The sequence below is a fragment of the Spermophilus citellus genome, assembly GCF_964194105.1.
Source record: "Spermophilus citellus genome assembly, chromosome: 18".
Lineage (NCBI taxonomy): Eukaryota > Metazoa > Chordata > Mammalia > Rodentia > Sciuridae > Spermophilus > Spermophilus citellus.
This window is the reverse complement of record NC_138200.1, coordinates 45633121-45921478: the sequence shown is the minus strand read 5'-3', so window position 1 is coordinate 45921478 and position 288358 is coordinate 45633121. Positions and strand designations below refer to the sequence as shown.

The 288358-nt window shown below is 36.3% G+C and overlaps 1 pseudogene across 1 annotated transcript; it reads right to left on the bottom strand.

The window, feature by feature from the left end:
* Positions 1–263554: 263554 nt before the first annotated feature.
* Positions 263555–265108, bottom strand: LOC308638240 (enolase-phosphatase E1-like; annotated as a pseudogene). The gene has a single exon. The product of its transcript is annotated as an enolase-phosphatase E1-like (transcript).
* Between the last annotated feature and the right edge of the window lie 23250 nt (positions 265109–288358).

Genomic DNA, 288358 nt, shown 5'->3' with positions numbered 1-288358 from the left:
GTGCTTTGTCTTTTCACTGACCTGGCAGTATCTTTGGCAGAACAGAAATTATTAATTTTAATGAAGTCCAGGTTATTCTTTCTTTTATGCATTATAACAGCATCATTCCTGCAAGATACTAGAAGCAATCTTCTTAATGCTCATCAATGAAAGAATTAATGAGAGAATAAACTGTAATGGAGTAACACAACTGATAAAATACAGCAGTTAAAATGAATGAATTGTCACAACATGAATGCTAACAAAACTATTATTACATGTATTTTTTTTGAGAGAGAGAGAGAGAGAGAGAGAGAGAGAGAATATCTTTTTTTTTTGTAGATGGACACAACACAATGCCTTTATTTTTATGTGGTGCTGAGAATCCAACCTGGGTCATGCCCATTCTAGGTGAGCGGTCTACCGCTGAGCCACAATCCCAGCCCAATTACATGTATTTTGTAAAATTAAACAACTAAGAGGATATCCCACAAATTTATGACTATAAATTATGTTTAGTTATGTGTAACTAATAATATAACCAAATAATGTAACCAAATGCTAGGAATAAAATTACATGGGCAGAAAAGTAAGGATAAAAGATATAATGATTATGAGATTAAGATTGATAATCATCTCTGGGAAGAAGCTAGAAGATGAGGTAGAGGAATCGTTGGGTTATATTGGAATTAGAGTCAAAGTCAGAAATTTTGTTTTGATGGCGAGTCTATATTTTACCTATTAAACAATTTCAAATAACTAATTAATTACAAAATAAAAAAATGAGAGGATGCCTAAATTGATGGTGCTATAATAATTTAGTGTGTTATTGCCAAAGTTTGGTCAAATCCCCATATGAAACGTGCAGATACAGAAAGCCACCTGTATATAATTAATAAGTCCATGAAGTGAAGGCCATTTGTGTGTGTGTGTGTGTGTGTGTGTTTACCAATCTAGATAGTTAGGGTCAATGTAGATTCAAAAAGGATTTCTTCAGAATGTATAAATGCATCAGTGTTTTTATACATTTATGTAGTTATCAAACATGTACAAATTATTTGACGAACAGCTTCAAAAGATGAAGACTAACTGCCCACACTGTGAGCGTCCACAGGACTTTGCATCTTATTTCTAATGAAGGAAATGCTATAGCAGTGAAGGCATGTGATTTCAAAAAATGTCCTGAAAGGCATAAATTTGATAGGGTCAGAAGGATCAGCTTCCTTCTATTTTGTCCTTTTGGATTACTTGGGGTGCAAGAAGCTAGCTTCCGTGCCAGGAAACAGAGCTGCCACATTTATCAAATGAAAATGCAGGAACAGATTAAAGAAACAGAAATAGATACTGAAAATTATAAATGTGTGCTGTTTTGCTCTGCTAAATTTCGAGGCAATTTATTCCCCAGTAACAAGTAAATAATAGAGCAATTATCTCATCAATCATAATTTTAAAATTCTGAATCCAAAGACAAGAGAAATGATGTATTTCCCAACATATAATATTTTATTTAATTGTTTTGTTTGTTTCATGCCAACTCCACTATAGCTTAAATAATGCTTAATTCACTGAATTGTGACTTGTAGATAGCTTTCAGGGTTCACTAAAAGTGTTTAAACTGTCTGCCTCAATATTTTGGAATCCTTTTTTCCTTCAATGAGCCACAGTTTATTTTCCTAATTCTCACGTGAGATCTCAAGTGAATGGAAGAAAGAATGTACATTTTGATGGAAAATAAAAGTTGTCATTTCATAAAAAATGCTTCCGGTTCTGAAAAAAAGACAAAAGAAAGAAAGACAAAGACATCTGTCTTTCCCAGCCTCCTGTAAGGAATATATGTGTCAATTTGCTTTTCCTCCTTTGTTGCAGGCAAATTATGTGACCATCTTTTGTTTTTCTTTATTAATCACTTAGCAGTTATTTTCTATCAGACTATTCCATATTCCACAATTCATCTTTGAATCTCACATTACTACTTATCCCTAGAGATTCACCTTTAATTCATTTCCAAGTTTAACATCTGTGTAAATATCTGCTTTGCTGAAAATTCAACACAGTTATTTTCTGCTGAATACTGTTTATTTCTCCCCTCCCCCCGCCCCCAGATACTCCGAAAAGAAATGCATTATGATTGTGGCTCAAGTGGGAGTCTGGGAGCAAGATGATATGTGTCCTAATGTTTAGGAGTCCCTGATTACAGCTTGAAAACATCCTTTCCTTCCTTTTAAGCAGTTTGCCAGTTTAAACTGCCTCAAAAGATTTCTTCAGCATAATAATTCTTCATTAATAAGATGGCAGCCTAATGGGAAACTACAAAATGCAGGGCTACTTAGAGGAAAATAGAATGGGATATGTGATTCCCCATATTCACCATGCAGGATTCAAAGTGTAAAATATGGGCTGAGAAACACTGGCATCCGCTTTCCTCCTGAAAAGTGAAGCACTCTTAATTAACTGTAGGGCATTTCTTCATGTAGTGTTTCACTCTTCGTTCATGAATGTCCTGGTGTAATAGGTATAATGTCCTGCCCTAGCAAGCAGAGGAACTGACACCATCCCTGGGTTCCACCTCATTTATCCTCGTTTGCTGAGAATCAATTCAAATATTATCTCAACTCTCACTTAACTTGACCTTTGTGTTTAACTTTTTCTCTCTTTTTTTATGACCTAAGGCTTATTTTTATTTTCTATGGTATTGACTCTCAATTTCAAGGTCAATATTTCATCATTTAATGAACAAGTCATATTCTCTTGGGATCAAAGATTGAAAATATTTAATAAATGGAGGTGGCTGCTGTCCTTATGGTTTGATGGAGGTTTTAACATGTAGTAGCAGGTAGACAATTCACATGAATGTTAGTACAAAATTTTTAACTTCCTCTACGACTCTACAAAGTAGACATCTTTTAGTCATTTCTTACAGATGAGAAAACAGATCAAATAACTAACTAAATAAATAAGACTTTCCCAGGTTGACAGCTATAGTATTAGCTCATTCAAATCCATTTCTATCTCCTTGCAGAGTTCATGGTCTTTTACTTGATAATGAAAATAACAAATTGTCTAAATTTCTCTCTGATCCATGGTGTCTTGTGAGTGGTGGATTTGAAGCTCTCCCATTCTGCTCCTAATTCTCTAATTGTACAGGCAATTTACATTCCACTGATTCATGAAGTTCTGCTCATGCAATATTGGTTATTAGCATTGACAAAAAAATTAATGACATTGTGTTTTTTTTTTTTTCATTTTCTTTTTGCCAGGTAATGTGAATGGATGAACTCTACTCAGAATGAGCAGTGGTTAGCAAGTCAATTTCCTTTCGTCTCTGGGCACAGTGACTCATAGACCTTTCCTATGCCCTGCTGCTTTTATACCCTCAGTCTAGCATTTTGTCTATTTTCTCATCTTCACTCCATTACTGTTGGCTCATTAGATTCAAGCCAATAGCTTCAGAATGCTGACTGGCCCTCTATCTTTAGCTGCTTCCACATACCTACCAGCAAGGTTCTTCTGACACAGTATGCCTTGTCTTGGTCATTTCAATTCCTTCGGGTCAAAATAATTTTGTAAATCCTTGCTGCTCTCAGAGGGAAAGAACAGAACAACCATTGAAACATCCTCTTCATCATCTGGTTCAGCCTCATCACCTAAGGCTGCCCCTTTTTGGATTCATTGCTTTTGCTTTTGTGCTGTTGTTCAGCACCAGGCATTCTCTTACTTCCTATCTTCATCAGCCTCTAGCAGTCTTTAAGATGCAAATCAAGGATCATTTTTTCCCTTGCAGGCTCCCTAATTCTCCTCGTAACTCCTAGCCCCCAGTGTTTCACATCATATCACTTCAATGAAAATTATAGTCATTAGTGATCCTTGGTCTCCCCACTGTTGTAGTTTGAATCTGGACTATCCCCAAAAGACTCATGTGTTGAAGGCTTGGTCCTTAGTTGCTGGTACTATTGAGAGGTGGTGAAAATTTTAATAGGTAGGACCTTGTTGGAAGAAGTGGGTCCCTAGGGACATGCCTTTAAAGAGTTTATTTTCTCCTTGGATCTTTTCACTTTCTCATTCTCCTTCCTCATTACCATCACATGAGCAGCTTTCTCCCCCACACCTTCAGCCATGATGTTCTACCTTGCTACAGACCCAGAAACAAATGAAGCCAGCTACCCATGGACTGAAATCTCTGAAACTGTGAGCCAAAATAAATATTTTCATTTTTTAAAGTGTTTTTATTAGTTATTTTTTTTCACAAACATATCCCCTAAAGGCTGAAGTACATAAAGGTAAATGCGACAATTTTATTAATGTTTTAACTTTACACCGAGATTATATGGTAGGCAGTGTTTTTAAGCTTTTTACAAATATTAATATACTTACTCATCATTAGAGTCTTAGAAGAGAGGTACTGTTATCATTTACAGTATAAAAGCAAGAAGAATTAAGCCAAAAGATATGAAGCAACTTTCCCACACTCCCTCTGTTAGCAAGAGGCAGTCATGGACAGTTGGCTTCTGACTCTTTTAACACGACTCTGTGCTACACATCTGTGTCCTCAATGCCTACTTGTATTTTGTAAAAATCTAGGTGTTTATTAAGGATTTAGTAACAAAATATGCTCTACTTCTGTTTAGCAAAAAATGCTACATTAAAACCAAAGTGTATAATCAAAATGTATCAAACAATAAAACTCACCCTACAATGGTGCATAATTTTACTTGGAATGTACTTCAAAATCTGGAAAATAATACTATTTTGTTCAAAATGAAAAAAAACAAGTAAATTAAAAAAATAAGTTCTAAGTTTTCAGTTCTGCTACTATTTCCACAAATTTGATGAAGGTGTATTAAAACAGATTGGAAATAATAATTTAGAGCTTATCATATAACCTATTTTTATTAATAATACTAATGAATATTACCACTAATAACTCACCTATTACTTTTCCCAAAAGAATAAAACTCTAAAAATATATTTATTTCAAAGTTACTCTAAATGGTATATTTGTTGTTCAATTTAAGTTTCTATAGGTGCCGTAAATGGGATAACAGAGCATAATGGGTTAAACATAAAAATAGCTCAACTGTGGAGTTGCACACCAGTGAGTAAAACATCAAATGTCACCAAATCCATTTTGAGCTCTTTAGGGTGTTAAGATAGTAGATAGATTCTCCCCTTATTTTATCTTCCCATTTTATAAAAAACACTTTCTGACCGTGGTAGTTGCAATAATATCTCTGCTTTTTCTTGTTCAGGGCACCATATCTATGGGACGGTGTCTTAGGTGAAGGAATACAACTGATGTCATCAATCAAAGTGATCAGCTGGATACTATTTCTTTCTCAATCAGCCTGAATGCTCAGGTAAGAAAAAAATGAGATGCTTCCAAACATTGGGTCATCAAACTCCATACCTACATAGCCTTCCTCATGGCCTGCAATATAAAGTGTTTGAGATTTAACCCAGCAACTACTCTAGAATAAATCAGACAAACTAGAAGCAAAAATGGAATGCTACAAAACACTGAATATTTAAAGAAAAAAAAAGGTATCATTTTGGGGCATTTGGGCCACTTAAGAATGTCTACCCTTCAAAAAAAATCACAATGACACATTTAATATTTGGGGGTTACCTGGTTGGAAATTTTCAACAATGTTTCATAAGTGGTATAATAAATCATGCTATACTATTATTTAAACAGACTACTCTAGAGTATAAATCATCTTATACTCTGTATAAGAATCATTATTCCTGTTCCTATATGATGGGTAAAGAAATGGAGCCTTCCTGAAACTAAATATCCTTGTGGAATAAGGATATAAATGCAGTTTTCTATAATGATGCAGTTTTTTTTTTAAGAGAGAGTGATAGAGGGAGAGAGAGAGAGAGAATTTTTTTAATATTTATTTTTTAGTTCTCGTCGGACACAACATCTTTGTTTGTATGTGGTGCTGAGGATCGAACCCGGGCCGCACGCATGCCAGACCGCTTGAGCCACATCCCCAGCCCCATGATGCAGTTTTTATAATTTGACACATATGAAATAATCTTGTATGTTTCTTAAAGATGGGTGTGTTTACGTGTGTGTGTGTGTATATATTGGTGAAAATGGGTATGTAGAGAAGCCCCATTGTGTTGATTCAAAGAATCACCCCTTCTAGGAAGGAATAAAAGTAAAAATCTTTTAGGAGTTTCTTTGGAGTCAAGAGGGTCCTTGGTTTCTTATGCAAATGATTGTCCTCTGATCAGAAAAAGAGGGAAGATGTAAATATAGATGCTCTGTCACTGCCACAGACAACAGGAGATTACCATTTAATTTAAGTCAGGCAGAAATGGAGGTGCTAATAGTGGTGCAGTAGGAATAATAGTGAAAATGGCAGCATTGATATTTCTTAATACTGTTAATGTTCTTGACCATCGCAAGCACTTTTCTTTTGGTACCAAGGATTGAAGCCAAGGGCTCTTAACCACTAAGTCACATCCCCTGCCCTTTTTTAGATTTTATTTCGAGACCTTGTCTCAATAAGTTTCTGAGGCTATTTTTGAACTTGCAGTCCTCCTGCCTCAGACTCTAAAGATGCTGAGATTATCGGTATGTGACACTGCACTTGACTGCAAGCACTTTATATTGATTATCACATGCATCCAAACAGAACACTAGTATCATTCCTCATTTATAGAGGAAGAATCTATGACTTGAAGTCTTGGTAACATTATGATAGGTAGAATTCTCAGATGGCCTCCAAGATTTCTGCCACTGCCCTCAAGTGAAGGTGAGTACTTTGATTATGATTATTCTCACTCATTTCAGTAAGAATATTGGGGTGGGCATGACCTCATAAGTAATGAGGTAATGAACCCTTAACAAGAAGTAAGCTTTTCCTGAAGAAAGTGTTCAAAGAGAGAAAAGGGCTTGATGTGAGGGAGATCCTCTGTAGCTGACCTAGAAGATGGAAGAAGCCACATAGAAAGGATCTGAACAGGGTCTAAGGCCTACAAGAAGACCCTGGCAGGAGCCAAGTGGCCTTAGAGCCATAGTATCTAAGAACAATTCTGTCACCCAGTGTAACATGAGTGGGGCAGATTACCTTACCTCAAAGATGAGAGCTTGGATGAAACATTTTCAGTTTTGTGAAATCCCAAACTGAAACTCCAAACATAGTGCACCTAGACTTCTAATAGAGATGTGAGCTCATCCATGGATGTCCTCGTAAGCCACTATGTTTGTGTTTAATATTTTATAGTAATATTTTAAAATATATATTAAATGTCCCAGAGCAATAAAGGTACAACGTTGGAATATAAATTACAACATGACTCTGCAATCTACTTCCTCTGTCAACATATGCCTTAAAAGAGTTTAAGAGAACTCATTTAGTGATACCTCTATAATAAATTTTAAACATTCAGAAACATTTCAAAGGCAATGAGCTTTGGTGTAATGGACCCCTGTAAAATTTCCAAGTAAAAAGTGATAGCATGAAAGGGGGGCTCTTGGTGAGAACTGCCCCACACATCATCTTGTGCATGGTAGATTATGGCCATACTTGTCATAGATGACGTAGAAAATCTCATTCATCCTTTGGCAAGATTACCGCCACAGGCACAGGGGATAGCAACAGTGGCCAGAGGCAGACAATGTCCTCAGGTGATGAAGGTGCTTCAGCATCCTCCGAGCTTTGGATAATGACCCCTTAAGCAGCCCACTGAATTTTCACGGTGGTGACAGTTGTACACTGTAATGTGTGACCGTTTCTGTACTCTGCCAGATGACTCCCTGATGAAAGCCTACAATATGCCTCTTATTCTAGAAATGTTCTGCCCCTGTCTCTTTCTCAAGAAGATTTTTTTAATCACTTTACTGAATTTTGTTTCTCTAGTTTTCCTTAAGCACCCCCATTTTTCTCCTTTGTAGGAGTTATTACAAATTAATAGTTTTCATTTGTTTACTTTTACATGTTGTCTCCCTGACTACCAATATGGCTATTAATAAAAATGATAACTAACATGTCTCATGAATTCATTAGAGAGTAATAAAGATCTCATGCTAAAACTCTTGAAGCATACAGAGTTGTGGTTAATGCTGTCCATTTCTAGAGACGCTGAAGCAAGGAGGATTATGGTTAAAGACCATCCTGTGTTTCACGACAGCTAAGAGTGGTTCATCTGAGATGGGACCCAAGGCAGTCTTTATGCCTGCTGCTTTGCATTGCTGCCTTCAGGCCAAACAGTAAAGGAAGCACCCCTGAGAGGCAGCTCAGTGCCTGAAATATAAAGATACTCAAGGGTGATCTGTAGAAAGGATGAATGAATGAATGCATAGCAATGGGGTGGGGTTGAGGTGGCATCAGCTCTTTATATTACATAGAATGTAATAATTGATAATAATAAGAGATATCAGAAAGTAAACAAGAGGAGGAGATGAAGGAAAGGAATTAGCTGATCTTGGTGGCCACATAGCCCTGATAACTGTCCCCAGTCTGATTGTATATTAGCAGTGACTCAATTCTGAGTCTGGAGTAAAGACTCAGAATTACCACCTGGTGGAGTGGAACCTAGTGGGACACATGGACAGGGCATTTTACCAAGTCATCCTGTAAGGAACAGTTGGCCATCTTTAGTGATTGTGTTTGAGTTAATTCTGGTGACACCTGGCACTGAGAGAAAAATTCCAAACCTTTCTCAGTTGAAGACAATACTAAACTACAAAAGAATAAACAGAATAATTCTGTTTCTCATTGAAATGATCATTCTTTTTTTCCAATCCATGTATCATCAGACCAAACAATAATATAGATTCCCCTCAACATATGATCGGTTGTTTCCTGATAACTCCATTATAAATTGGAAATAGCAAAAGTTGGAAATTCACTTAATACACTTAATCTACCAAACCCTGTAACTTAGCAACACAGTATTCCACAGCATAATGGTCATTTCTGCCTTGTCATACATAGCATGGCTGAATGGGAGCTGTGGCTGGCTACCACTGCCCCAAAATCATAAGACAGTTTCACACTACACATACTGACAGCCCAGGTAAAGTTCAAACTTCAAAATTTGAAGTACAGTTTCTACTGAATGTGTATTATTTTTGAACAACTGTGAAGTCAAAAAATCATTAAGTCAAACTATGATAAATTCACATATATGTCATATATTATTTAGTCTACTTACATTTTAAATATATTTGTATTTATACTTTTAATATTTCAAAATATTACATATTTTCTCTCTCATATATTCTACAGAGGAAATTATACTAATTCAGTTTGGTTTTGTTAGTCAATAAGAGACGACCTCTAAGTACTTCCCACTGTGTCAAGAGGACATCTCTCCATAAACACACTTACTGTCTCAGATATATTACCAACATTTTACACATGGAGAAACTGAGTCACTGAGAGAGACTGTGCACTTTGCCCATGGCCAGACAACTTGTCCATGACACAGAAGATTAAATTTCAGATGGTTGATTCAAGAGCTAAGTCGGGCTCTTGCCCACCTAGTGGAAACCTGTTCCTCCTTTAAAATTTATATTACAGTTCTTGAGGGGTGAGAAAAATATGCTAGGCAGATGAAATGTATGCACACATGCACACAAATTAAGGAGACATATTTAAGGAATGATAACGGGTTCAATATGTTTAGACTAAATAGTGTGAAGTTGTAAATGAATGGTGAGAAGTGAGAATGGAGAATCAGAAAACAGACAGCTTAGGAATGCTCAGTCACAGACTAGGCAACTTGTATTCATGATGGAGAGCTAACAGTGTACTTAGCATCCAGTTTGGTGCCAACATCACAGCACTGAGGCTAACTTTATCTTTTGATACTCATCATTCTCATAATGGCCTAGAATAAGTAATTTAGAAATTTAAAGCAAGAAAATTATTGAATTATCATATATAGTAACAATTCTCTGGTATGTAGATGAACTCTTTGGTTTTCTCTATTTTTCTGAATGATTAAAATAATCACAAGTTTGAACTTTTGACACACTCAAATGTATATATATATATATATATATATATATATACACACACACACAATGTAATATATATATTACATTTATTTGAATATATATATATATATATATATATATATATATATATATAAACAAATGTAATTCCATTACAGAAGAAAGGGTATGAACCTAGAGATCTTTCTTGCTGAAAATTTAGCTTGGATTCATGATGGGGGTGGTGCTTATCCAATGTACTTCAATACTCCTACCAGTGCCAAGATAAACACACTGTATTAAGCCTTTTTTCAAAGAATACTCTACTTGAGAAATCTACTAATGGCATAGTTTTAACAAAAGAAATATTTACTCTACATTGTTTCTGCACGGCTCTCAACTTAAATTCAACTTTTACATAAGAATGTTTTAAATATCCCTCCCTGAAACCTACAAAAATGATGAAATTATAAGAGCTCATGAAAATGTGTAATGTATGTGAAATTTTACATAAGCATTTACGTTACTAAATCTGAAATCAAAACATCCATTAGAATGATTGCTACCAGGCAAACCTTAGTGATTGTTCTAACACACTGTTTACCAGAAAGAAAAAAAGCAAAATGCATTATAAGTAAATACATCATTAATGTTAAACATTAAATTATACAGCAAAAAGCCAAGTGAATTAAGTAGAACAGTATTTAGACATGAAACACTTTGATATTTTTTGCAAAACTGTGTGCTTTTTTTCAACTGCAACATATTCTTGAGTATCATTTAATTAAGAGATTATAATAAAATACTCAAGGGAAGAACAGAGAAAGATAGGAGTATTCCTCCGGGAAAAATTTCTACAGAGAGTATTATTGAGAGAACAAAACAAAAAAGACTAGAATTGACCAAAAACCATATGTTTAATAAAGAAAAATTGGGGGTTTCCATTGTCAGTTCCATTATTTGTTGAAGTTTATTTACTTGCCTTCTAATTATACCTCCTGTCAAATATCAGGAGTGGCATCTGGTGGAGTGCCTTCATTTCTTAGCAAGATGAAGACAGTCCCTCCTAAGGCTCTACCCTCCTAACACTTCCTGAAAACCCAGTGTTTTATATGCTGAGTTCTCGAGACAGAGGCTAAAAAGAGGAATTTGTGTTTCTAGAATACGTTTTATAACAGAAGCTCACATGTAAAGAAATATACCCTGCGCAAGTATACTGTGTAGTTATAAATGAGTCTAAACAAGAGGGAGAAGAGATGATAAGTGACTGAAATTTGAGTAGCGGTACCAAAGGAAATGGCGCTCAATGAAAAGGATGAAGCAGAAATTTAGAACATGTTCAATACCCCATAAATGAGTAATAGGAAAAAATATGCAGAAAGATCTGAAAAAAAATATATTTATTTGTTCCCTTAAAGCAAAGAAAAGAGGTAGTTTTTCAGTTATATTGAACAACTGGAACCCAGCACTCAAACAGAGTCAAATTTTCCCTTTGGTTCTTGTTTGTTTTGATTGTTTGCTTTATTTTTCCTAGTTTTTCTTGCTGTCTTTGTTTTTCTATTGCCTTTCTACATGTAATGGACAAAATAGGTCTCAGCTTCCAGACTTCTGTGGCCAAGGAAGAAAGAGCTCCTTGTGGTTCCAATTTGACAGACCCATGGGAAAAACTCTCATTAGTCTGGGCTTGGTAAAGTGCGGACCGTGGGCTATGATGAGAGTCTGAACTTGGGTGATTTCTTCACTCCCCAATAATGGGAAAAGGCAGCAGCCTACATTCTGATCATATAATGATACATGAAAAAGAATGAGTCTCAAAATGACAGGGGTGTTGTTTCCAGGAAACATAGGGTAGAATGATGGCCCAAGAAATTTTATATGCAGTTACATCTTTTAAAAAGCATTTTACAGGATGCAGTTAAGTTTTATCTATATTGAGAGCCCCAAACTGAAATTCCATTAAAGAACTTTTTTTAAGCATATCATTTTCATTGGACCATGTATGTTTATTTTAAAGCAAGAGAGGATAATTTTTCTCATAAAAAGCAGTGATATGGGTTATATATCTAAGACAGCTGGAATATACTGCTTCCACACGCCTTCATCCTCATATCCAGTATCTAATAATAAATTTTAAATATCTGTATGATGCCCATACTTGCTCATTTTTGGTTCTGCTCATGAGGAAGAATTTCAGAGTAAGTATCTTGCCACTCAACTCCCCTTGGGGAAGATACATTGAAAGATTTCTCAAAATGGAAAATTTCTCAGAATTTATGTGAACTCTGGTAATCTCTAAGCATTCTGTAGCTGGTGGAATTCTCATGGAAAATGAGGTCAAAAGACAGATTTGAGCTCAAGTACAAAAGTAGAATTGTCCCGCTATAATAATGACTTATATCCTCCCTCAAATTGGCTGCTCCATACTTTCCTGCATCCCACTACCACTCTTCATGTGAAAGAGTTTTTTTCCTGTTACAATCTTTCCAATTATATATATTTGTTGAAAATACATTATGTCCCTAGCACATTTCTATTAATAAGATGTGAAGCTTAGTTATTATTGGAGGGGGATGACATATCTGTGACATTAGAAAAGAAATAACAGTTCTAAAGAATGATAATGCAGAGTAATGGAGCAGGAAAAACAGGCTAAGGGAATAAGACTCACAGAGTGGGATGTAGACAACAAATAGATAGAACCGAGGGATTCTATTCTTCAGAAGTAACTTTACAGTAGGAACAGAAAGTAAAGAATGGAACTCGACCTGGGGCAGGAAACCACATGATAGGATGACTAAATGGGTACAACAAACTTAATGAGCTCAATCAATATGTTTAAGATAGTAAGTGGACCAGTGTGGCTAGAACACAAAGAGAAAAAGTAGTGGGTGTTCAAGAGGGAAAAAATATGGCATACTCAGTTGATTCATTTAACATAAGATCACTGGGGCATCTGTTGATTTCTGGGTTGGCATCCTGAAGACAAAACAATGCAAGATACCCTTCCTTGATTTTGAGAAACTAGTGATATATTTGGGGAGTTGGAACTTACACCTATAGGAAACAAAAGTATACTTCAGAGCCAGTGCTGATATGCAGTGCAAACTCTTAAGTACTTCTCAGAAGAATTAATCAATGAGAGCTCAGGGACCAGAGAACTTCACTGTCAAAGTGGAACCTGAGATGCATAGAATAAGAGAAAACAGAAAGAGTTTGTATTAAAAGACACTCTAGTTTAATAATGCTCAAAATACTCTTCTTCTTGGAGAAACAGGACTCATACACAAGAGAAAGCAGTTAAGGCAAGACCTGTCACATTTTAATTCAAGTAAGTATAGGGTGACACTAAGTTCCCATTATCCAGGATTCATCTGTTCCAGTGTAATCATTAATAACACAGTCCTTTCACCCTCAAAAAAGTACTCTGGTTTGGATGATAAATTTTATAGTCACCCAAACAAAAGATGACATCTTGAAAATACAGACTGGAACCCATGAATACAAATATGGGACCATTTACTCAAGTTGCTCTCAGGTTACTCTCACGCAAGCTGTGAATAAATACGACATAAACTGTAATCACAATCTATTCAAGTTTTCATGACCAAAACCTGAAAATTTCTATAAATGAGTCCCTCCACCATGATAAATATCCAAAGAATATTTCTAAAAGATTCTCCACCTCCTTAATCAGTATTTTGTGTTATGATAAGAGTGGCTAAGAATTTTTATATTAAAATATAGGCTTATTAAGTGGCTATAATTTCTCTACTATTTAAAGTTATGATAATATATTAAGTACTTTTGTATTTAGGACATTGCATTCAACAAATAACATATTTTTAAATGTTTATTTTCTCTTAAATTGTATTGGAAAATACAGTGATGAATGATCTGTGTGGGTTTGCATGTAGAAATAGATAATTCTTTTGCTTTGACTATTTTGAAAAAAACTAGAAAACAGGGACCTTATGAATAAATGAATGTGTCTGACAATAGAGTTAATAAGCTCTCAGATCTTTTTTTGATCAATGAATCATGTAGGAAGCTCTGTTTAGACCTTGGCTAATCAATAAACTACTTTGTAAAACAAGATGCATAGATGTGTGCTCATTGGATTAATTTTTAACTTTAACAAATAGGGTAAAGGGGCTGGGGTTATGGCTCAGTGGGAGAGCACTTGCCTAGCATGTGTGAGGCACTGGGTTCAATTTCTCAGCACCACATATAAATAAATAAAGATCCATTGGCAACTAAAAAATATTTGAAAAAAAAAGATGGGGTAAACAAAAATCTGCAAAGATTTTAGGACTTTTAGTTGAAGCTATTTAGAAGAGTATTTTGATTACAAAAGGAATACTACTTTAGCAAACTTCATCATGTTATATTTCCATTCATTCATATTTGATACTTGACCTCTATCTCATTGACTTTAAAAATCTTTCTTGCTTTTACTTATCAAAAAAAATGGGTGTGCCAAACAAAAACTTAGGTACCAATAAGTAAGTTCAGACCAAGACTGTTTTTATCTGTTACAAAATGACACAAAACTTTTGGAGTTCTCCAGTATTTGTTCATTCTTAATACATTTTTTATTAAAACATAAAACTCTAGTAAAAACACAGCAACATATCATATATGATTATATCCTTAAAAGGAATTCATATTATTCAACTTCTAGTGAACCAGAAGAACCCATGTGCATGTAAGTTCATGTATATAATCATTAATATTTCTACCTTTTAGACAAACAGGAAATAATTCTTCAACAAATGGAGCCCTTATTATGTATGAGATAAATATTCTTTATAGTATTGTAAAATTTCAGCACTAAATATAATTCTAAATATTGGCATTGACAAGATTAAATATCAGACATCCATAAATATTGGATAAAATGTTCAACTCTGAAAAGCAATTCATTCTACTTATTCATTAATTTATTCATGTATATGTCACACCATCTATCCATTCACCTGCCCATATCAAAACCATTATTTGCAAGATATTGTGCTACATACATTATATGGTATATAGAAACATGAAAAAGAAGTTGGACTGAACATGATCTACAATGCACTAGAACCCTTTTCATAACTGTTGAAGAAGATATGGGAATAAATAAAAGTTCATTGTAAGTGAGTTCTTCTGTACATCAGGTTATATAGGAGTTTTTGCATAGCTTATTTTACACAGTATTCTTTGTGATTAAAATGAAGAAAAACATCAGGTATTGGAACAAAGGGGCTTTCAACTATATGGTATATTTTTGATTTCACAAAGAGTAATTTAAACACCTTGTGACATAAGAACCCACAGACAGATTCTGGCTGCATTCCTAAGGCTTAATGTTCTAAAAGGTGAGAGAGATAAATGTAAACTGGGTCAGAAGAGTCCTTATCATCTGAAATGATAGCTCCTACAGAACCAGGGAGGAAAAAAGAAGGGATTAACCTGATCCAAAAGTCATTTCACCAAGTTACATTGATGGAAGTTCAACTGATGGTGCAATCCATCCTCTATCATGAGGATTTACAGAAGTTTCTCTGGCTTTTCAAAGCCAAGTTGTTCTTTTAGATTATGCAATGATGTCTCAAGGTTTCTAAGTCACTCCAAACTTTCCTTGGAAATTGAGTTTCCCCTAGCTTATGTTCAAACCCTTTACCTAAAAGTTTTCTTGTCACAGCACATTTTGTAGAAGAAGGGTAAAATAAATGGATATTTAGAACACCCAACTTGGACATCTGCTAATACTAAACTTCCATGAGACTCGCACCCTTTTGAATAAACTAAAAGTGCTGAATTAAGCCAGAAATTGAAAAAGTCAGCCCCTGGTTGAATTCTGACCCTTAGTGGTTTTGTTGGTTAGATTTGTGTTTTATTATTATAGAATTTAATGCAAAGATCTTTAGTGTGGGTGTGCACTCTCTAGTTTAGCACAGGTTTTATTTTTAGCTAGTGACTAGTATGTCTGACTTTCAGGTTACCACATCACCTAATTTATGTTACCTGATCTCACCAACTACTCCTCCCCTTCTATCCCTCTGCACCTGGCAGTCTACACATTCTTGCGCTGGTCCTCCCTTACTGCTTCATGACCTTTCAAGCATGCTGTTGTCTGAGAGTGCATGCATGGATTGCTACTTCTGCCTGCAAGGTTCTGACTTTGTGCACCTGAATAACCTCACCTCTAGCACTTGTCTGCTCAGTTGTCATCTTCTCAAAAAGAACTATGTAGTTTGTCTATTGTGTTGTACATCCTAATGTTGTACATTGAAACTTACCTCCAGGTCCTTCTTACTGTGCACTATTTTTACTAATTTTCCTTCCTCTATGACCTGCTTTACCAAAACATTCTACTCCTGACAAAAATGCCCTTCTGAACCTTTATCTTCTACTTAAATATCAGACATTTCTCCTCAGAGTCTTAAGTTTTGCAGTCAGCTCAGCCTAAGAACAGGGATACTGTTTCATAATGGTGTTAATATCAGAAAAAAAAATCAATTCAAATTCTATCTCCTGGGGCTGAGGTTGGGGCTCTGCAGTAGTGCACTTGCCTGGTATGTGTGATGCACTGGGTTCCATTCTCAGTGCCACATATAAATAAATAAAATAAAGGTCTATGAACAACTAAAAAATTTAAAGAATTCTAGCTCCACATTTTACAGATTTGATTAAATGCCAAATCTTAGCTTCCATTTTTACATTCAGAAAACAGAAAGTGATTATCATACGATGTCAAATGTAGATAATTTCATAATTTCAGTATCTACATTACTCAGATATGGTACACCCCAAAATAATAATGATTTATTCTAAACATTTTCTTGTTAGTCACATAAAAGTCGGGAGAGGTATACTTATGCATGTTGACAGAATTCTCATGGTATTTTTTAAAGCTCCTGACCTATTCTGAGTTTATCTTACTTAAGTTATTCACTGTTCCTCTAAATCTATAAATAGATTATTACCTCAGAACAACCAGGTATTCTATTGGACCTCTAGAAATGGAAAGCAAGGACATCAGAAATTTTCTTTTAAGTTCAAATTAGGCATTTGAAACTGGTCATAGAGCAAGGCAACAGAAGATGGGAAACAAACCTTTATGCTAAAGCGATTTTACTTTATAATGGTCTGCACCGCCACGATTGTTTGCAGGCAGAAACTGAAAGTCAGGTGGAGGACAAATCCATTGAAAAGACCACCAGGGACGCTTCTGAGTTTGGAAAGTTAATAATCATAAGCTTAAAACTGCATCTGAATGAACTCTCACATTGCCTTCAAAGCAGGCACAGAAACACCAGTTTCTGTTAAAAGGAGAAATAAAGATTGATTTAAGGCTTGCATATTTATTTTCTTATTGCCAATGTTATTGCCGTGTTAGGAGTAGTATTGTTGTTGTTATTGTCATCATTTTTCTGTTAAAAGTAACTGGGGGGAAAGACCAGAAAGAAAAAGATGATGTATGAGAAACTTATCAGTGAATAATTCTAACAAATGGATCCCTCTCTTCGACACAGAAGCCTCCAGAATATTTGAAAGAAAGTCTGTTTTCTTTTCCTAAGGCATGCTAGCTGACAATGTCTGTGGAAATTTTTCTGGAAATGTTTTAAGTAACATGATGTCCATTTTCAGCTGCACTGAGTCTCTCCTTCCCAGACAGCCTTTAGATAATCATTCAGTCCCTAGTTTGAGTATCTGTGTCAAGGGGTAGTTCTCGAAAAAGTCTCTATAATATTTTTTGTAGTTTTCAACTATTAGGAAATGTGTCTTCATGTTGAAGACAGATTAGTTTTCATATAAATTAATTTATCATTTCATTTATGCCATACACATTGAGCACTGGGCTAGATGCTAGAACAAAAATAAGATGAAGCACATTTCCACCTCCAAGGCACACATAATTTCCTGGGGACATCAGAATAATTATGCATTAATAAGATAATGTGGTTAAAAAGCTAATGAGAGGGATTTTCCAGCTAAATGAATGGTGAAAAGTTAGGTCGCAAGAATTGTCATCTGGAATATGAAGGTATAATTATGTATTTTAAAATTAAGGTTTAAATAAACATTTTGAAAATGAAAGAATGTTCTCTCTTAATATCTAATACAATTTTAAGTGATGATAATTAATACTTTGAAGAAAGTTTAACAACAAAAAATAAAAAGGGAGAAAGGCATAATCTCACATAATAATTCCAACCACTGATATCTGGAAAAAGAAATAAAGAATCTGGAAGAAGTGGAAAAATTGATAATATCCTGGGAATTCTCACTAACTAGCAGGTTGTCTTGATATTCTTGATAACCCAGAAGTTATAGAAACCCTAAGGCAAAAAGAATAAAAATTAGAAGTGAACATACTAAAGAGGCAAGTGACCAAAATTGGTGGGTATGGTGAGAGTTTTAACTTCAGGTGCAGAGCGGAGATAGGGAATAAAAGACACCTTTGCACCCTAAGCACTCTTACCAGACAACAAGACTCATCTGTTTTAACAAAGTCTATACTTTGCCCCCATCTGTGCTCTCCCAAAACAACCTGTCTACAATCACCTGACCTAGTTAGCTTAAGTATAGAAAACTTTATTTAACAAAAAATATAAAGGCCCCATGTGATTAAAAAAAATTGCAAAAATAGAGTCACATGATTGTCTTTCTGTTCTAGCAAAGAGAAAAATGAAATCTCTATAAAGAGCCATTCCAAAATAATTAAAGTAAAAGAAAATATGTAGAAAATCTGCAGCACAGAAAAAAAAATAAGAATGGAAATATATGAAGATAAGAGTCAAAGAACACAATGTAGACTACAGCCTAATTCAGTTATTTAGAATGTCTTCATCACCAAAGAGCTGAATAGTACATTTTTGAATAGAAGGTATTATAACAATCAAATAAGACAGAAAAGAGAAATTAGAGATGGAAGGAAACACTACTGGGACCAAATATTTACGTTATGTTACTAATAAACTGAAAAATAAGAATTAACACACCCATAATATTCTAAACCTATATTATTGACACTGCAAAAATCATAGTGAATACAGATGAAAACTGCAGAGAAAACTAGTGAGAAATCAACAATTGTAAGATATGATGACTCAGCATAAGGTAATTGGTGACCCTGAAATAAAATATCCTACATTAAGAAGAGAAGATCAACCCAAATTGCATACACAAATCAAGGAACACAGTATTTTAGGATATAAAAATCATAAGATTAATGTGTATGTTTCATTAAATTTTTACACTTTGAGATAACCATATAATTCTTTAAGCATTTAGGCGGAGGAAACACACCCCCATATGGAGGAGAAATCAGGCTATTCTCAACCTTCTGCTCAGAGAGACTCATTTTGCAACAGGATGAGCTGCACATAAACAGCAAATATCTAGAGTTCTGAGGTAAGGATAGTACTATTCAAGAATACTGAGCCTAGCCAAAATGCTATGTTGCAACTAAAAAGGAAATAGAGAACATTCAATCACTGAAGAATTAAATGAGCATGGAAATTTAAATCATTTTTGTAGATTTCCTTGAGTTATCCAACCAATTAAAAACAAAATGGAGGCTGGATCCAACATGGCCGCCAGCGAGGAAGCAGCGATTCCAATGTCTCCACATTAACGGAATCAGAAAGACCCATTGGAACAGCAGCAGTCTACCTACTGAGGAACTTCTAGCAAAATTCCGTTAAGAGGGGACCTGCCGGGAATTGGTAGGTTTATTAGAAGTGTCAGTTTGTCCCAGACAAGTGGATCTTGGCCGGCCATGCGGGCGCGGAGATCCAGTCCCGCAGCCACCAGCCGCTTCTGCAAGCGGCCAGCGGCCCAGAGCGGCGCGGCCCGCCAGAACCCGCAGAGGCACCCGCTATCCCGCCGTCCCGGGAGGCCCCGCTCTCGCTCAGCGAACGGCCACCCCGCCCGCCCGGATCTTAGCCACGCGGCCGCAGCTGCCCGGCTCTACAGGCAGCCCCCGGGGGCCCGGCGCACTGAGAAGTGTCCCCGCCTGGCCCAGCAGACAGCCCATGCCCTCCAGGCTCTACTAACAGCCCCGCCCACTCGGCGAACGGCTCCCCGCCGAGACAGCGTGAACGGAATCTAACCAACCGTTTACGAAATAGCGAACTGGGAACTAAAACCAGAGATTGTGTCAGACCAGAGACAAGCCAGTTCCACCCCTCCCTTCAGACACTCCGGCAAGGAGCCAGGGGCCTGCCATAGCAGAGAGGGGAAGTCACCAAAGTTCGGCCAAAGAGATTCCTTCCCAGCGGAATCTACTTTAGCAGGTGTGTGACTCCCACCCACACCAGATACAAACAACTGGGAAATTTCAAAATCTCTCTGTGGGTGTGACCGCAAGGGCCAAAGGACTCTGGACCCCCAACTCCCCCTACTGCCAGTGACGAGGGCGTGACTGTAGGGGCAGAGGGAAGCAGAGAAGACTCCCCACCGCCAAATCCCCCAACCGCGAACTGAGAGGGTGTGACGGTAGGGGCGGAGGGAAACAGAGGACACTCCAGACCCCCAACTCCTCCTACCGCCAGCAGTGTGGTTGTGACTGTAGGGGCTGAGGGAAGTAGAGGGGATCCTCGACCCCCAACTCCTATTACCACCAGCAGCGACACCAATGGTCTTAGCTGCCAGATTCCGAAGGTGTGCCCACCAAAGGGGTCCGGAAAAATTAAACAATTGACTCCCAGACCACAGCTCCACAGCACTGGGGCTTAGATGAATGACAGCGAGAGTGCTCAGTAGTTAGGGAAATAGAGCACTTGGTGGGGATGAAAGTGTAACCAAATCCTTGGGGAACTGCCTCTGGTGAGCAGGACCTGGCTGGCTGGCAAGAGGAAGGGGAGGAGGGGCCGTAGAAGTGAAACGGCTCTGGAACAACAGGATTGAGAGACTCCCAGGAACCGCCTTACAGGGATTGCTGTTGACACATTGAGGGCAAAACTCAGCCCGGAGGGCACAGCTTTGCCTATGAGAAGTGAAGAAAAGGGATCTCTAAGACCTAATTTTATTTCCTATTTCATTTTAATTTTTTCTCTCCCTTTTCCCTCTCTCTCTCCCCTTCCAAGTTTTACGGCTCTTTCCATTCTCCTCTATGCTATCTATCTCCCTCTCCTTCTTTCTTTTCAAGAGCACCTACCTTCCCCTTCCCCCCAACTTTCATCCCCAAGCATTACGTCCTCCATTTCGCGTAACTGTCTAAATACAAATAGGTGTGTGCCCTCCCCGCGCGCCTGCAAGGTAGCCGGACCTGCAACCCACCAGCAGGTCAGGCCCAGCAACCTGGGAGTGGCAGAGCCGCCCCACGCACCTGCAAGGTAGGCCACCTGCTACCAACCAGCAGAACAGGCCCAGCGGCCTGCCGATGTGTTACGCAGAGTGCCCCAATTGGAGGAGGAGCAGAGCCCCTGCTCGAGCCTGTGCGGGAGACTTTGCAACTATACAAGAGTAATACAAATATATAGGGGGAAAATTCAACAACACAACAGTCTCAGTAAGCAGAAAGAAACGCGAACAGTATGAAGACACAAGGAAAGAAAGGACCACAAGCAATGCAGGTCAACTCAACGTTAGAAGAGGTAATATCTGCAGCAGATGGAATGTCAGATAAAGAATTCAGGAGATACATGCTTCAGATGATCTGGAGTCTCAAGGAAGACATTAGACAGCAAAATCAGACAATGAAAGATCTCTTCAACAATGAAATACATAAACAAATCCAGGAAGCAAAAGATCAACTATACAGGGAGATAGAAGTTATAAAAAACAAACAAACAGAAATCATAGAAAGGCAGGAAGCAATAAACCAACTTAAAAACTCAATTGAGAATACTACCAGCAGAGTAGAACACTTAGAAGATAGAACATCAGACAATGAAGACAAAGTATTTCAACTTGAAAAGAACATAGACAGCTCAGCAAGACTGTTGAGAAACCATGAGCAGAACATCCAAGAAATATAGGATAACATTAAAAGACCAAACTTAAGAGTCATTGGGATACAGGAAGGCACAGAGCTCCAAACCAAAGGAATGAGCAATCTATTCAATGAAATAATTCGAGAAAACTTCCCAGACTTGAAGAACGAGACAGAATCCCAAATCGTAGAAGCCTACAGGACACCAAATGTGCATAATCATAAGAGATCCACACCTAGACACATTATAATGAAGATGCCCAACATACAGAAGAAGGAGAGAATTTTAAAAGCTACAAGAGAAAGGAAGCAGATTACATTTAGGGGTAAACCAATCAGGATAACAGCTGATCTCTCAACACAGACTTTGAAAGCTAGAAGATCCTGGAATAACATATTTCAAACACTGAAAGAAAATGGGTTCCAACCAAGAATTGTGTATCCAGCAAAATTAAGCTTCAAGATGGAAGATGAAATTAAAATCTTCCACGATAAACAAAAGTTAAAAGAATTTGCAGCTAGAAAACCATCTCTCCAAAAAATCCTCAGCAAAACATTACAGGAAGAGGAAATGGAAAATAACAATGAAAACCAACAGTGGGAGGAAGGACAGTAAAGGGGGGAAAATAATCAAAGAGGAAAACAAACCATATTCAGTAACATAAATAAACAAATATGGCTGGAAGGATAACTCATGTCTCAATAATAACCCTAAATGTTAATGGCTTAAACTCACCAATAAAGAGACACAGGCTAGTAGAATGGATCACAAAACATGACCCAACAATATGCTGCCTACAGGAGACGCATTTGATAGGAAAAGACATACATAGACTGAAGGTGAAAGGTTGGGAAAAATCATATCACTCATATGGACTTCGGAAACAAGCAGGAGTGTCCATACTCACTCATATCAAATAAAATAGATTTCAAGCCAAAGTTAATCAAAAGGGATAAAGAGGGACACTACATACTGCTCAAGGGAACCATACACCAACAAGACATAACAATCATAAATATATATGCCCCAAACAATGGTGCAGCTATGTTCATCAAACCAACTCTTCTCAAGTTCAAGAGTCTAATAGACCACCATACAATAATCATGGGAGACTTCAACACACCTCTCTCACCACTGGACAGATCTTCCAAACAAAAGTTGAATAAGGAAACTATAGAACTCAATAACACAATTAACAACCTAGACTTAATTGACATATATAGAATATAACGCCCAACATCAAGCAGTTACACTTTTTTCTCAGCAGCACATGGATCCTTCTCAAAAATAGATCATATATTATGTCACAGGGCAACTCTTAGACAATATAAAGGAGTAGAGATAATACCATGCATCTTATCTGACCATAATGGAATGAAACTGAAAATCAACGATAAAAGAAGGAAGGAAAAATCATGCATCACTTGGAGAATGAACAATAGGTTACTGAATGATCAATGGGTTATAGAAGACATTAAGGAGGAAATTAAAAAATTCTTAGAGATAAATGAAAACACAGACACAACATATCGGAATTTATGGGACACTTTGAAAGCAGTTCTAAGAGGAAAATTCATTGCATAGAGTTAATTCCTTAAAAAAAGAAAAAAACAACAAATAAATGATCTCATACTTCATCTCAAAATCCTAGAAAAAGAAGAGCAAAATAACAGCAAAAGAAGTAGAAGGCAAGAAATAATTAAAATCAGAGCTGAAATTAATGAAATCGAAACAAAAGAAACAATTGAAAAAATTGATAAAACTAAAAGTTGGTTCTTTGAAAAAATAAATAAGATTGACAGACCCTTAGCCATGCTAACGAAGAGAAGAAGAGAGAGAACTCAAATTACTAGCATACAGGATGAAAAAGGCAATATCACAACAGACACTTCAGAAATACAGAAGATAATCAGAAATTATTTTGAATCCTTATACTCCAATAAAATAGAAGATAGTGAAGGCATCGATAAATTTCTTAAGTCATATGACCTGCCCAGATTGAGACAGGAGGATATAGACAACCTAAACAGACCAATATCAATTGAGGAAATAGAAGAAACCATCAAAAGATTACCAACTAAGAAAAGCCCAGGACCGGATGGGTATACAGCAGAGTTTTACAAAACCTTTAAAGAGGAACTAATACCAATACTTTTCAAGCTATTTCAGGAAATAGAAAAAGAGGGAGAACTTCCAAATTCATTCTACGAGGCCAACATCACCCTGATTCCTAAACCAGACAAAGACACTTCAAAGAAAGAAAACTACAGACCTATATCTCTAATGAACCTAGACGCAAAAATCCTCAATAAAATTCTGGCGAATCGGATACAAAATCATATCAAAAAAATTGTACACCATGATCAAGTAGGATTCATCCCTGGGATACAAGGCTGGTTCAATATACGGAAATCAATAAATGTTATCCACCACATCAATAGACTTAAAAATAAGAACCATATGATCATCTCGATAGATGCGGAAAAAGCATTCGACAAAGTACAGCATCCCTTTTTGTTCAAAACTCTCGAAAAAATAGGGATAACAGGAACATACCTCAACATTGTAAAAGCAATCTACACTAAGCCCCAGGCTAGCATCATTCTGAATGGAGAAAAGTTGAAGGCATTCCCTCTAAAATCTGGAACAAGACAGGGATGCCCTCTCTCACCACTTCTGTTCAACATAGTTCTCGAAACACTGGCCAGAGCAATTAGACAGACAAAAGAAATTAAAGGCAAAAAAAAAGGAAAAGAAGAACTTAAATTATCACTAATTGCAGATGACATGATTCTATACCTAGCAGACCCAAAAGGGTCTACAAAGAAACTATTAAAGCTAATAAATGAATTCAGCAAAGTGGCAGGATATAAAATCAACACGCATAAATCAAAGGCATTCCTGTATATCAGCAAAAAACCCTCTGAAATGGAAATGAGGACAACCACTCCATTCACAATATCCTCAAAAATAATAAAATACTTGGGAATCAACCTAACAAAAGAGGTAAAAGACTTATACAATGGAAACTACAAAAAAAAAAGAAAGAAAGAAAACTACAGAACCCTAAAGAGAGAAATTGAAGAAGATCTTAGAAGATGGAAAAATATACCCTGTTCATGGATAGGCAGAACTAACATCATCAAAATGGCGATATTACCAAAAGTTCTCTATAGGTTTAATGCAATGCCAATCAAAATCCCAATGGCATTTCTTGTAGAAATAGAGAAAGCAATCATGAATTTCATATGGAAAAATAAAAGACCCAGAATAGCAAAAACAGTGCTAAGCAGGAAGTGTGAATCAGGTGGTATAGTGATACCAGACTTCAAACTATACTACAGAGCAATAGTAACAAAAACAGCATGGTATTGGTACCAAAACAGGCGGGTGGACCAATGGTACAGAATAGAGGACACAGAAACCAACCCACAAAACTACAACTTTCTTATATTTGATAAAGGGGCTAAAAGCATGCAATGGAGGAAGGATAGCATCTTCAACAAATGGTGCTGGGAAAACTGGAAATCCATATGCAACAAAATGAAACTGAATCCCTTTCTCTCGCCATGCACAAAAGTTAACTCAAAATGGATCAAGGAGCTTGATATCAACCCAGAGACACAGTGTCTGATAGAAGAAAAAGTTGGCTACGACCTACCTACTGTGGGGTCGGGCTCCAAATTCCTCAATAGGACACCCATAGCAGAATAATTAATAACAAGAATCAACAAATGGGACTTGCTCAAACTAAAAAGTTTTTTCTCAGCAAAAGAAACAATAAGAGAGGTAAATAGGGAGCCTACATCATGGGAACAAATCTTTACTCCTCACACTTCAGATAGAGCCCTAATATCCAGAGTATACAAAGAACTCAAAAAAATTAGACAATAAGATAACAAATAACCCAATCAACAAATGGGCCAAGTACCTAAACAGACACTTCTCAGAGGAGGACATACAATCAATCAACAAGTACATGAAAAAATGCTCACCATCTCTAGCAGTCAGAGAAATGCAAATCAAAACCACCCTAAGATATCATCTCACTCCAGTAAGACTGGCAGCCACTATGAAGTCAAACAACAACAAGTGCTGGCGAGGATGTGGGGAAAAGGGTACACTTGTACATCGTTGGTGGGACTGCAAATTGGTGCAACCAATTTGGAAAGCAGTATGGAGATTTCTTGGAAAGCTGGGAATGGAACCACCATTTGATCCAGCTATTCCCCTTCTGGGTCTATTCCCTAAAGACCTAAAAACAGCATGCTACAGGGACACTGCTACATCGATGTTCATAGCAGTACAATTCACAATAGCAAGACTGTGGAAGCAACCTAGATGCCCTCCAATAGACGAATGGATAAAAAAAATGTGGCATTTATACACTATGGAGTATTACTCTGCATTAAAAAATGACAAAATTATAGAATTTGGAGGGAAATGGATGGCATTAGAGCAGATTATGCTAAGTGAAGCTAGCCAATCCCTAAAAAACAAATGCCAAATGTCTTCTTTGATATAAGGAGAATAACTAAGAACAGAGTAGGGAAGAAGAGCATGAGAAGATGACTAACATTAAACAGGGATGAGAGGTGGGAGGGACAGGGAGAGAGAAGGGAAATTGCTTGGAAATGGAAGGAGACCCTTAGGGTTATACAAAATTACATACAAGAGGAAGTGAGGGGAAAGGGAAAAATAATACAAGGGGGAGAAATGAATTATAGTAGAGGGGGTAGAGAGAGAAGAGGGGAGGGGAGGGGAGGGGAGGGGGGATAGTAGAGGATAGGAAAGGCAGCAGAATACAACAGACATGAGTATGTCAATATGTAAATCAGTGGAAGTGTAACTGATGTGACTCTGCAATCTGTATACGGGGTAAAAATGGGAGTTCATAACCCACTTGAATCAAAGTGTGAAATATGATATATCAAGGACTATGTAATGTTTTGAACAACCAATAAAAAAAATAAATAAAAACCAAATGGAACAAAAAATTATGACCAGTGATGGAAATAAAAGAAATAAAAGTCTAAATTTTGAAGAAGTAAAACTATGTAAATTATGACAATAGAGAAAAATGAAGCGAAGTATGCTTTTTTATTTTTATGTTTATAAACACGCAAACATTTCTGCACACACATTCTCAGGCAAATTGGAGAGTAGGAAGGAGAGAGAGAGGCCTTGTAACAATCTTTAAAAATAGTTATTGTGTGGGTTAAAATTAAAATACGCCATTAAAAATAAATAGAATATTCAATGTTTCTTCCATAGATACTTTTTAAAATTTAATTTACAAGAAAATTCTTGTAAATAATGTCACCACTGGTGAAGAAATAATTTGTTATTATCATACTTGTTTCAGTTGTTTTAATTATATACTAGTCAAGTAATACCTAATTTAATAATTTTAATAGCATTTCATTTTTGCAAAGTTATTGCTATCCAAATCTTTCTCATTTTTCCTTTTCCCTATTATATTCCTTTCCTTCCTTTCTTTTACTTTTCCTGCCTCCCTCCCACTTTGATAATAGGCAAAGAAAGAAGTTTAGAGTTATAGGCACCTAATATTTAACAGTAGGAATCGGTGATGTTTAAATTTTCCTTTTGGCAGTTTACTTCATTCTTGAATTTTTTCTGATATACACTTTCCATTTTATAAAAATAGAATTTTCCCCCTTAAAATCTACATTTGAAACTACAACAACAAAAGAAACAGAAAGTGCAGATGCAAATGTTAGCAGTTGCTAATTCTAGATGATGGGAATGTAAGTGCTGATATTTGTTTTGTAAAAGGCTTTTCCATTTAATTAGAGAAGATCTGGTATAAAGCAGCTTATGCAATCTAAGTTTACAAGGAGCTCTTCACCCAAATAAATTAGTCAGCATCTTTAGAACCAACCAGGTGGAGGTAGATTAAGATTCAAACTCTACTTTTAGTGCTTCCTGTTATGTGTGACCTTGAACAAATTCCTTAAACTCATACAAGTTCATTTTCTTGATGTATACAACACACAGATTATCATATAAACCTGAGGGTTCTCTTGTGAGAACAAATAACATATAAAATGAATCATCTAGTCCATGGCATGTGATTGTGTATCCCTCAGTAAATGATGTTTCCCTTCACCTATCTTTCATTTGACTTTTGTAGTAAGTCTACCCAAACTATGTAATTGTGGGTGTTTAAATTTTGCACGTACACAATCATTATGTAGCAATTAAAAAATGCACACACACTGTAGTAACTGACTCATCAAGCTTAAAACCTTAAAATATTTGACGATCTTATTTTTCTCCAAAATCACTGTTTATAGCAGGAAAATGGTTGTGTAATTTTATTACACGATTAGGCATACAGGTAAGCGTAGAACAAAATCAAACCTTTGTCACTTTCAGAATTAAGAATCAGCCCAATCTCATTTTCTCACTCATTCATTTTTCACAGGCAAATACTTTAAAAAGAATTAACAAGCTCAACCTAAAACTAGACATGCAAAAATAATCCAGACTCTTTCCATAGAACATGAGGGAAGACTATATGTATGATCTATCCCACCTGTTCAATTTTTATATACTCAGACAGTGGGATCACAAAAATTTTGTGAGAGAAAAGATTTGTCATGGACAGGGTTTAAGATTGGCCAATAAATAAATAAAAGAAAAAAATCACACCAACAACAGAGAAATACCACGACCACAGCAGCATACTCAGGTACCATGGAATTTCAGATAAACAAGAGATAAAACTTTTACTATGTCCCAAATATTGTATATATTTGATTTTGCCACACTACTCTTAAAAGATATGACTAATATTTGAACAGGTATGTTTGAAATGATTAGGAATTTCTACTTGCTTTTTGAAACAGAGAAAGGAGATAGAAGCTACACTAAACTAGAATGACCAATGTCAGAGACTTTATGAGCATCATGTTCCCGGATTCTCTGGCACTTGAAAACTTGAAAAAGTTGTGTAAGAAAAGGTGGGAAAATATGAGCATGAAAAGTTTGGGGACCTAGAACTCAGTCATTTGAGGGAGTTTGGAACTCATTTGATAAGAAATGTGGTGTTGAGCTACATTAGATTCTGAGAGGCCCAAGGATATGGTTAGTGCTGCTCTTCAGAAAATAATTGGCTTTCAGCAGTTCCCACAGCTCTGATAGCAGTGTTCAAGGATTACAAAATATCCGTGAAAGCCAAAGTGAACTTGATATTTTACCATTTGTTCAGCATTGAAAAGTTATTTCTTGACTTTATGTATTGCAAAATCTTTGGGATCATCTATGATACTTCTCTATTTTTTACGTCCAATAACATTGGTTAGAGAATTAAACAAAAAGTCTTTATGTTTAACTTAATGAAATAAATAGCTTGAAAGAAGTACGTAAAGTTTTTAGTTCTAAGAACTCAAAGAGGACATGAAACTTATTTGGGCAAGGTGCAATTTTAATCTATCAGAATAGAGAACAGGGGAGTTAAGAATGTAAAATCTTATAACACAGACCAGAATTCAAATTCTTACCCATTTATCAGTTGTATAACTTTGGCAAATTTATTTAGAAATCATAAATTTTTGTTTCCTGATGGGATTGAAACTTTACCACCCATCAAGAGTTATTTTGAAAAATTAATGACATAGAATATGTAAAGTGGTTAGGAACCTTGCTTGCACATTGCAAAAACACTTTTTTAGCTTTGGTACTGTGGACAGACTTTTGATTTTTAGTTCTCGGCAGACACAACATCTTTGTTGGTATGTGGTGCTGAGGATCGAACCCGGGCCGCACGCATGCCAGGCGAGCAGCGCTACCGCTTGAGCCACATCCCCAGCCCCGGGACTTTTGATTTTTAAACCAAATGATTTACATTCACATTATAGTTCTTCAAGCAGGCTGGTTGTTACAAATTTATTTCAACTTTGAGTTTCTGCTCTCATTTCTTGACAGATTATTGCCAGATATGACTAGCTTCTTCTGAAGATTAAGTTAACAACTCCATTCTTGTGCACTAAACAAAATTACACAGATACAGTGCTTGCTAGGATTTTGTAGACCTAACAGGTACTTCAAAATAATATATTTACTTGATTCATTATTTCAACAAATTTTATTTAGTGCCCACTAAGATAAAGTGAAAAAAAGCATATATACTCTACTTGATGGGTCAACAGGGATTCAAACTTTCATTAGTGTTAATTACTTGATTTACATTATTTACAAACAGAGGTAATTACTATAAAAGGAAGAAGTCTGATTTAGAAAGAAGACTTCCCTGAGGAATTTGTATCCACTTTCTCTCTTTGAACCAGTTTTCTCATATGGAAATCAAGAGACTGTAATATAAAAGACGTTTAAAATGTCACTTGCAGATTTGGGTATAGAACTCAAGTTTCTTGATTCCTGGACTTCAGCTCTTTCATGATAGAGCTCAGTAGTTCTCTGGCTTCTCTTCCTATCTGAAAAAAGAGGAAGGCCGGGGAAAGAAAATGATCTCTATGGCAACCTAGAGTCTATGAATCTTCGAACTTATCACTGTTACAAAGCGAAGTTTGTAAGGAAACCCCATGAGAGGAATTTACTTATTTTATCCCAAAGCATCTTTGGTCTGCACACACATATGCCACCATATGGGATACATTTAGAACTTCATTAGAAGAAGAATAATTAGTCTCCCATCGTACAGGAAAAAGAAGAGACCCAGAGGATAAATACTTTAGGAACTGAAATAAAAGACTTTTAAAATAAATCTGCCAAAGACAAACTGAAGAGAAATAAATTGGAGCTCATTTGAAGAAAATCAAATGAAATGAACAATTAATTCACCTGTAAAAAAGCTGTATACAGGCTCTTATGTTTTGGGGAAAGAGATTGCATTTAATCTCATATGGGTAGGAGCGGAGGATAAGATAACACATATTAGCAACAGCACCCAAGGACTATTTCTTGTTTATTGCAACAAGGGAAATAACCGCAGTGTTAAAGAACTAAGGGCCCTGGAAATAATGATCCATTGAAAAAGATTCTCAACTCTGCAGATTTTAACTTTGTCACTAAGTACCAGATAGATGTGCATAAAGTTTTTCAAGGACCAGCACAATGGACTATATTTCTAGAGAAGAGCAGAATTAAGAGAAAAGTGAGAATAAATTCCTATTTAGGAATGCAGAGGAAAAGGCATAGGAAGAAGAAAAGTGAGAGATGTCAAACGGATTCACTAATTCAGAAAATTCTATGCATTCTAACTATATAAATAGATCCAGACCCTCCCTGAAAACTTTTCCGTGTTCATTTCACAAAACCCCTTGTATAAGTCCCCACTGTCTCTGGTCTGACCCATCAGTCATAGATTCTAGTTTATTTTATTCTTTTCCTTTGTCTCAACCAAAACAGAACATTTTCCACACAAAAACCTGTGAACATATAAATAAATAAGGCTGTTTCATCACATCTCATCAGTGGTTTCTGATCATAGTTAGATGATCTTTTCCATGTTATAAAACTGTCAATATCTGAAGTTCAATCACCTGGTTTTTCTTCCTCTCTCATATTCACTCTCTGGCCCCCCTGGTCCACTTTTCCTTAGTTTCTAAATTTGCTTTTACTATAGGAGTTCTTCACTTGCACTTTTCTTTCCCCAGAATATGCCTTTGTTCAGACCCCTAGTTAAGTATCATCTGCTATGTCAGTCCTATCAAAATACCCACCCATTCTCCTTTCATTTTTCTCTTCCAGTAATCTGATTTGCTTTTTTCCATTGCATCTTGTCACTACCTGAAATTATTTCTGTATTTTTTTCTCTGCCTACTTAGAACATAAACTCCATAGAGACTAGGGTTTAGTTTTCCTGGCTTATAGCATATTCCTAATATCTGAAACATTGCATAAGGCAGATTAGGAATTGGATAAGTATTTTGAATGACTACTAAACTATTTCTATTATCAATTTGACGAATATTATAGAAAACTTGGTATGTGCTATACACTATAGTAGGTTTCAGGATGCACTGAATGAGATAAGAGATGGACCCTAATGAGCTTTTTCATTTAATTTGTGTGAAAGACTGTAATCAAACTTGATCTAATTACAACTGTGATGAGAACAGGAAAGGAAAATGCTAAGATCGAGGCTGGAAGTCCAAGACATCTCAAGGAAGCAGTGTTTGAGAAAAATGTTAAAGGAGAAATGAAAATCGCCTGGTAAAGTTAATGAGAAGTGTTACAGAGCATCCTAGGCAGGAAATCCATATATGAAAACAAGGAAGATTAGGGAAATCATGAGGTTTTAAAAGAAGGCTCCAGTGGATAGAATGGTGTACAAGAGAGGAATATGGTGCCTAATGAATGTTCAAGTTGTCTATTGCTATGTAACAAATCACCACGAAGCTAGATGAGAACAATTTGTCCTTGTAGCAAATTATTGTTGTATTGTTAAATATAAAGATAACATTAATTTTTCTGATGCCCCTGAAATTGGGGCTGGGTTCCTCAGGGACAGATTGTCATTGTTCCATGTGGCTTAAATAGAGATGTTACTCAACAGCTGGAGCTAGATGCGTCACATACATATCCAGCAGACATCCCTGTCTGTGGGATGAGTACTTGGCTAGAATTGACAAGTGGAACACATTCACATGGCTTCTCTACATGACTGATAAGCTTCTCCCCAGAATGATGGCTAGGTTTCCAGATTCAGCACTCAAGAGAATAAATGGATGCGCTTGACATTTTTGTGACCTAGCACTGTTTTAACATTTTTGTATTGATCTGGTTGATCACAAAGGTGGCCCTGTTTCAAGGTAAAGGTACATACATTGCATGACACAGGAACATCCTGTGGGATAAGATATACTGTGGGAATCGTCTCTAGAAAAATATGATTGGCCATAATTAGGTAGCATACAGAAGTAAACTAGACGAGACAGGACCAGTAAGTCTATTTAAATTTTACCTTTTTCTGTAGAAGAGTTGGATATCACATACATATTTTTTTTAAAGAGAGAGTGAGAGAGGAGAGAGAGAGAGAGAGAGAGAGAGAGAGAGAATTTTTAATATTTATTTTTTTAGTTCTCGGCGGACACAACATCTTTGTTGGTATGTGGTGCTGAGGATCGAACCCGGGCCGCACGCATGCCAGGCGAGCGCGCTACCGCTTGAGCCACATCCCCAGCCCACATACATATTTTAAATCACTACTTTGGGTGCTGGGCAGAAATGGAAAAAAGAGTAGATGATTTCATGAGCTATTTATTTGGATAATAAAATCATTCATGCTAGGTTACACAGTAGTTATGTGAATGGAGGAGAACCAGAATGAAACTAAATTACTTGTCTAGCTCCTAGAGACAAAAATCTAGGCATGATTAGCTTATGTATTACAGAATCCTTGGGTTTCTCAAGAATTTTAGTGCAAAAGGTCAATAACCTCCACACATTACTTTATTTGCTCATTTGTTTGTTTATTTATTTATTTATTTTAAGGATGTCAAGTTTAGTTGTGTATGTGGTGCATGCCCATAATTCCTGTGACTCAGGAGGCTGATGCAGGAAGACAACTTCAACAACTTAGCAAGACTTAGTCTCAAAATAAAAAAACAGAAAGGACTAAGGTATGGCTCAGTGGTTAAGCACCTCTGGGTTCAATTCCTGTTACCAAGCATCTCTGGTTCAATTCCTGTTAACCAAACAAAAGAGGAGGAGGAAGAAAAAAAAAGAATGTCAAGTTTGGGAAATTTATGTACTAGGAACTAGAAATTGTACTTTGATATTAGATGACCTAAATCTTTTACAGCCATGGGGCTGGATATATTCTTCTGTGCTCCTTGGAGCAGTGAGGCTCTTACCAAAGCACCTGTATTAGCCATGATTGCCATATGAAAAAGCACCTGTTCTAGAAGCTGCAGCCAGGAAAGTATCTCAGATGTGATTATACTGGAGCTAAATTTTGAAGGATGAGAACAGATTAGATGAAGAACTCAGAGGCACAGGTGCAAGTGAATGTTTAAGCAGTGCTTAAAAATGCACAGAAACATTTGCAACACATTAGGAAATGGTGTTCCAAGTCTTTACCATGGAGAAATCCACACAAATCCTGATCACAAAGACCTTATGCACTCACAAAAAAGTTTGCAATTTCTGGGATTACTCTAACTTTAACTCAGTCATATGCTTTTGAATTTGTTCAGCCATGAAGTAACTAAGAGTTGAACTTAATCAAAGACACATTGGGAGGATGTGAAATGGCTAAAGATCGAGGAATTGAGAAGTCTTGTCCTACACAGTACATGGAGACTGATCATCCAAATAGTGTGGAGAAATAGTTTATGCTATTTTCTTTAAATACTGATTTTTTTTTTACTTCATCTTGTGAAATACTGACTCAATAAATGAATTACATATGGAGGTAGACCTCTGCTTTTAATTATCTTTTGGTTAGTAAAATATCAAATACATTAACAATAGTAAATTATTTAATAATATTTAATGCACTGTTTAAAAAAATCCAAACTAATGCAAAAATCCATGATGAATAGACTACTGGGATTTTAAGTGATGATAGGATCTGTCATGATTCTTCCCTTCCCATCACAGGAACAGGCTCAGCCCTCCCATTTAGACAGACTGACTTTGGGGTACTACATGTTATTCCATTGGAAAGATCCAGTGTATCTCGTTGAGGCCATGGAACTGGAAGAAGACAGTAGGCTAGAGCATCTAGAGTGAATGACAGAGACTCATACAAAGCCAAGAAGACTACTTGGAATTAAACTAGTTTCCCAGGTAGAGAGAACTATGAATTCAAGAACATCACAAGAACATCACAACAATGTGGGACCAGGATTGGTTTCAAGATTGGTTGTAAAGAATGGACAGCAAGGTATTGAAAGCAGATCTACTTTCATAGATCCTCTGATTGATTTTATAAGCCACCACTCTACAGACAAGCTCAGAAAACAAAGTATCTGTTTATTAGAATTAATAAGAACAATAATAGAGGTAACTATTAACTAGAAATAATGATGTATGTTATGTTCAAAGAGTATATTTGGGTTGTTGATTTTAAAATTACTAATGAAAATTATTCTTGGATATCTACATGGGGATTGGAATCAAATACATGTGATTTATAATTCATATTTGCCACTTAATAGGCTTGTTAGCTTCAGTAATTAACAACTCTCATGCTCTGTTTCTTCATCTGTCTACTGAGAAATCTCAGGATTACAGAATGATGTAATGGAAGTACCCACCTCAGGGCTCAATACTCTGAATATCATTCAGTCTTTCTCTTTCTCCATCAAATATAATGGGAACGAAAGCCTGGACAATTTACTTTCTTCCCGGAGTACGTGCACTTGGAAGACCAACCTTCATTCGGTTACTCTAGTATAAGGCCGGGGATTTTATCTTATAATCTTCTGCCTTAAGGAGTGTTCTGTTTGGATCATAGATATTGCTATTCTATCACCCACATGTGCATCAGATGCATCCCAATAAAATGTCATTCAGCAGAAAATTTCATTTAAATCAGAATCTTCAAAGAACCTTTTACCAAAAAAGAAAAAAAAGAAAGAAAAGAAAAAGATAGGTGAGTACAGAAATTGCATTTATGTGAAAATATAATTAAATATATTTACTGCTCCCATCTTGAAGACTATTGATTCACTAGTGAGAAATATAAAATATCTTCTCCCCCTCAAAAAAAAAAAAAAAAAAAGACTAGGAAAGAAAGTTCCTTCTTGCCGAAATATTGGAGAGTTAAACAGCCCTTAAAATATGTCTGGTAGTTTCCATATCACAACCTTAAAAATCATTCAGAGTATGACATTAAAGAATTCCTGGGTTCTACAAGGAATAAGAGGAAGTAGTTGGAATTATCAGATCTTAGTTCCTGGTGTTTTCATCAATCTTTTTCCCTTTGGTAATTGTGAATTATTTTTTTAAACTATCAGATCCTGTGAGCAATGGGGACTACAAGGGCAGATTTAAGTTCTGGTTACAGCACGACACATTATGTTGAAAAATTTTTAAACAATACAACAATTATTGGCCTCTAGTAACATATAAAAGAGAATACAGGCTACCGAAGTAAAGAATAAATCTGTAATTTTGTGTGTGGAGGGGGGGTGAGGGTGTGTGTTGCTGGGGAGTTAGCCCATGTATTGAATCTAGAAATTTGAAGAATTATCATTTACGTAACTAACTTTTTTTGGTGCTGAGAATACGCAGATTATATATGTAGCTAGTCATGTATATTACTATATTATAGTAAGACATCTACTTATATTTAAGTCATTTTATAGTTACATCTATCTGTATATACATATGCACATATAATTACTCTACATTGTACTTTTTGGAAATATAAAGAATAATTACAACAGAAAAATGTTTTGTTTTTTGAAAAAGAATAATCATGAACCAAGAAACTTACAATCTTATTATAAATATAAATTTAAAAATTTAGGAAATAAAAAAAAATTAAAAAACAATAAATCTAAATTAAGGCTATAAAAATTATTAGGTGCTATTCATCTCCTTGAGTAGAGGGTACCAAATTACAAGCCACAGACCAAATATAGTCTATATGTAGATGTTGCTACATCTGAGACTAGGAGTCATGTGTTAGGTGATGGGTCGGAGGAGGGGGGATCCTGAAACCTGCCACAGAATAGCCATTCAAACACCAGGCAGTCGATCCAGGTGTTCTCACCAGTGAGATGAATTGTTTAAAAGAATACAAGAGACATGAGAGTTGTAGTCAAGAAAGATATAGATTCTAATGTTAGCTTACACACTTTTGCTGGTAGAAATTATTTAATCTCTCCATCCCTTATATTCCTAATCTGCACAATAATAATAAAACCCAGAAGTTGATTCAATTAAGTTGATGCACATAAACAATGACTGCCGAATGATAAGTACTATGTAGTATTTATTTGTTGTCATTGGTGGTGTTATGTTAGTGACAGACAGAATTGAGAAAACTTTATGTTTTGAGAAAGGAGGAGAGAGAGAGGACTAGTAGAAATCCACCATAATATTTAAGAGATAATAGATAAAATGATAAAAATGTGAAAAGAAAGAGGATCTTGATTTCAAAAAGTATCTTGGAGACAGAATTGACTAGAGTTTGTAATAGAGTGAATGTATTGTCTAAGTGAGGCACTATTCAAAGATAATTTGTAAGAAGCAAAGATATTTACAGGATATTACTATCAGATGTGGGATCAACTTCAGTAATATATTAGAAAAAGGAAAACAAAAAAATTCAATCATAACTTTAAACAAAGTTGTTTAAAGAATAAGGCTGAACACATAAAAAAGAATGACTTTATGACATTTTCTGGTAAATGGATGGAACTGGAGACTATCATGCTAAATGAAAGAAGCCAATCCCCAAAAACCTAAAGGTCAAACTTCACATTGCATACAACCATAAGAATGGGATCCTAATTAGAAAAACTTATACTCCAAATATGTATAATAGTCAAAATACACTCTACTGTCATGTGTATCTAAAAAGAACAAATTATACCAAAAGAATAAGACTAAACAAGGTGATTTAGTTATAAAAAAAATTTCAACTAATGGAAAGAAAACTAATTAAATTGGGGATTTTCTGTGACTCAATGAAACATACACATATTGCTTTAACAAAATATCCCTCCAATACAGTTAACACAGTAATGGTTTAGTCCAAGGATTGGCAAACATTTTTCTGTAAATGTCCAGGGAATAAATCATTTCAGCTCACAGTCTTTATGGTCTCTGTCACAACTTTTGAACTCTGCCATTATAATACGAAAGTGCCAGAGAGAATATGTAAACAACTGGTAATGACTGTGTTCCAATAGCATCTTATTTATAAAAAAATAAACAGGTGGAGAGATGGATTAGGTCCATGGGCCAGAGTTCCCAATTCCTAGTCTAATCAGTCACTAAATCAGACAGTCTACACAGTTGTCTATTTTCTTCCCCGTAATTGTGGTCATATGTATTCATATTATGTGTCTAAGGAAAACTGGTAATTATATTACAAGCAAACTAACATCTGTAATATATAAAAATAGGATTGATGCAAATGGTACCTTCAAATTTATCAAAACGTGTCGGAATTTTGATAGCTATTAATATGTAAATATTTCTGAATCTCAAGCTATTAATATATAAAAATGGGGATAAGAATCATGACTGTTAACATTTGTAAGCATTAGAGCTCATCTAGATAAAACACTTAACAAAGTGCCATACTAGATTAAGACTGTTTTAATTGATAATATTTTTATTCTAATAATAGTAACAGGGAATTTAAATGCTTTGAACAGATATGACCATGAATGTGTACATGCAAGTATATGTATTTCCTTCTCCAGATAGACATATAGAAAAATGGATGAATATGGATATAAATACGAAGATTATAGCTGAAGAAGTTAGGATAAAAAATGGGGACATAGTATCTTAATAAGAGGCAACATATAAAATATTTTAAGGTCTTAATAGATCTACAGATTACAAGACATGAACTGATCCATTCCTTTTCCTTCTGATCTCTGTTTAATCACTCTCTTCAGCCCACACAAATCTTCCTTGAGTGGGGAGTAGCCAACTGGAAGGGCTAAATACTATTGCAGCTGAGCAGGTTAGGAAGTACAAATATATAAAAAGAAAAGTTCAGAAATAAAGAGCTAAAATCTGATTGCACAGAAAATGTTCAAAAGTTTTGAATCTCTTGCATCAAGAAATATGAGTATCTTTTTTAAAAAATAAAAAGACCTGTTCATTGGCACCATGGTCAAAAAGATAAAGCTTTTATGTGAGAATCTCTTTGCTGATATAGACAGGAAAAGGTGCTTCTTATAGCTGTAGTTAGAACTGCTAGAGAGCTTTATGATGCCTTTAAACATGCAGAAGAAGCTGTTATTTCACAATTGTATATCAAGGATGATGGCTACTTAGAATAGGGTGACTCACCTTTAGAATATACCAGATAATTACCTGGCTCTCCCTACTAGAGTAAGGTATTAATTATAGAAGCTAATTAGTGACCTGTTTTGAAGAAGTTCTGATCATATAGGTTTTCATTTATGAATGCTTGTGTTCTCTATATGCACAGTGGAGAAAACCTTCCAGCAACTGCGATTATTACCATTATTTCAATTCTATTGCTTTTCCCATTCAAAGGGAGACCAAGAAAAGTCAACAATGTAGTTAATTTGCTTTAGCAAACTGGAAAACGCAAGATAATATTATTTCTTTATGAGTTAGGAACTACCGAAGAATATAACTACAGGTTCTAAAAGTTTAGTGTGGCTTCTAAATAGCCACTCTGGTTTGCATATCTCAACCTTCCTATTTCCTGTGAAAATGCATAAGGTATTAAACTGATAATGCAATTAAAAGTTAAGACAGACAGTGTAAAATTCTCTCAAACCATTACCATTGTAATATTTGTCTAACATCTCTGTAGCCCAACTTGGAATTTGAGGTGATGGCCAACACTGTTTTCCCTGCTTGCCCCTGGAGAAAACCGCCTCAGTTTGAAAAGAAAAGAAAAAAAAATTCTCTCTCTCATCTCTTTATCCAAAACCAGAGAACTAGAGTTTATTCTGATCATAAATTTTTACTGTCCCTTTTTAACATGTTACTACCTTTGATGTGACTGTAGTATATTTCTTTTTCTCCTTGGACTGACCTAATCACTAATCTCTTTTTTTGACCCATAACAAACTGTGATATAGGGAAGACTGCCTGGTACCTTATAATATTGGGAAGTAGAGAATTAGCAAATAAAATGCATACATGGATAGTCATAGCAAGAAGAAAGAATGGGGATTTTTAGCTTTTGATATACTATTGGTTGAATATTTTAGAGGATCAAGAAATAAGTTAGAGATAATGTTATACGTTGATGAATAAAACTACCCTAGTTAGTTGTCTTTTAAACTGGAGGGAGAAAAGACAAAAAAAAGCTTTGTTGGTAATCTAGGAAATCAGACAACAGATTCAAACACTGAGGGAAGAGTCTCGTAAAAATCCAGACCTGAGCCAAATCCAGAAGAGCAAGAAGAAGCCCTCTCAGGACTGGCAACTGGAGTGTGAAACATTAGTCTTTCAGCTCTTATTTGCTATTTTTGAAATACAGTCTTTGAGAATATTAACGGCTTCTCACTTCTGAGTTTCTTGCTTGACATGGGCATGTGAGAAACACAGCAAAGCGAGCCAGCATCCACATAGAACTTTTCTGTTCACCCAGAGTGTGAGGTGAGGACGTGAAACGGAGCAAAAGCAGCATGTGATTAGAACTGGAATCTGTTTTTCAGCCCACTTGTAGACACAATTGAGTCAATTCAGAGCATTCCTCCATCAATGCAGAGGAAGTAGATAGGGAAATAAAAATGAGCCATCTGAGTTTGAGAGAAAGAATAACAACATATCATTCACAAAGATACAGATGACCCCATGATTCAACAAAAATTACAATTAAAGCTCAAAGAAAATCTAGGGAAATTTTGGGCATTTTCCAAAGAATTCAAAATGTTTCTGTCTCATGAAACAGTTTTTCTCTCTTCAGCATTTTTGTCTTCAGAATAACAATGTGCCATTATGAGGGAAAAGACAGCTGTTGGGTACTGGGGAAAAACTGTAAGGGGACTGGAAAGGCAGTTGCAGAATTCATGCATGCAAGCAGACAGTAAATACCAGAACTGATGTGGCATCAGCTTGGATTAATAGTAGAAGAGACAAATTAGAAAGCTCTCCCAAGAAATAAACAACACTGTGAGAGAGGTCATGGAAGGGAGGCAGGACAGTGCCCTGTAGGACACAGTGCCCACTGCTCTCTGCAACAGCAGCTATGGTCCTGGATGGCTGTATAGTCACAGGATGGAAAAATCTGGATTTCTGAGTCAACATTTGAAAAGTGAAACATATGAGAAAACTACCTGCACCAAAATGTACCACGACCACAACAGTAATAAATAAATAAATATCCTTTATTATGTTATATCACTCACATTCCTTATTTCTTTCCTTTTCCCCTTTCTCCCTTTTAACCTATCTAGAACTGCAGAATTGTCTACCCTATTCAGATCAATACAGAAATAGAAAACTCACTTTTTCCCGACCAATTCACAAAGGCCTTTTTTAGCATGATTTTCGAAAAGACTATGTTTGTCAGAGAAGATCATTTCCTAAAGACGAAGGAAAAAAAAATGTGATTACACATGTCTGTATCACAACGTTTTACCTCACATAAGAGATGCATATTAATTTTGACATGAATGGAAATGGTTTCTGAAAATGCCAATCATAATAAGGATTTTCAGATGATGTATTCTCCCAATCCAAATTCGTACTGTGTAAATAAATGCAGTTATAAAAATATTAAAGTGGTTAGTAAATAATTCCAAGATATTACTTATTTCAAAATGAATGAAAATCAAAGACAAACTATATTACATGGCTGGAAAAACATCATTTCATATTAATAAAAGACACCATTTGTAATGGAGTTAAGAATCATGAATCATTAAGTAATAAAATATTCAGTTCGACTAAATTAAGTAGAAGCTCTTATACAAATGGAATGTTTCAAGAGTCTTGATGTTGGACAGATCAAGTGAAGGTAGAGAGAATTTAAGTCATTTAAAGAACTGAAATATGAAAATAAGACGCATAAAAAATAACCAAATATTAATGAACAATAAAGTATATAAGTAACACCAAGAGCTGTTCCTTTAGAAAATAAAATTGCCACCCGCTGCCTCCTTGGTGTCTTCTTCACTTGCTGCTAACCAGTCTTTCAATGTGGGAATAAACATGGATAGGGTAAGAAGAATGATCTGGAGGGTTGGAGCTCATTTTTATTTAAACCTTTTAATAGTTTCATCTTGCCAATGGACATATTCCAAATCCATAATGCGAATCATAGAGTCCTTCAGGTGACTCGGTATTCTGAGAACTCCCTGGAGCACCTGGCCAGTACATGAGGAATTACATCAGTAACAATGATGTGTATTAGGCTGAGCTCGAAGGGATCTGAAAAATAAAGTTTAGCTGTATACCATTCAGAAAGAGTAAAAGAATGCTTCATCTTAAAACGCTAGAACTAAAAGTGAATGGCAGGGGACATATAAATTCAATTTTGTGCCTTTGGTTGCATTTATGCCTTAGCTACACCTGTACATTTTATATTATTTTCTGGTTGAATGCCCTTCTCCTCAGAAAGGCTGGTCCATCAACATCTGTATCTAAACAGGAAAAAAAAAAAACTTTTAGGAGGAATTCTCAGATATAACCACAGAGCAAAAGTGAATCAGGACCTAGCCAACTATTTTCAAGGGACTTGAAATTTCATGAAAATGCCCAGAAGAAATACAGACAAGTAGCTAACTTGTTTGTGAGGCCAGCATTGTGATCTGTGTTAAAGCGAAAGAACTGAAGTGTTAGGATCTCACGAATCTCAGATTCTGTATTGTGTGTGTCTCTGAGCTCAGTGGGATAACATGAGATGAACAGAGAAAATGGCCTGGGGTTAGAGTGCTCTCACAGAAATGGGGAAGAATCACAATGTGGAGTTGAGACACTGTAGGATGGGATGTAAGTCAAAAAGAGCAGTTAGTAATCACAAGCTTTGACAGTAGAGGTCAGTGTAATGCATCCATGGATAAACAGGGATCAAAAAGAAAGAGCTGGGATCACAGGACAAGAGAAAGCCAAGAAGATATCAGTGTGGACTGCATCTTGTTGAAATACGCCTAGTTTTAGGACTGCACATTGACATTAGTTTCATTAGCTCTCCTACCTTTTAAGACAGGAAATTATGAACCTACGACCCCAAAGCATAAGGTAATTCTTAAATTTTCTTAAGAAATTAACAGATATTACTGATACCAATGGAAGAACAATTATTTAGATAACTATGTGATAATATCTATAAGATGTTTCCCAAACAAATAGAAATGTACAGTGCTAGCCACATAGCCATCTCCAACAGTCTTGAATCATCATCCACAAACGCAAAGAAACTGGCTAAGATTCTAGAGTAGATTTGAAGGGATCCTAGAGATTATGGAATGCATAATTATACAGGTTTCACAAAAATCTCCATTTTCACCCTTGTCAGAGGCACTAACATATTCCTTCTTCTGTTTCTTCCATGATCCGCCTTCCCACAATAACCACAGTAGTATTTTAAAAATAGGTATCATACTACTCTCCCTCTTCTTTTTGTGATTTGATTGAAATCAGATGCTGTCCATGACCTCCAAAGCCCTGCAAGATCTTGCTTCCCATAGATGTGGTTCCCAAACTCACCAATGCCATACTGAGCACTGCAGGCTTGAAGGCTTCTCTTGGGTTTTGTGGGCTTAAATCCCCTTGCAAGGTCAGGGCATTTGTACCCATTGTTACCTCTCCTTGGAAAGCTTCTCTGCTGGCTCTTGAGATTGCTCACACCTTTTCAAGCTTTGTATGTCAATTTAAATATCACATCCTAAGATCCTTCTCCAATTTGGTATGCAGTATTTATCACATTATTCTATTTATAGAATGCAATAAATATTTTGTAAACCATAGGAAGGACTTTGTGTATATACTCATTTATAGATCTCTCTGTTTTGGTTTAGATGTGGTAGCCACCAAAAGCTCACATATGAGACAACCCAAGAAGGTTTCACAGGAGAAATGATTGATTTGTAAAAGTCTTAACCCAAACAGTGAACTAATCCCCTGACTGGGATTGGTGGTAACTGAAGTTGGTAGCATGTGGCTGGAGGAGGTGGAAATTGAGGCATGGCTTTGAGGTATATATTTGTACCTGGCAAGTAGATCGATCTCTCTCTCTCTCGATCTCTCTCTCTCTCTCTCTCTCTCTCTCTCTCTCTCCCTCCCTCCCTCCCTCCCTCCCTCCCCCATTTGTAATCATCATGTGAGCAGCTTTCCTCTACCACACTCTTCCACCATGATGTTCAACCAACCAACTGCACCAGAAGCCCTGAGGAATGGAGCTGGATATCTGTGATCTGAAATCATGAGCTGTTAAATAAACTTTTCCTCCTTAAATTGTTCTGGTCAGATGTTTTGGTCACAGCAGTGAAAAAAAAACTGGCTAAAACACCCCTCCCATTATAAAGTAAGCCACATAAGATAAGCAACTATGTCTCACCTGTTCACCACCCATCTCAATGCTCACAGTAGTTCCTGGTATAAAGTCAGCATTCCATATTTATTGAATGTGTGAACAAATGCACAAATAAATCAATGAATGAAGAGTGGATCATTGCCTGTGAAACTAATATCATCAGATTCTTTATTTTGTCTTATCTTTTGATAATATGAAACTTATAAGCTCCACAGCTTAACAGCTAAGGGGCAATATGTAGAGAGAAGAGTAGCTGGAGAGATGTTCCCTATCCTGTAGCTCCAAATATCTCTTTCCCTTCAAATAATTTCTCATCCTATTTTCTATTTCTTGTACAATCACTGTCTTCTTTTTTATTTTTTGCAATTTTTAAAGACATGCATCAAAGTAAGTGAAATCCCCACTAATTATCTACTCTTTAATGGCTTTGACAGCACTGCTAAGATAAAATGGAACTTTCAGAAGTCTATGAATAAAGTCAATGAAAAAAAAAATATGTATGGAGAGAACATGAAATAAAGCAATATCTAATTTAGAACTTAGGTCAATAGTTTATTGGCCTTGTTCTTCATGATATCTCCAAATGATTGAGAAAAAGGAGAAGGAGAATATTAGGAAGAAAAACAAAAGAGAAAGAAGAAGAAAAGGAAGAGGAAGAAGTGGAAGAGAACAGATATCATTACATCACCAAGAATTCTTCTCTTTTGGTCATTAGGATTTTCCTCTGTAGTGTAGGTATAGGGGGCATATCTACTCCCTAGTGATTGGTACCAACAAAAGACATGTATATATATATATATGTTTATTTACATTATATGAAAATAATCATATCAATTAATTTTTTAAAGAAATGTATGCCTATAGCAAATGGCACAGACATGGAATGGTCCCAAATAAAATACTTGTGTATCTCTAATTGTTAGTAACTGCTCATAGCTTATAGTTAACAGACTATGAGAATTCTATGGAAATGTGAATAAACTAAGCAAACAAGGTCTTCATGGAATTTCAAGCCTGGAAGAAAACTATGCATTTAACAAATAATAATCACAAATTTTAACAAATGAGTTCAGCTCAGTTCTACCCATATTAGTTGGCCAAATCTTTTTTTGTTTATGATCTTTGGTTCTGGGCCTACAAAATTGAAATGACTATGACACAGAACACATGGAGACAGAGTGCGAATCAGGAAAGTGTGCATGTAGTATAAAGTCCTTGAGTGTAAAGACCAATGTACATCAAAGTTTTGTAAACAGTAAAACGGCTCAGGTCACACATTTGCTCTGATGGTAAGGAAGGTATCAGAGGAGGGAACACCTCCAAGAGAGGTTCTGAATGCAGTAGGATCCCCAGGGTGGACAACAATGGGGAAGGGATGTGGAGGTACCAAGCAGTGTACAAATACTCAGGAAATATCATTTCCATTTCAGTTGCCCATGGTTCCACTTCCTCGGTCTCTTTAAATAACTGTTGTTTCCCTCAAAGACATCCTTGTAGTAACTACTGAAGCTCTTTGGAAACTGTTCATTATGTGGTGCTGCAGTACTGCTTCTACTTGATAAAATTAGCTTTCCAAAATATTTCAATAGTAATTTTTTTCTTATTTAATAATTGCAACCAGTTTCTATATTAGGGGTTTATTCACGAGATGTCTGGTTTTCCCAAACAGATGCACAAGACATCAAAGACAAATTATGCCTGTTAGATATCTTTGTACCCTCAATATTCATTATAGACATCATATTTCAGCATTAATGTTTGAAACTGGGGGGAGGGTGTTTCTAATGAAGTTTATATATTACTATTTTGAGAGTAAATATATGAAACCCAGCTCAGATAGCTCAAGTACAAACAAATGCATTGACTCATGAAGCTTTTAGTTCAGAGTCAGAGCTGGATCAGGTATGGTTAGAACCAGGAGCTGTGACAATTTTATTAAGGGCTTGTTTCTCTCTCTAACTACCACCTCGATGCTCCCCTCTCTGTCAGCTGCTAATTAGAGAGACACAGTCTCCAGAAGGTAGGAATGATGACCACTGTCAACACCAAGCCAAGCCTCAGGGTTAACAACATTTAATCCAGAACACAACATCTATTTATCATATATCAAGCGGTCTCTCCAGGGAGCTTCTTTGGTAATATGTCCTACTGAAACCAATCACTATGCTAGAAGTTTGAATTAGTCTCTTGCACAGCCTAAGTAACATCCCAGCCCTACAGACGGAGTACTGAATTGCTAACATGGCCAGAACCACATGATTGGGAAAGGCCAGTTCTCCAAAGAAGTCACACTGCATAGACAGATCACCTTTTCCTTCTCACCTGGTCCAGCTTGCTTCCCAATAAAGAATACCTGGCATTGATGGCCAAGTGCCTGTTTAAAAATATTCAGAATCACAGAAGATGCTCAAAGTTGCCTATTTATTTTTATTTTATTGTGGTTGTCCTTTGACTAAGTTTTCTCCAAGACCACTTTGCGACAGCATTTGTTACCAGACTGATAAACTTAAGACAGGTTTTGAAACTAGTTCACAATGTCTACTTGCGTTTTAAGATATAATGGAGTCATGGCCTTTGTCAACCAGCAATTTTCACACCTTAAGTCCTTAACCCTCCTAGCTGATAATTAATTTCACAGTTGCACCACAGCTCTATCAGCTTCCAGGGAAAGAACTTGGATAAATCTAACACAAGGTGGGCGTGAGGTAAGGCAGAAGTAATCATTATTTCACAGGTGTTTGTATTTTTCCCATTTTCTTGAGCCTTGTGAATTTATTTACATGACAATTTGAAAATGATGTTTGGGCCACAATAGCTCCTAGACTGCTAAATACAGGAGGGGCCTGGGGACTTGCAGAGCTGGTAATGGGAAACCCGACTGAGCTAACATTTTGACACTGGCTTCTTCTCAGGAGAGGCAAACAGAGAAGAGGAATTAAAAGGAAGCTGTCACTAGGAAACCAGAAAAGAAAAAAAAAATAGAAAAGAAAAGAAAGAAACCTGCAGAGTACACAAAAAAAGAAGACCAAAAAAATAAAGGAGTTAATTAACAAAAAAGGTGACATCCAAACACTTGCAAACACAAGTGTGAAGAACTATATCAAGGAACAGGAAAGATTAAATAAGCAGGCAAGCTTGGAAATCACATTCTAATATCACCAAAGATAAGACAATCTCGCAAATAGCAATGAGAACTGTCAAGGTAAGATTTGTTAGAAAACACTGTGCTGCAAACCTATTGCAGTTATAAACTATGCATTGGTCTCTACAGACTTTTTCTTTAATTTATACTCCCTTTTGGTAAGACCCAAATGTTTTCCCATAACTTGTCCCCTATATTAAATTTCCACTTCACACAATTATCTTCCTTGAAGAAATAGCAATGTAGAGACTTTGAGCCCCATTTACTTTAATGTACTCCTATTGTGCAGAAGTTTCTCTTCTGAGAGACATTATTGGTTGGTGTTCCAGGGGTGTCTTGCATTGATGCCTGCAAGGTTTTCAGATGAATAATCTAGAGAAAGAAGAGAACATTTTCCTGGGCTCCAGTCACCTGGAAGAGAGTCCTCACCAGAAGTAACTTGAACTTTGTCTGATAGCTTGCCAGTGAAGGGGTAGAGACTGAGGAAAGATTTTTTTTGTTTTGTTTTTGTTTTATGCTAACAATTAAAATTTATAGCAAAGCGATACTTTGTGAGTTCTCTTGCTGAAGATATTGGAAACATATTGGAGGGAATTCATGTGTTTATCAGAGATGATCTTTGAGGCACTTCCAAAGGGAAGTTTTTGGTTTTCTTAACAGCCAAAACTCAATTACTGCGTTTTTGCTTTCCATGACTGACTATTATTTATGTAATAAAACCACAAATGAACAAGCTATAGTTACCTCTCCTCCTAAGAAATCAAGGAGCAGTTTGACCTGACAACTAAAAATAACTAATCATGCCTCTTACTCTAGGCAGAACAGGGAAGAACTACCAAAACTAGTAATTATAATAGTATGGATATATGGAGCATATTTCTTATATGTTGGCATTTTGTTAATTCCCCAATTTGTGAAATTTATTGTCAATGCCTTCTTTTGTTCTTTGCTATGATCATAATAACAAACACCCTACTATGTGGCGGGCATCTTTTTGAGTGTGTTGGCTATATTAGATACTTATTCTTTACAATTTATTATGTTGAATCCATTATTTTATTTTGGCCTGAAAGAACAGAAGCACAGAGTGACTTAATATCTTTCAATGACCCATAGCTAACAATCCCCAGTGCCAATGCCTTAGTCTGTTCAGGCTGCTGTAACAAAATACTGGGCGATTTATCAGTTTATTTCTCACAGTTCTGGAGGCTGGAAGCCTAAGAGGAAGGTGCCACCCTGGTTCCGTTCTGGTGAAGACTGTCTTCCTGCTGGCTGCCTCTGCTTGTGTGTTCCATTAATGAGGGCTCTAGTCTCATGACCCGAACACCTCCCACATGCCCTCCTTGCCTCAAGTTATCATCACACTGAAGATCAGCTTCAGTTTATTAATTATTGGGGACACAAATATTCTGCCCATTACAACCAGATTTTTATGAGAAGAGACTGCATTTTTAACCATGACATCAGTGTACATACATCTTCAGCAGACATCAGAATCATTTGGAAAGCATTTTTTTTTTTCACTTCAGAGTTCTGGGCTCAATCCCAGAGTTCCCAAGTCAGTAATCCTGGGGTGGGAGTCAAGAATTTGCATTCCTTCTAAGTTTCCAAGTGGTGCTGCTACTACTGGTCCAAGGAACAGACTTGCAGATTCACTTCATTACAAGCTCCTGCCTCCTTTACTAATTTTTCTATATCTCCTTGAAGAGTGACAGAGAACCACTAGTTACAGAATGAGAGATAAGGAGGTCTGTTATGTTTTGTTAACATTGAGTGGTCTTTAAAAACATAAGAAAATTGTCCTGGAGCATTATACCCAGAAAAAATGTGATGGACTGACAGGTGGTCATTTAAAATCTCCCTGTATTTCATGGAACTAGAGTGAGATCATAGACTGAAGCTGTCCAAAACAAATATTTTTCACAAAGCCCTCTGTTTAGGAATAAACCGAATCCATAGACAGAGATCCAAGGGTTGAAAGGAGAAAGCCAGATTCAGCCACTAATTTCAAGGGCAACAGCCACAGTCTGAAATATGTGATAAATCCACATGTTCAGACACATGTCAACTTAAATCACAACAGAAAGAATGAGAGTTAAGCAAAGGGGAGATGTAATAGCTCAGAGAATAGTCAGAAAGGATGCAATTCATTGATCTTGCCTATCACACCATGGAGTCTAGGTGAGTTGGTGACCCAGTGGAAAGATCTAGGAGCTAGGTTCATAGTGTTTAATACAGCATCAAAATTCATGAGTCAGTGCATGGGTACTGTATACACTGGAGGGGAAAAAAACAAAAACGAAGCTCTAAGAAAATGTTATTTTAACTCAACTCAACCGGGAAACAATTAAAAATAGTAAATTTCCAACCCAGCTTCTGAAACACATCACAAAGCCAAGCTGAATATCCTCATTCCTATATTTATACAATTTAGCACATCCACCCTATCACTTGTAGATTTTCCTAGATTGCAAAATTCTCAAAGTACTGCAAGATTAGAGTGACAGGTGCCATAGGCTCAAACACAGAGGCAAATGGATTAGGAATGCCTATCTTTTCAACGAACTATAAATTTGACAAAATGTAAACACATTACAGCTTCATAAAAATATTAGATGATAAATTAGAAAAACTAAAGTGAACCAAACCAATCTTCTAATTTTTATATTTGACAGTTAAATGGAATATTTTTAAATATATAATTAATACACATACACTTACATGAATATGTACAGATGTATAAAAGACATCAGAGGTCATCAACTGATGCAACCAGTTGGACATGTATTTTGTTGACAGAATAATAGATCTAAGTAAAGTGAACTGTCATATATTCTAAGAAGAAAGGCTCCATTGGTAATGAAGCCTTGGTTATACTTCTCTAAAGATACTGGAAGAAAACTACAAGTTTTATTTAGAAAGATTGCATTATGAAGCATCTATTCAGTTCCTGACATTAATGTAAAGGCAACTCAAGGACCACATTCTTTCATAAGAGAGAAAGCAAGAAGTGCAAATCATCAGGTGACCCATTTTGTAAAAGATATCTTCATGGGATTCTTAGAAAGGACACCTAAGCCAGACAGTGATCAGGGAAGCTTGTCAGCAGATCTGATGCCCAGCATGAGATTATGCAAGGAAATGAGGAGTCAGGCCAAGAAGAAAAGGAAAGAAAGTCACTTCCAACAGAGCGGACTGAAGACGTGGAGTGTGGTAGAGCTTGGCTGATTTTCATATCGGGCAAGAAGCTGTGGACCATGGAACATTAATTGGTGCTCCATGAACTTAGAATTCCATGATCAAGTTAATATAGACAAAGTTGAGTGTCTTTTCAGTTCATTAAGCTTTTAATTGCAATTAATTTGCATACCTTTTATATGCAAATATGAGACAAATATACTCTTGAGGATGCCTAGCATGTGATGTATCTAAGTCTTACTTGATCATGACACAGTTTTGTTTTTTGTATTTTTGTTCTTGAGCATCTTTCAGTCCCAGTTAAGTACAGATGTCACCCTGGGGAGAAACAACATTAGATAATCCCTTAGAGAGAAGGGCTGTCTTCTTAACAAGATATATGAGGTCCTGGGGAGCACTGGGCTGGGTTCCTAGATTTTAGTCAGCAAATAAACTGCTAGAACCAAATGTGAGGCTTAACTTTCTTTCTCTAGCCAATGTTTCATCATTAAAAGTCAAGCAATTTCCAAAGTCACTTTTAATGATTATACCACGAGAAAAGTCCCTATTTTGCTGCAGAACCACTTCCAGGAGTTTAACAATCTTCACTGTCAGAAACTTCTTCTCACCAAAGAGTCGACAAGGTTTATATTAAGATCACATTTGCTATTGAATTTAAGGCGTGCTTTTATTGTGGTGTGATTTAAATAGGCCTTTTTGAAACGTGTCACTCCCATTTATGATTTTTTTATACATTAATCAATTTCAAATAAAATGCTTAACAAATTCGGTAGATTTTTAGCTTTTGAGCCAAATTATGAAGCCAGGTACAATATTATTATCTGCTATTCTCAAGGACAATTTTAAATGAAATGTCACATTGAAGTAATATTATACCTCTGAGAAGAGAAACCTATTTTAGTAACGAAACAGAATAAGAAGTCATTCACAGTGAGAAGAATGCAGTCTTATTCTAATATCTCAGACACTTTTTATTTTCAATGCTTTACTTACAGCACGCACTGGGGAAATAACCCAGCTCCAGCATTCCTAGCACATGAATCTATAAATCAGCATAATATATGACCAACCACATACACAATTTCAAACCAAACAAGAACCTCGATTGAGTGGCCAGTGTACCTTTTCATTTAAAGCAGGGTTTCTCACCTCAGTATGACAGAAATCTTGGGCTCCATAATGCTGTTTTTGTTGGAGCAGGGTTGAGGAGTGCTATTGCCTCTACCTCCCAGATGTCACACTAAAAAGTTTCCAGATATTGCCCAAGAACCTCTAGGAAAGAAAATATTCCCCAGCTGACAATCATTGATTAAATGTATATACATAACATCCAAGTCATGCATACTTCTCTCTCTCTCTCTCTCTCTCTCTCTCTCTCTCTCTCTCTCTCTCTCTCACACACACACACACACACACACACACACACACACACACACACTTCATATAACATTTATATAAATATTTTTTGCAAAATTCTATCATTTAAAATGTTCCATGTGAGGACACATTTCCACAGTGCAGTCATAAAGTGTTTCATGATGGAGATGATGGGAGACCTTCCTTTCCTCCACCCACCTGATTGCATCAAATGCAGAAGTTAAGATGCGGTTTCCTTTTCCAGGTGTCCTTCTAACCTCAAATTCAATACATTCAGTGATGGGGGAATTGCTCCCCAATGAGGTGGCAAGAGCTCCCCCTTCCCTTGAGTTGCAGCTTGTCCACGAATCATTTCAAACTGTGATCTCTGGAGGCCTCCTGTGACCTGCTACGATCACTTTTTAAGCCGATTCAAATTTGTGTCGTTTCCTACGATGTCAGAATAACCCAAACCTTTACTAAACAGCAAACCAAGCAAAAGCTGAAATGTTTCTTGACTGATTTCATTGATTCTATTCTTTTCACCTCTTAGTTTTCAATCTATACATGCCCAATTAATCTTTCCCCTAAGAACATAATTTTCATCCCTGCTAAAAACCTCATAAAGGTTTTACTCACTCTTCAGAGAGAAGCTCAAACTTTTACTAGAGGCAGGTTTTATCTGGGGCAGGTTAACCTGAAACCAGCAGGGTCCTAGGATTTCATTTGTCAAGTCTCTGGCTTATCTCATAAGGCGAGTCTCCTTTCTTCTCATTCCTCTCCTGCCTTAGCATTTGGTTACCTCCCTTTATCACTCTGAGCTCCATAAAGTGACACACCTATTCTGGTACTCAGTCTATCCCTACAAATGACACTAACCAGAAACCTCCACCCACATACTTCATACATAGCTTCATATCTATCCTACTTCTTCATTTCCTCCAAGCAGGATTCTTGCACCTCATATTCTTCCCTACCCCCATTTTATTTTCCTACACAGACCTGCTACACAATAGTGGCAGAGTCAACATTGCTTGATTTAAATCACCAAAGAATTTAATGCCTGACCCTGATCAAAGTCATAAGGAAGAACAGCATTTGCTTTTCCAGAAAACCAGAAGTGGAAAATTACAACCTGAAGACAGTTGTTATTTTTAAGGGCCCTTTGAGAAAGTGCTGCTGAATTCTAGCTGTTCATTCATGTGTACAAACCTATATAGATGTTGCTCTATCAACATAAGCATATGTTGAAACATGGGTCGTATTGTTTATTTGTATGCACATTTATTTGTTTGGGGGCTTTGGGAAAAATGACATTATATAGTTCAACCACTAGTTGGCTATATGACCTTGTGCAAGTCCTTCAAACTATCCGGACTTTAATTTTTTATATTAAAGAGAGAAAAGGGGTGATTATAAGATTTCTGGAACCATTTTAAACTGAACAGCAATATTTATATTTGTCTCATAGCAGAACTGTTTAGTAAGTAGTGGTTGCTTTCTGGACCTCCTTCTCCTTTGTCTGCGAAAAATAAACTTTCAGGTTTGTTTAATACCTACCCCTTACCTCTGTCTTTGGGGCCAGTCATAACCCAGTCCTGGTTTTGCAGTTCATACCTATTCTAAGCAATCATAGTATCCTGATTCTCTTAATGGCTCCACCACTGAGCATATGACTTTGGAGAGAGGTCTGCTGAAAGGTTTCCGGGTAAATTTACATTTCTCCTGAAATAAAATCTTATAAAATGAATATAGTGGTACAGCAGTGAAGTCATATGCACAAGGCCCATGATTCAATCCTCCCCAGTTTTGCAAATTTAAAAAAGACCTTTTTCCCCCTTGAATATAACACTTCAACTGAATGCTTGGCTCATTGGTGACTTTCTTGGGACAGTGAGAAGTGACATAGGGAACATTGATAGTAGGGAAAACCAAAGGAGTAAGGTTGAGATAATTGAGTCATTCAGGTCAATAGACCATGTAACCAACTTGTGGCTGGTGCTGCTCATTTCTCTACAACCAGTATTTACTATTTCCTCCTCCTCTTGTAATACATTTCACTTCAATTTTATTAGACCAACCATTTTAACTGCTGACAACAGTCCTTGGAAACAGAATATGACTAGAACTGTCATGGTTTTCCACCTTCAGATTATCTCTTTAAAAGATAAGTGCTTACTCTGGACTTCTTATTCTCTTTCCTTAAGGCATTGAGTACACATTTGTGAGCAGTGGACAAAACTGACCAGAAGAATGATAATTATGTAAGATATCTGGGATTAGCAAGACAGAAATAAATATTTGGGGAATGACCTCACTTAGCAGTCAACTTACATACCTTGAGTATTTCCCCTACATATGTGTGTTGAACACAGAGCTCATGTACATGTTGAGAAACAAATCTCCTAGTTTTTTCAACCACTTATTTTAGGATCTCATTTTTAAAATTGCTTTACCTATATCTGCCTGACACACCATGCTTCAACAGAGCTCCCTACTTTGTTAGGTAACATGCTTCTTTGCATTTAAGTCCATTTAAATAGCAAACTTCAGTTACAAGCTGCCAAAGTCTTTCTGGTTGGTACAATCAAATTTCAAATGGGTTGTCTGTAAGCCAATCAAAAAAATACAAAAATAAAATAATACAGATTCTATAAGACAACCAGTAAAAATTTAATATCTAGAGAGCATTTCAAATTGGGTTTAACCCAAATACATTTAGGAATTTTTAAAAGGCAATCATTGGGCTCAAATTTTGAGGTTTTCAACTGTCCGCATGCCTTCATGAATAATGGAAATAGGAGTGTCTGTAACTATAGTAGAAAATCTAGGAAGAATTTAGAAAAACTTGAAAAACCCTTCAAAGGAGCAAGTGCTGTGGGAAAGTTATTATGATTCAGAATTGAAGATCCAGGGAGATTATAGGAGTCTTTTGAATTACTGATGAGGCAGCCCAAAGAGACACATGAAATGAGAAAAGCACAATTGACAAGTTAAAGGTCAATTGGCTGTTCCCAGTAAGGGAGGTGACTCTGTATGTACCGCCACCTGACCTGATGTGATGGGGAAACAATCTCAGAGGCTCTTTTTCATCCCCTGAAAAATCAGATGGCTTCTAAGATGCTTTCTAACTGTGATCATCTAGTGCTCCGTACATGCGGAACAGGTCCCCTCTCCCACCTTGCGCTTCCACAAGTTGAAAAACTTCAGGGCTGATTATACCACAGAGCAAATACTTGCTGTTTGTGAGTAAAGAGTCTTTAGAAGCGATCAATCTGTTTATGTGGCATGTACTTTGACAGTTACAGATGCACCACATATGGAGAAAAATAATCTATTTAATTAAGAGCAGAGATATGAATGTGTGGTGATCCAGTTAATTAAATATCACCATAGATTTCGTGCACAATGCTAACAAAAAGAAAATAAAATTCCTGATTATCAGCTGAACTGATGGTGAGACAATGTGGAAAATAGAAAAAATAAATCACACTGTAGTCCCCTATACACAAGCAACATAATTCTGCTCTAAATTCTAGAGTTTAACTTTCTCATGAGTCATAAAATTCTAGAAAGGCAAGAACTTCAACTCATTTGTGTTGTTAGTTTTCTACTCAAACACTTGGAAAATGATAAGAATATAACTTTCTGAATTCAAAAATGTGCATTATCATACTCTAAATTGTTTGAAATTTTGAATGTTAGAAACAGCAAGCACCAGAGTTCCAAATATGTCCCAGAAACATGTCTAAATGTTTTACATGTTGTAATTTAATGCTCATATAAATATCTTTATTTAGTACTTGAAGCAAATGAATTTCAAGCAGATTGAGAAAACAAATCACAGTTACACAGGATATAAATGGTGATCTAGAAGACAACTCCATATGAAATATCTTCAAATTGTTTGATCTTAACTGGAGCCTATGGGGTAACACAATATTGTACATGCATTAAAAAATGTCAGCAATAAACCAGTTGAGATAGCATTATTGGATGAGCTCAGGCTAACTAAAGAGAAAGAAAAATATATCAGTTTAAGATTAACAGCTCTGTCATAAAATCTACTACACTAAAATGGGAAAAAAGACTCCTAAATATTAATAACAGTTGTGCTAAGACATTATGAAAACATTATGGATTAATTCTATTGCTCAAAATTCTTGCAACATGTATATTTGCTATATATAGCACCAGTTTGGGTATTCAAAAACAAATATAAATGTCACAAATTAATGTATTGTGTCCATTGGAAAATTGTGAAGCACACAAATATGCCCCAAACCACAAAAGAAAAACAATAGAGTGGAAAGAGATGATTTTTAAATTATAAGAATTAATGTCATCCAACTCTTAAGAGGAGAAAGGAAATCATGACAAAATTATGACAAAATAAAAAGTAAAGGGAAAAAACAGGTGATTCAATAAAGCTCATTATTTTGCTTTTGTTTTCTTTTTATAAAGAAATTATGAACTTCAAGTAAGAAGAAACTGCATAAGATTTGACAATAAACAAAAAAAAATAATCACAGAAATGGTTGTCAGAGAAGAGCAAGTCATCAGTGAAAGTTGTAGTATAATATGTGAGGTATCTAAATCATCTTATCTCTGTGAACAATGTGAATATTAGTATAAAATAATCATCTCGAAAGACTTGTAGGTCTGAAAAAATACTGAGTATGAAAATGCACTAAAGCAGAACGCTACTTCCTCTTTTTGGCATTTATCAATATACTCTCCAGCTTCAAGATGCCATCGTTGTGGAATTAGAAAATCAAACTCAAAACTAGCCTCACCATACATAAGAGATTTATAGAATACCTCTTTCATATTAAGTTGAAGTTTCAGAGATGGGCAAACATAAATATGCCCTTTCTTTGCCTCTGAAAAAGAAAAGGCAAACAATGTAAAAAATATTTAGTGTGAGAATGAGAATAGAGACAAAAAATTATGTCCCCAAGACACTTGGCTTTCTATTGGTTTGTAGATACTGCAGGTGGACCAAGGAATCACAAGTCTTAAACTTGACTTTCGGTACCACCAAAATGGCAGCTCCCTCAGGCACATAGCAAATCAAACAGCCACCTCCCTTTCAAAAGGCATATTGGTTCCAAGCTTCAGGAAATTGGCATTCCTTTATTTCAGGGGAAAAGTCAAATACATAAAGATAACCAAACATAAAAGGAAATAAGACAATATGGATGAGAGCCAGAAGGAAAAAAATGCCAGATAACATAAAATTACATGCACTGTATTTCAAATATTGAAATCAGACTATTATATTTTATAAAATAAACTATGTAGAAACAAATAATGGAAAGCTTGAACATGTATACAGGGAGAAGAAATACAAGGTGATATAGCAAATAGAAATTCTAGAAAAAATATCAAGTTTAATAACGATCAAAATTTCCAGTGGTAAATTAGATAGAGCTGAACAGATAATTAGTGAACTAAAGTATATGTGAATCAGAAATATCTAGAATGCAACACAGAACAACAGGCATAGAAAATTCAATGAGAAGCTAAGAGACACAATGAAGAGAATGAAAAAGATTGTAGTCCCAAAAAGAACAGAAAATATAAAAGGAGAAATGTTGAAAAGATTATTTCTAATAATTTTACAGAATGAAAAAGTTTCAATCTTTAGTTTTAATAACCTCAAAGATTTCCAAGAAGTATAAATCAAAGTCACAATAATGAACAGCATAAGAAACCAGCATAAAAAGTGCAAATTTTAAAGGGAAAAGGAGAAGGGAAAAAAAGAACAATATCTTGAAAAAAGAAAAAGGTTGACTGACATCTAGCCTTGAGGAGAAACAATTAAGTTTGAGAAAGTGGAAATATCTCCACTGTGAAGACACCGAAGGCAAAACACAGTGGCAATTTAGAATTCAAGTATCAGCAAAAACATTATTCAATCATACAGGTGAAATAGAGCCATTTCAGATATACACAGTTGTGCTCATTTGGACAGAATTTGATTCCAGAAGGAAAGTGTTTCAGAATAGAATGAAGAGCAGATCACTTAAGTTTATATAAACTTGATTATAGCCAGCAAAAGTAATGATATTTGGGGTGTTAATTAATTAGCATTACATGCACAAACACAATAATAAATTATCATTACATTAATTAGCATTAAATGCACAGACACAAAAATAAAAAGACCCCTACAAGTCTGATGGGATAAATGAATAAAGTATTGTGGTTTGGATTTTTGAATGTCCCAAAAAAGTATCTTGTACCAATTCCAAGGCCTGATTCCTATGATGGCTGTATTGGGAGGTGGTAGATCCTTTAGGAGATGTGCTCTGGTAGTAGGTCCTTAAGTCATTAGGAGTGGCCCTGGAAGGGGACTGTGGGACTCCAGCCCCTTCCTCTCATTTGCCTCTTGGCCATGAGCTGAGTAGTTTGCTCTGCCAATACTGCACTTTCTGTCATTACTATCCATATCATAAAACCAAAGCAATGGTTCCACTTGCTCTTGGAGTGAAATCTCTAAAACTGTGAGCTAAAATACATCTTTTCCTTATAAGTTAACTCGCATTATTTTGCAATAGTGATAGAAAGCTAACACAGATATATACATAAGCAGTACTATGTAATTCAGAAGGGGAATACATTTAAATTACATAAACTTTCTATGTTGCTCAAGAAGTAAAGAATGGCTTTGCTGGACCTTAGCATTTGATAAGGTAAGGTGCATGTGTAGTTCCCAGACTGGTTACAAAGGCCCAGAATTAGCATTATCACCACACTAGCAAAGAGGAAAACTGGTTTGAGACATTTTCAATTAATCAAAATCAGATGAAAGGGAAAGAGAGTAAGCGACCTAGAATAAGGTAGAATAAACAGAATGTACAAAGTATCCAAAATAGATCAATAATTATATTAACCATAAATGTAAAACTCCTCCAATTAACAGGTAAAAAATGATGACAGAAAAAAAAGGATATACCAGGGGGCTGGGGATGTGGCTCAGAGGCAAAGCACTTGCCTAGCATGTGTGAGGCACTGGGTTTGATTTTTTAAATAAAATAAAGGTCCATTGACAATTAAAACTTTTTTTTTTTTAAAAAAAAAGGACATATCAGCTAAATAAAGAGCATTCCCCACCATCAGAACATCATTTTTTTAAAAAAAGGAAGTCTCCAGACAAGAAGTCTGAGATAATAAGAAATGAAGAAGTATAAATGTTAGCAAATGAAAGCAAGTGCTAAATATAAAAATAGAATCAATACAGCAATTACTTGACTAATTAAAGAAACAAAAATAATAAACTGTATAAATGGTGTTTTAAATTTCTCCCTCCTGATATTGCTTAGGAAGAGTTGCTACTTCATCACCCATTTCTGGAATGTTCATGTGAGGGCTCTTTGCATATTCTGAGGTTTCATTCATGCTATTCTCTCAGCCTGATTATCTTTCCTCCCTTCTTTTCTGTAATTGTTAAAATAACCACTCAAGACTTTATTCAGATGACATATCTTCTAAATTGTCCAAATGTCTCTCTTCCCCAATCCCAAGATCTTAAGTTAAATTCCATTCTAACTCAGATTATTTCTTTTCTGTATTGTTTGCAGCAACTATTTTGGATTCATGTTAATATTTCTCAGAATGTTCAGTATATTTCATAAAAACAAATACATAGAAATAATTGGCTGTATATGTACAAATTAATCCTTGGTCCAAATTATTTCAATAATATAAACAGTCATTACTGATGACTGCTAGTGGTTTTCTTTTTCATCAGGTAAGTTTACAGAAGGAAAGAATCCACACTTAAATTTCTGTACTTAAATCTGTTTAGAACTTAACCAACAGCAAAAATTATAGCAAGAAATGATACAGTATTGATATTGCTTTCATTTGTGGTTCCAAGAATAGGTTTTATGGTATCAAAAAAATGAAAATCAGGAAATGCAGAAAAGTGAAGACTCACCATACTCCGACTAAACATTTTGTAACACCAAATAATAGGTTTTATCTCATATTTAAATCCAAAGTGTACATAGGCTACCTTTTGTGTAATTCATATCTTTGTTTATCCCTAATAGGATTCTAGAAAATGCTCTTTTTTTCTGTGGGATATCTTAGTCTTTTTTACTCTTGAGCAGGAGCTAAAGAGAATCAAAACAACACTAAACTCTCAAAACTATAAACAGAAGTTCTAACTATGAGCCAAGTGTAATTATTCAAACACAGAATCCTAATTGATGAGATCAGGAGGATAATACACCTGATTCTTTCAATCTAATCCTTATAGAAGATTTTAATGAGAAAAATACAATAAAAATTAACCAAAGTGCAGAGTAGCTTAAGCAGCTCCTGCAGACTTTATTCAAGACTGATTTTCTGAAAAAAAATCTGTAATCTTTGAAATGGAGAAGCTGACAAAAGAAGGAAGCCTATTAAAGGTAGAAATAATTATGGAAGTAATTGGCAAAAGAGGAACGTGATAAACACCAAATCAGTACAATATAAAGCACTTAAAGCTTAGAAAGGACAGGTCATTAAAGCATATTTCCTTTTGACTTCCTTGGAAATATTTCCTACAGGAACTTCACTTTGTGGATAGTCACCCGAGAAGAGTATTCAGGAGTTTTAAGTATTAATTGGGTTATTACTGAGCTTGAAATGTATATAACATTATACACTTAGCACTACAAGATAATGATTCAAGAGGATTCTCTTAAGAATAGTTTCCTTTCAAATTAAACCTCCTAATAAATACAATAAGTATTTCATTTGTAAATTGCTACTTCTTAGATGTGACCTATTAAAATACATCTTGAACCTCTTCCAAACTGCACAGCTTGGGCTGAATCATCGGGAAAAACCAACTTGTTGAGACAGAGGGGTTTTGAATAAATCAATGCTGAAACCAAATCTTTATTTTATTCTCTATTTCCATCCTATTTTCCATTAGTCACAAATGTCTATAATAGAGAGGATTACCTCCAAATCAGGAAAATGGCTGCTATCAAATACCACCCTGATCAGTACTCTTGATTTTCCAAACCACGTGCAAAATAATAAAATAATAAACATTAAGAATGATGATAATTATTATCTTTTAATAAATATTTTTACCATCATTGTTATGATTTTAAAATCAGACTCTTACTGGAATCTAATGATTTCTCCAATATCTTATCAACTCTTTCCCAATCAATTTTTTAAAATTTTTGCCATAAACACAGCAACAACTAGGGAATGCTGGTCCGTATAAGGGCTCAAAGACATTGGAATTTGAAATTTCTCCAATGATAAAAAATCTAAAATAATGTCAGTGATAACTGAATAATAGCTCTTTCTCTAGACCCAAATACCAAAATATCCCAATATATATTTGTAATAAATGATTATGAAATACTTAAAGGAAACCAACTTTGAAATTTTCAAAATCAAAGATTAATTTTTCAGAAATCCTAGGTCCTCTAAATCAATTTTCTTCCTAGGTGCTGCTCATATTATTTATCCATGGCATTGCTGATTGTTCCTTTGTTAACTGGGTAATAGCTAAGTTCTAAATATGACATTAATTGTTCCTAGGAATTTACTAGAAAGAATGATGCCATTGTCTTGAGCAACTAATAAAAAATAAAAAATTTAAAAAAAAAGAACGATGCCCAAGCCAAAAATTTAGATTTATTTTCCTGCCTCCTGAGGAATGAACCCATGCAGTGCTGAAAACTTAAGCCAAAAAAAAAACCTCTCTCTTAATTAAATACATGCAAATAATGTCACAAACTCTTCATAAATATTTTCCTATTTAATATGATGATCTTTCTTCTCATCTCTCTTTCTTTCTTTCTTTCTCATTCTCCTTCTTTCATTTTCCTTTTTTTTCCCTACCTTCTATTACCACAGGTCTACGACTGGAAATACAATAATAAATAATGACTATTTTCATTAAACTTGCAATCTTTGTAAAAAGTGGGACGTGACAGCAGAAAATAAGGGAATCAATAAATACAGAAACAAGGGAATTCCCTACAGTACAATTAGGTCAATTCAACTTCAAATTGTGAAATGTGCTAGCAGGCACCTTTTTGAGGGAGTGTGTATGAAGGCAAGGTCCTTCTTTATATAGGATTGCCAAGGGGTGTCTTTGTGAGTATATCATTGGAAGTTAGCTGATACATGACAAAAGATCGAGGTGTCTGGAGGAACAAACTTCTAGAAAGCAAGAATAGCAAATGGGAAACTTTGCGTGTTGAGGGGAAATCACGAAGAGGGTGATGAGATCAACCTGTGAGATCGATAGACAGGAGCCATACTAAAGAATTTTGAAGACAGTAGGACAAAGTTTACATTTTACTCATAAAATGAAGAAAATTAACCAATCTGTAAGTGACAGTTACTATGGTTTCTGCTGTATTCATTTTAATATTTATAATTGCAATGATATTTTTAGATTTATAAAGTTTGATCATAAATGGTCTTAGCTGGTTCTCACAACAGACCTGTGAATAATCTCTAATCTATATATAGACAAACTGGTTTTGAAGGACTAGTCCAGGGTAAAAGAAGCTACTCAAATTTTAACTAAGGACAAGAACTCAGAATTTTGGACTGCTTATATTCTTTTATTACATAAACTGGTGTTTTACTTTGAGTTTCAATTAAAAATACAAAGGATATGAAAATATGTTTTTGGAATTGAATGAAAGATAAGGGGACCAGAAGATAGCATTCTATCAGCTTTAAAAAATATGAATATTCTTATAACTTTGATAGGAAACCAGATGAGCAATATCTAGAAAATTCTGATCTCTGCAGATTACGAACCAATATAAATAATAGGTAAAAACAACCCCATTTGTATAAAATATTTTATGAGTCTTTCTTTTTGCACATATTGTAATTCAAAAAAGATGCCAGATTGCTTGGAACTTCAAGTATTGATGTTTTAATGAGTAGACTATTTTCTCTAGTGGAGCACATCCAATTAAATTTAGCATTCAGTCATTTGCTAAAGGGACAGTCTGCCGCTTCTAAATGATTTCACTTCTCCTTTGCTTTCCTCTCCAATCCCAGATGCCAGTTTGATGACTTGTTTGTTTTTCTAAGGAGCACTGAATATTTCACTGGGATCCTATTCATAGAAGAAAAGTCAAGGCTCTACCATATTTAGTATCACTCCTTGCATTTCTCAGCTCGGTCTAGCCTTCCTTTCCATTATCTTTCCTCCAGGTTTCAAAAATTTTATTTCCTCGGGACTTGCACTTAATGTTTTTCTTTTATTCCATCATTTTGTCATTACTTCATCAAATACTTATTGAATCCCTATCAGGCAGGTATGGTGCTAGGAGGTTATGAACAACAAGGAATGAGGCAAACATCTCTCTCTTCCTGGAAGCTTAAAATTTTATAGTGAAAAACAGGAATAAAAAATAAATAAATAAATTTAAAATAAAAACTAGGTCAAGATATAAGAAACAGGGAATAACATTGAATGGGGTAGGGTCCAGTAATTTTATAAAGGTTTAAATAGGCTAGTTATAAAGGTATTTATGAGAAAGTGACATTTACACAGAGACCCAAATGAAAGGAAAGTAAGACATTAAGTGTTGAAAACTCATATGCAAAGTACAGACAACAGAAAATATAAATTGCTATACACAGATGAGTTGGGCATTTTCCATCAATGACCAGAAGACCAGTATTTCTGGAGTAAACAAAAGAAAGAAGGACTTTGGATGCAATGGAGGTGGGGTTCAGAAAGGCAAGAAAATCATTAAGCTGAGTAGGACCAGGGGAAAAACCTGGGACTTACTCTCTTGACTAAAATGGCACACCACTGACCATGGCTACAACATTGAGGGATTGGTGTACTCTGATTTTCAATTTTAAAAGACCATCCTAACTTCCAGGTGAAGAAGATACCACCAACATACAAGAGCAGAAGTAGGAACACAAGCTAATGAGAAAATTCTTTCAGTAATCCCGGAGTCACATCAGTGCTGTTTGGGCTAGTGTGCTTCTTTTGTAGCTGGGACACTTTGTCAATTTGAGATGGATATTTAAATTAGTGCCTGAGAAGACCTTATCCTGATCTTGGATTGAATGAAATATTTGAGAGTGATGAAAGATAACTTGAGTGTTACTAGCCTAAAAAAAATGGTCATTTACTGAGATAAGATAAAACAGAGCTTTGAGGGGAAAAAAAAGAGAATTGTGGGATTGTGGAAGTAAGAACAGGCCTTTGTACAGAAAGAAAAAAAAATTCCCTTTGCAGAAACAAGATATTTTTTTATTTTAACTTATTTTGAGCTGGTGAAATTCCAGAGGCATATTTGATACCTACATGGAAACATGGAATGGGTAATTGTATGTACATATTTGGTACTTGGAAGACAGGGCTATATAATCTTCCATGCTGAATTCTACTCTGCCTTCCCTTCGTCAACCTCATTTCCTTTTGAATGAAACTGGCCAGAAGTATTAGGACATTCCAAGGCACTGGTCTTAGATTTTAAAATTATATGGGATAACAAAGCATTATGCCAATCTCCCAAACTAAGAACATAAGAACGAGGAAGAAATTCTTTCTGAGCTTTGGAGCCTCAAATTATAATCTGGAGGTCTATACAGGTGACCCATAAATAAAGTTTAGTGAAATGGCTCTTTGCTGAAAGATATTTGTTCAAAGTGTCCTTTGTCAGTTCCTGAGAAATCACAGACCACTTAGAAATAAATTAAGCAAAGTCTACAAAACAAAACTTTTATCCCTTGGTAATTCAAACATTTGCGGTACTGTTTCTATATCCTAGAGAATTTCTTAGTCAAAAATATCAGGGCTAAGACAAAAATCTCATGCAACAACACTAAATACACTTGTTTTTTATTCTCCTTATTACTCAATTTTGCTAGATTTTATGAAAATATATATATACCGGGGAGTGGAGGGTTTTATGATTATATTTATCTCACCACCTTAATGCCCTTTAAACTTAAAAAGGAGGAGAAGAACAATATGAGGTAGGAGGTGTGCATGAGCTAAGTGGATACAGACTCTCTGTAACTCCAGGTGGAATGAAAGAAGGCGGATTTTGTAGACCACGAGCACTTCCACAATATGATGTGTTTTGAAAGCTTCCCACAAAGCAGTTTAATACAATCCTTCAGTGGTATAATTACAGCAGAATCTACAGCACAATAAAATAAACCTATAAACCTTAATCCATTTCCATACAAATGTCCTCACTAATGAAATCAGGAATGATGAATAAGAACTATGCACAGTGGCAGGCTCTGCTTAAAAAAGCCTTCAGTTACACACAAGTTCTCTATAGGTCTCTAAAATATTATGCCATTTATGCAATTACAATCAGCTACTATTCTTAGGGGTTAAAGGGCTCTGCAAAATAAATGGAGATACCGCTTCAGTAAGGATGGCTCAATCAATCTGGAAATGTTTCGGCTTATTCACGAGGATGACATATTCTAATCTGTATAGCAGACAATGGAGCTTCATTAAAAATTGCGATTTCACAACTCATTATGTGATCGTCACATGTGTCCTGTCCCACTCTTGATGGGCTGAGCTTTGTATTTCTCCTGGAGAGCAGCTAGTGTGTTCCAAAAAGAAAAGGAAGCAGAACTAGCTTTTCATGGTAGTTTTTAGAGGAGTGATTAGAGGAATATTGTGAAGAATTCAAATCTTCTGATCAAAATGGCATTCCTTTTGAGAAATGATAGTATGTACAGGCAAGACCGATAGGAGTGAGTGGGTACACAGAATGAGGAGGAATAAAAATACAATACAAATAACAAGGACACAGAGCTGGATTTCATTGTCTATCATGAGAAATGTCACTTAAAATTCAGCTCAGCCTTCCTTGAAGGGGTGGAGACTCTAGTCCCTATCCTTAACAAGGGCACAAGTCAACTTATAGCATATTAAGAGTATAAATATTTCCCTGTATATGGAGGTCAATAGCCAACAAAAATGTCCACCATCTACATTCTCCAAGAAGTGGTCCCACATGGACGGTATTTTGCTCACTGGATAGTTTCATCTTTGGTAGCTCCCCAGTTCCTGCTTAACCAGGCTTGATTTGATGGAGTGAAGCAACCTGTGGCAGACTTGCTATGAGAATACCCAGAACCTATGAAAAGGTAACTGAGGTTGTACATAGCTGAGGAAAAGGTCATAGATAACTGTCAGAATATCAAGGCAAACAGTGTGCCTCCAGGAATGGACACAGACTGGCTGGAACATATTCATACCCAGGGCTCTATTTCCCTGCATGGTACCTCAGGTGAGACAGAGGGAGGTCCTGAAGGTGAACATGGAGAGCATGGCTACAACCAGAATATAGTTCAAAACACAGGACAAACCCCTCGTGAAGGCAGCTCTCACAGCATTCACTAGGTGACCAAAATGGAGCTCTGATTTATTCAGAAGACAAAAATTGCCTACTCAAATGAAGCCAAAGATGCTTCTCACACCATCTGGTATGCCCTTCACTTCCTGGGTAGATTTCTGACCTCTGTAGTTGTTGACAGTGTACCATTTCCCTTGGAGGGATCTTGGCAGCAAGGTTTCCCCACCAATAGAATATTTGGGGAATTAGAAGAAGACACTCATTTCTCTAAACTACTTATATCCACTTTCAGCACAACTTTCATATCAAACACACAAATCTACACTATGGACTATGTGATATGCATGCCCAGACATGTGGCACTCAGTGCTGGCAGCTGTGCTGTGCATTTTGAAAGGTCTTATGATCAAACTGAAGACACTCATAATCAGCATGGAAAATGTAAACTGGGCAAGATGGAAATGATGGTTTATAACCTGTACCTTCAGGGTAAGAGAGAAAGATGAAATGAGGTCAAGGATTGAGCTCTACCTCTGACACATGTAGATGAGTAAATTCATATTAATAACTGTTCTTTATCTTTAATAATAGGTTAGATATACCTGAAAGACTATTGTTCTTTTTAATATCCATGATGTCAAAAATCACATTCTTTCTGATCTTCCTTGTTTCCCTGAAATTCTACCTCCCCATCAAAAGATTCTGCAGGCAGAATCTCATTTCCCTTACCCTGTATTGTTTTGGTTGCTATTTTACAAAGTATATGTCTCAGATGGTTATATATGTAGCTGATCTCACCAAATGAGCTTCTTGTTAGTCTGGCTTTAACCTTCCTTATCTTTGTCTGCCAAACAATTTTAGATGGTCCTTGAAATTCAGAGAATTTCAGGAAATTCATGTTCAATGTATTTTGAGTCGGACTGCTAAATACACAAACCTGTCACTTTTAAAATCATTTTAATATCCTTCTGATATTCATAAGATTGCAAAGACCAAATTGTCTTTTTTGGATCAATAAATGAGGTTCTGTATTCAATGACTTTTTACCCAATAATCCTGACCATTCGCAGTTGGAAAGCATGCCACTCTTTGTTATTCTATCTGTTCTCTAACTCAAGCTCACTGGGTGATTCCCCTGTAAGCTTCACCTTAGTCCTTTCTCTATTCCCTTACCCTGTAAAGGTCTCAGCAAGAGAGAGTGTTAAGAATATCATGAAAAATAGAGCACCATGTTACATTCTCAAGGAATTTTTACTACCATTGAATAACACAGCCATTCTCTCCATTTCAGGAGAGGCTGTCTTCCCTTGTAGATAATTTCCCAAATGTCAAAACAGATACAAACTTTTCATTTTTAAAAACATACTATACTGGGCTGGGGATGTGGCTCAAGCGGTAGCGCACTCGCCTGGCATGCGTGCGGCCTGGGTTCGATCCTCAGCACCACATACCAACAAAGATGTTGTGTCTGCCGAGAACTAAAAAATAAATATTAAAAAAATTCTCTCTCTCTCTCTCTCTCTCTCTCTCCCTCTATCACTCTCTCTTAAAAAAAAAATACTATACTAAGTAAAGTCAATGAAGGTGCTATGTAAATATGACAACAATATTAATAATATCAATATTAGGAACAATTTAAGCTCATGGAACTATTGAATTTGAATGCAAAATAATAATATTAATAATAAAAACACTGCAGAGCCAGTAGTGAGAAACACAGAAGAACACAGAAATTCCTAATTTGTCTAGGGGCAGAGGCTGAAGAGTTCCCTAGGAACACATTTTGCTATCAAGTTACTCTGTTGTTTAAATTGTGCATCTATAGAGAAGTTACGTGGCTAGATTTCTACACACAGTTCTTCACTAAAATTGTAAAGTTGTGGGTTTTCTTGTGTCATTGTGGAACCTTTTATGCTAGAATTCAAGACACATTTACAACTATCTTTAAAATAAAAGTACACACTATGTTGTGTTTTTTAACACTAATACTTGAACAACAGCATTTTTCCTGTTTTAGAATGATGTATAACATTACAAATCATACCAACAACCTCAGAAGGCAAGTATATAAACTACTTATATCATGCCTAAATAGCAAGGTAATAATGAGAAGCTTAGAACAATTGGTGCCCTGGCAACTCTGCCAGCACACCTCTGCTAAGAAGTAGAGCCATCAGGAAGTGAGAATGTTACATTTCACAAAGGAGAACAATTATACTTTCTAGCTTTATCCCCCAAATTCTCTTTTGTTTAAGTGTGTAGATAATCAATTGAATAACTCATGTGTCACTATTGATTGTCTGCATAAAACTGGTATTCTAAGTATGACAGTTATTTAAGTTGACAAATATATAAAGCATTCCCCAAAGATATACTTATCACATTCTCAGGAAAAATGCACAATCACATATACTATCACTCACTCATGCCTTTCAAAGATATTATTAATCGAAAACTGATTATAGGTCTAGCATAGGAAATCTTTTCAGATACATCAGTGAGCATAATGCAACACTTTGCATCAAGGAGCTTACAAAAAAATCAGGCAAGCTTAACTGATACTGTTCAATAAGGATACATTGTGTGTGTGCTCATGAACGTGTGAGGGCACACCTTTCCTAAGTGGGCATTACTGCTGTGTAATGACACGGTAAAAGGTTTTCCAGTCATATGACCTGAATTTGATCAATAACTCCACCTTTAGAAAAATATCCTTTGCTTAAGCAATCAACATTTGTGGTCCAATATTAACAGTGGAATGCAGAAATGGCTAAACAGTACAATTTTGTGTGTGAACATCCTTTCTATGGTAATCTCCTCTTATCCATGGCATAAGGAGGATGTGTTCCAAGATGTCTAGTTGGATGCCTGAAACTGCAGATAGTACTGAACCCTATAAATGTATATACATGCTGTTTTGCTTTGGATGCAAGGTATCCCCCAAAAGCTCACGTGTGAGACAATGCAAGAAGGTTCAGAAGAGAAATGATTGGGTTGTAAAACTCTTAACCCAATCAGTGACTTAATCCCCTGATAGGGATTAACTGAGTGGTAATTGAAGTGGTAGGGTATGGCTGGAGAACATGGAAACTGGGGCGTGGCTTTGGGCATATATTTGAATCTGGTGAGTGGAGTCTCTCTCTGTCTGCTTCCTGATCACAGTGGTGTGAGCTGATTCCCTCTGCCACACCACCTCAAGGCCTGAGGAATGGAGCCAGCTGTCTATGGACTAAGACCTCTGAAACTGTGAGCCCTCAAATAAACTCTTCCTCCTCTATAAATTGTGCTGATAGGTCCTTTAGTCACAGCAGTGAAAAAGCTGACTAAAATGCATATATAGATATATATGTATACGCATATGGACATTGAAAAAACATAGCATATCATGTATCATGTTATAGTGTTTCTATAATAAAATTTAATTTATAAATTAGGTACAGTAAGAGATAAGCAACAACAGAATGATTGTAATTATATGCTGTAATAAAATTGTCAGCACCACTCTTCTTGTGCTTTGTGGACATTATTCAGTAAAATAAGGGTTACTTGAGCACAAGTCCTGTGTCATCATGACAGTGTGTCTGATAACTGAGATGGCTATGAAATGAGTTGGTGTGCAGCATCCACAGCATGGACACAAGGGACAAACGTGAATCATCTGATTCATGTTCTGGGTGGGACAGAATAGGATGGCATAAGGTTTCATCACCATACTTGGAATGGCTTGTGAATTAACACCTATGAATTGCTTGTTTCTAGAATTTTTCATTTAATTTTTTTTCCCAGCCACAGTAACTGAAACTGAAAGCAAAATGTCAGATAGAGGCGACTACTGTATTAACACTTGGAACTTCACTGTTTATACTTGTGTGATAAAATCATCTTCAATATCACTAATGTCAGTGCACTTTGTTTTTACCATCTTTTCTCCATGGAAAACTTCACACACAAAATCTTTAAAAAGCTCACATTTTGGCACGAATGCATTGTCTACTCACAACTTTAATTGTTTGCATTGGCAGAAATGTGATTCTTGTTATTGATCAGCTAGGGTCACTAAAAACAGTCCCTCATGCCATCAAAGTGCTGTTGATCCATCTAGGGAGCTTTGTAAAAATTTCCTAAAAATTCAAGAAAGTATAAAGGTTGGCAAGCTAGCATGCCAGCTGCCCATTTCTTACTCCGTAATAGGCATAAATGCAGGATATCCAGGAATGTAACTTGGACAACAAAAGATCTAAAACTTATAGTGGTCAGCAGTTCACAATCTTTTTTTAAAAAGAGACTGTCAATGCCTTTTTCAAAGAGTAGCCAACTTTTGGTGAGGGCAACCTATGATCTGTTTAAAATCGATAATACCTGTTACTTCACACAATGAATATGAAGTTTATAAATGTAGAACAATTGCTAGAAGTTATATCAATTACACATGAATATAGAGGAGATGATGCATTGAATCTACCCCCACCCTGCTTTCAAACCCTCCAACAACTCACTTGAGCGTGAAAGTCAATTTACATTTTTTTCCAAGTCTAGAAATGGAATTTTCATTTTGTGTCATATTCATAAAAAAACTCATATATAACTCAGCAGGGTACTCACATGTGCTTAGAAACAATATTAGGTATGGGAATTACCTTTTGTACCATAAAGACAAAATTACTCACTGAGAAATATGATTTTAAAGGATCTTCAGGAAGCAAACTAAGGAGAAAAAAAAGATACAGAATTTCATTCAAGACTGGAACTGTTGTATTGTTCATCTGCAGGCTCCTCACCCCTCCTGTATCAATTTTACATCTCTACTTAGATTCTCTTCTCTCCCAGGAGCATGAGAAGCTGTTAGATTTTAATGAAGACATGTTGCAGAGGGAGCCATGGGGCTAGAAATATGAGTTCAAATCCTACAAACTGTTTCTCAGGAACAAAGGCATGTCAGATTTGCTATAAAGGGATTATAGATACAGGTGCAGTTAAAGCATATTTAGTTAATATGGTATCATAAGTATCTATGTTATTATGAAATCTTTAAAATTATAATTCTAATGATTGCATACTATTTTATCAAGGAGATGCACCTTGGCTATTTAACTTAATTCCAAATTAGAGATATTCATATTTTCTCCCCTATTTATTACTATAGTAAAACATGCTGACAATAAACTTCTTGTACTTAAGAGCTTGCCCTTTCCCTGTACTATTTTGTATTCAGAATAATTGTATTGGTTTATAGTCACAGAAGTGTATTTATTAAGCCAAAATTTGTAAATATTTTTAAGCTCTTGCTTATATTGCCACATTGTTTAGAAAATGAATCATAAAATGTAGTTTGTAATAGAGTGCTTGTTTCACTATCTTTTCAAGCACTGGCTAAGTGAATTATACAATGTAGCTTTGTAATGGACTGCTTGTTTCATGCAATCTTTGCAAGCACTGATGATAATTTTATTTTTAAGCTTAAATTAAACTAAACTGTAAATAGCATTACTGGTGTTCATGAATGAAATTGGAAATGAAGAGTACTGCGGAAATGGACCAAATGTCTGGATTTTTCAATGGTTCACTCACCTCTATAGTAATACAGGTGAAACATAGAGTGTAAAAAAAAATCTTTCATGAGAAGCATGCAAACTTCCAATAATTGTTTTTGTTGTTTTGCCCCCCCTATTATCATGTAAGATTAGGGCACATAATAAGGCCAAATATTTAAGAGATCATTAGATCATTAGGGATTGCCTCTGCCTTTTAAATTATTTTCTAATTGAGGGAAGTGTTATAATGAATATTAGAAATTGAGTACAATATAAAAAGGACCTCTAAGTTTTTCAGAAACAGATTGAAAATATAATCAAAATTAAGCCTGAAAATCAATTTTCTCTAAAATATGTCATATGCTTATACAATGTTGTATTTCACATATTTGCTAAAGATTTTTTTCAGATATACCTACAGTGTTAGTGACAGAAAGTGGCAATTCAAGACTATAATACCTGTTTGAATATCAATATTATACATATACTTAATGTCAGTAAGGTTTGGGAGAAAAAAAAAACATAAGTTTTGGTGTTATATAAATCCAAATAAAAAATATGGTTCTGCCACATACTGGCTTTCTGATTATAACCAAATTCTTTAACTTTCCTAAAACTATAAGTGAATATTTTTAACACGCAGTGGTTATATAATAAATTGAGACAAGACATGAGGAGTGAAATAGATAATCCAAAATGCAATTAGCATGTCTAATAGTTGAATGACTATTGCACACCAGGTCAAAAAGGAGCTCCTCCATTTATGCAGGACAGTAGCAGTACAGGATTTAGACTCAACACACTGACAGTGATATATCTCTAAACATAACTGTCACAAACGTAGGCAGATGCAAATTTTAATAGCCCTGTAATTAATTCATAATTGGAGGATATTTAAAAATGAACAATATGATTAACAATTCTTACAAAAAGCATTCCATAGCAACCATTTTTAGGACTTCCTCCAACTATTAACAACAGAGTTATTGTACATTCTTTGAGGTAATTGGCAGGTAAGTCTGAAAAATAAAACCACAATTAGAAAGTAAGCTTTCGATTCTTAAGAAAAATAATTCTGAGAAATGCTAGGAGAAGAGAAATTCTTTCAGGAATAGAAGGCAATGGGAAAATAAATTCAAACAACAAAGATTCATTCATTCATATATTCTGTCATTCTTAAATTTTGGGGACCATCAGGAATTTATTTGACTCAGAAATATCTTTAAATGTAGTATATGGGACTGTTATCTCTCACACAAACCTCCTCCTCACTGGAAGAAAAGTCACAATCATGAACAGCAAAAAGTCATTTCTTGTAGATCACAGAGAAAAGAAAAAGAAAACGTTAGGTAGAAGAGGAAGCAGTCTTTATCTGCTAGCTCAAAAGCACCTAAACTTAAACCTGAAATGCATAATAAGAAAAAGTTGAAAACGAATCACTCACATGTATTCATCTGATGGTTTCAGCCCAACATAGGGGGTCTTCATTCATTCAATCTTTATTGTTGAACTATTCTGTGCCAGGTTTTGTAAGATGTTATCATTTCAGCTCAAGCAATATTAGCTTTTCACATATAGGTTGAACCGGAGACAATTTTTCCCAACACATTACTATTCAAATGACCACTCAGATGCCAGCTCATGGACATGTTTCTATTCATTGTCTTCCTCACAGTATTAGGGTTAAAAAAAATATCATAATGTCATATTAACTCAGGAAAAGAGCCAATAAAATAGAATTATCCTTATCTAAATCTTTTTGGAGCTATTTCTAATCTGACCGACCAGAACAAAGACATGTGAACACATGGGAACTTATAGCAATGTGCACTGTGGAAGTCAGTGTACTCAGGGCAAAGCAGAGAGATTAACCAGTAAGGTGAAGCCTCACCCTCACCAGCAAAGAAAGATCCAGGGTTCTTTTCTCTTGTCCGAATATAGAGTCAGGATAGCATCATCTGCATGGGCCTAGGAGTACCTGTGGACAGAAATACCTTAATGTTTTATTTAAATTAAGGGGGAAAAAAACCTGCAAAGGCCTCATGACCTGAGCAATATTTTCTAGGTTAGAGATTTGAGGCTAAGTTTTAGAAATAGTGCCAGTGAGGATGGCATCTGTGTGATACAAGCACAGGGAGAAGCAGAGCACTTGACAGGTGAGGAGAGGTTAGTGGGCTATCACCAAAGGGATGCATCCTATTGAGCCTGTGTGATTTAGTGAGGTTTTAAGAAGGGGAAAAACAGACAGGTTAAGTTTTATATTGTGAGTTTAATTCCTGTAATAGTAAGACAATGAGAATTTGCTTGCATGTGCTTTTAGAATGCATGAAATTAACTGCATTTAAAAAAATGTTTCCTAAAGCCAGTGGAGCCTTGAAACAAATACGCCTTTTCTCACTGATAGTCACAGTGTACAGAAGGGAAAACAAAACCATAGCATAGTCTGGGTCAACCTGTCTGGATTGTTGTCAGTGTAGCACCATTGCTCCCCTCTTCTCCTCCATCTCCATTGCATGTGGGGAACTCAAATTGTCCCATGGAATATCATGTTCAGTTCTAAACATAATCTTTGAACATCTTTGGAAAACGGAAATAAGAGAGAGACTAGAATCATGGTATTTTCCTACACAATGTCCAATGGAAATAAGTGGAAGGCATTCTCTTCTCTGAATACATGGTTTATACATAATGGTGCAATAAATTACAACAGTATTTAAGCGATTGGTTTCCTTTGTCTTCCCTTCATTCTGCAGCACTCTTGAATGGGAGGACTGTTACTATTTCCAGAAGAAGGACTCTACCTTCCAAACATATAATAGAAGTTCAGTAAATGTTTATAAAAGTCTTTCTTCTTTGTGCATAAATTGGATATTCTGGGAGAATTACCAGATTACTTATGGTGAGAGTTTGTAAAACCATCCCTCACTCACTTATTGAAATGCCATTCACTTTTACTTGTTGGACTTCCTCATCAGATAATGAGATTCCTTTAGGGTCATGTATTATAGCTGAATGGATAACATCTTACAAAACCTGGCACAGCATAGTTGTCCGATGCACAGAAGAGAGATATGTCTCTCACTCTATTTTTAAAAACTCAGAATCATTCCTCGATATCTATCACCTATACTCTGGGAATCATAGAACAACATTGGCTCATTAATGCCACATCCAGTGGAGAGAGATTAAGAAGTGACTTCACCAATTTCTCATGAGAATAAATTGGAAGAACTGGAAATGTTTACCCTGGAGTAGTCTCAGAGAAGACACAATGGATGTCCTCAAATATTGAAATGTCTGAGATTGGAAGAGGAAACAAAATTACCTGGAGTCCTTGTTGGAAGATTAGAGGAACTAATTCTGTCTCTAAATAACCAGGGCTTTCTCTCCGATAAAAATATGGACCTCAGGGTTATAGACTGAACAGAAGGATAACTGGGTCAAGTGGTGGTTCCATTCCCAGTTTTCCAAAGAATCTCCATGCTTCTTTCCATATTGGCTGCACCAATTTGCAGTCCCACCAGCAATGTATCAGTGTACCTTTTTCCCCACATCCTTGCCAACACTTATTATTGTTTTTATTCTTAATAGCTGCCATTCTGACAGGAGTGAGATGAAATCATACAGAAGTTTTAATTTGCATTTCTCTAATTGCTAGAGATGGTGAACTTTTTAAATATATTTGTTGATTGATTGTATATCCTCTTCTAAGAAGTATCTGTTCATGGCCTTGACCCATTTATTGATTGGGTTATTTGGTTTTCTTTTTTTTGGTATTTAGGTTTTTGAGTTCTTTATATTAGATATTAGTGCTCTATATGATATGTGAGCAGTAAAAATTTGATGTAGTCTCTCTACTCACCTCACAGATTGTTTCTTTTGCTGAGGAAGAACTTTTTAGTTTGAATCCATCCCATTTATTGATTCTTAATTTTAATTCTTGCACTATAGGAGTCTTATTAAGGAAATTGGGGCCTAATCCCACAAGATAAAGTTGGAGAAGATATTTCTAAGCGAAGTAAGCCAATCCCAAAAGAAAACAAATGCCAAATGTTTTCTCTGATATAAGGAGGCTGATTCATAGTGGGGTAGGGAGAGGGAGCATGGGAGGAATAGACAAACTCTAGATAGGGCAGAGAAGTGGTAGGGGAAGAGAGGGGAAAAGGGATTAGAAATATTGGTGGAATGTAATGGATATCATTATCCAAAGTACATGTATGAAGACACAAATTGGTAGAAATATATTTCATATACAACTAGAGATATGAACAATTGTGCTCTATATATGGAATATGAATTACAATGCATTCTGCTGTCATATAATATTTATATATACATATATATGAAATGTACACCTCAGAAGGATATGAGTTCCCATGATTGAAGATATGGAAATGGATGTGTGGTATTCCAAAGTTCTGATAGTTGCAGTAGTTACTAAATAATCTTATTGCGCTTGGCACTTGAATGTTATCATCCTATGTTTCTAAGCAATCTTATGTTGAGCTTTATACAAATACCTAATTTAGATCATTCTTCCAAGGCCCATTTCTATCTATCAACACTGCTGCTATCAAAAACTTCTGTTAGAGATACTCCAGAATTAGCACCTAAGAATATGAGTCACATGCAAATAATTTACTTGCCAAATTCAAGGAACATTGACAGGAGATGGAGAAGTGCCACAGAGGAAGGAACAACATTGGGCAGCTGGAGGTTAATCTTGGAAGATGTCTGAGAAACAGTGTAAAACTCAGGCCTCAGACATTCCATGTGAGTAAGGGAACAGGTGTGTTTGCACCACAACCTCTGGCAGTCACTGGTTGAATTCTTCTAGTCTTGTCATGCACTGGAGGCAAAGCAGCTCTCCATGGTACTGAAAGAAAGCTTGGGCAATTCAAAGGCAGGTTCTGGCAAATGTGAAATAAAGAGAGCACAGAATCCATGAAGTTTGAACAATAGGAACACTTATTGTTGTTTGTCTTCAAAATAGCTGTCATTCTGACTGTAGTGAAATAATATCTTAGAGTAGTTTTGATTTGCATTTCTCTAATTGCTAGAGATGATGAACATTTTTTCATATACTTGTTGATTTATTGTACATCCTCTATTGAGAAGCGTCTGTTCAGGCCCTTGGCTGATTTACTGATTGGGTTATTTTGTTTTGTTTTGTTTTGTTTTTGGTGCTTAGCTTTTTGAGTTCTTTGTATACCCTAGGGGTTAGTGCTCTATCTGATGTGTGAAGGGTAAAAAATTGCTCCCAAGTTATAGGCTCGCTATTCACCTCACAGATTATTTCTTTTGCTGAGAAGAAACGTTTAGTTTGAGGCCATCCCATTTATTGATTCTTGGTTTTAATTCTTGTGCTATAGGAGTCTTATTAAGAAAGTTATGGCCTAATCCCACATGATGAAAACTAGGGCCTACTTTTTCTTCTATTAGATGCAGAATCTCTGGTTTAATTCCTAGGTCCTTGATCTACTTTGAGTTTTGTGCATGGTGAGAGGTAGGGGTTTAATCTAATTTTGTTGCATATGGATTTCTAGTATTCCCAGAACCATTTGTTGAAGAGGCTATCTTTTCTCCAATGCATGTCTTTGGCACCTTTGTCTGATATAAGATAATTGTAATTTTGTGGGTTAGTCTCTGTGTCCTCTATTCTGTAGCATTGGTCTACAAGTCTGTTTTGGTGCCAATACCATGCTGCTTTCGATACTATTGCTCTGTAGTATAGTTTAAAGTCTGGTATAGTGATGCCACCTGCTTCACTCTTCCTGCTAAGGATTGCGTTAGCCATTCTGGGTCTCTTATTTTTTCCAGATGAATATCATGATTTTTGCTTTTTCTATTTCTATGAGGAATACCATTGGGATTTTGATCGGAATTGCATTAAAACTGTATAGTGCTATTGATGAGGATGTGGGGGAAAAGGCACACTCATACATTGCTGGTGAGACTGCAAATTGGTGCAGCCAATATGGAAAGCAGTATTAAGATTCCTTTGAAAACTTGGAATGGAACCACCATTTTACCTAGCTCTCTCTCTCTCTCCTTGGTCTATACCCAAAGGACTTAAAAACAGCATACTAGAGGGACATAGTCACATCAATGTTTATAGCAGCACAATTCACAATAGTTAAACTGTGAAACCAACCTACATGTCCCTCAGTAGATGAATGAATTAAAAAATGTGGCATATAGACACAATGGAATATTACTCATCAATAAAAGAGAATAAAATCATGGCATTTGCAGGTAAATAGATGGCGTTGGAGAAAATAATGCTAAGTGAAGTTAACCAATCCCCAAAAAACAAATGCTGAATGTTTTCTCTGATATAAGGATGCTGATTCATTGTGGGGAGGGAGAGGGAGCATGGGAGGAATAGACAAATTCTAGATAGGGCAGAGGGGTGGGATGAGAAGGGAGAGATCGGGAGGTTAGCAATGATGGTGGAATATGATAGACATCATTACAACTTCTGGCAGTCACTGGTTGAATTACGTATGTATGAAGACATAAATTGGTGTGAACATACTTTATATACAAACAGAGCTATGAAAAAATGTGTTCTATATATATATAATAAGAATTATAATGCATTCCACTGTCATGTATTTAAAAAAGAAAATCAATTAAATATTTTAAAATAGATAAATAAAATCTCAAATGAGAAAAAAAAAGTTTGAACAATAAAGCTAGGCACTGACAAGACTTCCATATCTGAGGATCTGTAATTCTCGAAGTTTCAGATTATACCTTCCAGAACGCACCAATACTCAAGTAGAAGTTTATATTAACCTTTCACAGGTATTTGGTTTTCTTGAATGTGGTAACTCTATGCAAGAGTTTATCAAGTCACATATAGAAGTTTTTTATAAAATAGGTACATCAAGGAGTAATGCTATATAAAATGATTCAAACCATTATAACCCTCAGAGAGCATCTTGTTATCAATACTGTGGTTCTTTTATCACCCAATGTCCCCTATTTTTATTTCAAATTAATGTATTAAAATAGAAACAAAAGAAATGATATCTTAAACTTTTGTAATCCTAAAGGTCAAAGAAAGAACTCATATTTTGGTGTTCACTTTCTCTCTCTCTCTCTCTCTCTCTCTCTCTCTCTCTCTCTCTCTCTCACACACACACACACACACACACACACACACACACCCCTACACACCACATTAATTGAATATACCTTAGAAAATAGTGATTTTAAATGCATTCAATTATGTCTATTTACATATATGGAACCAACATGTATTAAACCAAAGAAAGACAAACTATAAGCAGTAAAATTTTCTATTGAGGTCGAAATATGATCACAGAGCTTTATTCGAAACTGTGATTCAAAGAAAACAGATGGTTAATTTCCTATTTTAAAAATGAGTGCTTCTGAATGCCTGGTAAATATGTTAACACATAGTGTTGCCAAGATCATCCCTAGGAGAAAAATTCCAAGCAAAGAATAGCATGTACATTCGCCCATTTGTGTGAGAAAATATACACACAAACTTATATATTCATAACTACTTTCATATGGAGATGGTATTTCTAGAAAAACACTAGAATTTCTATCTTTTTATTTTGAAACTCAGGGAAAAGTTGCAAAACAATACAAGTGAGTTTCTCTTGAATCATGTAAGGGTAAATTGCCCCCAACTCTTGAATAATTAAGATTATTTTCTAGCAACAAGGATATTCTCATATACAACATGCTGGAACCTAAAAAATAATGGCATTAACTTTGCTGCTTTATTACTATTTAATCTTCAGACATTTCAAGTTTCAATGATGCCCATTCAAGTTCTGCCAATTGTTCCCCACTACGTGAACCCTGTGCTACTCTCCCTCCTGTATGCTTACACCCAAAGAGCCTCCCTGCCCTGCAAGGAGTTCTCTTTATTTTTATTTGAATTTGATAAATGCAATAGACCTTTGAAGACCCTCTTGATCCATTAATATGCCTGTCTTGCTTAGCCCCATCTAATGATTTAAGATAATAGAGGAGGAAAAAATAGAATGGAGATAGAAGAACAAGAGCTAAGGAATTCTTAATTACAGCTGTCTTTGGAGAAGCAAAATGAATATTCCAACAAGGGAAGGAGCTTTTATTTTTTCAATATATATACCCTTTCTTACTACTTGACATCTTTAACATGAATGATATTTTATATTACTTTTCTAATTGAAAGGTATATTTAGAGTTTGATGTGTGAGTAAATGTAAAAATGTAATCAAAACATGTTAGCTGATAAAGAGCAATAAGTTTAACTGAACATACAGTTATAGGATTATGTTCATGCATCCTTGTTTCAAGCAGCTATGGGAGGACATTCTTGCATATGGTGCCTCTAAGGACTTACTGGTGAAATATCACATCTTCTAGATAAGTCACACTTGAGATTGATACAAAGTCTACTAAAAAATCTTTAAAGGCCGGAGCAAATGCAAGGTATACTTTTCATTAAACATGAAACACTAAAATCATCTGACTTCTACCATCCACATAATAATGATGTAGAGTAGGCAGAACAGATGATGTAATTCTCTGGTGTTCGAGTCAATTGGACCCCAGAAACCAAAACACGGTGCCTTACCAATCGTCCTCTGAACAATTCTGTAGAGTCTAAATGGTCTAACCCTACAGTCTTTTAAACCTTAGCAGGCTACCCAGACCCTTCCTATATTATTCCTGGAGTGTAATATATTAAAACTTTCAATAAGTAAGAAACTTCCAAAGCCAAGAAAAAAAAGTGCCTAACAGATATCTGCATTGGAAGAAAAAAAATTATAAATATTCATATTTTATAGAGCAATCAAGATGTTGATGTTAATATTAGAGCAATAACTTTAATTGTATTTCAGCAAACGGATGCCAATTAGGAAACAAATTATCTCATAGAAGCATGTCTTGCACACAGTTTTGCCCTGAAGGTAAGCCGAGGGCTATGTCAGCCTCCTGAATTTTAATGCACAAGTGAACACCTCCAAAATTATTAAAATTAAAAATAAGCACTTAAAGGACTTTAAATTATGCCAAAAAAAAAATAAATGACAGCTGCCTGCTTGCTAGTAAAGGCCGAGTATTTTCTCTCATAAATGGAAAAGAGAAAATCACTTGCCACGAGATGACAGTTTCTAAGTAAAGAAAGTCCATTTAGGCTGTTCCTTTAGAGATGGATTTGTGATCCCACATCATGTCTGATAAAGTGCTCAGAATTGTAAATCGCTATGCAAACCTCATTTGAACTTTCTAGACTTATTTAAACTCCTCCATCTCAAAAATAACAAATTTAACTTTAGATTTCTCAGAGCCTACAGAGTAGAACAGTTCTGATATAAAGATTCAAAAGGATAAAAGGCATTAAAATTTGACTATCCGAAGAAGGGATGTTGGATAGGCAAAGAAAATGCTGATTTTTCATGATCCCCAGAAACCTTAATGTATCTTACTCTGGGATTATACCTCCCAGAATTTAAGGCTTGTACGACAGACAATTTCAGGGAGTCTTTGAGGATCCCAGGAACTAGTCCAAAGTTTGAGCTTTCATTTTATTGCCATGGCAAGTTACGCAAATATCAACAGCATGAACCATATTACATTATTCGTATTTGTTCATAGTGGTCTTCCTTACTACAATGGGGTATCTCCTAGGAATGCCTTATTTTAATAAACGTTTCCATGTTCTTAGTGGAATCAGAATTAGTCCTTGGCAGAGTGTAACTTAGATGTTAGCTAGAAATCTCCTGGCTCCTTAGTTTTTTAAAAATCAAAATTTTTTGTTGCATAGTAATCACACAGAACAGTGGGTTTCATTGTGGCATGTTTGTATGTGCACATGATATGATTTGATCAATTTAATTCCCCAGTAACTCCCTTGCCCTCCCCTTCTCCCTCACCATGTCCCCTTCCTCTACACTACCAGTCTCTCTTCTATTTTCATGAGATCCTTTTTTCCCTTGTTTTTCATCTTCCTCATACGGAGAACACATGAAAAATGACTTCTTGAGTCTGGCATGATGTTTTCCAATTCCATCCATTTTTCTGCAAATGACACAATTTCATTCTACTTATGGCTGACTAAAACTCCATTTATGTATATATATACCTTGTTTTCACTATCTGCTCTTCTATTGATAAACACCTAGGTTGGTTCCATGACTTAGTTGTTGTGAATTGTGATGCTGTAAACATGGGTAAGCATGCATCTGTGCTGATTTTAATTCTTTTGGATAAATACCTAGGAGTCATACAGTTGGATCATGTGGTGGTTTATTCTCCAACTTCTTGATTTTTAGAGAAGGTTAACTAGAATAGCTCTATCCACCAAATGAAGAAGTCCAAGGCCTCCCATGCATTGAGGTATGTTCCCAGGAACTTGTTTTTCCATGGACTCTTCTGAGTCATCACCTCTGAACTTATTGTAGAACTAAACCAAAAGCTCAGACTTTTCTCTAGTTTCAATACACAATTCACTGAAATATTTTTTCCTCAAATAAAGCAGGTGTTACTAAGATAACATTGGGCTTTTCATACCCAAACCTAATTAAAATCTCATCTTAGAGATTTCTCTTAAAATGACCTTTCCCAAATCCTTCCAATCAGTGGCTGCACTTACCTACTCTCTGATCTCTCTTTGTCTTCTCTCTTTCATATCGTCCCAGTCCCCAGGCCCTCTGCAACACCCCACTCCAAGCCAACAAACATCTTCCCTCTTCTGAATGTTTTTAAATCTTTGTAATATTATGTAAGTTTAAACTACAGTGCTGTTACCTTTCCACTGATTTAAAAAAACATATTTTATTTATCTCACTTCATCTATAAAGAAGATATACATAAAGACTGGTCTGTAATAAGCTGGAGGTAAGGGTTTAATGCACCTGCAGATATAATAGCTGAAATAACACATTGCATATAAGGTTTGTGCAGCTGAATGAATTCTAGGGTCTGTTACCAGTTCAGATTTACAGAACTGTGTGGTGGCAGTAGTGGAAACAGGAATCTGCATTTGGAATTGAAAGATACAGGCTTGCCCTTACCTTGAGATTAGTTCACTTCCAAGTTAAGATTTCCTTATCACATGATAATTGAGGCTACTGCTGAAGCCATTAGGTAACAACTAAGCTGCAAATGGTGGCAGAAGACTGGGGCTTTCTCAGACTAAAATTATGGGATGAAAACAAAGGCTAGAAATTTCTCAAAGACACTTTCTCTTTTTTTTTCTTCTGGTTATCTGCTCTATTTATTCTTTGTACTGTATAAGGAACTTTTGTTTTTGTTTTTTGTTTGTTTGTTTGTTTTTTTTACTAACCAAGAGGAAAAGACTTCTACTACCTTTTGTTTTGCTGTACCAACAACATTCTAGTGATTGCTGAGCAACCTCTACAAAACTCTGAATTTTAATTTCTCCTGGAGAAATTCCTCCCCAAAGTGGTGGATCAACCAGTATTATCTTTAGCACATCTTTCTAAGATATGAGCTAATTTGGAAGTTCAAGACCAAACTGTCTCAGATTTCTACACTTTTGGTGTTTCCAGCCTGATTTCCAGAGTAGGATTTAAATTGGCTCGAAGCCAGTTTTTGAGACACTTGCTTTATAGGAGCACCTGCATTTCAAATGCACCATTGCCACTAATTCCTCAAAGAGGCCTTTCAAATTGCTGAAGGTGGGCAGTCCGATCTGCTGTGGGATTAAAACACATGAAGGCCACAGTTGTGTTCCAGTCTGCCATGATTGCACACATACTGGTCAGGATAGTAATTTCATGAGCTGCTCAAGTATATTTTAAGGAGAAACCTGATGAGGTGTGACCCTGTGCCTTCACTGACAGGTCTCTTAAACTGTGGCCTATCTGTAACTCACCCAGATCCTATATCCTTGAAAGTGTACCTAAGATAGTCACCAGGTTTATAGACTGTGTCAACTAGAAACTATTTGGAAGCTTTAAAATTAGACCCGCAATTCCAAGTCTGAGAAGCTGTTTTCTTGAAGATAGCCCACTGCCAACTTCTCTCTCTCGAGGTTCCCTTTGAGGCATAAAATTGAATGTAGCATGATGCTTAGTACTTATATTTAGTTAATTGTGGGTGCAATCAGCCAATTGAGGATACAATTAGACAGTGCAATTAGCTGCTGTGGTCCGAATTACTGGAGAGAGGAGAAAACAGGAGCCCTACTCAAAGCCTTTTAAAGATGCGGGTCTGTGGGTGAAATCATTGGTGGAAGTCATCCAAATGAAATATAAAACATGAAGGAAAGATAAGTCAGAAAATAGCATAAGCTAAACTTATTTGTAGAACAGTAGGAGAATCCCAGTATGACTTCACATGCATATGTGTATACCTTTTTTATCGTTCCCAAATCTTCTGTCCAAGGCATTTTATCATAGGCTTATTTTATCTAAAAGATGTCCACTTAAACTGCAAAACAGAAACTGCGATATGCAATTTTGAAGCAAAGAGAGGGAAAAAAAATCACTCCCCCTAGCATATACTATCCAACAGAGGTCAAATGGACCCTTTTTTCTGCTATATTTCTACAATCTTATGAAAAAAAATGGAAATAAAAAGAAAAAGAAAAAGAGGTAATATTCATTGATCCTCTCCATGTCCCAGGGTTTAGTGGATAGTTGATAAGTTACATTCCATTGAATTCTACTAATATCCCCATGTGAGAGAGATATCTCCCTTTACAGATGAAGCCAGTGAGCTTCAGGAATGTTCACAGTTGGACAAAGCAATAAAACACTGCAATAGAGCAAGCTGAAGGGTCTCTCACCTCAAAAATCCTTCCTTCAGAATTATGATCTTCCAAATGTCTGGTTTGTCATCTGTAAGATCTGAATAACACCAAATCTGACGCTGGAGAATATCTGAATCTGGGGGTGAACTCTAGGGAACGTTTAATAAATATTCATCTCAAACACTTAGAAAATAGTCCCTTCACTTGGTGAGATATCACAGAGATTATTGATGATACTTTAATAGCTGTGATTCTCTTACTCAGGTTCTTATAACTTTATATATATTTCACTTTGCTATGGTTCCTTTAAATATTGGAGGGGTAAACTCCTCAAATGATTTGCCAGTGAGTTCTTCTATGGAATTTTAATTTTGAGTTATGTCTTTGTTTCAGCATTTAATTAAATTCTGTTTTAGAAATTGGCCAAAATGGTTAAAAGAAGAGGAAAGATGAATGGTCACATGGAACTCAATGCTTTTTAATTACAAGAATCCATTCACTTTGTAATATCAGTGTAACAATTCCTTAATGAAATTGAATTATTTCTTTTAAAATTGACTTAATTAATGATTCAATTTATATTAGATTGATTTTATAATCCCATTTTAGCTATAATAGTAAAGTTTAGGGTTTCTTTAAAAAGAGACTTTGAAGAACTATTAAAATCTGAACTTCTTTGAAATGGAAGTTTATGTGGAAAAAAAAAGATGGCTTTAGTTAAGACACTCAAAATTTTACTACTCTATTTTGTTTGAGGAAAAACGCAATAATTTTATATTATAATTAATTTTAGGGTTTTTAAAATCCAATTATTTCCTGAATATGCTATTAAACTTATTTCCTTATGTAAGGAGTGAACTGAACTGCTTTGAGAAGAATGGTTCCAGGAGAGCTAATGGGCTCTTGGTCTTTTAATGAATCTTCAACATCCACTGCTTCTCGGGCTCTCAAAAATGCCAACATTAAACCTGCCTTCCATTCTGCATGAGCCCAGGCCTAGGTCTTTTGTGAGCTTTTTTATAGTAATAGCTCACTAAGTGGTTGTGTAGAGGGTTCGCGGGGTTAGTTCTCTTTCCCAAATTCTCCCAGAATCTACCTAAGGAAGCCTACATTGGTATCTGCTGCCAGTCTTTCAGAAAACTCAAAGGTTAAAATACAATGGAAAAATCTTAAATGTGAATGGATTCAGATACATCTAAAGATCTCACAGGAAGGAGAAAAATACTGGCAAAAAGTCCATACATTTTTTTTTAAACACATTCACTATTAAGAAGGTCACACAGGTATGAAATGGAGGTACGTGTTTAGTTCATCACAAACGTGGAAATCAGAATAATTGCATAACATTGATTAATGTGCCATTTAGTCATTAATCATCCCTGTGTTAGTTTCCTATTGGTGATGTAACAAATTACCCCAAATTGAGTGGCTTAAAATAACACACATTTATTACCTTACAATTCCAGAATTCAGACATCTAAGGTGGCTGGTCAAGGCTTGTTCCTTACAGAGGCTTCAGGGAATAACAGATACCTGTCTTTTCTAGCCTCCAGGGATTGCCTACATCCCTTGGCCCCACACCCTTTGGCCCACACCACTCCAACCTCCCTGCCATCCTCCATCTCTTTCTGATTCTGACCTTCCTGCCCCCTACTTAGTAGGATACTTTTGATTTCAGTGAGATCACCCAGATAATCCACCATAATCTCCCCCTTCTCAAAAATCCTTAATGTATGCACAGTCCCAAAATCCATACTGAAAGATTTTAATGATTGCCATGTATACCTCTTTGAGAGAGCCATTATTGAATCTACCACCATCTCATACAGAATTCATTTCAGAGTATTTATCCTATTTTTATGTGAAAAGAAAATGAAGAATCAGTTTTAGACCTTTACTATCCCTTTTCTTACTATCCCCTTGTGTGGATGCGCCTGAACCAGCATATACTTTTGCTTGTGTACACACACACACACACACACACACTCTCTCTCTCTCTCTCTCTCTCTCTCTCTCTCTCTCTCTCTCTCTCTCTCTCTTACTTCCCAATTCCATCTTGGAAAAGTAGCGATCTATTTTAAAGATGAGCATTGTCTTGAAATATAAGGTAGCACATATATATTTGAGAATAAAAAATGACATTTGTAGCATTTTAATAATTCAAACACCACAACCTCTCTTTCAAACTATTTTAAAAATTCAGAAAAAGTAAAAATAAAAAGGAGAGAAAGGTAAATGTAAAATTCTACCCTCCCATACTTGGCTTTCTGTAGCTCTCCAGAACAACCTCAATTCTCTCTAGTTTATGGGATTAAAGTTCCACAGTGCCAATTTAGTTTATTTTGTGTTTTGTCTCCTCCTGTTTCCCACCCCTGCCCCTGACTAATTCTACAACTTTGAGGGAGAAGAGAAAGCTAAAAAGAGGAAGAGAGGGAGAAGTAACCATCAGCTTGTTTCTTCTATCTCTTGCCTTGCTAACCAGGAAAATATTGTCTCCTAGGGCCACTAAAAGGAGATAGTGCTCTCTGCCTCAGAAAACAGTTACGTTCAGTCGTCAAATCTAACTGCTTTACAGATGCTCCTCAGCCCAACATTTGCACTCTGGTTCAGAATCCCCTTGCTGAGGCCAATTGTTAGATAGATGGAAGTCAAAACCTAAACTTTGCTTCCAGAAAAGCAGACTAGAAAATGTGATCTTAAATCTGTGATCAAATGGGCATGGTACTATTTACCTTCTGAATTAAAAACATCAATACAGACCAGAGCAGACTGGAGACAGTCTGCCCTGAACAGGAGTGGAACAGCCGAGAAAATGACAGAGCTGAATGAGCTTGATTCTGGCCCCCCAAGACCAATCAGATAAGTTACTCTCTTTCCTGGGGGAACAGTGAGTGGTAAATTGTGAAAAGCAGGAAATACTTTCAGCTTCATGGGGAATTAAGTGGAAATAGCCCTTGTTTTGGAATTAACACAAGATGGGAATTAAGTGTTCCCATATAAGAAGAAGATCTTCTTTCCAAAGGGGACAACGTGAAGGCTAAACATGCACAACGAACTCTGCAAGCAATTTCTTTCAAAGCCAACTCACAATTTCAAATTGCATTGCCAGGTAGGAAAAAAAAAAAAAAAAACAGTGAAAGGAGAAAACAGGAAAGATGACAATGTAGAGCACGGAGATATTTGGAAAAATAACTTGTTTTGCAAAGGAACTAGCATGATGTAGGTGAGTTAATAGAACTAGAAAAATGAAAATTTAGATGAATTAATAGATCCTAGTTGTGCTATAAATTCCTTTAAAGAGACATATTCCACTTGTACCTCTGACTCTTAGCAAGACTGAGAGTTAGTTGTTAGTTATACCTATCAGTTGATTGTTCTTGGGTATTGCTTTTACTTTTTGAGGCCTCAGTTTCCACTTTTGATTACACACACACACACACAAACATACAAACATACATACATACCTATATCTCCAAAACATAATCACCTCTAAAAATTATAATTTTAAGTGAATCTTCCTTTTTTCTTCCTTAAGCAGATCCTGCAACAAGTTATTTAGCCTTCTTCTGGATATTTTTCTGACATATTCTTTTATTTTTATGGCTTTCACCTCGTTAACAAGCTCCCAATGAGCCCTTTAATATGCTACTTTAATGCCCAAATTCTCTGTGAGTTCAAGGACAAAAAAATCCTTTTGAAGGAAACCCCAGGCTGGGTTTCAGGTATGTTTAATCCTGTGTACATGAGAAGCAGTAGCTAGATAATTTCAAAAGCATACGCCTTTAGGATTCAAGCTGTTAATGTTTGCAAACCAGACAACCACCCTTAATATCACTGCTGGTTTATTGACACAAACTCTTCGCTTCCCACAGCTTGTAATTGAATCCCCCCACTGCTTAATTGGAAATAGAATGACTCCACAACCCGATTTGAAACATCTTCTGAAGCTGGTAGGAACATCAGCACTCCCTTTTAAAAATAAAAATTATATCATTAAGTGTGTTAAGTGAAGATTGGTGTTCTGGTGAATATCAGGAAATGAGAGCACCCCAGGACTGTCTGAACACAGGGCAATTAGGGATGTCTTCTGTTTTACAGTGTCTACACATGGGCTCCTTCCTCTCTGAAACAGGCTTTGTTTCTCCCTCGCAAAGTCCTAATGTTTGCCTTAGTCTCATCCCTTCAAAAAACCATTGCTTCTCAACTTGCTCATATCCTTGGATCTAAATTGCATTCAAACTCTCTTTTCAACAAATTATTATGAGTTGTTATTATAAATCATATGCTCCTCTAGGTATGGCAGACAGATATTGTAGGAGACAAAGAGAAAACATAAGCAGGTATTTTGTTCATTAGTTATGTGATATATAAAAATTTGATATATATTTTGTATATAGAATATGCATAGTATTTGCATAGAACATACCCTTCTGTATTCTTTAAATCATCTGTAGATTATTTATAATATCTACTACAATGTAAGTGTTGTACAAATAGTTATTAATCTGTATCACTCAGGAAATAATGATAGAAAAAAAAATGTCTGCACATGTTCAATACAAATATAATTTTTTCTTCCCCAAGTAGGCTGAATCCAAGGATGCAGAACCCATGGTTGCAGAGAGCTGTTTCTGATGATTTATATAATTTATATAATAATATACTAATGGTAAATGATTACAAAAGAGTATTAATAAAATAAATTATGATATCTATGGCAAAGCTTCATGCAAATAATAAAATACTGATTTCAAAGCATATTTAATGTCCTGGAAGTATGGAAGTATGTAGAGGCATGTGGTAAAGTTTATATATTTTGTACATGTACATAACATATTAACACAACAAAGAAAGATAATGACCCCTATACAACAAAATGTTCAAGAACTTCTCTCTTAAGTATTGTTATTTAATACAACTTTTCCTCTAATGATTTGTTTTAAACAGGGATTATTTTATAAAGTTAAGAATACATTCTTATGTTAAAATTATACTTTGAAATGTTTTTGCTCACAAAATGTGTGCTGCAGGTATCCACCAGCCTTCCCCATTATTTCTCCCTCCCACACCTTCTAATTCTCCCGCAAGGACAGTTGCATGGTACAACTGAGCTCTGGAATCAAATCACATGATGTTACATCCTGATTTTGACATTTGTTAATTGTTTGAATGTGGGGAACTTATTTGATATGTATAACCTAACTACTTTGTTAGAGAGAAGCATCTTATCCCCATTGCACATATAAGAAAATTAGTTATAGCACTCATTATTTTAAAGGTTTTCAGATTGCCTGTCTATTTAATAACTAGCACCGACAGAGTATTTTCTATTTCCTGGTCTCTCTCTCCCAAGTATGTGTCCTTTTCAACTTCTGAGTCCCCTGCCTCATCCATCTAGCATCCTTACTTGGAGGCTTGCATTGGGTTCCCACTTTTGTCCTGTAAACATGTCAACACTAAGTCCCAGTTGTTCTGTACTAAGATCTCACATACTCAGGTTGCAGCTGTCAGGGGTGGAAGTGGCTGTTTACTACTAACTCCTCAGAGTGGCATCGGAGATGTTGTGCATCCATCTGGCTTTCCAGAACCTCTCCTCTGCTCTTCTCTCTGCACCTGGATTCCAATGGCAGTGTACCTGCACCTCTTTCAGGCATTACATTCAGCATTACCTCTATGGAGATGCCTTCTCCAAACACTCACTACCAGGACACACAGGGGGATTTGCCTCATTTTCCTGTTTTGTGGTCTTTACAGCTCTAGTTGCTAACTTCAATGATAATATTTGGAGAGGAGCAGAGGCTCTAAAAGTCAAATCCATGTTTGTTAATCAATTAATTGGTGTTGATATCCAAACACTTAAGAAGAATTTGCCAAAAAATCCAGTAAAGATAATGCACTGTACTCTAGGAATTTGTTCCAACTCTATTCAGCCACACTGTGAAAGAACTCTGAAAATCTTTTTTTCTGTTTAAGCATTTAATAAGCAAAACGATCAGAACCCACAGAGGAAATTACTGCCCTTTCTGGATAGTGTATTTTATGTTATTTGACTCTGCCCTAAAATGGAGAGACTCTGTATGTTGCTGAGCACTTGAGAATGAGCAACTCTGCTCAATAAAGCAGCGTGCATGGCGTGATGCTCAGGATGCCTAGGATAGTTGAATGATTCTCTGCTGTGAGAAATGCATGTCAAATTGCAACTGTGATGAGAAAGCCATGAAGGGGTAGCATATACCCTGTAGGAGCATCAGACAAGATCAATCACCCTATTAAGGAGATCTGGCAAGTCTTTCTTGAAGAAGATACTACTGAGTTAAGAGCTAAAGGGTGCAAAAAAAGAAATAGAAATGTTAGAAAGAGGCTTCCAGAGAGAGAGAACAGCATGTACCTATGTCCTGGGGTAAAAAGGAGAGAGATGTGAAAATTTTGAGTTGAGAAACAAACTTTTTTTTTTTCCTTCTATACTCACACCACTCCCAATGCTTTACTTGTGACATTAGCTGTATAGGTGTCCACACAAAAATCATTGCTCAAGTTCTATGCAGATGTCCTACAAGTTAATTCAATTCTGACACCATCAGGAGACATTGTCAGATCTTACAGTTTAAGGACTCAGTCCCACAAGACTCTTTCCACTTCAGACACGAGTTGAACATCAGGTGTCACCTCTGCTTCTGGCCATAAATCAGAGGTTCCCAAAATCTCTACTTGGGTTTGAGCATTGCTAGAATGTCTTGCAGAACTCAAGGTAGTAGCTTACTTACTTAGATTATCAGTTTATTTTTTTTAAAAAAATACTGACAAGAATATCTAGATGGTAAGAAATCAAATGACAAGTTATAGAGAAAAAAAACATGATCTACCCTTGATTGTATCCCAACTCCTTTACAGTTGTTCCACCCTCCCAGTACTCCCGTGTGTTCAACATCTTGGAAGCTGTCTCAACCCCATCTTTCTTTCCTATGCAGGCTTCCTTCCATAGGTGAGATCATTTAGATCATTGGCCATTAGTGATCCATTCAACCTTCCTGGGACAAAAAGTCCTAGCTCTCCAATCATGTGGTTGGTTTCCCTGGCAACTAGTCCCCATCTTGAGGCTCCCTGGAGCTTCTAGCTGACAGTTATCCCAGGAGTGTATGTGGAGACACTGATCACCTTGTAGATTCCATGGTTTCAGGAGCTATGTGTAAGAAGATGGAAGCAAAGACCAAACACAGATTTCTTATTTCCCAGGTTAGGACCCTTAGACCTGAGTAAAAGGAACACTGTCTTGGGTCCTATGGTGGTGACAAACTTGCTTGTATTTGGCTAGGACTTACCTGGTTTTAGCACCAAAATTCCCACATGCAGGGCATCCCTTGGCCCTAAGATAAATAGGAAATTATATCATATCCAAGATTTAGAGGGCTCCCACTGTGGTCTTCCTCCAACTGTACATTTCTCAACACAAAGGTCTCTCTAGAGCTAATAGCACAGGACCAACTGAAGATCCACCTATTCTGGACCTAACTCCAGGTAATTGTTCCTCTATAATTCATTTTCCTAAATGTCCAAGCTTTCTTAGAGATCCATTGCATGCTTCTGCCATTCTGAGGATGAACTATATCATTACTATATGCACCCCTTACTGGAGAACAGCTGTTTTCAGGAGTTACAGACAGTACTTGGAAATGCAGGTAGAGGTTCCATACACAGCTATGTGAGTCCCATGTACAATTAGTTGAAGCAACACCACAGAGTTAGGATACGATAGAGGGTAGATCATAATCCGGGGCCCTGAGACTGGCTATACTCATATCACCATGCACAAATGCACATTTCTAAGTAGTCCGACACTTCTAAATTCCTTTTTAGCCTTTTGAGTTGTTATAAAGGTGCATCTTTCATAAGATTCAACACATCAACATATTTATTTTTCTAGTAGCTTGCTTTATATCCTTTATATATTTGGACTTATGTTACATGACTCTCCATTTATTCTATTGCCTGGGACTCTGGAAAAGTTAGTTCTTTCAAAAAAAATAATCATAAAGCAACTTTAATACATAATAATTATCAAATGCATTGTTAATACTCTATTGTGCCCTTAGACCTGCCTTCATGGCTGAACAGCTTACTATCATGGCTGCTGCAAGTGGTGCTCTAGGGGAGTTAGTTGCTCTCTGCTCCAGATATCTGTCTCTCCCACAGGACAGTCTATCTCCCCACTCAGGACAATGCAGAGGGCCCTCTGAGCTCCAGAGGTCTCTGGAGGAATGGACAGAGTGCCTGTTGTAGCCACTCACAGCCCATCTTTTCACTCTGTTCAAACCTGTTCCCTTGCCTTTACCCATTGAGATAAACAATCTTCTCAATAATGTCTGAGTCTTCTAAATCAGAGCAGCCACAATACTTATTATTCCTATTTGCCATTAGTCTCTGTCCAAGAATTTTCTATAAATTGTTTTAATGTTTACACCAATGTGATGAAATAGGAATTCTAATGCCCATTTTAGATATGATTAACCAAGTTGCTAAGATTGTAGGTATGGTTGAATCACCAAAGTTCACTCAGACAACAAGAGAGCAGAAACTTCCAGTATTACCTAGCTGTTAGACCTCTCTGTAACTATAGCAAGCGCACTTCAGAATTTGAAATTATATGTTGTTTAGTTATTCACTTTTTTCATTTTTCATTTTTATTCTAATCAATTGTGGGGGGGGGTATAAAATGTGGATCCATCTGAGATCATAGTATGAAAAGATCCTTGTAGTTGATCATTATCACAATATTCACAGCAGAAAAGAAAGAGTATTGATGATAGTCCAAACAAAAAAAGAAATCATGAGGCATGTTGTTCAGAAGGTAGGAAAACACTGATTTATTGGGCCATACGCTGTGCTAAATCCTATACTTTGAGATTCACTAACACCCAAAAGCTGGCAGTTGGCAGGAAGATAGCCATGAAAGTACCTTGACCTAATAAAATAAAGACTTGTGGGTTTTCCCAGACTACAGACCTGTTCTACTGACCTCCAGTCCTAAAATGATTATTTTGCACGCTAATGATCTACCTCAGTTCATTAATAATCTATTTAGCTCATAACTGTTCTTTTTTCTTCACATTTTTTATCTGAAGGAATGAGGAAATATTGGTAGGATATTAATTTGTGAAGGCTTCTAATGGGAGTTCATATTTGAGATGTGTTTCTAAGAATTAGTAGAGATTAGTGAATTTTTTTTTTTTAGCAGCTCTTGCACATCATGGCCCAAAGTTCTTAACTCTGGGCCATACCTGACTGAAGCATCTTTTAACTGTATCCTGATAAGCCCAATGCTTCCTAAGAAAGAGAATGTGAATGTTGTTCTTAAAGGCTATCATCCTTGGTACCTCTCTCCGTAGCCAGACTGCTGCTTCTATTCTACAGGCTATTAGAATTAAAGTGTAAAATGCTGTGTTTTCCCCACTTCACTATCAACTTGTCGGACTTTTCTGATCCTCAGTTTCCATATCTATAAAATAGAAATAAATACATTCATCTTGAAAAGTGTCGGTAATGATTTTAATTATATTCTGGAAATTCCTAGTCATCACTGACTTGTAAAATTTTAACTCTTTCACTTCTGTACACAATTCAAAATCTATGTTAATGGTAATTTGCAAGTATGACCCTAGAAAAAGGATTCATCCTAAGCAATCTAATCTCTTCTCCAGCATCACATGGGTGATGACCTCTAACTGACTCAGGGTTGCAAATGCCTCAGTTTCTCTGCAGACTAAAGAGCAGCTGGAGGGATACTGTCTGTTAACAACACCCTTTTGCTGGGAAGAAGTAAATAAAGGCATAGCCTAATGCTCTTTCAGATAAGGAAGGCTGAGTTCTTACCGCCATAAGGACTTGGCAGTAAGAGAGAGCGAGAGAGAGATTAAAACTGAAGAATACAGGTTCATCCAACTGGCTCCCTCTTATCCAAGAAGGAAGCCCGCACAGGCTGTTCCAAACACCTGGCTCCCTCATGGATTCTTAAAAATCCTCACAGGTTCAAGATGTGCCACTGTGTATTCATTAGAGTCTAACCCTCTGTTGTAAACTTGGTGTCCTTGCAGAGAGGAGGAACATTTCAGTTTGATGGAGTTGTGAGCGCACTGGAAAACAATAGCTTTAGACACCAGGGAAAATGATAGACTATTCAACAAAAGTCATCTGCTTTGTGACTGTAAATAAGGTGGGGAACAGTTTCCCAAATACTGTATATTACTGAGCAGATGTATAAGAATCAAAGGGAAAATGGTTGCCAGGGAGACAAGACACTCATGCCAACTGTGTCGCAGACTAATCATAAAACGTCTCCAGGGGGCATTGTATAGCCACAAGCACAGGCAGGAACACAGCCAAGCCAGGGATCCAGATGTTGCCCTTGGAACTGAGCACCCATTTCAGGGGCTGGCATCTGCCTTCTGCCAAGCAGAATGTGTGTGGCCACATCTGCTCACTGCAGAAAGTTAACACACACTAAACACAGAGGAAAGGTTGCCATAAAATAATGATTTGGCACCATGCATCAGAAAAATATTAAATATTAGATGAATCTTCTGTTAACCCCGGGTACATTTCCACATTGCTCTTTCCTAACTACAACTCACCCACATCCCATCTCTCACTAATATCCATTCTGTTCAGCTGAAAACAATCTTGTTTGCAAATAATATCTGAATTATTTACAATCTCCCAAAAGTATGTTTGACAGCAAAAGAGAAAGAAGGTTGGAATTGACTAGTTCCTCCAATTAATCCAATAAAATACAGCTTTTACTTTGCAGCTCTTAAAAAAAGACATGATATACATCTGTACCTGTGACTATGCTATGAAATTACTATCTCTGATAAAAAAAACAGTGGTATTTTCAAAGTGTTTATGTTCACTATCATCTATTCTCACTTGGAATGATGAGATTTTTGAGAAATAAGTTATAATTTCTTAACATCTTCAAGAACTTTCTTTATGACCAGAGAAAAGTTCCATGAGGTATAATTTAAATGTGTACTATACGTGATTTATATATATATATATATCATAGTATACAGGACTTTTTCATATATTCTGTGTGTGTGTGTGTGTGTGTGTGTGTGTGTGTTAAACAAAGTCTTACTAAGTTGTGAAAGGTTGAGCTGGTCTTGAACTTGTGATCAGTTGATTGCCTCAGCCTTCTGAAGTAACTGGGATTACAGGTATGTGCCTTGTGCCCAACTTTTTGTATTCTATTCTTAACCTATCTCTAGAAATTAGTTCAAAGAGGTACTATTAATCCTTTTTGGTTTTTTAAGTCAAGGACACTGGGGCCCAGAGAGACTTAAATATTTTTTTCAAAGTCAAAGAAGTAATAAGAGAAAGACTTAGAGGAAGTCATGAAATGACTATATGGTTAGTGTCAATTGGAAATTGACTGTTCTCTTCATTCAAAGTGATTCTGTCCTTAGATATACAAGAGTAATGATCAAAACTCCTTTCCTACCCAAACATGAATGGCAGAATTTTAGTTGGTTCTATTGAATAAGAACCGCCTTACTAGAATACTAGTATTCTGCTACAGAATAACAAAGCAGCACAAATCCACTAGCTTAAAACAATACCCAGTTATTATCTCACAGATCCTATGAGTCAGGGTTCTGGGTACAGGGTGGCTGAACTGGAATCCTACTTAAGAGTTATAAAACTAATGTGTCAACAAAAGTACCTTCTCTTTCATAGGTTGTGAGCATGGACTCTCTTCCAAACCCAGTCTAGTTTTGTGTGGAATCCAGTTCCCACATATGTAAGAGGGGGTCAGAGGAGGCCACTTCCTTAGTGGCCTGCAGGGGGCAGTATGCTCATCTCTTTGAAGCTGACACATTTCTCATTTGATCCTTCCTTGTTTAGAGCAACAACACTATACCTACTCCTATCATGTCTGGGATTTCTTTGACTCCTCTTCTACCTTCCTGTTCTGCTTTGTTTAACAGTCTTGACGGCAGATCTACCTGGACAATTTGTACCTTAAGTCCAACTGAAAATTATTTGGGTCTTTAAATACAAATGCAATATCCGTTCTAAACAGTACCTGAATTGGTGTTTGATCAAATGATCAGGATCATCTTAGACTTCTGCCTAACACATTACTCCAAATGTGGGCTTTGGACCAGACTATCAACATAATCTGGAAGCTTGTTGGAAATTCAGAATTTTTCAGGCCTCACCCCAGATCTACTGAAGCAGCATTTATTAAGAACATCAAAAGATCCATATGCAAATTAATAAGAACTTGCTTAGAATGTAGCTGGTTTTCTTGTTGTTGTTGTTCTGTTTTGATTTGATTTTGCTGCAGTCATTGGATTGGCAGAAACAGGAAGCCTACCATTTAGTTCTCTTATTCTATCTTGCTGGTGTTTCTTCTCTCCCTTTCTGACATAGAGAAAAGGGGTCAGATAAGGCCAAAGGCAACTTTCTGGATCATGGCCTGCAAGTGTAAGCAGAGCTGATCGAGCAGTGGAAGGAAAGGGATTTTTCAGAGCATTTGCAATGGAGCTTTTGATGGTTTATTACTTCTTAGCCCTTAGCATTCTTAGTGGCACTTCTTTGCTGCTAAGAGTGGACAATCTTGAGAATATTATGAAATCTTTTAGTGTTTGTTTATGGTGCATGGCTGAAAAGTTTAAAACTTTAAATGAAAATAGATCCCTTTGCAGGGCAGGGATAATTGTTAGAAGACAAAAATCAATTTTGTTTTAGATGGAGGGAATTATGCACCATCCGATTGTTACGATATGCTGCATTATTTAGGCTGTATCTCACAGGGGCCAGCTTACCACAAGCGCATATTGATTTCATGTCCACTTAGCTATAGACTGAGATGGGACCATAAGGAAATCCAGGTGCTGTTGGTCAAGGGTTTTAAACATATGCTCAGCTGCCCAGGGCTAATCAAACTTACCAAAAGAATGTTCAAACAACTGATTGCACCTCCACTTGGTGCCAGCATGTCCACAATATGGTGACTCTTTAATCTTGTGTTCAACTCAAGTTGATGTAGAGAGAATAAAAAAAAAAATGCTGAGATCAAAGTTCAACTGGAACTTTGTAGCTAATGATAAAATAAACCCCTGCTGAGGACAAATAGAAAAAATCAGGAAGTATATGGATTTAGAAAGTGACCACATGTATATGTATATGGGTGGCAAAAGGGTAGGGGGACAGAGAGTCACTCAATGCAGGGAGAAGCTACACTTCCCTTTTAAACAATTAAGAGCCAGAAATATCTAGTATCCATTTCAAAGATGCTATAAGACTTATGTAATGTATGTTATGAAATGTTATATATTACATTACATCAAAACACACCATCATTTCTGGTATTTAGGAGATATGCTAGAAATTTTTCCTATAACATAAAATGTTAAGTATGGTAGAATTTTTTCTTTGATTTCTGATTTCCTTTCTAATGATAACTGTTCAATATTGAAATAGGAGGTTCCCTCTGATATTAATAGTACTTGTATCAATGGGCTAATATTACTCAATTTAATAGGCATTATTGAGTAACATCACTTTGCCAGATGCCATGCCAGATGTTATGGATAAAAAATAAACAAACCTTTGTTTCTAGAAGCTTTCACTCCAGAGTAGCAGATAGGCATGCAGATAATTATATAATAATTTGACATGACTACTAGGAGATAATGGAAATTGGTACATAAAGAGGCAAAGCTTCAATATAGGAAACTAAGTGGCAGGAATGAGGAAGAACTCACACAGTCAATATTTCAATATGTCTTAACAAACGTATAATAGAAACTCTTCCAAAAGAGTAGAAAAATGACGACATGGCAAAGTAAAATGAGTATGTTTTGTTTAAAAATGTATCAAATATAAGTGTGAGTATTGGTACAGATGTGTTGTAGCATCCTCTAGAGATTAGTAGACAGATGGGAATATCTCAGTTTCAAAAAGAGGGAAGTCAGGAGAGGAAAAGCAGAAAAATAATAATAATTGAGAGTAAATTATGCTATAGCTTAAGACATTATATTGTAAATTCTAATATTATATAAAAGTTCTGCTCATTGTCCCCAGAGCAGTAGTAGACATGTTTTACAGATGCACAAGTGGCATCCCATTGAGGTGAAGCAACCTGCTTAGGCTTTTAAAGCAAATAAATGTTAGGAAGTTTAAAACTGCTGTTTCTACTCTAACTCATGATGGCCTACACCATAAAACATTTCAGTCCATCTTTCCTGAATATTGTTTTCTGATTAATCCAAAAAGTTTCAAATCTGGATGTGTGAATGAATACAGGTGTAGCACAGAGCATGGTGCTTGCTCCTAGAAATCAATTAATCAATTTAAGTTCTCTTCTCTTCTTCCTTCTAAGAATTTCCATTTTTCCTACTCACAAGTAAACTGCATGTTAAGCTGTAGAAATATCAACAATGCTTTTCTGTTGACCGTCTTCCTCCAGTCTAGATTGTAAATTAACCATCCTTAGAAAGGACGTCACATATCCTTTGTTCTAAAATCTATAATGTTTTATTGATCGTAACTAATAATTTTCAAGGCACAGTGTCTGGCAATCTCTGGACTCACTGGTTTGCATCCCATATTTAATCTCCAAAACAATATAAAGTAGACACTTTCTCATGACACTTTTTAGATGATGGAGTAACGGTGCAAAATGACAAGGTCAAATTTATTTGCACAATTACAGAGAGGCAGGGTCTCAGTGCGTAACAAGTCTGTTTGTAGTATATATGTTCTTAACCCTGCACTTAATTAAGCTGCATCCTTTACCAAGCAAGTGGCCAGAAATGGTAGAAATGAGAACTATTTACTGAGTACCCCGTGTCAGTATGACACAAGAGAGGAGATATAAACCTTTTTCACCTGATTTGTGATCTGGCCCAAGGAAAAGAGAAGTATAACCACTGGAAATTAACTATTTTGTATTTTATAAAAGGTGGAAGGTTTTTCCTGAATGAAACGGTTTTCTTTTCTTATTTTTTTATTTTTAATTTAGGAGCTCAGAATCGATTGCTTTGCTTTCCTTGGCTGGAGTCATTTTAGGCAACCAGCATCGTCATCACCATCAGCAGCAGAGAATATGATCATTAGGCTTTAAATTGCCCTTAAATTATTGGTCATTTCCTAGTGCAGTCGGATTTCAACTTGGTTATTACATTACAAAATGGAATGTGTTAAGTTTGCTCAAGTTCATCTCTGGAGTTTACATCAGAGTGCTGTGATTAGACAGTATTTGGACTGGAGCTAAAATTGACATTTTCTTAGACTATATAAAGATTAGAAAAACTACTTTCCAAAATAAACAAAGACTAATAAAATTCCAATCCTCTTAAAAGTCTGAAAATAGACCTATGACATCGCATCACAAGTTACTGTACATGCAGCTCCGATACCCAAGTCATGGAAGCAGCAAATGCTATCTGGTGGTAAACTTTGGTACCTAATTGGATAATCCTTGAAGTCCTTGGCCAATAGATACTACATTCTGAGAAACCTATAAGGTAGAAAATAATAGCTTTGTGGAATGACTTGGATTTGAATCTTAGGCTTTATAAATAAAGAACTCTAGGAATTTAAGACAACGTCTCTTAAATCCTGGCAGCCTCATTTTTTTTTTTTAATCTATAAAGTAGGAAGAAGAATATTTACCTGGGAGAATTGTTTGGAAGACAAAATGATAGAAAGTATATTGATCACCTTGTGTTGTGCCTATATGTTGCAAGTACTCAATACAAGTTTGTTTATTAACTGTGCTACATTAATAAAAGATAAGGATGACAAATATAGCTACATAGTGCCGATGTACATTGTGGCACATACATGTAATCCCGGTGTCACACATGCATGCACACACAGACACACACCCACCCACACACACACACACACACACACACACATTGCATTCCAGGAGCACAGGACATACTTCTTCCACTAATCTCTACTGATTATCTCCACCAAACACACATACACACATACATAAACACTTATAATGTATGTTTTGATTCCTAAAAAGCCATGAATTTCTCATTCATTAGGAAATAAGAAAATCTTTCAACCAATTCCAAGTTCCATGAACATTCATATAATATTAATTAAATTTAATATTCTCTGATAAGTGTTAATATGCTTATGAAACTTTGAGTCTTTCTTATAATTCTATATCTGCTTATGCATAATCTATTTCCATTCTCCCTACCCCCAATAACTCAGAGGTTGTGAATCTATAACCTAAGCTATACCTTAAGAAAAATAATTTTTAATGTATATTTTTGAAAAACAAAATTCCTCTGCTTTATGATGTTAAAGTCATAGTAAATTACCATGACTAATTAACTTAATTTTAACTGAATGTAACAGATACTAATAGCAGTTTGGAAGCCAAAATCAATGCTGGTGGTTTATATGTACCAGAGGGAATAAGCAAAACATGGTTCCTCTTCTCTTGGAACAATCATGACAAAAGGGGACATTGTATTAAGTATATTTTAACATACATAAACAATAACTATATTTTCTGTGGCAAATTAGTTCAGGATTTCTGGCATGTACAAATTAGGAAGGGCACATGTACTTGGGAGAGTCAGTAAGAAGTACTCCTTCATAAGGTAAGAAGATAAAGAAGAGTTAGGGACCCCTAATAGATTTGTTGTTTGGGAAGCACATTTCATAGTAACCACTGAAAATTTTTAATACCACCATAATGCAACAACAGAGAAAATTCCATATAACTATGTCTGATTTTGTTCTTATCTGCAGTGCAGGTTTATAATCTCATCTGTGTGGACAAGGTGGAAAAGAGAAAAAAAATGTTTATTTCTCTCATTTGGACATTGCAATATTATATATTTTCTTCCTGAAGAATCAAACATCAAAGAAATGAGGGTTTAAAAAAAATACTTTATACTTAATATGCAAATTCTATTTGGAGTGTTATCTTGAAATTTGCCTGTAGTGATAGTGGCCTAAACACACATCAGTAAGTTCAATTTAACTGCAATTATGTGATAATGTGACTAACATACCCTAATGGAAGAAAATCAGAGAAATTTTGAAAAAGAAAAGAGTCTAATATCATGTATGCTCCCTTCTTCCAATTTTCATCTAACCAAGAACCTTTGAATTTTTATGTTACTGCATATCAATGAAGAATTTCTGACATCTTGAGACTATAAAGTGTAATTTATTCCATTATCGTTTGCTGTTCAGCACTGAATTTCTCATTTTTTAGTTTGAGTATACATAAGTCTTAATTCTTCTCAAGTACCTACAGACTGCAAGAACTTCCTTATGAAAGAACACAATTTATATCGCAATGCAATTCAACCCCCAGCTGCCTAATGCTTTCCTCTGTATCTTTCTTTCTTTCTTTTTTAAACCAACACGTACATGTAAGCAAGCATGCATGGACATGTTACTCTGCTAACATCATTTGCAGTTTTTCAAATGTGCCATAACCTTTCACATTTCTGAAGCTTTGGACATGGGCTTTCCTGTACCTGGAATGCAGTGTCCATTCTTTATCAACTCAGAGAGTTCATGTTCACATCCAAAACCTAGTATACATCTTCCCTTATCTAGTAACTATGCTTTCATTCCATTGGATTTACAGGGTTAATCATAAACTCCTCCATCTTGATTCTGTACTTGTATTTCTATCTTTCCACTAAATGATGAATCTGTCTCTCCTATTTTGGGCTGGCTTTAAGGGGATATGGCTAATCACCCTTTGCCTCCTCCAGGGAGGCTTATTCTTTGAGAATAATGCTCTGCAGTTGCCATCTTTAATTATTTAATCATGTTATCTTGGAATTTGTGTTTTGTAATATGGGTCAATGGCTGGGGCTTGGAACCTTGGTTCTTCAGGGGTTCCACCAGTCTCCAAGAACCTATTCTCAGATGTCCACCCTCTCATCCACTGGTAACCCTGTCCAGTACAGTCTACCCCCTCCATCATTCAGCCACTGCTGTTATCCTCTACTTGCTGTGCATGCCAGAAGGGTCTCAAGCCCCACAGCCTCTGGGAGAAGGGAGTGGTGGCAGCCATACCACACTGTGGGTAGCACCCACAGCATTTGGAGGTGACTGGCCAAACAGAGAATGCTGCTGGATGGAAGTGAGTCTCTCCAACCCCTATCCAGATAACTAGCTGTTCCTGGCACACATATATAAAGATCCTTTGGAGGTTGCCCATCTACCATTGGTTGCCATGGTAAACTCATGAGATGAGGAGGTGCCTATTCAGCTTCCAGATCATGCCTAGCTAGGCAATGAATGGGTCTGGGCAGGAGGGCCAATCCCAGGATAATGAAGACAGTTTGCACTTATCAGGATTATCCCAATCTTCCCTCTGCCAACTCTTCTTTAGGCTGATGATCTCCCTCCTTCCATCCAGTTCTGATTCTGGCTTGCATGTGTCTCTTCAGGTTAGATCAATTCATCCCCCAAGAATGTGCCACGTAATGAAAGTGTGCAATTTTAGTAATTCTGCAAAAGTCCTCTGATATTTCCATGTAAAACTAGTTACATAAGCTAAAAATCAATGGTAAAATTAATGCCAATAATTTAATTATTTTGATTGCTCTTTACTTAGAACAGCATTTTCTAGTATATTAAAAATAACTGACAAGAAGAAAACACCATGACACATGAGGGAGACTGTGGAAAAAGGATAATATCTCTGTGTACCTTTAATAAGTTTTTATCCTGATTTTTGTACAAAGAATACAGAATTATTTTTCAAGACCTGAAATACATACAGCCAGCACTCTTTGTTAAACTGGGTTTCTTAAGGTTTGGGCATATGACTTTTCAATTTGCTATTTTGAATCTAGCATAAAAACTGGCATTTATCACACCTTCAGTAAATGCTTTTTGAGATATGCATCAATTTGATTTATGTTACATACATATGTGTGTTATATATACGTGTCTGTGTAACACCTAAATATTTACATATTTACATAGCATAAATGGCATATAGTATAAATGATTATGTAATGAAATGAAAGAGATATAAAATGTTTAGAAAACTAATTTCAAACAATTTTGTCTTCCAATTATCATTCTTAATAAGAGACTACTGCTTTAGTCCCTTTGAATTTAAAAGGTCATTAATCCAGATGCTAATTTAATCAATACTATATTAAATGAACTATAAAAAGTAAATTAATATCAAGTAAGTGGATTTGTTGCGCTATAAGCTTTTAGAACGTATCTGGTGTCAGCAAATTTCTATGAGAAATGATTCCTGTTTACACTAAACAGAATTCACTTATGAAAATCTTGGACTGACTTTTCTTTATTGTTTACACTTTGATTCACTGTGAAAGCTAAAATGAATATGAATTTTATTACAATTTTTAGTTTGTCTACTTTCCAAGTGCTTATCATTTTTTTAACACCTGTAGTTAAATGTAGACAAAACAGAATTTGGTATAAGCAGATGTCTTTTGATATGAATTTTTCCAGTACATTAGGTTCTAAGTAGTTTATTTTTTCTGTAAGCAACACTTTCATTTATTTAAAAAAAGTAGGAAATATGTTTAATAGTGCATGTGTAGAGACACACAAACTTACACAAGTAGACACTCATTCACATAGTCACCTACATAAAAACACACATGGAAATTGACATAGATACATAAAAGCACACATGAATATAGAGAAAAACAGATGTCTACACAGATACAATAACAGACCCAAACACATATACACAGGCATGCATACATGCACAATGATATAAATACACACAGAGATCTGTATACACAGACATAAACTCAGATACAGACATACTTGCACATAATTACATATTCATATACACACATAGCTCTTCTGCATACACATACTAATACATGCAGAAATATATAAGAACATATACATATTCACAGACACACTCATATATGCAGATACACAAACAAACACACACACACATATTTACACTTTCTATCATTTGCCTTTGGAGTTGAACAAAACTGAAGAAAAGGGTAAAACATCTGATGAGATGTTTCAGGAATAGCAAGTGATATAAAAGATAAAAAGAAAAGAAAATATATATATAAATCATTTCTATATCAAAAAGCTACTATCCCGTCTAATCACTTTCAAATAATTAAGTAACTTTAGTTAATAAATATTTCCTGAGCATCTAAAGTGGCAGGCCCTTTCCTAATGCTACAGTTCACGGGAAGCACACATTTCCTTGACATGGGTTAGAATACAAGCCTTCCTTTCCATTTTCATAATATATTATAGACTTATTGTAAAAGTGTCAGTGCACCATGATGTGCCTTAAGAGCTCAGAGAAGAGTGTAATAATTGAGAAGCATATGCCCCAGAAGACTTTCTTTCTCACCTTATCTTTATACATCATTCTTTACCCCAAATCAAAAGATAAACACATGTCTTAAAAAACAAAAAAAACTTCTCCCATCTGCCCTCCTCCTACATTTGTCATTTAAGTAGATTTGTAACCTCATTTTGAGTGGGTATCTGTATAATTTCTTTTAATTTTGTTGTTTTATTTCCCAGATGCAGCATTCAAGAGGAGAACAATAAATTTTAGTAGATATATGTCAAACTTACAATATAACAGCAATTGTAGATCCTTTTTTTTTTCATTTTTGTCCTCTTCAATCTACTTTTCTTTTTCTTTTTTTAATTTATATATGACAGTGGAAAGCATAACAATTCTTATTACACATATAGAGCACAATTTTTCATATCTCTGGTTGTATACAAAGTATATTCACACCAATTTGTGTCTTTATACATGTACTTTGGATAATACTGCCCATCACATTCCACCATCATTGATAAGCTCACGCCCCCTCCCTTTCCCTCCAACCCCTCTGCACTATTTAGAGTTTGTCTATTCCTCCCATGCTCCCGCTCCTTACCCCACTATGAATCAGCCTTGATTTTATTTTCTCTTATTGCTGAGTAATATTCCATTGTATATATATGTCACCTTTTTTATCCATTCATCTATTGAAGGGCAACTAGGTTGGCTCCACAATGTACGTATTGTGAATGGTGCTGCTATAAACATTGATGTGGCTATGTCCCTATAGTATACTGTTTTTAAGTCCTTTGGGTATAGACTGAGGAGAGAGATAGCTGGGTCAAATGGTAGTTCCATTCCCAATTTTCCAAGAAATCTTCATATTGCTTTCCATATTGGCTGCACCGATTTGCAGTCTCACCAACAGTGTTCTAATGAGGAGTATAGATTTAAAAAGTAAAACAAAGAGCTAATTGTACCTTCTGCATTCTTCCATCTTCCCTGGCTGTGCAGAACACAGAATCTGAGTTCAGGAAGATGGAATGGCATTGGGATTTATAAAGGCTCTGATTCATGTGTTATAGTTTCTACTACTCAGCACTGTTCAATTTTCTGACCACCAAACTACACACAGACACAGACACAGACACACACACACACACACACACACACACACACACACGATTCCTCACTTATAACCTTGGGAAGTAATAAACACCCTAATGAGTTGCTATAAGACTACATTGATCTGAAGGTATATATGGAATCCAATAGGATCCTTAATATAAAACATTACCAACTATGCCTGGTAATTGAAGCTCTAAGCAAAGTTTGGAATAATTGATTAAATAAATATTTTTGTTTCCTACTAAGCCTTAGTGGTGAAAAATCCTTCTACAATACTCTTTTGTTTATTCTCAGTTTTGTGTAGAAAATCTCGTAGTAAAGGTGATTCTTTTTCATCTTTTTTCCTTTCAGGAAATTTTGCAAGCATTTATTTACCCATATTACCCATTCCCTTTTGCTTTTCAGTATCAATTAGATTCCCATTTAAGCACTCTTAAGTGCTAACAATCTGCCAGATTCTTCCTTTACCTTCAGAGACTGCCCTGGCCATAAGAAATGATAAATACATTATCATGCTGATTTAACAGGTTGAAAAACTGAAGGGCAAAGAAGACACACCTGTGGTTTCTCCCTCCTGCTTACCCAGGTTAAACTTTTCTCCTCATCATTTATGTTCAATCTGGTCTTCCACCCTGACTCATACATAGCACTCATGTACCGCATCCACTGGTCATTTCTCATTTACTGAGTTGGAAAGTACCTGTGAGAAAATTGCAAATGACTCTTTTTTCTTCTGAAGGTTCTTGCCACCTGAAAATCCCCCACTGATGCTTCAAGACTTAGCTCAAATGCTTCATGAGCTTCCACATCTGTGAAGCTCTCTCAGACTCACTTGTGCAAATTTTGGTTCTTTTAACTTCCAAAGATATACCTCCTGATTATAATTTTCTGATCATGCAAACTTCTTTTCTTGCATGAGTGGCTCATAATCGCTTTCCTCCCCAGTGAAATGTAAGCTTGTTGAAATCAAGGTCATATCATGATATGAGCTTAGTGTGTATAATAGATAAACTAATGATATATTCCAGGTCACATACATATAACTCACAATGGCATCTTCTGTAGTGTGTTGATGTCATATTCTTAGGTTGGCTTCATCTTTTTGAAGGTTTTCTCCCCACTAAAAGGGTTCTTAAAAAGCAAGATAGAATCCCAGAGTTCATAATAATTCTGCACATGCCAGAGGAGTTTGTGAAGAGGTCTTGGATCACATGTAATGTGGTTGACCTTTACTGACTGTTGTGAACATCCACAGGAATCATCTATAGAATTAGAACAACTCAGAGTATATTCTGTTCACTTACTTCCAACTTGCACTTTGAAGAGATATTACTGGTAGTATTTGTCATTTTTTTCCTTCCCTTCCAAAATAATGATTGCTTACTCATGTTAGCACATGAATTAATAAAGTTATTAAAAAGGTAAAATGACATCTCTTTCTGATCCTTATTCGAGCACTCATAAATCTTGAACTACGACTTCATGACTAAACTATTGCTTTTATGTTATTGAGAGACAGAAATTGGGAGTCACTGATAAACTCAAAGTTATTCCTTTCCCAGTACTAATATCTTGATAACTGTATTTTAAGGTAAATCAGATCACCTCAACAGGGTTGTCCTTATGATCAAAGATAGGCAATAACTCTTTCCTTGTTCTTTCTTACTCTTCCCCAGTTTTTACTCCCAGTATCCTTCCAAAGCAAACAATCCCTCCAAAGCAAACAGAGAGAATTACTTTGCTCCACCACAGAGAGTCATTTTCTACCTAGAGAGGATGGGACCCTAGTGGCCTGGCTAGGGTACCATGCCAACTGGCTGAACCAGCCTCACCAGCTCCTTTCCTGCTTTAAAAACTCCTCTTTCCCTCTCTTCACCTATGTAGCATATCTTTAAAGCTTTAGATCCTGATTCAAGTGTCATTTTCTAACAGGTATTTTTCATATTAGGTTATAGCCCTTTCTATACATGTTTATAATATGTGAATTTTTGATTAAACATAACACATTACTTTTCATGACTGATTTTGTTTTTTACTACTGAATTCCTAGGGCCTAAATTCACGTATAAGATATTTTCAATATATATTACTTAGCTGGGTATGGCAGTACATGCCTGTAATTCTAACAATTTGGAAGGCTGAGGCAGGATCACTAGTTCAAAGCCATCCTCAACCACTTAGCAAGGCTCTAAGCACCTTAGGGAGCCCTTGTCTCAATAAAAAATTGAAAAGGGCTGGAGGTGTGGCTCAGTGGTAAAGTGCCCCTGGGTTCAATTCCCATTATCAAAAATACACACATGTGCACGTGTGCGCGCGCATGCCCATGCAAACACACTTCTTAAAAACTATATAAATGATATAAAAATGTGTACAAATAAATTAAATGAATCTCAGAGTGGTTAAGTTACTAACTTCAAATTATCTGCAAAGTAGCAGATCTGAGTTTACTAACTGTGTCATTGCCTTGATGTTTGAAAATAAGCGTATTTGAATTTTCCCCCTCTTCCCTTATAATTTGTTTGCCTGAGCTGACAAAGTTAGGGAAAAAAATACAACAAAATCAGACAAGAATCTCCAACCTTGAAAATTCATAAACATAGCACAAGGACTTGAGAGGCTGCCTTTGCAAAGAGCACCAACTCTTCACTTGACCTACAGATGTCCGATGGGTAACTATAAGCAAGATAAAGCTTGACGTCTCTGCTTCCATTTTGTGTGTCTTCTTCACTATTTTAAAACTTGGGGCAGGTCCCTACTCAGCTCAGCAAATAAGCATGTTCATCATTAACGAGTGTTCATCTAAAAACCTGGCAAATGCTAGATTTATTAGTACCAGATTTATCTAACCTATCTCATCTGCCTTCAAGACTCAAGAAACCAAGTTAAGAGTAATTAAGTCCTTTTCGATATTTGCAGACACATTCAACTCTCAGACCCCTGGCATGGTGGTTTGAAGTCTCCCGTCATGGCCTTACCCTGCAGTCATCTTACATTCCAGAAACAGTAGAGCCTCACAGATAGATCACACCATGCCGAAACACTACCCTAAATGGGAACAATTATTCCATAACAGGAACTGAGGCTGCCCCCCCCTAAGTAGGAGCATCATCTCATGGGAACTGGATCACCCCCTCAAGTGATAAGACCTTTTCCAGAGCCACCTTGAAGAATCAGTCCTAGGATAATGATCAACCAGACCATGGGCTGACCAAGATGACTTACTCTACCAGCTGAGCAAACCCCAGCCATAAAAGATCCAAACCCATGCCTTAGTTCCTCTTTCCCATAAAACTTTAAGGTTTCTCAAGTTTCTTGAAGATATATCTTTGGTCACTGTCCACCTATATCTGCTCTTTCTGGTGTGGCCACACTGGTTAAAGCTTCTTCCCTCCCTACCCTTCACCATTGTTCAATCCTTTGGCTGGCGTATTAGAACAAGTGGCAGACCCTGGTCTGTCGAGAGCACTGGGACCAGGGCCTTCATTCAAGGACTCCTACAATAAAAACTTTTTTGTAAAATATGTTCTTTTCTGTGAACAGAGACTCATAAATATCCTTCTATTGAGTGGGTGACTTGGAATACCATCAGCATATAAAGAATATATGTCAGATAATGACATTTTTTGTTTGAATGCCAAGTTCTTTGACTATTGGAAAAAATAAAATGTAAAGGAGCCAAGTGAGACTGCTTCAGCTGATCAGTCTCTGACCACCGGTCAATCATGAAATCCCCAACTAGTGGGAACCCCTGTAATGCTCAAACATTTGCTCTGACCACATCTGCCTGACATGGAATGAGTTCAAATTTACCACTCTAAACCTTGTGACATTTTTAATTGGGAATACCGTGTTGTCCTTATAATTAGATAATATAATTTTATCTGCAGGGCAATATAAGGAAGAGCTCACAGAAATATAAACTAACTTTGATTCTGGCAAACAAAATATATGTCAATACATAAATATTTTTTTTCTTTTCTGACCACATCTTATGAATTATCCTTAAGCATTTCTACCCTCACTATATAGACAACATCCTACATGATTTCTCCTTGTCCACTTTATTTATGGTCCTAACAATTTAGGACTATTATTGTCCTAAATTCGGAATTGCTACTTTGTATCAGAATAAGATTTCTGTGTCTGCGTTTCTTTTGAACTTGAATCATGGTGCTAACAATGCAGGCAGGGCTAAATTTCTGTCATTTTTGGATTCATTTATTCAAATATTTACTTTGTGCTTACAATATCCTACACACTGCTATACACTGGAAGATGAAAGCACAGTACTCTTGCTTATGTGCATATAATTAAATTACTCTTAATATACATTATTGTGTAATTACAATAGGGTGAGTGCTTCAATGGAGACCTGACTTGCCTCAGGATACTTTAAAAAAAAGGACTCAAAAGACCCATCCCCGACCTAGGACTCTCTTTAGCACAAGTCTGCCTCTGGGTTTGTATTTCCTCTGTCTCTAGGTCTTTGCTCTTTAACTTGGGGGCATCCCATCAAAGCCATTATGTCCTGGCCTTGTGCCTCTTGCTTATCTCTACTCTTAACTTTCCAGAAACAGAAAATCACAATGTTCTGCTCTCCTTGTAACTCCCCACAAAAGTATTCCATATCATGGTGGGGAAATTACTATTCTTAATTTATCTTTATAACCCTAAAATCTAACACTGTCTTCCCTTCAGTTAGTACTCAATAAATGTTGAACTCATTGGCTCATTTGATAAATGCAAAACAAGCTTAACGTGTCATTTTCTTATGTAACTCAAAATAGGATTAACTTTGTCATTGCTCAGAAATGAAGCCATTTCTAATATGCCTTCAGTGAAGGAGAAGAGGAAAAAGACTGCAAATTACAATAACTTGACAGCTGCTTGCTAAACAATACCACATTAATTTTCAATGTTCTGCACATGGCTGAGTGGAAGCTCCCTTAATCCCAGGTCCCATTTTACTTTTACCTCATTGTCTCCATCCCCTTATTGTATCCCTTGCAGGAATCCCTAGTGGCTGTGTACTCTCTTACACCTTATTATTGCCAGAGAAGTCATAGACTAGGTTAATGCAGATCTGCTTCCCAGAGGTGCGTTAAAATGGATTTAAGTTCTTTATTTGGAGTGATTGACTTTGAGAAAGCCCCTTCTTTATCAGTTTCTACCAGAGAAATAGAACCTTCCAGGAGTGACAGTAAATGCACCACATATTCTTCAGTTCTACAGGCATAATAATTTTTTAAAGGACTGAGATTACTTCATCCATATATGAGAAGGCATTATCAGAGATATACATTGGGGCCATTGAGACACCACTGAGGAGGTTTAAATTACTGACTCCCAAAGATATGCATTTGAGTAACTTTTCTGAGTGAATTCTGTAAGTTTTAGCCATGTCACTATGATTCTTGACTTACTATTGCCTACAAATGATTACCTTCAAAGGAAAGGGATGTGAGGGTCTTTCTGGAAGAGGCTCTTTGCTTTTCAAAAAAAAAAAAAAAAAAAACCAACCTGTGTTATCTTACTTTTGAAAGCCTAATAAAAGCTGTTTAGGGAAACTAAAGATATCTTTCAAATACAGAATGTGAGTGGCACAGAATACCGCCTAGATACAGAGGAGGAACGGTATGCAACTGAGCTAGCATTTTGTAAAGGAAAGCACTATTTGATATGGCCTTTGTCATCCAATAATAAATAAAGGGATCAAAACAATTTATATCTCTTTGCTATATAAAGCTATATTTATTTATTTAGTTTAGCTCTTTGGCAAAAATGATGCAAATATCCATAAGCATTTAAGAAATCACCTGCAAAGCACATCAGGAATCCTGTTTTCCTAGGTATGATCATGGGGGCTGAGACATTACATGCCAAAATGAACACTCTGATGTGCACATTCACGACAAAAGGCCAAACAGCACATCAGGTGCCCTGGAAGGCTTTCTGGTCGGGGTGACTTAAGCATCAGAACACAATCGACCTCAAGCAGCATGGGATGACATGGAGGTGAAAACAGAGGAGGCTAAGCCATGCTCCTTATCAGGCCATTCACTGGGGGTTCTGATTTTCAGAATCCTATTATGATGCCTCATCCATCGGGCTTAAAAATAATAAGGGTCCAGAAAATTCATTTTTTATTTATTCAAACTTTGAACGCTCTGCAAAAAAAAAATAAACAGAAAAGATTATGATCAATCAGGAAAAATCAAAATGTGAATATTCTTATAAAAGAAAACATCAAAAAAATTTAAAAGAAAAAAACAGTTATCAGTGCCTTCTTTAGCATGTATGTACTAAATGAAAAAATTCCAGTTTACAACTAGTATTGCACATTTTCCATATATGCATAAATGCATAATACATGTGTGTACATATATATGTGTGTGTAGAGTGTGTGTGTATATATATGAACATACGGAAATTATTTATATACAGTATACAAAATTATTTTTACTTAAATTTATATATGGATATGTGTTTGTGCTTATATAATTTGAAAAGACACCAAAATGACAGCATGCAAGGAGCCAGATGAGCCTTGAGCATCCCCCTCTGGGGGTCGGGGTCTGATACCAGCCCACTGCAGTTCTCCTAGTCTCAACCTTCACTTGACGACATGGAGCTTTGCATTTGAGCCTTCTGGTCACAGGGAATCACTAGTGAGAGCCATAAGGAAACATTTGGAGTCCTAAGTGCACATTTGTGTGTCTCTTGTATTTCCTTTCTCAAAAGCTGTGTCTGCTTATCCATCTGGAGAATTCTCACTTTCGCTCATCTTCCAAGGACAAAAGAAAATGCCATTTATGGTTGAAGAACTATCACTAGCTCCTTCAGCCTGGTAAGGGCCACATCCTAGTCATCTTCTCATAGCTCCTTCATGCTACCACACAAATGTTCATCACATTCCTGTATCTATATTATTTATTTTTCCAGAGTCCTCACCCCTACAGATTGGGAGATACTGGAAGGGAGGCAACACATGTGACTGAACTATTCACCCAATTAACTAGAATTACATTCTAGAATACCAGACCAGAAGGTAGTCATATTCCAAAAATATTTGCTATACAAATGGGTTATTAGATATATAATTTCCCCTTTAGGGTTTCTTTAGCTGCTACTCCATTATTAAGTTCCCTTTTTGGGCACATTTTAGTTTTTCATTTAGTACCTACTCACAGGCAGGTATTTTTGCCAAGAAATTTTGAATGATGTGGTAGTTGGTATGTACCAGCTCATGGATTCTTTGTCCATAGAATCCCCAAGTTACCTTCAAAGATGTACAGGATCATTTTGACAACATCGGATTGAATCCAGAAATAAAAAATAAAGAAAATTTTGTCTCCTCTAGTTAAGTGCCTGGGCTTGATTTTATTTGGAAATGCTCACAAAACTTTTCATTTTAAATATTCCAATCTATGTTAAATACATAAGAGTTGATCACCCACAATATTGAAGCAGAAAGAATACTTGCTGAACTCTTTTGGTAAAATTATAAGAAAATAAACTTGGAATTTATCAAGAAATGTCATTGTAGTGGAGTTACTGAAGATGTTTTCATTTATTTCTTCTGACTATGGGGAATAATATTCCTAGACCTGTAAATACATTAGTGAGAGTGAAAAATAATTGCTCTTTTAAGGGGAAAAGTGGTATTTTCATAATAGCTATTGCACAGACCATACTTTTGGATAATCCTATGGGTTAAAAGTAAACATAGGACACAATTAATGCACATATAAGTATATGTGTGGTTGTATGTGTGTGCATGTGTGTGTATCCCTTTCTTTCTTTATCCTGACTTTTCTAATATATCCCCAATTTTTACACCACATTTATTTGATATTTTCTTGAATTCAAAAAATTTGTAATACATGAAGGAGACCAATGATCTGATGTAGTAATGAGTTAACTCTCTGACATCCCTGGTGAGTCATTGTTCAATATGGCAGAGATGTTCTGGAGGAAGGAAATACATTCAACAATGCAGATGTTGAATTAATTGATGGGATCCTATTCTTGCCAGAAAGATTCCCTTGTATATAGTTGAAATGCTTTATTCTGGCTATGATCCTTCACTGCATATATTCTCTATTTCTTAACTGTTTCTTTTTCACTCAAATTCCTGTGTTCAATACCAAGGAAATATTTTTTTTTTCAGCCCACTGGTTTACTGGAGTCATTGGGGATCCAATGGTCTAGGATGCCACCATTTCAAGGTAGTAGCTTTGTAGCCATGTATTTTACCTCAGAAAAGTTCTTAAAAATTAAAATTATTAAGCTTATTCTAAAACCTGTTTACTTAAAATCTAATCATTTTGCTTATCCATCTTCAAAAATGTTTCATCTTCTGGATCTTGGACTAAGAGGATAGTTCTTTTGTCTTCACTTTTTTATTCTAAAGTTCTAAGAGACTAAGAGAAGAGCACCTTGGGCACATTTTAATCTCAATATCTTATCATGACTCAAAGAGAACAGTGGAAAAATACAAAACAAGATCTTGAATTCAGACAGAACTTAATGTTCAGTCCTATTGAATTGTGATAAAAGCTTGAGCTATGTTTGGTTTTGTTTATTTTTACTTTCCTAAGCTTTGTTTTTCTCTTCAAAAACATTAAATAACCCAAAAACGTATGAATGCCACAATGCATAAAAAAATAGAAACTTACATCATAGATTTCAAAAAAATATTGAGTCCCTTAGCTCTAGCCTTGTTACACTTGTTTACCCTTTTATTTGTCCTTTCATCAATTCACTCTTTTATCCATTCATCTAATCATCTCACAATTCCACCATCCTTTATCCTTCAAGCTACATATACCTCCAGCAACTTTTATGTTACAAATAACTTTGCTAACTACTGAGAATATAAAGATGAGAGACAATTCCTGACCTTAATAACATCCATCCCAGTGAAGATGACTTCCATGTGATCACAAATGGAATACCACTTTTGTCATGAAAGAAAAAGGAACAAAGTATTATTGAGCACAAAGGAGAGGCGCTGTCAGGTATGGGAAGCATTTGACAAATGTGAGCCTATCCTCTGTGAGTTCATGACCCATGCTAAGCACCTTTTTTCGAGTCCTTTCATTTAGTCCTCACAGTAATAATAATCACCCTCATAATATGGTGCTTATTTTAGAGATCAAGGGGATGAAGCAAAAGTAAGTTAAGTCACATGGCCAAAGTCAATCATAAGTCGCAGATTTTGCAACTTGACCCCAAAACTTGTAACTACTGTATTGTGTTGCCTTTGTGAAGAGGGGTCCTCAGGGTAGACATTAAGGGCACCATGGTATAAGTGAGGGAACAAAACTGTGTTCTCCAATTTCATATTTATACTGTTTAGAATGGAGAGGAAAAAATAACTTGGATAAATCATAACTAATGATAGCCTTTCCACATGAGAAAAATATCAAGCTTCAGAGAATGGTAGTTAGATAACTGAACAGCAGATAATCAGAAGCCAACTGAGGGACCTTATTATAATAAAGCCATGATGTGTCTGTGTATGGTGCTGATCCTTTGAGAAAAGTTGGTATACATTGACTGTACTTTGAAAATACCTTGATTACATTTATTTAGAAAAATGAATGTTCAGATGAGTAATGTTTTATTATTGTTGTTGTTTTGGGCAAGGACAATAATTTCTATAGAAAGAAATAAAAAATTATACGATTTAACATTATTTCAGTTAGCACCACCCTGAGCTCTATTCTCAAATGAAAGTAATGGATTTCAATGTACATTTTCTATGTCTTTTTTTTAAATTATGTTATCTTTTGGCTCTCTTTCCTTTCTTTCTTCCTCCATATAACCCTTCCTTCCTTTTTTCCTTTTTTATTATCCTTTTTCTGAAATGCTGTCCAAGGTTCATTAAATGGGAATGAGTAAGGGAGATATCTGCATAGGAGGGACAGAGTCTGAGAAAGGTGTGAAAGGCATCCACAGGGCTGAGGGTAAGTCCCAAGATGGGGATAGAGTATCAGTGGAGGAGAAAATCATGTAAAAGTGTCATGAGAGCCAACAGAAGCTCAGAAGAATGTTGGAGATCAAACACTACTTAAATAAAGTAATCAGTATATTTAAACTGGGACAAATTGAAATTGTCTTCATCTGCTACAGATAAAAGATAAGACCACAGTACCATTTCTGTCATATTTCTGCCCCAAATATTGTAATAACGTGAATCTAATCTGGAGAAAATTTAGATGAACTCAAATTGAGGGAGATACTATAACATAATTGACTTATAATCTTTAAAAGTGATAAAATCTTGAAAGTCAAGCAAGGAGAGGGGGAATTCTACACATGAAGGAGACTGAATAGACAACTAAACACAGTGTATAATCCTGAGCCAGATCATTTGACTATAAACATATTCATCTTGGTTTAGAATAAGACACTTTCTGATTTTGATGATGGCAATGTGAAGACATAGGAAAAAGACTTGGTTACAGGTATAACACTAAACTTCTCACAGTAGTGGTTCACTGTATCATGCTAACTTAATAAAACAGTTCAAGCAAAGGAAAATTTCATTGCACTTGCATCTTTTTGCTCAGTCTCAATTTGATTCATAACATGAAAAAAAACTAATCAATCTTTAAGGGGATGACTAAATATCCAACCTCTAAAATATCCTACAGCTCTGGGTTCAAATTCAAGTCCATCCCATAGTAGCTGTGTGATATGAACAAGTTACTTTGTTTCCATACATTTATATAATGGGAATAGTATTGCTTCATAAAAAAATTAAAATCTCACAGGTTACTGATGATGATTAAGTTTTTAGTGCATGAGAACAGCAAGCCAGTGCAGGAATTATTGTTACTCTTATTACCATTGCTATTTTATTGAATGGTTTGATTCTAAGAACTTACAATGAATAAACTGGGGTTTACAGTCACAGAAGCCTGACTAAATTTTCACTCTAAATATATAGGTGGTTCAGAGAAAGTTCTTTAACTTTATAAAACATAAATTTCTTCAATTTCTATGACCTCATCATGACCTTTAACTTATGTTTACATCCTAAATCCAATCTACCCGGGCTTTGTTTTAGTTTCTCAAAAACAACCTTTGCCCTTACTGTCTAGGATGACTTTGTTAGCTCAGCTCGTTGCTTTGAAGTCAAGTCTCCATGGTCCCTTCTACCACGCGGCCTGCGCAGTGGTTTCATTAATGAGGTTCTGGCATTCAGTTAGTTAGAAGAGATCAAAATAAAACACACAGACAGTACCTTATTTTAATGCTAGGTCCGAGATGGCTCGGTCTCCCTGTTTCCCTGCCTCCAGCCGCTCAGCAGGGCAGCGAGGATTACTCTGGGCTAGTAGGAGAGAGAGAGAGCGAACACGCCGGGGATCAGCCTTTTATTTGGGGGAAACAAGAGATTCAGGGGAGAATTCCATCCAATGAAGGTTGAGGGGGGGCTGTACTCCAAGGTCAGGGTCAGTGATTGGGTCTCCAGGGTCAGTGGTTACGCACACCCCCACACGGATGGGCTCTCTCATCAGGAAAGGGTCGGGATAACTCCGACACAGCCAGAGTGCCTCAGGCCCTTAACGGGAGTCACCCAATCACGTGTCAGAATGGCTCCCCACATATTCCCCCTTTTTATTCTTAACAATGAGGCGGCGGTTCACTCTCTGGAGTCCCCGGATTCTTGATTGGAGGACTCGCCATCCTATAGTTACAATACAAAAGAGAATTAACAGCAAAGAGAATAATCCAATAAGGTACCAAGCGGAGTGTTTAAGAATATTTCCAGGGTTGAATCTATTTAATTCCTTTAATATTTGGTTAGCCAAAGAAGAAGGATCTGAAAAATCAGCTCTATTATTTTGAATGTCTTGGATATGGTGATGAAGTTCCAGAATATCCAAGCTATTATTACTATTTTGCCATATACCTAATAAATGGTTTTTAACCTTCTCCCAATCCCAGAGAGAAGCATTGTACTTGGCAGCTGTAACACATACATACTTATAATTAGCATGGCATTTAAGCCTTTCCTTAAATTTTAAGGCTGAAAGTTCATTACCAATGTTAATAATAGTCGCCTCTAAGGCGTTTAATTTAGTTTCAATCCTTTCATCAATATTTACTTGATTACGCAGAGCCTTGGAAGTATTTTGAGCTAAATTATTAAGAAATTTTGCATGCTGAATATTCTGAGACAATGTCAGAGATGCAGAGACGGTTGAGGCAATAAATGAGACCAGTGCTAAGGCACCAACAATTATGACTCCAATAGCACGTTTAGGTCTTGTTAGCTGGGCATGAATTTGCTGTAAAACTTGTAAACCAGCATCAGCATACCATGGCTCTGAAATATTAGCAGGTAATAAAACAAAAGAGGGCTGATGAAGTATCAGCACTCCTTTTCCTCCATTATACCTAGAAATACAATTGGTTAGGTTGCACTTATTACAAGTAACAAAATATCTATCATCTATCCATCTAACTTTTACATTTCCAATAATTAAAACATAAGGAGATTGGACACAGGCTCTTAGGCCATAGCAAAATCCCTCTTTACAGTTCTTGTCAACAAATTTTGGTAAAGGTTTGTCTGAAAAATGTAAATACTCTGAGGCAGCAATTAAACGCCAAATATTTCTTTGAATGTCTCCTTCACTATAAGTCAAAATATTACTAACAAATCCTGCAGGTGTCATAGCAGAATTTCTTCGTAATTGTCTCTTATCAATTTTTGGAGACCAGTCTAAAATATACCCACTAGTTTTAGACACCTTATGTAGTACAGGAAAGGTATTTACACAATCCATCCATTTAGGAAAGGTGCCAATTTCAATTGTAGAACTATTTGGACAGTGGGGTACCGGTGGAGGTTTTGTAGAAATGACTGGCTTGTTATGGGAAAGTCCCATCTTAATTATTGATCTAGTATTAGGTTTTAAGTCTCCATAAATAGAATTATTTGTCAGTCTAGGTTTACCAATCGCTGTCTTTTTTTTGAATGATACTTTCAGACAGCTAGCATGTTTATCATGTGACCAACATAAAGGTAATTGGGCACTGTAGCCAGAATAATTAAATCTAGTCACATGACTGGGAGTAATATGAGTATTTGTAAATCCTCCCATCATGAATGAGTCATTAGTAAATACTGGAATAGATTCTCCAGTCCACACAGCTGGGTGTACCAGGGGTGGATCTGGGAAATATGTCCAATAAGTGTCTACTTGATTCCCTTTTACCTGACAGCCCAGTAGGGCAATTACTGTCGCTACCATCAAGACTGGTGTCCTGTTCTTTCCTAGGCGTCGAAGTATTTGGGAAGCCTGGGTTGTCAATTTCTTCACATCTTTCCATGAAATCAGCTTCTCGGCTGGTTCAATCTGGTCTTTCTTCATCTTTTTCCGATATTTCCTCCTTCTGGGTTGTGGCTCCTCCGTGTCTATCCTCAGTCGCTTGAGTTTGGGTTCTATTTCCTCCATGTCTGATGGCACGTTCAGGCACCCAGATGGGACGGAAAGCACCTTCTGGAAAAACACAAGCATGCCCTCGGCCCCATGATATTACCGGATTTGGGCCCTTCCACTGACCAGTCTGTAAATCTTTCCACAGAACTCTGCCTAATGGGCCTGTCACCGAGGGAGACATTTGTCTCTCAGCAGCAGTGTGACTTTTTGTGTCACAGTTTAAAAAATTTAAAACAAATAAGGCATGATTAAGGCTATTTTGGGGAGTCATTATCTTATTCCCCCTTTTTAATTTTTGTAATTGAAGTTTAATAGATAAATGAGCTCGTTCTACAATGGCTTGACCTTGGGGGTTATAAGGAATTTCTGTTTTATGATTAATTTGAAACTCTTGGCAAAATTGTTGAAAAGCAGAGCTTACATAAGCTGGAGCATTATCTGTTTTAATCTGCATAGGACACCCTAAAACAGAAAAAGCTGCTAAGCAATGAGAAATTACATGTTGAGTATTTTCCTTAGTACGTGCTGTGGCAAAAATAAATCTAGAATAAGTGTCCACTATGACATGTACATAACATTGCTTACCAAATTGAGGAATATGAGTTACATCTATTTGTCATATTTGATTTGGTTTTAAACCACGGGGATTTACCCCTGATGGCAGAGATGGAGTGTAAATAACACACTTAGGGCATTGGCTTACAATCTGACGAGCCTGTTTTCTGGTAATACTAAATTTTTTACGTAAGTTAGAAGCATTTTGATGATGTAAGGAATGGGAAGCTAGGGCACAGTCATATGAAGACATCTGTTGACAAAAAGCTACTAATTTATCAATATTATCATTACCTGTAACCAAAGGTCCAGGGAGGCTAGAATGTGTTCGGATATGTCCAATAAAATATGGGTACTTTCTCATTAGCACTGTCTTTTGTAAATTATGAAATAATTCAAATAACTCCTGTGATGAAGTAAACCCAATAACTGAGGTTTCAATATTTTTGGTAACTCTGACTGCATATAAGCTGTCAGAATAGATATTAATAGGCTCATTTGAAAAATAATCTAAGGCCAAAATCAGGGCTTGAAGTTCTGTCCTTTGAGCTGAAGTATAAGAAGTTTGTATTATCTCTGTATGAACACGGCTGAAGAAACCTGCCTTACCAGAGCTGGAACCATCTGTGAACACCGATAAAGCTCCCTCTATTGGATGGGAAAGTACAATCTTTGGAAAAATAAGTGATGTTAATGATGTAAATTGTACAATCTTATCACGAGGATAATGGCTATCTATCTGGCCAGGGAAATCTGCAAAAGCTATCTGCCATGAACTAGAAGTTTGAAAAAGCCAATTAGTCTGTTGAACAGAAAATGGAATAATTATGATATCAGGCTCAGATCCAATTAATTGTAAAATCTTAGTTTTACCCTTAATCACTAATTGAGCTGTAGAATCATGAAAAAGTGTTAAAGTCTTTTGAGGGGAGTGAGATAAATAGATCCATTCGATAACTCTTAATCTTTGCCATATGGCTCCTGTTGGGGTATGTTCAGTTGGAAATATTAATAAATATATTATTTCTTTAGGATCTATTCTAGTAAGCTGTGCATTTTTAATTGCAATTTCCACTTTCCTTAAGGCTGCTTTGGCCTCCAAAGTTAGTTGACGTGGAGAGGTTGGAGAAGGATTTCCTTGTAATATCTGAAATAAAGGACTTAACTCAGAAGTAGTTAACTTTAAGGATGGTCTTAGCCAGTTAATATCTCCTAATAGTTTTTGAAAATCATTAAGGGTACGTAACTCCTTAACTCTTATCTGAAGATTTTGAGGACGGATTGTACTCCCTTGAATTATCTGACCTAGATATTGAAAAGGAGATAGCTTTTGAATTTTTTGAGGAGCTACACTTAAACCCATAGTTGTAAGTGAGGTCTCTAACTGAGTAAAAATTTCTGAAAGTACTTCTGAATTAGCATGGGCCAATAATATATCATCCATAAAATGAATAATGTATGCATCAGGGAAGCTATTTCTAATGGGATCTATTGCCTGATCAACATATTTTTGACACAGGGTAGGGCTATTACGCATTCCCTGAGGGAGGACTTTCCAGCAGTATCTTTTAACAGGTTCCTTAAAATTAACTGCTGGGACAGTGAAAGCAAATTTTTTACAATCTTTAGGATGTAACCTTATAGAGAAAAAACAGTCTTTTAAATCTATTACCATCAAGCTGTAATCTAAAGGAATGGCTGTGGGGGAGGGAAGTCCTGGCTGTAATGATCCCATAGGCCGAATTGTCTGGTTTATTGCCCTTAAATCCTGTAATAATCTCCAATTTTCTGACTTTTTCTTAATAACAAAAATAGGTGTATTCCAAGGGCTAAGTGTTGGTTCAATATGACCAGTTTGAAGTTGTTCCTCAACTAATCTATGAATTATTTTAAGTTTTTCCCCTGAGATGGGCCACTGAGAAATCCAAATAGGCTCTTCTGTGAGCTATGTAATTTTTTTAGCTGTTTTAAGGATCGGGGAAGTACTCAGTGCCCCTAATAAAAATTTTGTCCTGAAGTATTTACTAATCCTTGCCGTGGAGACTGGCTTGTAAACAGATATTCTTCCTGAAAGGTATCCCTATCATCTCCAGGAAAATACCTCTGATTAATTTTTTCAACTGACCTTATAGAATTTGGGGTGACTAGTAGCAGTCCCATTTTGGCTAGTATATCTCTTTCCCATAGATTAGCTGGTAAAGACTCTAACACATAAGGCTTAAATATTCCACTGTTCCCATCAGAATCTTCCCAACGGAGATAGTTGGCACTTTGAGCAGGCTGTGAAATTTTTCCTATTCCTTCTAGATTAGCTGAGGCTGTATGTAGAGGCCATGTCCTGGGCCAAAATCGGCTGGACAATATTGAACTATCAGCCCCTGTGTCAATTATTCCTAGGAAATTTTTATTATTAATTCTAAGTTTTAATAAAGGGCGTTCTTGTCGTACTAACTGGGACCAATATATTCTGTCCGGCGGTTTAGAAACTGAATCTGCCGGCAGGTGCCTTTCTGAGACACAAGGCAATAATATTAATTGAGCAAAAATATCCTTTGGGGTGAGTCTTAGGGCATAATTGGATCTTACAGTAACATATAATTGCCCTTTAAATTCTGAATCTATCACGCCAGGTATTACTTCAATAGCTCCCTTTAAATTATTACGCCCCAAAATTAAACCTACAGTATTTTCAGGAAGCGGCCCGAAAATCCCAGTAGGGATTTGTGTTGGTCCCGTTTCAGGATCTAATTCAACTGTCTCTGAAGGTCCTAAGAAAACTGTCTGTGATCTATGTCTCTGCTCCGGTAAAAATCGCGGACTGTCCTGGTCGGCGCCGCTAGTGACGTCACACTGTGCGACGTCTCCCCATATTGTTTCTGGGCCCGGGGAGGGGCCGAACGGAAGTTTTTTGTCCCCTCGCTAGGAGGAAATACTTGTGGCGAGAAGGCGGGCTCATCCGCGCCACCCGAATCAACCACGTGGCGCCGAGTCCTGCAATATCTATTATCGCCAGTAGATGGAGCCCTAAACCTAAATTTGCGTTGGCGACATTCGTAGGCGAAATGACCGGGTTTTCCGCAAACGTAACACTTGCTGTGGGACTTCTGAACTGAATTTTGTGGCCCCAAAGTTTCCTTTAATACTGTTGCTAAGGCTACCGTTTGTAACTGAGTGGAATCTAAGTCAGAACACAAGTGAATATACTCAGAAATTGTTCCTTTCTTACGATGGGGGCGGAGAACATCTTGGCAAATTTTGTTTGCGTTCTCAAAAGCCAATTGTCTAACAATAAATTCGCTAGCTCCTGGGTCTCCGATGGACCTGTTTGCAGCCTGATATAGTCGGGCTACGAAATCTGAATAAGTCTCATTGGCACCTTGTCTGATTTTGGTAAGAACTAAATTGGACTGGTCCTTGGGGACAATTTGCCTCCAGGCACGTTTTGCACAATCAGTTATTTGATTGTACACTACAAAATCATAATTTAACTGTCTTTCTAAATCAGCAAAATCTTCAGTCCCTAAAAACATCGCTACTGGCGTTTCTATGCCCTGTCTTCTGTTTCTTTCTGCCTGTTCATTACAAAAATCAGTCCAGTAAGTTTTCCAAAGTAAGTAATTTCCCCCGCTCAAACAAGATCTGGCTAAAAAAACCCAGTCACTAGGAGGAAGGGGTTGTGAGCAGATATTTTCTATCAGACTTTGAACAAAAGGCGAATTTGGGCCGTACGTTTCACATGTATTTTTTAATTCCTTGATAGTTTTAAATGGAATTACAGCATGAATTTTAACTCTCTGATTTTGCTCATCAGTTTGCTCAAAAACTGGAAAGAGGTGAAAACCAGTAGTATCCTCCCCCATTTCTTGAGCCTTCTTAATACCTTGCTGAACTGGGGTAAGAAAAGTCATCTTTAATTTAGCACACCTGTTAAATTTGGTTTTTTTAGCAGGTATCGGCTGAATTTTTAGGGCTTGGGCAGGTGGTGCTAAATGCAATCTATTAAAATTTCTCTCTAAGTCCTGAGTTTCTATGTCTAATTTTTCTTCCTCAGACTGCGAGCTGCTATCAGACTCTGTACTATCGCCATTTGGAATTTGGGTTTCTAACTCACGTGGCTGAGAAGAAACCTGAGCCCCGCTAGGAGTTTCCTTTGTATTTTCCTCTCCAGGAAGATTGGTTACCACTTCTGGAGGGCTCTCCAAGATTAGAGATGCTTCTTCTTTATCATGCTGTTCTGTATAATCTGTCTGCGGGCTAGCTTGCACATTTCTAACCTTTGTTTTAGCTCCTAGCGCTTTTGTTTTAAAACGGCTCAAAGGAAAGGAAATTAATTTAGCCTCAGGCTGATTTTCCATTTGAATAGACCTAATGGCTCTTTGAATACCTCTCAGAAGCTCTTCTGGTGGCCACGGACTCTGGTCCATGTATTCAAAGAGACAAATTTCTAGGGCCGTCCAAGTTTTCTGTATATTCTCTATGCCTCCAGGTATTTCAGTAGAAAGACAAACTCTCTGTAACTTTCTTCCTAATTTCTCCCAAGTAAGTAAATTTGGAGACTCTTGGTCACAAAACCAAGGACAATATTCACCTACAATCTTTAAGAATTGCAATAACTGAGTTTTCTTTATCTGTTTTCCTTTCTGATTAATTATACTGTCTAAAATAGTTAGATACATTTCCTTATCCGAAGAAGTAGAATTTCCCATTTTAAGTAAATTAACGTCTCTTTCCTTCAATAGTTCCTGGTACTTTTGTGACTCAAATGTCACTTTTTCCTTTCTCTTATTTCTTATTTTCTTTATCCTCTTTATTACTTTTGTGACCCAAATGTCACCTCTTCCTTATTTTTCTCTTTATTTCTTTATTTCTATTTCCTTATCTTCCTTTCTCTTTATTTCTTTCCCTTAATCTTTTTAGCGCGCGCTCCCACTCAATCTAACTAATTCAGAATGCCCCACGTTGGGCGCCAATTCTACCACGCGGCCTGCGCAGTGGTTTCATTAATGAGGTTCTGGCATTCAGTTAGTTAGAAGAGATCAAAATAAAACACACAGACAGTACCTTATTTTAATGCTAGGTCCGAGACGGCTCGGTCTCCCTGTTTCCCTGCCTCCAGCCGCTCAGCAGGGCAGCGAGGATTACTCTGGGCTAGCAGGAGAGAGAGAGAGCGAACACGCCGGGGATCAGCCTTTTATTTGGGGGAAACAAGAGATTCAGGGGAGAATTCCATCCAATGAAGGTTGAGGGGGGGCTGTACTCCAAGGTCAGGGTCAGTGATTGGGTCTCCAGGGTCAGTGGTTACGCACACCCCCACACGGATGGGCTCTCTCATCAGGAAAGGGTCGGGATAACTCCGACACAGCCAGAGTGCCTCAGGCCCTTAACGGGAGTCACCCAATCACGTGTCAGAATGGCTCCCCACAGTCCCTGATCATGAAACTATTCTCTTTCATAGGTCTCTACTTTTTTATGATTTCTTGAAATTCATAACTTTTTTTCTTCTTATTGTCTGCATCTGACCCAAGACAAAATTCTGCTGGAACCCTGAACTAGTCTGTTGATTTACACTGTATTCCCCATCATGGACCCAGAGTCCAGTACACACTAGGTATTGTACGTAACTTTAGAACGAGTCAATGTATGAATGAGCCAAGCACAGTTCCAGGCACTGCAGGTCCACTACAGGACATCTTTACAGCCACCCTACAGTGCTGATTATATAAAATAGGTGGCCAGCCCTCTGTATCCTTGGACTCAACCAAACTCAGATCAAAAATATTTGAAAAAGAAAAATTACATCTTTACTGAATGTTCACACTTTTTATTATGTCATTACAGCCTAAACAATACAACAACTATTTACATAGCATTTACATCATATTAGGTATTATAAGTAATCTAGATATGATGTACAGTACCTGGGGGGATAAGCAGAGGTCATATGCAACACTAGGCAATTTTACATAGGGGACTAGAGTATCAGCAGGTGTCCTGCAACCAATTTTCCAGAGATATTGAGGGGTGGCTGTACTAATTTCACTATTGCCATAAATAAAATCTTGTTCTTTACCCTAGGCAAAAATAAAAATATGTTAGTGGATCCTGACAATTCCCAAAGAAAAACTAATTATTGTCAGGTATTGAACATCAAGGCAGGAGAGTAAAGAAGATTCACCCTAATTATGTAAGGAGACAATGCTGTATGCAAATTTCTAGTTCCCCCTAAAAAAATGAATGATTGCTTAGGAAGAAAATAATTGCTTTGGCACTAACTGCAGCTGTTATTTATGTCACATTATTTATAAGACTGATGTGCATAATATTCCTCCAGTCCTACTATAAATTAAAACAGTTCAGAAGCATATTACCTACACTCGGGAGAAGGCATATTTGCAGTTGCTACACTGCTCATTCTAACAAGAATAGGGATTTTCTCAGAGATAAAGATATTTTATGGGGAAAACTTTATTAAATAACCTCATCATTATTACACCAAGGTGATGGCAAACAAACAGACAAGTTATGGGACATAAATATGCCCTTGTTTTAAAAAAAAAAATTCTAAAGATTATAAGTCATTTAGCTTTGATCACATGATCTTAGGTCTCAGAAAGTGTGATTCAAATTCCAGCATCTTATGTATCTGCCATAAAACTTCAGTAAAATAAGCCATTCCTTACCTATAAAAAGAAGTTAAAGATAACATTTACTTGGAGATGCAGTCTGAAGTTTTTACCTGACCCCAATGTCATATGCTGAGACCTAATCCCCAGTATATTAGTACTAGAAGGTGGGGCCCTCCAGAGGTGAGTAGGCCATGAGAGTCCTGTCTTTATGAATATGATTAGTGCCCTTATAAGAGTGACTACAGAGAGCCACCTGGTCCCTTACATTTTAACCAGGATCCAGCTAGACATCATCATCAATGAACCCGAGAGTGAGCCCTCAATAGACACAGCATCTTCTTGTACCTTAATCTTGACTTTTCCAGCCTCTAGACATGTGGACAACACAGGTGTGCTATTTAAAAGTCACCCAATTTATGGTATTTTATTATGGCAGCCCAAGCGGAATAAAATGTTCCCTAAAAGCTCATGTGTGAGAAAACGCAAGAAAGTTTCAAGATGAAATGACCTTAAACTGACTAGTACACTAATCCACTGATAGGAATTAACAAATTAACTGGAGCAAGCCCACCCCTCCCCTCTCCACTTCTCTCTCTCTCTCTCTCTCTCTCTCTCTCTCTCTCTCTCTCTCTCTCTCTCTCTCTCTTCCCTCCCTGGTAAGATGTACTGAGCTGCTTTCTTCAACTACATTCTTTTGCCATGATGTTCTGAGACACCTTAGGCCCTGAGGAATGTGTTGGCTGTCTATGGACTGAGACCTCTGAAACCATGAGCCCCAAAATAAACCTTTCCTCCTTAAAATTGTTCTTATCTGTTTTTTTGATCACAGTGACAAAAAAAAAAAAAACTGTGCATGCAGCACAGTGTCATGTTGGCCACACAGAATACATGTGACAAATGATGATGATGAAGAAGACATATAATTTTGCTTTAGATTAAACCACTTAACCCCTTATTAATGAGTTCAAAGGTGCAGTTCTTAATGATAGCTTAGCAACTGTATGAAAGTCACTGGACTATTTTTAATAATAAGTAGGGGAGAAAATGCATGATCTTACTGGGTGATGGTGACATGATATGCAATGAATACCAAGCAAGATACATCATATAAAAACACCACAGACATGGTCTCAGTTTCACCTGGTTTGTAGATGAGGTGGATCTTCTTGGTAGTGGCTAAAGTAGGAGCTACAAAGTCTAACCGGCTCTGTATTAAGGCACTTGATGTGCAGATAGAGTGAAATGACATACAGAATCTTTATGTATATGATTTTATTGTAAGCACCATTTTACTATCAAGGGAACTGATAGTTACAGCAATTCAGTGGCTTACCTAAAATCAAACAGCCAGTTCAGCAATGAACCCAAGTCAGGGAGGTGAGTAACTACTCAATGTCTTCCTACTCTGATAGAGCCAAAAGGAAAACTTGATTCCTATTCCTCTTCCGGTCAAAGCCAGTGATGCTGGCAGAAATATCAGCTTCTTAGTGAGTTTAATGGTGTGTTTGCATGAAACCAAGTTCCTCTAAACAAAACTGTCTTCTCTGGGTGCTCAACAATACAGATTATCAAAATAATCCTGAAGAAGTGTCTGTCAGCATGCCTCACCAGGAGCATCTGTCAGACCTCATATCGCCAGCAGAATTGTTGACCTGCTACCCTGCTTCATTGCCTCTCTTGCCCCAAGCCCCTCTGGAAGTTGCTCTGACTCTGCCTTACAAGTAAAGGAGCCATTCTCTTTTTTATGAGGGAAATTTCTTGGAGCAAGGACTATAATAAAAACAGTTATTGCTGCCACTGCTGCTGCTGAGTATTAAGTGTCTATGCGTCAGGCACTATGCTAGCTGCTTTGGATACATTATCTCTCACCCTTAATACAACCCTGGAAATGGAAATTGTTATTCACATTGCATAGAAGTAAAGTACATTATCCAATATCACAGACCTATGGGAATGAATCCATGCGGTTAACTCGGGATTGTTTAAGTCCAAAACCTATGCATATGCAGTGACACCATCATACAGACAGGTTTATAATTATCCTAGCACTTTCTATAATCATTATGATTAGGGCAATTAAAAGCCAATAAATACTTTGGCAAGTAACAGTTAATCACTATTCTGTTAATCTAATGGCACCTTAGATTTATACTGTGATTGACGTCATTGGTCCTCATGCCAGTCTTGTTTTTCTCACATGTATATTCCCCTCTTCCCACTCCCACAGAATCGTTCAGATATTTTCAGATATTGGGAACTGAAGTTAGAGTTTATGTTTTTTTTTTTTTTAATATTGGGTCACTGGGAACAGTAACTTATTCAACCTAAATAAGATGGAGAAGAACTGTTGTTACAGATTCTTTCTTTCCTTTGTTAAGTCACTGTTTCCCATAGCTGAATAGCAATTAAAATCACCTTATAATCTAATTGAAGCCTCTGAGCTAGAATTGCAGCTTCTCTGCCTCAAGGAGTTAGGTGCCAATTTGGGGAATTGTCTTGCCCAGTTTCAAGTGACAGGTATTAAGTTAAAGCTTTCTGTTAGTCTATCGTTTTTCTGTGCACTCACCCTACTGCAAACAACAACAATCCACCTTTTCCTCGAACCAAATAGTGGGGGGGAAAAAAAACACTTTTACATGCATTAGGTGAAATGTGACCAACAGATTTCCAGTGTAGTCTCAACAGAGTTCTGCCTTGGGGAGACTTCAGTTTACAAGCAGCAGAGCAAAATTAGAATGTGAGGAAGGAAGGAAAGAATGTCTTGGCAGCCTAGGGGAGAGGTGGTTCAGGGAGAGAGGTGACTCCAGAGGTCATGGAGGTGTTTACTGAAGCTACTTACCGACTTACACGCTGAAAATAAATATATAAACATAATGTCCATGTTTATATAGCTCATATGACTTTCTACCTTTTGCCACTTTAAAATTTGCATGACAAATTAATAAGAGAAATCGAAACATTACAATGCTCAATAATGAGAATAAAACTGGCACCCATTATCTGGATTCTTCAGTGGGATCAAGATGCTAATGAGCAGTCAGTGTTCACAAAAGCCTCACCTTAGTATAATGAGAGATTAGTAAACTAGATTGCATTGCCCCTTGAAATCATGCATTTGAATCATCTTCCTACAATGCCAGCCCTTTCCAAATGACACATTCTATAGCAGGCCAATAACTCATTTCTGCCTCCCTGAAGGTTTCTTTTCCTATCTCTGAACCCAAAATGCATTACTCATAAATATTAACATTTTGTTAGTGCCGGATCTTAGGCCAATTTGAATGGTTCAGATTGGGATGTGATTTGACTTGAAAAGAGTAATGAAGTTATTGTGAGTCCAAGGACAGAAATGAGTTTTGCAGAAGAAAATGTCTGAAACAGTGCATAAAATAAGTGACAACCTTTGGTTTCTTTAATTACAGTCCAAATAAAGAAAATCACAATGGAGATATTAGGCTCATTTTTACAGCCTTAAAATTGGATACTGACCCTTCAAGCTTTTTTTTTCCCCCCTCACCTCTAAAACCTTAAAAATAGGCTTTTTTTTTTAAAGAGAGAGTGAGAGAGGAGAGAGAGAGAGAGAGAATTTTTTTTTAATATTTATTTTTTAGTTCTCGGCGGACACAACATCCTTGTTGGTATGTGGTGCTGAGGATTGAACCCGGGCCGCACGCATGCCAGGCGAGCGCGCTACCGCTTGAGCCACATCCCCAGCCCAAAAAATAGGCTTTTGATATAAAAGAATGTCTGGCACATATTAGCTATTATTATTAACATCTCTATAAGCATCATTTCATGAAATCTTCACAAAAACGTAGCTGAATACTAATTATCATTATTCTCCTCAGACTTACCATCTTGTTATTTAACTTCCCTACAAATTGCAGGCATGAGGTTTGAACCCAGAGCTGTCAAGTCCAGAGGTGGTAATTTTAACCACAAGGTGCACTGCTTAAAGTTGACATGGTACCAGGGAACAGAGCAGGGCAGAAATCGTTCCATCCCTTGCTTTGTGTATCTGTTCCTTGATGTTTAGAGAATCATCTTAATTCACAATTCTCTCAGCTTAATGATGGCACACATCATTAGGCTCAAGTAGGTAGACTTAAAAGTATTTTTACATGCTTTTTTTGGCAAAATAAGATGCTATATTAGACATGTTCAAGGCGGTATTTGTGAGCAGCACACATTTGATATCTCTAAATGTATCTGTATTGATGGACTCTGACTACTTAATGTTTTAAGGTAATTAAGCCACAAAAACTCATTGGAATAATGTTTAGGGCTGACTTAAACCCTTAAAAGCCATTAGCTGCTAACTGCCAAGTTGCTCTGAGTCTCTGTCTGCATGAAATTGAATAATATTTGAAAGGTTTTTGTAGGCTAGTCGCAAGATTCATAAAACACTGACAGCTTTACATCTTTCAATACAAAGATATAAAGGGAGGGAGGGCAAAGAACTGGATTTGGGAGGGGAAAGAACGCTTGCCTTTCCATCCAACATCTCTCTAGAATCTTCAGCTAACTAACCCTATTTTACCTTGATACAGTGAAATTACTGTTTGCCACTTGTTTAATTCTATTTGAACCCAAGAGTACTTTTGCTGCATCGATTTGGTTTGTGTCCTGGGTGAGGGATAAGTAAGTCACCCAATATTCCCCGAACCAGCTTCAGAGTCAAGAGAGATGGGTGGATGAATAAATGACATTTGGTGTGATGTAGTAAGAACACTGATAGAATAAAATGCAAACAAGCATAAGAGGACTAGAAGTCAGGTCAAGGAAGGGCTCCTGGAGGAGGTTATGTCTGAGTTTAGTGTGGAAGGTGAAGAAGAGTATAGAAGAGCTGTCAGACAGTAGAAGTGACAAAGATTTTTTGTTTTTAAAAAACACACATGCATGCACACATCTAGGGGGAAAAGGGTAATTATATATTTCAAAAAGAATAACTTCTATACACAGAAACATATTAGAATAAGTTTCTGACTTCTTAACACTTGTCATTCTGATAAAGACTAGATGATCACCAGCTGACCAGACTCACAGATGACTATTCTCCCCATGGTTAGAAATACTTTTGTTACTGAAGACCATGATATGCTCCAGTCTGTTCCCCATTCATGTCCACCCTACGGCCTGCAGATGCAAGCCCCTCTACCGGGTCTCATGTTCCATGTCAATAAAGTCCTCTCCAGCATGGATGCTCCTGTGTCCCTCTCCTCTGATCATGGAATCTGGATCAGGAGAGCCTCAGAGTTTTGAGTTACCTGTTCAGATAGACAGGGGAAGGAAGCCAGATTATATTTGAAAGAGGATATTTGGAATCCTACTCTTTCATTCATAAAACATGTTATAAACACATAAACACCATTTGTGGTGCTACTTTAATGGAAAATCATATTAATTTCAGTTGGCATGTTGGAAGAAGCTGATGTATACAAAAAAGTGAGATGTGGTGGAAAGCATGTACACAGAGTCCTTGGCTTATGATTTTTCACCTTTGTGATGATACAAAAGCAATAAACATTCAGTAGAAACAGGAATCTAATGTACATTAATAGTGGGTAACCTTACAACCATTCTGTTTTCCATTTTTTATACAGCCTTTAATAAATTGCATGAGACAGTCAATACTTCATTGTAAAACAGGCTTTGTCCTCTTATTTTTGTCCTATAGCCAAAAATTTGTCTGTAGCTCTCTTGTTGCTGTATCGTTCTATTATTACCTTCTACCAATTGTCTATGGGGGAAAAAAATGTCCTTTTTCACTGGACTACCCAAGTCCTGAAGGAAATAAATACTATAGGAATACTGATGATTTTTCCCCTAGGCTTCAGTTTAAAATAGAATCAGGAATATTCCAGGGCCTTTAGGTTAGAAAGGACCTCTTTGGATGACCAATCCTAGAGCTACCACTAACATTTTACAGTTTGCAAGAATGGTGTCCACATGAAATACGGCTCTCTAAATGTAGCAAAAACCACCTTTTAACCTGTACTACATCACTTCCTTTATTATCTGCTGAGTCCTCACCATTCTATGTGATCATCGACTTTATGCACTGATTGATTTACCATCTATTTCCCATCCTGGCATAAAAGTTCCTTGAAATCCTTGTCAATACAGTCTAACATCTGGATTCTCCTATGTTCCAGTCACTATGATTGGAAGGATAAACCTATAAACCCTGGGTGAATAAGGAATGATGGAATTATATATTAATGCCATGAAACATCAGGCTCTTTTTGATAATACCACAACTGAACAATAGCACACTTTGCATTCAGCACTAATTCTACTATGACCATCCCCCAGCTACCACTTACTGAATATTTATTATGCCATAATATTTTTAAAACATGACCTTAAAAACCTTCATAAAGTACAGTGTGATCATTTCCTTGTTCCCTTCCATTTTATAGGGAAACTTAAGTTCATAAAATCTAAATGATTTTAAAGGTAAAAGTGGTGGGAAATGGATCTGGAGGTAAGAAATACTCATCTCACAAAGGCATTATGTAGTTTTCTTTATATAAACATTCTGATTCTGTATGTAATAGAGCAACTTTGAAAGGTACTTAGCTCTTTTTTCTAGTATTTCCAAAGTTGTGTTTAAAAAGATTTTAAAAATTCATACCCACATGCACACTCACATTATGCTTGTTTATACAGGAAACACAGTTGAAACTTACAAATCTAACACCATTTGATTCTAAGGTAGGGATTGGAGTTCTAAGAGGAAGGAATCTGCTTTTCACTAGATGTATCTTGTGAATTTTCAATTTTTCTTATGTGAACACATTACTTGGCAAAATAAAAAAGTAATACAATACAATGGAAAGGGAAACCAAGAAACTGAACCAGAACCATCACAGCAGGAGGCAAGAAGCAGTGTTTGATTCAAGACTTTCACTGAAAACCATAGCTCAGGTTGTGCCTTGAGATATTGAGAATTTTTAAATGAAAAGATTTTTATACCCAATCTGATTGGGAATAAGGAAGGTAAAGGTGAGATACTCTTAATAGCACAGTTTTGCAGAGAATTGAATCCCCTGTGGTGTGCATATTTCATTTTCTGTACTCATTGTTCCTACTTTTCATGAAATACTTCATGGAAAGAATGTCCTAGACAAAACATTTTGTTACATAATTGTCTAAAACAGAATGCAGCAAACTCTAGCCTATAGACCAGACCTGGCTGCTGCTTGCTTTTGTTAATAGTTGCACAGGGGGCTGGGGATGTGGCTCAAGTGGTAGCGTGCTTGCCTGGCATGCGTTCGGCCCAGGTTCGATCCTCAGCACCACATACAAACAAAGATGTTGTGTCCACCGAAAACTAAAAAAATAAATACTAAAAAATTCTCTCTCTCTCTCTCTCTCTCTCTCTCTCTCTCTCTCTCTCTCTCTCTCTCTCTCTCTTTCTCTCTTAAAAAAAATAGTTGCACAGAATACAGTTTTTCCCAATGGGTTACATATTGTCTATGGTGCTTTGGGGCTACAACAGCAGAGTCAAGAAGTTACCATAGAGACCTAAGATCTGCAAAGTTTCCAACATTTACTATCTGACCCATTAAAGGAAAATGTTGCCAACTCCCAATTCACAAGATACTTTTTGATGCAAATGTAATAAATAGCATAAAAGGACTGATTCAGAATTCAAAAATTCAAATATTTACTGGACTTAAAGAATATAAATAAGCAAAGAGGAGAAGTTATAAAATAACAAAGAATGATATAGAGTATAGCAGGAAGGGGAATGAACTCCTCTGAAAACAGGTAGCAACTTGTCAGTTGAATTCACATAGAAATTTGTGCTTGGTGTTGCCATATCTACTATTTATTTACACCAAAAAAGCATTTGTTATATTTTTCTAAACTCTTCTGATATTTAGTGTATCTAAGGAAATTGTGGCTAAATAAAACACAACTCTATATGGAATGTGATCAATTAATGGCCAATTTATAGTATCTAAAGAGGATCCTCAATCACTGGATTATTTACTTAGGTGATACTGTGGCTTTCATCCAATGTGGTTATGTCTATAAAGTGTTTAATATATTCCAAACATTTGCTGTTTATTCTCTGTTATTCTCTAAATGTGCAATTACTACTACAAATAACAACTGTAATTTTAGAGTGTTCTCTACTTTCTTAAGTAATACTATAATTGAGTTTGAAATATACCAACATTCTAAAGAAATAAGTAGAGTAGGCTATTCCCTGCCATATAATCAAACAACAAAACAAAAACAACAACAACAAAATAAGGGACTGGAAGGTAGAGAATGCCCAAGTTAAAAAAAAAAAATGACTAGAATGTTTTTGTTTTTGTTGTTTGTTTTGTCATGGGGGAGGTAGAAGAGATATTTGGCCTCAAAATTTGGCAGTAGCATGAGAAGGTCAGAAACCAAGGAAGCAAAAAAGAAAATGTGATGAGTACATGGCAAAGTATAGAGTAAGTTTGGACTTGAAAGAGTCAAGGAGGCTATAGATTTGGGGATGACATAATAAAATTTAAACCATTATAATAACCAAAGTTAAGGTCTGGCAGAGCTATTGATAAACTTTGTTTAAGGGAAAATACTTTATTCAAATACATGATAGTTAAGCCTTCAGAAGATCTAAGTGGAAGTGCATCAAAAAGAAATCTGCCCTTTCTAATTTGTAAAGTACTACATTAGTCAGCTTCCTATCACTATAGCAAGTACTTGAAGCAATCAACTTACAAAAAAAAAAAAAAAAAAAAAAAAAACAACAACAACAACAACAACAAAAAACAGTTTATATTGGGCTCATTGTTCTGGAGGCTCCAGTTCAAGGCCAGGAGTTCATCACTTTGGATCTCTTAAGGACAGCATATTATAGTCAGAGTCCACAGCAGAGCCAAGACACTTACATTATGAGCCGTGGAGCAAAGAGAAAGAGCAGGATTCTATATATCCCCTTTGAGAGCACACCTTCAATGACCTGTGGACCTCCCATCAGGCTCTACCTCCTAAAGGGTCATAGCACCTCCCAGTAGTAGTACTCTGATAACCAAGTCTTTAACATTTGGGCCTTTGTGGGACATTCAAAATCTAAATCATGGCAGTTACTTTATTGATAAAATACTTTGATGTGATCACAGAAATAGAATGCAACTGGTATTAAGGAGGGAGGAGTCCAAACGATTCTGCTCAACAATGACTTGAAATATCTTCACACATTCAAACATTAAAAAAAAAATGCCAACTCATGAGAGAGAAAAGAAAAATATAGTCACAATATGCAGAAAAACTATATAGGCAGAAAAGAACATTCTGGTTGAAATAAAAACATTCAATATTCAATAAATGACAGCCCAGCTCTAGTCCTGGAGAAGGAGATATTCAGTCTACCTTACAAATGCATTTACATATAAAAATGACAAGAGTTTTAGCTAACCATATTTTTTAAATCAAATTTTAAAACGTTGACAGTAATTGCTGATATCTAAGTGGAACCTGCCAAATGAGACTGAGTTGCTGTTGCTGTGGTAGTGCTAAATATTTCAGCCTTTATTCTGGAACTGAGGGATGGGATGCATTTCTTCACGCAATGGGGTTGGCTTCATATGCCTGTTTTCATATTTCTACTTTCATCTGGAAAGGTGGCTTGTATTTTTGCAATCAATTTCTTTCAAACTGAAGAGAGAGCTAATCTGACCACAATGTGAGCCTGGGAGGTTAACTCCCACCAGACAGCAGGCATGGCTTTTCTCCTGGATCTGATTTCCATGGACGCTAATGATACATCTGTTTTCTCCCTGAGTTCATTTGAATAGTACCCAAATTTGTACAAATCTGCAAATGTGAAAAAAAATTGTTTAAAATGTAAATTATTTTAATAAAATTTGCATGTGTGTCTCACAGCTAGGGTGGATTTAAATAAATGTGTTATTGACAAACTTCCTAAGCAAAATTTCATTGCATTTTTAATTTGGGACACCTTGAAACCTGAAATGACCATCTCTTCCTTTCTTGTCTATCAAGGTTAGACATGCTATCATATAAAGACCTTGAAAAACTGCATTAAAGCCTTTTGAAAACAAAAGTCTTAAACACTATTGCAAAATGTTATCAAGTGACTAATTTCAAAAATTCTTTTCCATTAATGCATTTATTCCCCAGTTTGACATCTTTCAAGAGAAGAAAATCCAATCACTGCTAAAGCCTTCTTTAAGTTCTCATTGATCATAGCCTTAAAACAAGATTATCAAAAATAGTCCTTCACAGAGATAATACATTAGAAGTTCTGGAAAAATTCAACACTCCATTTCAGATTAAATCTACTCATTTCTTAGGCTCATGTCCCATTCCATTGATAAAGATGGATTATCAGCATGTGTCTCTTAATTAAGGACAAACAATAACCATTGCTCCTTGTAGTTATAGCACAGAAACCATAACCTTTCTCTTCTGTATTAAAAAATCCTATGTTTGGGCTGGGGCTATAGCTTAGTGGCAAAGCGCTTGCCTAGTAAGAAGCACTGGGTTCAATCCGCAGTACTACATAAAAATAAATAAAATAAAGGAATTCTATCCATCTACAACTACAAAAAATTTTTTTTTAAATCCTGTATTTGATCTATTTGTCATTAGGTGAATAATACAGCTATTGTGCCTTCAAAGAACGAAGTATTAACTTAGAATGAAGCAATCTACTTAGGAACAAGATTATATTTTTTTTCCATGATTGGATTTTAAACTTTGCTACTATTGCCACTAGTTCCTAAACAAACAGAATATTTGAATATAAAGCCAGCTTTTGATGGTGATAATGAATATGTAGCTTTGTTTAATTAAAGTATTTTTAATTTGAGAGGGGGGAAAAGCCAATTAGGAAAGAATTGCATGCTTTACTGTAAAATCATATAAATAGTTCTGAATCCAAGTATTAATGATGGCAAATCTTCAAAGATAAGAGCTTTTCTGTTGTTTTGTTACATGCTGTTATTCATGAGAAAAATATCAAAGTAATGTTTGCTTTTTCTGATAAAATAATATTTGTTATTAGATCAAAGAATAATTCACACACACAATAACCATTTAGCACCACAATATCTAGCACCATAATATAACATACAATGCATTACTCTGTATTATACACAGAATCTGATAGCTTTAGAATCATAAAATAAGAGTCTTTAAAAGAGTCATCTGCTGTGTCCTTTTCTCCAGTTTGTTTGTTTTTTTTTTAAATGAAAAATCAAGAAAAAGTGAATTTTTCAAAGATAATGTTAACTGGAGTTGAAGGTTCAAATCTTGGAGAATCTCTACATGGTACATTTTTCTTTGTTACAGGCACAAGCTAGGAGATGGTGGGATACATAAGAGATCAATTGGGCAAAAACCTTTTGAGAGAAAATAGAGGAGACCAGATGCTCCACCAGACCTCAGTGAAGGTTCACCCCCTGTGAAATAAAGAATCATGGGGGAATGACTCAGAAAAGCTCTAAAATAGTTCTGTCAGATCCAATGTGTCCAGGAGCCAAAGCTGCCAATCAGAAGAGCCCCATATCTTCTACAAAGGAGTCTGCCTTAGAATCTCTGCCAGCTTCAGTCTATGGTTCAGAGAAACCTAAGGGAAACACCACCTCTCTATGCAAAATCTGCAATACATCTCATAATGTGGCAACTAAGACTTTTAGTCAAGTAGGTTTCCTGCAGTTAGAGATGTGAGAGGAGCACTTTTATTGCTGCCACAATTTCTTAACTTATGAAACACTTGTCTCATTTATCTCCAGATTGCCCTCCAATATATTCCACTTGTAATAGCAGTTTTTTTCCTATAATGAGATGATCAAAAATAAAGAGAGCTTATCTGTTTATATAAAGATTATCTAAAGAGAGAGCTCAAATAAAATGTGACCATGGGTGATGATTCACTTTGTGGGATAAACAAGGGCCATGCCATTAGGAGACCTTAGAATGATGTAGAGAAAAGAGAGACTGCTTTAAGCCATGAGGTGATAATAACAACAAGAATCGTGATCACTCATAAGTTCCTGTGTTCACTAGTCACTCTGAGTTACCTCTAGTGCTCACAGTGGATAACAATAACTCTACAAAGAGTTAATTTTCCTCCACCTTAAGAGAATAAAGACCTAGCTCTGTGCAAGGGCACTGACTCTGGTGGAATCACGTCACTTAAATTCTCTATAAACTCAATTTCCTAATCTGCAAAGCAAGATAGTTACAACGACTTTGAGGAAGGTGTCATGAGGGCTCAATGGTACAAGGACTTGAACTGAACACTCAGCGTATCTTTCAGTGATTTCTTGCAAACCTAGAAATTCCCATTTTCTGTAAGAGTACCGAGGCATAGTCCCTTCTCTTCACTTGGCACTTTCTCAATACCAACCCTTGAAAAGTCCGGGAAGAGTCTCAACTATTTGTATGTTAGCTTATCATTAACTAGAGAGCAGTACCATAGCATAGCAGTAAAGGGAATAAATTCCACAGAATCCAAAGGTCAGTTCCAATCCAATTTTTTTTTCTTTTTGATCTCCCTCTCATTGACATAACCTACCTATGAAAATGTTTAATTTTTAACTTTTCTAAGCTTCAATTCCTTTCTTTCACCTAGTAAGGACCAGGAACATTTATATAGACAGGTTCTTAAATAAAGTAAATATATGTGAAACACATGCATAGAAGGAAAACAGGAGCTATTATTATTATTATTAATACATATCATTTTAAAAACAAATTACAAAGACATAATACTTCAGCTCATGGTCTAAAAGCAAACTTCATGTTCTAACCTTTTCCTGGTTTCTCTCTCTGGTGATGGTAGAGTGAATGTGTTACTCAGGCAGGTCACTAGACAGAGAGGGGGTACTCAAAGGGTAATTCACCCAAACAACCAGAAATTATCAAAACTGTTTCACTCATTACAAAAACAATATAAAGTCTTTTAACTTTGAAAGGTACAAGCAGAATAATCCCTGGAAAGAAATTTGAATATAACATCTTAGGAAATACTTAGAAAAATGAAAAAGTTAAAAAGAAAAATTAAAACACCAAAGATTCATACATGGAATGAAGTATGGTTGAAAGTCAATGATAATATAGAGATTTGGAGATTTTTGTACTTTTCTATGAAAAACCAAATATACTTGCATTTAAAAGATGATCAAGAACCCAATTCTATTCATAGACATCAACTTTTGAGTAAATAAATAGCAATGTAACAGAAACAAGGCCCCAACAGAAAATGCACAGGCATGAACTCAATTGCTTTCTTTCCAACTTTAACACCAGAAAATGAGAATAAGTATTGAAATGATGTTTGATGTCCCAAATTCCAGAAGCTTTGGGGACAGTCTTCTATTTTTTTCAATTACTACATTTTATGGTTTAACAAATTAAGTCATCTAACAAACAAAACAAAAAAAAAACACTCACATCCCACATCCTTTCATTTTTTTTTAATCCCTTCCTCTCAAAACTGGATAGTTGGTTTTTTTGTTTTGTTTTGTTTTTTGTTTTTGTTTTTTTAGCACTAAACATAGACTTACTACTTATTTTATTTTAATTTTTTTTACTAAAATCTGAGTTCCAGGATATATGTTTCCTTAGGTATAAAATGTTAAGCAGAGTCTTTAGTTGAAAAGAACTAAATGAAACTTGAGGGAAGCAAAGAAATGGGCAAAGGAAAAGCAAAGAATGAAGGCAGTGAAGAGAAATGCCTGGAGCCCTGTCCCATGTGCAAGGAGACTTGCAATTTCCTTGTGGGGCCCCATTATCACCTGCTTTATCATTTCTTAGCAATCCCACCTCTCCTTTGTCCTCCTGCCATTCTATCTCAACTGCTTGTCAAGTACACTGTAGAAATCATCCTCTTCTCCATGTGCTATTAATTCCAGGCTATAGTTGTAGCAGAATTTACTAAAGGTTTCTCTAGCAGATTGGAATTCTTTTTAGGGAAGAAAATCCTCATATTGAATATAAGATTTCACTGTTCCTACAAATCAATGAATATTTCCTACACAGAGAATTTATCTGTGGTAAATGTAATTTTTTTTTCTTTTTCCCATCTCCCAATACAAATTTCTTCTTCTTATTCCCAGCAAATGCTATCTCATCCCCCAAATTAGTTTGTCATGCAGAATAATTTAGATCTCCTTCCCCCCAGTCTGTTTTATATTTGTTTTTCTTCCTGTTGCAAAGGATTCACTGACTGGCCATTTATTTATACCTTGCTTCATTCCACAAAGAATCCATTGTATTACATGATCACAAGCAATAAAAGTAAAACAAGAAAAACTAAGTACAATAGGAACATAGGATTATGATTAATCCAGTTCTGTTCAGATGGAGTCAAAAATGAGGAGAGAGAAAGTGAGTTCAAATATCAGGGCCAGGAAAGGCATAGATGTTCAAATGTGAGCTTTAGACCTACACTGAGATATAAATGAAACACCAAAAAATGTATCTAGAGTCACCCGTCTTTAGACTCCTGATTAACCTGAACAGTTAGCTCAGAGTTTCCAGGTAGCCAAAATCAAAAGGGAAACCAGACTAGTTTTATCAGTTTTATATCTACAGGCAATAAACATGCCTATTTCCTGAGGATTAATGCAGCTTTGCTCAGTGCTTGCAGCATTTCGTAGACACAGATATTGAGAAATAAGACACTGAGGGCAGGGAAATTAGTTCAGAGGCAAGATTCAAGATAGGAACCAAAAGATTCATGAATAATGGTGGCTGGAGAACTATTGAAAAGTACAAAAGGCTGGTTGGAATGAGGATAGGAGACTGGTAACAGTGGCCCACTTTAGATTGTGAATATGGCCATGGGTTCTCGGCCATTCAACTTATTTTTTAATTAATTTTTTTAAATTTATATATGACAGTGGAATGCATTATAATTCTTATTACACATACAGAGCACTATTTTTCATATCTCTAGTTGTATACAAAGTATATTCACACCAATTCATGTCTTCCTACATGTACTTTGGATGATAATGATCATCACATTCCCCCATCATTTCTAACCTCATGCCCCCTCCCTTCCCCCCCCCCTGCCCTATCTAGAGTTCCTCTATTCCTCCCATGCTCCCTCTCCCTATCCCACTATGAATCAGCCTCCTTACATCAAAGAAAACATTCGGCATTTGGGTTTTTGGGATTGGCTAACTACACTTAGCATTATCTTCTCTAACTCCATCCATCTACCTGAAAATGAAAAGCTAGAAGAAAAGTAGGCCCTAATCTCCATCATGTGGGATTAGGCCCCAACTTCCTTAATAAGACTCCTTTGGCACAAGAATTAAAATTAAGAATCAATAAATGGGATAGATTCAAACTAAAAAGATTCTTCTCAGCAAAAGAAACAATCTCCGGCTCTTTCTCTGATCGTCACAATGAGAGGAGCCTTCTTCATGTCCCTGAACCTGCTGTGGAGGGTCCTATGGAACTGCTCTAGTTTCCTGATCAAGAGAGAGAAGCAGACCTACAGCCAATAAACCCAATAAACTGAAGGCCTGCAACCTCCACTACAATGGCTAATTCACCTCAAGACTGTGGGCGTGGAGTCTGCAGCTGATGGCAAAGGCTTAGTGATGATCATGAAACACAGATCGGGCCAGCAAAAGCCAGCTACCTCTTATATCCAGACAGCCATCAGTAAGAACACATGGGCCACACTCAGCAGCATCAGGCATAGGACTCACAGAGCCAGTGCCATCCTGCGCAGCCAGAAGCCTGTGATGGTGAAGAAGAACCAGACATGCCCCACTAAGTGCTCCAGAGCCCCATAACTTCTAAAGCAATAAAGAGTTCGCTGACTTTCAAAAGAAAAAGAAAGAACAAAGACACAATCTCCGAGGTGAATAGAGAGCCTACATCTTAGGAGCAAATCTTTACCCCTCACACATCAGATAGAGCACTAATCTCAATTTATTTTTAAAAGGAGGACGTTTCTTTTTCTTCCTCTCTCCCTCCTCCACCCTAATGTCTTCCTCTCCCCAATCTCAGAGGAAACCGGATTACTTTTCTTCCCCATCCTAGGCAGAGTTATCTGTCCTTGAGCACACACCCACCCTAGGAACCAAGTAATTCAGATGTGGGCGATGGCACCAGAAAATCTCAGAAATGACTATCTTCCAAATTAACAATGGAACCACAGAACACTTGGAATGTAGCCTTTATTTTTTGCCTCTTAAGGAGGAAAAAATAAAAAGCTTGTTCTCCCTGATAGGTAGAATCACAGCCCTTTTTTCTCAATATCATGTCCTTGTTATTCACCCCCGATCTTTCATACCAGACTTAGCAGGAAATGGGATATTCCAACGTAGCTGCAGAAGAGACAGGGATTTCCTTCAGACTCTTTGGATCCCTCCAAGAACCCCTCGTTTCTCACCCTGCAGCTTTATGACTAGGTACCCTTGTACTGACATCCTGGAGAGAGTGTGACTGTTCCCTAGTCCCTCAGCCCCACTCACACACATTGGACCCAGAGGCAGGCAGAGCTCTGGGATAGAACTTTAATATGCCACTCACTGAAATGCTATCTCCCTTAATGGTGTCTATCCAAAGAATAGCCCAGTGAAGGTGACATTGGCGATTAACCTATTCGGAGTGTGGGAGGCCCACAAAAATGATGCCTGAATTGTTCCTCAAGAACAATTTGAGTGTGAATAGAAACTGCAAAATAGGCTCTGTCACCCACGAATAAAAGAACCTTATCACACATGCAGAAGTTATTCTTCAAGATTCTCTAGTTAAGGAAGCAGCCTTATACCATGGGTAGATACATATGAGCATGATTTTTCAAACCAATAAAACAAAAGTAACAGGCTTTACCACTGATTGTGTTTATTAAATTGCTCAGCATGACATTGTTAATAGTCTCAAGAAAACAATTTGGGTGTGCAAAGTGACCCAGAATAGAACCTATTATGATGCCTAAACTGTTCTAAATATCCACTGAGTGGTTTTTTGTTCTGTTTTGTTTTGTTTTTCATGAGTTGCCCTTCAACAAAGGAGATTTTAAAGGCATAGGAAGTAGCTTTGCTCCTGCCTTCATTGTAGGGTAATATCAGGTGCACCTTCAAGCAATGCTCAAGTTTTCTAGTGAATACAAGTCATAAAAACACATCTCAAACATGTCTTAGGTATATATCCCTGAGATAAAAAATAATATAAGTGTATGAGTTTGTGTATGTGTGTGCATGTGCACACATATGAATGGTTTATGTGTGTGGTACATATGGATATATGTGTATAATGGTATACAGATATGGTTGTATGCACATATTTCTGTACATACATATGTATATAGGTGTATTCTTTATACCAAAACAACCATCAACTGATTCTGCAGTTTTTATTTACTCTGCAAATGTATGAAAATGATGGCAGCATTTGGAAAATCTTTTTATTAGAGAAAATTTCTAATGAATCCAACTCCACTCACTGAGGTAAACACCAGAGATCCAGGAATTAATATCCCCAGGTTCAACAGCAACATGTGAAAAATGTCCAAAATTCATAGCAAGGGAGAATTAGGAGACTATGGGAGAAAGATGACAATGTATAAGGAACAGGAAGGAAATCCCAGAGGATAGGCTGTTTGGAAGTTCAATGTCTTGTGTGAATTTCTGTGAAAACAAAACAGCTTTCCTATAAGGACACTTGAGCACACTGACCAGCAGCAGTAAAAATGGACCAGATTTTAGGAGGGGAGAGGAACAAAGGTCAAGAAGGGGTGAGCATTTAATATACACCCAAGATAAAGTCAGGTGTTTGCCAAGCATTTAAAATATGCTACCTACCATAAAACATATATAAGAAATTTCCAACCTGAAATAAAAGTCTCTTAATAATGCACTTTTACAACTTATTAATGCAAAATCTGACCTGACCTAAACTCATTTTATGGCAGAACCTGACGTGAAAAGATGTGAGTCAATTGTAGTATTATTTTTTTTAAATCTGTCTTAATATTTTTTAAATAGATTGAATAATTAATATGTTGGTACTATATGATATCAATCGATGCTCAGTATTTTCTTTCTAGAATCTGGATACACTTCTGGATTCTGAAATATTTGACCCCAAGAGTTTTAAACTAGGGTTATGGTCTTTTATTAGTAATGATAAGATCTCAATAGGTGATATCTATTTTTATGCGCCTACTAGGGTGCTATTTTGAGCATTTGCTCATTTAGTCCTCATTACACCACTTTGAGATAGAGATGAGGATCCCTGGGGATGGATACAGATATCTAAGGCTTATTGAGGATTATTTACTTGCTCAAGGTTACACAGTTCACAGATATCAAGAATGTCTTTCTTACTTTAAATACCATTCTAAACCCTGTGATCCTTATCAGAAAAGTATCTGTATGAGCATAAATAGGAGAAAGCACCCAGGATGGAGTGGGGGGGAGTCTATTTCTATGACATTGGTGGCTCAAGGATAATAATACAGTCAGTCTCAAATCTGTTCATTTTTTAAAGATAATTGAGAATTATTTAAAAATAATTAGCAATGTTAAAGAATAAAAACTTTACAAGAAGATTTGTTTCCTGTTTACTTTTCCTGAATCAGTTTTGCAAAGATAGCACCTGAACTATAAAACTTTGGAAACTTCATTCTTTCCTGATGTCTCAACATCTCCCAAAACAGGCTGCAAACTTTCCACCCAGGTGACAAGATGGACAATATGGTAAAGCTGGTGGTGACCACAAGTCCCCTTTTTTCTCTTCCCCTGACTATGACCTAATGACTTCAGACACATCAAATAAATCCTTTTATTACCTTTGGTTATGTACTCCCCTGTTCCCCAATAAAGGTGCTGAAGCCCATAAAGTCACTCCCTTTCTTGGTGCCCCACCAGTTACTTGGTTGAACTGGTTCCCTGGGAATTCTTTTCCTACAACCCCTGTGTGGTATGCCAAGTCATCTGTCTCTAGGACCTATGCCTTTCCAGGTGTAATTTTCGTGGCCACGTTAGAGTGATCCTTAAAAAACTACACAAGGGTGACTTACTCTCAGTTTTACAGTGTAGCACCTCTCTTTGCTCTTTGACCCAGCAATTCTCAACATGTAATCAGTACCAAACCAAAATGAAGAAAGTACACATGTTCCTGCCTTTCCATTAATTTAAAAATCATGAAATTAGCACCTTGGCCAAAACTCCCTCTTTTTTTTTTTTTTTTTTTTTTTTTAAGAGAGAGCGAGAGAGATAGAGGGATAGAGAGAGAGAATTTTTTTAATATTTATTTTTTAGTTTTCGGCGGACACAACATCTTTGTTTGTATGTGGTGCTGAGGATCCAACCCGGGCCGCACGCATGCCAGGCGAGCACGCTACTGCTTGAGCCACATCCCCAGCCCCCAAAACTCCCTCTTTAAAGTTACTTAATAAATATATATTGAATGCATTGATGTTTAATTTATGAAACCTTTGGCTTAGTTATACTTTTTAAAAGTTTATCATGAAACCTCACAGCTTTATTAACAATAATAAATTGCAGAACTCCTCCCAAAGTGATTCAAAAAAATGCTTCTGAAGTCTATTCCCTCCTCACATGCTTATCCAAGAAGTAAAAAAGAATTTGCTTGGATAGCAGGTAGCATCTAAACAAAAGATTCTTGGCCTATGAAGATATTTAAAATACTTAATAATTATTTTAAAGTAATTAGCAATGTTAGAAAATAAAAACTTTACAAGAAGATTTATTTGGTTTCTATTTAATATTCCTGAATCAGTTTTGCAAAGATAGCACCTGTACTTTAAAATAAATGAACTATAATACACACACACACAGAGAGAGAGAGAGAGAGAGAGAGAGAGAGAGAGAGAGAGAGAGAAACAGTCTGCTTCTACTTTTAAATAGAAATAAAGTAGGACTGTCTTTTTCAGGAGTAAATTAAATGCTTAACAAGCTGATATCTAGCAGAACGCAAAGCTTTTGGCAATCATCAATTGTGTTAAATACATGGCATTAAGCTAATTGCAAGTTATGTGCCATCTTCATGGGATATATCTCCAAATGGTAGATTTAGGGACATTCCCTTCCATGTTCTAATGGTTTGGTTGGCCATATAATCCAATTAAACACAGAGCATTCAGCCCTCTGCCTAGGAAAGCACCCACATTTAGCAATCTGAAATGAAATGGTTGTGGTGATCACTCTGCCACATACAGTGAGATGTGACAATTTAGAAAGACAATGGGTATGTTAATCTATTCAATGGAGTTTCGAAGCTAGCAGCTTTCAAAAGAATAAATAAAAGCATAAGCTTTACAGCTGTTTAGACAGATGAGGCAACAAGAAAACCATTGTGCACTTCCATTCTGTCCTTGTTATCATAGAACAATTGCTTTGCCAGCAGATTAGATCTTTTTTCCCCCTTTTGTCCTGTTTATGGTGACTTGCAGACTTGTCATTATTTTCTCAGTGTATAATATAGATCATACATTAAGGGATAACTAATATGTTATACGCTACTGGGATTTGTCACGCTGCCAAGGACAATTTGCGCAAGACTTAAAACGTCTACTTAAGGTGCCTTTAATTCCAGGATTTTCAAAGCAGTAGCTCTGTCTTCTGCTTGAAGGCATGCCCATAGTATGCTATTACTGTAAATTTCTCTTGCTTTGATATTAGGAATGTCCTCTAAGTTGTATGTGACTAATGAACACTAGTTTTTACATTTAACTTTTATTGATAATTACTTACTTATACAGTAATTATAGGCTCTGTCACCAAAACTTGATTGTAATTTCCTCTGTGACATAGACCACAGCTTATTCTCTGTGCCTCCTGGCACGTAGGAAAGAGCACTGGATATTCATTGATTTCTGAATAGCTCATGCTAACCTACTCACAACCAGCTTCTTTGAAATTCCCTTTCAAATTCATGGGACTCTACAAGAATTTGCCAATCAATCAAAAGCTTTCTAGACCCACATGTGAGACCATTAGAATCTCCTGATCAGCATGATTTTCCAAAATGGGTAATTCTTTATCCTTGGACCAATCAGGAGCAAGTCTTACTTGGTTTTTCTTCTCCTTCTTCTTCTTCTATTTATTTATTTTAATTTGAACTTTAAATAGTATGAACAGAGCCCTCAGTACTTAGATGCAGGACACCTACACAGTGGGAGGCAGGTCCAAGAAGACACTGACATTAAGAGAGAAGAGAAAACTAGAGTTAGAAGCTATGTGTTGTCTGGAATCATCCCTAAGACTCTTTTCTAGGTCAGATGAGCCAACCAATTCCAATGTTAAGTTTATTTGAGTCAGGCTGTGGTCTCTTGAAAAAAAAAAAAAAAAAAAAAAAAAAAGTCCTACCTTTAACAACAGTGAGTTTTAAAAAATGGTTGTTGAGGGAAATGTTGGTATGAGAAGAGGATTGGGAATATAACTGGGGAGGTAAGAAGTACAAAGGACTAAGTGGGAATATACTGGTTTTCTATGATTCACTTGGAATCCATTTATTCATCAGAAATTTGATGAATGGCTCCCTACAAAAGGCAAAGCCAGAAATAGTTTGAAGATATCAGAGAAAGAGGGCATTGCCTTGATTATACAGAGTTGAGTGTAACCTTTTATTAATTAATTATTAAATTTTTTACTCACTGATTCACTTATTCAGTTACTTGCTGAGTTCATAGGATATGCCAACAACTGTGACAGATGTCATGGAAGAAAAATGTTTCCTCAGCAAATGGACCTAGGTCCTCAGTATAAATCCCACATAGGTGTCATTTACTACAAGCTGTGATGCTATCCCTTTATAAGACGATAAGAAACCCTGAAAACTTTTAATCCCAAGTTCCTAAAATATTCAATATCAAGTGTTTTGTTTTCTTATATTTTTCTCAAAAAATAAATAAAAGTACATCTATGTATAACCTTTGGGATCTTTAAGGCTCAGTCTCTGGTCTTAACATGTAAGAAACCAATTTAATTATATGCAAATGATTCCATGGTGGAAGGGAAACATTGAGTTCTCTAAATGATCTTATGAATGCATCCTGGAAAAAAAATGATATTTGAATGATAAAGAATATGGAGGCATCCAGGTAAATAGAGAAAAGTATTCCAAACAAATGGAGCAAAATATTCTAAGGACTAGGAGGTAAAAGTTGTCTTGGAACACTGGGACTGTGCAAGAACTGTCATATGTCCGGAGCACAGAGTCTCGGGGGATAATAAAAAATAAGGTTACAGAGTTCAATCTGCTAGCAAGGCTCTGTCCAAGCACCTGAGCTCCTTGGTGAAACAGTGTAATCTCAAATCTAACACATTTAACAGTAGACAATAAAACAAAGAAAACCCAGGGAACAACTCCTAATGCTGAGCTCAGACTTGCAACACACTGCTATCTCAAGAGATTTTTCTTTTGCTGGCTAAGCCTCTTATGTTTGGCACAAAACAACATTGTCAAATACAATCTTGATTCCAGCAGGAAAAATTAAGATACTCTTGTCCCAGTTATTTACTACAACTGTGCTAAATCAAGACACTTGCTTACCTGACAATATGCACAAGGAATGCCCTTAGGTTTTCCTATAAAACTTACTTTTGGACTAAGCACATTAATAAAACTGATGGGCATCAGGACACACAAGGCTGAAAAGAGAAAAGGAAAAAAAAATGGTGGTATAGTCCCTTGAGCGAATTTCTTCTTTTTATTTCCTATTTACCTAAATTCTGATTTATGTTCATGTGATCGGATGCTCTTTGAGGGGGAAAAAACAATTTCCCATTCTTTCTACCCTCAGTGTATTGAATAGTACTTAAAGCCTAATCTTAAAAGTGATCAATCAATATTTGATCAACTGAATTGAAGACCATATTAGTTATCTGCTGCCATGGTGCTCTTATAATCTGGGAGCATGCTCCCCTAAAGCAAGCAATCTAAGACAAAGTGTGAGAAAGCACACGATTTGGAAGCCACAACTTTATAAAATCCTAATGTCAGAAGTGACAGTTCATCATTTCTACTATATTCTTTTTGTTATTGATACTCCTGAACTTATAATGGAGATTTCTCAGATTTCTCTTGAAAACTCCATTGTAAATTGAAAATACTGTAAGTCAAAAATGCATTCAAATATACCTGACCTATGGATCATCATAGCTTGATAATGCAGCACACTGTAAAGATGTTTATGTGGCAATCAGGTGGCTGACTGGCTGCTGAGCTTGACTTCCACTTTCCAGCATTATGAAAAAGTTTCCAACTGCATATCATTAGCCTCCGAAAAGATCAAACTTCTAAATATATTTTCTGATGAATGTGGGTCATTCTTATACCCTCGTAATGCTGAAAAATCTTAAAATAAATATGTACTCGGGATCATTTGCTTCATTGAGTTAATAAACCCAGCCCACACTTGGGGGCAAGAATTTACACAAGGATGTGAATACCAGGAAACTGGGCTCCTAGTGAACCACCTTTGAAATTGCCTACCACAAACATTTTAAAGAAAAGCTGAGAAATAAGAATACAGGGCTACTTTGAATGAATTCAGAATAGTTACTGAAAGATGTAGCCCAATAGTGGATAGAGTTAATTACTGTAGACTGAACAAGTTTAGGGAAGATCATTGCTCTCTGGGTTGATTTCACTTCAGATCCTCTAAAATCACTAACATAACCAACCCCAATCCAGCTAGAATGCCAATGATATTTTTGGTGAAATTCAATGAAACAACTGACTTTTATACCTAGTTTTGTTCATAATAAGGAAGTAATCAAATAAGAAAACAGAAAAACAGAAGTAGAGCAAAGAGTGAGGCAGCATATCCCAGAAACTCAGAGCAATTTTGGAAAAAAAAAAAAAAAAAAAAAAGAGCACAAGTAATCACAGCTGTGGAATTAGACTTGAGATCTGTTATAACCAAATAGGAGAAACACAGAAGTTTCCAGTGGTTTCTCTAGTAAGCAGTTATTTGTGAAATTTTATTTCAGTGCCCATGACATAATGGATAACCTTTTATGAGCCAATTCAGTGGAAGTGATAATCATATTTGGGGAGAAGATAAAACTGAAACAAGTAAGGAAATCCTTGATTTTCCTAATTCTTGAATAGTGCCTGATACAGAGTCATATATTCAACTTGGATGCTTAATTTTTGTTTTCCAGAGAGACTGAAAGAGGAAAAGAATGAGTGTATTCACACATCTTGTCTCTCTGCAAAGTAGAGGTCTACCATTTTCTGACCGCCTTTCCTTCGGAAATGTGGAATGTTGCATTCGGCAATTTCACCTATCCTTGCCACAGCATATGCTGCTGCCTGACAAACTTCACAGAAACCTAGAAGGGAGTTGGTAAAGCCTCTCTCAAAAGAATGATTGGCAGCCCAATCACCCTCTCCCAATAAGAGTTACAAAGAGAAGCAATTAGTTGAAGTCAGCAAAGTACAGAAGCAGAAGAGACAGTAACTAACCTGCCTTAATGACAAAACTTCTACAATATGTATTTCAAGAACATCAGACCACTAAACTCTCCATATTGTGTAGATACTCATAGGATAGACCCTAATTTTTAGAAAGATTCTAGTTTGTAATGAGAATTGATTGTGGCTATCAAAGTTCCCTCTTTTTCTTTATTTCTTTAAAAAATGTGGTTATTAATAATGTATTGTCATTAAATTTCTATTATCTAAGCTCAAAGAGTGTGTAATTTGGCTCTTGGTTACAAGTGAATATAAGCTCTTTGCTCCTTAAGAGCAACGATCATAGGAAAGTTGTTAGGAAGAATGTTCCCTGGTCACTGGTCTTACAGCAGCTGCTCCCAGGATAAGTTCTTGGCAGCTCACCTTAGATGGCAAACTTCACAAGGAAAAGAAGTGTATTTATCTAATTCACTAATGTATCCCACATACCATAATTTCTGGAGTATAAGTACATTCTTAATAAATATTCATCAAGTGACTATCTAATGAATTGGCATCATTTTCAAAACCTTATTATAAACAGGATATGAATTTTCATTCTCTCATGCCCTGATTTAATAGGCTCAAATTCCTTTAGTAAATCATGCATTGCATAAAAATCCTGTCACTAAAGACAAAACCACTTCATGTTCTGTTTGCATTTTTCTTATTTCCTTTCACTCATTCTTTCTTTCTTTCCATTGATGCTTTTGAGTTCCAATAATAATGGCATCTAGGGTGGATCTCTCACATAAAACTTCAGTGGAATTGAGAATCAGATTTTTTGGAGAAGGAAAAAAAAACCACTAAAATGGCAGAAAAAAATGCTTGGTTTTTCAATTTTACATATGAGAATGAAAGGGCCTTCCTGACTTGTTTAACCTCTTTTGTATAATTTAGTTTTATAATATGTCAAATACCTGTAGTGCAACATCTCACATCCTCTCCAACTGCCTTTTAATCCAACTATTACTGAAGCAAATGAGCTTCCCACAGGTTTACAAGGGTTTATACAGGTGATATTTCTATCTGAAATGTATTATCTAATTTTCTATTTCTGCCATAGGTATTTTGTATAAAGACACCGCCTACATGTATCTGCCATGGACTCAGATAATACCCAGCTTAGAGGAAACATGAAAAATCTGTAATAGGATACTCCAAAGAAAAATAATAAATAGGCTCTATCTACCTATCTACCTATTGATTAATTTAGTAGAAGGAATTGGCTTTATTAATCAGTTTTTTATTTTTATTAAAATTTATTTTATTTTATTTTTATTAAAATTAATAGTAGAGGATAGGAAAGGTAGCAGAATACAACAGTTACTAATAGGGCATTATGTAAAAATGTGGATGTGTAACCGATGTGATTCTGCAATCTGTATATGGGGTAAAATTGGGAGTTCATAACCCACTTGAATCTAATGTATGAAATATGATATGTCAAGAGCTTTGTAATGTTTTGAACAACCAATAAAAAAATTTATTTTATTAGTCTTTATTAAATAATAAATTTATAATTAACTAAATATTAATTAATTAAATTGCCTTTATTAATTAAGGAGACTTTCAAGTCCATGAACTATATAATTGATGTCTATGTTGAAGTGAGAAGGTGTCAGTCTGCTGTTGAACCAGGAAAAGCCCTAATTGAAGGCTATTAGGCAAGAAAATTTTCCCTTACTTGAACAAAGGCCAGCCTTTTTTACCATACAGAACTTCAACAGATTGGATGATACCTACCAATATTGTGCAGGGCAACCTGCTTTACTCATTCTATGAATATCAATGTTAATCTCATCCCAAAACACCAACAATCGAGTTTGGCCAAACATCCAGGCACTCTGGCCCAGGCAAGTTGACATATAAAGTCAATTGTCACATAGCCCACGGGGGAAAATCTGGAAATTGGGAAATGGAAGAGTGGTTAAATGTCCCCCTCTCCACACTTTAGGTGAGCCATTGTGAGGCATCTTCTTATGATACCTCAGAGTCTCAGCATGAGCAAGCATTGGCAGCCAATTCACCCGCCATGATGTTAGCTTCACCCAACCTCGGGGCCCATTTCATCCTCTTCAGCATTCCATTCTCCTCTCCATGTCCCCTGTCATTTTTTTTTTCAAATAAATTTTCTCTACTCATGTCTTGGACTCTGATTCCTGGGGAAGAAAGCCAGTTAATATATTAAGATAATCAGGGTATCCATTTATACATTTTCTGTTGGTGATGCAAAGTTATCTTCGATATATGTTGTATTTTGGTGACTGAAATGCTTACTATCCAAGCATGGTCTTTGGGCCTACATATCAAATATCTGCAAAGAAAGAACTGCTTATAGGGATGAAAACTCCCTGAGTTTGGTTATACAAACAAACCTTTAAGAAATAGATCTAGATTTCTTACCTAACAACATTTATTTCAATTTAATGAACAACCTTCATTATTTACTATGGAACACATTTGGTACAGGTACTCTTTAAGTTTTTGTTTGGGAATATAGTTCTCTCATTTCTGAATGACAGTTTTGCTGGGTAGAGTATTCTTGTTTGGCAGATTTTTTTTTTCTAAAGTATTATGAAAATCACATGCTACTTTCTCCTGGATTGTAAGGTTTCTTCAGAGACGCCTGCTGTCAGGTAAATTGGGACACCACTGTGTGCTCTTTGTTTCTTTCTCTTGCAGCCTTGAGAATTTTCTCTGTATCTTTCATCTATGAAAGGTTGGTCATAATCTCTCTTTGGGTAGATTTGGTCGTTAAATCTGAGCGGTGACCATGACCTTCCTGTATATGGATATTTTCATCCTTCTTTAGGCTTGGGAAGTTTTCTGCTAAATCCTCTTTGAATAAACTTTCTACTCCTTTGTCATTCTCAAATCCCTCTTGAGCTCCAAAACCTGAAATATTTGTTTTTAATGATATTCCAAATTATCAATAGGATTTTTTTCATTCCTCTTCATTCTTCTATTTTTTTCTCTTCACTATATTTTCAAATCACGTATCTTCAAACTCACTCATTCTTCTTTCTATCTGATCTATCATAATGTTGATGCCTTCCATCATATCTTAACTTCCTGACTTTTTCAGAACAAGGATTTTTAAAGAAGTGGTTTCATATCTTTCTGTTCAGTTTCTCAGTTAGAGTATTGAAATTTTTCTGTGTTTTCTTGAAGCCTTTTGAATTTCCTCTTTTAAATTCTCCATCTGAGAGTTTCCCCACATTAGTTATTCTCTGTTTTATTTCCAGCTTTTTATTTTGACCATGAGGTGAGGTCATGGTTTCACAAAAGCCCTTAATGTACACAGAAAGATTAAGTATTTATTCCAGTCTTCATAATCTGGCTTTAGTTATGCCCGTCTTCAATAAAACATAAGATTCTTCAAGGCAGAGAATGCATCTGTTTGTACAGACTGATCCCTAAATATCAGACATGCTGAGTGAAGGGCTATAAGACAACTAAAGTAGTTAGAAATCAGATTTGGCTCACCTTAAAACCCAAGTCAATCCCCTGGCCCTTTGCTTTGTTGTGTTCTATAGGAAAATATTATTCAGCTTGTTTTGATTCTAAATCCTTGAATTAGATCACAAAAGCAAAATTACTATATCATAGGATAACATATCCATATCATTATAATTAATCAGATATAAAACTGAACCTCAACTATCAAATAGAAAATGAAAATAGTACTCCATGCTCCAAAATAGATGAGAATTCATAAGGACATTCTATTTTAATTTACACTCACACCCACTGTGCGAATAATAATGAATCTATGATAGCACATACACCTTTCGGTGATAGTCCCTATTTTTTAACTATATCATGTTTGTTGTTTCTCTGGTAGGAGTATGTTGTCTGTTAGTATACAAAATGACCAGGTTAAATTACTTCCAAGAAATCTATCTGACTGCCACAAAAACCAATCAAAGCCTATTAGCAAAATTCAATAGTGTCAGTACTCTACACAAATTAATATGAATTTACCTTAATTCAAAGATGCTTAGAAGTTTCAAAGAATTATCAACACATGTGGTTAGATATTTTAAACTTTAAAAAATAATGACTCTTATTTACAATTTTATGAGTGTTTGAAGTCTCAGAACTCCATATTGGGAAAAGCTGAATATAAAGACTATAGTTTCTATGCTGAAACAGTAAATATATTCCTTTTTGCAGATAGGACATATTGAAAGAAGATACTTCTGAGTTTGTAATTCCATGCATGCCTTGATCCATTGTAACCATTTACTCCTATCCCATTTATTAAGGCCCATGGGGTTGGAGAACATCAAAGAGGCTGCATTATAATTTTTTTAAGAATAAGGAATCTGGAGTCTGACTAGATGGGTTTGAATATTGATTTACATTCTTATTTGCCAAAGACTCATGACTAAGATTCTTGACTGCCCTTTACCTGTCAAAAAACTACAAGTTTGCCCCCCCCCCCGCCCCCAATCTATAAGATACGTCTTAAACGCCAATGTAATGGTATTTGCAGATTGTGTTTGGGAAGGCAATTAGATTTAGATAAAGTTATATGGGTGGGGTCCTCATTATTGAATTAGTGCCCTGATAGGAAGAGACACCACAGTACCATCTCTCCTTTGATGCTCTCTCGAAGAAGAGGTCTTGTGAGCATTCAGAAAAAAAACCTTCCATCTCAAACACAAGGGGAGAGACTTCATCAGAAAGTGACCATGTTGGTGCCCTAATATCAGTCTTCCAGGTTCCAGAACTGTAAGAAACCAAATGTCTGTTGATAAGCCCATCCCATCTATGGTATTCTTTATTGAAATGCAAATAAAGACAGTACTTAGATTTCCCATCTGTAAAATAGTACCCCAGTAGTATGTGTTTAGCATATTGTATTATTGCAAGAGTTAAATGAGTGAGAATGGTAGTTAGTAGGAAGTAAGAAAGAGTATAAACTATTTGTATTTCTTTGCTTAAAAATAGATTTGAAGTTAATCTCTCTCAGTTATATTATTATCTGTTTAAAAAGGGAGATCGTCCCAATCCTAGAGTGTTTCAAAGGCTCTTATTTTCTGTTGCAGAAGGGATGTGATCATTGTTTTCATATTTTTTCAAATTCTAAAGGATTTGAGATTACTGAGGTCTATAAATAAAATCCCCTGAGTTAAGCCTGTGTATATGACTGCTAACTGAATTTTCCTTTTCACTGTGTTCCATAAGGTCAAACATGTAATATTTAAAAAGTCCAATAATGGTTTGGAGATGCAGTTAAATGGAGCAAACTGGAGATGCACCAGGCTTACCCTAAGCAAGAAAACACATAGGGAACTTACAATGTACGTCAGCTTATTCTGGAACATGAAATCTGAAACCCTTGACAAAATGGCATCAGGCGTTAAGTTATATTTTGGAGAGGCAATGACACTGAATATACCTTGACAGTCCATCTGGTAAATGTGAATGTCATTTAGCGGTCTACTTCCCAATGAGTGGCATGCTAACATCTCAATAAAATAAGAATGCAAGTCTGATGTCAATCATTCCATGCCTTCTCAGTTTCCAAGGGACTAGTCTCATCTGCAGTCACATGGAAAATATATATATATTCTCCTCAAAAGATGAAAATATTAGAGTGCCAAGTAACACTACCCAGAATATCATCAATAAATAAAATCTGCTTTCAAGAATTTGGCAAATGTTATCTGACTTTTAAAAGAAATTAACATTAATCCAAACCTTTTTATACTTATCTTCCTTAATATATTTGGTAGATGGAGAAATAGTCCAACAGCTATCACCAATTTCCTTCTTCCCTGCTAGTATTTTACAAGAGAAGATGGAACATGAATTTACTTACTTTTGTGACCTCTCTCAAAAACTCCAAGTATTCACATGCTATTTGGGGCCAATGTAACATAAGGGGAAATCTCTTGGCATAGAGGAATAAAAGGGGATATCTATTCCAGGAAAATCACTTTTTTCTGATTATTTCTCCAATCCCAATGCCTTCCTGTCTTTACAAGAGATTATGAGGCATCATCTCGTGAACCTGAGGCATTTGGTCCAGTCCCTGTCTGAAAATGCCAGAAGTTGAACTATATCAGAAAAATCAGGAATGTTCCACATCTCAAATGGAGAGTCCCTGTGATAGAAGGTTCACACCCATAAATTTGACTCCCTGTCATTAGGCTCATGAATATACATGGCAATGGGGCTTTCCAGGTGAAATTAAGTTATGGACTCAATATAGAAAGATTACCCCAAGGGTCTAATCTTATCACTTGAGCCCTTAACATGTTTCTCTGATTGGAGTGAGTCAGAAAGAGGCAATAAAAAGGAAGACAGAGGAAAGATAAAACAGTTTTAAAGATAAAATGGACTTCACCTGTCCCACTAGCTTTGTGCCCAGAGAATATGGGTGTTATGGATCAGACGTGGTATCCCAAAAAAAGTTCACAAGTGAGACAATGCAAGAAGGGTTGGAGGAGAAATGATTGGGTTGTGAGTGAATTAATCCCAAGCAGTGAATTAATCCTCTAGTAGGGATTAACTGAGTGGTAACTGAAGTAGTAGGGTATGACTGGAGGAAGTGAGGATTAGAGATGTGGCTCTGGGGGTGGAGATCATTCTCTCAGTTTTCTGATAATCATATGAGCCATGTCCCCCGGGCCATACTCTTCCACCATGATGTTCAGCCTAACCTCCAGCACTGAGGAATAGAGCTGGCCTTCTACGGACTAAGACCTCTGAAACTGGAAGCCCTGAAACTTTTCCTTCTGTACAGTTGTGCTGGTAAGGTCATTGAGTCACTGGAGCAAAAAAAAGCTGACTAAAACAATATCTGAACACTAAAAGCGAGAACCATCTCTGGGCACCAGCATCAAGTAAATGGGGACCTCAGTCCTCAATCAAATGAAGCTAAATTTTGCAAACTTCATAAATAAGAAGTTGAAGCAACTTCTTCCTGAACACTCCAGTGGGAAAAAGTGGGCTGACCAACACCCTGATCTCCATTTTAACACAAACAAGAGCAGTAACAACAACAAAAAAATCATATGGGCCCATGAGACATTCAAACCATAGGACTGTGAGATATTTGTGTTTATTCAAACAACTAAATGGTAGTATTTTTTACAGCAGCAACAGGAGACAAATACACTTCCCTATAACAACTTTAGGTAACAATGTGTTATGGAAAATAGGTCATTCTATGGAATCAAATATTAAAAATAATGATAATAACTACAATGGCAATAACAACAACTAATAATAGCAATATTTGCTATTATTACATGTCAGGTTCTGTTCTAGAACAAATAAGACAGACTAGGGCAGAGTTTCCTTTGAGTTTATGTCTTAGTAGAAAAAAAAAAAGATGGTAAAGAAATTCCAAAGAAAAATCTTTGTGTTACAGAAATAATTAAATTAGGGCAATTTAAAAGCTATTTTCTTGTCAAATAATTTATATTGTCAGGGAGAACCTCTTGTGGAGGTAATATCTAAGTGAAATCTGAATGATAAGAAAAAGAAACTAATAAATCTTTGTAAGGAGGGTATACAAAGGTTTACAGGGCTTAGTGTCTGGCAGGTAGAACTATCACAGGTGAGAAAGAGATGATAAAAAAGAAACACAAGTCTAAGAATGGGGACAAGGGAAGATTGCAAAAGGTCTCATCAGTCATGCACAGATTAGTTTATTTTTTATTTTTGCAATATTTTATTCTTAAGGCAATGGGAAGTTTTGTTTTTGTTTTTTTTAATGTGGTGCTGAGGATCGAACCCAGTGGAGGAAAATGATTTAAATCATGGTTTAAATGATTACTGGTTGTATAGGACACACATTGAGAAGACTGATAGATGACCATAGGAACAGGAAGTCAGGTACACAGAATGATTAAGATTTAGACCAATGTGGCAACTGAAGTGCTAGTGTTAACTGGATGGTTTAAGATTGTTTTAGACACAGATTAAATAGGACTTTCTGAAGCATTTGATGTGGAGGTGAGGGTAAAAACAGACTCAAGAGTAATTTTAAATTTTTAGTTTGAGCAGCTGTGTAGATAATAATTCAGAAAATTAAGAAAGAAAAAATGCTTAGCAGGTGGGTTGGATAGGGTGAGAAATCAATTCTGATTTGGCTATTTAAAATTTGAGATGCCTATTAGCTTGTTTATGGGATAATTTGAATATCTGTTGGACAATATTCCCCATATTTAATTTTTAGACATTACACCTATTTTTTGTGATTTCTTTAAACTATTTGCACCTTCCATGTTTACTTCTTTTCCTCTAAACAAAAATCAATTTTCATTTGGTGCATTTTAAAGGAATATATTAAGGAAAACAGACAATTCATTTACTTTATTTTTACAGTAGTCACATAAAAAGAAGATAATCATAGAAATTAAAACTGATATTTTTACATTTGGTTTCAGATAATTTAGTAAAGATATACAGAGAGGGGTTAAGATATTAGCAAGTATTAATTTGATGTGAAAGTCACAATAATTATAAGACATGCCTTTTCAATATCCTTAATTTCTTTTTTTAATAATTTTTTTTAGTTATAGTTAGGCACAATTCCTTTATTTTTATTTTTTTTAATGTGGTGTTGAGGATCGAACCCAGTGTCTCACACATGCTAGGCAAGTACTCTACTGCTGAGCCATATCCCAGCCCCTCAGTCTCTATTGATTATTTCAAGAATGATTTTTTCCCTTATAGGTGATCTATAGAATATAATGTCGTATCTATTTACCACCTAAATTTTTCTCATCTAGTGATCATAATCTTTGGGTGGTATATGACTGACATCTTGGAATACTGTTAAAGGCCTTAGATATTAAATCCATACATAATGAGAGGAGAAGGCATAATTATAACTCAAAACATTAATATCTGATACTCAAGCATTTGAAGGGACAATAAATGTTTTCCAAAGGTATCAAAAATTTATTATGTGCCAGGCACTGAAATGATACTAGTATGTCATTAAATCTAAGTCAAGAACAATTTGTATTCTGTTAAATCACTACCCTGTTCTATTGCTGGCCCTGCTCACCTGTGTAAATCAGATAGGGTTTTCCCTTGCCTCTTCAGTTCAAGCTAAAAATAGTTTCCTAGCCCCAAACACTTTCTTAACACATCAACACTTAAATCACAAGCATGCTTTGTCCATGCTCTGCTTCTTCAGTTATACAGCCAAGCTTGGGGAAAATTTTGCAAGAAGCATCAAAATGTGCTCCTTCCACCAGATTGACCCCAGCCACCTTCACTCACTCAAAAAGCTCTCCATGTAGGAGCTTTTCTAGAGTGCTCTGTTAACTTTGAATATATCAGGAAATTTTTAACTTTAAGATGAAAATTCTGGATTTAAAATATGATAAAGCCCCTAATTACACTTTGCGTTCTAGAGATGATGGTGAGCTTGTGTGTATGTGAGAATTGGGGTGAGAAGACTGCATCTGGTGATTTCTGCTGCTCAAATATTTCTCCCAAATTCAATGAAAAACAAAATTCGGTCTGTTATTGTTTTCTGCACTCCCTTGGTCTCCGTTCATTACCTACATATGAATTACTAACTATATTGTTTAATTATAACTTCTTGATTCAGTTAATGGGAGGGACTAATTAGTGCATTGTAAAAAGGGAAATGATGAGTCTTACTCATTCTTCTCCTCTGGAACCCTTGCACAGCCAAAGTTTTGTAAGCAAGCTTCTGGGAATGAACTGGTGAACTAGCATAGCTGGTCCTGTCTTCATAAGCCCAGCCATCATGCTGAAATTCCCAGTGCCTTCACAATGATTAAAGTAGTAAATTTAGCAGGGCTTATCGAAAGTCCTTACAGACTGGTGTCATGTTCTCTCGTTCAGTTTCTTTGGAGAAGCCTTCTATCTGAAGAGGAGGGCTTTAGAGAATGGTAGTAGAATATGTAGGAGCTACTGGCCTATTCATTAACAAGGAATAACTTATTTGGGCTGGGCATCTGGCTCAGGAATAGTTTTCTGACTAGAAACCTCAATGCATGAAAATAAATGCCAAATCTCCCACACTGATGTTTATGTTCACAACATAAACGTGTTTTACTTTTCCTTTCACAACTGCACAGTCAACTACTTTAAGTCTTTCATGCATCAGAGACTCTCTTTTGACACTCCTAATTATTTCTACATTTGACTCAGGTATGTCTCTTTTTTTCATAGACCTATATTGTTTTTCTATTCCCTCTCCAAACTCTAATGCAATGAAATATATGCATGCTTGTACATGCTTTTGTTTTATAAAAAGATATACTTCTCTCACAAACACAATTGGTAACACAGCTGAAAATTAACTATGCCTCATGGTATCATATTAGCTAACTCAAAATGTTTATTCATCAGCAAACAAATTTGGTATATAAGGGCAAAACCGAAATATTAAAGTATGGAAGATGGGCACTTGTTTTATTTTAAATTCAACTGGCAAAAAAGCAATAACCCATGATAATGGAGCCCTGTGTCTGCTTCTAGGGATCTCATATTATTGCAATGAATTTTTAAATCACAGGTACATGCATATTTTCTCAATCAACACATGCTAACATTACAATGACTAATCTTTTAAATGATTTAGTTTTTAGCATCTAATTGCGTATTTCACAGTGTTTCTCAAAGTGTGTCTCTTAGATCAATTTCATTAGTTATCACTTAGAACTTAGAAATGCAAATTCTGATATACCACTTCATTATGAGAAACTGTGGATAGGGTCCAGTAATCTATGTTTTTCAAAGGTCACCAGTTGATTCTCAGGCATATTAAAGTTGTAAAAGCATAAACCTATAAAAGGCATGAGGACCATCACTTTTGCATCAATGCTAATTATTGAAATTTAGCCTAATGATATGATTATGGATTTTGAAAGTATCTAAAGATATATCCAATGAGATGTTCATCACAGAATGGTTTATAATTGTGGATCAATTATAATAAAGTGATGATTGATCTATAAAAAGAATAATGTCATGGGAAACATTAATTATTTGTTATTTAATAAAAAGGACTTTTAACTAGTAAGTCCAAGACTGTCCCAGTTTTCTCAAAAGCATACAAATGACTACACACAAATGTTGAGGTTATTCATTAAAATAATCAAACTAATTTTAAAATCTTACATATTTTAAGATCATTAATGTTCATAATTTTCTTCTTTATATAGACATCAAGATTCTATAATATAGGTACAAATATGTATGTACTTAGACATATGTAAATCTATATGCACATGCACATGTTTACTTTTGTTCTCAATTGCAAAGTTTTTCTCAATTGAACACCAACCTCAGATAAACTTTTACCTGATTGTAAAACTATGAAAAAGATTTTCACTTAATATGAGCACAGAATTAAAATCTGCTACTTATTCATGAATTGCATTTGGTATTATTTATATTTGATACCATATTCACTAGAAAATAATTTTTGTAACATATTTACACTTGAGTACAAACAGAACATAAGAATGTTCCTTGTGAAGACTAAAAGTATACTTTCTAAATAAGATTTTTACCTGAAGTAAAGGATATATACATACTGCAGAAAAAAATTATCATGTCATAAATAATAATGCAAATTTTACTTAACTAATATTCTTGGAGTTCCCACTCCTTAAGTTTCTTTGGGTTGCCTCTTATCCATGTATCCTTTGCAAATAATATAATAAAGTAACTTATTTGTTATCATATTTTGAATATTTTCAACTATTAGTCATTTTTTTCTTTTTTTTTTTTTTCTTCATCCAGGAGGATGCATGTGTGTGCTTTATTATCAAAGTTTGTTCCCTTATATACTTTCTATAACTGCAGTGGAAATTTAGCCAAAACAGGGGAGGAATAACACCTGCTACTCTTGGGTTACCGTGACCGTCCCTTATCAGGAAGCTCCAAGAAGGCCAAGATGTTCCCAAAAAGGCACATATGTCTGAGGCAGATAAACATGAAACCGCAAGCCTGCATCACGACCCTGTGAGCTGGCCACTTTGACATGCAGAACAAGGAACTGGGGGCTGGGCCCCGGGGGCCAGGGAAGGCCTGCTACCAGCAAAAGAGGTTTATTTGGCTCGTAGTTCTGGAAGCTCAAAGGCAAGGCATCGGCTCAGCTCTACTGAGGACCTCATGGTGGAATGATGTCACAATGCCAGGAGCTCTAATGGGAAGAGACCACTTCTCCAAACAGGAAGCCAGAAAGAATGGGTGGAGCCAAGCTCAGGCTGTAAGCAGCAACCCCCAGGAGAAATACCTTAATTAAATTGGTTTCATGCACCAATTTAAATGGGTTTTTTGGGGTTTTTTTTGGTGTTAAGTTTTTTGAGTTCTTTATATATCCTAGAGCTTATGCTCTATCTGATGTGCGTGTGGTAAAAATGTGCTCCCATTCTGTAGGCTCTCTCTTCACCTCACTGATTATTTTTTTGTTTGTTTGTTTGTTTTTTTTTTACCTTTATTTATTTATTTATTTTAATTATTTTATTGTTGGTTGTTCATAACATTACATAGTTCTTAACATACCATATTTCACAGATTGATTCAAGTGGGTTATAAATGGTGCAGCCAATTTGGAAAGCAGTATGGAGATTTCTTGGAAAGCTGGGAATGGAACCACCATTTGACCCAGCTATTCCCCTCCTCGGTCTATTCCCTAAAGACCTAACAAGAGCATGCTACAGGGACACTGCTATATCGATGTTCATAGCAGCACAATTCACGATAGCAAGACTGTGGAACCAACCTAGAAGCCCTTCAATAGATGAATGGATTAAAAAAATGTGGCATTTATACACAATGGAGTATTACTCAGCAATAAGAAATGACAAAATCATAGAATTTGGAGGGAAATGGATGGCATTAGAGCAGATTATGCTAAGTGAAGCTAGCCAATCCTTAAAAAACAAATGTCAAATGTCTTCTTTGATATAAGGGGAGTAACCAAGGACAGGGTAGAGATGAAGAGCTTGAGGAAGATTAACATTAAACAGGGATGATAGGCGGGAGGGAAAGTGAGAGTTAAGGGAAATTGCATGGAACTGGAAGGTGAGCCTCAGGGTTATACACAATTACATATAAGAGGAAAGGAGGAGTAGGAGGAAAATTATATAAGTGGAAGAAACGATTTATAGTAGAGGGGATGGAGAGAGAGTAGGGGAGGGGAGGGGAGGGGAGGGGTGAGGGGACAGTGGAGAATGGGATAGACAGCAGAATACATCAGTCACTAGAAAGGCAATTTGTAAATCAATGGAAATGTAACTGATGTGACACAGCAATCTGTATACGGGGTAAAAATGGGAGTTCATTTTTTTCTTTTTAATGAAAGAACTCTTTAAACTTGTGAATGACCTTTTGACATCTCTAGTTTTAAAGGGTTATTTTTGTTTTGTTTTGTCACAGTTTTGGGAATCAAACCCAGGCCTTCACTCGTGCTAGGCAAGGCTGTACCACTGAGCTACATGAATGCCCTTTTGAATACCTGCTTATTTCATGAAAAACTTCAGGTAAGGATTTCTGTTCTTCTGTCCTTTTAAGACTGAAAAGAGTGACCTAGAGATGTTCTTTCAAAAAAATGGGTGTCGGAGACGTTTCTTCACAAGTGACAGGTTTTTCTCAAGGTGCCAGATATATACTACGTGTTTCTTTGGCAACAAATACAATTGAGCTACTATTTACACAACTTTAAATTTAAAAAATGACTTCCCAGGAGAAATAATAAACCACTTGTGAAACAAAGAATATAGTTAAGATTCAGAGGATTTAATTTTAACATTTTTTCATATCTACCTGTGATCATCAACATTCACCATCTCAATTTTTTTTTCTGGTATTTGTTATAAGGACAGAGTTGCTTAGATATCCAACTTAGTTGAAAAATCTCAGCATGACTGTTAGACGATATATAATTTTTGAAAGTGGTGTTTTCTTATTTTTCAAATTGAAATGACTTAAAATAATTAAATAAGAAAAATATAGTTTATCATAACCATATCATTGATCACCAAATCTACAAGAAGACTAAGACCATCAATGTGAAGTAATGTATGGCAGAATAATTATTTTTTTTAATAAATTTTGATTTGAGACACAATGTTCAGCACTTTGCCAACCCTCAACACTTCACCATTGGGTACAGGACACCAGAAAGCATCTGGGGTAAACAACCATTCTGGTTGGCAAAACTGGGAGAGTTGGTCATCCAATTGGAGATGAAGTGTATGTTGGGGTTGGGATTAGTCTATAAAATCCTATCCTCAGGTGTGTAGCCACCCTAGAGCTAAAGGAAAGAAAGACACCATACTTGAGTTGGTCACATACACTGAGAATGAGTCAAATTATTAAATATAAAGAATGGAAGACCAAGAACTGAGGACCTTCAGCTTTCAGGGAAGACACTTCAAATACAGGATGCTGCCATCAAGTCCTGACTGGTGGATAATAGATCTTCCCAGAGGACTGCAGGTGATGACTTATAAAAACGATATATCAGGGAGGATCCCAGATGGTGGGCCAGAAAGAGGCAGCATTCTGTGAGACTCTGACTGGGAATACTACTTTGCTGAGAGTGATAGAGGACCCCTATACAGCTAATCACGCACATGAATCACAGCTAACATGCTACATAGGGCCCGGGCATCAGCATTAGAACAGACTCTCAATTCCTTTCCAACTACTTGCCCATCCAAGTCTCGCGGGTGCCTTAGCGGGATCACAGGCATCAGCACCAGTGTAGAATTTGATAAACCCAGCCTGATTCCCTCTTAAAATTGGGAGCCATCTCACCACAAAGGCATGAAAAGCTAATTTCTGTTTTACTGTAAATTACTGCAAATTCTAAACTTGCTTGGAATACCTGCCTGTGCCTTGAACTCACCCATGCCTGGCCTTCCCTGACCAGATAACAACCCTCTCTGAGGTTCTAATGAACTTCATAAATTCTGATTTCAGGGCCAGCAAAAATATAAATTAGCTTTTTTGTTATGCTCGTCAGAGTTTTGTTATCTGTAAGTTCTCAAACCCTCCTTTGTATAACTTTCTGGGCTATAAAGCTGCACTTCTAGAAAGTTGTGGGGCTCTCTTTTGTTCCCACGGTTTTTGTTGGGAGAGGCAGCCCGGCTGGTCGAAATAATAAGCTTGCTTTAACTTAATTTTAATTGGAGTTGGTGGTCTTTTCTTTGTGTCCTGGTCTAACAAATTCCCAGACACCATTCCTACAGAAGACACTCAGCCACCACTCCCATGTGGGCCTTCATCCACCAAAATGGGGTTCCCCTGGTCACCTCCATCTTGGGACTTGGCACCTACAGCCATAGTTCCCTACTTGCGGTAGCCTGCCTGCATCTGGGGACATCAAAGCTGACTGTGCAACAGGGCATGCCACAGAGCTCATCTCTGAATGCAACACACAAGGCCATCGCCTGATCCCCTCACCTGACTCAACACTCCATCGCCAAAAGCAGCTGCCTCCATCTTGGATCACCTCTATCACCATCTTTAGTTGGGGCATCTACCAGTTTGGAACACTGGATAGCCAGGTACCCATAGTTTTCTAATCCCCCACACACAATCCCCTGCACCTCTAACTCAGCAATGTGATTGCCCAATTCAAAATAGCCTTTCACAAGAGGTGTGCAGCCACCAGAGTGCAACACACACACAAAAAAAGAAGAAAAACAAAAACCCTGAGAGAAAGGTTTCTAAGGAGAATACACTTTACAGACTACTTTAGAGAACAGAAACTGTTGAGGTCTACAGGTGAGATGAGGAGATAAGAACCAGTACCCACATCACAGGAGCAGACCCCAAAGGAGATCCTTGAGGTGCAGTCTCCCAATGGGACCAGCAGGTACCATACCCTACTTCCAAGTGCCCTGCACCCAAGACCACTCACACCCTGGTAACTCCCACCACCCTGAGAGGGAAGATACCAACTAAGAATAGACAACGCCACCTATTGGATGAGAAGGGAAACAGGAAAGATACTGATCTCCAACCAAAACAATACTTGTTTCTTCCTTCAGAGATTTTTTTCCCTTTCTTCTCCCTCTTGATTCTTAGTGAAACCAAGCATTTTGCATGAATTAGGATATTGAGGAGTGAGACAACTGAACAGTATATCACAGTTGTATTGTATATTATTTTTTCTCTCCAATTTTTACTATTTTAACATCTTTTACTTTTCTTAATATATATGTGTTTATATTCTACTGTCTTCTCTCTGACTTATCTACCCAAAATTACTACCTTTCTATTCTCCTGCTACTAACCTTCTTCTTGAGATTTCTCTTTCACACTTCCTAAGATATAAACTCTATATCTTCATCTCATACCTCCTCAGCATATCTTCCTACCCCTCACACCCGGTTCTTTGTCCATCATCAGAAACTGTAAACCCATTTACAAACCTACTGATTATATTGTAGATAATAATTGAATTCACCATTTCTGTACATTGTGACAAAACTGCAAATGTCTTAATAAAAACTATTTGTTTTTAGGTGGTATTTTGTTTATATTGGGATCTGTGAACATTTTCCTTCCTCTCAAAGGTGAGGTATTGGAACACTACAGGGGCACTATAAGCCTACAGGGTAAAAACAGTAATGCTCAGAGCTAGAAAGGAAGACACATGAGGAACATGAAAAGACAAGGGAAGAAAGAGTCCCAAACGAATCAAGATATCACATTATTAGAATCCACAGCCAGCACAGGAGTTGAAATTACAGAAAAGGAGTTCAGGATGCACATAATTAAAATGTTCTGTGAATTAAAGGATGATGTAAGACAGCAAATACAGGCAGCAAAAGATCATTTCCACAAAGAGCTACATAAGCAAATACAGGAAGCAAAAGATTACTTCAATAGGGTAATAAGATTACTTCAATAGGTTGATAGAGGTTCTAAAGAAAAACCAAACAGAAATCCTTGAAAGAAAGAAACAGTAAAACAAATTAAAAGATCAATTGAAAACATCAGCAAAAGATAAGACCACTTGGAAGACAGGACCTCAGACAATGAAGACAAAATTTATAACCTTGAAAAGAATGTAGACCACACAGTGAAAATAGTATGAAACCATGAACAGCACATTCAAGAAATATGGGATAGCATAAAAAGACAAAATTAAAGAGTTATTGGGATAGACGAACGCATAGAGTTTCAAACCAAAGGAATGAACAATCTATTCAATGAAATAATATCAGAAAAATTTTCCAAACATGAAGAACAAATTGGAAAGCCAAATTCAATAGGCTTACAGGTCCCCAAACATGCAAAATCACAACAGATCTACACCAAGGCACATTATAATGAAAATGCCTAATATACAGAATAAAGAAAAAATATTAAAAACCATGAGAGAAAGGAATTAGATTGTGTATAGGGGGAAACCCATTAAGTGAAGTGTAGATTTTTCAACCCAGACCTTGAAAGCTAGAAGATCCTGGAACAACATATATCAAGCTCTGAAAGAAAATGGATACCAATCAAGAATTTTGTATCCAGCAAAAGCTTTAGATTTGATGATGAAATAAAAACCTTCCATGATAAACAAAAGTTAAAAGAATTTACAGATAGAAAACCTGTACTACTGAATATCATTGACAAAATATTCTAAGAGAAAGTGAAAAATAACAATGAAAATCATCAGAGGAAGGTATTACACTAATGGAAAAGCTAATCATTAAAGAAAAAAACCAAGTCAAGCTAAATAACAAAAATAGACTAAGGTAACCAGTGGCCACCATCTTGGACAGCTGAAGTAACCACCGCCACTTGCCGACAGATTGCAACAACAAAACAGGCACAGAGTACAGTTTGAACTGCCGAGAATCATCACTGAGGGGAAATCTGGTCTAGCAGGAGAAACCAAGGCTAGCAGGAGAAACCAGGAGCCTAGAGGCAAGGCCCTCGCGACTGGGCAGCTGTAAACTGCAGGCCCACCGGCGACAGTTCACCCACTGCCCGCGTAACTGGGCGGTAGGAGAACGCCCTCCCGTTGGTGACGGATCACCTGCCCACGGCCTGTGATACTGGGCGGCTGGAGTCTACCCGCCTGCCACGACCGGGAGCTGAAACCACACAGAGACAGTCCAGTCACACCCCCCCCATTAGGGCACCCCGGCAAGGAGACTGGGGCCCGTCATACCAGAGTAGTGTCGTCACTGGAGCTCGAACGTCGGAATTCCTTCCCAGCGGAATCCACGTTAGCAGTCATACTTCAACAACACAAAGGAGAGACATCAGAGTAATACAGAAACAAAACAAATCTATAGAGGAGAGCAGAAACACGACAATCAAAAAGAGCTGGAAAGTAACGTGGACAACATGAGAAAACAAGGGAAAAAAGGATTACAAACAATGCAAGACTACTCAATTCTACAGGAGGATATAGAAACTTCAGAAACAGGTATAGGGAAAGAACTCAAGGCATACCTAACTCGAATGGAAAGGAATATTAGAGAAGACATGAGACAGCAAGTCCAAGAAATAAAAATATATTTTGAAAATGAATTAAACAAACAAATTCAAATGGCAAAGAACGAGCTCTACCAGGAGATAGAGATATTAAAAAAAAATCAAACAATAATCCTAGAATTACAGGAAACTATAAACCAAATTAAAAACTCAAACGAGAATATTACAAATAGACTTGATCAAGTAGAAGTCAGAACATCAGATAATGAAGACAAGGTTTATCAACTTGAAAAGAATATAGTCAACACAGAAAAGATGCTTAATTCCCACGAGCAATCTATTCAAGAGATATGGGATGTCATAAAAAAACCAAATCTGAGAGTCATAGGGATAGAAGAAGGCACAGAGATTCAAACCAAAGGAATGGACAGCATATTAAATGAAATAATTCTAGAAAACTTCCCAGAGATGAAAGATGGAATGGATTGCCAAATCCTGGAAGCCTACAGGACCCCAAACATTCAAAACCATAATAGACCAACCCCAAGACATATAATTATGAAGATAACCAACGTACAGAACAAGGAGAGAATATTAAAAGCTACGAGAGAAAAGAGGCAGATTACTTTCAGGGGTAAACCAATTAGGTGAACGACAGATTTCTCATCACAAACTTTGAAAGCGAGAAGATCCTGGAATAACGTATTTCAAACGCTGAAAAATAATGGATTCCAACCAAGAATACTATATCCAGCAAAATTGAGCTTCAAATTTGACAATGAAATTAAAATCTTTCACGATAAACAAAAGCTAAAAGAATTTGCAGCAAGAAAACCAGCTCTGCAAAGCATTTTGAACAAAACACTACAAGAAGAGGATGTGAAAAATAGTGCCCAAAACTAACAGCAGGAAGTATCTCAGTAAAGGGGGAGGAAAATAACCAAAAAGCAAAACTAACCAAACTAAAATAAATAAATAAAGAAGCATGACTGGAAATACAAATCATATCTCAATTGTAACCTTAAATGTTAATGGCCTAAACTCACCAATCAAGAGACATAGGCTAGTAAACTGGATCAAAAAAACAAATCCAACAATATGCTGCCTTCAGGAGACTCATATGATAGGAAAAGACATACACAGGCTGAAGGTAAAAGGTTGGGAAAAATCATACCACTCACATGGCCCTCGGAAGCAAGCAGGAGTGGCCATACTCATATCGAATAAAATCAACTTCAAACCTAAGTTAATCAAGAAGGACAAAGAAGGTCACTATATACTGTTAAAAGGAACCATCCACCAACAAGACATAACAATCATCAATTTGTATGCACCCAACAATGGAGCTGCAATGTTCATAAAACAAACTCTCCTCAAGTTCAAGAGTCAAATAGACCACAACACAATAATTATGGGTGACTTCAACACACCGCTCTCGCCATTAGACAGATCCTCTAGACAAAAACTGAATAAAGAAACTATAAAACTCAACAGCACAATCAATAATCTAGACTTAACTGACATATATAGAATATATCAACCATCATCAAGTGGATACGCGTTCTTTTCAGCAGCACATGGATCCTACTCAAAGATAGACCATATATTATGCCATAAGACAACTCTTAGTAAATATAAAGGCGTGGAGATAATACCATGCACCATATCTGACCATAATGGAATGAAATTGGAAATCAATGATAAAAGAAGGAAGGAAAAATCCTACATCACATGGAAAATGAACAATATGTTATTGAATGATCAATGGGTTATAGAAGACATAAAGGAGGAGATGAAAAAATTCTTAGAGTCAAATGATAACACAGACACAACATACCGGAATTTATGGGACACAATGAAAGCAGTTTTAAGAGGGAAATTCATTTCTTGGAGTTCTTACCTCAAAAAAAGAAAAAACCAACAAATAAATGAACTCACACAACACCTCAAAAATCTAGAAAAGGAAGAGCAAAACAACAGCAAATGTAGTAGAAGACAAGAAATAATTAAAATTAGAGCAGAAATCAATGAAATTGAAACAAAAGAAAGCATTGAAAAAATAGATAAAACTAAAAGTTGGTTCTTTGAAAAAATAAATAAGATAGACAAGCCCTTAGCCACGCTAACGAAAAGAAGAAGAGAGAGAACTCAAATTACTAACATACGGGATGAAAAAGGCAATATCACAACAGACACTACAGAAATACAGAAGATAATTAGAAAGTATTTTGAAACCCTATATTCCAATAAAATAGAAGATAACGAAGATATCGATAAATTTCTTAAGGCATATGAATTGCCCAGATTGAGACAGGAAGACACACACAATTTAAACAGACCAATAACAAAAGAAGAAATAGAAGAAGCCATCAAAAGACTACCAACTAAGAAAAGCCCTGGACCAGATGGGTATACAGCGGAGTTCTACAAAACCTTCAAAGAAGAATTAATACCAATACTTTTCAAGCTATTTCAAGAAATAGAAAAAGAAGGAGCTCTTCCAAATTCATTCTATGAGGCCAACATCACTTTGATCCCAAAACCAGACAAAGATACTTCAAAGAAAGAAAACTACAGACCAATATCTCTAATGAACTTGGATGCAAAAATTCTCAATAAAATTCTGGCGAATCGAATACAAAAACATATCAGAAAACTTGTGCACCATGATCAAGTAGGATTCATTCCTGGGATGCAAGGATGGTTCAATATACGGAAATCAATAAATGCTATCCACCACATCAATAGACTTAAAGACAAGAACCACATGATCATCTCGATGGATGCAGAAAAAGCATTTGACAAAGTACAGCATCCCTTTATGTTCAAAACACTAGAAAAACTAGGGATAACAGGAACTTACCTCAACATTGTAAAAGCTATCTATGCTAAGCCTCAGGCTAGCATCATTCTGAATGGAGAAAAATTGAAGGCATTCCCTCTAAAATCTGGAACAAGACAGGGATGCCCTCTATCACCACTTCTATTCAATTTAGTTCTCGAAGTACTAGCCAGAGCAATTAGACAGACAAAAGAAATTAAAGGCATAAAAATAGGAAAAGAAGAAATTAAACTATCGCTATTTGCGGATGACATGATAATATACTTAACAGACCCAAAAGAGTCTACAAAGAAGCTGCTAGAGTTAATAAATGAATTCAGCAAAGTGGCAGGTTATAAAATCAACACGCATAAATCAAAGGCATTCCTATATATCAGCAACAAAACTTCTGAAATGGAAATAAGGAAAACCACTCCATTCACAATATCCTCAAAGAAAATAAGATACTTGGGTATCAACCTAACAAAAGAGGTGAAAGATTTATACAATGAAAACTACAGAACCCTAAAGAGAGAGATAGAAGAAGATCTCAGAAGATGGAAAAATGTACCCTGTTCATGGATAGGCAGAACTAACATCATCAAAATGGCGATATTACCCAAAGTTCTCTATAGGTTTAATGCGATGCCAATCAAAATACCAACGGCATTTCTTGTAGAAATAGACAAAGCAATCATGAAATTCATATGGAAAAACAAAAGACCCAGAATAGCAAAAGCAATTCTAAGCAGGAAGTGTGAATCTGGAGGTATAGCGATACCAGAGGTCAAACTGTACTACAAAGCAATAGTAACAAAAACAGCATGGTACTGGTACCAAAACAGGCGGGTGGACCAATGGTACAGAATAGAAGACACAGAGACTAATCCACAAAGTTACAACTATCTTATATTTGATAAAGGGGCTAAAAGCATGCAATGGAGGAAGGATAGCATCTTCAACAAATGGTGCTGGGAAAATTGGAAATCCATATGCAACAAAATGAAATTGAATCCCTTTCTCTTGCCATCCACAAAAATTAACTCAAAATGGATCAGGGAGCTAGATATCAAATCAGAGACACTGCGTCTGATAGAAGAAAAAGTTGGCTACGATCTACAAATTGTGGGGTCGGGCTCCAAATTCCTTAATAGGACACCCATAGCCCAAGAGTTAACAACCAGAATAAACAAATGGGACTTACTTAAACTAAAAAGTTTTTTCTCAGCAAGAGAAACAATAAAAGAGGTAAATAGAGAGCCTACATCCTGGGAACAAATCTTTACCCCCCACACCTCTGATAGAGCCCTAATATCCAGAATGTACAAAGAACTCAAAAAATTAAATAATAAGATAACAAATAACCCAATTAACAAATGGGCCAAGGACCTCAACAGACACTTCTCAGAGGAGGACATACAATCAATCAACAAGTTCATGAAAAAATGCTCACCATCTCTAGCAATCAGAGAAAGGCAAATCAAAACCACCCTAAGATACCATCTCACTCCAGTAAGATTGGCAGCCATTATGAAGTCAAACAACAACAAGTGTTGGCGGGGATGTGGGGAAAAAGGTACACTTGTACACTGCTGGTGGGGCTGCAAAATGGTGAGGCCAATTTGGAAAGCAGTATGGAGATTCCTGGGAAAGCTGGGAATGGAACCACCATTTGACCCAGCTATTGCACTTCTCGGACTATTCCCTGAGGACCTTAAAAGAGAGCACTATAGGGATACGGCTGCATCAATGATTATAGCGGCACAATTCACAATAGCCAGACTGTGGAACCAACCTAGATGCCCTTCAATAGATGAATGGATAAAAAAAATGTGGCATCTATACACAATGGAATATTATGCAGCACTAAGAAATGACAAAATCATAGAATTTGCAGGGAAATGGATGGCATTAGAGCAGATTATGCTAAGTGAAGCTAGCCAAGCCCTAAAAAACAAATGCCAAATGTCTGCTTTGATATAAAGAGAACAACTAAGAACAGAACAGGAAGGAAGAGCTTGTGGAAAAGACTACAGTAAACAAAGATGAATGGGGGGAGAGAAACGGAGAGAGAAGGGAAAGCATATGGAAATGGTAGGAGACCTTCAAGGATACATAAAATTATAAGAGGCTATGAGGGGCAAGGGGGAGGGAAAAAAAAGGGAGAGAATTGAACAACAGCAGGGGAGATAGAGAGGGAAGATGGGAGGGGAGGGGAGGGGAGGGGGGATAGTAGGGGTTAGGAAAGGTAGCAGAATACAACAGACACTAATATGGCATTATGTAAAAATGTGAATATGTAACAGATGTGATTCTGCAATCTATATTTGGGGTGAAAATGGGAGTTCAAAACACAATTTGAGTCTAATGTATGAAAGATGATATATCATGAGCTATGTAATGCTTTAAATAATCAATAAAAAATTAAAAATAAATAAATAAATAAATAACAAAAATGGCTAGGAATACAAATCATGTCTCAATAATAACTCTGAATGTTAATAGCCTAAACTCAACAATCAAAAGACACAGGCTAGCTGACTGGAAATGGATGGCATTAGAGCAGATTATGCTAAGTGAAGCTAGCCAAGCCCTAAAAAACAAATGCCAAATGTCTGCTTTGATATAAAGAGAGCAACTAAGAACAGAACAGGAAGGAAGAGCATGAGGAAAAAACTACAGTAAACAAAGACGAATGGGGGGAGAGAAAGGGAGACAGAAGGGAAAGCATATGGAAATGGTAGGAGACCTTCAATGATACATAAAATTATAAGAGGTTATGAGGGGCAAGGGGGAGGGGAAAAAAGGGAGAGAATTGAACAACAGCAGAGGAGGTAGAGAGGGAAGATGGGAGGGGAGGGGAGGGGAGGGGGGATAGTAGGGGATAGGAAAGGTAGCAGAATACAACAGTCACTAATATGCCATTATGTAAAAATGTGAATATGTAACAGATGTGATTCTGCAATCTGTATTTGGGGTGAAAATGGGAGTTCAAAACCCAATTTGAGTCAAATGTATGAAAGATGATATATCATGAGCTATGTAATGTTTTAAATAATCAAAAAAATAAATAAAATAAATAAAATTAAAAAATAAAATAAAATTTAAAAAAAAGAAATTAAAGAAAACCTTAGAAGATGGAAAGATCTCCCTTGTTCTTGGATAGGCAGAATTAATACTGTCAAAAGGACCATACTACCAAAAGTACTATGCAGATTTAATGCAATTCCAATCAAAATCCCTATGACATTCCTCATAGAAATAGAAAAAGCAGTCATGAAATTCATCTGGAAAAATAATAGACCCACAAAAGCTAAAGCAATCCTTAGCAAGAAGAGTGAAGCAGGTGGCATCACTATACTAGACTTTAATCTATACCACTGAGCAATAGTATCAAAAACAGCATGGTATTGGCACCAAAATAGACTGGTAGGCCAATGATACAGAATAGAGGACACAGAGACTAACCCACATAATTACAGTTTTCTTATATCACATAAAGGTGCCCAAAACACACATTGGAGAAAAGACAGCCTCTTCAACAAATGGTGCCTGGAAAACTGGAAATCCACGTGCAACAAAATGAAATTAAACTCCCATCTGTCCCCATGCACAAAACTGAACTCAAAGTTCATCAAGGACCTAAGAATTAAACCTGAGACACTGGCCTATTAGAAGAAAAAGTAGGCCCAATTCTTCATCATGTCAGATTAGACCCCAACTTCCTTAATAAGACTCCTATAGCCCAAAAATTAAAATCAAGAATTAATAAATAGGATGGATTCATACTAAAATACTTCTTCTCATCAAAAGAAATAATCAGTGAGGTGAATAGTGAGCCTACATGTTGGGAGCAAATTTTTATCACTTGCACATCAGATAGAGCACTAATCTCTAGGGTATATAAAGAACTGAAAAAGCTAAACACACACACACACACACAAAATAGCCCAATCAAATGGGCCAAGGAACTGAACAGACACCTCTCAGAGGATGATATACAAGCAATCAACAAATATATGAAAAAATGTTCAACATCTCTAGCAAATAGAGAAATGCAAATCAAAACTACTCTAAGCTCTCATCTCAGTCCAATCAGCATGGCAGCTACTAAGAACACAACAATAAGTGTTGGTGAGAATATGGGGAAAAGGGCACACTCATACATTGCTGGTGGGACTGCAAATTGATGCAGCCAATATGGAAAGCAGTATAGAGATTCCTTGGAAATCTGGGAATGGAACCACAATTTGACCCAGCTAGCCCTCTCCTTGGTCTATACCCAAAGGACTTAAAAACAGCATACTACAGGGACAAAGCCACATCAATGTTTATAGCTGCACAATTCACAATAGCTTAACTATGGAACCAACCTGCATGCCCTTCAGTAGAGGAATGGATAAAGAAACTGGTATATATACAGAATAGAATATTACTCATCAATAAAAGAGAATAAAATCATGGCATTTGCAGGTAAATGGATGGAGTTGGAGAAGATAATGCTAAGTGAAGTTAGCCAATCTCCCAAAACCAAATGCCAAATATTTTCTCTAATAAAAGGATGTTGTTTCATAGTGGGGTTAGGAAAGGGAATATGGGAGGATTAGATGAACTCCAGATAGGGCAAAGGGGTGGGAGGTGAGAGGAGACAGCATGGAGGTAAAAAAGATGGTGGAATGAGATGGAGATCATTACCCTAAGTACATGTATGAAGACACAAATGGTGTGAATATACTTTATATACAACCAGAGATATGAAAAATTGTGCTCTATGTGTGTAATATGAATTGTAATGCATTCTGCTGTCATATATAACAAGTTAGAAAAAGAAGATATATAATATAAAGGATATGAGTCTTTTTCCCATCCCCAAAATATGATGTCTTAAATCTCCCTGTACCTGAAACATAATTGTTACCTTCTGTAATGTACCAATAAGTGGGACTTACTTTAAGAAGAATAATATTCACACATTCCAGTTATTATGATATTTAAGGGAGCATTTTAACCTATTTTCAAAGGTTGATCTGCTGCAAATATGAGACTGATTTTAATTCCCCACTTTATTATAGTCTAGTGTTCATATACTAATCCTTATTATATTGCCATGAAATTACAAAAAGAATATCATAACAATTTTGTGTTTATTCTAAATATGCTAGATAAGCCATGAGCATTAATGCAGCTGAGGTTTTATTATTTTTCTTCTCAGAAAGAATGGAAATGAGTTTACTTAATATGAGATGATGGTTTCATGTAACTGTTAGGATTAGGTAATGTTGAAAATAAGAAATCTGAATAGAAAATATTGCCAAATTTCTATGCAGCTGAAATATATGGACTTCGATAATAAGGTTGGAGCAGCTGGTCTGTATCAGTCTTTCACAACAATTAGTTTATAGAATGCTTCATTCTGTAAGCATCCTCTCCAGACCCCACTAAAGTGTGTGACATATGTAGTCTCTGTTTTTTTTTTCTGGAGTTGCATATACAGCCTTTCTGAAATTAAATGTGTTTCGCCTTTTCAGTGGAGAATCTTAAAGCACCATTAGAAGTAAAAGGTCTACAGATACCTATTTATAAAGCTGCTCAAATATATAGACAAGCAGAAACTCAGTACATGCTAACATACCACAAAAATCACTCTTCTCTATCCTTTGATAAAAAGCAAAAAAAGACTGCCTAATTGTAAGAGATACATGGAGTTTGAAATTAGAAATAAAAAAGTGAATCCCTGGCTCCACCCTTTAACCATGGGACGTTAGGTAGTTCTTTAATTCTTCATCTGGAAAAATAGAAATAGTGATTCCTCTTGCTGTATGGCTGAGCATCTGGCAAATTCTTTTCAATTCCAAAGGCTAACTTCTAATTAAAAATGCATAATAGCATTTCCTACAGTGGAGAAATAATATTGTCTTGCAGTTCTTCTTTCTAGTCTTTTTGAGGAATGGGACATCTAATATAACCTTAATGAAACTAACCGGTAATGGACTGGTATAGAGCAAGAGGGGATTGGGGTTATCAAATATCTTCTATTTCAATGTTGAAATTGGAGGCAGACTGTAAGTTTTAACTTGAATAAAACCCTTTAGAAAAATGCTCAACAAAATAAACTCTTTTTTATTCAAAATCATTGTTTTCCTTCACCATTCAATTCCCCTGAATTCCCTCAAAACTTATTTATAAGGTTGTCTCCTTTGAATTTTTCTTTAAAAAAAAATGTAAAAGACTTGCACAGCCCAGGCTAATAATGACGAATCATCACTATGCCACTGACAAAGAAGTTGACATCTTTATAAAGAAGAAGAGATGCCTAGCGTGAGCTTAGCGAATTGAGGATAGTGAGGCTGCCCTTTTGGAATACAAGGCTGGTGCTCCCAAGCTCTCCATAGCTGATGGAAATCTCTAGCCTAGCCATCATGAATATGAAGCATTTTTTACTCAGTCCTGGAGATTATTCTTGGAACTTCCACAGGAGACTCTTACAGAGTGACAGATAAATGTTGGAATCGGCTGGGCCCTCTTTCCACACAGTACTGTACATTGCTGCACAAGTCACAGAAAATATGGCCCAATTCCTTGAAATTGCATCTGTGCTCCTCTAAATACTCTTCCTTTTTTCCCTTTCTATATGACTGGAAAGAAGGACTCCAATGGCTGTAATTCTAGCTATGAGGGAGGCTGGAGCAGGAGGATCACAAGTTCAAAGTCACTTAGGGAGACCCTGTCTTAAAACAAAAAATAAAAAGGGCTAGAGTGGTAGAGTGCTTTGAAGTTCAGTCCCTTGTCTCTCTCTCTCTCTCTCTCTCTCTCTCTCTCTCTCTCTCTCTCTCTCTCTCTCTCTCTCCAAGTTCTGGGGATCTCAGAAGCATTGTTTGGAATCAAAAGAGAAAAACAGAGCTGATTAGATGGATTCTCATTAAGTCTTGGCCTGAGTAACAAGTCCCATTTCATTGTATCAAATGTGACCTTTGGGTTTGCTTGGACAGTAGCATTCTCCAAGACCTTCTCTCAAACCACTCATGGTGCCCCGAAGTCTTGCAGGGAGGGTGTCCTATCTCCTGCTGTTCTTCTCCTGGAATGTCTATTATGATAAATCAGTCACCTTTTGGTCTCTCACTGGACCCTTCATGACCTAAAGGGAGCCCCTTCTTCCTCTACAGAGACATCCTTCATCGTTGGCAAAATCAACCTCTGCCTCTATTTTTCTACCAGAAAGCACTGTTTTTGAAAAGGTTAAAACTTGACACAGGACAGCGTAAGTTAAAACTGTGACCCCTGCTTTCATGGCAAATGAAACACTGTGAACTTCTTCCCATCTTTTAATACCCCAGAGCTTTCCCTTTGGCTATTTGTGGTCAATTCCCACCCCTTAGGCAATCACTTCTTTGACATCAATCACCATAAATCAGTTTTGCCTCTTCCGTAAATTCACAAAGAATGGCAGGTAACATCATCTTTTGTGAATGGCTTCTAAAAAAAAAAATAATGTTCTAGAGTATTGTTCATATTGTTTCCTGTATCAATAGTCTATTCTTTCTCAGTTCTGAGATGCAGTTCACTTTTCCATTCACCAGTTGATAGGTAGTTGTGGTTGCTCTCCTCCATCCAGTTTTTGCTTATGTGCTTTCTTCCATAACAATTTTTGTAGACATACATTTAGCTTTAAATTGGGTAAAAAAAAAAAAAAAAAAAAAAAAAAAAAAAAAAAACACCTAGCCTCCTTGGCTCAGTAGGCTGAGGCAGGAGGACTACAAGTTCAAAGCCAGTCTCCACACCTTTGTGAGACCTTCTTTCCAAATGAAACAATAAAAAGGGCTAGGGATGTTGTTCAGGGGTTAATCATCCCTGGGTTCAATCCTTGGTACAAATAAATAAATAAATTGCCCAACCCTAGGAGTTGAAGTCCTGGATTACAGGGTAGCTGTATGTTTAACTTCACAAGAAACTGCCAATGAGATTGAAGAAGAAAAATCTCACATTTTCTGATTACTTAGTGAGATACTAGACTAGCAGCTATTCACAATGATTATACTATCTAATCTTTTCTCACTCTGGTCTAGATGGTGTCTTTTAAACCCCGATATTCAGAAGTGTAAATTGAAGTTTTGAGACATTAGGGAGTGTGCCCAAAATCACACTGCTAGTTAGGGTTGCTGTGGACGTTTGAAGCCCAAGTTATCTTGCATAGGAGTTAAGGCATGGGCTAGGGAGAAAAAGCAGAGCCAGTTCTTAGTCCCAAAGTTTTCCTGGAATTTCAAAAGTCTCAATTAGTAACAATAACACAGCCTAAGTTGTTCTTAGTAAAATAACTTAATGGGTTGGAGGAAGATTTATTTAAATATCTACAGAAATATTTCCATTTCTTCCAGGTTATCCTCAACTAGTCACATGTTAAAGCCAGAGGAAGTGGTGGCTGTTGCATTATATTATGCTAGACCCAGTATGTCAAGTCTCTGTTCTGCTATTGGTGTGCCTGGCCACTACCCTACAATTAACCTATCTGAATTAGGCTTCCAATTACTATCTAAGAAAGCTGGCAGAACCCTTTGGGTATTCTCCAATCCGGGGCTGAGTTAAGCATACATTTACATGTAAATGGCCACCTTTTCTCCTCCTCAGCCTGCTAATAAAATGTTCGGCACTGCCTCCCTTGCTGTGTTACACACATTTTGAATAGGAAAATGCTTGTGATGAAGAAGAAAAATTAAAGCAAAGCTACATATAAGAAAATAGCCCGTGGAAAAAGTCATCTACCACTTGCTTTCCAGTTCTTCCATTATTCAATGCATATTTAAGTGCCTACCAAACGCTAGGGGCTGCGTTAGGCACTGGAGAAATATGGCTGGTGATCAAGAACATGAGACCTGCCCTCAGGGAGCTTCCAGATCCTGAGAGTGCCAAATGTTAAATTAAAGTTTAAATAAATGTATTGTTTTATTTTTTTTTTTAATTTTTGAATTGTGGTGAGTACAGGGACAGATAAGCCCAGGAAGCTTGAAAGCACTAAATTAAAAAGCCTGATCCAGGTTGAAGCCAAGCAGTTTCCCTAAGGAAACTGCAAGGCAGGTAACTATTTAAACCATCACAGTAAACATACCATTCAATGTCAGCTATTACGGGCATTCACTATTTGCCAGGTACAGTGCTAAACATTTTCCATGGATAATCACCACAGCTAACGAGGTGGAAATAGTTAATATGCCCATTATATAGATAGAGAGGTGGATTCAAAACCAGGCTGTCTGATTCTGGAGTATACACATTCCAACACTAAGTAATTATACACTCTGATTGTTGCTCCTTTTGCTTTTGAAAAATTATTTTTTGCTGGGTGCAGTGGTCTATGCCTACAATCCCAGCAGCTCCGGAGGTCGAGGCCAGCCTCAACAACTTAGTGAGACCATGTCTTAAAATGAAAAAAATAAAAATAAAAAGGACTGAGGATATAGCCCAATGGTAAAGTGTCTCTGGACTCAACCCCAAATGTCCCCTCTCAAATTACTTCTTAATGGGTTGGGGCTGTAACTCATTGGTAGAGCATATTTTATTATGTACAAAGCCATGGGTTCACTCCCTAGGGCTAATAAATAAACAAATAACTCCTTCTTTAAAGTGTACTTTTCCTTATGTTGCCTTAATCACTACTTTATTAAACTCTAAATGTGTTCTTTGATCCAAAGCCATTAAATTATTTACTAGATTCTCAAATTGCTCCTCTATTAACAAGCAAAGGTGAGATTTGATTTTTTTAAAAGAAATCTCTCAATCACAACTAAGTGCCAGGACCTGTATGAGACATTTGCTGCCAGTTCTTCTTTAGACATCATTTGCATCCCTGTTGCAAAGATGGGAAATTCAGGTAAAGAGATGTTCAGTGGCTTGTGCACCTAGGTAGAGAGCCTAGAAGAGCTGGGAGTAGAAGCCAGATTTGTTTATGCTGCTACAAACACCAATGCCACCTCTCTGATTTTAGTATTAGTGTATGGCTGGTCTCAAAATAAGGCTTCTTGGGCATTCCTAACAATGCATAGCATAAACTCATAAACCAAATTCTGATTAAATAAATGAAAAGATCCAAGAGATCATTTCTTTGCCTTCATCCTCCCTTCACCAACCAATATTTCAATTATCTTTTTTTCTTGTTATTTTGATATTGGGAATGAATCATCTTAAGTGGTTGAAAGATGTATTTAGTCTATATGGCTGAATGCCTTGCATTGAAAATTTATATTATTACTTTCTCAGCCGGTTCTGTTTTCTGAGCATTTAAGAAGGTGTGAGACTTCCTGAGACCTGGAATAAAGTTGATCGTGTTCCTCTGATATTTGTTAACTCAACATATTTCAAAACCTCTCTTTATCTTCCTTCTATACTTGTATTCCTCTGGTCTTGCACTTTTCTCCCATTTCTGTGTTCATTGTTTTCTGAGATGACCTCTTCAACTGCAGGAACTATAGGGTTAACCCTGTATTACCTGGCCTGTTCCTGTTTCCAATTCTCGGAGCCTTCATTGGTCCATACAAACACGCTTACACCTGTCAGACCATGCATCCTGATGTGGGATGCAGAAAATAGGTCTGTAACAGCTGCCGTTGACATCTCTCTAGAAGCTTTTAAAACCAGTCTCTAGGGAGGTTTAAAAAAAAAAATGCAGATAATGCTGCTGGTGCTTTAGTATGCTGCCTTCAGCTGATCGCAGGGCCTGTCAGTGCTTTTACAAAGTGCAATTTCAACTCCACAGCCTTCTCTTAAGTGTTCTCCTTTGCTTGGCCTCACATCAGATCGCCGTCTAATCTAGCCCAGAGATTTTTCATTAGGTTTCATTATGGGACGTGATGGCTCTCATTGCTTGGCGGTATACTCCGTGGAGACTTTTCACTGATGCTGTTTCAAGAAATTAAGTGATCCGAAATACAGCGGTGGTGGCACTGTTACTATGTCAGATTTTCAAGCCAAAGAAAACTGAAGGGGTCATGTTTGTAAATCTGATCATGCTGGAGGGTCCAGAGCCACTTTATTAAAAATGATAACAATAAGAGTAAGGGTAAACAAGAGCAGAAACTGCATTTTGAAAAAAAAAAAATCTATTGGTACGTTCATGCCTTCAGCATGTACTTTGTTACATACCTGTGCAAGGCACTGATGTCAAAGGGAAATAAAATAAATTGTCTTTGTACTTCTTTGATGATTGAAGGCAGCATGGCGATGGTATATTTTACAGGTATTTGGCTAACCCCTGCACCAAAACTTATAGATTCTTCTACAGAAACAAAGGGAAGTTTTCCCGTCTCTCGAGTGGCGCATACATAACTTAAATAGAATTTAAGGAGCATGGCTGACCCCAGTCCTCCACTGTCTTCCACAGTATAAGTCTGAGAATATTTTCATATTGAACCACAAATTCAATTTTAAAAGTAGTGCTGACTACTATAAAATTGCTGCGAAGGTTTCCAGAGTAAGTGGAGGTAGTACACCTCACACATAAAGCCAAACTATCTAAAACATTCCATTTTGCTGGCTCTCCTCTTCATGTATTTTTATGCCTGGGCTTGGGATGATCTGCCACTCCTGCTTTTTCTGTCTCTTGCATGCGACCCAGTCCCTGTCACACACATATACACACACACCCTCACTTCCTTTCCTTTAGAGTTTGCTTTTCTCCCATCTCATCCTGACCTCCTTGGGTCAAGGGAATCCCTTTTCCTTGTGAAAAGCAGCATCACGCACCCCCACGCACCCCCACGCACCCCCCACCACCACCACATCAGCATGTACAGTCCCAGACACCACGAAATGTCATTCTCCCACCACAACATCTCCAAAAGGCAAAAAAGAGATTCATCTGATAGTGGATATTTTTTTCAATTTTCTTATTCTTTTACTTTTTTTTATTTTTTGGCAGAGTTTCTTTTACACTCCTACTTTAAAAAAAATGAAGTTATATGTCAATCCACATAATCCTATCACTATTTTTAAGTGGTAGCAAAAATCACAGTAAAATAAAATAGTAAACTGAAACCCTATGTGCCCATGTGCTCAGGTTTACTTATTTGCAAGGGAAACTAGTGCTTTGGGAATATGTGAGAGCATATTCCTATGTTGGAATATTTAGTCCTTACAGTTGAGGATGTGAGTGAATTTCTTTACAGTGCTTTTCTGATAAATGACAAGTTGATATTTTCATTAATAAAATATTAACCTCGGAGGCAAGCATTGATTGCGAACATACATTTTTGTAAACTGCTGTGTTGGAAAAACACCTGTATTATATTAATTTCAAAAGTAACAGTCTAGATTTTCCATTTGCTCTAAAGCAATCTTCACAATTTCTGGAAAAGTGTAAAAACTACAACACATTTAGCTTGCTAAGTTAACGGGTACTAAATTGAACACTATAATCGAATACTACAAATATATTTTGGTTTCCCTAAAGAGACATGTCTTTCTTGTTTCCTAAGTCATATTTTTGGAATTAACAAACTTCTGGTGTGGATAGAAACAAGATGGTTTCATTGTACTGTAAAGTGTAAAAAAAAAAAAAAAAGAAAAAGAAAAAAAAATCTGTAAATAAACCCAAACCAAACTGTGTGGTATTTTTTTTTTCACAGCTGGAATACTAGTTTTTATTACAGCTCAACTGGCATTGCAAATTAAAATTCATCTCTGTTTGTTAAACTGCTACTTAAAATGGCTTCCACCAACTGTTACAGTTGAATATTATGTTGTCATTTATGCAGTTAGTGGGGATGGTTCAATAGCATGAATATTTAAAAAACAGTGTACAGAGTGTACTTCTCCCCCTGTTGGTTTTCAATAGTTTACTAACTAAATTATGTTTTGAGTTCTTGGTCAAACTTGGTTTAATATTCACTGGTGGTGAGGCAGCTGTTGGCTAAATTAATTAAATGGCCTTTATAGGTACATTATAGCTGTAATGCCTGCTTCCAGCCAAGCAACTATACTTGGTTACTACTCCTCGGTTACAATACCCTGTGGATGGCCACTTACAAAATCTCAGGGTTTGTGCAGTAACAAGTCAAATTCTTGCATACAACAAGGGACATATTATTAACAATGAAAAAAAAAAGGATGCTTTTCTTTTTCTTCTGTGTGAACATTTATTTTTACTGGACATAAAGTCCGCAGAGTATTTTGGATGAACTACTTGTTGACATTTGAAGGTTCACTAGGCTAAGGTCTTGTGTGTCTAGAATCACATTTGTTTTATGAATGAAATAAAACAAAAAATCATTTGGAGTCCTAACATATGGGCATACAAAAGCAGTGTATTATTCCTCTCTTTAACACCAGTAAACCTAATTACAGCAGTTCCCCTCCTCCTTCACGGTTCCACTTTCCACAGTTGTCAACTACGGACATCTAAAAATGTTAGGAATTAAGATATTTTGAGGGAGAGACAGCACATTTGCTAAAACTTGATATATTTTTATAATTTTTTATCTTTATTTTATTCATTTATTTTATGTGAGGCTGAGGATCGAACCCAGGGTCTCTCACGAGTGAGGCGAGTGCTCTACCACTGAGCCACAACCCCAGCCCTATTTTTGTAATTGTTTTTTATCTTATTATTAGTTACTTTAATCTCTTACTGTGATTGATTTATTAAAGAAACATCACAGATATGTACATATAGGAAAGACATTTATTTGTGCTATAGTTTGAATCTGAAATACCTTCCAAAGGCCTCCGTGTTGAAGGCCTGGTCCTTAGCTTGGTGCTACAGGAATGTGGTGAAGACCTTTGAGAGGTAGGGCCTGGTGAGAGGGCCTCAAAGGACATTGCTAGACATTAGTATCTTCCTCTCTCTTTGTTTCCAGGCTGACATGAGGTAAGAAGTTTTCTCTACCATGGATGTGTGCTCCCTGCCATGATGTGCTGTCTCATCACGGGCCCAAGAGTCAACCAACGGTGGTCTGAAACCTCCAAGATATGAGACAAAATAAACTTTTCCTCTTTATAAGTTGATTTATCTCAGCTGTTTTGTCATGTTATGCAAAATGACTAGCACGATAGTACTGTCTACAGTTTCCAGAGTCTACTGGGGGTCTCTGAAAGTAGTTCTCATGGATAAGGGAAGAAACGTAAATCTTCTTTGGGAATCTTTATGAACATTTTAGGTAGAGTAACTCAGATGAGGGTGTAATTAAGTCTATCTCCTGAATCATTCTAATATTATTCTTACTATGATAGTTTTAAGTTTTGCTTACATGTTTGTCACATATACCCTATTCATCATTATGCCCAGATGGCTGACACAGATTCTCTTACTCAGTAGGAGCCCATAACTACTAAAAAACTTTCATAACTTATTTTAACCATAAGGGGAAATAATAACAATGCAACTAAATTTGTGTAAAACTCTACTCTTATCCAATTTTGAAATCATGTTCTACATTTGTTTATTATATTTCCCGCTTTAATAGCCTCTCTTTTCCTGAGATAAAAGAACTCCCTAGATGATAATTTATTTAAAAGTTGAAGTAATTTCATGTTCATTTGCTCCTTTTGATTTTTATACATTAACTTCATATTAAAAGAAAATAGTATCTTATTATGAGCCCTGTGTTGAGAAAAAAAGATTTAAGTTCAAAGGCATGGGGTCAAAATTTTGCTTCAGAAAATAAAAATGTGGTTACAATTAGCCATTATTTTTTGCAGGGTCATCAAAATTGCAATCCATCTCCTATTTTATAGAACAAAGAAATTTTGCCTCATTATGTAGATTGTTTCTTAAAGGATCAGATTCTTCATAAGCACTTAACACTGAGAAGGGTACAATACATGTCTAATTTATAGCCCATTCATTTATAAGTGTTTTATCCTATAAAATACAAAAAAAAAAAATGACAAGAAGGGAGAGAAAGCTTTGTGATAGTTTTATAGTCACCAGTAAGAAAAAAAAAATCTTAACTTTTTCTTCCTTTGATATTTTCCTAGAACAACACTTTTACCTGGGATTTATATCCTTAGCAATCTGAATCATACTGTACATTGAGAATTCCAAAAACTGTGCACATTTGAAGACCTTGGTAAAATGCCATCCTTCTGATAGCATGCTCTTTACCTACCACTCAGATCTGAATAAGTCTCTAGATTCCATTTTTCATATTGTTTAATGTAAGCAAAACTGAGGAACAAAAATGAGGAGACAGATTACAAGAAAGTGGATAACATGAAGCCTCTTTGATGACTCTGGAACCCTAATATTGAACAGAACCAAGAAATGAGCTTTAAGGTATTTGCTAAAGAAAGCTTATATTCATAAAACTATTAATTAGAAAAGATAGATAAGCTTAATTGAATTTCATTTGTAAAGTAGTATATTTGTTTTAAACTTTGGACAAATGGATTTTCAGCATTAATATTATCCTACTAGTAAGTAAATACTTTCGTTATAATTTATCAAATTAAAAAAAAAAATGGTAGTATCACTGCTAACCCACTGGAAACTAGTATATCCAACCCGAGAGGTTTTTATTTTCTTCTTCTTTTTTTTTTTTTTTCTTGGACCAAAATAAAGCATTCTGAGTAGTTGCAACTTTGTAACTTCATAAAATTATCTAATCATATCATATCCTAAAGTTAAAAATAAAGATCCTTCTATAGTTGGTACAAAAGAAAAATTATTGCTTTGTTAAGGAATATAATAAATGTAGTTTGAATCCTAGGTGAGATTTTTTTGTTGTTTATCTTTAGGGTAGATTAGATAAGCATTTTCAAGTGTGTCCTTTGAAGTATCTTTTCTAATCTCAGAATGAATTTTTAATAGATTTAACATCATTTTTTAAATGCCACAGAAGGAACAAGAAGAAAAAATATCCTGACAACAAAAAAATATTTTTCAAGCCAGATATGGTGGTACATGCCTGTAATCCCAGCGGCTTGGGAGGCTGAGGCAGGAGAATTGTGAGTTCAAAGCCAGCCTCAGCCAAAGTGAGGCACTAAGCAACTCAGAGACCTAAATAAAATACAAAACTGGGGATGTGGCTCAGTGGTAAAGTGCCTCTGAGTTCAATCCCCAGTACCAAAAATAAATAAATAAATAAATAAAATATAAGACCCAAATGGCACAAGTTTAAAAAGAACTTGCTACCATAGTTGGGTGGGAGGTCAAGTGCCATAAGCATTTTACTTGAGTCAGAGTATGAACAGGTTCGTTTAGAAATCAATGATGATGTCTCATTTTTATTTAAGTTCTACTGCTGCTGAATGCCTTCTGATAGTTCCCTGACTTCTTCCCAAGCCATATCCTCTACCATCCGCTCATTCACACATTCAAACATTTAATAAATCTGTTTGCTGTGATAGCAGTTTCCCTAATGGAGCTTACAGCAGTGACAATTTTATTAATCGATTTGCATCTATAAAATGTGAGAAGAATTTGAAAGAAAGGAAGAGGGCTTTGTGAAAATAGTAAACCCTGACCTGACCATTCCTGAGTGAGGAAAGAGGTCAGATTTAATTCACTCAAAGTGGTGGGATAAAAACTAATTTCTGAGCTTGATGACCTGCACAAAATGGAAACTACCAGCCATATGTGTCTGTTGAGCACTTGAAATGTAGCTAGTATGAGAAACAGGATCTTTAATTTTATTTAAATTCAATTAATTTAAATAGCCATATGTGGACAGTACAGTTTTAGACACACTAAAATATTCATCTGTTCCCACACATATGGTGCTCCCCTATTCCTTGATATTACACATACCATTGCTTTTTTCCCAAATATAAATTTGTCCAGCTAAAAATATGGTCCAAGAAACAACTTCCTTAACATGCAAAAAAAAAAAAGTAAATCACACCACACATTACATAATTTGAAATTAGAAATTATGATTTTAGTCCACATAAGATTTCCATTGTACCATTGAGAAAGAGATACATCAATTTCCACGGGAGCCAGGTAAAGGAAGACAGGAAAAAGAAGTTAAACTCTTTAATCATTTTCCTAATAATTTGCAGAACTTTTCCCCTCCTATAATTGGTAAGAGACCTAGTGATGAAGACTATCTATCTATCTCATCTTTGTGTACAAATTTAATGTAGCACCGAAATCAGAGGGTATGGTAGTTATGGGATTCTAATGAGCTTAAGGCATCTCACCAGTGAAGCTGTGAAGGTAGCCATTGATGTTACATAGTTCTGATGCTAACTTAAAAAGATCTTCATGCCAATGTTTTGGATTACAATTACTCCTGTCTAGATGCACAATGATTTTTAAGGATCTCACCTTTTTCTTGTATAAGGCATAGCTTATTGTCTAAATGAAAGCCAAAACAATGCTTTTGTAAAAACAGCTACAAATTCTTTCAAATCCATTTTTAAAAACTAGAATAAGAAAACTATAATCTTTACTTAGATAACAAGGGATAAACAAAGTTCATCCAGGAATGTTTTAGTGTACATTAAGTTGGGTGTAATAACATGATCTCTTTTGGCTTTTTACATCAGCAAATTTCATAGGTCAAGGAACTGATATTTAAGAAAAGAAAAATTCAAATGAGAGGCCTTAGGTAAAAGTAGGCTGTTTTGTGTTCAGAAGTAGGAAGGAAGGCAGTGCTTAGAATGCTTGTTGTAGGGGGCTGGGGGTGTAGCTCAGTGGTAGAGCAATAGTCTAGCAAGCTTGAGGCCCTAGGTCCAATTCCTAGTACTAAAGAAAACAAACAACAACAACAACAACAAACTCAGCAAACCTCAATCTATTCTAAATTGGAAAGATGCATAATATCTAGTAATTTACATAATTATTAATTATCTATCACATTCACTATTATTCATCAGTTACATATTAATTCATCATTCATTACTTACTTTGTTGAGGACTTCAGTACTTATGGAATACACAGAACTCAGAGGCTCTGGGTCTGTCATGAAGGGAAGGAGCTTCCATGTGAAACATGAAATGACAATCTCAGACATGGGATCATTTAGAAGCATGAAGAATGGAGGCCATTCACTGTGGGTGCACCTAAGGAAATGAAACCTGAACAGAGCCCCAGAAGTATCGAAAAGGATGGAGAGGGAGGAGTTTGGAGGTTTTCAAACATAACAGTTTTTGCAAAAGCAGAGAGGAAAGAGATGTTGCATTTGATTTAGATACTGGTCAGCGTTCATGAAGGCTGGAGTGCAGAATGTGAGGAAAAGAGGGGGAAAGAGATGTAGCTGAATACGTAGCGTGGCACTCAAAAAAATGAAAGCTTTTGTACATGTTACTAAAGGGCTCAGTGTTTATACTAAAAATATGGTGCAGTGGTCATTTTCTTTTTTTCTGCAAGCCTAGCCTAACCTACATTTCTTTTAGGAAACTTCTTCATCTATTCTATAAAACATAACGTTGATAACACAGTCAATCATGAGCCGTAAGGAATTCAGACATGGACATTTTGTGATTATAGGGATCCAGTTTGACATGACTACAGCCATTTCTGCCATTTGGTCATGACTGCCATTTCTGCCCCTAGGTTACCCTGTCACACATCCCAAATACTATAGAACAAACAAAATCATGAGGTCTTTCCCATCATGGCATGCTGGCCGCTGATGCCTGGATTATTTCTTAACTCACACTGGTCATGTTAATAGTGTTTGAGAAAGCCCAAGTGTGTTGCATTTGCCTGAGGCCCACTTTGTCTAGCTTAGCTTACAAACCCTTTCTTCCTGCCTTGGGGTTGTAGGATTTCACATGTCTTGCTGCCATTTAAAACACACTTCTCTACTTAAGTGACCACTAGATTGTGCTTGGTGTAATCCTCTTTCTTTTTTCTCTGGGCCCATTTCATCTTTGGTGGCTAGTTCTCATGGACAGGGACCAGGATGGTCTGCAGTAGTCATGTATCTGCAACCTCCCAATGGAGGCCTCCAACAATTAGTTTGATTTATGAACTTGATTTAAATATTTGACTACTTCTAAGACTTTTAGTAACTTTGGAAATTGTAACTGCCAGATTTACAGAGGGTATGAAAATAGAAATGATATAATATAACTTGATGATACTATAAGACAAAGAAAGCCGTCCTTTGAGTGGCACAAGATGAAGAAAATAGCTTTGTTTGAGAAGGGTTCACAGCCCCACCGAGGAGAAACCACTTAGCTGGATCTTGGTGGAAAGATGCCCTACACAGTTAAATCAATTGATCAATCTGTCCTCTTTTTAATTTTTTAAGTAGGAAGGGTAAGACATTCCAAAGAATTACCACACACAAAAGCGTCTAGTCATAGAAAAGGTTGCCATCTAAGATTTATGTCCTATAGGAATCAAAGTGCCTACAAAAATGTTTATAAGAAAGAAATTAAACTCACATTTTTTAAATTTTTTAATATTTATTTTTCAGTTTTCAGTGGAAACAATATCTTTATTTTATTTGTATGTGGTGCTGAGGATCGAACCCAGCGCCCCGTGCATGCCAGGCAAACAAGTTACCGCTTGAGCCACATCCCCAGCCCTGACATTCACATTTGTGTTTTGCAAGAGGAGCTTCTATGGAAATTTGAAATTGTAATAAAGAGGAACTGTACTATCGAAGTATAATGAGGGATATATCTACCAGGTTCTTTAAACTTTGGTTTTCTTTGTCTCATAAAAATAATAGGGGGTAAGACTTAACAAAACAGATATGTAGAACTCCCTCAGAACTTCTACTAAATTTAATATCACAGATTCTACTAAAGTTAATATCATAGATTAACTCTCAGTAGAATAAACACAACAGCATATTTAATGACGGAAGAGGCCAAGTTAGTGACATTTCTAAGTCAGTTGAATTAAAGACCAATTTCTGTTTTCCAAGGTTTCAATCACTTACTCTATAGCAAACATTTTCCTAAATGTTAGGGATACAAATTTAATAAGTCATAAGCTTTGTTTCGAATAATTTTATGGCGTAAATATCACTTTTGTTTTTACAACATGGTCCACAGGCAACTGACATCAGAATCACCTGAAGAGTTTGATAAAAATATGCATTCCTGAACCCCAAACCAAAGAAAATAAATAAAATGCTTGGCAGAGAGAGGGAGGACTGGAATCTGCAGGTACCACAGGCAGGTCTAATGCATACTCAGTCTGAAAAGGATTAGTCTACTGTGATGACAGATGGAACCTGGGGATGAAAACAGAGATGGTTCGAGGTTGTCAGCACTTAGAGAATATAAGTAGATATTGATTCCACTCACGGAAACAAGGGTTATAGGAAGCAACTTTACCACTGAGATCAGAAAAAAATATATTTGGAAGCATTCTCAAGTAGATGAATCTAGGGAGCTCTTGAAAACAGGACAGCGAACTTAAGGAAACAGTATAAAACATTTGCGAGTCAGGAGCACAGAAATTATCAGTGAATCTATGATGATGATTAGTAGTACCAAAAAGAGTATTACTGAGTATAAGGAGATTTAATTTTTTTTCCCTTCTTCAGCTAGGCATGGTGACACACCTGGAATCTCAGCTATTCAGGAGGCTGAGAGTGGAGAATCATAAGTTTAGAACCAGCCTCAGCAACTAAAGAATTTTAAAAAGAAGTGAAGAAAAACTCATAATCGAAAGCAAGCAGAGACCAAAATGTAATTAGAAGCCAGAAAAAGAAGCAATGAAGACATTTGCAAAATTACATCATTTAGCCAGGCGTGGTATTACATGCCTATAATTCCAGGAGCTTGGGAGGCTGAGGCAGGCGGGTCATGAGTTCAAAGCCAGCCTCAGCAAAAGAGAAGCGTTAAGCAACTCAATGAAACCCTGTCTCTAAATAAAATACAAAATAGGGCTGGGGATGTGGTTCAGTGGTCAAGTGCCCCTGAGTTCAATCCTCAATACACCCCTACAAAAAAATTATGTCATTTAATATTTGAGGAGTTGTTTGGTCTTCCTCATCCCGGATGGATGCTCCTATTGCCTCCTTGTTCTTGGCTTTCTTGCCTTGCATGCTCTCTCTCTTGTCTGCAGGGCCAGGAAGCCTCCATCTGTCTCATATTCCCCAGGTCCACGAGCTCTAGTGGATGGAGGAGGTCCTTTCTCTCAGTGATTCAAACAAGTTCTGGCCCTGTTTCTCACTAGACAATTGTGTCACATTCTCACACATCAGTACAGCCTCAAAACCAGGGAAGTAAAGTCACACAGAGCTCCCCATGGGAGCAAAGAACAGGTTTAACTCCACCATGAACACCTCTAGGACCACCAAACTATGACCTGAGATTCAGAAAGAGGAGAGACCTCAACGGAAATTTGTAAAGGCCTTTGGAAGTAGGAATGGAAGTTGAGTAGCCCAATATAACAAGAATGTCAATTTCATGGGGTATTAATATCATGCTCACAGTACATTGTTTAAGAACTATAACTTCCTCATCTTTTTGAAAATCAGGATATCACTTTCTGTCTTCACTCTCCCTGTTCCTCTCCCACTCCCTATTATTCTTCAAAGATCAGTGGACTGGCAATATAATTTCCTACTTATTGCAGAACCCTAGGAAGTCATAAATCCTGACTGGAGTTCTTGAACTCATTTAAGACCTCTATTTTGGTGTCATTATAATATATACACACATCTGACTGTGCAATGCATTAAATATAAGTACTCATTTCCATAATCATTCAGAGTTTTTGCATTGTGCTAAATAAGACTCAGAGACTTTTTTTTTTACTTCTCTTCGTGCTTTGTCCATGGAAGAATGGTGCTTAAAGGGCAGCCTCAGATAATTCACATAGCTAAAGGTCATGAAGTCAGAAAAGGGAGAGTGATAGAGTTGCTCATAAAAGAAGGCGAGTGATATTAAGTTGAGGCTATTTGAGTTTAAAGAAACTGAATAATGAATAGGAAGAGAAAGTTTGATCAAGAAAATATACATACCTTAAATGCTGGGATGTTATAGAGCTATTAAAAAGTAAATAACATTAAAAAGAAGAAATATATATTTAGAGTTATGGAGATATACTGGATTAGCAATGCACTAAAATTGTAATAAAATTATATGGCATAAGTTTTATGCTTCATACTTTATTTTCCAATCTTTCTATACTGAGCACAAATTACCTCAATTAGACCAAAAATATGTGTGTATATGCAAACATGTAAATATATATATATATATAATTTCATTATTGATTCCCCCAAAGAAATTTCAGTACTTTAGGAATACTATATCTTCTATCACTGCTTTATACATAGCAAAAGTAAGATTGTTCCTTCCCCAAGGATCAATTTTCACACCAATATATATATATATGTGTGTGTGTGTGTGTGTGTGTGTGTGTGTGTGTGTATACACACACACAATGATTAGTAGTACCAAAAAGGGTATTACTTGTGAGGGGAAAGGGGAAAAAAAAACAAGGGAGGGAGTTGAACAACAGCAGATAGGGTAGAGAGGGAAGATGGGAGGGGAGGGGAGGGGGGATAGTAGGGGATAGGAAAGGTAGCAGTGGATGTGTAACGGATGTGATTCTGCAATTTGTATTTGGGGTAAAAATGGGAGTTCATAACCCACTTGAATCAAATGTATGAAACATGATATGTCATGAGCTTTGTAATGTTTTGAACAACCAATAAAAAGAAAAGATCTAAATTATAAAAAAATGGTATTACTGAGTATAAGGATATTTAAATTTTTTTATATATATAAATAGGTTTTTAATATATATATATATGTTTTATATATAAAACAAATACATAAATACATATTCATGAATATAAGTACATAGTTGGGATATACACACACACACACACACACACACACACACACACACACATATTTGATTCTTGCTTTTTCCCCTACCCCACCAACAAAAAAAATTAAATTTTATTGCTGGCTTTTAAATTTGTCTTTTAAATAAAAATGTGTACTATCTTGAGGCCATATCTCAAGGTTTCCTGTACACATAATATACTACAGAGATCGCTTTCTTTTCCATTGACCCAGAACCTCAGCTACCCAGGAAATTTCTGTCAGGGTAAAGTTATAAGATCAAAACACTGAAAAGTTTGAGTAGAGCTGCTACACAGAAGCAGCACATTTCAAAATGTTACTAGATTTGAAAATTTACCCAAAGTCTGGGAAGGATGAGGGAGAAGGAGGGATGTCAAGGAATGGATCGAGGGAATCACTTTTAATGTTTTCTAGTGCAGTAGAATAACTGTGATTGACAACAGTTGATTGTATGTTTCAAAGCAAATACCAAAAATGATTTTGAAAGTTCCCATCAAAAATAAATGATATTTGTCCAAGGTGATAGATCCAACAATTACCCAGATCTGATTACTACACATTGTGTACATGTGTTGAAACGCTAGCCTGTACCCATAAATATCTACAATTGCTATGTGTCAATTTAAAATAAAACATGTTCTACAACATATTATATGAGTGGCTGGAGGTATAGCTCAGTTGGTAGAGTGCTTGCCTTGCATGCACAAGGCCTTGGGTTCAATCCCCAGCACCACACACACACACACACACACTCACACATACATATACACACATATATTATATGACTAAAATTAATTTTTTCTCTGTAATAGTCTTAATAGCATGATGTCTTAATTTCTAATATAATATACCTATTCTATATTTTATTTATAATGGGTATTTTTCCATAATATACCTATTCCAGAGATCAACAAAAGCAGTCATCAGTACCCTTGCTTCTCCTTGCCCACTCACCTTTCTTTTGCAATTCAACACACATGCCTGACTTCTGCTGAACCAATGTTTTCCAATATTTTTTTTTCATTATTAATTCCCCCAATGAAATTTCAGTACTTTGGGTATACAATATCTATTTAATTATTATTTGTATCATGGCTTTATACATAGCAAAATTAAGATCGTTCCTTCCTCAAGAATCAATTTTCAGGACCCCAGGGATCTGGGCGGACGTATTCGACCGGCCTGCCCCGCGGCTACAGAAGGCGGGACGCTGCAGAGAAGCGATTAATTAGCAAGCAGGGAGGAAAGTGGCTGCCATTCGGTGGAACCCCGCCGGCCAAGCCTGCACTGACCCCCGGGCTGAGTACGAGATTTCAGACGGGGAAGGAAGCGATACAGTCCCGTCCCCCACAACGGAAACCCCTCCAAGGCAATCAGCGGCCACCATCTTGGAGAGCTGAAGTATCCACCGCCACTCTCCGACAGACTGCAACAATAAAACAGGTCTGTGTCTCCTAGGCTCTCCTAGGCTTTCCGGGGGAGGGAGTATCAGAGTGAGCCCGCATAAAGACTAGGGGAAAACTAGAGACACCTGACCTTCAACTCCCCCTCCCATCAGCAGCCAAAACGAAACCTGTCTAGCCAGTGCTGGGGAAGGGGCAAGCAGAAAAAATCAAAACGATAGAGTGCCAGGGATCCCAATAGCCAATTGTGCGACCCTGGGGATCCGGGCTCACTGATTCGCCCGGCCTTCCCCACGGCTACAGAAGGCGGGGCGACGCAGAGAAGTAATTAATTAGCAAGCAGGGAGAAAAGTGGCTGCAATTCTGTGGAATCCTGCTGGATGAGTCCGCACTGACCCCCGGGCTGAGTACAGGATTTCAGAGGGGGAAGAAAATGGTACAGTTCTATCCCCCACAATGGGAACAAAACAATAGAGTGCCGGGGTCCCCAATAGACACCCTCCACACCCAACAAACGGCAGGTCCAGAGTACAGTTTGAACTGCCGAGAGCCATCACTCAGGGGAAATCTGGTCTAGCAGGAGAAACCAAGACTAGCAGGAGAAACTAGGGGACTAGAGGCCAGGCCCTCGCGACTGGGCGGCTGGAAACCACAGGCCCGCCGGCGACAGTTCACCCACTGCCCGCGTAACTGGGCGGTAGGAGAACGCCCGCCCGCCGGCTACCGACCGCAGGACGGGGTGCCTAGAGATCGCCCGCCCACCGGCGACAGCCGACCTGCTGCCCGCACGACTGGGCGGCTGAAGTCCACTCCCCCGCCGGCGACCGTTCACCCGCCCGCTGCCTGAGATACTGGGCGGCTGGAGACTGCCCGCCTGCCTCGACAGGGAGCTGAAACCAAACAGAGAGAGTCCAGTCACACAGCCCCATTAGGACACCCCAGCAAGGAGCCTGGGGCCCGTCATAGCAGAGTAGTGATGTCACTGGAGCTCGGCCGTCGGAATTCCTTCCCAGCAGAATCCACGTTAGCAGGCATAGTTTAACAACACAAAGAAGAAACAACAGAGAAATACAGAACCAAAACAAACCTATAGAAGAGAGCAGAAACACGACAATCAAATAGAGCTGGAAAGTAACGTGGACAACATGAGAAAACAAGGGAAAGAAGGAGTACAAACAATACAGGACAACTTAATTCTACAGGAGGACATAGAAACATCAGAAGCATGGATAGGGAATGAACTCAAGGCCTACATAACTCAAATGGAAAGGAATATTAGGGAAGACATGAGACAGGAAGTCCAAGCAATAAAAGTATATTTTGAAAACGAATTAAACAAACAAATTCAAATGGCAAAGAACGAGCTCTACCAGGAGATAGAGATCTTTAAAAAAAAATCAAACAATAATCCTAGAATTGCAGGAAAATATAAACCGAATTAAAAACTCAAACGAGAATATTACAAACAGACTTGATCAAGTAGAAGTCAGAACATCAGATAATGAAGACAAGGTTTATCAACTTGAAAAGAATATAGTCAACACAGAAAAGATGCTTAAATCCCATGAGCAATCTATTCAAGAGATATGGGATGTCATAAAAAAACCAAATTTGAGGGTCATCGGGATAGAAGAAGGCACAGAGACTCAAACCAAAGGAATGGACAGCACATTAAATGAAATAATTCTAGAAAACTTCCCAGAGATGAAAGATGAAATGGATTGCCAAATCCTGGAAGCCTACAGGACCCCAAACATTCAAAACCATAATAGACCAACTCCAAGACATATAATTATGAAGATAGCCAACGTACAGAACAAGGAGAGAATATTAAAAGCTACGAGAGAAAAGAGGCAGATTACATTCAGGGGTAAACCAATTAGGTTAACCACTGATTTCTCATCACAGACTTTGAAAGCGAGAAGATCCTGGAACAATGTATTTCAAATGCTGAAAAATAATGGATTCCAACCAAGAATACTGTATCCAGCAAAATTAAGCTTCAGATTTGACAATGAAATTAAAATCTTTCACGATAAACAAAAGCTAAAAGAATTCACAGCAAGAAAACCAGCACTGCAAAGCATTTTGAGCAAAATACTACAAGAAGAGGAATTGAAAAATAGTGCCCAAAACTAACAGCAGGAGGTGTCTCAATAAAGGGGGAGGAAAATAACCAAAAAGTAAAACCAGCCAAACTAAAATAAATAAATAAAGAAGCATGACTGGAAGTACAAATCATATCTCAATTGTAACCTTAAATGTTAATGGCCTAAACTCACCAATCAAGAGACATAGGCTAGTAACCTGGATCAAAAATACAAATCCAACAATATGCTGCCTTCAAGAGACTCATATGATAGGAAAAGACATACACGGCTGAAGGTAAAAGGCTGGGAAAAATCATACCACTCACATGGCCCTCAGAAGCAAGCAGGAGTGGCCATACTCATATCGAATAAAATCAACTTTAAACCTAAGTTAATCAAGAAGGATAAAGAAGGACACTATATCCTGTTAAAAGGAACCATCCACCAACATGACATAACAATTATCAATTTGTATGCACCAAACAATGGAGCTGCAACGTTCATAAAACAAACTCTCCTCAAGTTCAAGAGTCAAATAGACCAAAACACAATAATTATGGGTGACTTCAACACACCGCTCTCACCATTAGACAGATCCTCTAGGCAAAAACTGAATAAAGAAACTATAGAACTCAACAGCACAATCAATAACCTAGACTTAACCGACATATATAGAATATATCAACCATCATCAAGTGGATACACGTTCTTCTCAGCAGCACATGGATCCTACTCAAAGATAGACCATATATTATGCCATAAGGCAATGCTTAGTAAATATAAAGGCGTGGAGATAATACCATGCACCATATCTGATCACAATGGAATGAAATTGGAAATCAATGATAAAAGAAGGAAGGGAAAATCCTACATCACATGGAAAATGAACAATATGTTACTGAATGATCAATGGGTTACAGAAGACATAAAGGAGGAGATGAAAAAATTCTTAGAGACAAATGATAATACAGACACAACATACCGGAATCCATGGGACACAATGAAAGCAGTTTTAAGAGGAAACTTCATTTCTTGCAGTTCTTTCCTCAAAAAAAGAAATAACCAACAAATAAATGAACTCACACTACACCTCAAAAACCTAGAAAAGGAAGAGCAAAACAACAGCAAATGTAGTAGAAGACAAGAAATAATTAAAATTAGAGCAGAAATCAACGATATTGAAACAAAAAAAAACATTGAAAAAATTGATAAAACTAAAAGTTGATTCTTTGAAAAAATAAATAAGATAGACAGGCCCTTAGCCATGCTAACGAAGAGGAGAGAGAACTCAAATTACCAACATACGGGATGAAAAAGGCAATATCACAACAGACACTACAGAAATACAGAAGATAATTAGAAAGTATTTTGAAACCCTATATTCCAATAAAATAGAAGATAGTGAAGATATCGATAAATTTCTTAAGGCATATGAGCTGCCCAGATTGAGACAGGAAGACACACACAATTTAAACAGACCAATAACAAAGGAAGAAATAGAAGAAGCCATTAAAAGACTACCAACCAAGAAAAGCCCTGGACCGGATGGGTATACAGCAGAGTTCTACAAAACCTTCAAAGAAGAATTAATACCAATACTTTTCAAGCTATTTCAAGAAATAGAAAAAGAAGGAGCTCTTCCAAATTCATTCTATGAGGCCAACATCACTCTGATCCCAAAACCAGACAAAGACACTTCAAAGAAAGAAAACTACAGACCAATATCTCTAATGAACTTGGATGCAAAAATTCTCAATAAAATTCTGGCGAATCAAATACAAAAACATATCATGATCAAGTAGGATTCATCCCTCGGATGCAAGGCTGGTTCAATATACGGAAATCAATAAATGCTATTCACCACATCAACAGACTTAAAGACAAGAACCATATGATCATCTCGATAGATGCAGAAAAAGCATTTGACAAAGTACAGCATCCCTTTATGTTCAAAACACTAGAAAAACTAAGGATAACAGGAACTTACCTCAACACTGTAAAAGCTATATATGCTAAACCTCAGGCTAGCATCATCCTAAACGGAGAAAAACTGAAGGCATTCCCTCTAAAATCTGGAACAAGACAGGGATGCCCTCTATCACCACTTCTATTCAATTTAGTTCTCGAAGTACTAGCCAGAGCAATTAGACAGACAAAAGAAATTAAAGGCATAAAAATAGGAAAAGAAGAAATTAAATTATCGCTATTTGCGGATGACATTATAATATACCTAACAGACCCAAAAGGGTCTACAAAGAAGCTGCTAGAGTTAATAAATGAATTCAGCAAAGTAGCAGGTTATAAAATCAACACGCATAAATCAAAGGCATTCCTGTATATCAGCAACAAAACCTCTGAAATGGAAATAAGGAAAACCACTCCATTCACAATATCCTCAAAGAAAATAAGATACTTGGGAATCAACCTAACAAAAGAGGTGAAAAATCTATACAATGAAAACTACAGAACCCTAAAGAGAGAGATAGAAGAAGATCTCAGAAGATGGAAAAATGTATCCTGTTCATGGATAGGCAGAACTAACATCATCAAAATGGCGATATTACCCAAAGTTCTCTACAGGTTTAATGCGATGCCAATCAAAATCCCAACGGCATTTCTTGTTGAAATAGATAAAGCAATCATGAAATTCATATGGAAAGACAAAAGACCCAGAATAGCAAAAGCAATTCTAAGCAGGAAGTGTGAATCAGGCAGTATAGCGATACCAGAGTTCAAACTGTACTACTAAGCAATAGTAACAAAAACAGCATGGTACTGGTACCAAAACAGGCAGGTGGACCAATGGTACAGAATAGAGGACACAGAGACTAATCCACAAAGTTACAACTATCTTATATTTGATAAAGGAGCTAAAAACATGCAATGGAGGAAGGATAGCATCTTCAACAAATGGTGCTGGGAAAATTGGAAATCCACATGCAACAAAATGAAATGGAATCCCTTTCTCTCGCCATCCACAAAAGTTAACTCAAAATGGATCAAGGAGCTAGATATCAAATCAGAGACGGTGCATCAGATAGAAGAAAAAGTTGGCTCCGATCTACATATAGTGGGGTCAGGCTCCAAATTCCTTAATAGGACGCCCATAGCCCAAGAGTTAATAACAAGAATAAACAAATGGGACTTACTTAAACTAAAAAGTTTTTTATCAGCAAGAGAAACAATAAAAGAGGTAAATAGAGAGCCTACATCATGGGAACAAATTTTTACCCCTCACACCTCAGATAGAGCCCTAATATCCAGAATGTACAAATAACTCAAAAAATTAAACAATAAGATAACAAACAACCCAATCAACAAATGGGCCAAGGACCTGAACAGACACTTCTCAGAGGAGGACATACAATCAATCAACAAGTACATGAAAAAATGCTCACCATCTCTAGCAATCAGAGAAATGCAAATCAAAACCACCCTAAGATACCATCTCACTCCAGTAAGATTGGCAGCCATTATGAAGTCAAACAACAATAAGTGTTGGCGGGGATGTGGGGAAAAGGGTACACTTGTACACTGCTGGTGGGACTGCAAAATGGTGAGGCCAATTTGGAAAGCAGTATGGAGATTCCTGGGTAAGCTGGGAATGGATCCACCATTTGACCCAGCTATTGCCCTTCTTGGACTATTCCCTGAAGACCTTAAAAGAGCACACTATAGGGATACGGCCACATCAATGATTATAGCGGCACAATTCACAATAGCTAGACTGTGGAACCAACCTAGATGCCCTTCAATAGATGAATGGATAAAAAAATGTGGCATCTATACACAATGGAGTATTATGCAGCACTAAGAAATGACAAAATCATAGAATTTTCAGGGAAATGGATGGCATTAGAGCAGATTATGCTAAGTGAAGCTAGCCAAGCCCTAAAAAACAAATGCCAAATGTCTTCTCTGATACAAAGAGAGCAACTAAGAACAGAACAGGAAGGAAGAGCATGAGGAAAAGACTAATAGTAAACAAAGACGAATGGGGGGAGAGAAAGGGAGAGAGAAGGGAAAGCATATGGAAATGGTAGGAGACCTTCAATGATACACAAAATTATAAGAGGTTATGAGGGGCAAGGGGGAGGGGGGGGAAATGGGGAGAGAATTGAACAACAGCAGAGGAGGTAGAGAGGGAAGATGGGAGGGGAGGGGAGGGGGGATAGTAGGGGATAGGAAAGGAAGCAGAATACAACAGTCACTAATATGCCATTATGTAATATTGTGAGTATGTAACAGTTGTGATTCTGCAATCTGTATCTGGGGGTAAAAATGGGAGTTCAAAACCCAATTGAGTCTAATGTATGAAAGACGATATATCATGAGCTCTGTAATGTTTTGAACAATCAATAAAAAAAAGAATCAATTTTCACACCACTATTTGATGAGTTCCTCAAAGAAAGAGCTGCTGTTCTTCATGTGCAGAATTAATCCACAAATTGGACTGGGGATATAGGTAGAATGCTTGCCTCGCATGCACAGGGCCATGGGTCCAATCCCCAGTACCACAAAAACAAACCAAAAAAAAAAAATCCACAAATTGCAGGATTCTATATTTTCCAAAATTTCTATACTGAGCACAAATTACCTCAATTAGACCAAAAAGTGTGTGTGTATATATGTATGTGTATATCTATGTGCATATCTGTAATTTTTAATGTACAGTTTCAATCCACAAATTGAAGGATTCTTAAGCTTCTTTGGATCCTGACAAATAAACATTATTTTCAGTCATTGGAATAACAAAAAATTTCTTATTAGAAAAAAGATGAAGTTTCTTTACATAAGCATGCCAAATAATGTATATTGGTACTTCTCATCCTAAAGGAAGAGTTCCATCCCTCCCCTGCTGGTGGTAGCTAGATTCATGGTGGAATTCCTATGAAATGAGCGGAGGAAAGGTTTAAAAAAAAAAAAAAAAAAAAAAAAAACAACCTTACTGTAGAAGAAGAATCTAGCCAACACCACCTTAACCCTGTGATAAAATTTAATATCCCACCAATGTCATATAGATGTCCACCTGGCAGATGGGACATGTAGGGCACTTCACCTCTCTTAGTTTCTTTTTGTTGTGATGGGTACTGAGGATTGAATGCAGAGGTACTTTCCTTTGAGTTACATGGCCAGCCTGATTTCTTTCTTTCTTCCTTCCTTTCTTTCTTTCTTTGTTTTTTAGAGAGAGAGAGAGAGAGAATTTTAATATTTATTTTTTAGTTTTTGGTGGACACCACATCTTTGTTTGTTTGTGGTGCTGAGGATAGAACCCAGGCCACACACATGCGAGGCAAGTGCGCTACTGGTTGAGCCGCATTCCCAGCCCCAAACAGCCTGATTTCTATTTGTTTATCTGAGACCGAATCTCATTAAGTTGCTGGGGCTTAAATCACAAATCCAAATTTTGATCATCCTGCCTCAGACTCCAGAGTCCCTGGAATTGCATACTGTGCCCCACTCATGATGTTGTTCCCAAGAATCCTTCACTCTAGTCTAATCTTGAGGGAAAAAAAAAAAAAAGGTTAGTGAAACCCAAATCAAGTACCATCCTACAAAACATCTCAAACTATTGAGGTCACAAATAACAAAGAAAAACTGAGTATCTTCACAGACTAGAAGACACAAGAGAGATATGAACACTTAATGCAAGTGGTATTCTGATCAGAATCCTGGAACAAAAAGAAGGATATTAATCAAAAAACTGGTTGTATCTACCTAAAGTCAAATTTTGTTAATAGTAAAGGATCAATGTTAGTTTTGGCAAAAGTACTATGGTAATTTAAGATGGGGAAAATGAGCTAGGGATATATACAACTTTATGTTTTTTGTAAACCTAAAATGATTCCAAAATTAAAATGTTTATATAACTAATACTATGCACCCCCCCACACACACACACACAACCTATAAAGAATAGCATCCCAGGTTGAAAAGACTTCTAAGACTTCTAGATTAACCTTTTTAAAATTCACATCCCGTGTTACTGCCCTGCCAAAATTCTTAAATGGTCATCTCCTGAGAATATTTATCACAGCAGACCTTCATTGCATGGCTTTTGATGACCTTTCCAAACTCATCTACCTCCATTCCACCTCAGGTGCCCGTCACTATCCCAGCTCCTTACATTTCCCAATTGCATCTGTGGTTCATGCACCCGTACCTTCACCCTCCCAAACATCATGAGAATTGACATCATTTGAAAATAGATTACAATGAAGATTTGTCTGGGTTTAAGAAAGATTAAGCAGGCCAAGGAGAATGGCTGCTTGTGTTCATTTTAGTGATTCCCTGCTACCGACAATAGTCATCCTGTCGGACAGAATCTTTTGATCAAAGATCTGGTCACGTAGATTATTGCTTGCTTGAAAAATGGCCTGTGGTGCCCTAGGAAAGAAGCCGACACGAAGCAGCCCGGAGTGTGCAGAGTATTCAACTTGTCAATTCTCTCTCTCAAGCTCTGTTGATAGCAAAACTTCGACAGATGGTTCTCAGAAGTAATACATTTATTTTAAGCATTTGATTGTTGTAATAATGATAGGATAATAATGATGAACATGGGTTTAATCTCAGAGTACATTGGAGCTAAACCAGGACTTGTGTGAGAAATAATAGAAAGCTTTTGTTTTGTTTGTTTTAAGGACATTATTTAGTAAGACACATCTTCTCTGTCCCATAAAGAATTAAACCTTTATGTACTAAACAAAAGATTCACACTGAAAGAGTACCAAAGCAGACCTGACTGCTTAGCCATCATTTTTTGAAATCGAACTTCAATATAGTTCTTGTGCTTTTAATAAATAATGCTCTTTCACTCTCTATGATTTCCTCAAAATAATCTCATGTAAATAAATGACTAGTTAAATAAAAATTAATATTTAGTGATTGAAGCATTATCCATTGTTTCCAAACACAACAGTATATTTCCATGGAATTAAAATTTAATTTTGAAACACCTCTATATAGTTCATTCTCAAAATGTCAGATGTGAAAAAATTATTGAGCACAGATGTTGAGCAACGGAGAATACTCTTCCAGTGTGCTAGAAAACTGAAGGCAGAGAAAAGAAGGCAACATGGGATGAGTATGTGCTGACTTAAGGTGAAGATGTGGCATCATTAAATAATAAGTTCAGTTTCACAACCATGGGAGTCCAATTATTTCAACCAATATTAAGATGGTTTATAACTATTCTTCTTGGGTGGTGATTCAAATCACAAGCATAAAAGAACAGGAAGAGGAAGATTCAGATTTTTAGGAAAGCAGCCAAATTCATATCTCCTGATATCAGTAGACTTATCTGTCTCATTATACATTAGAATCTGCTTTGCTCAGCTAGTGTCACCAAAATCTTAGAACAGCATTAGGGACCAATAAAGTTTTTTTGTTTTTTTTTTTTGGGGGGGGGTATACCCGGATTGAACTCAGCTACACTCAACCACCTCCCCATCTCCTCACCCCTATTTTGTATGTTATTTAGAGACAGGGTCTCAATGAGTTGTTTAGTCCCTCACCATTGCTGAGGCTGGCTTTGAATTTTCTATCCTCCTGTCTCAACCTTCTGAACCCCTGGGATTACAGGCATGTGGCACTGTGCCCAGCAGGGACTCATAAACTTTAAAAGTCATTGTGTATTATACTGTGACAGCTATTTCTGTGTACACTCCCTGCATCTGTTAAGATTCTGTATTCTTGAAGAAGAGACTAGCCCTGATCCTCCACCGTTACCTTACTCATTTGAACATAAAATTGTTTTGAAGATTTAACAAATCACATTAAACGACACAGCAGAGTGCATGGGTAACAGCATATTACCCAAATGGAAGGTTGTTGTTAATGTTATTTCTTTCTTGTCAGTATTATCAACATCATTACCAAAAGATTTGAAAAGTAGAATATATCCAATTAGCTGTTCAGACACAAGAAAGTCTTTATTCATTAATATCTATTGAGGTTCTACTATAAACTATCAGCCCCATCTTATATGAAAAACGTTATGGAAGCTAGTAAGATGGAGACAGTCAGTTATACCTGAGTAATGAAAGACAAGGATGGACAGACTCTCTTAAATAAATATGTTTAAGTTCTCAATGATTCTTGAAAATATGAAATAAATATAATCATCAGACCATTTAGTATTTAGATGGTAATATTTTCATATAATATGTTCGGATCCAGGTAGATTTACCATTCTCAATTAGTCAGCTGACTACCTTTTTGTCTTCAAATTCTGATACCTGCCTACATGTGATTTCTCACCAAACAGGCACATAAGGGACAATTTTTTTGAACATTCAAACCATGTTCAGAATTAAATGAGTCTCAGAAGAAGTACAGGAATGATAATTACTAAAATTCTAATAAGTTCTAGCAACTTTCTTTGTGGTTAGAATATATAGGTTTACTTCATCACAGAATACTTAGAATGAGGAATTCTGTTTTAAGATAATCAGAGAGATGCAGAAACCAGCCTAAACACCCTATATTAGTTAGCTTCTTGTTACTATAAAGATATATCATAGATGATTAATTTGTAAAGAGAACAAGGTTTTCTAAGATCTGCTCAGCACATGATGGCAGGAGTCTGGGGTAGAGCACACCACTTATCCCATAAGCCAGGGAGCACAGGGAAGTTCAGGAAGGGGCTGAGTTTCCATAATTCCCTTTATGGGCATGCTCCAAATGACCTAAGCACTTCCCACAAGGTCCCACAATCTCCCACCCAGGGAACAAGCCTTTGACACACAGACCTTTGGGAATACCACCTGTATTCAGTCTCGAGCAGGTACAGGATTGACCCCAGCCTGTAGGATTCAGAATACTCTGATTTCCATTCCAGTGCAGCTGCCTCCCTAACTCACAAGAGATGCCATGATCTTGATCTATTATTCAGAATTATTGAGTCATGTCGGCAGTGAATATTTAAACCTTTATAGCAAAGTTCACTTGATGCATCCTAATTAGCCACAGAGATTAGCTAATCAAAGTACTAATGATAACCTAATTGGTGCAGTGTTTTATTGCTTACAAAGCACTTTCAGGTAATTATATAATTTGATTCTTAAAATGATGATGTCTGGCAGGGATTTCCCTTCTAGCTTCCAGGTGAGGAAATTGAGGCTCCAAGAAATTGATTGACTTGCTCCAAATCATTAAACCTCTAAAGAGACAACGATGGAAAATGAGCGGATGCTACCTCAATATCCCACATTCTACTAATACAGGATAAGCCACTTTGAACAGGGCAAAACATTCCAGAGCAGAGTTCTCTGGAGTCCTTTCCCTTTTCAGAAATGATATGTGGTACATTCCTTAGTGGGTAATTACCCTTTCATTTGCAATCTTAGATCCTGGTTATGATTCTGGTCTCTTCTTCATGGAAAACACTTTTGAAAGGCCATCCATTGCCCTGAGAATACAGATTTGGGTCTGACTTCTTTCATGCCATACGCAACCTGGGAACATTTTTGTGAACTCAAAGGAAACACTGAAACCATGTTCTGTCAACAGCTCCCATGAACACAGTAGCCACAGTTCACACCAGAAGGGAAATCATTTTTTCACACTAAAAATGGTATGCATTTTAGCTTATCAAGAAATTGTCCTCTATGTAATATTTTCCACAATATCTTGAACTTCATTAATGTCTTCTATTAAATAAAAATCTTGTAAGGTTATCTATATCTCTTGATGGATTGAAACATATATATGTGTATATGAATCTCATACAAACAATGAGACATACATCGAAATACATACCTATGTAGGTTTCTCTCTTGATTGAAAAACATTCGATCTGCATGGGCCCCCTCCTTGTGGGAGTCAAGCTTTTGTTTCCCAGAGGATAAACTAATAGGCAAACATCTCTCCTTATAGAGCTCTGTCTTTACAAAGATAGTCTTAATACTAGTTTTCAATGTTAACTTCTTATAGTCAAGTTTCAAGTCTTTTCCTTGTTGTTTTTCTATTTCATATTTGCTAAATGGCCCTCTGCTACTGATACCTATTTTAGGTTTGTATATGATATGAAAACCTAGTAATTGATTGCATGAGAAGGAAGGATACTTTAAAAAAAAGAGGAAGAAAGATTGAACTATACAAACAAAAGAATTTTAAGAGAAAAGATGGGTCTTCTATACCAGGTCTCATGTAAAGATTTACATGTACTGGAAATTCACAGGGATAATGTACCTGCATTTTACATCTGTCAAGTTTATCAGATTACATTCTGAGAAATCAGAATGATCTGTGGTCACAACAGTTCTTTGGTTACCAAGTAGATGCTATGTCTTTTTTTTTTTTTTTTCTTTTTCAGCAGCAAGGTATCAGCAGCTGGTGGCAAAATCATAAACCATAAAACTGAATGAACATGTATTTTGGCTATAATTCAATTCACATTTAGTGATGCCTGGAGCAATTAGGCCTGATGACAAGCACTCTATCAAAGGATAACATTTGGATCCATTCTTTTTCATTCCAGGAACTCTATAGACAGGCTCATGTTTAAGTCTGAGAAAGAGATCACCAAAGTTTCAGTTAAGCATTAGAGGTTTCTGCTCCTTTTGTTTTGTTTTGTTGGTTTTGGAGTGTTTAATGGAAGCCATTTGAGGCACTGAATCCCCTTCAATCTTTGCTTATGAGAACTCTGTGTTCACCTAGGGAGCATTAATTTCTCTCAGTAAAGGTGCTCTGGTCCTGTTCTAAGGACAATATAAAAAGTGATACCAAACACTTATGGAATACTTGCATTATGTGAGAAAGAGTGTGAAAGCTTTTCCTTGATTAGTATACCTGATGCTCACAAATACAGGAGGAGAGTTTTAGACTCTTTATCATACAGATAAGAGAAGTGAATTATAAAGGGGGAGAAATGACTTGCTCAATTCCACAAAGACACACTCTGAGTTCTTCAAAACATTTATTCATTCATTCATTCATTCATTCATTCATTGGTACCAGGGATTGAACTCAGCAGCACTGGACCACTCAGCCATAACCCCAGCCTGCTTATGTATTTTCTTTAGAGACAGGGTCTCACTGAGTTGCTTAGTGCCTTGCTTTTGCTGAGGCTGGCTCAGAACTTGCAATCCTCCTGCCTCAGCCACCCAAGTCACTGAGATTACAGGTGTGTGCCACTGTGCCCAGCAAAATCATTTCTTTTTTCTTTTACTAGATGTTAAACTATACTTTTGAGCTTTTCCTGCAGTTAGGAGTGGTGATATAATTAACATCTAGCCAACAGAATGTGAGTAGAATTGGTGAAGGTTTTTAAGAAGTGTTCTTCCACATGGGCTTTCCTGATCTATAACTAAGCAGGGAATATGCCAAATCCACTGGAGAATGACACATTCACAAATCATAAGGGCCAGGGTCATGGATTGATGAAAGACAGCATCGCCCATCCTCCAACAAATTCCCTTAGACACACACAATTTTTTTTCTAAGTAACAAAATTTAATAGGTCACAGTGGTACATACCTATAATCCCAGAGAAGCAGGAGACTGAGACAGAAGAATCACAAATTTTAGACCAGCCTCAGCAATTTAGGAAGACCATGTTTCAGTGGTAGAGCACCCTGGGTTCAATCCCCAGTTCCAGAAGAAAATTAAAAAGCTTTAAAATTGTCAGTGGCTTAACCCCCAAAATGTATCTGTTACAAGCAATAATATTTATGTAAATGCTAGCTGCTGTAAGGCATATACCCAAATATTGAATTCAGATTATGGGATTCTGGAGATTTATATAAATATTATATGAATATAAATATTAAGATTAAGATATATAAATCTCCCTCACTAGAATTCTGAATATTTGCCTCCATTCCATGCTAATTGACAACTGTTTTATTATTGTCTTGATTGGTGAACTCCATTAGTTGGTTACCATGACTATATCTCCAAAAATAATTTTTCTAAAAGTAAAGATATTTGTTATGTGAAAAATCATACAGTAATATTTTAAAGGCAAGGGAAAGGAATTCATCTCTCGAGGGCCTTTGATTTTGAGTATTTTGTAACTAATGACTCAATCACTCTGACAAATTTGATAAGATTTATGTACACTTTTGCTCCCCAGATACACACAATGATAGCACTTTGTATATATTCTCAGGGCGCATAGAAATGAACTGAGGACCCGACACATGTGATTTCACATAATTTTCCAAGAAGTTTTGCCTTGTATTTTCTTATTTTATTTTCCTCTTTTTTACAGATAGCAAAATGCAAAAAGACAGTGGTTGAGTGACTTAGCTAAGCTCAGACATTTGGCAGATACAGAACAAAGATGCAAATTCAAGACATGTTTAATCCATGGTTCATGATCTTTCAACTACCTCCTGCTTCCTCAGCCCCTATGGTATACCAAAGCATTGCTTGGTTCCCCAAAACTGACTAAAACTTTCTTTTTTTAAACATAAAATTTGGATAAATATGCCACCCTTTACCACTCACAATATCTCTTATTTTTACAATGGGGCAAAAACCAGTGTTGTAAAAGAGATAGAGGGAGACTAACAAATATTGAAAATGAGAGATTAAAAGTTTGAGAAAGGTGGAGAAAGCTACTATATGGAAAACTATGTAATGCATTACCTTTAGTGACATTATGTTTTTTGTTAAAAGCCTACAGAATCCTTGGGGTGAAGCTAAGGGTAAGTCTCATTTGCTCAGTCTCAAAACTTAATCATCCTCCAGCCATAAAGAGCAACTTATAGCTACCTAACCGACCCTGATCTCTGGTACCTGATAACCTTTGCCAGATATTTCTCCAGCATAGGATATTTTTCCCGTTTGCCTTGTTATACCCTACTTAGGACATTCCCTGACCAAAGAAAGATCAGCCTCATCTCCAAAACCCAAAAACAAACAAAAAAGAATAATGAAACCAAAAGACAAAAATTTTTAAAGATTAAATGAGATTATCTGAGAGAAATTATGACAGATTATAGATAGTAATAAGACAAACACAGCCTCATCAAACGTAGACTCTCACTTAATCTTTAAAAAATTTGTAAGCAGGTATAATTATCTCCATTTTAAAGATTATTTTATTGTGCTCCACAAATGATTTAGGACCTTGGAAAATTTTATAAGCCATTATGTGGTTGAATACTAATTAATTAAACTCTAGTGTATCTGACTTTGAAATCAGAATATGACTTTTATATTTATTCAGAGAAACCATAAAAATAATATGTTTATAGTACAGTGTATATTTTTTAAAAATACACAAAATTGGACATCTGTCACCAATATAATTTCATATTCCCACACAAATGAGAGAATTTAGGTATCTTTTATCTTTTGGTTTGATTATTCTTTTTTGTTTGTTTTTGGGTTATGCATATTTTTCTATTTTTGCTTTTGTTTTTATTGCCAGTGCATTTGAGGCCATTTCAAAATATTTTTACACAGTCCAATATCCTGAAGTTCTCTCTTTATGTTTTCTTACAGGAGTTTCAAATCCATGTTAAAGTCCTGACCCATTTTGAGTTGGTTTTGTACTTGGTGAAAGATAGAAGTATAGTTTCACACTTCTGCATATGGATATCCAGATTTTAAAACACTATCTATTGGAGTGTTTCTCCACTGTACATTCTTAATAAATTTATCAAAGTTTGTTGGCTGTAGATACATGAATTATTTTTCACTTCTCTATTCTGTTCCATTGGTCTTTATGGGTGTTTTTTTTTTCTTTTTCTTCTTCTATTTTTTCCCCTGGTCTGTCTTGATTTTATTTATTTTTCCATATCTTTATTTGTGCGTTTGAGTTGTATTTGATAGTTGGATTTGTTGTTACATATTCATATATGCACACAACATAGCAATATAATTTGGCCAATATTATTCCCCAGTATATGGGTTTTCAATGCTAATGCCACATTGTTTAGGTTATTATAGATTTTTAGTATGTTTTAAAATGTGGTATGGTAATGTTCCCAGTTTTGTTCTTTGTGTTGAGGACTATTTTGACTATTCAGGGTCTTTTGGGTTCCATATGAATTTATGGTTGAGTTTTCTATTTCTTTGAAGAATATCATTGGTATTTCAATGGGAACTGAATTTGTAGACTGCCTTGGGTAGCATGAACATTTTAACAATATTAATTCTACAAATCCATAAATGTAAGTTGTCTTTTCATGTTTTAGTATCTTCTTGAATTTACTTCTTCAGAGCTACCATTTGTTCCAACAGCTCCACTACAAGGTGTATATCCAAAGGAAAGGAAATTAGTACATCCAAAAGGTATCTATAGCCCTTTGCACTATTCACAACAGTGGAATCAACCTAGGTGTTTACTAATGGATGAGTTAAAGGAAAGCAATGTATATACACAATGGGATATTATTCAATCATTAAAAAAAAGAATGGAATCAGACATTTGCAGTACCTTATAAAAGACTGAAGGACATTATGTTAAGTAAAATAAGCCAGGATACAAAAAGACAAATATCAGATATGGAAGCTAAAAATTAAACAAGTTGATTTTATAGGAGAAGAGAACAGAAGAGTAGTTGTCAGAGGCTTTGAGGGATGAGGAGAGAGAGGATAATTAACTGGTACAGGATGCAGTTGGACAGCAGGAATAATGCTTAATGTCCTATGTCACAGTAGGGTAAATATGGTTGACAATAATAAATTGTATATTTCAAACTAGCTACTAGAGAGGTTTTTAGTATTCTCAGCATAAAGAAATGATGTAAGTTTGAGATGATGAACATGCCAATTACTCTGAGATGATCATCACACATTATATAAATGTAATGAAAGATCTCATTATGCTTCATAAATATGTATAATTAATGTGTCAATTAAAAATAACATGTATATAATATTCATACACTGAAAGTTATACATATACTGAAATTTACCATTGTAATTAACAAAAATATTCTTAATGGTTATTCCCTTAATATTAAGTTCTGACAGAATACTGGCTTCACTTGTTTTGTTGCTGTTGTTGTTATTTGTTTGTTTTTACTGTGTATCAGATTTGTCTTTTCCAGGTGTACTTTCTACTTTTATTCATTGTTACTTCTTTTGTCAAAATGTTGACTTGGATTATTTTCCAAATGTATAATATAAATTGTTCAGTTGTGAGCACAAGACATTTTCTCTTCTGAATTCAAAAAAAATAAAAATTCTGAAAATCTAGAGGAGAGGGATTTGGAGTCATACATATATTAAAAAGAAAACTCACAAAATTGGACAGTGAGATATGGTGGTCCCAGCCAGTGCAAAGTCATTCTCATTTCTTCTTCTTTGTAGACTTTTTAGTAAATGACATAAGATATATTAAAAACATGCCCTTTTTTCCCACAACTCTATCCTATGGTAAGAATTCACGCAATTTTCATTCTTAAAAGACAGCAAATCTGATTAGGAGTGCCCTGCCTGATCATGGGTCACTCATTATAAACTCACTGATCATGGCCCAGATTGGACTTTTCTCAGTTTCTGAGTTACTACCCCCTTTTCTACACTGAAACTCTTGCCAGTGCTTTGGGGTTTTTTGTTTGTTTATTTGTTTGTTTGTTTGTTTTGCCTGCCTTTCTCCTCCTTGTATCAACAGATTTTCTCATCCTTGAGATCTCAAAGAAAGTGTTTCCTTGCCCAAATAGATTTCCTTGTCTACTGTATCAAAAGGACTTTACCTAATCTACCGTTTTACTCCCTCTCGTAGTATATAGGTAGTGATAAATAATTGCACATCCCTTCATGTCAATTATTTTCTTAGGAATTCTTTTATTTCCTCTTTTCTCCAGTAGACTCTACTCCAGGAAGGCAGAGAATATCATCTCCCTCATTCTCTATTGTATTCCCCCACCCACACAGCTCTTCACATGGAATAGGTACATAATATTTGTTTAAAGACTGGAAAGCGGTGGCTTTTCCCCAATCCAGTGCTTTGGGAAAACCTCTAATGATGATAGACAGAACCAGTTTTCTGGTTCCTGAATAGCTTCCGGTACACCTCACACAGTTGTGTTTTTTAAGAATCTGACTAATGAAACGAGCCTGGTGGGTCTCAGGCTAATGAAAACCACGGCATCTGCCTAGGAGGAATAGACCACACAAACATCCTAAATTGCTTTTCCTTCCTCCTCGGGAGCAACTGAACCAGGGACTCACAAAAGGGCAGATGGCAGCGCTCTGCCATACTCTGGAGGTGCCTGTCTCAGTTCCTCACTGAGAACATCTGCTTCTTTCCACTCTTCCCCTGCAGCAATCCCTCCCAAGTTGGGAGACAGGCACTGAGGGCCCTGGCCTCCACCAGAGCAAGGAGGCGCTTTCTGCTAATTCAGAGAGACATCAGGGGGTGCTGGCAGACAGTTGATGAGTTGGAGCCCAGCGGTACAGACATCCTGAGGCAAAGTACCAATGGCAAGCTGTTGCAGGGACAGCAATACGCCTGTATTTCCACATCTGAAACTACTTTTTAAAAAGTGGGGAAGAAGCCTAGGTCTTTTATATAAACTTTAATTAAGACACTGAAACAAAGATAGCTAGAGGGAAGAGCAAAATCTGAAGGGGGAAGACCAGGGTTTGAATTCACCCTTCTCCATTTAGGGACACTATGCATGAAGATTCTCTAAGGTCTCATATGTCAGAGGGAACTTCTTTGCTGAGATGGGAATATGTAGGTCTGCGTCTTAGCCTACTATAAAGATTCATCTTTCTCTCTTACCTCAGTGTCCCTCTAGAGACCCGTCTGTACCTGTTTAACACCACTTATAATGTTCGTAGACAACAGGCATAAGAATCATTCACTGCCCAGGTCATCTGAAAACCTACTAAAGATTGTTCTAAACTATTTGATTAAAACAAAGCTCAGACTTCGCAGGTTTGGTCACAGGCAAAATTCGTTTTTCGCTTTGTTTTGTTTTCCTAAACTGAGAGTTATGTTCCTTAAAACCTGATATAGAATTATATTCAATCCACAAATCTAGGCTTTATATATAAAAATAGTTTGGCAAAATGCATGCTGTAAGCCACCTCCACCACCACCATCATACAGAGAAATTCTTTATAGATTTTTACATGAACATAAAATCATTTCATACAGATAGTATACACTAAACATAAAATTAATAGCCACCATGGATACATCAAGACAGTAGATTCTCTATGGTGGTATCTTGATATCTATGTATCATTCATTGTTTTGTGTATTCGTAGAGATATTCTTTTCCTATATTTTTCTAAGAAACATGAGTAAACACTGCTGGCTTTATAGAAAATCACCAACACGTGATTTGATGCCTTTTGCAATATTAAATATAATTATTATTTTGAAATAAGATTGAATATTAGAGATTTAATCAGTGTTCACTGATAATTACATCTACTCAATTTATTTTCCTAGTTTCAGAAAGCACAGAGTATAGAATTCACAGTTTCCCTCTCATGAGTGCCCAGGGAGTTTGCTGCTGAGAGAGATTACAAACCCAGCATCAAACCAAATCCAGAATCTATAAATCCAGGATTAGGTGACAAGCAGCATGTCCATAACCAATAGATTTACCGCAGGTCAGCAGGAAAAGTTCAGTCTGGAGATTCAAGGTAGGTCTAGAAGAGGAATAACGCTGGAGGGGGAGAATGGATAGGAGGCAAGAAAAAGCAGTGCTGATTTCATTTCCTGACATCTTAGGATTTGAACTGTATTATCAGAAGTCTAGAGAAATATTTGATTATCAACTTTTTTTTTTTTAACAGAAGAGAGGAAACTTGTGATTTTGTGCCCAGCTAGACTGCAGCAATAGCTAGACTGCGGCACTCCACCACTAATTCCCCAGCCCTTTCTTCTACTGTTATTTTTTAAATTTTTATTATTTGGAGGAAATGGAGATTGAATTCTGGGGCACTCAACCACTGAGCCCCATCCCCAGCCCTATTTTTATTTTATTTAGAGACAGAGTCTCACTGAGTTGCTTAGTGCCTTGCTGTTGCTTTGAACTTGCAATCCTCCTGCCTCAGCCTCCAGAGCTGTTGGGATTACAGGCCTGCGCCACCATGCATGGCTTCTTTTATTTTGTGAGGCTGGGCAACTTGAAATTCTTCTGCCTCTGCCTCAGGGAAAGCTGGGATTACTGGTGTGTACCATGATGCCTGACTGGTCTTATGGATTTCCACGGAAGAAAATTATTGAATATCTGTGGAACTTAAGAATCCATTACAATACATGTACAATGACAAGAGATGAGAAACCAGAATGTTTTAGAGAACACCAATACTTGAAGGGTAAAAAAGCTTCCTTTTAGTTTTTGAAATAATGAGTTTAGAAACTGAACAAAGATAAGGGAAAACAAAAATAATTATTAATTTCCAGATATATCCACTGTATTTCATTAATTCAACCTTCACCTATTCAGATATTTCATATTTAAACGTCTCTGAAATCAGTGTGAGTCATGTCAGACATGGCTTCATACAATCACTATCAACCAAGCAAAATCTCTGATTCTGCGCTAAGGTTCTTTTCTCTCACTGTATCTATAGTTGTTTTAACCTATGCAGGAATTGTCTTGCTTTTTATTCTGGATGGCACAACTGCATGATAGCATCCCTTTCTTTTTTTTTTTTTTTTACTCAACAAACTAAATATAACAAAACTTGAGAAAAACAATACAAATCTGAGATGTCTGATAATATTCCGAACACTTTCTATAAGATTAAGAAAGTACTAGCTGGGTGGGGAAAAATGTGAGATTGATGTCACAGAAAATGTTACAATAAGAAGCTTCAAGAATCAGCCCTTTGCTGAAGCAACTGCAATGTAAAAACACTGATCGAATCAGCCTCTTTGGAACTCCAGACTCTAAAGAAAAGAATAATAAGTTCTTCATGAAGAGAGCCTGTTAAATCTTGGTAAGGAACTGGTGCCATTCTTGACTTCCTGTTGGCTCACTGTGGAAATGCTGACTTCTGTTCTTAGGCATTTTGCTGGTACTGTAAGATATCCTATGGACTCTTATTATCAAAATACTACGGCTAAGCTTTTTGACCTGTCCAATGACTACCCGAGATTACTCACTCAGAACTTGTCTTTGCTTTGCCCTCCTTGAACTTGAGCAGTTGGTGTATCCTGAAGTATTTAAAGGCATATAATACTCATATCTGAATGGAACAAGAGAGAGCACATGGTGGTAAAGGGTGACCAAGCGGTAGCCATACTGAAACACAGAAGAGGGAGGAGGCTAAGGAGGAAAATACCTGGGGAATAAGTATTTTTGAATGGATACAAGGGAATCCAGAATGCAAGCTAAAGGATGAAGCCAAGTTCACAAAAGACCTAAGAGGATTCTATGCTTGCTTGACCTCTGGCTAATTTCCAAGTGTTGTGCAAACAGAAGATAAATGTTAACTCTGTGTCAAAATGATCTGCCCAAGCATTTCACATATGTACCACCTCAGAGCTAATCTGCAAAGACAAGGAGAGTATTTTTTGGTCTAGTTTGTGTTTTGTTGCTATGTGAGTCTAAAGAAATCTCTATCTATCTTAAATATCTTAGCTGACTGCTAAGATAATGGAACAGTCTTTAGTGAATGCACATAATAAAGAATGCAAATATACTTGGAAAAGTCGCAAAATAAATGAATTATCGCAGCCCTCACTAAGCAGCAACAGAGAATAAATCTGGGAACGGGCATAGGAAAACCTACTTCTAGATTTATCACATAGTAATATTCAAATTTTCCAGTTTTCAATCCAATTACAAGATATAAAAAGATTCAGGATAGTATGACTCATTTTAAGGGAAAAAAGGAATTGACAGATGCCATTCTGGAGACACCTCAGACAGTAGACTTACCAAAAAAAAAAAAAAAAAAATTTAAATCAAATATCTTAAATATGCTCAAAGATCAAATGAAAACTAGGACAATAACTAAAGATATAACAAAAGCCATGAAAAAATAACTGAATTAACAAGAGAATAACATATGAAGAAACAGAGGAACACCAATAAAACAGAAATTATACAAAAGAACAAAGTAGAAATCCTGGAGATAAAAAGTCATAGAAAAAAATGAAAAATTTACTCAAACATTTTAACATGAAATTAGAACAAGTGGAAAAAACAATTCACAAACTTAAAGGTAAGACAAATAAAACTGTCTCATATGAGAAGCGGAAATTTAAAAATTAAAGAAAAATGAACAGCTTAAGAAACTGGTGGGATAACGATATCATCAAGTGCAACAACACATACCTATGAAGTCTCAAAAGGAGAAAAGACACAGAAAGGAGTAAAAAAAAAAAATAAGACATAATGACTAAAAATTTCCTGAATTTGATGAAACTATACATCTGAGAAACTCACTGAACCTCAAGTAAGAAAATCTCAAAAAGAAGTACACTGAAATATATAATAATAAGACTACCGAGAGCTGAAAACAAGGAGAACAATCTTTAGAAAAACAAGAGTAGTTTTGACTTGCAATTCTCTAATTGTTAAAAATGTTGAACATTTTTGTTTATCAATTGTATTTTTTCTTCTGTTCAGTTCCTCAGCCCATTTTTTGATTGTGTTATTTGGGATTTTTTTAGTAGCTTTTTTTTTTTTTTTAGTTCTTTACATAATCTGGAGATTAGTGCTCTGATGTACATGCAGTAAAGATTCTATCTCACTCTAATCAGAATGGCAACTATCAAGAATACAAGCAACAATAAATGAAGGGAAGAAACTTGTCCTTGAGTTACTTCCTATATTAGACAGTACTAGTCATGTTAAGAAGAATGATGATTAAATCTGGTTTTTTGTTTTGTTTTTGTTTTCAGTTCCAATTAAACCCATTATACTACAATGAGTCAGTTTCTTCTTACCCGTAGCAGAGGTGGGAAGAGAAAGCATCTTGTCAAAGACTAAGTTAGATATACTTATAAAACCAAACAAAATATTCAAATAAAGTATACTTGTTTCAGATACAAGAGCTAACTATGATTTTGTGTGTTTACTTTTTTCTTTCTTTCTTTCTTTTTTTATGGTACTGGAGATTGAACCCAGAGGTGCTCCACTGCTAAGAGCCATAGCCAAGCAGTATGATGCACGGCATTTTTGGTTGAAAGATGATGCCAGAAAGCCACTGAGATGATATGATTACATTAAGATCTGCATTCTTATGGATATTAGAGTCCTGCTGTCCACCTTGGCCTGCTACGGGACTCCTGGAGAGTTCCCATTGGTTGGGGAAGTGCTGTAGGAGGGAATTCTGGAGGAGGGACTTCCTGCTGGAGTCCAGGAGAACGCTGCGTGGATCGGTAGGCAATCTTCCCAGGAGCATACAGGGCATTGGCGGGAGTTTCAAAAATAAAGTCTGTTCCTGCTTGTTGCAACCTCTATGGAAAGCAGTATGGAGATTCCTCAGAAAACTTAGAATGGAACCACCATTTGATCCAGCTATCCCACTCCTCAGTTTATAAACAAAGGACTTAAAATCAGCCTAGTACATGTTGTGATGTGAACTGATAAATACAATCAATGAGTGTAAGTTATAGGTTATAGATTAGTAAAAAATATAGATTATAGATATAAGATTTTGATAAGTGAGATAAGACAATTATAAAGCAAGAACTGTCATAGAATGGACTGAGAATCCATTTTGCTGCCTTCTATAAAAACCTGCTACAAGAGCCGTTTCTGAGAAACTGAAATGAAAGCTGTTTTCTTATAAAAATCATTTTTATGTATTTTGTACACCAACTGTACCCTCCTCAGGATGCAGCTGTGGTCATGGTGAGCTACATTCCTGAGTTTGAGTGCACTTGTGGATCTACATGACTTTGAAATAGATTCTTACCCCTGCAGACCCCCTGCCCAAATTCATGATATGGTTGTCTAGCACCTGCTTGAACCTGGGAATGTGGTTAACTGCCTTTTTTTCTAACTTCTGTACTTGCTTGCTTGCTAACTGGAAAATTCCAGCCTTGCTTAGGGCTTGCAGGTCCTGCTTACTATTGTTTTAATTTATATGACCAGCTTTCTTGCATGACACTAAGGAAAGCCCCTGAGTTGTGGTTTTCATCTTTAAGTTCCCAGGATACAGGCCAAGAAATTTCTATTCTCCCACAGAGCTTCAGTCTCTATGGGTGGGTGACAGTCCCTGAGGTAAATAAAGCTTTCTGAAGTGACTCCCCATAACATACAGTGACACAGCCTCATCAATGTTTATAGCAACTCAATTTAAAATAGCTAAACTTTGGAACCAACCTAGGAGCCCTTCAACAGATGAAAGGGTAAGTAAAATGTGGTATATATACACAATGGAATATCACTCAGTATTAAAGAAGAATGAAATTATAGCATTTGCTAGTAAATGGATGGAACTGAAGAATATCATGCTAAACAAAATAAGCCAATCTGCCAAAACCAAAGGCCATAGAATATTTTCTCTGATCCATAATTGGTAGGGAGCTAGGGAAGAATGGAAGAACTTTGGATATGGCAGAGGGTAATCAGGGGAGGGGAAGTGGATGGGGGTAGGAAGGATGGTGGAATGAGTTGGACATTATTACCCTATGTACATGTATAATTGCATGGCTGGTATGATTCTACATCATGTACAGCCAGAGGAATGACAAGTTGTACTCCATTTGTGTACAATATATCAAAATGCATTCTGCCGGCATGTATAACTAATTAGAATAAATTTTAAATGAATGTAATAAAAAAATTTAAAAAACAAGAGATAAGCAACTCCTCACATAAACAGAATACTCATCAAAATTAATGGCTAATTTCTCAGAAATTTTGGAATCCAGAAATCAGTAAAAAAAAAACCATATTTACAGGGCTAAAAGAAAAACAAAATGTCAACTGGTAATTCTAACTGGTGAAATTAACCTTCTAAAATGAAGAAGAAATACAGACATGTCCAGGTAAGCAAAACCTGAGGTAGTTCTATGCCAGAAGAATTAACCTACAAGAAATGAAGGAGAGTCCTTTAACTTAAAATGAAAGGACAACAAACAGTAACTAGAAACAACATAAAGAAATAAATATTCTAATACATAAGAAAATATAAAAACCATTATTGGTGGAGTTTTATTTGGGGTTTTTAACTCTTCTTTATATTTCTCATATAATTGAAAATACAAATGCATAATACAATAATTATAAACATATTTTAATGAGCATAGAGTATATTCAAATATAATCTATAACAATAATAATACAAAGAGGGGACACAGCTATATAAGAGCAGAGGGATTTTCCATGTTTCGGAAACTAAATGGATTTCAAATCAAAATGGTACACTGGGGTGATGAAAAAAGAAAGCGGTACCAGAGGAATTGGAAAATAAAATAAGCATAAAATATCTACAAAATGAAGAGCAAAATGGCAAAAGTAATACCTTCTTCACTAGTAACCGCATTAAATATAAACGGACTAGCTCACCATTTTTCCCCTATTTAAAAAATTTTTAATTAAAATTTATTTTTTCCATATTTTCATTGGTGCATTAAAATTGCACATAATGGTGGGATTCACTGTTATATACTCATACATGCCCACATTATAATAATACAAATTGACAAATTTTATTCCCAAGTATTTCTCCTGTCCTTCCCTCGGATCCCTTTCCTCTATTCTACTGGTCTCCCTTTGATTTTTCACAAGATTCTCCTGCCACTTCTCCTTTCTTTTAATGTCTGAGTTTAGCTTATTTTGCTTAACATAATGATCTCCAGTTCCATCCATTTTCCTGAAAATGACATAAATTCATTCTTCATTATGGCCGTGTAAAACTACATTGTGTAAATATACCACATTTCGTTATTCATTCATCCATTGACAGACAGCTAAGCTGGTTCTACAGTTTGGGTTTTATAAATTGTGGTGCTATAAACACAGGTATGCATGTATCTCTACAGGACGATGGCTCTAATTCTTTGAGATATGTACCGAGGAGTGGTATAGCTGGGATGTAAGGTAGTTTCATACCTAGCTTTTTGAGGAACCTTCATACTGAGGAGCTCCATACTGCCTGCCATTCTGACTGGAGTGAGATGAAATCTCAGTGCAGTTTTGATTTGCATTTTTTAATTGCTAATGAAGTTGAACATTTTTTAATTGCTAATGATGTTGAACATTTTTTTCATATATTTGTTTTCCATTTGTATTTATTCTTCTGAGCAGAAATGGATAGAGACTCTAGCAGAATGTTATTAATAAAATAGGGTACTTCAACAGCATTTCAAACCAACTGAATCTAATATATATGCAACCTTCCACCCACAAACAACAGAGAGACATTCTTCTCCAGTGGTCAAGTGAGCTTGACAATGTAAATGATAGAGTTTGTGTCAAGCCACCAAACAAGTCTGAATAGATTTTTAAGGATTGAAATTATGCATAATATCTGCCCTGATCACAACTGAATGAAACCTAAAATCAGTAACAGCAGAAAAAAGAAACTGCAAATTCACAAACATGTGGTAATTAAACCATTCTTAAAGAAGCACTACGTCGAAGAAATCACAAGATAAATTTTAAAATATTTCAAGAAAGATTACAAAGACAACACAACAAAATTTATAGAAGTCTTTGTATAAAGGGAAAATATGGCTGTAAATATCAACATTAAAAGTGAAAAAAATCTCAAAATGGTAATCTAATTTTATAACTTAAAGAAGAGAAAAAGTCAAATAAAGCTAAAACTGGCAGAAAAAAAGGAACTCATGGTTAGAGCAGAGATAGATGAAATGGAGAACAGAAAAATAAGAGAATCAATTAAATCAAAACCGATACTTTGAAAAAAAATCAACCAAAGCCCAATCCTGTCCCTTGAACCACTGAGAAAAAAGGAAAAGACAAAAATATTTAAAATCAAAATTGAAAGGGAATAAATTACTATTAGTCTTACAAAAATAAAAATAATTATGAGACTGTTATGGACACTAAAACTATTAAACCAGAAGAAAATAAACAAATTTTTAGAAACACTTAAATTACCAAAACTGACTCATGAATAGAAAACTCAAACAGAGTTATAACAAGTAAAAAGATTGACTCAGTAATCAAACACTTCCCCAAAATAGAAAGTCTGGGATTAGATGACTTAATAGAGGAATTCTACCAATATTCAATGAAAAATAAGCATTAATCCATTTAAAACTAACCCAAATATAGAAGAGGGAATACTGCTTTATTTATTCTGTGAGCCTGGCATTACCTTGGTATAAAACTAGAGAAAGACAGGAAAGAATAGAAAAAACTACACACCAATATCTCTTGTAATTATAGATGTAAAAAAATCTAAGGAAATACCACTATAGTACAACAGTATGAAAAAGGATTGATGATAGAGTGAACAAGTGTTATATACCAAAAGGGGATGAACAAGAACAACAATGAAATCAAATGATGTATTATACACCTTGCAAACAAAACAAAGGAAACACACACACACACACAAAATCACCTCAATTGATAAAAGAAGCATTTGATGTTCTATCGCCTTCTCATTATTTACATGCCAAACAGCTAGGAATAGAAGTAAACTTCCTCAACCTGATATGGGATTTTTATAAAAACTCTACAGCTAATATTATACTCAACAGTGAAATATAAAACTACCTACCCTACCGTGAGGAATAAGAAAAAGATGATCTCTCTTACCACCTTTATTCAATATTGTACTAGAAATTCTAGCCAGAGTAAATAGAAGGAAAAAAATAAATAAATAAATGCATCCAAATTGGAAAGGAAGAGATGAAACTCTTGCAGTTAATGTGATTCCTTATATAGAATCCCAAAGAATCTACAAAACCTTTTAGAGCTAGTAAATGAATTAAGCAAAGTTGAATGACAAAATCATCATGCAAAACTGCACACATCTGTACTGAAAGAATTTTTTTTTTAAAAAAGTTGCCATTCATACAGTACTCAAAATCCCTAAAACTCTTAGGAATGAATTCAACTCATTCAGTGAAAGATGGGTTACTAAAAACTATAAAACATTGCTAAAAGAAATTAAAGACAAACTAAAAACAAAAATCCTACATGTATGGATTCAAAGACTTACTGTTATTAATATGACAGTGGCAGTCAAAGTGATTAAAAGTTTCAATACATACCTCCATCACAATTCTAATGGCAGTGTTTTGTTTTAACAAAATTTTAAAACCAGTCCTCAGATTCATATAAAATTTTAAGGGTGTTTTGGATAGTTAAAACAACACTGCAAAAGATCAAAATGGAGGACTCAGACTTCTTTATAACAAAATGTACTCACAGAAATCAAAATCCAAATGACTAGTACTGACATAAAGACAGACATACATACACCAAAGTAAAAAAAAAAAATTGAAAATAAACTTGTGTGTCTATGGCAAATTAATTTTCAAAAAGGGTTTCATGATCCTTTAAATGTGAAAGAACAGCCTCTTCAACAAATGCTATGAAGATATCTGAATATCTCCATGATAAGAATAAAGTTGAGCCCCTATTTTACAACATGTAAAAAATTAACTCAAAATGTATAAGTAACATGAATTTAAGAAGTAAAACCATAAAACTCTTCAAAGAAAACAGTGGTAAATCTTGATGACCTTCAATTTTGTCAATGGGTTCTTACACATGATACTTAAAGCATGAGCAAAGAAAGAAAAATGAGAAAACTTTTACTCTTTAAATTTAAAATATTTGTGCAAACAACATTATAAAAAATTTAAAAGACAATCAATTGAATGGGGGAAATGTTTGCTAATAAAGAATAACTCAATTAAAAATAATAGAATGTAAAATGGGCAATATAACTTGAATAGATATTCCTCCAAGGATGAAATTAAAATGATTTGCAAACACATGAAAAGAGATTCAATATTATAGTCATATGGAAAATGCAAATCAAAGTCACCATGAAATACCACTTCATACCCTGTAGGATGGCTACCATGTTTTTTTTAATAGAAAATTAACAGGTATTAGAATGTGGATTAATCTGAAACTTTGACATTTGACAATCTTGAATGGTGCAGCTGCTTTTGAAATTTAACATCTGATATTTTGCATGATAAATCAAATATCAGATGTTAAATTATACCACAGAGCTATAGTAACAAAAACTACATGATATTGGCACCAAAACAGGGAGACCAATGGAATACAACAGAAGACACAGAGACAAACCCACATAAATATGGTAATCTCATACTTCACAAAGGCACCAAAAACATAAACTGGAGAAAACATAGCCTCTTCAACAAATGGTGCTGGGAAAACTGGAAATCCATATGTAGTATAATAAAATTTAATCTCTATCACTCACCCTGAACAAAACTCAACTCAAAGTGGATCAAAGACCTAGATATTGGACTAGAAACCCTACACCTACTAGAAGAAAATGTAGACCCGATACCCAACATGTTGACTTAGGAACTGCCTTCCTTAACAAGAAGTGAAATTTAAAATCAATAAATGGGATGGCATCAAACTTAAAAGCTTCTTCACAGCAAACAATCAAGAACATGAAGAGAGAGCCTAAAGAATGGGAGAAAGTCCTTGCCACATATACCTCAGATAAGGCATTAATTTACAGAATATACAAAGAACTCAAAAAGCTTAACACCAAAAACAACCAACCAAAAATACAAATAACACAGTCAATAAATGAGCACAGGAACTAAGCAGGCACTTCAAAGAAGAAATACGATTGGTTAACAAAAAGTATGAAAAATGTTCATTATCTCTCTCAATTAGAGAAATGCAAATTAAAACTACATTGAGATTTCATCTCAGTCCAGTCAGAATGGCAATTATCAAGAATACAAGGGCTGGGGATTTGGCTCAAGCGGTAGTGCACTCGCCTGGCATGCGTGCGGCCCGGGTTCGATCCTCAGCACCACATACCAACAAAGATGTTGTGTCTGCCGAGAACTAAAAAATAAATATTAAAAAAAAATTCTCTCTCTCTCTCTCTCTCTCTCTCTCTCTCTCTCTCTCTCTCTCTGTCTCTCCTCTCTCTCTCTTTAAAAAAAAAAAGAATACAAGTAACAATAAATGTCAGTGAAGATGTAGGGGAAAGGTAAACTCATCCATTGCTGGTGGGACTGCAAATTGGTATAATCACTATGGAAAGCAGTATGGAGATCTCTCCTTAGGAATGGAGCCACCATTTGAGACTGTTATATCACTATTCAGTATATATCCAAAAGACATAAATTAGCACACTAAAGTGACACAGCCACATCAATGTTTAGAGCAGCATGATTCACAGTAGCTAAGCTATGGAAACAACTTAGATGCCCATCAACAGACAAATGAATAAAGAAATTATGGTATATATACACAATGTAATATTACTCAGCCTTAAAGAAGAATGACTTTATGACATTTTCTGGTAAATGGGTGGATCTGGAGATTATTATGCTAGGTTAAATAAGCCAATCCCAAAAAACCAAAGGTGAAAGAGTCTCTCCAATATGTGGATGCTAATCGACAATGGGGACTTAGGGGGTGGGGATGAATGAAAATAGAAGTTCAGTGGATTATACAAAAGAGAATGAAGGGACAGGATTGGGGATAGGAACAGGAAAGACAGTGGAATAAATTTAACTTAACTTTTTTATGTTTGTATATGAACATATCCCAGTGAGTCTCAACATTGTGTACATCCACAAGATTGGGATCCTAATTAGAATAAAATATATTCCATGTTTGTATAAATTTATCAAAATAGATTCTACAGTCATGTATAACTAAAAAGAATAAAAATATTTTTTTAAAAAGAAAGCAGTTCCATGACTCCCCAAAGTGAAGGATAGAATTATTATATAACTCAACAATTTCATTCATATGTATACTGAAAAGAATTAAAAATACATACTAAAAACATTACTTGTACATGTATATTTATTTATAGCACCAGTATTCGCAATAGCCAAAAGATGAATATTCCCTAAATGTGTATTAACAGATGAAGACTAAAACACATTGTGATAGGTACATATAATTAAATACTATTTAGCTATGAAAGAAATCAAGTACTGGTATATACATCACAATGTAGACAAACCTTGAAAGCATTCTGCTAAGTAAAAGAAGGCAGACACAAGATGGCATACGTTGTAAAATCTCCCTTAGCCACAGGAATTTTTGAATATCCTCCTATTGAAAATAGGTCATAAAGTAGATCAGCTTTTGCCAAGAACTAGAAGAGGGAGCAATAAGGAGGCGTGCTTAGTGAGCACAGGTTTTCTTTTAGATGATGAAACTGTTTAAGAATTAAATACGTGGTTGCACTGCATTATGAAAATGGTAAATACCAATAGTTGTACACTTTAAAATGGCTAATTTTATTTTATTTGAATTTCAAAGAAATGTTTTTAATTTTATTTTTGCAGTACTAGAATAGTCCTAAGGACCTTGCACACTCTAGGCAAGTACTCTACAATTGAGGTACATCTCCAGCCCTCAACTCAATTTTGTTTTTTAAGCAAAATTCTTAGAACAAAAATCTTTTAGAAAACGTAACATTATCAGCACTTTTGATGGCATGAACAATAATGCTGAGTGACAATAAATGAGCATCAACAACTCTAAATACATTTTCAAAAAGCTTCAAGAGCCAGCCTCAAATGTTAATATGCTTTATAGATATCTAAATTTGTATTTCGTAATACACACACACACACACACACACACACACACAAAGGGACATGCCTGCAAATGATAAAAGCTGTCTATAAATGCCTACAACAGATTTCTACATTAGACTCTACATTCTAATATAGATTTCTATATTATAAATGTTAAATCATGTCATTTTATGTAGTATACAAACTCAAGGTGCATCTTATGATAGATGGCATGTTCGATCTAGTGAAAAAGAGTAGATAATATGATTGCATTACCACACTTTCAACAGATGCTCTTTTACTGCAATGATGACCCATTCATTCAATTACTTTCAATCCATCAGATATTAAATGTGCTGTACTGCATTCAGGATATAAATGATTATATGACAAATTTGAATTACATTTGTTTAAAAATAATTTATAGTCAACTTCAAGAAATTATCACTATCTTTCAAAAGTTTAGTGTTAAGGACAGGAGAGAGGAACCTAGGAGAATTATGTAAACTGAGGACTGCTACAGAGAGAATTATAAGGTACAATTCAGGTACAAAGCAGAGACTCTTCCTTCCTAGAGATTTATAGAAGGCTTCATAGAAGCAACAGGATTTGCGTGGCATCTTATAGGAGAGAAAGAGGTTTGGGTTTTACCTCACTAGACTATAGCAGGAAGGCCATTCCAGACAGAGCAAATTATTAAGACCAAGGAAAAGGGGTTTGAGGCAATTTTTTTAAAAAAATTAAATTAAAAAAGTAGTTAAATATAGTAACTTACACCATTAATCTTCAGTGATCTCTTTGAAAACCACATTTGAAACACCACCAGGAGCAAAAGAAGGTTCAGACTTTGGCTTCTATCCATATCACAATATCTTACAATCTCTAACTTCTCTATTTTTATTGTTAGCCCTATAAAATATCTCCCAATTATACAGAATATCCTCACCTCCAGGAATTTTGCCCAGGAATACACACATGCACACAAACAGAAATAAAGGTATTTGAGGGGATACATGACAACTTAAAAGATAAAGAAATGTAATTTCCTAAAGGTTGGATACATTTTGTATCATTATTACACAGCAAAGCTACTTAAGTCAACATTTAAGATGTCATCTCTCATTTAAAAATGTATTGAGTAAATGCTCTGCACTATACATTTTGATAAACTATTTAAAGATTCCTTCATGTATCATATAAATATGTTTTCCTGATTTCCATGGGCCAGTGATTGATTAGAGCCAGATATATTAAGACCCTCATGATTTCAACCCTGAATTTCCTTCCTTAAACTTTCATAGGTGGTGTGTGTGTGTGTGTGTGTGTGTGTGTGTGTGTGTGTGTGTACAGTGTCTAAGTGGTTAATCTAAATAAGTGAAGGTCAGAACATGTTCTGTTTCGGTTATGATCTGCCTTTGGGAATGGCATAAAATGTACTCTAGGAAATACTGATTTATATCAGAATCACAATGTCATTCTTGACATAACTATGTGGTATTCCTTTTTGAAAGTTCAGAAAACAATAGATAATTACACCTATAACTTATTTGGAAGAAAATTAATGAGCTCTGCAAGTATGTCCGTTTCCTGAAGAGTAGAAACTCAATTAGAGCTGTGGGTTTATATATATAAAATTATCTGTGACATAGGTGTTCTTGTCCTTGATATCAATATTGACTTATGTCCCTATGTATTTATCTTTGAATAAAGGTTCTTATTTATTTTATTATATATTCTGCAAATTTGATATACTGCACATTTCAATTACTTCTCCACTCATCTCCCTTCCCTTTATATCCTGAGTTGCTTAAAGGGATCCATTTCTGGTTAACCATTTTATCTCCAGATTCTAGCATTTTTCCAAGCACAGAGTAACATCTTGATAACTGAATTGTTGAAAATGAAATGAGACACAGAGAGATGGTAGAGTGCATGAATGAGCAATTGAGTCAGCAAATATTGAGAGGGCCTCTGTCCTGGGAAAATCAACTTTACAAAAAAAAAGTTGGAACATGGAAGAATTGAGTGATAAAATATTATGTATCATCACTATTATCAGGAAATTACTATGAACCAAGCATTCTACTAAATGATTTCCAAAGAGACCTTCCTCCATCTCTTAAAGTCTGTGTAAAATGAACTCATTATCTTGCCAATTGCTTTATTTTATAAACTGTATCAAATGTAAGAGTGAAAGCATAAAAATAAAAACTTTAGACAAATTGCATTTAACAATTTATTTTTATAAAGATCAGTTCATGAATCTTAGGCAACATTATGAATAAATGTCCCGCCTTATTTTGATTTAGCTCAACATATGAGAGGAAACATCTGACCCTTGACATTCTTAGTATGGCTTATTTCATCCATTTGCCAGAGAGTACCACAATTTCATTCTTCTTTTTAACTTAGTAGGACTCTATTGTGTATATGTACCACATGTTCCTTGTCCATTCATCTGTTGATGGACACCAGAGCTGGTTCCATATCTTTACTATTGTGAATTGTGCTGCAATAAACATTCATGTGACTGTAAAAACAAAACAGTGAATGCCTGAAATTATGGGTAGTACTGAATCCTACATATACTATGTTTTTTCTATGCATACAGACTTATGAAAAAGTTGGGCACAAGAGATTAACAACAATAACTAATAAAGAATGGAACTATTATAATAATATGCTGTAATCAAAGTTATGTGAATGTCCCACCCCCTCAAAAGATCTTATTGTAGAATACTTTCACCTTTTCATTTAAAAGAAGCAGTTCATGGCAAAATGTTTTGGGTGTAGCTAAATGCCAACATCACTACTCTTCTACTTTGCTGCCATTATTAAATAAAATAAAAGTTATTTAAATATAAGCACTGCAACCCCATGACAGTTGAAAGAGACTAATGGGTTGGTAGCATATATAACATGGAGACACAGAACAAAATTTTGATATAAATCCAAGGTGGGATGGAGTGGGAAAGAATGATCTTTCATCACAATACTCAAAATGGTAAGATGAAATTTATGAGTTGTTTATTTCTGAAATTTTCCATTTAATATTTTAAGATAGTGGTTGACAGGTAACTGAATCCATGAAAAGAGGAACCAAGTATAAAAGGGAACTAATGCACTGATCATTAAACCAATTTCTGTCATTGGCTATAATTAGGTTGCTGATCCACCTGGCCCAGATCATGTGCTCCAGATCTAAAACTTTATCCAACTAGCAGAGGATGAACAAAGAAAGTGTGTGTTTCTAAATGAAGGGAAGAGATGGTAAAAGGCACACAGCAAATGTCTTCTACGCCCTTACTTTGAGGAAATTTCATTATTCTGCTCCAGTGTTCCACATTCCTCCTTATGTCCTCTCCTTGTGGATTACTAACTTCCCTTCTTTCCTTCAAACCAACTATAAGACCCCAGACCTGAAGTCATTAATATTGACCTCTGCAGAGAAGACTATAGTTAGAACACAAACAGTAAATTTCTCAGTTTAATCTCTTCCCACCATCTCTTTTTATAACATATACAAATAATACAGAAGCACAGGAAGAATTTTACAAGATGTTCTGAAGGCAGTATATTACCAAGTAGGCACTCAATAAATATTTGTGGATAGGTTTTAAGTCCCACTAAACCACTTCCTGAGAGCCTCTTTGGCCCCAGTAATATCTTTTGTAAGAAAAGACAAATCAATAAGGCCATGCTGAAAAAAAAATAGATTGATTTTGTATATAGCTTAGTCTTTAATCGTCAAGATATATACATTGCTTGGAGAGGTGCTCAAAGTGGTTTGTCATCCCCATTTGTCTCTTTAGCATGCATAAAGGATATGATAGGGAAAAGAACAGAATTTGACACTAAATATTATAGCACCAAACACCGAAATAAACTAGAAAAACTAAGAATATCAATTTGTTTCTTATTTTTAAGACCTCTAGTCAAAGCAAATGGCTTTGTAAAGGATGAGGCATTTTATTCCTTTTTCTTTTTATGGAAGGAGGCAAACTTAAAAGGAAACAAATGTTGGATAATTGAGAGTGTAATCCAGTTGCATTTTAATTTACACATAGTGTGTCTATATTTCTTGTCCCCCACTTACTGACAATATGATCTTAAAGAATTCATTTTCCAGGCAGGGTATGGTGGTGTATACCTGTGATTTCAGCGGCTTGGAGACAGGAGAATCACGAGTTCAAAGCCAGCCTTAGCAATGGTGAGATGATTAGCAACTCAGTGAGACCCTGTCTCCAAATAAAATACAAGATAGGGCAGGAGATGTGGCTCAGTGGTGGAGTGCCCCCAAGTTCAATCCCCAGTATGAAAAAAAAAAAGAACAATTTATTTTCCCTCTGTGAAGCTAAAATTCTTCATCTACCAAAAAGGGGATGTAACTGTAGCCATTTTGACATCATTATTATGAGGATCACACATAAAATATGATGCCCTTTGTTTCTAGAGTAGGTTGACCCAAATAGCTAAAAACACAGATTCTAACATGAGGCTTTCCTGGTTGTAGATCTGGGTTCGACCTCCTGTTAGCTGGGTGACTTTGGGGGAGTCACTTAAGACATGTGGACAAAATGTTTCCATTTGTATAAGAAAAAGTTTCACAGGCAAACACATGTCCAGGACCCCTTTAAAAGGAGGCTCAAGAGCTTGGTCAACACTAGACTTCAGGAAAGGGAACTAAATGAAAAAAAGGGGATACATGTAAGAAACTAAAAGAAGCAATATAAAACTATTTATGGATCCAACAAAAACAACAATGATGAGACAATGGATGTGAAATCTGATAACGATTCTGCATGTAACTGAAAAGACTATCTTCTTGTGAGTTTTTTGATTTACAGAATAGGGGGTCACACAGAATTGGGTTTAGCTATCTTTTTTTGCTATGGCTTTGCTGTTGACTTGAGTTAATTAAGTACCTTCTCTGATTCTCAGTTTCTTTCTATAAAAAAAAAAGAAAAAGAAAAAAGAAATAAAGGAAAGAGAGAAAGAAAAATGAGGGCTAGGGGGTATAGTTCAGTGGTAGAGCACTTGCTTAGCATGTGTGAGGTCCTGGATTTAGTCCCAGCACAAAAACAGGGAAAAGTGGGGGGGGGGGTAGGATATCTTTATTTGATTTTTTTTAATAGTCAATGATAAAAATCCTTGTAAATCTTAGTGTAATAACTAATAAATACCACTATTACTTTGCTATTAACACCTAACATTGTAAATATGAGATGAGACCAGGAATCACTGGTACATCTCTAAGGGGCACAAGCGCTTGTCTCCCTCTCTGTCCTTAGCGTCATTGCAATTCATTTGAGGAGTGTAAGTGAAGCTGTTCTTAAAGATCATCTGCTGTCAATCCTCTCCATAGAGTCTGAGTGATGTTTCTATCTTAGGCAGGAATTTTCTACCCCATCAGCATTTAGAGCTATCCAGCCCTCAACAACTGGTTAGTGAAGAAGTGGTAAATAGGTTCATTTTGAAAGCTTCTTCAGAAAGGCTTATGAAGAAAAAAAAAAAGCAATTTTTCTTTGGACCCCAGATTCTGTCAAAATTCTGCAGAAGCTCATGTGGCAGAAACTTTACAAAGCACTCATGTCAAAGGAGTGGATGTTACATTTGGAACGTTGTGCAACATGAGCTCTTTCTCCTCCAACATGTTGTACCCTGGGTTTCTATTGTTCCTCTTTTCCTTTCATTTCCTATTGGAAGTGTGGAGGAAGAGTACTACAATAGTGTCATTCGTAGACACCTCTTGTTAAACACTACTTTCTTCCTCCACATGGCAATCTGAGGCACACAAAGCAAATATAGTTATCAAAACCACAAAGCAAATGTTCCTCTATTTTTAAAACACTATTGCCGCAAGAGTAGATATCATCATCATTTCCCTTCATGAAAATTTGCCCTGGAGGTAAATAATTTTGAAAAGGCCAAGTAATAATAATAATAAATAAAATATAAACAGTCCTACTTGGTACAGAAAAAAAAGATGGCAAAGTGAAAAAAAAAAACAAATTATTGTTAATAGAATTTATCACAGTGAAATACACAGTATGGAATTTGAATTGAACTTTAACCTTTTTTTTTGGTGGGGGAGGGATCTTATCAACAATAACCATGGGTGATTCTTTGTTTTGTAACCATTTAAATTCAGTGAGTTTCTTATTCAGAGAGGGATTTTATTTTCCAAAAAAGAGACTCCCTTAATCTGCTCAGGTCAGTGCATCCTTGTATTCTATGCCACCTTTGATTTGATGGAAAATACTTATTTAGAGGCTCAGGAATCAGAACACTGTGTTTTATTTTTCATGTTGATGAGGAGAAATTATAAAAATTTACATAAATTCTCCAATCTCTAGAGTTCTAAACCCAAATAAATATTGTTCAAACAAATTATTACATGCAAAGAGGAGGAGGTTGAAAAGTGTTTTGAAGCAATGATAACAGAGGTCGGGTTTACATTTTTTTCTAGTACCTTCCAAAGTTGCTTTGGAAAGTCTCCAAGGAAAAGAGTCTGAAAAATAATGAAATCCCCTTAAAATTCAATCCCCTATATGATAGATTGAAAAATAACTCCTCTCCAAAGAGATCTACATTCTAATCCCTGGAATTTATAAATGGCCTTGCAGATGTGATTAAGCTTAGAATCTTGAAATGAGAAAATTGACATAGCAAAGACATTCCCACATTTTATGCAAGACTAGCCTGTCAAAATCATGTTGTATTTCTTTTATGAAAATACTTTTTGTCTTCTACCTTCACTGAGATCTGAGAAACCACCACAATCTGAATTATAATAGTCTTATTAATTCCTGTGCCAGTCAGAGAACAGTGAACAGAGTATCCCCTAACTATTAACCAGAAAGAGATTTATCACATTAAATAATAGGAAAAAAATGGCTTAGAATTTGTAGATAAGACAGGAGACACAGATTCCTAGCTAGACTTCCAATAAAGACCCCCCAAGCAACAATGTGGGATGTTGCTACAAAAGTAGCTGCTGTTCTTGAAAAAAATTAGACAGCTGCAGAATTGGGATACTATCAACTAAATTACTGACATTGCAACTGGCTCCAGATACCCATCTTCTCCTGGACCATAATATGTAACAAATGACAATGGATATCTCATGCCTTGCCTCTCTGACTTGTTCTAAATCGAACTTTAACTTATGTTTATTTGATTGGCGGAATCTAAACAAATAGTTTTCCCTTCTCTAGGAATCTAGAAAATGCAATTTTTCCACTTCCCCACCTCTACTTACTTGAAGAAGGATAGAATGTAATTTAAGCAGGTTGCTTCTCAGCATCCATCCCACTATCTGAAGGAAAATATATTAAATGCCCTTGTATAGCTTCCTTTGTAATTGAATCTAGAAGGGAGTCACAGAAATTTTAAGAGTATTTGGAGGTTAAATTCTCATCATTGAAATCCTTTGGTATAAATGGAAAATGGGTTTTAACTAGACTGACATATACAATGGAAGAGAGAGGATGAATGAGTACTGAGCCCTGGTAATGTGGAAGCTTTACATAAATCATTTTATGTAATTCACATGAGATGGGAATGGCTGTCCCCATGGGAGAGATGGGAAACCAAGGCTTGAACAAATGTCACACCCTTTCAATATCTGAGACACTATGAATATCAAAATTCCTACTCACTCTATTTTATGACAACATTCTGATATTCTGGGACATTAGCTCATCTATTGTGGTGAAGTTATGGAAGCGCTGTATGTGATACTCTGACATTTATTTCACTCTCACTAGACTCAGTAACTCAACTGAATGTGGTCAAGTTTTATGTGGTACACAATGTGCCCTTTTGCAAAATCACTAAACAAATGAATATAGAAACATACACATCCTCTCAAACTCCCATAAGAGAATCTTCAGAAGGGTAAATTTCCCATGAAATTATTTCACTTATCCTAGAAATATCAATAGTTGAAAAGCAAAACTGAAAATAAAAAAGGCTGAAGTCGAATCACTTGGAAACCATGTGAGAAAAGGAGATTTACCCAGGAAGCTTGGAAGGTAGGAAGAATACGAGAGGCAAAGATGTGAAAATGTATCAAGAAATAACTATCACCTGAGTAACAATTACACACACACACACACACGCACACACACATATATCTATGTGTCCTTGGATTTACAAACTCATGTTAGGAGAGTGACCACAAGCTACACTTAGAGAAGGTGACTTTAGGACCTGAACATCAGCAAGGTGGAGAGACATTCTGGTATAAAGAAAATGACCTGCAACATTAAATCTGAAAGATGGTCCTTGGAAAAGTATTCCATGGCAAAATTAGTTAAGGAAATGCTACTAATGTACCCATTTTCTTTAAGAGTTACCACTTACATTCCCATGAGATGTCATAGACTCTTCTAAAACAGAAATGCAGGCTGGGGATGTGGCTGAGTGGTAATATGCACAAGGGTTCCATCCCCAGCACTGAAAACATAATAATAATAAAATGGAAATGCCTATAAACATTTAGTAAAGTTTTCATAAACTTTATACATCAGTAAACTATTTGTGTATGGGTCCATGTGCATATTTAAGTGTGTCTATGTACTTGCATCTTTACTCCTATCTACATAATTCTTGTTCATATTCTGCAAGTATTATTAAGATCCTACAGTCTTAATAATCTGTAACTGAGTGCTGTATCACATGCTTATAACTGGGATGGTTGGGGCAGGAGGATTGCAAGTGTATATCCAACTTTGGCAATTTAGTGAGACCCTGTCTGAAAATCAAATAAATAAATAAATAGAAAGGACTAGGAGTATAGCTCACTGGTAAACTATCCCTGGTTAAATCCTCAGTACTGCTTAAAATAAAAAAGACCCTATAGTACAAAAAGTCTGACCTTGACTCCAACCTCCGATGACATCCATTACCAGCTGAAATTAGATATTATAGATGGAAGTGCCTTAAAAAGGATATGTTGTAGAATATTGCACGTGGGGGCAAATATCTCAGCCCCAGCTAAGGCCAGGTAGAAAGCAATCGTGTATGTCTGTGTGTGTGTGTGTTAGTGTGTGTGTGTGTGTGTACCTTGTGAATTAGAATATAGGATTTTCAGTACTTTTAGTGAAATAATTGTTAGACTTTTCTAATCTAGTTTTAAACCCTCAATAAAAGTACTTGTTTAAACTCAGATCAAATTTCAAAATATGATATTAGTAAAATATCATAGTCCATAGTCTTGATAAGATTGGCAAAGCAAATTAATAAAAAAAAAATCAATTCCAAAAGAATACTATCTATAGGACGTGACAAATACACAAACAATCATTTTGAACTAATAAAACAGACATTGCACATTTGTTAGATTTCATTTAATGGTCGTAAATATGTATGTAAAAATAATTTTATTAGACTAATGCAGCACAAAAATAGAATCAAATGAAATTGTGGTGTCTTGAACACATTTCAAATTCACTCTATTTTACTATTTAAAAAGCACTCAACCTTTAAGAAGCAATTTTCAGAGATTGAAATGACATGAACCTCATCTTTTCAAACAGTTAATTTAGGGATTTTTCCTTCTTTTTTTTTTCTTTATAGTGTACAATTCAGACTTTCATATTTTTAGATGCTGATATATATTATTTTTCGTAGCAGTTGTTCATGCTTCCTTTTACATGTCTTCTCTCAGTATTTTCCCCTCCCATTGCACAAAATAGCTGGACTAATCTCTCCTGCCTGAGTCCTCAGTTCATCTCAGTGTTCTGGGAGATAAGATTAGAGGCCTTGATCCCCCCGCTGTTAGAACAAGACCTCAATCTCTCACTGTCTCTATTTAATCAGGTTCCTATTTTAGCTGCCACAAAGCTGTCAACAAAAGAAAATAAGCTATCCCCCATCAAGGGGTTAAATTGGATTTCACAGTGTGCTAAGGCTCTTCTGAACAAAATTCCACCTGCACCCTCCGTCAGGCAAATTACTTCTGACTTTTAATTTATTTCTCTAGGAAATGGAAAGGTATGGCATAACCAAAGTCAACAGGGAATAAAGTACAAGGTGTAATCAGGTGCTCACCAATCGCAGGCCCCCTTCTCTGTCAGCTTTAATAGGTTCTCAGAGCACACAATTTATAGAATGCATGACATGTCCTCTCTGTTCTGAGTTTTATTTTGGACTTGTCTGGTTAATGGCCAAAACAAGTGACAACTGATGTTTGCTTGATGCAATGGTGCCTGAAAGATGTGGACTTTGTACAACGAAGTCCAGTTGAAGAATTTGTAAAATAAGAATAGTAATTGAACTGGACCCTTGGTTTCCTAATGTCTGTTTCCTAAAGTAAGGATGGAATCCAATTCGGGTGATTGAAATATTCATTTTGCAGAATTGTGAATCTCAGATACAGGGGTGCATGTAGAAATTCAAAGGAAAAATATCTTTTTTTTGATGAGGTTATTGTTTTATAACCAAAACACTTAGCAGTGAATAATTAAATAATTTAAGTAATACAATTTAATACACTCTCTCTTCTAAAATTCACTGAACACGGAAGTATTTCCTTGATTTAATTTCACAAAACCAATTTTAAGGAGTAGGGGAAATTTATATGAATTAATAACTGCAAGTACACATTGCTTTGGGGAAAATGGCAGGTGTCTTTGTCAAAGGGATTAAAAGTCGTTTTTTAAGGTACAAATTAAATAACCATGTAGGTAATACCCCTTTAATAGAGGGTTTGTGTGTGTGTGTGTGTGTGTGTGTGTGTGTGTGTGTGTGTTGATGGGGATTGAACCCAGGGCCTTATGCATGTGAGGCAAGACTCTACCAACTGAGCTGTATCCCCAGCCCACACCTTTAATAAAGGGAAAATGGAATAATGATGGAAATGTACATGTTCATTACAAATTAAGTATCCGTGATCTGCTGACCGCTGTTTTTCCTTTCTGATATTATTTAATATTTAATTCAAGCTAACTATGAAATGAATTCTATATACCCCCAATGAGTTCAGCTCTTCTTCCATTATAAAATATTGTTTATTAATTTCACATTTGTATTAAATACATTTTGAATGGTGAGCAGGAAGATATTCACTGGATGGAGAATTACAGCAGGGTTATTTGACACTAATATATTTTTCAGTTGTATGTAAATGAAATGTGTTGGGCTGACCTAGTATGACTGACATGAATATAGTTTTGATCATTATATTCCAAACCAGGTATAAATTATGAGTTTCAGGAGACCAGGGGTTTAGAATGAGCATCTTGGATTATACTATAAAAGTAATTGTGATTGTTATAAAAAGAGATAGGATCATTCAAAATTCAAATCACCAGATGAGGGGCATATTTATAGAAGTAGGTCTCCTTTAACAATGGAAATCTATAATTATCATTCCCATATACAATTCGGAGGAGGGTACAATAATAACTTTGGGTTTTTGGTACCAAGGATTGAACCCAGAGGTGATTAACTATTGAGCAACATCCCTGGCTCTTTTTATTTTTATTTTAGAACAGGGTCTCACTAAGTTGCTAGGGCCTTGCTGAATGTCTGAGGCTGGCTTTGAACTTCCAATTATCCTGCCTCAGCCTCCTGAGCCACTGGGATTAGAGGCACGCACCACTGCACCCAGCAGTAATAATGTTTTGTTTTTGTTTTATTTTGTTTTGTTTTTTGTTTATGGAAGTGTCTACAGTTTCCTTTACCACATTAACCCCATGGGAATGAATAAGAAAAGCTCAAGGTACATTATCCAAAACAAAAATTATCCTAAGAATGCACAATATGCTAACTATACAAAATTTGTTTTCTCCCAACAAAATTTAAATACATTGCAAAGTTGATACAACTCTCTGCCTTTACTCTCCATGACCCAAACTCAACAATCTTGCAGATCTACCTAGAATACTTCTGGGTCCAAGTTAATAATTAAGAATTAGGTTGAAATTACTTGGGAGTTGTTGGGATGGAAATTAGCCATAGGAATGTGATGTGTTAAATGAGAAAAGAAATGATGAAGAACTGAACTTCAAAATGACAACATTTAGAAGTCTGGAAGAAAGGGATTAGTTAATGACTAAAACAAAGGAGAGTTCAAGAATGTGTATTGTTACTGAAAGCAAAAGCGGAAGACAGTACTTTCAGAAAGAAGCCTCAGTCAACTTTGGGATCTAAGGTTTCTGAAAAGATTGAAGTGGATATCCACTCCTTAGTACAGTATGTGACACACAGAAAGAAATCAATATATGACAAATTACCACTATAAAATGCTAAAATATATGTTGGATAAAGTTAAACAGCAAAGATTACCCACAAATTGATTGCTAAAATGAGTAAACAAACCTTGGTAAAAGGGTTGAAGATAAGATCTGGTACATCTCAGGGAGATTAATAAACATAATCCTGAAAGAATATCTGATGTCCACTTTCACTGAAGCAGATTGCTTTAAACTGAACCCTTAAAATTCATAATTGAAACTTAATCCCCAAGGTGATGGCATTTGGAAATGAGGCCTTTGGGATGTAATGAGGTGATGAGGGTGGAGTCCTCATGATCAAGTTAGTGTCTTTAGAGAAGTTGCACAAGAAAGCTCGCTACCTCTATCTGCTCTCCACCACAAGAGGCTGTAAGAAGAGAGCCACACCAATCCAGGAGGGGGATTCTCACCGCACACCCGGTAAAATGGTACCTTAATCTCAAAATTCCAGCCTCCAAAATTGTGAGAAATAAAGGTTGGTTGTTTGAGCGACCCGGTTTAGGGTACATTTTCTTTAGCATCCCAAACTAAGACACAGATCCAAACAGACAGATTTATAGACATATTGTGAATAGGGTTTATTTTATAGAGCTGAATCCCACCACTATAGTAAAAACAAATCATTAGCATGCCCTATCTATTTTGTTTCACAGGCTTATGAAGAATATCTAAGTATATAGAGATGTACTTATTGTTATACAGATACAATTTTGCATGAAAAATTTACAGACTAACATCAAGAAATTTTTTTAAACAATTGAAGAGGGGGAATAAAGGAACAATTCTATAAAAGGGAGATACCAACTGTTAAGAAAAGAGAATCGGAGGTGGATACTATAGGTGACTTCTTTATCATGAACATCATTTGTTTTTCCCTCATAACAATGTACAATTAATGTTTTTCAAACAAAGATCACTAGCAAATATAATGGGTTCCCTTGTGATGAATGAAAACTGCAAAGACTTATCACGCATCCACAATATACTTCTTTAAGTGTATCCATGGATACACTCAGTCACAGGATTTGTTTTTATGGACTCCAATGACCCTGAAGGAGTAGATTGATATGTGACAAATATTTTCATCTTATATTATTATTTATTTTGAATAAATAGCTATTACAAAGCACTCTCAGCACTAAGGAAACCAAAATCCTAACTTTCTAATAGAAACCATTCAATGAACTAGGGAGTTCCCCAGAGTTCTATGAATAAAACATCAATGATCTCCCTGCTCTTACCACCATCCCCTTATTGTTTCATGGACACCATTCTGTGACCACCGTAATAGGGTTTTATAGAGTCAATAAAAGGTGATGGAATGTAGTAGTTAAGAATAAAGGATCTAGAGTCAAACTGCCTGCCTTTAGTATGTCTAGTACTATGAATTTACTCTCTGCATCTCAGTTTCCTTATCTGTTAAAAAAAAAAAAAAACAGGAAAATCAAAGACTATAATCTTTCTTACCTTGTCTTGTCTTATATAAAAATTAAATAAGTTTATGCAGGTAAAGCACTTAAAGCAACACTCATAATCTCAGTGAATTAATTTGTTCTGTTTTGCTATGGTTTTAATATGCAATAACATCCCAGGCACATGTCAAAGGGTTAGTCCACAGCTTGAAACTATTGGGAGGTGGTGAGAACTTTAAGAGACGGGCCTAAAATGAGAGGTTTTAGACACTGAGCACATGTCCTCAGAGGGTATTGTGGATCTCCAGTCTATTCCTTTCTCTCTGATTTCCTGGACATGAGGTGAACAGTTTTGCTCTACCATAATGTGCTACCTCCTTATCCAAGGAAGCCCAGAAACAATGGGTCCAGTTAACCAACCATGCACTGAAATCTCCAAAATTGTGACCCCAAGTGAAACTTTTCTCTTAATAAGTTGATTATCTCAGGTATTTATTACAGTAATGGAAAGCTGACTGATACACCATTCTTGCGGTTACTGTTGTGATTTTGTTGCTGCTCTTGTTAGATTGACAGAATCCATTTGCACTCTACCTAGTGATAGCCTAAGGCTCACATCTCTACCATGTTTATTCATGGTTTTCTGTTGTCTCTCTACCATCCCCATTTTATACTTTTTTTTTTTTTTTTTTTTATTCTATGAGGGAATCTTATAACAGGTATCACCAATTGAGTGCATTCAATCCTTTTGCTGTACTTTTGGTTCAGACATGAACACAGACACCAAGGCAAGAAAAAGTCAAAATAAACTTTGGATTTTTGCTTGAGCTTTTCTTTTCTCCTCTGGGCACTAACTTGAGAGGATGAAAAGGTTCTAGACAGAGTTACTATCTTAGTCTCCTGATGGTTGGGATTTAAATGACCAAACAAAGGCAAAAATAAAAAAGGGAGAGTAAAAAAGTACTAACGTTAAGATTTAGGCCTCTCCAATACAGTCTTGGTGGAAGCACCACAATTCCTGGTCTTGTCTATTCCTATAGCCATCATATTTCATGTGGATTAATTCACTTTGGATAGGATTTTTTACATCACTTGCAAACATGTAAGCAAGTCTACAATTAAAACCAATTTCATCTATTGTTCCCATATAAGGAATAAAGATATATTCCTTAATGTTGGTTGTCTTTGCCTACTTCCTGGTCACAAACATTGCCACCAATTCCTGTAATTTACACCCAACTGTTCTTCTTCATTAATCAGTTTGTTTTCATCTACCCTCTATAGGCAGGATAAATTTAATCCAGAGACTAGTATAGGATTCAATAATGGTGGAATATGTCTATTATGACACATCTCCATTCTTTTAAATTTAATAAGACAATATAAATTAGGGCACCTTGCAAGTAACATGTATTAGAGAGGACATTTTTGCTCATCAAATTTATAACCAGCCCAATAAACAGATTTTGTTCTTACATTAACAAAAATTTCTAAACCATAGAAATAAGAACCACAGTTGCCCAAGCAACATTGTAGCATATGCCCATAGAGTTATTCCTGTCCTACCTTCCTGGGGGCACATATGAATATAAAATGATGAAGAGTATGAAAAGTTATTTATAGGAATAGTTAAATGTTGATGACATCAGAATGGAAATGATACTAGGTATATGAACAAGCCTCCTAAGAAACTAAGCTCTTTCACTTTTAGGGATATTGGAAAGATATTTGATTTCCCCTTCAAGTTCTTTCAGTTCTTTGTAGGATGATCTTGCTCTATTTCCCACCAGGTTTATAGATAAGCCTTTTTACTTTAAATCTGTTCATCTTGTTTGTGATCCAGATGACAGAAAGCAATTGCACTAAGCCCTTAACTTAAATCTGTTTGCATACAAATGGCGCCTCCCAGGCCTGATTTACATTACCCAGACAGGTTTTGTCTGGGAAGTTAACTCTCCCTGAGACTTGCATGTGGGTGTCAATTTTCATCCAGTGAATCTATTAGTCTCCTTCATTTCCTGATTACTCTAGGCTTTATCAACTAGAAGGGATTTAACTTGCCTGAAGGATAAACCATCCATCCATTTCTCTAGATATGATAAATTATCTCCCTACCTCTAGCCAGACAATCTCAAAGCTAGGTGCTTGAAGCATCAGCTTTTAGCCTCTGGTAAAATTGCTCTTACTGAATGGGGCTTTGTTGTTTCCATGACTTGAATTAAAGGCCCTAATAAGAGTCAGTCTTAACTTACCTCTTACCTATACTGAGTGCTGATACAATTTGCCAACAATTGTGTCTTCCATAACATAACTTTGAACCATAGTAAAGGCATGGTCCATTACATATTTGGGAGAGAGAGGGTGTAAGCAAAATATGGGTTCATTCAGTCTTTTTGGAACATATGACAAGGTTCCAGATCTCATCCCTTCTGGCTGAAATCAACCTTATCTATTTATAACTGTGTACCTTAAAAATAAAACATTTTTCTGGGTGTATGCCTATAATCCCAGCTGCTCCAGCAACTGAGGCAGGAGGGTCACACTATTCAGGTCAGATTTAGCAATTAAACAAGACTCTAAGCAATTTATGGAGATCCTGTCTCAAAATTTAAAATACAAAGAACTGGAGATGTGGTTCAGTGGCAAAGCACCCCTGGGTTAAATCCCTGACTGATACCAATAAACTAACAAACACACTTTCCCTTTGCTCCAAGACATGAAAAATGTTGGAAGTAATTCTATTAGAGTCTCCTTACAACGATCCCAGAAGATCTCCTAAGTAACTAGTTTTTCTTTTGCATAATGCAGAATTTAAGTTTTGTAACTGGGCTTGTTTTCCATTGGCTCTTGGAATTTCAAAATCTAATTAAATATTGGAAGCCCAGTTCTGCCCATTGTGAATTGCTTTAAGATACATAGTCTGAAGTTTGAACTCAAACCTACCTTTGATTCGTGTCTATTAATTTTACCTTTGCTACAAGTTTGTGTGTGTGTGTGTGTGTTGTGTGTATTTTTGTATGTGGTTTTGCATTTTCCTTTCCTTTCTGCTTTATATAGGTATTTCTTAGTCACTACAAATCAGAAGAAAGTGAAACAAGGGGAAAATAGAATATTTCTTAAAAATAGTAGATACACAATAATAAGCAACTTTTGTGAAACAAGAAAAATCTCAGTCAGTTTCATCACAGATGAACCTAACAGAGTAAAATTCTGAACACCATCTTTTCTGTTAGGTCCCTAGGCCAAAGTAACTCCATTTTGAAAATCAGCACCTGCCACCCAGGCATGACCTTCCCATTAGACCCACCTCCAAAGACTCCCCCAATACGGAAACAACAGCAAAGTCACCAAATAACAATCATAGGACCAGACTGGTTATTTTTTAACTACTCCATTGTATGTGACTTATAGTTAGGAAGTTTTTTTCCAGTAGGCTGCTGCCCCTTGCAGAAGGGCAACCTAGCAGATATTCTCTGTCAATAAACCTTTGCTTGACTCTGAGATATTTCTCTGATATTTGTGCCAGCCACCCTAACATTTTCAAATACAGATGAGTATAAAAAGTATTTCTAACAGTGAAACTAAAAGAAAATATGTAAAAAGTTTATAGATTTATTTTGAACATAAGAACAAGGGACACTTCTATTGAGACAGGGTCAAAGAACTGGTAGCTGATTATCAAAGAAAAGGAAATGGGTTGCTAACAGCCAACCCTCCAGATCCAACTTCCCCCACTCCAGCAGCAGTACTTCCCAACAGGAGGACTTGCTAAGGATTACCTCCTGGGCTGCTCTTTTCTTGCCTTTGGGGACATAAAGGGTAGAAAGTGGAGAAGGGGAAAGGTAATCTGAGATCTATAAAGGGACAAGACACACCCTCTCCCCTGGGCAACCAGCTCTGGGCCCCACTTCTCTCAGATAAATCTGCTACCTGTCTCTTTATTAAATAAAACTTGCTTTCTACACTTGCTTGTCATTCTCGGGTGTTTTAATCTTCACTAGGGAGCAAGGACTCGATCCTGATTTCCAATACAGGTATCACCACTGTTACATTAATTTGCTCTGTTAATCAAACATTAAAAAAAATCACTGCTGAAAAGGGAAAGCAAATGTGTCTGTGTGGGGATGATGGTGGTCTCTAAAACTTGCAGTTTTCATTGGAAATAGTTAACTGATTTTGCAACAGGAAGAGAGGAGAGATGCGATGCATTGGTGAGGGTAAATGATGTATAAGGAACTTGGTTGACATATATTCACCTAACTTCTAACCACCGTGAGAAGTGTAACTACTAACATTTTGCAAAAGAATCAACTAAGGGTCATGGGGTTACAGTACCTTGCTCAAGAAAACATAGCACCGAAAAGGCATATTCCAGATTCAACCAGAGGCAGTGTCATTTCCACTGGTAGGATTTGTCTCTATTAAACAAAGAAACAATCATAAGACACTTGGTCTTTGTGGATGCCATTTATGAATATAACTAGTTACACTTTTTTTTTGGCCGGGGGATGCCAGGCTTGAACTCAGGAGCACTAGACCACTGAGCCACATCCCCAGCCCTATTTAGTATTTTCTTTAGAGACAGGGTGTCACTGAGTTGCTTAGCACCTCGCTTTTGCTGAGGCTGGCTTTGAATTGTGACTCTCCTTGCCTCAGCCTCCCCAGCTGCTGGGATTACAGGTGTGCACCAGCGTGGTATAACTAGCCACTTCTCTCTGGAGAAGATGGAGGGCCAGTCATCCAGCATGGAGCAGGTCCCTTATCACAGATCAGATGCTGGAGCCAGAGAGAAACCCAGAATAGCAGGAGAAAGCATGGATGATAGGAAAAAGGAAGAGTGAATGTCTTAAAAAGACACAAGGCCTACTTTCCAACCATACTCAGGCATCATTTAGAAAATAGAGTAGAAAAGCCTGTCTTTGTGTGTGGTACTCCTGTCTGGGTTTGTTTTATCTTAACTCCATTCTCCTAAGAAACTATCCCACCTTCTCTTTTCCTCTACTCATTCATTTAGCCACGGTTGAAGCCAGAATTAGACAGGCAGTCAGTATAGTCAGGTAAATTGAGTCAGGTCAGATCAAGGAGACCAATATTGAGTGAGTCCGGGAAGTTGGAGACTGTCCCCAGAGGGATTAAAGTTCCTTCAGAGTCCTCTCTCCACCCTTCTCAAGAACCTGCCCCTGCTCCAACCTGTGGCTAAGGTAACCTGTCCCAGGAATGGTCCCTCTCTACAGGGAGCTATAAGGATGTTAATTAATGTGTCCTGGACTGCTCCCTCCTACCCTCCCCCCTTCAGCCCACCTGTTTCCCATCCCACCAAGCATTCCAGGGCCTAGTCACCTATGCAGGAAGAAGAAAGATAAGGGACAGAGAGAAGGAGAACAAAGGAAGCCTAGGTCCCATAAAAAGGCAGAACACCCTCGCTTCTTGGGATACTAGGATACCAGTTATGGCCCCCTTCTCCCTCCCAGGAGAAGTCCGTTACCCCATTTTAAATAAACCCTACTTTATGTGCTTGCCTCTGCATGCTTCTCTAATGTTCAGACTTCAACATGTGAGGAAGCAGAACTCATCACCGATAACTGGCATCATTGTTTACTGAAAACCTTCTATATGATAGAGATTCAGAAATGGGCAAGACTACCCTGTGATTTTGTGGGGAAACATACATTTGGCTGGGCTGATTTTCTTATCACCATCTCTTCTGCACATTTCAGTCATGGCATTCAATGAAATGGTGCTATTTTTTGGTTTTTGATTTTTTTTCTTTGTTTTCTTTTCCCTTTTTTTAAAAAAATAAGCGTTTCTTACTTGGATCTTAATTCCTGAGGATTCAGCAATGTGAAAGAAACACTCAGTCCTTGTGATCCTCACAGTGCTTGGTTACAAGTTGCTTATGCAAGCTGACAGTTTGAATGGATGACTGAATGCACATTTAGATGGGCCAACTTTTACTTTTGGAAGGTTAAGGAAGAGACATTTGAGGCAGTCGCCTGGTTATCTTTTGCAACTACTCTTTGATGATAAAAGCACAAAGGGAAAAGCTTCAGAATATTTACATGTACACTTAATGAAAATCGAATACCACACTGTTATACAGAGTTAGGCAAATTGCATTTGGAAGAATGAAGCCAGATTTAAAGATAGGTAGTTAATGTAGCTAGGTAAATTGGGTCTAATATCTAGTCTAATAGAGAAAAATGAAATGGAGTCCAGTCTAGTAAAGAAAATAGAGTCTGATCTGAGTGGAGAAATCAGAAACTATACCTGGGAGAGGTAGTGAAATGTTAGTGTCCCTAAGGCCTCAGCCCATCCTAAAGAACTGTTAATGAAGCAGCTCCCAGCAGATAGGGAGGTGCTAATCAGTTCACCCTAGGCCCTTCCGGCCTGGATCATCCCCCACCAGCAGCTCAACTGTCTTCCACCTTTGGCCTTCCCACCAGGATAAAGGGAAATGGGAGATAAAGGAACAGAATCTAGGAGGACAAAAGAAAACCCTAAATATAAAAGGTATTAAACTTCCAGATTCTTCCTTTCCGATCCGCTTCTTCCTGGGGGGTGGGGGTGTGTGTCTGTTCTGTTGTACTTTAATAAAGCTTTTTACTTTCTACTCTACACTTGTCTCTTGCACTTCTCAGGTGTTATACTTCAGCCTTGGGGAAGCGAGGACTCAAGATAACTGGCAATATCAAGAAGAATTTCTCCTTCAAAGAGGGACTATTGGTGGAAGAAGGGTAGAAAGAGCAAATTCTTTTTAAAAAAAAATAGTATTTATTTTTTAGTTATAGGTGGACACGATGTCTTTATTTTACTTTATGTGGTGCTGAGGATCGAACCCAGTGCCTCATGCATGCTAGGCGTGCGCTCTACCTCTGAGCCACAACCCCAGCCCAGAAAGAGCAAATTCTTTACAACTTAAGGATTGCATGTTTGGACCTCATTTTAATTTTCCGAGAAACTGAAACAAACAGATTGACAGCTACTCTGTGCCTATACACAAACTGGCTTGGGAATGGGCTGCAGAAGCAGAGTAATGTTTTGGTATCATTTTAAAGTTTGAGAATAATCAGGAGAACATGTGCTGAAATGCATATTATGAGGTCTACCCCAGGGATTCGGCATTAATAGCTCTACCACGTGCACTTAGAATCTTTTTTGAATGTTTCATGAGGATTTTCCCAGATTCCTGTACAAGTGCTCTACCAGGCCAATTGGGGGAAATGTTTCTTTATCCAGGTGGGACCTGTGAAATGTGACTAGACTGATGGATGTGTAGGGGACTCTCTAACCAAGCCGTGAAGTAAGAGGAAGTTTTCCAAAGAATGTTTTCCTTTTTCAATCTTAAGATCTGTGAAGCTTATTTCCCGCATTGCTAATGAAGTCAGTGCTTTATACTTAAGGCTCCCTGCTGAGAAGCTATCAACTTCAGGACCAGCCTCAGCTTTCATGTGCTAATGATCATCCTCTCTTTTTCCCCAGAGGGGTAAGGCAGGCGCCTCTGTCCTCATTCCTAGGCTCCTGAGCCAGGCCTTAGCTTAGGCTGACATTCTAGGAACTGTCAGAGAACAGGGGCCTTCTAAGGGGTAGATTTGACTTTTCAAAACTGCTCTCTCACCTCTCCTGTTCAATGCCTGATGTTTGTGATCCAAAGCTCTCCAATCTTCCTCCACTGGAATGCTCTAAGGAGAATATGTGAGTACTGCTGGCATGTGAGAGTAAATAGACTGGTAGTGAGGTGAATTTCAAAAAGGATTTGGCATAAAGATCAGGTGCTTTAACATTTTGCTACTTAATACCTACAAGTTTCCTCACCTGTAAACTAGGGATGATAAAACTGTCATTGCAAGGTTAATTCATTCTAGTTAAAAGTATCTCGTGAACAACACTTAGGGGCCAAGCACACTGCTAGGAGGCGCGCTTGCACGTGTGTATGTGTGTGTGTGTGTGTGTGTGTGTGTGTACTGTTCAGTTCCCAAACAGGACAGAATTACAGCATCGTTTTGGTTAAGGATTCATCCATTTTTCTGACTGTCAAGTAACTTGGAATGGCCCAGCCTGTACAATACACCAGTGCTTCCATAGGTGAATTGATAATAACAGCTGCAAGTGCTGATAAACATGAAAAGGGAATAACTGCCCAAAAAATAGCATAGGAAAATATGTACTTAATAAATATTTAATGAAATAAAAGTTTTTCAATATATATATTATATATTATAATTTATATTATATATATATATAATTGCCTTAAACCCTTTTTGGAATAAAAAGTTTCTAAATACCCACTCTGTTAATTTGGTGGTAGATATCATTGACCTAACACTTATCAATGAAGAAGATACAACTCAAAGTAAATATAAAACGTTTCCAATGACATCCAGCTACTCAACAAGGAAATTGGGAAGACAAAGCAAGCGCCATCAGATTTTCATATTTTTAATCACTGCAAACTCAACTACAGAGTTCCATCTGCTTTCTTTAGAAACAGAAAATAAGTAGTGCAGAGAAGAACAGGCCAACTAGGTAATTAAACATAAAGTTACCAATTATTGACAGCAGGTAAAACAATTTGAAAAGAGAAATACTTAACATTTTGATGAGTCTAAAGACATTAGACAAGAAAACTTGAATTTTTATGGGACTAAATTGAATTGAACCAAATCATGGGCATTTTAATAAAAACACAAGGTAAACATGTTTAAAAATCAGAAAGCTATCCAACTAGAAATTAAGTTCAGTGTTATTCTGCATCTGAAATAGAATGGAATGGCACCATGAAGGTACTCTTCAAATAACACCTAAACCAAAATTATCTGGTTTACTTCCTGTTTCTGGATTTAGCAAGCCAGTCTTAATTTAGCATCATAATAATCACAAAAACAAAGTTAGTCACTATGCTTTGCAAACACATGATGAAATGCAATTCAGAAATACAGTACAATAAAATGATGCATAAAATAGCTGGGTGAGATAAAAAGGGCAGCTGCTCTTTCATGAGCCATCCTGGCTCTGTCCTAGGCATGGTTTAGATCCCTGTTCATCTGCAAACCAGCTGGCCTCAGGTTCTAGCCTCATCCCTAAATATAAAATAGGAACAATCCTCACTGTTATGAAATAATGAATAGGAAAACACTTTGAAGCTTCATGGTGATGCTTGGTGCCACATTTAATAGATCTAAATCACTTTTGAAAACAATTCACTTCAAGGAGATAGGGAAAAAAAAAACAAACCTGTAAATGATAAATGTCAGCAATAAATGGGAATAGAAGCACCTATTCCTCCTTCAAATAATCGTCCTTTCAAGTGATTTGCTTACTGTTGTTTCCGGGGATTTTTTTTGCTTTGTTTTATTCTTTGTTTGTTGGGAGTTTTTGTTTGTTTGTTTTAATTTCTCTTTTCTTTTCCCTCCCAATCTCCCAAGTCAGAGGTGTGTTTCTTTCTGGAAGCCAGCAGGTGGCTCTCTGGTGTACAGCTGCCCCAAACAAAACAAAACAAAACAAAACAAAAAAAAAGCAACTCTCTCCTAACAATGTGGAATTTTATAATCATTTTTAAAAGGGACACCTGAAAAGCTGAGTGAAAACCATTAGTAACACCATATCACTGCCCTCCCCCACTTGAGTATACCAACTTCAACACTGAAAACATTAGTAGTTAAATTTTGGTTCAAAATTGCAAGTTAATAAGCCAGAATGGATTTCTTACCATCAGGACAGCTTCACATTGCCAACTGATTTGTTTTCTCCCCCTTCTGAGTATCCTTGAAAAGAAGCAAATGACAAAAAATTTGGAACAAGAAAAAACAAAAGTGGGGAGAAGAGCACTTTTTGTTTTTATTTTTTATGAGGTGCTAAGGATCAAACCCAGTGCCTCACATGTGCTAGGCAAGTTCACTGTCACTGAACTACAACCCCAAGCCCCTCAAAAAGAACACTTTTAAAGTGGTCAAGGATGTCAGATTTTATTATTGTAATGCACAGAACTAATATTTGAAATGACCAATAAGTTTAGCATTGATTTATTTTAACTCATTGTTATCTTTATGGCATTTATTTTATAAATCCAGCAAAACACGGAGCCAAACTCTACTGAAGTCATTGTAATATTCATTAAGCTAAACTTTTGGTTTGATATCGTGAATTAGCATGTGGCTTCTGATAAGTAATCATTATCCTGAGGTTTTATGGGCATTTCATGCCATGTTTACTATGCAGTTGAATACATTGCACCAGCATCAAGTTTGTGGTTTACAAATTATTAATCTAGGAGAATAGATTATGATATTGTACCATGGATCTCTGAATTTGAAGCATAGACTTAACTTTTTAAACATAACTTGATAAAACAGGTTATCTCCAGCCACACATTTGTTTTTGCCAGAGGAACTCTGAGTTTACTGTAAGTGTGCTTTTTTTTTAAAGGAATAAAATCTTACAATTTGGAGTGTTACTCAAGGCTGCTAAGTTGAATGAATTAATTACTTATCATGACTTTAAAGTTAATTCTTACTCGAGGCTCCATAATCATACATATTTTAACATCAAAAGCTAGAAGGTAAAAATTGAAAATAATTATATAAAACCCTCACAGTAACCCAGATTTGAAATGGAGCAGGTTGTCTGAGTATTACTCTGTAAAGGAAGAAAATGAACTGTCCTGGATATTAAGATAGATTCTCTTTAAGAAAAGAAAGGGAAATATTCAAAAGACTTAGGCTTCCCATCTATTGTGGAAGTATGATGGTTTCAGTAACCTAGTGTTTGAAGATCCATAACCACATTCTTAAATTAGGGTTCTGGGTTGCCTCCTTACTTACCAGCTCTCTTGACAGGATTGCTGGACAAGCTATATACACCAGGCTATTATTTATTAATTTCCTCTTTATCAGACAGCAAAGAGTTTTATTTATGGGAATGAATGTCTATAAACTATCTGAATCTCAGGTGTTAAGTCTTATTCCCACTTCTATCGTTCAAAGGGGAAAAAAATAAAAAGTACAAATTTAAGATGAACTTTGAAATTAAATCTACAGTGCCTTAGTTAAAATAATAAAGGCTATTAGTTTGATTCAGTGAGAGATTATATGAGTCAAAACTGTATGAAATAAGGAATCAAAGATAGGAATAGATAACCAGATTCCCCACTATGATGTGCACGCACACGTGTATGTGTACACACACACAAACATACTGAGTATTCTAAAATTTTATTTTTTTTTAAACTTGCTTTGAGGGATTTCTGCTACTCAACTCAACTGTAGTGATCTTGCACTAATCTCTCCCAAATCCAACATGCAAAGAACATATCCCATTGATTGTGAAAAACGGAAAGATTATCTGTGCCTGACAGGGGACACAGACTTCCCTGAACTCTTCTCTCTCCTATATTATGTCCCCTTCTTCACGTGGATGCAGGGGCTATAAAAGCCACCCAACAGTCTGTCCCCTACCTCCAGCTGTTGGTTGTCGATCTGCTGCCTCCCCACAGTGCTAAATCATTCAGCTCCTCTCCAAGCCACACCTCTCATTGATCACTCTGGAGGGGCTGCTTCTGAAAATGTTGATTCAACTCAGTGGGGAAGATAGGCCTGGTGCAGCTGGAAGAGCAGAGACTGGCAGAGCCTCTGGAAAACCACACACCTCCTAGTTTTCATTGGCACAAAAAGCAATTACGCCTGCTCCTCCACCCCTCCCCTCCATGCGCCTTTTTAGCAAACTTCTGCCAAGCTGGCAAGTGATTCCAACTTGAAGTAGAGAGGGGCGAGTGGAAAGCCAGTTGAATGGCATCGCGCGAAACACCTGTTTATTTCTGCCCTTGCACTATTTGCATACTCCCAAGAGAATCTCAAACCCAGCTGCCTTCAGAGTTGTCATGCTCTGCTTGGATTCTAAACCTGGAGAATTGAGATTAATGAAAAGTACTTTTGTCACTAAAAATACCTTTCCCAAAGCAGTAATTTCCTAACCCACAACTGTTTAGAATGGCATCGTTTAACAATGTTTATAAGTCATAAAACATGCATTGGGCTGATGTATGAGTTTGTATCTTTGGAGGAACTAGAATTGCAAACAAACTGAAAAAAAAAATGCAGGGAGAGAGAAAAGAAAAACGTCCTAACAGATGTGTTCACTACTAAATAGAACACACAACATGTGCTGCAAAATAAAAGAACCATTTGGCAACATAAAATATCTTGGCATCTGTGTTAGATTTGTAACCACAGTAAAATATTGATAGGGACCATAAAATTCAAGTTCTATATTCCTGTGCTTCTGGGTGACTCTGCTTTGAAAGACTTTTTTTGTACTATGGAATTGTTGTTCGTCCGAGGCATTTTATGACAAACCTGCTTTATGACACTGCATGATTGGCTCATTTTCATAAAGTTGATGCAAACAATGGAAGCATCCATTAATCCCAAGGTGAAGTATAAAGGTTGTGTGTTAAATGAATAGAGAAAAAGCATTGATAGGAATGCATATTTGGTCAAATAGGTTCAGATTAAAAGTCACTGTATCTTGAAGCTGAGTTTTAATATCCACCTTATATTTTGAAAATATGTCATAGAATTGGCAATTTTCAGAAGAACTGAACTGGCAAAAGGCATTGTCTATAAAGGTATATATTATATAATACTGAATAAATTAAATTAGTACTTGAGTGTAATGGTGCACACTTACACTTCAACCTCCAAGGAGGCTGGAGCAGAAAGTTAATGAGTTTGAGCTCCATCTCTGCATTTTAGCAGGAACTTAGGGCAAAATATAAAAGGACTAGGATATAGCTCAGTAGTAGGGACCCCTGGTTTCAATCCCCACTACTGTTAAACAAAAAAAAGCATTAAATCAATGTGTAGCTGGGCACGGTGGTACATGCTTGTAATCCCAGTGGCTGGGGAGGCTAAAGCAGGAGGATCATGAGTTTCAAACCCCAGCCTCAGAAATTTAGCAAGGCCCTAAGCAATTCAGTGAGACCCTGTCACTATATAAAATATAAAAAAAGGGCTGGGGATGTGGCTCAGTAGTTAAGCACCCCTGGATTCAATCTTTAATAACAATAACAGCAAAAACAACAAAATCAATATGTGATTATCTAAATATGATAGATGTTTAATAAAATGTCAGTAATTATAGTACTTTTTTTTTATATCCACCTATTTCAGTGATTTATATAATTGTGATACTCTGGTGCAAAGAGAAATACACATGAGGTCTCCCCCCTGGTTCCTGACACACAGCTCCTAAAATCCTTGGAATTTCCAATCATTTTATTTTTATATAAAATGGTTGGTGGCTAAGGTCCCTAAATAGTTCCAAAATGAGGGGGTGGGGCTGGCCACTAGAAAGACCAAGGCCATGATAAGAGAGAGGGCTGGGACTTTTGTTCCCATTTCCCAAACTTCAGGGAGGGGAGAGGGACTGAAGTTTTGAGTTGATTGCCAATAGTCAAGGATTTAACTAACCATTTATGTGCAAGTAAGGATCCCTCCTTAAAAACCCAAAAGGACAGAATTTGGTTAACTTTCAGATTGTTGAAACACATGGACATACCTGGAGAGTAGCATACCTCAAAGAAGACATGGTAGCTCCCAGCCCCTCCTCCCATGCCATGCCCTGCACACACATAGTTTTCATCTGCTGTCCATCTATATCACTTGTAATACCCATTGTAATAACCAATCAATGTGTTTCCCTCAGTTATGAGAGGCATCCTACCAAGTTAACTGAACATAAGGAGGGGGCCGGGGAACCCCAACTTATGTTCAGTTGTTCAGAAACTCAGGTTGCAATCCAGGCTTGTGAGTGGCGACTGAGGTGGGGAGCATTCTCTCAGGACTGATTCCTCAACCTTGTCAGGTCTGGCACTGTCGCAAGGTGGACTGTACCAGAACTGAGGTAAATTACAGGACGCCCAACTGATCTTAGGGTGTGGAGAAAAGTCCCCCAAGTCTGCTGCCAGAAGTGTCGTGGTAAGTGGGAATGAGAGTAGAGAACAGAAGAGTTTTTTTTTTGTTCTGTTTTGTTTTCCCTCTCAATAATCATTATAAAATTATAATATATACATAGGAATATAATTTAGAAAACAAAATAGTTCATGAAGATGAAGAAGCACAGGCATACGTGTATATGTATATATATACATATATATATATACACAAAAACTATGTGTATGTATGTGTGTGTGTGTGTGTGTGTGTGTGTGTGGTTTCTTAGATAAAGCCTCAGTTGCACTCATGGATTCAACTTGCAACTACTTTCAACTCCTTCAACTTCTTGTTCTGCTAGCTAGCTCTATATTTTAAAAATGTATTTGTGGTGCTATTTTCCACCCTATCAATTTTAGACACTATTAACTTCTTAATATGAAAGATGAACATTTAGTGTTTTTTTCATGACCCCTCCACTATAATCATATCACAATTATGAGTTAAATAACAAGCTGCTACTTTTTACAAAGCAATATTCATTTAATAGTCATAAAATAATTTTTTTTTTTTTCTGGCGCTGGGGATTGAACCCAGGGCCTTATGCTTGTGAGACAAGCACTCTACCAACTGAGCTATAGCCCCAGCCCCATAAAAATAACTCTTGTATGCTGGTTTTCCCAGAATGAGCAGGCACCTCTTTCTTAAATTTGTAATTTGATTTCTACTGATCACCAACTCATCTCAAACTCCAGCAGGCATGTAAATATACATGGGAAGTGCTACTGTGTATTTACCAAGTGTGCACTTGGCTCCTCCATTCCCGTCTGCCCTTCAGTGCTGACCCATCCTTCTTGAAGCCTCAGCTTTCTTCCTTCCTGCCCTGAAGCCTGCCTTTCTCTCCTGTTGGTGACTGGCTTCACTTTCTCAGGTGTTGCGGACTTGACCCCTGAATCCTTCTCTTGCTGCTCATTAGATTCCTTTCTCCCTCTCTCTTCTTCTTCTTCTTCTTTTTTTTTTTGAAAGCATTTTCTTGTGCCTCCGTGAGAAATGGGGTATGAGAGGCAATTGCATTTTGAGACTTTGCACATCTCCGAGTCTCCATTTCTTCCTTCCACTGGATTAGCAGATTGACGAAGCATTAAAGTCTAATTTGAAAATCAATATCCCCACCTTCAGCATTTTTAAAACATTGCTTCATGTCCATCTATCTCTCAGGTTTTCTCTGAAAAATCCAATGTCCTTCTTAGTCAAGGTACTCGCTAAGTTTTTAAAAGGTTTCCATCTCAAGTGTTTAAAAGTTCTGGTAGTTCAACTTATTGCAGGACTCTTATCATTCCGTGTACTGGTTCATGATGATTCCTTTTAATATGGAAAAAATGTTTCCTAACTTTTAGTATTCTGGAAATAAAAAAGAAATGGACTCCAAAAAAATTTTTTTATGTATTAGATATGTTATTAACCTCCTGGATTGATTCTAATTTGCTCAATGCTTTTTTTTTTTTCTTTTTTCCTATCCCTCTTGTGTTTGACTTTCTGGGCTATTATCTCATTTGTATCTTCCAACATAGTTTTTTCTTCCATTTTATTTTTAACTCCCAAGAACTTTACAAACTATCTTTTAACTCTGTGTTTTAGAATTTGCTTCTTAAGTCACAGCTGTAATACCTTCCCTTAACTCTCTGCAGGTATCAATAGCCAGAAGTGATCTTGACAAAGATTCTCTAACATTTTTCTTTAAATCCTTTATTACATCTGTTCCATCTGAATACCTTCTTATTGTGATTTATTTGGTCTCTGTTTTTCCTTGGGAAATTTCTTTCTACAGGTGTTAGTCAAAAGCTATGTGTTCATATTTAAGATGGACCTCCAGGGACTTAGCCTAGGCTTATACACTGGTGGGCTTGGCTGGCAGAAAGGAAAAGAATTATTTTTTTCTATCTTGAGATGTTTTTATGCATTTTCCTTACAAAACCCATATTTAACCCAAATAATATAGTTTTGTTTTCCTTTTAGCTCTAAGGAAGCAGAAGTTTAATCTCAAAAGAATATTACAGGGGTTGGAGAATAAATAGCTCCATAACAGAGCTATTGCCAAGCATGTACAAGACCCTGGGTTCAATTCTGGCACCAAAATATGTGTGTATTGGCTGGGCACAGTGGAGCATGCCTGTAATACCAGGGGCTCTGGAGGCTGAGGCAGGAGGATTGTGAGTTCAAAGCTAGCCTCAGCAACAGAGAAGCACTAAACAACTCAGAGACCCTGTCTCTAAATAAAATACAAAATAGGGCTGGGGATATGGCTCAGTGGTCAAGTGCCCCTGAGTTCAATCCCTGGCACCCCCCCCACAAAAAAATTGTGTGTATTTTATATAATATATATATATATATATATATATATATATATATAACTAATATGTATAAAATACATATTACAACTATGTATATAAAATACATATGACATTTAGATATTTTGTGTGTATATAAATATAATATATATTTTAAATATCTAAGTATAATATAAAATAAATATTATATTATATGTTATCTAAGTGTAATATATAATATATAGTATATCTAATAATCTAAGTGTAATATGTTACACTTAGATATTTCATATTAACAGTAGAAAAATTGTACTTATTTTTTCCATAGAAAGTACTAGTTGATTCTACTTTTATAATTTATCCTCAGATCAAATGACACTATCTCCTCTAAATTGCCTTTAAATAGCATGTTTATTCTACAAACACCAGGAGTCCTTAAAAGTGATAAAATGAGACAAATAAGTGTACAGAATAATTTCTTTTGCTAAATGTAATTGGAGTTGGCATGTAAACTTCCTATAAATGTAACAAGGGCATATACATAATACTTATGTATTAAACAAATTGCCAGGGATAAACCCCCAACATCAATTGAATAGATTAAAGGAAGGGATAGTATTTTGAGAAATAAATTAGTAAAATGTACCTGAAAACGGATGAGATGAGCCACTCATACCAGTAAAATTATAGTCCATCTCTCAAAATCTAACTAAGGATTTAAAAATAGCCACAGCTCTACTCATGGTGACTTATGTTCCATCTTGGGGAAGCAGAACTAAGCAATAATTGCGACATTAAGGGTATGACTAAACATTGCTGTTTAGAGAAAAGTAATGTGAATAAAAGAGGAAGTTCTCTTTACAGAATACAATGAGGAAAACCAAGATCAGCAAGTGCATGAGCAGATGTCTGCTCTATTCTACCAAACTGGTAAACTGCTAAGATATCAGACCTATTAGGGTTCGAAAGAAACTTTGCCATCAAGCATAAGATCATGCCCTGTCTTTACAAATTTGCAGTATTATAGCATTTCCCCAAATTCATGTCCCATTTGGAGATATGGGTGTAATTACCCTCTTGCAATGTTGCTGACCCCAGGGAAACGGTGCCATGTCCCATCCACTGCTGAGATGTGGTAAGCAACATGTCCCTTGATTTTCCATTGCACAGCTGATACCAGGACAGAATATTAAATGAGATCTTACTAAATATTCTAATAAATTAAGAAAGAAACCTAGTGGATAAAGCAAACAAATATTCAGCTGGCTTTTTCCATTAATGAGACTACATGGACATAATTTTGACTAAGCGTACCCCATAGTATGGTTTATGTTTCTCTTGTTACAAAGCAGAGACCAAGTTTCCAAGGCTAAAACAAAAAATAATAAGTACGTCCATGTCCTGCTTACACACAGCTCCTCTCATCTGCCCAGCTTCCTTCCTGTGCTAGTGTACTTGCCTTTCCCTGGGGGACTGGCAGTGGGAACACACACCTTTTACAGGAGGTTACTCTGGTATTTACTCATCAAGGTTTGCTCTTTTCCTGTGGTCTCAAAAGAGAGACTTATCAGCAGACTGTAAATTAATCCAAGCCCCCCCCCAAAAAAAATGCACATACACCATTGTGCAGAACAGTTCTTTCTAATATAGAAAATAAGCAACATAATTCATATATTTAAAGGAATCTGTCATCATCACTATCCCTCATTGCCCTTCTCCCCGAGTGATCCTAAGAGGTAACCCTTGCATGAGAAGCACGTGAGTTACATTAGTGCTTCAGGAAATGGTTTGCTTTCCACATGCATTTTACCTTACGGTAGGGCCATGTTGAAAATGCCATAGAAAGCAGGATATCAACAACATCATTTAATTTTAATCAGATAATTATAAGCCATTTGAATTTATTTTTTGGATTGCACTGCAATTTTATTTTGTTTACTAATACATTAGCTTCCTGAATCCTATAAATTTGGAGACACTGACAAAATTGGGTTTTTCTTCTTGCCAAGCTAATGACTGAATATTGGGTCATAGTGACCAAAATAAAATAATGTCACCCTAGAAATCTTGAAATACAGTCTGTCTTCCCAAGTGATAGTGGTAAACAACTTAGTACATCCATTACTCTACATTGGAAGGAGAGATGATATAGAAGAAACCACCCTTGGGCAACGGATAAGCAAAAGACCAATGGTACTCTAGAAAATTAAGAAGATATGCTGCCTTCAGCCAATTAAAGAAAAAATATATAATACCAGGTTATCTAATAGGGAAATTGAGATCAGAAAACTGTATTTATTGTGGATATTAAACAAGGAGAATTTTCCAAAACTGTTATCTCTGCTTTTATCATCTGATAGGCATTGGCTCAGTGCTCCCTGAAGTCCATTTACTGACAGAGCAGGAGGCAGCTGGAAAGAGCAGAAGCATCTCCACCCCCCACAAACCATTACAATACTCCTCGCTATGACTCAAGGCCTATGGACCCCGAGTCTGACTGAACCACACATTTTAAACTGTTAGATTCAAGACTGTCCTATAGAATGGTTCTGCCTCTAAGGCTCATTCTCTCTTAGGGATCCACTAAATCTGACAGCAGGGTGACAATTAACACAATCTGTGATATGTGGACACCTGTCCATTAGGAATTGGACTGGAACCATCCATTCACTTTACAGAGGCTACAGAATAGGAAGTAACTATTATATAGTAATGGCTTCCAGCCGCTATTGCTCAGGGCCAGTTTTGGATTAGTGGTGAGGAACTAAAAAGCCCTTAAGTACTTTTACAAATCCCAGCAAAATGTTCTCTTTAGTTAAGTATATAGTGATGCATGAGGGATAGAAACCATTTGCCTACACCAGGCTTTTATCTAAGATGTATGTGGTTCTTGTTGATGTCTTCGAAAATTATGGCCATTCATCTAAGAGAGATTTAGAGTCATTTTCTTGTGAAGAATAGCTACTTCATAGTACACATAGTTGCTTTTAGATTTTTTAAAAATTATCTGATCCATACATTTACTTGGGTGCTCTTTCTTGTTATTGGATCTTTTTTAAAAAAAAAAAAAACTTTTAAATTTATATGAAGCTCTTTGACTTTTAACAGTTGCTTAGTTTCATATAAATATAATCACCACAATCAGAATACAGAACAATTGCAAGATGCAAAGAATTCTTTTATGCTGGTCTTTGTATTCAAATGCATCTCTCACTCCAAACTTTAGTAACACTTGTCTGCTCTTTATTCTTAGAGTTTAGCCTTTTCAGGAAGAATGTCATAGAAATAAATTCATATAGTGTATAGACTTTTGAGTTTTGCTTCTTTCACTTAGTAATGCACTGAGATCCAGGTATATTGTTTGTATATCAGTGGTTCATTCCTCTTACTGTAGAGAGGAAAGGTAGTTTGTTAATTCACAAGTAGAAAGATATTATGGTTGATTCCACTTTAGGGTATTAGAAATGATGCTGTTATAAATATTTTTGTGTATAAAAGTTCATATTCTTCTTGGATAAAGACCCAAGAGTAAGATTTTTGTGTTATGTGAATCTGTGTTGTGATTCCTTTTATTTATAGTCAAGCAGATGGATAGATTCTATGCTATATATAAAGAATATGTTAGTGTTTTATTAAGTACCTATTATGTTCTAAGAAGTACTAAGCATTGATAACCCAGAGGTGAAGAATGCATTGTGTAAAGAATGCATCTATGTAAGTAATTCCAGCATCTTAGGAGGCTTATGCAGGTGGATTGCAAGTTTAAAACCAGCCTAAGTGAGGCCCTAAGCAACTCAGCGAGATCCTGTCTCTAAATAAAAAAAAAAACAAAACAAAAAAACAATGCAGTGGGTTACGCAGTGGCTAAGCACCCCTGGGTTCAATCCCTGGTACCAAAAAGTAAAAAATAAATTAAAAAAATACATGTGTATTTCAATATAAGCAGCAGATTAGTTTCCTATTGATCCTACAACAAAGTTCCACCACAAACTGTGTGGCTTAGAATAATAGAAGTATTTCTCTCATAGTTGTGGAAGACAGAAGTCCAAAATCAAGGTGTAGCAGGGTCACACTCCTCCAAGACTTTGAATGGAGTCCTTCCTTATCTTTTAATAGCCTCTGGAGCTGACCACCCCTTTTGGGTTTCCCTCAGCCTTTGGCTAGAATACCTCCATCTCTGTGTTCCTCTTCAGGTGACATTTCCCCTCATAGATTCCACCATCTTTTAAGGACATCAGTCGTATTAGATCAAGGGCCCACCCTACTGAATTACAAATTCTTTTTTTTAATGGTATTAGGGATTGAACCTAGAGTTGATTTACCACTGAGTAATATCCATAGACCTTTATATTTTGAGACAGGTTCTCACTAATTTATTGAGACTGATCTCAAACTTGCAATTCCCCTGCCCTGCTTCAGCCTCCGGTACTGAGATCACAGGCGTGAATCATTGCAACTGGCATGAAGACCTCATTTTCACTAACAACATCTGCATTGACATCACTTCCAAATAAGCTTCCATTCTGAGGTACCAGAGGTTAGGCCCTCTATTTACCTTTGTGCAGGATACAATGTATATCAAATAGCCATAAATACCTATTATTCATTAACCATTGGTCAGACATGGTGCAAGGAGTGGTAAAGTGAGTCTCAGGGACTTCATAGCCTGTGGGCAAGATAGACTTTATACAATTACTATGAAGAATCAGCTTATTAAAGTATGTTTTCTTTGTTTAGGAAAAGCACAGGATCCTCGGGGAATTAGTAAGGAGTTCTAACTTGGTCCAGAATTCAGAGAAGGCTTCTCAGGAGAAGTAACACTTAAGATAAACCCAGAGAGCCAGAGTACATTAGACACAAAGACAGGATAAAGAGTATCTCACAGAGAGAGAAATACATGTTGAAAGGACTGAAAGTTAGGAAGAAAATCATGTTCTAGAAATTCAGCATAAGCGCATGAAGAAAGAGTGTCAGGAAATGTGGACTGAGAGGTTGGCAGGGGGTTGATTACGTAGAGATTTGCAGGCCTGCCTTGGATTTCAGGCCACACCTAAAGGGTAATATGAAGTCATTGAAAAGGTTTTTATCTCACAGAGTGGTATGATCCGAAATGCGTTTAAAATGGCCCCTAATCTGTGGAGGATAAATTGAGACTCAACAAATTGGATGCAATGTCATTCAAAAATTAAACATTTAAAACAAGTTATAATGGTCAATTGGATTTGAACAGTGTAAATGGAAATAGATGAGGCTGAGATTGAGAAATAGGTTGGATACTGATTTGATAGCATTTAGACCCAGTATAAAGGTAAGCCACTAGGTGAGTGAAAGCACCTTTTATTGATTTAAGAACCGTTACTGGACATTTGGTTTGCAGTGTGGGATGCACTAGAGTTTCATTTGTAACATATTGAGTTCTAAAAGTCTGGGAAATATTTCAATACTCATATCGAATCAGGATCTGGTTACAGGAATTTCCATCTAAAAGAGGTGCCTGGACTGAACATAAATGTTCTTGAGTCATTAACATAGATGCTAATTTAAATTAGAGAATGAATGAAATTATGTAGGTAAGGAGGACAGATTTACAAGTGTTCAAATTGGGGTCCAAGGAACTCCACCATTAGTTAAGTCAGGCAAAGAAGAGATGCTGGCAATGAGTTACAGGAAGGGGACATTTTTTTTTTTTAACTGAAAGAAGAGAATGCTTTTATTAATCACAACATAAAACTGACATGGAATCCTACTAGAATTGAATCAGGATAAATAATGCTGTTATAAAATTTACATTTCTCACATTCAAGGGGAAACTATTACATATTAGGGCTCTTCTGGGTGTTATGAACTAATTTCAGCAAAAACTTTATTTTAAAAAATAGTAAGTAGCAATTAATATATATTTTTAAACTGTGTGAAGATAAAGTTAGAAAGGCAACTGGTAAAACCAGCAGAATTAGAATCATTTTCTTAGACATAAAGAACCACATTTCCTTTTTAGCTGTTATATCTGCATGTTTTTCATTGATAAGGTGCGTGCTGGCTATGGGTGCCACATGATTAGTAATTTTCTTCTTCAGTAACAAATACTTGACTGATCTAGACTCAGGTAAATTTTCTTTCCTTATTTTGCTCTTTTGGAGCAGAAACAAATATATCTTTTGTACCAAGGGAGGCAAATATGAAATACAGCTATTGTAACTCTTCTAACTCGCCATTAAACAAGGGAAATGAATTGTTAAGAATGTCTCTGAAGTATTTCCAGTATTTAAAATAGGCCTCTGAATAATTTTCAAAACTAAGTTCTCATTTTGGTATAGGATTTGATAATCATAACACATTTGATCTGTATTCTTCTATCAACTACACTTTGCCCTCAATGTGGGTTACTGTTAGGGTCTCAAACTATTTCTACATATAGAGCATCTTTAAATAAGTTTCTTCACTGAACTTAAGACTTTTTTTTCCCTCACTTATGTGCCCATGAAAATTAATGAGCATACACATACATATACTTGCATACATATGTACGTATAGAAGTAAGTTACTTTGCCATTAGAATAAAACTAGACACTAGGGGGACAACTCTGAGGAACAGTTTGGTCTTCTGTGGAAGTTTCCTCTATGCTGAGGAAGGCAGGTATAGTTCGCTGAAGGATGTGATGAGGCTGTAGGAAGTTTTCTCATCATCTGTCAATCCTGCATTGCCAGGTCTCACCACCACAGCTACATGCTTCCTCAGCAGCACTGGCCTCTAAAGTAATATCTGTTAGAAACAAGATGTTGTTGGTTGAGCATCCAATGCTGTTTGCAATCTTTTTGTAACTCTCACTCTCTACTTTGTGTCCAATTTTGATATCAAAGTGACCATCAAAAAGCTCAAGAATATTCCCCTCTGTAGAATGCCCAAATAATAGTTTCTGAGCCTCTACACTTCCAGAAGAATAGATATACTCCTTCATTCCATCTTCTCTCCACTTCCTGACTGCTGGAACTACATCTTCAAAGAACTCTGCTTTCATGTGTCCAGCTGTGAATGCTGCCCTCCACATGTGGCCCTGCAGTTGTTTGAGTGCTGTGGTCTTTCGGTCCAGAGACATCTGCCAGCACACATTATCTACAACGGCCTGGATTATCTGTTGTAGTTCATCTACCCCATTTCCAGATGCTGCAGAGATTGGAATAGCCCCATCCAGGTGGGCATCTTCTTCAGCCTGTTTTCTCAAAAGATTGACATCCTGCTGGCACTCCTCTTCTTCCCAATGTGTCTGCAGATACTCTAACATTTTCTTTGATGTAAGGAAATAAAATGTCCCGGGAGGGCCGAGATGGAGGTCCCGCCCCGGCTTTCCCATGTGCCGCCGCCATTGTTCCGCTCCGCTCCCGCTACTTTAGCCTCCCGTAGCATTTCCCATTGGCGGCCCAGGAAGGGGACATTTTTGCTGACAGATACAATACCAGCCATAAGATGGGGGGGTGGGGACTGATGACAAGCTCTGGATATAGGGAGAACAAAAAAAAAAAAAAAAAAAAAACACAAAGGGCAAAGCTACAAGAAAGTTAAATTCAGAACATATTGTCAGGTTGATTAGTTTCGTTGATGAACACCATGTAAGAATTGATGCAGTAGGAAGGAAGTCTTTAAAGTTAGAGAAGAATCAGATGGAGAAAATCTTTAGCTCAAATGTTTGGTTTTTTTTTTTATCTCATCAGTTTCATTTAAAGAAAATCACTTTAGAACAGAACGTTAAATAAACTGGCCCTGCAATCAACCCCTGGGGCTGGAGTAGTTAACTCAGACTATTTTAATAATGTACTTTTATTTCAGTGGTTTAAGACTAGATCCTTTACAGGAATACATAAGGTATGCCTGCTTCCTCAGCAGATCTTAGAAAGATTTTTATTTACTCACAATTAAATGTCTTTATAAATGATAGAAGAAATATGGCTTTTTGCCTCCTAATTATACAAAGGCAATCCTGGGTAAAAACCCAGTTAAAAAATCTTTTGCAAATACAAATACTGCAATCAACTGGCAGTTTCATTTCTGGCTTAACACACACACTCTAATTCCCTAAGGTGCGGTTTTCTTATTCCATTGAGCCAGTGTAGGCCACCGTGGAAATCAGTCAAGAGCTGGAATTGACTCAGTACCCAGCACAGTGACCGGAGACATTAGCTACAGTGGCAACCTAATTGTAATGTAATTCCAGTAATATACGCAGTTAGCACTGAGCACAATTTAGGGTTCCCTGCCTAGAGTCTCAGGAAAGCCATGCTGTTATTGTAATGAGCCCACTGCTTTGCTGCTCCAGTTTTACTCCTTAGTTTTATTACTCAGGATGAGTTCTCAGTTCTTTCTAAAACTTGTCTAAAAGAAAAAATGGTAATAATCTATATGCCATGATCATATTACCTGGGAGGAAGACTTGATACATGTTAGCTATTACTAGTGCTTCTGTAGCTCATGACTGTGCTTTTTGCAGAGATTATATAATTTCATATTATAATACATGTACATATGCTATGTATACACTATTATATGTCATATATATGTATATAAACATGTGTGTGTGTATATATATTTCATCATATATATATATATGTATATATATACATATATATATTTAAACAGTGATATTATTTCATGATCTTAAGGGCAAGCATTCTTGTTAACTCCAAGTTTAGATAACTTGTTCAAAGTCACCCAGCTGTTGTAGAGAAGTGACAGAATTCAGAGCTTGACTGGGCTCATATAGACCCTAACCTATTATTAATAGCCTTCAGATTTATACACAATAGTGGCTTCATGTTAACTTGCCTCTTAATGAAAGCATACATTTCTCTTACAGTCTTGCTTTTGGCAGGTACTTTTCAGCCTCATCAAATAATTTTGTGTAGAAAAGAAAGAGAAAGAGCTAGAGATAAAGAAAGAGGGAAGGAAGAGAGGGAGGTAGAGGTAGGGGAGAGAGAGGGAAAAATGAAGAAAAGAAATGAAAGGAGAGAGGGAGGAAGGAAAGGAAGGGAAAGATATAGAAAGAGAAGGAACAGTTAATACAACAAAAAAGAACTAGCTAAAATTATAGTGAGAAATCTTAATTTCATTCATTTGACAATGCATTTATATGATTACTAGGAAAAATGATAGTAATATTTCTTATATACATATGAGGCCTTAAAATATTGATTTGGATTAATTCTAGAATATTCATCTAGTGTGTGTGGTATGAAATACATAAGTTTCAACCTTGGTTATACTATTCCTAACTATGCTATCTTCCAGAAGTTGCTAAAATTGAATCTCAAATTCAATGCTTATAAAATGGATCTGATAGTATGCACATTATAAAATTTTGATGCAGATTCTACTCTATAAGTTGTAGTGAGGTTGATCAATAAGACAAATGACATGAGCTTAGGATAGCCACCTATAATTGTCCATTTCTGTTTATCTGGAATGGAACTTCCTGTCTACCTTTGTTCATTTATTCCACATGCTGAGGAATAGCCTTCCTCAGAAAAGACTAGAAATGACCATCTCCTCACCACCATGCATTTGGAAATCAAACACCATCACAATATAGATTGGTAGGTTTTATGGTCCTATCACATAGATGTAAAAACTGAGACTCGGTTTCACACCAAAGATTCAGAATACAAAACAAAACCAAAAATTATGGTGAATTTTTATTATTCCATTATATTTTGTAAAGTACTTTATTTTCATTTCAAAACCTAACTTATGGGTTGCCACATTCACCACTCTCTCTCTAGGACCTGGAATATCATCTGCAACATAGAAGATACTCAATAATTATGTGTCTTCTCCCCCCACCACACTCCCATTTTTTGGTGTGTTTGTGGTGTGGGTGTAATGGAGATCAACCCAATGCCTAAGACATGTTTAGCTACTCCACCAGCTCAATGGGTATTTCTTTATTTACCATTTAACAAACATTGCCATCTCTGAAATAGAAATGTATAGGCAAAAGGGTATCTTTAACCAGACTGATATAAAGAGGAATATCAAGATCACATCTTTCTTACCTCAGATATGACAATACTAAGTCTTAATTTACATCTGTAAGATGAAACTACTCTTTTTTAGAACTTTGTCCCAAATCACACCCCTCTCTTTTCTGAATTCGTTTTTTTCTAGTCTCTTACCAATTATCTCTGAAATACTTTAATAAATCACTTCTACATAAATTCTGATATTTGGATTCTACTTTGTGCTGTGTGATCTCAGATAAGAAAATCAAGACAAGATAAAGTAATGGTGCTTACTAATCACAATCTCATATGACTGAGCCAATTAAGAAAGACCAAGTAAGGGGCTGGGGATGTGGCTCAAGCGGTAGCGCACTCCCCTGGCATGGATGCGGCCCAGGTTCGATCCTCAGCACCACATACAAAGATGTTGTGTCTGCCAAAAACTAAAATGTAAATAAAATATTAAAAAGAAAAGATTACAGATCAGGGCTGAGAATATAGCTTAGTCAGTAGAGTGCTTATTCAAAAAAAAAAAAAAAAAAGAGAGAGACCAAGTAAGACATCCCTTTCTTAGAAACTGGAACATTCCAAAATGGTAACTAGCTTTAGTAACAGCATCTCCTTATCATTCTGCACTTACCATAGTGTTTTTATTTATTGGATTTCATTTGACTGTTCTAAAACTCTGGCAGAATAGAGAACACATTGTATCTTCATGCCTATTTTAGAGAAAAGACTGGTACTTGTCTTGAAAATTATTAATCACCTCAGTGGTTGCATAAAATCTGACCAGGGTCCTTAGTCACTAAAGCCATGTATCCCCACACTCAAGTAGACTTTACTCAAATAGATCATTCTTTGTTTTAAAAAATGCCTATATAGGGTCCAAAACTTGAAATTTCTCTGATATCCAGCAGTCCTATAAGTCATTTTCCTCTCCAGGATGGACCCCAAAGGACTCCTGTAAATTCCTAAGGCTCTCCTGGACCCAGCTTAAAAATACCTCACTCCATCATGCTCAAGAAACGGTGCTGACAGGAACCCTGTCATCTTACAGCACAATCTAAAGGAGCTCAGCAGCCCAGGATGAAAAAACTCAATCACTTCCATCCATCACTAGTGAAAGGCAGGAAAACAATTGGATGGGTGTCCTGAGCACCTTGGTTTCTGCCAGCTCACTATATTTGATGTTATTACTAATGGAAGAAGGAGGAGTAAATGCCCTACTGTGTATAATATCAAATGCATGGGTCTTGATAGATAAATGTAACTTTTATGAAGTTTATGGATTAGCCATCAGGGAAAGCCTCCACTGTGTTTGCAGACAAGTTTTCAATGCCATGCTGGATAGCTGGGCAGCACAATAAGGAAAGCAAACACCTATGCTCAAGGGAAGAGCTGTAGTTGATCTTCAATGCTCCGGTCAGGGGAGACCTTCAGTTCAAAGGATGAAGAATGAGGTTCTATAGCATTTATGGTTTCCCTGCACCGGGTACTTTCTATCTGTTATTGCAGGCGAGGCCTTCATTGATCTTTTCTCCCAGCTGTTATTTATTTTCTCCTTTTACCCTCAGCAAAGGAGGAAGATGAAGGGCCCAAGTACTTTGTCATTCTCCCAGTACTTCTGAACAGTGTAGCACTTTCTAAACAAGAAAACCAATAGCTATTTTCTTCAGGGTTGCTCATTACATTTTGCTATCCTTCCAAATGCAAGGCCTGCCTCTTGGGTAGCAAAAGATTGAGCAGAGTTGGAACTGGGAATATACCTGAGTTTCTTTTTCTTTTTTTTTTTTATATTTCCTGTGGGGTCTGCATTCTCCAGTAACTTTGAACTAGTTCAGTTCCCCAAGACACAGCATGCTTTTCGGCTTCATGACTATTTCTTCACTTTTTATGTCTGTATCTCTTTCTTCTTCTCCTGCTCAATTTATTCAGTAGTAGGAAGGGACACCTTTGTAGCAGAGCAATTACAGAAGTACCACTTTGGGCATGAGAAAGGCCCATGTTCTAATCCCAGTTATGCCACTTTCAGCTGTGTGACTCAGGCCCAAGTATATATCTGTCCTGTGCCTCAGCGTCCCCTTCACAGAACAACAGAAACAGTACTCACTTTCTAAGATTCTTGTGAAAGGCAGGATAATAAGTATTAACAACTCAGTACATAGTCATCCCTCAGCAACTCATTAAATATAATAATTATTGAAAGAAATTTAATTTTAATTAGGACTATAGGTTGAGTATTCCTTATCCAAAAGGCGTGGGACTAGAAGTGTTTCATATTTTGGACTTTTTCAGATTTTGGAATATTTGCATAGACTTTACTGGTTGAGCATCCCTAATACAAAATTTTGACATCCCAACTACCCCCAAACCTGAAATCCTTTAAGTATCATGTCAGCACTCAAAAGGTTTCATAATTTGGAACACTTTGGATTTGGGATTAGGGATGCTTGACTGGTAATAACAACAGCAATGCAAAGTTTGTATCCCCACCACGCCAGGCGCCCTCCCTGATCCTACAATAACTTGATTTAGATGTCTTTCTCTAGGCTTGTCAGATAGAACTCCGTGATATAGGTAAGTACAGCCTAACGGTCATAGGGGCAAGACTTATACTAGTAATTGCATATGCTCAACTCATAACATAGGACCAGCAATCAGGTTGAAAAAATGATTCTTGACATTGTTTTCTTCGCTTCTTTCCAATATATCCATTATTACAAAAAGCATTTAATTTCATCAATGTGGTACAAGCACAGATATGTTGGAGACACATGTATAGATTAGACACAAAGTTGTCCAGGTAGAGAATGATTTAAAAACCAATCACTTCACCCTAACATAGTGTACTTTATGGCTGGGTGATGCCCAGGGAGCTCTAGGAATATGAACAGAACTCTAAAGCAGCTGAGGGTGAGGAGGTGGATAGAAATGAATCATGCAGACCACCCAGTGAGGTGATGCTCAAATGGAATCTTAGAAGGAGAGGAGTTGTTTAGGCAAGTACCAAGAAGAGTGGAGGGCTGAATCTTACAGGTAAAGAAAGTGGCTCATGTGGACGGAACACAAGTCTAAATGATGGAGCTAATGTAGGGAATATCACATAGTTCAACACTCCCCATCATAAATAATATGGCAGAAGTAGCTGAGCCTTGAGAGATGATCAGAGGTCAGATCACAGAGGACCTTAGGTATCATGATGGTAAAATGCCAAAAGCCCAGAAGTACAATGAGATACATTTTTGAAACAATTCAGCACACAGTCTTGACCAGCTATTTAATATAAGAGGATGACCTATATATTAAAATCCTCCCCCTAAAGTGGCATAGATAGTATTCAGCCGGGAGAGCAATTGAAGTGTTGGTATTCAAAGTACAGTTCCCATCACGAAACACCTTATAGGTCGGAGCCACAAAGCAGAGGAAATAACAAAGTGCATGGATAGCAAATTGCCTCAGTAGGCAGAGAAAATGGAGCATGAAGTTGGAATTGTTGCTTACCTGTAACAAAGTACATGACTGGGAAGAAAACTTACCTACGGTGAGGTTACAGGAGAATGTCAGCACATAGTAATGAAAATGAAGCTGGCGTGGTCAAACCTGGCATCCCTGCGAACCCCTAATTAAGGAAGTGTGAACTCCGCAGTCTCTTTGTTTAATGTGTGGCTTTCATTTATAATTAGAGACGTGAACTGAATCCTCAGATCTAATTGTTATGATGAATCCACCTACAATAAGGTTTGTTTCCACGTTGCCTCTCCCTAACATACTATTAATATTGAGGATTAAAATGGACATTTATAAGTTTACTGTTTATCTGCTTAGTTCTGCAGCATCAATAAATATTGTTCATCGTCAAGATTTTTTTTTTTTCTAAACAGTACTTCAATACCTAAAGGTCTTGGAAAGAGTACAGGCAAAATTAGAGTCAGAGAGTAGAGCTAATTGGCCAACTGTTTTCATAATTATAAAATCCAACCAATGTTGAATTACTGTCTATCACATTACCAGGCAGTATGCTTTAATGCATTTTTATTTTATTTTGCCTTAGGACTGCAATACATTCATGACTTAGATCTTAATATCCCCAAGAAGTCTGAGGTAGAGGGAAACTATGTAACTGGTCCATGCCACAGTTAGAGGTGGAGACACGATTTGAGTTTAGACCTGATTCCAAAATGATGCTTTTCCAATATACACTTTTAGATGTTCCTATAGCAGATCCAGCAGGCACAATCAGGAAAAGAAGAGACTTAGAAGAAGTTTTTTCCTGCAGCTGTGCAAAAACCCATTTCCTACAATAGTGACACTGAGATAACCTTCAGCTACCATGCAAGTCTAAGTATCAACTAGACTCCAGCTGAAAAACCACTGGTCCACTTAAGCCATCATTATCTATCACCTTGCCCACTACAGTTAGAGGTGTTTGATCCCTCTGCATTCACTCTTACTCTTCTGTTCCAAAAACATCCTCTACAGAAGCCAGTGGACCCCTTAAAATATGATCATGCCAAATATTTCTCACCACATTTAATTATATGTTTAGTAGAATTTATTTTTTAGAGTAGTTGTAGGTTCGCAACAAAATTGAGCAGAAAGTTTAAAGACATCCTTTTTTTTTTTTTTTTTTTTTTTTACATTTGATGAACCTACACTGACATGTGATTATCACACAAAGTATACTGTTTACATGTGGGTTCACTCTTGGTTCTATGGGTGTTAACAACTGCATCACGGCATGTGTCTATCATTGTGGTTTTATATAGAGTCATTTTGTGGCCCTAAAAATCTCTGTGCTTGCATGCCTGTGCATCTCTCCATCTCCTTTAGCCCCTGTCAACCACTGTGGCATCCATAGCCCAACTGTGCCCTGGCTGTGAGTGGGTTGCACAGAGGCCAATGAAAATGGCTGGAGACAGCAGGGGGGACATATTCTTTATTGGGGAAAACTTAGAAGAGATCAGTGATGGCTCCAAGAAGAGTTCAGTGCTGGCAGGATGATAAATAGCACCCCCATCCCTCATTGTGCTTTGCCCAGCAGTGCCTCCTCGCCCTCATGGAGAGAGTGGCAGCTGGCTGGATGAGTGACACTCACCCTTTCCACAGTGCCTTCAGTCCCATGCCCATCCCCACTCAGAGTGGTGACATCATCAGCATTAGCTTGCTTTTGTTTGCTTGTATGTCCAGCATCCAAAGGAGCAATTGTCTCAGCATACATGCAAGAAAGAAGCTTTGTGTAGATAACAGTCACTTGTCCTAGTTCCCACTGTGCATATGGGAAAACCTGTGTCCTGCAAGAAAATACATATCTGGACTTCTGGCCCAGGTTTGCTCTCATTATTTCCTGAACTCACTAGATTTTTGAAGCAGAGAAGGGGCATTTAGGGACATGGTGTCTTACGATCCCCATTTGCTTTGGGGATGATACGCCCACCATTGTTTATCGTCTTCAAAATTTAGTTTTGCCTTTTACAGAATGACATATTTAGAATCACATAGTATGCAGGCTTTGTTTCTTGTTTTTAAATAGTCCTTGCTTTACAGCTGTCAGTCTAAAGACCAAAATCCTTAATTAGAAGAGCTCAGGAGATCCTACTACAATCTTTCACTCACCTCCCCCATGGCAATCACATGGCAGCACAAAGGGTTTTCTTTCAGTTTCTTGGATGAACTTTGTTTCTTCCCACCAAAAAGTCCTAGCACATGCTATTTCACATGTCTGAAAGTGAAGTCGAATTTGCTCTTGAGACCTAAGTTGACTTGTCTCACTCACCTCTCAGACTGGGTCAACACCTGTGTTATTTGCTTGCATCAACTCGGGCTTCATCCCTCACTTTGCTGATGTCATTTTTTATTCTCATGCACTGTGATGATGTGGCTCTTTAATCAGACAGTAATTCCACATAACAGAGGTCTCGCCCTCACACCTTCCATTACATCTCAGGCCTAGTAAGAAATCTGGCACGTGTTTGAGAATAAACCAAGAAATAAATGTATTTTTAAAATCAGAAACGTGTGCTTAGAAACAGAGTTGAAGAAGAAGACCAAATTCTTTGGAACCTGATCTTAGTTACATCTCCTCCAACTCTAACTAGCTGTGTGCCACTGAGTACTAGTTATTTATGGATTACTTTTTTTTTGGTACAAATATTTAATTATAACTTTTTCTAAGAACTGGGCCAAACAGTCAAGATGCAGCATGGGTGAGGCAGTGCCTGGCTCTTGGTTGTTTATATAATGGAGATTCTATTTCTTCTTCTCCTTTTTTTTTTTCCAAATGAAATTTCTATTGATAAAACTGCAGATATACATGAAGTTGTAAAAAGTAATAAAGACAGACTATGTTTTTCTCTAGTAGTAATATTTTATAAAATTACAGTATAGTCTTACAACCAGAATATTGACATTAATACAAAAATGAAGTTTTTGAACAAATAATTTACATTGAAATGAGCTTTAAGATAGAGAAAGTTCACAGACTGGATGACTTCTAGAATAGCAAGAATAGAAGGACTTCAGTGAAGGGAGATGAATTAATAAATCTGGAGAATGAGACTCATGCTAGGTCATAGAGGCTCTTGTAATAAGACAGATGAAAGATCCGGGACTATATTCAATAGGTAATGGAGAGACATTTTGAGTTTTGAATGAGATAGAGAAATGCAGATGGATGAACATGGTGGGAATCCAGAGGACAACAGCATAATACCCCACTTCTAATTTCATAGGATAAAGATCTTTTCACAAGAAAAAGAGAAAGTAGAAGACTCGGATAAGCTTCAACCTGCACTTACTTAATTACACATTTTAGTAACATATTGAGTAAAATCTCAGTTACTGTCTGTGATTCACTATTTTTTGAGTCTAATCCCTTTATCCATGTTAAGGAAATCCCACAGCATCCTCTAGGATAGAACATAAGAATGCCACTTCCAAACATTCTCTAAAAAAAATGATAAAGAGTATAGATTAAATTATTGTCCCTATCCCCTCCCAATACCTATGCCACTGGTAAAAATTTTTGAAAAATAGTAACATAGAAATTAAACTCTTTGGAACAAGAACTTCTTGTTACATATTTTCAACATTACACTTAAAAATGAGCTGGGAAAATTAATCAGATTTTTTTGTGGGGCGGGGATTGGCTGACTTCACTTAGCATTATCTTCTCCAATGCCATCCATTTACCTGCACATACCATGATTTTGTTCTTTTCTAATGCTGAGTAATATTCCATTGTGTATAAATGCCACATTTTTAATCCATTCATCCACTGAGGGACATCTAGTTTGGCTCCATAGTTGAGCTATTGTGAATTGTGCTGCTATAAACATTGATGTGGCTGTGTCCCTGTAGTATGCTGTTTTTAAGTCCTTTGGGTATAGTCCGAGAAGAGGATAGCTGGGTCAAATGGTGTCTACATTCTCAGATTTCCAAGGAATCTCCATACTGCTTTCCAAATTGGCTGCACCAATTTGCAGTACCACCAGCAATGTATGAGTGTACCTTTTCCCCCACATCCTCACCAACATTTGTTGTTGTGTGTCTTCATAATAGCTGCCATTCTGATTGGAGTGAGATGATATCTTAGAGTAGTTTTGATTTGCATTTCTCTGATTGCTTGAGATGATGACCATTTTTTTTCATATATTTGTTGGTTGATTGTATATCCTCTTCTGAGAAGTGTCTGTTCAGGTCCTTGGCCCATTTATTGACTGGGTTATTTGTTTTTTTTGATGCTTAGCTTCTTGAGTTTTCTCTGATATAAGGGGGGTGACTCATAGTAAAGTAGGGAGAGAGAGCATGGGATGATTAGATTAATTCTAGGTAGGAAAGAGGGGTGGGAGGGAAAGGAAGAGGGAAGGGGATTAGCAAGGATGGTGGAATGTGATGGTCATCATTACACAAAGTACATGTATGAAGACTTGAACTGGGTGTCAACATACCTTATATACAGAGATATGAAAAATTGTGGTATATATGTGTATTAAGAATTGCAATGCAAAAAAAAAGTACATGTTATACTGGCACAAATTGGCATGAACATACTTTATATACAGAGATACGAAAAGTTGTGCTGTATATGTGTAATAAGGATTGTAATGCATTCCACTGTTGTCGTGTGTTTAAAAAATTAAAAAATCAATAATAAAATAAAATTGATATAATACCTGAAAAATATTTTTTTTAATGAAATACTGGTACATGCTGCAACATGGATAAACTTTAAAAACATGCTATGGAAAAGGCACCAAATACAATAGAAGACATTTTATAGAATTCCACTTACATGTCCAGAAAAGGCAAATGTATAGAGACCGAAAGTAAATTACTATTACTTAGGGACTAAAGATGGGAATGAAAGCTAACAATAAACCAGTTTAAGGGATCCTGCTGGAATGATTAAAATCTAAACTAGATTATAGTGATGTTTGACAAAAACTCAATAAGTATGCCAAAATTTTTTTTCAATTTTACACTGAAAAATGAATGTTGTGGTAGATAAACTATACTTCAAAAAATCTGTTTAAGAATTTGAAAATTCACAAACTATACAAAAGAGGATAGAAAGTCAGGGAGGCCTTATTTATTTATTTATTTATTTATTTATTTATTTATTTTTAGTTGTAGATGGACACAATACATTTACTTTCTTTATTTATTTGAATGTGGTGCTAAGGATTGAACCCAGTACCTCAAATATGCTAGACAAGCACTATACCACTAAGCTACAACTCCAGCCCTCGGGTCTTTTGATGAAATATAGAACAAAATTTGTTTTGCATTCCTTATGTTTAAAAAATGGAAAGATCATTTCTGCTTAAGCTATCTCCAACTCCATTTCCCCCCTTATGGGAAATAATGTGTTTCCCTTTAGTGTATAAGGCCTGTCTACCTTGTTTGAACTGCTTTTCTTGGGCAATTTCTGAAACATAGATTTTCTGTTGTTTGTCCATTGACTTTTAATTCCTAAGTTCTTGACAATGGGGATTCAATATGTGCTAAAGATTTAAAAATACCAGATGAGACAAACAGAAATTCCTTGCTTGTTGAATCTGATGGAGGCAGGTATGTGGTTAACACTGTTGCCACGAGATAGAATTAAATGATTGTCATTGAACTTTCTCTCAAACCCAGCTTTGGTAGATGTTCCATGTCCTTTGGTTTTATTTCTCAAGCAGAGATGACCAAGTGGGCTAAAGGCATCATGATAATACTCTCGTGCCCCATAAACAACAGCCAGTTTAGCAACTCTAAGCCACAGATAAGGAGCCTTTTACAAGGAAGATGGAGAATAAAATTAAGCAGCAACCTCTAAATGAATGGTTCCCAAAGTGCAATCTCCAGAGAACTAGCAGCAGCAACATCTTGGGAACATAGATATTTTTAGCAACATTTTTAAAAAGTCATATTCCACACTTATTGAATCAGAAACTATGGGCACTAGAGCCAGAAATCTGAACATCAGAGACTTGTACATGATTCTGATCCATGCTAAAATTTGAGAACCACTGCTCTGATTACAATAACACAAGTATGGGCATGAGCAGACGCAGGTGTAACTCATGGTACTGGATTCATCTTGCAGGCTGGATTTGTGTGTTATACTTTCAATTTCTCATTGTGGTTATGGACAGTTTTCAATTCCTTATAACATTGGAATTTGATCCTTAACTGCTCAATCTTCAAATCCTTCCCATGTTTTGAATCAAGAAAGTGTCGAATCCTTCTTATTACTCAATGTCTCTGGTTGACCCTCTGCCTTTCATTTCCATTACAAGTCAGACAATTGGTCTCTGTTTTTAAGAGAGCAAGTGATTACATTAGGGTCACCCGAGATAATTCAGAATAATTACGCTATATTTAAAGCAACTGATTGGTCATCTTAATTATATATGCAAGTCCTCTATTGCCATGTAAGATAACACAGTTGTAGGAAGGATATCTCCTCACATTACCAAGGTGGGAACTTCTGGGGGGCCCATAACTCTGCCTACCACACAATTTATTAAGAACCAAAGAACACCACAAAACTATACAGATGCATTGGAAATGCAGGAGTATAAGAACGTTATCGGTTACTAACTTCAATGATTTGATTTAATTCAGTGATTCCTTGAAAGAAGTAGAGACAGACTGGAAGCCGACTCCTCTGAAAGTATTACAAATAAAAATTCTTCAGGTGACAACTAGGAGTCACCTAATTCTTGGGGCTGTAGACCATTTCTCTCTATATATAGGCTAATATGTAGACATGGCTAGAGTCAATGCGGTTATCTAAAATAGAACCATAGCAAAGGATAAAATTTATGGTTGAATTGAAGATAAATGTCATTGGATAATGTCATGGATTGGCCTAAAAAGGTTCAGACCTGGTTCTCTCAGAGTTTAGGGTTAGATTCTCACTGGTCTCTATTGAGAGGTGATTCGCACTACCCAATCTCATAGAAAACTTAAGCTGAATCTAAGCAAGAAATTCTGTTGAAATAACAGACATATGAAATTGGAAATAATTTTCTCAGTATTCTTCTTTTACAAACATACTTAATCACTGCAGTATACACACAGAGATAAAAGGATGAAAAATAAAAGATAGGATGAAGGACGTATTATAAAATACAACATTTCCTGTATTTTTTTTCAATCTATTATCTAGATAGACTCATTCCCCAGAGGGAATTAATTTTAATTTTTAAAAACTATTCCTTCTGGTGATTACTTTGAACATTCTTTTTCAACCCCCAAGTCAGATACTTTCATCAAGTGAAGGTTAATTTCATTTCTGGGATAATGGTAGAACCATATGTCCTAAGTTTTTAAACTCCTTTTGCAAACTGTCTTCCTCTGGTCTCTGTCATTATTACCCAACTGCTTTGAAACATATTTACAGAACACGTTACCAATGAAATGAATGGGGCTTTCTCAATGCTCTCCCAAATATGAAAACACAAAACTGCAAGCTGCCTCCATGCCCCATGATAGAATGGATTCCCTTTGAAAAGTTTCAGAGATAATAACTTTTAACCGTTTTTTATGTAATATATCAAGATATGCAAATATACATCTACAAAAAAAATGCATTCAACTTTGAGGCAAATGTAAAGAACCTGTCCTTAGGGTTATGTTATTTTTCACAACACTCTGCTTCAAAATACTCTTATTTGTGAACTGAACATTTACAATTCTCTTTTCACTGACACTGTGAAATTTACAGTTTTTAAAGATATCTATTTAGCACTTACTAAATGCTACAGACTTTTGTAGGCATAAGGACTTAGCTGGAAAGGAAAGAAACAAAATTTCTGACCTGATGAGGCTTACATTCAGCATTGAAAGATAACATGGTGTAGGGGGAAACAGACAAAATTCTTTTGCAATCTCATATCCCCCAATCATTTATCCAATTTGAGTTCTGGCATCCATCACTGATCTCCCATAGACAAAGTAAAATATCTCTGGTCTTTAATGCTCTGGAAGGCTCCTGGAACTATCTCCTTCATTCAGGTAAGCATCCCGCAAATTGAAAATAAAATAACATTTAAGTCAGTTCCTAGAGTATTTTGGAAAGAAGGAAAATTAACAAGTAATCTGAGGTCATTGGAAGATTGCAGAGCTGACCTGCTCCCCCATTAAATAGAATTAAGGACAAGAATCACATGATCATCTCAATAGATGCCAGAAAATAGATGCCATTTCCAGGATCTGAGTTACAGGGCTAGAAGGAGTTTAGCTCAACATTCTAAAGCCTATATATGACACACATAAAGCCAACTTCATGCTGAATGGGGGGAAAATGAAAACATTCTTTCTAAAATCAGAAACAAGACAAGGATGTCCACTTTCACCACTCTTATTCAATATTGTTCTTCAAAACTCTATCCAGAGCACTTAAGTGAGAGAAAGAAATTAAAAGGATACAAGCAGGAAAAGAAAAAAAAAATATTATCTCTGTCCAAGGATGACATGATCCTATATCTAGAAGACTCCCCAAAAAATCTTTACCAGAAGACTTCTGGAGCTGATAAACTAATTAAGCAAAACAGCAGGATACAAAAATTGTAGGGGTCTTTTCAATGTTAAATTTTGACCTAATGTTTTCTTTGAACAGTTACAAAGTTTATGGTTTAATTCCCAGGCCCTTGATACCCTTATAGTTGACTTTTGTGCAGGGCAAGAGATAGGGATCTAGATTCATTTTTATACATATGTATATCCAGCCTGCTAAGAACCATTTATTATAAAGGCTATCTTTTCTCTGATATCGATTTTGACACCTTTGTTGAGTATCAGATGACAGTATATATGTAGGTTTGTCTCTGCATCTTCTATTCTATTCCGTTGGTCTTCACGTCTGTTTTGATGCCCATGCCATGTTGTTTTTTGTTGCTCTGAAGTATAGTTTGGGATCAGGTATCATGATGCCTACAGTTGTTACGGTTTAGATATGAAGTATCTCCCCAAAGTTTCCCAATCAATAGCTTTCTTGTAATCCAACAATGACAATGAATCTGTTAAGAAGTCAGGAAATCTATCTCATACACATTATCCTCAAAAAATTGAGAATAAATCTAACTAAGAAGGCAAAACAGGTCTACAACAAAAAGTCCTGCTGAAGAAAGAAATTGAAGAAGGCCTCAGAAGATGAAAAGACCTCCCATGTTCTTGGATAGGTAGAATTGATATTCTCAAAATGGCCATACTACCAAAAACAATGTAACAATTCAATAAATCCCCACCAAAATACCAATAGCATTCTTCATAGAATTAGAAAAAAAAATCAATGCTAAAATTCATATGGAAGAATAAAAGACCCAGAATAGCTAAAGCAGTATTGAACAAGAAGAACAAAGTGACATTTTAATCAGTGTTTTTTGCCACTGTGACTCAAAGATCTCAGAACAACAATTTTAGAGGAGGAAAACTTTATTTGGGGGTTCACAGTTTCAGAGTTCTCAGTTCATGGAGGGTGACTCCATTTCTTATAGCCTGAGATAAAACAGGACATCATGGCCAAAGAGTGTGGCAGAGGAAAGGGGTTCAGAACATGGCACCAGGAGAAGGTGGAGGTCTCCTCACTACAACAAAATCATATAACCCAAAGGCATATTCCCATTGACCTGCCACCTCCAGTTATGCCTTACTGCATACAGTCACCACCCAATTAATTATTTAAGGCATAACATATTAATACAGTAAGGCATAACAGATTAATTCATGGATTAGGTGAAGGTTCTCATGGTCATTTCATTGCTAAACTTTTTTGCATGGTCTCACACATAAACTTTTGGGGCAAACCTCATATCTAAACCGTAAAAACTGTAGGCATCATGATACCTGATCCCAAGCCATACTTTAGAGCAACAAAAACAGCATGGTATTGGCATCAAAACAGACATGAAGACCAATGGAATAGAATAGAAGATGCAGAGACAAACCTACATATATACTGTCTGATACTCAACAAAGGTGTCAAAATCAATAACAGAGAAAAGATAGCCTTTATAATAAATGGTTCTCAGCAGGCTGGATATCCATATGTATAAAAATGAATCTAGATCTCTATCTTTTGCCCTGCACAAAAGTCAACTAAAAGGGTATCAAGGACCTAGGAATCAGACCGTAAACTTTACAACTATTTAAAGAAAACTTTAGGTTAAAACTTAACATTTTGGCACAGGTACCAACCTCATTAAGAAGACTCCTAAAGCTCAAGAAATAAAACCAAGAATCCATAAGTGTAATGGCATCAATTTTAAAAGTTTCTACACAGTAAAGGAAACAATTAGAATTGTGAAAAGAAAACCTATAGAATGGGCAAAAAGCTTTTCTAGCTAGAGGATTAAAATCCAGAATATATAAAGAACTCAACAAAACCCCTAAACCTCAAATAACCCAATTAATAAGTGGGCAAATGAACTAAATAGAGACTTCCAAAAAAGAAGAAATAGTCAATAGATATGTGAAAATATGTTCTACATCCTAGCAATTAGGGGAATATAAAATAAAACTACATTAAGATTTTGTCTCTCTCTAGTTAGAGTAGCAATCATCAAGAATCCAAATAATAATAATTGCTGGTAAGTATGTGGGGCAAGAGGTACATTCATACAATGTTGGTGGAGCTGCAAGTTAGTATAACCACTTTGGAAAGCAGTATGAAGACTCATCTAAAACTAGAAATAGAAGCACTACATGAATATCTATGCTGGTTCTATGCCAATGAATACAGCAGCTGAACTCACAATGCTGTGCTTATATCTGTTGGTAGTTGTATGATATAGTAGAAACTAAGGGCTGAGAAACTCTTATTCTATAAAACCCTCAGTAGGTAAGTCTGGGGCCAGAGTAATCCAGACAGCATTTTCTAGAATGCACATCCTTTCCTTACTGAATGAATGTCTTATTTTCATAGATCCTTAGAGAAAGAACAAAATTCCCTAGTGATTCCCCACCCTCCTGAAAGACACAAATCTGAGACTTGATTGTAGGAAACTGAGCTCCCTGAGCTCTCTTCTAAAATGCCACCAATAGAGTAAAGTAAAATCCCGTGATCAACTACTACTATTGATGAGCCTCATTTCTCATATGCATTAAAGCATTGGCAATTGCATTATAATCTACCAGTGCCTATTGATTATTCCCACAGTAATGTGGGAATTAATATACTCTAGAATATCTAGATAACTCAAAATAGCAAATTTGGGGAACTGATCCTGTGAAATAAGGAAAATGTTCTATTAGATTTTCAGAAACAGTGAAGTGCAAATACTTCATTTACTTTGTCCTCTTTCGGCTTGCATTTAATATCAGAGAAGCATCCCATCAGAGCTTTAGATCCATGTTGGTGATTGCATAGTTACATTGCGTGCTCTGCTGTTTCTTGATTATAATTGAGTCACTTACACAAATCTGAGCAAAGGCAGGAAATCAACCATTTGTGATGAATAATTCCTGCAAATTGGATGCAAGACTACATTTTATAAATGCAGATTAGGTAATAGTTCAGATTCTTGTGAAGAACCCTACAGGTAGATGTATTATATGATCTCACTCAATAACATATTCATTATACACAGTTAGGGTGACTGCATGTTTCAATTTATCTGGGATAGTCCTGTTTTATGCTTGTTGTCCTACTTAGTAGTTTTCCTAGACAAAAGCATGTGGGTTCAGAAGATACATTATTGGTCATCCTGTACAAAGTATATATAATGTATGTAGCTCTCAAAAGTCAGTGAAACTTTTTAGAAATCATCTAGGTTTTAGAGTCAGTCACTCCTGAGTTTAAAATCTCAGCTTTGCAAATTCATTAATTATGTGATCCTGAGCAAGATTTTTAACCTCACAGGAGTTCTGCTGCTTCATAAGTAAAATGTAAAAAAAAAAAAAAAAAAGTTTCTTGACTTCTACATTAAGACTGTTGTGAAGACTAATTAAAATCTTTCATGCACAATACCTGAAATATTACCAGGGATATATAGTTATTCATGAAAGATAGATAAGATAGATATTTATCTACACACATAGATAAATACATTGAAAAAAATAAACCACATTCCTTGTTTTGGGATTCACCTTTGAAAAGAAATAGCACGTACATTTCAAATAAACACAAACTGTCTTTTGTCTCTTTCCCTCTCCCAAAATATTAATTTTATAAATACTAGCTTCACATGTAGAAAAGGACATCTGTATAGAATCAAATAATGGATAGTGGTCAGGGCATTTTGGCCAGTCAATACAAAGAGACTGATTTCTTTGAAATCTTTTCCTGCTAACACAAACCCTCATCATCCCAGCCTTGCTATTCATCTCCCTTTCCTTCTATTTCTCCCTCTCCCTTTTCCATGATCCTTGTAGGAGGCAGGGCATAACTCTTCTCCACACCCCTGAACCCATGCTCTCCCTACCCCCAGGTCAGACTTGAGTGGATGCAAGAGCTGTTGCAATTAGAAATGTTCCCAACCCAATGTGACAGCTTGAGTCTGTCCCCAGGGAGTGGGATGTATATTCTCATGCCCTTCTTTTTCTTCTTTAAACAAAATGCAAGTCTCCCTTCAAAATGAAGGAAGACTTGTAGAGATTTCTTGGGTTTCAGAACCAGAGTTCATTAGCCCTTTGATATTCTACCCTGTTCTTCAACTCCTTCCTCCTTTGCCTCTGCAAACACTATAGCTCATCACTGATTTTCATTGGAATTTCAACTTTAAATTACTGTATACAATACCAACCAATGTATTCAAGCTTGTTTCTAATGTGTAGGTCCACAGATGTAGTTAAATATCAAATATTCATGCTGCTTTTTCTTTTTAACTTAAGCACAGAATTACAGTTGAAGATATTTCAGTGATAGATGTTTTATAATTCTCCATAAATATTTTATGTCAATAAGGTACTCACAGTTTTAGAGCATAAGCCCACTTTAATTTTTGTATGCATATATTTTGAGGAAACTTCTAACTAATTTCAGCTAATACTTATATAATATCTTACCTTAAACAAACTTATGTTAGTTTGCTGTAATTTGGGGGATAAATGTATTAGAATATAAATATTTAGATAAGATTCTTATACTCATTTTAGATAAAATCAACCATCCTCCTAAATATATCAAAATCTCCTTGGAAAAAATTTGTGACAAAATTATATATATGATATAAGCATCTATTCATATGGATATATAAATATGTATAGAACCTATAGAATTAAACATTAACCCATTCCAAGCCATAATTATACTGTAATTGTCAATCCAATTCCCACTTCTTTTGTATTCTGTAGAGAAAGATACCCAAATCCACACAATAAAATTTTGAGAAGGAAATTTAGGAGAAAGAAAGAAAATCCTTAGAGCCTATAGGTCAAAGTTCCAACACTGGATATAAAAAAGCTGCAGTATGTTCAGAAATTAGGTGAGAACAATTTGGTCACACGATTACTGACAACAAAATAACTGATGATGTCCTGAACTATCCTATTAAATTATTTTCCCACAACTGCACAGCCAAACCATCAACAAATCTTGTCATGTCTGTTTACAAAACAGATGCCAAGAACTTGGTTAAAGTTGCTATCCTCCCACATTTTCTAATTTGCTTCCCTGCCTCGGTTCTCAATCCTCCATAGACTATTTGCAACAGACCATGGAAAGTGGTCTTTTAAAAATAGGATTCTCAGAATGCTTCCATAGCTCCTTATCTTTCTCAGGATAGAGGTCAAACCTTTACTGCACGGTAGGCTCCCAAGGAAGATTGCCAGATTTTGTAAGTAAAAACACAGAATGCACAGTTAAGAAAGTACAGAGAACTTATACGGAACTTCAGCAAAACTTTGCTCTTCCTTTAGTCCCTTTTACTCAATGAGTTTTTACTGAAGGCTATGGAGGAGTCATCAGAGAGGTCTTTCCCAACTAGAATTTATCACAGCACTTATCTGATAGATAATCTCTTTCTCCATAAAAATATGTAGCTCTAACAAAGCAGAGCACTTAATTTCCAACTGCCTTGTCAGTAACACTTAGAATACTGCTTGGCACAGAATAGATGCCAATGAGTGATTAATGATCAAATGCTTTCTAAGAAACTCAGATATAAGTACGGAAAGTATTAAAAGTTTCAGTACATTGTCCAAAAGTTGCATTACTAGGAAAAGGCAAAGCTATAATCAGAAGTTAAATCTATCCCGTTAACTACCATCTTACCTTTGCTGTTATGTTTTAAGTGGGAAATAGAAGGTTTCTCCCTCTCCTGTCTAGCCTGTGTTCTCTTATTTATGATGAAACACAATTTTTATGGAATAAGGAACTTATGAACTGAATTTTCCATTACTACTCCTTATAAATAATATTATTTACTTAATAGTTCTCAATTTTCGAATAATTCAAATGAATTAAAAAATAAGCAAACAATGATGATGAAAATTGAATTAGGGCAAACACAGCCTTTTAAAATGCAGTCATAATGATTTTATATTATCTAACATAATAAAATTCTCATATATACTGTACCTGCCACTCCAGATTTGCCTGCTTGGAAATTCATCAGAAGATGAATGTGGGGGTAAAAAGTGGAAATAATTAGTATAATTCATAATCATAATTCCAGGAAGGATGCAGTTATACTGACTTTTAAAGTAGTATTATTTCAAAATATTCTAATATAAAAACAAAAACTAAATTTTCTATTCACCAAATGAAACTAAAATTTCTATTAACTAACTTTAGTATCTCTTTGCCATATCCGTAAAATAGAAAATTATTTACAGTTAACTATACACTAATGCCATAAAGAAGCTTAATTGATGGATACATGGTATTTCCTACCTAAAAATATACCTGAGAGCAAGGAGTATTGATTTCCTCATGACCACGTGAATGTGTTTAAATATCATACTCTTTTTACTAACCATTTTTGAATAGCAATGATATAAGAAAGAATTCATAATTTTTTATTTTTCTGAAAAAGTTATTAAAGAATGGGAGGTTTTCCTAACAACTAAAGGATCATCAAGCTGTGGTTTGTACCCCCAAAACACATACTGGAACTGGAATTCAATCCCCACTGTGAGGTATTAAAAGAGTACAAAAAATATGCTGGGTGCAGTGGTTCATACCTGTAATCCCAGTGGCTTGGGAGGCTAATACAGGAGAATTGCAAGTTCAAAGACAGCCTCAGCAAAAGTGAGGTGCTAAATAACTCAGTGAGACACTGTCTCAAAATAAAATGTAAAAGAAGGGCTGGGGATGTGAATAAATAAGGAAAGGGAGAGAGACCAGATACACATACACCCTCTCTACCTCTTACCGTTGTTGCCCTGTGCCAACTTGGGGATTTGCCAGCAAGAAGGCCATCATCAAGGTGGCCAGACCAGAAGTGTGAGTTGAAATAAACCTCTTCTCTTCATAATTTATTCTGTCTCTTATGTTATTAGCAGAAACTACTTTGACTACTACTGACTCAAAATACTGTATTTTGGGTGAAAATTACATCTCTACTAAGCATGTACAGACTTTTTTCCCTGTCCTTATTTAATAACCAATACTATGTAATTACTATTTGCATGGCCTTTTCATTGTATTAGGTATTATGATTAATCTAGGGATGCTTTAAAGCCTACAGGAGGATATGAGTAGGTTATGTACAAATACTACATCATTTTACATAAAGGACTGGAGTATTGGCAGACTTGGAATCCATAGGGGTTCCTGAAACCAATTCTTCACGTATACTGAAAGATGAAGAGATATACATGGCATGTTTTATGTGCAAGGAGTTGTGGCTGGGAGCAATTGGACCAATGCAGAAATCAAGTGGGGACAGTTGAAGCTGGTGGATAGAGCTGTGCAAGCATAGTCATGATGCTGTTGATGCTGCTCTGGCGTTACTTTACTGAGTAAGTATACCTATCTTGTGAGATTATTTTAAATAATATGAAATATAATGAATATTAAGCATTTTGCACTATTCTTGACATATGTCTCAAACTCCACCATTAATATAGGAGCTTTTTCTTATGTCCAATTTCAACATTTTCTATAGTATAACATGTTCAGAAACTTGCTCTAAAATTTTTGAGGGCTCAAGGTCTTCTTACATAAGTCTTTCCTGGATGCACTGGAAATGTCATCCTATCACCAAACTTTCAATTTGGCTTCATAAAAGCATATAGAATTTTTTTATATCTATCATTTTCACTGACACATAGTATTTTTATATATTTATAGAATACACTGTGATAATTTGATACATATATGAAATGCATAGAGATCAAATCAGGGTAATTGTTTCCATATTCTCAAACATTTCTCATCTCTATGTCCTACAAACATTGTTTTTTTCTAGTTGTTTTAACACATAACATGAATTGTTATAGACTACAGAACACAAATTTTTATGCTACAAAACACTAGAACTAATTTCTCCTATCGAACTATATTTTAGTACTCATTATCCAACCTTCTCCTATGTTTTCAATACCTGTTAGTCTTTAGTGACCACTAGTAAGAATGTGATATTTATCTGTCTTAGTTTATATAATATTACATTCCCCAATTCCATCTATGTTGCTTTCAATGATCATATTTCATTCTGCTTTTATGAAGGAGTAACACTCCACTAAGTAAATGTATCAAATTTTCTTTATCCATTCATGCATAGATTATACCAGGACTGATTGTATGTCTTTGTTATTATAAATACCAATATAATAAACACAGGAATACAGAGATCTCATTGGAATAATTATTTAATTTCCTTTCAACACATACCTAACTGTGGGATAATGATATCATTATCTGTTTTCAGGTTTCTGAAGAATTTCCAAACTATTCTCCACAATGGCTGCACTAATTTATATTTCCACTCTCGGTGTATAAGAGTTGCCCTTTTTCTAGATCCTTACCAGTCATTGTTACTTTTTACTTTTAATAATAGTTTCTGTGTATTTTGAATTGTGATCCCTTGTAAGATGAATAGTTTGCAAATCCCATGGATGTATGAGTGGTACAACATATGCAGAATGTAATACATGTAATACAGAATGTAATATATGTAATACAGACTGTAATAAAAGTAATACAATACATTAATAGAATAAAAATCACTTG